The 232,929-nt window shown below is 39.6% G+C and overlaps 3 protein-coding genes across 3 annotated transcripts; 2 read left to right on the top strand and 1 right to left on the bottom strand.

The window, feature by feature from the left end:
• Positions 1-21,587: 21,587 nt before the first annotated feature.
• On the top strand, positions 21,588-59,517 carry CHD8 (chromodomain helicase DNA binding protein 8; the record flags this gene model as incomplete). Its single annotated transcript, XM_079701316.1, has 37 exons — positions 21,588-22,430; positions 23,328-23,699; positions 24,421-24,806; positions 25,783-25,897; positions 31,167-31,349; positions 31,431-31,499; positions 31,860-31,915; positions 32,430-32,547; positions 36,608-36,691; positions 39,257-39,394; positions 40,676-40,797; positions 40,943-41,186; positions 42,168-42,344; positions 43,340-43,483; positions 43,746-44,001; positions 44,582-44,792; positions 45,045-45,240; positions 45,962-46,129; positions 46,323-46,502; positions 46,659-46,769; positions 47,115-47,311; positions 47,562-47,761; positions 47,866-48,022; positions 48,111-48,200; positions 48,661-48,764; positions 49,925-50,054; positions 50,995-51,070; positions 51,533-51,587; positions 51,762-51,969; positions 52,388-52,596; positions 52,690-53,409; positions 53,626-53,777; positions 54,109-54,411; positions 55,248-55,361; positions 55,549-55,728; positions 56,126-56,242; positions 58,540-59,517. The coding sequence occupies 37 exons, from the start codon at positions 21,588-21,590 to the stop codon at positions 59,104-59,106; spliced, it is 7,752 nt and encodes a 2,583-aa protein (XP_079557442.1). The 3' UTR covers positions 59,107-59,517.
• A 1,266-nt stretch (positions 59,518-60,783) lies between these two features.
• Positions 60,784-94,873, top strand: SUPT16H (SPT16 homolog, facilitates chromatin remodeling subunit; the record flags this gene model as incomplete). The annotated part of the gene is made up of 26 exons (XM_079701321.1): positions 60,784-60,849; positions 73,216-73,308; positions 74,561-74,731; positions 75,380-75,532; positions 76,096-76,242; positions 76,647-76,798; positions 77,927-78,099; positions 80,968-81,058; positions 81,856-81,929; positions 82,291-82,403; positions 83,516-83,581; positions 83,697-83,792; positions 83,871-83,986; positions 84,074-84,227; positions 84,740-84,867; positions 85,402-85,537; positions 85,642-85,768; positions 86,031-86,149; positions 86,650-86,775; positions 87,106-87,218; positions 87,509-87,584; positions 87,998-88,167; positions 92,512-92,641; positions 93,725-93,854; positions 93,989-94,066; positions 94,728-94,873. The coding sequence occupies 26 exons, from the start codon at positions 60,784-60,786 to the stop codon at positions 94,871-94,873; spliced, it is 3,144 nt and encodes a 1,047-aa protein (XP_079557447.1).
• A 1,453-nt stretch (positions 94,874-96,326) lies between these two features.
• On the bottom strand, positions 96,327-199,271 carry RPGRIP1 (RPGR interacting protein 1; the record flags this gene model as incomplete). Its single annotated transcript, XM_079699150.1, has 26 exons — positions 96,327-96,439; positions 97,505-97,635; positions 100,511-100,595; positions 103,549-103,741; positions 132,391-132,488; positions 158,672-158,810; positions 159,345-159,548; positions 159,852-160,036; positions 161,324-161,666; positions 162,120-162,271; positions 162,433-162,885; positions 164,904-165,054; positions 165,518-165,661; positions 166,130-166,290; positions 167,838-167,980; positions 169,793-169,866; positions 170,348-170,494; positions 171,414-171,437; positions 174,228-174,333; positions 174,993-175,205; positions 175,643-175,742; positions 176,902-177,176; positions 180,033-180,165; positions 193,402-193,457; positions 197,607-197,629; positions 199,056-199,271. 26 exons carry the CDS (start codon positions 199,269-199,271, stop codon positions 96,327-96,329), a joined length of 4,062 nt encoding a protein of 1,353 aa, XP_079555276.1.
• Positions 199,272-232,929: the final 33,658 nt, after the last annotated feature.

The following is a 232,929-nucleotide window of genomic DNA, read 5'->3' as shown; positions in this document are numbered from 1 at the left end:
CCTTTTGACCGTAGATCCTCAGTCTTGGGATTTCATTGAATTTTTTCACTTGCCACGTCATAAGATGTGTAGCAGATAGCAGTTCCTTCTACTTGAACTGCTCAAGGATGCTGAATACTTCTCCATCATCCCATTACTAGTTTCTCTGTCTTAGAGTAACTACACGATTCGAAAGCAGTGGAGTTGCTCCTGGTCCCATAGCCACTTACTATCATTACCTAGAGAAAACATCTTTCCCTGTTCATTTTGTTTTAGGGACCAGACCTAACATTAGTAAGTCAGTGTCTTTCACCAAATAGACTCCTACTGTTTCATCACACACACTTCTTAAGGAGACCTATTTAGACTTTCTACTGTAGTCAAGCTAATCTGCTTACTGGACATGACATATTTGCTTCCACTCCTATGCCTTTGCACATACCCTACTCTCCACTAACATACTCAAAGTCCACATTTTTTTCCTTCAGAACGCCTTCTTTGACTGACCTAGGGACTTCTGAACAATTACTGACATAGTACCTTTTAGCTTTCATATATTGTTTATTCATATGTATATTTATTTATGTTACTTTGTAAATATGTTTCATAGTAGCTTTGTGTGTGGAACCTGTCTCCCCATGTAGGTTGTGAGCTCCTTGAGAGTAGGAACCGTGTTATCCTTTTAGTTTTGTAAACCGCTTCCTCCACCATTGCTTCACAGTGCCTAGTGCTACTCCTTTGATCACTGAATTTGACTGACATACTTAAAGACCTGGAACAGGTTTATCTTAGGCTGCAGAGGAAACAAAAGGCCTTAGAGTCATCTCTTTGTAATTCTATCTCAATCTCTTCCACCTGCTTACCCTGGATTCTATATTGCTCTTCTCCCTCTCCTCTCTCTCCCTTCCCTGGCTCTTCACCTCCACTCCATGCAGCATACACTAAGGCTGCCTGCTTCCAAGCAGTCAAATGAGTGGATACTTCTCCAGCCATTCTCCTTTTCAAGAGCATATAATACTATCCTAGTCAGCTTTGCCTTAGCCTCACTCATCATGCAGCCTTCTGGGCCAGTTGCTATATCATTTTGACTTGATGTCCCATTCTCTTCCACAGCACTGAGGTCTCGTGAATTTTCCTCATTGTTTTTGTTGTTGATGAATTGTTTCATAATTAAATATATGCATGTATCCAAGCTGCTGACATTTCGTGTGTCATTTCTGATTGTATCCCAAACATAAGTAGATACTCTCCTTCTAGGGAATTGTATCAAAGGTATTGGAAGAAGCCTCCTTAAGAGACATTCATTTTATACAGGATTCTGCCCCCAGTAGTAGTGGTATTATTTAATAGTGTACCACAGGAAGTTGGAAGGCATTTGGAGTATTGCTTGGATTATCGTTTGGTTTTGTTTTGTTTTTGAAAAATCCTACCTCATTCTAAAAGGGATTGAGGCTGTTGAATTTGGCCTGCCCTCTCACACCAGGGACAAAACTAAAGTAAATATAACTTAATAGTTTCTGTACAGGAGTTTTCCTTTACCAACCAAAAAAACCTTTAGTGATTGGGATGAATCAGAGCACTGATCAGAGATAGCATTCTGCCTAGAGCTGCTGCTTTCAGAGTCATTAAAGGATACCATTTTGATATTTTAGAGTGTACTTTTTTGATCTGAATCCCACATCCAGTTATTTTATCCAAACCACTGATAACCTTCTATACTCAGGTATTTCATCAATTTTAGGGAAGCATGAGAAACAGAAGTACCTGGGCAAATTCATGACCTGTGTTGATCATTGCTGATGTTCTGAATGAAGTGGTCATGAAGAATTATAGAAAGTGCATCTCCCACTCCCATGTGAAGAATAGTAGTTATAAGATAATATGGGTGTTGGTTGATTTTTGAAGGCCAGGACCATTGGAAGTCATACTATTTATAGCAGTCTAAATCATTACTATTTATAGATCATTGAGGATAGCAGGCACACCCATTCCCCTTTCTATAATGCCTATTAACTGGTTCTTTAGATAGTAGGTTTATTTTGTATCAAGTAAGCAGAAGGTTAATAGGTTCTCATTCTAGAAACTTAGTAATTAAGATCATATCTGTCTACGCATTTACAGACAAATATATTGTTCTGGTAAGTCCTAATACTAAAATCAAGTTTAATTTGGCCAACAGATTTTGTTCAATATACAGAGAAATGTATTTGGCCAAGTCTTAATCACTTCTGCGATATAATACTGATTCGTGTGACTCCTTAAGGTCTCTGAGCTCCCACCATGTATGACCATGCAAATGTTACTCGAGAAATTCCTTTAATGATGCGGAAAGACTTCCTTCACTCAAGAATTAAAAAAAAAAACTTCTTGTAGCAAGTTGTAATAGCAGTAGAGATTTAAACTAGAAAACACAGGAAAATCTTTCTCATTGAGGGCAAGAGAATTTCACCTACACTAAAATTATTAACAGTTTAAACGCAGTTATTAGAACATTACTCTGCAGCCAGTGTTTCTAAGGCAGTCTCTTAATGCCCCTCCTTGCATATAATTTCACCTTTAAGACTTCTGCCCTCTATCTGTAGTCACAGGTAGTTTGGGTCTATTGATGAACTTAGGCCTTTAAAAAAAAAAAAAAAGTTGAAATTCTTCCCTGAATCCTGTTCATTTCCAACTGACTGGCAGTACTCTGTACCGTCAAAGTCAGAATACTGGAAACCTTGCACGTGAAGTATAAGGATTAGAAGCATCTAGAATAGATGCATAACCTATGTTGATCTTATGCTGATATCCTGAGGAGTGAGGTGTCTCCAGAGGATTATCCCAGGAACTCGGAAAATCCACTCATTCCGAGAATGCATTTTTGCTTCTCTGATTTGGTCAAGATCGCTCCCCTCGTATGAGAGAGAGGGTGGGGGCTGCCTCCAAGCGCATTCAGCACTATTCTAGATTTTCTCCCCATCGTGACTGAGGGATACTCTGATCATCTAAAGGAGAGTACATGGGGGCTGCACCTAAGTAGTCCGACAGAACGCCGAAAGGGACTTCAAATCCCTTAAGCACTCCTTCCTCTTCCCCGCCCTAAGGCACCAGCCCGATCCAAGATGGCTTCCCAGAAACAGGTAACTAAACGTTGTTTTCGTTTAGAGCGCCCCCAACTGCGGGGATCAAGAAAAGATGCCGAGAGCTCTGAAAGTCCGTGAACTGAGAGCCGTCAGAGCCGACCTACCGCCAAATTTTATTTTCAATCAGGCATATTTGTGGTTGCCTCAGCCTTTTAGGCCCTCCCACCCTCAAGAGACTTCCTGGATGGCACTCACACTACCCTGCTGGAAGAGGCGGGGCGTAGGCCCTGCCATTGGTGGGTGGGAGCGTAGGTGGGCGGAGCGAGGGAGAATGGACTACTAGCAAGCTAGATTGAGCCGAGGGCTGGCCATGCTCCGCCGGAAGGCGCCTTGTTCTCCGAAAGGGTGAATTGAAACGCTGGCTGGAAAGGAAGCACCAGGACTTGTTCAGGTAGGCTTTCCGCTCACGCCCGCCGCACAGTGCTGGTCCAAGAGTTTGCAAAAGCTGAGGCTCTTGGAATTGGCTTCCATAACTCATTCTCCTCCTCGCGCCCCCGCCCTCTGCCCGTCCCCCAGTTGTAAGGGATCAGGTGCTGGGTGATGCTCTGGACTGAACCATTCTCCTTTGTGAGAGGCCGGGGGAGAGGGCGGCTGCCGGGCCGAGGGGCCCGAGTCGGGCCGAGCCGCGAACGGGGCTGCGCCGGCCCCTGCGAAGTTTTTAGGGCTTGTCATTGCATTGCTGGGTATCGTGTAGATTTGAGGCAGCTCCTTGTTCCCTTTGCCCCTTCAGAGGAGGGAAAACTCCCCGGCTCCGTTTGGTTACTCCATACTTTGGACTCAGAAGTGGGAGGTTAGGGATTTTTTCTTCTTTTTTAATTGCTTTTTTTTTTTTTTTGCATTTTAGCAATAAAGGTGGGTAAGAGAGCATGGGGTGAGCCTGTGCAGATTGTTTTACATTCTTAGGTGTAATTTCTGTGGATCTTTGGGAGAGCAGAGCAGAGCAGGCTTTTGGACGTGTTCAGAGATGTGGGAAGAGAGAAGCTCAAGCCTTGCATCTCCATTGACAAGTCTGCAGAGCTCACTGGTTTTCTGTTGCATTATGTAAACTCTTCAGTGCCAGAAGACCCCTCCCCCTACCTCGGAGCGAATGCAATTTCTTTATTTACCTGTCTCTAGTGTCGCAGGAAATTTCCCTGCCATTGCAGCAGCTGTGCAGATGCAGAAGCTCCTACCTTTTAAGGGTCAGTCCTAAATGATTAAGGTCTTCAAGGAAGAGGTGAATAGTGGTGTATAGATGTTTAGTGAGCCAATCTCTTTTCAATGACTGAGCACAGTGAGCCAGAAGTCGAAGACTTAGAACTTGATGTCTTTTTCTTTTAAAGAATAGACATAGTGGAACGCCCCAAATACCAGAGGAGCTGCATTATCTGTCTACTACACCCTACCATCACATTAGCATCCACAGATTGTTTACTCTTCATGTTGTTCTGAACCTGTCAGTTCAGTCGGGGATTCTCTAACTGGTTATCCTTAGCATCACGTGAGGTCCTATCTGGTGTGGGGCACTTTAGGTGCTAGAAGGTGAGTTTGTGATTTGAATAACGTTCTCTCTTAGTTCATTAGATAACGTCTTCTGCTTAGGAATTTCTTTTGTATTGATCAACAAATAGTTGTCAGAACAAACTGTGGTCAGCCTCTTAGGGCCAGAACATGGGACGCTTCTCATTCCAAGTATTTTGGGTTATCCCACCCCTTAAAAGAAAAGAAAAATTATGATAAGGGAAACAACATTTTTCATTTGAGAAGTCAGGTCGCAAGAGCGATATGCCAGTAGGTCTGCAAGGCAAGATGAAAGACATTGGCCAAAGAGAGGGTAGCTGTGTGTGTAAAGACAGGCTTGGGGGAAGGTTTAAAACTGCAGTAGTAAAGGAGTAGTGGATTGGGATAAGAGATTTGATGGAGCACTGCATGGGTACTTGCACAGTTGTCACCTTCCCCATGTGTGATCTATACTGTGCATGTGGCCTTTTTTTTTTTTTTTTTTTGCGGTACGCGGGCCTCTCACCATTGTGGCCTCTCCCGTTGTGGAGCACAGGCTCCGGACGCACAGGCTCAGTGGCCATGGCTCACGGGTCCAGCCGCTCCGCGGCATGTGGGATCTTCCCGGACCAGGGCACGAACTCGTGTCCCCTGCATCGGCAGGCGGACTCTCAAACACTGCACCACCAGGGAAGCCCACATGTGGCCTTCTGAGTGTGTCAGTTCCAAAACTGACAAAATCCATTTAGACATGGATAGAAAATGATAGAAATAGAAATCTGCTGAGCTGGTTGTGAATCACCAGGAAACACAGATCTTGTATTTCCTGGGACAGTCTTCTCTGCAGCACCCGCTGGGTGATGGGGTGGAAGAATCTTGGTATTGTGGTAACCACCACTTCAGAGTTTTGCTTGTAACAAGAAAAATTTGCCATTTTATGTGAAGAGTTGATTTTTTGAAGGTAAGGTAGGATGGCGATGGGGCTTAGTCTTTAAAAGAAACCATTGTACACATCTCCTTTGGAAAGGGTGCAGTATTTCTGGGCAAAACTACCTCTTAAGATTAATTTGTGGGTGCCAAGCACCGTGCTTGCTTACTGAAAGAATGGGATTTGATATTCTCATCTGTGGAAGGACTGTAACATCTTCACAGTGTTCAGATGAATACTAAATGCTTTGAAGATATTGTTTGTCCACAGTCCTGCAAGAGTTAAGCTATCTTCTGAGCTTAGGTTTAGCCTAATACCTGAAGGATAAACAGAAGACAGATATTTTTCTGAACCCTCTACCCTCACCCCTAGAAGTCACTCCACTTCTGGAGTTGCATTCGAGCCAGCCCCTGATCTGTAGGTCTTTGCTCGACCTACCCTTGCACTACTGTAACCAACTTAGTATTTACTATTTTACTTTTAGCATTCAGTCTATTGATAGACTATCGTTTCATATCTTACTCAGTTTAACTTTTTGTATCTCCTCTTTAATTAATTATTTATTCTCTTTCTCACAGAGTTGGTGCTCTTCCTTTCATCCTTCTGTTACAATTTTGTTCACTTTGCCTTTTGTTTTAATTCACTTACATTGTCCCTTTTTGCATCTGTCTTGAGGCTGCTTAAGAATGCAGAGATCCTAATTTTCAAGGTATACTTCCTTTGGTGCCTAATACCCGAGTAACAGTTGTATTTCTGTTTTTTGTTTTTTGGGGTTTTTTTGGACCGCACAGAGCGGCATGTGAGATCTTAGTTCCCTGACCAGGGATTGAACCCGCGCCCCCTGCAGTGGATGCGTGGAGTCTTAACCACTGGACTGCCAGGGAGGTCCCAACAGTTGTATTTCTATATAACAGAGCTGTTGTATGAACCATTTACTATTGCCTAAAGGTTTATTTAACCATTTATTACATTCTGAATTTTATCCTGGATAACCTTCCCCCAGCATTAACCTCTGTTTTGTGTGTACACTTGTATGAAGTTGTAATTTGGCTCTGTTTTTTGCCTAAAAAACTAATTCATTTTGTCTTGAAGATTTTCATTGTCTCTGTATTGCAAAATAAGTCCACCTCTTTGTAGTCTCTGAGATTTCTCATTAAGCTGTTCAATAGGTAACATTTCTTTTGCCCTTTTATCACCGGTCACTTTCTATCCTTCACTGGACTCTTGGTTGTTGAACGACGCATGAAGCAAAATGCTCAACTTTAAAATATGTTAATTCTTGCTTTCAGATCGCAGCAGGAGACTTTTAAAAATAAAGCACTTAATTTCTACCCACAAATGTACATTACATGATAATAAAAATCCTAGCAGGCGTAAACAGAAAGACTGGCATAGATAATTTCTTTGCATTCACCTTCAGCAGGGATGAATCCAGGAGTGTATTCCAAGCAGTAGAGCAGTGTAGGAAGCCTAGACAATGTTCTAGCCTCTTCCTATTCAGACTTACCAAGTATATTCTCACTAGTTTGTTTGAAAAGAGTTCCCAGAACATGTTCAAATAAAAGTACAAAAATATTTCAACATCAAACCAAGGATTTTAAACATTACTTACTCTTATGTGTAATTTTTAAGAAAAGATTGGCTTCGTAACTGAAAGAATGAACCATTCCTGATTTTATTCCCTCAGTACATTTCCAGAGAAATTTATTGTGTATGGCTTCTTTTTATTTGGTATTTTCAGACTTTATTTCATTTTAAAAAGGTAATTAAATGACATACTACTGAAATTACTAGATAATAATAGAACTGTGCTTCTTTCCTCCACTGTATGTCAGCACCCTAAATCTGATAGTTCTAATCCTTTAGGCAATGTCCCAATATTCCAGTAATTAGTAACTCCATAATAACAACACCTTTTTGTTTTGTTTTGTAGTTCTCCTAAAACTATATCAGTAACTCTCTGAGAAAGAATATGTATTAACTGAATTCTTAATTTCACCTTAGAGGAAGGATATTCAAGACCTGTAAAGTCTTTGGGGTTTCTTAAATTGTCTCTCATGGTCATTAGAGAAACCTTTGGAATATCCTGCCTCCTTTTTTCCCTCCACTACATACTTTGGGGATACATTATATCCTTAGGGATTACTCTTTTGGGACATGGGTATTCTGAAGTACCCAGTCCCATTAGTAATATGGAAATTTCTCGTTGGTTCTAGAAGAAATCAGTGATTTCAGTAGTTTGGCTGCCTACTTAGAACCAAATCATAATAGAGTTTTGTAATAGAACATGAAAGTCATACTTCACATATTCTATGATTTTCATGTTCTATTACAGGTATCAGATGTATATCAGATATACATCCATCTAAATAAACTGAATGGGAAGATTTTTCAGGACTTTTGAATAGGAGCTACCAAGTTGCATGAACACTGAACTTTCAGTGTTTTATTCTTTTTTTTAAAAAAAATATTTATTTATTTTTGGCTGCATTGGGTCTTCATTGCTGCATGTGGGCTTTCTCTAGTTGCACTCTTCGCTGCGGTGCGCGGGCTTCTCATTGCGGTGGCTTCTCTTGTTGCAGAGCACGGGCTCTAGGCACGCGGGCTTCAGTAGTTGTGGCGCACGGACTTAGTTGCTCCGCGGCATGTGGGATCTTCCCAGACCAGGGCTCAAACCCGTGTCCCCTGCATTGGCAGGCGGATTCTATTTTTTTTTTTTTGCGGTACGCGGGCCTCTCACTGCTGTGGCCTCTCCCGTTGCGGAGCACAGGCTCCGGACGCACAGGCTCAGCGGCCATGGCTCACGGGCCCAGCAGCTCCGCGGCATGTGGGATCCTCCCGGACCGGGGCACGAACCCGTGTCCCCTGCATCGGCAGGCGGACTCTCAACCACTGTGCCTCCAGGGAAGCCCGGCAGGCGGATTCTTAACCACTGTGCCACCAGGGAAGTCCCCAGTGTTTTATTCTTCATTGCTTCCACTCAGTACACAGTCATTCTTTGTTTATTTACACATTAGTTTTTCGATAAAGTGTAGTGCTTCTGCCTGTTTTTCAGGTATGCCTCCTGTTGGGGGGACCTTTTCCACGAGGAATTAAATATATATGGGTAGTGGTCACTTCCATTCACTGCTTTCCTGAAAGTCATGGGAGTCAAAAGTTGAGGTACCTGGGTCTGGGCATGTGAGCTACCAAGGGACAACCTAGTCAGTTGGAGAACTGTAAGTTCCCACAGGCAGGCATTGTGAAGTAAATGGAGTATTTAGACACTGGCATCGTTCATACAAACACAAAAAATGATTAATTGAATTACCTGCGTGTTGGCCTAGCCACCCGTGCTGGTTGAAGTCTGTTCCGTGGTTTTGAGGTTAAAGGGTTATACTGCTTTCTCAGCACAGTAGTACTAGTCCTTTGATCCTGCCCAGCAGTCCTGCTATTCTAATTATGAAACTTTTGCATCTATTTTAGTATCCCACCATTCTGCTTAGCAGATCAGCTCAGCCAAACCTCTAAGGAGTAATTTTGCTTTGAGAGAAACCTTTAGTGGTACTGTTTTTAAATTATTGGACAAGGAATAATAAATTCCTTTTTATTTGCCTACTGTGTGCCAAACATTGTACATTATCTTTTAATCTTCAGAATAACCCTGGAAATGTATGTGATGTTACTTTCATTTTACAGAAGAGAAAAAATAAGACAGTGAGGTTAGATCATTTAACCAGGAGTAGGACTCTGATCTGTCAGACTTCAAAGCCTCATTCATTATCGTCTCCCTACATTTAGAAATTCAGTGCTGACCCCTGTAGGAGACCTGTCTTTGACCACAACATTAGACGAGTAGGCATTCCATAGCCTGTTAAAGCTGTGTCTTTAGCAGTTGTAGAACCTTGAGAATGTAAAATTTCTTTTTGTCTTTGTATTTCTGTTAAAAGGAAAAAAAATAGTTTCTTTTATTTAACTTAGTTATTTATTTTATTATTATTTTTTTTTGCGGTACACGGGCCTCTCACTGTTGTGGCCTCTCCAGTTGCGGAGCACAGGCTCCGGACGCGCATGCTCAGCGGCCATGGCTCACGGGCCCAGCCGCTCCGCGGCATGTGGGATCTTCCTGGACCGGGGCACGAACCCGTGTCCCCTGCATCGGCAGGCGGACTCTCAACCACTGCGCCACCAGGGAAGCCTTAACTTAGTTATTTTGAAGATAAGATTATGTGAAATACTTTAAGCTCTACAGAGGAAAATCACTTGGTCAGTCTTGCAAATAACTCCATTTTTTAGCCTATGCAAGTCAAACTAGCCAACTGAATTTTCATCAGTCCCATGTCGCTGGGTCATTTTTTGTGCCTAGAGGCACAAGTGTGATAACAGTGTTTCTCCCCCCCAGCCACACATACTTTTTTTTAGCATAAATGTTGCAGTGAAAACAATCCCTCATAAATAATTGAGTAAGAGTTCCCTAGAGGCCTAGTGGTTAGGATTCCGGGTTTTCACTGCTGTGGCCCAGGTTCAATCCCTGGTCGGGGAACATTGTGCAAGCCATGCAGTGTCCCCCCCCCCAAAAAAAAGTAAGTAAATATTTATATTTTTCTGTTAGGCTGAAAAAATATATGTATACTTGGCCCAATTAAAGTAGGGCATGCGAGGGTGGTGTGGGAGAGCATAAAGAGGAACAGGACTCTGTTACCTAAAATATATATATTATGGGGGGAGGGCAAAATGGGCAAAGGGGATCAACTGTATGGCAATGGATGGAAAGTAACTTTGTGGTGGCGAGCACGCTGTAGTGTATACAGAAGTAGAAAAATAATGTTGTACACATGAAATTTATGTAACATTATAAATCAGTATTACCTCAGTAAAAAAAAATTATGTATATCATTATTTACGCTGGATGTCCAAAAGTGGTGTCACACAAGGTAGATATATTAATCCAGTTAGATATTCCTCATCTAGAACCTAGAATATTATTTTCACCTTGGTGAACATGTGCCAGTGAAGAGGAACTTCTCCAGATCCAGTCTAACTTGACCTCAGGGCAGTGATCCTTAAAGATTAGGTTCTTACATTCTGTCTTCAGACTTAGACCAAAACTCCAGAGTTTTACTGGAAAAAAATCTACAATGAGGCTGACTTAAGAATGAATCCATGCCCTATTTTTGAGTCATATGGGTATGGTTTCATCCATTCACTTCTTGCCATAGTTTCAAATTGGCCACCACTGAGGCTTTATGGTCCCAAGCCTAAAGGAGATAACTAAAATTTCATTGCTTTCAATAGTGATTACCACACTATAGAAAATAGTCTTTTATGTGTATTGGATGCAGCTTCTTTTGCTATACCTGAAAGCTGTGTCTGCTACAGGTCCTAAAAAGTGAAGATGCTTAAGATTTTGTGATGCCTCTTCTGAATGTTTCTGGTAGGAAATGTGTCACTGCCTGTTTACTATCTCAGCAGTCTGGAGAAGCCCTTGGTTTTGGTCAGATACCTCCGCATTACCCCTCCACAGCCCCACTACCACACACCTTTGGCTGGAAGTTGAAAATGCATTCCTTCACAGAAGTACACTGAGTGCCCATTACCACCTGATAAGCCAAGGAAATATTGTAATAAGTCATACACAGGCCTTGCCCTTGTGCAACTTGCATTCTAATATGGGGGTGAGGGAGGATGGATATCAAACAATGAATTATATAATCAGTTATTCAGTACTACAAAAGAGAAATTATGGACGTTACAAGAGAATTTGTAATAGGGGCATGTAGCCTACACCATAGTATAGTTGGGTGGTTAAGAATGTGACTTCAGAAGCCACATTGACTAAATTTGAATCTGGCACCACTTTTCATTAGCCGTGGAATGTTGGGCAAATTGCTTATCTTTCTGTGCCTCAGTTTCCTCATCTGTAAAATATAGTTATTTCAAGTTTAAGAAAATTGAAACTGCTGATGCATTTTCATTGTTTAGAAGAGGGCCAGGTACGTAATGTACATTCAACAAGTTTGGCTGTTTTTTGTCTGGGAGCTCAGGGAAAGCTTTTCTTTGAAATGACAATGTTGAAATGAGCTTTGAAGGATAAGTAAGAATTAAATAGGGAAAATCGATGGGGAACCAGTTAGAAGGCAATTGCAATAGTCCAGGGAAGTGAGGATGGTAAATTGATCCAGAATGGTAGTAGAGGCAGAAGTGGATGGATTTGAGGGATGTTTAGGAGGTAAAGGTAGGATTTTAAAATATTGGTTAGGAGTGGTAAGGAAGAGAGTTTCTGGTCTCTACTGCCATGACTGAATAGGAGATGCTGGAGGATGATTACCCTCTGCGTGTGTGTGCGCGTGGTGGTGTGGATGGAGGAGACTACCAAGGAATCAGTCTCCTTGAGGTAATAAGCCTCAAGCTTATAGGAAGAGTTGGACGAGTGGGTCAGCCAGGGAGACTGGAGAGACTATCAGGAAGAGCTATTGGGTAAGCAAGTGAATAAACAGGCCTGGAGTTCAGACGTCTTGCCCAGAGATATAAATGAGAGACGTAAGTATATAGATAGTTTGTTGAAGAAAATAATGAATTGAGACCTTGTACGTGAATTAGACCTTCTTGAAAAGAAAGTATAGAATGAAAAAAAGAGAAGGCCTAGGACCAAAGCTTGGTGAACTTCAACAATTAAAGGCCGGTAAGAGGAGAAGAATAGCAAAGGAGAATTGGCCAGAGAGGTAGAATGAAAATCAGAAAAGTGTGATGTCCTGGAAGCCATTAGAAAAAAGTGTTTGGGCGGCGAGGGTGTTTCTGAAATCTTTATGACCCTTCCTTGGCACCCTGAGAGTTTTTTTTTTTTTTTTTTTTTTTTTTTTGCGGTATGCGGGCCTCTCACTGTTGTGGCCTCTCCCGTTGCGGAGCACAGGCTCCGGACGCGCAGGCTCAGCGGCCATGGCTCACGGGCCCAGCCGCTCCGCGGCATATGAGATCCTCCCGGACCGGGGCACGAACCCGTATCCCCTGCATCGGCAGGCGGACTCTCAACCACTGCGCCACCAGGGAGGCCCGAGAGTTTTAATTTAGGTCTCTCACTACTCAAAGTTGGATGCTAGTGACTTAGAACATCTGTAGCAGGTTAGGCTGACTGAAGCCGGTTAGTTGAACATGATCTTTAGATGCTAGAATCTAAAGTATAGTTATTCCTGTTTGCTGTAAATTAATGTAGAGGAAGCAAGGGCTACAGTGCATATTCAAGCTCAATAGATATTAGCCTGCTGAAATTAATGAATTATTTTGAAGGCCATTCATCTGGGTGGTGATTCCCTCTAAGGCTGCCTAGCATCTCCAAGGTAGGTAGAGACACTGGCAAAAACAGTTTTTTTCCAAATAGTCTATCCAGCAACATTCGTTGAGTACGTCCTAGAAATAGTGGTTACATACCAAGAAGTGTGCGAGATGTTTCATTAATCCTCATTAATGGCCCTGTAATTTGACCCCCCTTTGTACACAGGAATGAACTAGACTGAGAAAGATTTATTTACTTAGTGGGACAGAAATTTGAACCCAGATCCCTCTGACTTTAAGCTCATCATACCTCCACATACAAATATAACTAAAATACGAAGTAGAAGATAATTATCCCCAAAGAGTACTTAACAAAAATACTATGAAAGCTCATATGGGACTGATTACTCTTAGCTTGACAGTGAAAAGTAGAGATGCATTAAATCCAATGGACATTTTAAAGTTCTTATATTATTGGACATTTTTGCTTTGTTCAATGCAATTGATCGCTCTTTCCCTCGGCAACACTCTACTGTCTTTGCTTCGGTGATATTGCACTCTCTGCTTCTCTAGCTTTGCCTTCTCTACCTGCTTAGTAGGTGTGGCTTATTCTGATTCTTAAATCCTGATGTTCTCTTGGGTTCCTCTTTAGCTTTTTTCACTCTACACCGAAAATCTCAAATTTGGGGGGTTCCAGCTAAGTGTTTTTTCTAACGCATAGTGTTTAAAACGTTTAAAAAAATTAGTTGTCTGCATTTAAAACCCAGAAGATTTACATAAAACTCTGTATTTCTGGCTTTTGAAAAACCTGAAGTTCTCTCTCAATCTTGGATGTGTGTTTCCATATGGCAACACTTAACTAGAGCTGAATAGCAGCTGCTCTCTTTGGAATGGACATCCAGTTCTTCACAGACCCCTCACATTCTCTGTTGTCTCCCCAACAGTATTGGTGCAGTGTTTCATATACTAGCTCTGCTCTTCATACTCCCTGGGTAATCTCCACTCTTAAAACTATTTTGATACTGATAACTCTGTCACCAAGCCAACTTTTATATTTATAATCCAACCTTCTATTGATTATCACTACTTAACATGCTATAGGCAACTCAGACTAAACATGGCTGAACTCATCTTTCCCTGTAAACTCTAGGTTTTACCAATTTTTATCCCCTAAGTATTATTCCGCTCTGGCCTTTCCTTCCTATCATTACCTTTTGAACCACATTGCTATGATTCAGGCTCTAATCATCTTGTTGGTTGCAAACAACAGAAATCATCTTTTGGCTAACTTAAGCAGAAGGGGAACATACTCGAAGGATATTGCGTGGCTCACAAAATCAGTGGGAATGCTAGAGAATCTGATTTAGAAAATGATCTGAAACCAAGGGAAGTTGGAATCATGGAGAATGTGGCCAGGATCATAGCCCTGAACAGTCTGTTTATGATGCTGCAGAATTCCAGTGTCTGACATTGCTGAATATTGTCTAACTGGTTGGTTCTGGATCTTTGTATTACCACTGCAAAGTCAAGGTTTTCCACAGGAGTGTCCACTTAGACTAGGCTAGGTCATGTGCGTACTTCTCCGACAAGGAGAGGAGATGGGACTCTGCGCCTCATTTCAGTACCCCCACCCACCCATCCCAGCTCTGTAGTGGGGATTAAGATCCACTCTTCCATTGAAGACTTTGAACCTTGCGCTATTCTCCCAATATAGGGAGGGGGAAGCAGGAAAAAAAAAACCCAGCAAGCATCCACAATACAACTCTTTTCTGGACTTACCACAGCAGCCTCCTGACTACTTTCTGTGTCCTCTGTTCCATCATCCCCCAAATCTATTCTCTATCCAACAGCCAGAGTTAGCTAACTAAAATGCATTTCTGATTATGTCGTTCCATGTTTCAGTGGCTCCTCATCCACCTAGAAGAAAATGCTTTAACATGGTGTTCAAGGCTTTTTCCTTGAAGGGTATGGCCCTTACCTATCCCTTCAATCTTATCTCCCTCTGATTTCTTCTTTGTGATTTACACTTGAGCAAGACTGAACTTCAGAGCTACTTAGAGTTTCCTCTACACGTCTCATGGCTGTTTTTCATTGCTATCATGAATGCAGTTTGGCTTGTGGCAGAGAGAGCACTTTATCTTTTAAGAGTAAAAGGCCCCATGTTCCAGCAATTGGGCTGACTCACTCCCATGATGGACGGAAGATTTGGCCCCTTTTAATGGGTCGTGGGATAAGGTGCAGTCACTACAGCAGAGGAATTGACAGTGCTGCTAGAAGGCAGGGGATTCAGAGGGAGGCGGAGTTGGCCTAGTGTGGAACCCTCCCTCCCGAGTTTACGCTCTTTGGTGTACAGAAAACAGTGTAGGTGGTGGGGGAATTTAATCGCCAGGACTAGTTTCCCGCAGCTTGAGACCGTTCCGCTGGCCAGGCTCCTTTTTTTTTTTCAAGCAAGCTGCAGGCTTCGCTTCGGCCCTGGAAACCGGATAGGCCTCTCCGTGCGCTCTCAACCTAACCTCGCGGTGGCGGGGGAGGGGGAAGCTCTGTCTAGTCCCGCCCATTGCGCTGTTTTGCGTGTTTGACCCTATTGTGAGTGGCAGTGGAGTTTAGCGAATGAGGACGCGGGGCGGGCAGGAGCATCAAGTTAGGCTGCGCAGGAGGAGGGGGAACTGGTGCTGGAGAGACAGCGAGAGGGGCGAACCGGCCCCCCACGGCCGCTGCAGGTAAAGGCACCTCTCTTACCTTGCTGAGGTGAGGCACAGCTCTTTTTCTACCTAAGGGCTAGTCGGGCCTTCCCGCCTGTAGCTTCCACCCTCACATTGCTCCCACCCGGGCATCCACACCCCCCCACCCCGCATCTTCCCGTCTTGGCCATCCCCACCCTGGAGGGCACCCCGCTAGCTCACTCCCTCAAGAACATGTACCTCACCTCCATTTTGGGGGCTCCAGTTGCCCGACATCTCCCGCCTCTGCTGTGTGGGCCTTACTGGCACCAGCCCTGGCAGTATGAGCAGGTAATGCACCCGGGTCCCCGCCACCCCCGCCCCCAGTCGCGTCTCCCTCTCCGTCAACCCCGCACTTCCTTACCTTGCCCCTTCCCTTCCACATGAGTACATATAATTTCTGTAGTTTCTCCTTTACCCCGTGAACATACGAACATGCTTTTAGCATTCATAGTTGCCTATTTTGCTTTCCCTGTTTATTCAGAAGGACTCACTTTACCAGCCATGTTTGCCCCAAATGTCCATACTCCTGATTGAGGTTTGAGTGCTTTCTTCGGTAATTGGGAAAACAAAAACAGAGTAGCCATACATTTGGAATTGAGAATGGTGAAGATAGAGAAAATGGCCTAGGATCTCGATCTTCGTGAGGAGAATCTCCTGGGTGGCTCCAAGTTAATAGCTCTATTTCTTATGGTCTGTGTCCTTCCATCCTGATCCTCTGCTGACCCTAAATTGTGATTCCATTCACCTTGGATGTTTATTTCCCAAAGATTTGAGACCCTTTGGTTTTCACAAATGTCTCCATGGTACAGTTTTTAAATCCTCCTCTTTTAAAATTATGTTGGTGATTTTCATTTCAAGCCTTCTGGTTTATTTTATTTTCAAGGGATTTCTTCAAACTGCTTCTACCCATCTTGTTTCCATATCCTGTTTATGTCTGCCTGCCTGCCTGCGCTGATCCTCTTGAAAGGATAGTTTCCAATAACAAGATTAATACTTTGAAGTAAAATAGTTTGTTCTTTGAGCAGTTAGAGGTTAAGTGGGCATGGCTGCTACTTTCTAAAAGTGCATATTAACGCCCCAGAAAAGATCAGTTTTTGTCAATATGGCATTCGTCTGTTATCTTCTAAGAGGATGGACAGTACAGAGAAATCTGTAAAGGGAGAATGGATGTCTGTAGTTCAGTTTATGTAATTTTATGTCTTAGACAGCTGGACTAATTTCTGTTGCAGTGTTTCTCATCCGTCATAAACAATATGATAAACTCCCTTTTGAGAGACCATAAGAAATCTTACCCCATCACAGAGATGTCGATAATCCTTCCAAACCAGGCATACTTCTTTCTCTGCCCCCCGCCCCTACCCATGTTGTCCAGTTTTACTGAATATAAATAACCTAAACAATGAGATGTTTTCCTTTTCCATTTGACAAATATAAAATTATAACACCGAATGCACATTTTCAAACTTTGCATACCTTCCATCTCCCAGTTGAGAATCACTGCTTTGTTGAAAGGTATGGGGAGATTGAGATGGAAAAGTATAGAGTAGAATTAAAACTAAGTCCTTTATGATTGGACAGACAAGTTATTATTGAAATGGGCAAGGGTAGGGAGACACGTTAAAATAAGACCAGGAGAGTTGGGACTCTGGGTTTCTAAGAAAACCCAGAAGAACTGCATTAAAGATGATAAAGCTGCAAAAAAAAATCAGTTTATATTTATTTCAAGGGAAGGGAGTAGTTTCTCCTCAAAGAAGACGATGAGAGGAAGGGCTTTATATAAAGAATTTCTCTGGCTTGTTATTTGGAAGTTTTAGACGGGTGGCCTCGGATTTTAACCTTAACTTCCTAGTTAGTTCTACTTCTCTCCCTCTCCCTCCCCCCCCCCGCCAAGATTTTCTGTCGTTAGTCTACTCATTAGTTTGGAACTATGGAAAGTGATTAAGTGCAACCATCAAGCTCTGTCTTTCCTTTTGAGCATATACATATGTTCCTCTTTGGGGCAGTGGTAGGTGAAGACTGGCTTTTCATTCTCAATATGATTAAAGTTTGCTATGATTTCTTTATCTAGGCAGTTGCTTTACTTAGGGATATATTAAGGGTTTCGTATATTTGAGTGCTTAACATCTATTTATTTGTTTTAAAAATTTATTTATTTATTTATATTCGGCTGCATTGGGTCTTCATTGCTGCACACAGGCTTTCTCTAGTTGCAGTGAGCAGGGACTACTTCACATTGCGGTGGCTTCTCCTTCTCTTGTTCCGGAGCACGAGCTCTAGGCACGCGGGCTTCAGTAGTTGTGGCTCACGGGCTCTAGAGTGCAGACTCAGTAGTTGTGGCGCACCGGCTCAGTTGTTCCGTGGCATGTGGTATGTTCCCAGACCAGGGCTCGAACCTGTGTCCCCTACATTGGCAGGGAGATTCTTAACCATTGTGTCACCAGGGAAGTCCAACATCTATTTATTTTTATTACCAGGGTTTGAACCATGGAAAGAGAATTCAACCAAGCTTATCTACCATGGGGTAGATGAACTTGGTAGAGTAGGCCAGACATGGGTATAGCCAGGATAACCCATAAGTAGGAATAGAAGGAGGGGTGAGGAAAGTTGGAGATATGTTTGGAGAAGGTTTATTCTTTTGAGAGTCAAGGACAACTTAAAGATGTGAGTTAAGAAAGAAGCTGGAGACTAGGATTAAAAAAATTGTACAAGATGAATTAGGTCAGTAGAGGTGAGTTGATGGGATGGGACTGAGAAGTGGTGAGACTTGATGCTGTGGCATAAGTCAATGGTGAGGTTTTTAAATTATTGGGCCCCGACTGACCCAGGAGAAGCAGAAATTTGGCCCAAAAATTGGGAAGGGAGATAAATGATAAGTGCATTGACCTTTAAAAACTTATACTTGAGTCATATGGAAGTAAGGAAATATTTCAGAAGCTATTAGCCTCGTTTCTCCCATTAAAAAATGAGATCTCTCTCTCTCTCTGACGTTGGGCTGTTGTGGAGGGAAGGGAGAGCATTTGGGTGAATAAATAGCAAGGAGTCCTGGAAAGGACAAAATACCCCATGGAAGAAAAGGCAAGTTATAAACTATTATCACCATAAACTTTTAGTTAGTGCAAACTTTCACTATAGTTTTTTTTTTTTTTTTTTTTTTCTTTCCTGTACGTGGGCCTCTCACTGTTGTAGCCTCTCCCGTTGCGGAGCACAGGCTCCGGACACGCAGGCCCAGCGGCCATGGCTCACGGGCCCAGCCGCTCCGCGGCATGTGGGATCTTTCCGGACCGGGGCACGAACCCGTGTCCCCTGCATCGGCAGGCAGACTCTCAACCACTGCGCCACCAGGGAAGCCCTCACTGTAGTTTTTTTGTGACACTTAACTGTTAGATATTTAGTGTAACTTCTCTGACAGTGAATAGGAAGTGAAAGATTATAGGTGACAAAGTAGGGCATAACTAGAAAAAAGCTGATGGTAGTGTTGAGAAAATCTATAAAATTATTCAGTAGATTTTCATTAAATTAAGAAATATCCATAACTTAAAAATAATTAATTAATTAATTAATTAATTTTTTATGGCTGCATTGGGTCTTCGTTGCTGCATGCAGGCTCTTCTCTAGTTGCGGCGAGCGGGGGCTACTCTTCATTGCGGTGCGCAGGCTTCTCATTGTGGTGGCTTCTCCTGTTGCGGAGCACGGGCTGTAGGTGCGTGGGCTTCAATAGTTGTGGCACGCGGGCTCAGTAGTTGTGGCACATGGGCTTAGTTGCTCCGCAGCATGTGGAATCTTCCCGGACCAGGGCTCGCACCCGTGTCCCCTGCATTGGCAGGCGGATTCTGAACCACTGTTTCACCAGGGAAGTCCTATCCATAACTCTTCTGATCACCATTTTGAGTTATTTTGGGGCAGGTATTAGATAGGAGAGGCTGGAATGAGCTAGTGGAATAGTTTAACCAGGACTGGGAAGTGATACAGACCCTGGTTGAGATGTGAAGGGTATACAGTTACTGAAGCTAGGAAGATCTTGTTTAACATTGGTGGAGATGCCATGTATGCTTTGTAATTTTGACCGATGTGCCAACTACTGATGAGTCTGTTCTGTTATCTATGTCTGATTTTCTGGGCTACTTACCCACATTATATTGTTTTACAAGGATAACTGGAATGGGTTAAGGAAAGGGGAAAAAAAGTTTGGGGCTTGTGTGGAAGAGCCTTCTTCAGTCAAGTCTGTACTGTGTCACTGACAAATTTCTTCTCTGATATCTTCTAAAAGTTAGGAGAAATGGTGTTATCAAGCAAGGCTTTTCTGGATTGACAAATACTGATATCGTATACAAAGAGCAGATACTACATTTTCATATAGTTTAGTTAGGTGGTGATGTACTTATAATTCCTTGTCTTAGTTTTTCCTTTTCCCAGCATTTTATGAACTTAAAGCCCCAGATGTGGATTTAGTAAACATAATTTCAGTTATTTGTAGGACAGTTTTTCAAGATAGGAAGTATTCTACTGTCTCATCTTGGAATCAGGGAATAACAGTTTCTCTAAGGACTGAATGGTTCATTCCAGACGCTGCAAGCAAATACTTTAATTCATTAAATTTTTTTTGAGTAGCTATTGTGTATGTGATATTCTTCTGGTTCTTTAGGGATCCACAGATGAATAAGACGTGGTCCCCACCATTCAGGAACTCTTCTTTCTCGGGGAAAGAGGAGCTGGGCCACCATGCAGGGTTGTGCAAGGTGTGCATTGCACGTGTTCACTATCATCATAGATAATATGTTTAGTATGACAGTTTTCCAGCAGATGGCAAACAAGTATCTTGAGTAGGCAGTTTTTTATAATTTGCACGAAGGAACCTTTTGGGCCTTCAGAGGAAATGGACAAGAAACTTAGCATTTTAATAAAATGTTAAATATAAGTGCTTTAAATAAGGTGCAGACAACACTGTGGATATTTAAAGAAGGTGAATGGACCAAGTCATCAAAAATTGCTCACCTTATGGAGCTTCAGGGCTCACCTTGTGGAGTAGAAGACCTTTGAGGGTGTCAGAGATTTTAGCTGGAAGAGAAGTTTGGGAGGAGCGTGGTGGGGATGTTCCAGGAAGAAACTACAGCATAATAGGCAAAGTCATGCAGATAGGAACGTCATTAAGGGAACCGTATTGTCTAGTTGGACTGGAATATAGGGTATATATAGGAAGTGATGAGAGCATAAGAAGTGATGAGACTGAAAGTTGGGAATATAAACTAGAATGAAATTGTAGAATTCTTTGAATCTCTTGCAAAGGAAGTTTTTGATCTTAAATATGAGAAAGTGGGGAGGGGACGTCATAACAGAAACACTATGTATAGATTCATTGATAGGTTAAGTAGAATAAAGTTTGTGAAACTTCCTGGGTAAGATTATACTGTAAGCTTGGTTAAAGGTGGTTATTTTTGCCAGTAGTAAGTAAAAGTATCTAAAATACAAGGGAAACTTACAAAATACAGTATATCCAGAAGTCTTTAGCTATATTCACTGAAGTATTGCTGGTATATTGTTAAGTTCTGTCAACTTACGAACCTGAAATAGAAGGTGAATGAATGTTAAATTTCCTGATCTCTAGCTAAGAATGATAATTGTAAAAAGAAATGGACAGAGATAGCTGAATGATCTTGACAGACAGAAGCTTCAAAGTGTGTAAGAGCCCCAAAAGGGCGTTGGATTGTTTCTTTTTTTCTTTTTTAGTTTTAGTTTTAAGGCAGAAATGTGGATGTTCTTTCCGCTGTGTCTCTGTCCTCAGATTACCTCACATTTCCCTCTTCTCTTATTATTTTGATGCTATTTGATATTAAGGCTAGCAGTTTTCCCTGAGGTCACCTACTTTGCTTATTTGTCATTTGTCTTCCTACAACAGGAGTTCCACCATCTTCCTCTGAAGACCTAGCCATCTTGCTCCATGAAGGTCAGGACAATCTGACATGCACTTGTTTCTTGCCTCTTTACCTGAAGAGTAGTCCTCTTCCATTGTGTACATTTTTTTCTTAATAGGGGAGGGGAGGGGAGAGCCATTACCCCCCCTCCCCTTCCCTCCCTAAACCTTGGGGAAGTAACCCCCACTGCTTTCCCAAGATGGCAGACCCCATCATGGATCTGTTTGACGACCCAAATTTATTTGGCCTGGACTCTCTTACTGATGACAGCTTCAATCAGGTTACACAAGACCCTATTGAGGAAGCCCTTGGACTGCCAAGCTCTCTGGACTCCTTGGATCAGATGAACCAGGATGGTGGAGGTGGTGATGTGGGGAATTCATCAGCAAGTGACTTGGTCCCCCCACCAGAGGAAACAGCCCCCACAGAACTTCCCAAAGAATCGACAGCTCCAGCTCCAGAATCTTTAACCTTGCATGATTATACCACTCAGCCCGTCAGCCAAGAGCAGCCAGCCCCACCTGTCTTACAGACACCGACGCCAACGTCAGGACTTTTGCAGGTCTCCAAGAGCCAGGAGATCCTGAGCCAAGGGAATCCTTTCATGGGTGTCTCTGCCACAGCTGTCCCCTCCAGTAGTGCTGGAGGGCAGCCACCTCAGTCAGCCCCTAAGATTGTTATCCTTAAGGCCCCACCCAGCTCCTCAGTCACTGGTGCCCATGTGGCACAAATTCAGGCCCAAGGTATCACCAGCACAGCTCAGCCCCTCGTGGCTGGCACAGCCAATGGTGGAAAAGTCACTTTTACCAAAGTGCTAACCGGCACTCCCCTTCGACCTGGTGTTTCCATTGTCTCTGGTAATACAGTGTTGGCTGCCAAGGTCCCTGGGAACCAGGCTACTGTTCAGCGCATTGTCCAGCCCAGCAGACCAGTAAAGCAGCTGGTCCTACAGCCAGTTAAGGGTTCAGCTCCTGCTGGAAACCCTGGGGCCACAGGGCCCCCACTGAAGCCTGCAGTTACACTGACCTCTACACCTACCCAGGTGACTTGAGTGAAAGGGGGAGGTGAATTTTGGTTTAGTAGAGGGCCCAGCAACTGTGTGAGAGCAAGCACAGGAGAGCTGTCTCTAGGAAATCCTGTTTAAATCCCATCTGTACTTTTTATCAGTTAGTATTGACAGCAATGTATTTATTACTTACTAGGTGGAAGCAGTTAGTGTTAATGTATTTTTTTGAGCTCTTACTACATATTTACACTGTGCCTAGCTGGTGCTGAGCAAGATAGACACAGTCTCTGTCCTTACAGAGCTCACAGTCTGCCAGGAAATACAGACCTTAAACAAGAACTCATAATAATGTATGATACAAAGTTATATGAGTAATATAGGATGCAATGGGAACAAGAATCATTTTTGGAAAACTACATTTATTTATATTTGCAACACTTATGGAAGCTATGTGTATCTCTCCCCTGTTCTTATTACTAAGATTGTCCTCCTCTGACTTTGCCCAGTGAAAAGGCTAGTTTCTGGTATAAGAAAATAGAGGCTCTAGTCTCTGAATCAAGGGCCAGAAGAGTTTGGGGGGAGGGGAAGACAGTATTAAGATAAGTAGCATTGGTGGAGAGAAGCTATAAGGAGGTGGATTTCAGTTCAGTATAGACTTTTGTTCTAATAGATTTCCAGAAAATGGAATGACTGCCATAGAAATAGAGTGAGCCTCCCAACAGTTTTTCAAGAACAGGCTTGATACCCGCTGGGCAGAGGTTATATAGAAAAGGTCTTATCAGGAAAGAGAGGAGGATGAACAGAAGGAATTATACTGTGTTTTCTGACCCTCAGCTGTTATAACTCTAGGATGAGGAAAACTGGTGTAAATATTAAGGGGTCTGCCATTCTTTAATGTTCTACCTCTCTTGCAATTTCCTTTCTTCACTCTAGGGTGAATCGAAACGCATCACGCTGGTCCTCCAGCAGCCACAGTCTGGAGGTCCCCAAGGACACCGGCATGTCGTGCTGGGGAGTCTGCCAGGCAAGATAGTGTTACAGGGCAACCAGCTGGCAGCCCTGACGCAAGCCAAGAATGCCCAGGGGCAGCCGGCCAAAGTAGTGACTATCCAGCTGCAGGTGCAGCCGCCACAGCAGAAGATCCAGATTGTACCGCAGCCTCCGTCGTCGCAGCCACAGCCCCAGCAGCCATCCTCAGCCCAGCCAGTGGCTCTTTCCTCTGTGCAGCAGGCTCAGATAATGGGACCAGGGCAGGGCCCGGGACAGAGACTTTCAGTACCGCTCAAGGTGGTGCTGCAGCCCCAGGTGAGACTTCCATAGTAAACAAGGGAAGCACATCCCTTAGTCCCTGGCTGTTCCCCTCGGCAGTCACTCACTGTTGAACGTGGGGCCAGTCTAGGTTCATACCTCTGAAGTGACATGCAGACTTTTATTTCCTTCACCCGTGGAAACCTTGTTGTAATTACATCATGAAAAGATTTGAGGGTTATTATTGGGTTTGGGATCAGAGATGATTTGTCTGGTATTTGTCTTTGAACCGTTTCATTTACAATCTTTTCTTAATGTTCTTGTGAAATGAAAGTGACTGGAAATATCCTCTCATTTGAAACATAAAGAAATAGCCTTAAAGAGGTCAAATGATTGTCCTTCCTCTCACCCCCAGGGAGATGAAGGTAGGCCAAGAGTAGAATTTGAATTTTTTTACCTTTAGCCTAGAGACCAGTGTTGGTTGTATTGTTTGAAAATTTTCTGGAATTATGGATCTGAGTATTGACATTAGGAGCATGGCTTAAGGATATTTAAGGTTAATTTGGCACAATTCTTGCCTTTTCTCATGCACATCCCACCAAAAAAAACTTTTTGTTTTTTTTTTTGGAATGTGTCTCTAGGTTCAGTAAGACTTGGTCTGAGTCTGCTTCTTGAGGAATTAGAGAACTGACGTTTCTAGCCTACCTGCATCAGAGTTGTTTTATTCAGGTTATTTAGCTATAAGCATGTTGAAATTTTAGTGTCTTTATTTCTGTAGGCCGGCTCTTCCCAAGGGGCCTCTTCTGGGCTCTCCGTAGTTAAAGTTCTAAGTGCCAGTGAAGTGGCAGCTCTGTCCTCACCAGCAAGCTCTGCTCCTCATACGGGGGGCAAGACGGGAATTGAGGAAAACCGTAGGCTGGAGCACCAGAAGAAGCAAGAGAAAGCGAATCGGATTGTAGCGGAGGCCATTGCTAGGGCCCGTGCTCGGGGCGAACAGAACATCCCTCGAGTCCTGAATGAGGATGAGTTGCCTAGCGTTCGGCCTGAGGAGGAAGGTGAAAAGAAACGCAGGAAGAAGAGCAGTGGGGAGAGGCTCAAGGAAGAAAAGCCAAAGAAGAGCAAAACATCTGGTACCTCCAAAACCAAGGGCAAGAGTAAGCTAAAGTAAGTACCACCCTTTGCTCTTTTGATGGGACATTTGAGGATAGTGCATACATTTTAACATTCGTGTTGTATTCAGCAGCTACAAAGCTCAAGGTGATCTCTCTGTCATAGAAGATAATAAGGCCTTTCTTTTCTCTGTCCCAAGTGAACACCAAGGCACGGGAAAGATAGCCAGTCTTGTGTTAGGGGTTACATTTAAAAGCTGTGCCTGTGTTTTTCTATATTCTTCCCGATTTTGTATCACCATAGTGTGGAAGACTTCTCACTAGCTTCCTACCACCCACACCAGTAAAAGAGAGCTGCTGTAGACATAGCTGCCCTGTTCTTACATTTCCTCTGTGAACTGGGGAAGATTTCAGCAGCCACTGTCAGCCTTAAGCAGTCTTGACAGAACCATGGCTTGCCACAGAATTCTTGTCACAATTGACAAGAATTCCTTCTGTGTCTTGTAGCTTCACTCCTTTCTCTCTAGCTTCCATTCCCTGAGATTCTTCAGGCTTTGTGGTGTAATTATAATAATGCTTCATATCTGTACAGGATTTTTCAGCTTTAAAAAGCAAGTTTCATATCTGTTATCTTACTTGATCCTCAACAGCTGTCAGGCCAGATGTTATCATCAGTGTTTGCTACTTACGAAACTAATGCCCAGCTAGTGACAGAACTGGAACTAAAACAAGGCCTTGTAATTCTTAGTCAAGAATTCATTCTGCTGTGTTACTCTACCTTTCTTCAGGTATTTGTGAATACAGTGGTAACAGAGATTTGTCAGATCTGGTGTAAAGGTCAGCTGGTATTTTAGAAACCCTAATATCTTCTTTTTTCAAACATGCTACTCAATAGCTGTGTGTCCCACAGACTGAAGATCTAGACACTTATGCCTGGAGACTTTGTATGTGATGGTTTAGATTAATTATATTTTCTTACTCCTAAATTTTCCTTGCCTTCACTGTAACTGAATTTGGTTTTTCCTTTTTAGCACCATCACTCCTGTGGTGGGTAAGAAGAGAAAGCGTAATACCTCATCTGATAATTCAGATGTGGAAGTCATGCCTGCACAATCACCCCGGGAAGATGAAGAAAGCAGCATTCAGGTAAAAGGAGCCCTGAAGAACTTACTGAAAAAAATCATGTTTTACTTCTGACAGACAGACCAAGAATAGATACTGAGAGACGATAAGCCTATGCACATTTCACCAGTTTTTCTAAACCAGAGGTAGTCCTAAAAAGTAGAAGAGGCAAGATCTGGTCATGGTCATGTCTTTTAAATTTAAATTTTTTTTAGGCAAAAAGCATATTACTATAAAAAAGCAATACTCATTTTCTCAAATTCCAGTATTTCAAAGACTAAGCAAATATGAAATTATGCTGCAAGATTGTTGTTTTGGGTATGGCAATACTTTGGTTTCTCTTAGAACTGTCCAGCTATCCCCCTTTTGCCTTACTTCTTCCAAAACTTCAGGGTTTTCAATTCTTGCCAAAACTTCAGGGTTTTGGCGCTGAGAACTGGGGTGTTTAAGGTACAATGTTTTTGCTACCTTTTGAAGATGAGAAGCATTGGGAAGAGAATAAAAGAAGCTGGACCAGAAGAACTTTAGTCCTCTATCTCTGTTGCCTTATGGTACCATCTTTGGCTCTAGTTTCCAACCATGGAAAGAATGTGCTGTTAATGATTCAGGAGACCCGTGGTACTTCTAAGTAGCTCTAATGGGCCTGGCCAGGTTACTTAGCTATGTGTAAATTCTTCATCTGAAAAACGGAGGTTTGGACTAAACAAACCTCAGGTGCCTCACTAGCTATCAGTACTTTATAAATGTCTCCCCTCTTCCTTTTTTTCTTTTGATTTGAATTTTATTTTATTTATTTATTTTTTTATATCCCCTCTTCCTTAATATGCATTCAATACCTTGATAAACTGAGACTTCGGTTCTTCTGGGGTATGTTTACATGTGAGAATAGCCAGGACATTTTTGAAAAGGAGAATGAGGCAAAAGCTAGATTTAACAGACATTAGAGTATATTATGAAATAATAATTGCTAAGAGTTTAAAATTAGAGAAGAAATAAGAGATTAGTAAAAGATAATAGAGTCTAGAAGAGGATTCAAATAGTTGTTATGAGAAGTTAGTATATGAGTTAAAAGGCCATTTAAAATCAGTGGAGAGAATTCCCTGGTGGTCCAATGGTTAGGACTCTGCACTCTCACTTCCGAGGGCCCGGGTTCAATCCCTGGTCTGGGAACTAAGATCCTGCAAGCCATGTGGTGCAGCCAAAAAATAATAATAATAAAAAAATAAAATCAATGGAAAGAAAGATTAGTTAATAAATTAAGTTAGGACAACTGGCTACACATTTAGGAAGAAATAAATAAAATTGAATTTCTTGCATTACTCTTTAACAAAAACAATTTCTAGTTTAATCAAAGGTCTAAATGCAAAAATTGAAATCATGAACCTTTATAAAACATGGATAAGTTTTTTTTTAAATAATTGTAAAATCAGGTAGGTCTTTCTAAGGAGAGTATTAAAATTCAGAAGTCATAAAGGGGAAGATCGATACATTTAACTGTATAAAAATTATGCATGTGCAACAACAACAAAATTCTCTAAACAGCATAGTGGTTAAGACCACAGACTGGAGCAAGATTTCTTGGGTTCTCTTCTTAACGCTACTGTTCACTAACATTGTCACTTCAGGCAAGTTTACTTAACCTCTTGGTGTCTCAATTTCCTCATCCCTAAAATGCAGATAGTAATATCTACCAAGTAGGGTTTTTAGGAGGCTTAAATGTAAACATTTATAAAGCACATAGAACAGTGTTTAGGTAAGAGAGCATAGTAAAAGTTACATATGTGTTTGTTAAATAAACAAAGGGTTAAATAAGGTGTTTGTTAAATAAACAAAACACAAACTGAAGGCAAATCTTTGTGATACAAGAAATACAAAGATTTAAAAAATTTCAAAAGTGGTGTATTAATATGCTAGGGTTGCCAATACAAAATACCACAGGCTAGAAGTCCAAGATCAAGAGGTCAGCAGGTCTGGTTACCTCTGAGACCTCTCTCCTTGGCTTGCAGAGGGCTACCTTCTCACTGTGTCCGCACATGGTCTTTCCTCAGTGCATATATCCCTGGTGTCTTTGCGTGTGTCCAAATTCCCTCCTCTTTTAAGGACACAAATCCAGTTGAATTAGTGCCCACCCTAACTTAATCACCTCTTTAAAGGCCCTGTCTTCAGATACAGTCACATTCTGAAGTACCAGGGGTTAGGATTTCAACATAAGAATTTGAGGGGATACAATTAAGCCCATAACATTGGTAATGCCAGTGTTGGCAATGGAGACCTCACAGTCCCCCAGGTCTTTTCTCCAGAGGTAACCTCTGTTACTACTTTTGTGTATCCTTCCAGAAATATTCTTTACTTTCATGAGCACTCTAATTCCACTACCACTTACTGTAAGTATTCCATACCTACTCTTCTGTACTGTTGCTTTTTTTCTCCAACAATATATCTTGAAAGTAGTTCTTTATCAAAAAGATAGATCTAGCCATTCTTCCTCACACTCTTGTTTTCTATTAGGAAAAATTTGAAATATACACCAAAGTAGAGAGATTATTATTATTATTATTATTATTTTGTGGTACGTGGGCCCCTCACTGTTGTGGCCTCTCCTGTTGCGGAGCACAGGCTCCAGACACGCAGGCCCAGCGGCCATGGCTCACGGGCCCAGCCGCTCCGCGGCATGTGGGATCTTCCTGGACCGGGGCACGAGCCCATGTCCCCTGCATCGGCAGGCGGACTCTCAACCACTGCGCCACCAGGGAAGCCCCGAGAGATTATTTAATGACGTCCCGTGTTCCATCATCCCAGAAAGGTCCCTTGTACCCTCTTTTCAGTCAGTTCACCATCCTCTCCCCCACACCTCCACATAGGCAACCATTGGGCCCATTTTTATTACCATAGATTAAACTTAGCCTGTTCTTGAACTTCATGTAAATGGAAACACATAGTATGTACTCTTGAGTCTCACTTTTTTCAGCATAATGTTGTTCAGATTTATTCATGTTGTTGATGTATCTGCAGTTCATTCTTTTTTTTTTTTCTTGAGAAACGTTTTTATTTATGAATATAGTACAGTGTTTATTCATTCTGTTAGACATTTGGTTTGTTCCCAATTTGGAGCTGTTATGAGTAAGCCTGCAATGAACAGTCTCAGTACACATACTTTGTGGACATAGGTTTTCACTTCTCATAGCTAAATTCCCAGGAGTTGATAGACTGTGGGGTAGTTAAACATTTAACCGTTTAACTTTATAAGAATCTGCCAGCTTCCGAAGTGATTGTGTCATTTTACACTTCCACCAGCAGTGAGAGTTCCAGTGAGAGTTCCAAATATTCCATATTTTGACTATAGCGTAATTTGTTTAACCAATCCCCTGTTGATAAGCATTTAGGTTTTCTCTGGTCTTCTACTACCACAAGTAATGCTACAGAGATTTGTATATATGTGCAAATTTATCTGTAGGATAATATCTTTAAAGTGGAATTGTTGGATCAAAGGGTATTGTCAAATTTTCTTCTGTAGAAATTTTCTTCATGCCAGTGTGTACTCTCACCAACAATGTGTGCGTTCCTGTTTCAAATATTTGATCCAACTTTCTGATTTTTGTCACTCGGTTAGGTGCAAGAAAAAAAAATGGGGATCTCAGTTTAGTTTTCAGTTGTAACAGTTTTATTCTGAGTGTGAGCATCATTTTACACTAAAAGCCATTCTGTTTTTTTCTATGAACTATTTATGTTATTTGCCCATATTTCTATTGTATTGATCTTTTTCTTAGTGATTCAAAAGACCTCTTTATGCTTGGGAAATGTATCATATGGCATTTTTTCTCTAGTTTATTATTAGTCTCAACTTTGTTTATGATGGATTATATTAATATTACGCAGATATCTTAAACTTTTTACAAGGTCAAATTGATCAATTTATTAGAAACACCTTCTCTACTCCAGGATTATAAAAAAAAATTCTTCCACATCTTCTTTTAGAAATTTTATCTTTTTTTTAAACTTTTAAATCTTGCAGTCTTTTTGTAGATTTGTTTCTTACATCCACTAGATGGCTAGTCATCTGTTTTCAATCCCATTTTATAGAATAATCCACTTTTTCCTCACTGATTAGAAGTTTCTGTTTTTATCATGTTCTAAATCCACATGAGTATTTTAGTCTATATCTGGACATTATTTCCTTGACATGTTTATCTATTCTTGGAGAGGTACCAAGTTGTGTTAATTAGTATAGCTTTATATTATCCTTAATATTTAGTAAGGCCAAGTATACTTTTCCATATTTTTCCTGGTTATTCTTAGATGTTTAGTTCTTCATTTGAATTTTAGAATCAGCTTATCTAGTTAAAAAATTTTGTTAATTTTGTTTTTCAAATTTATGTGATTAGGGAGGGTATATATATTTCACTATTTATTCAGCTCTCTTTTAATGTCCTCCTATAGTGCTTTAAAGTTTTCTTCACATGGATTTTATATATTTCTTACTAAATTTAATGCTTAAGATAATTAATATTTTCTCATAAAAAGAATATTTTCTTTTATTGTATTTTCTGCCTTAGTCTCTATAAGAATGCTATTGATTTTTAAAAATTAATTTTATGCCAAGCAAGTTTACTCAATTTCAGTAGTTCTGCTTCTAATGACTCATTTGATTTTGGGTTTTCCAGGGGTTATAATCATGATTGAAAAATAATAATTTTGTCTCTCCGTCCTTCCTAATTTTTTTATCATGAGCTGCAAGTATTACTTAGATTATTTAATTAAAAAATCTTTTACTCAACCATTTGAAAGAATAAGGCAGATTTGAAATGTATTGATACGGAAAACATCTCCAAGAAAAATGCTAACAGAAAAGTAAGCAGCAGAACAATACATACAGTATGATCCTATTTATTAAAACAAACAAAAAAACTTTAGAACTAAAACAAAGAAACAATTAGAAACAAAATGTTCTTGCACCTTTGCACTCCAGGGTTGCTCCTCCTGTGAAGTTCATTGCACTCTGCAGGTTGAGAGTCCTGTTTCAATTTTTTAGAGCCTCTTGCCAATAGCTTACTTTCAGCTGGAATCTGATACTTTGATAAAACAATTCAGCAAGTTAATATATATTCAGTACATAGAATAAGTTACATGATTTGACATCACATAATTTGATAAATAAGCCCTTTATCATCTTTTGGTTTAATTTTTCATAGGGATTTTGGAGTCAAATCTAAGTATATGACTATAGGCGAATAGTTTTAAAGGTTTTCTCCTTGAGAGACCTAAGCAGTTATTTTAACCATTTTTGTCTCTATAGAAGAGACGCTCAAACCGCCAAGTTAAACGGAAAAAATATACAGAGGATCTGGATATAAAGATCACAGATGATGAAGAAGAAGAAGAAGTAGATGTAACTGGTCCAATCAAAACTGAGCCTATCCTGCCTGAGCCAGTGCAGGAACCAGATGGCGAGACTTTGCCTTCCATGCAGTTCTTTGTGGTAAGCTGAGAACTTAAGTAATTTGAGACCTTTGTCTTGCTGCTCACAATCTCTGTTGACTGACTGCATCTTTTGCTACAGGAGAATCCCAGTGAAGAAGATGCAGCCATTGTAGACAAAGTGCTTTCTATGCGTATTGTGAAGAAGGAGGTGAGGCCTCTATTTTTAATGTCAGCCCATAATGCTGCAGTTACAGGCTGTATGTAATGAGCACCTTTGGATGTCAGGCTATATTGCTACAGTGTAGTTACAAGAGATGGTGGAGAAAAGTTAGGTGGAAAGTAGGAACTGTCTTATTGCCACTTCTTTCGCTTATTTGTTTAAACTGGAAAAGGGCTTATTTTCTCCAGCTGTCAAGCCTCCAGCATTGAAATACCAGATTAAGTTCTTTAATCCCTTAGTCAGTAATATATTCTGGGAGCATTGGTATGAAGCTCTACCATGTGTGTTAAAATTAAAGGTTCTCTTTGACAAATAAGTTGTTAGTAACTGTAATTTCTTTCTTCTCAGCTTCCTTCTGGACAATATACTGAAGCAGAAGAATTCTTTGTCAAGTACAAGAACTAGTATGTGATCTGTGCAAAAAAGCTTTTCACCCCAAATTCCTCAGGGTTGTAAAAAGTTCTCCTGTATAGTCTATCCTGGGTGGGGATGTGTCCCTTTTTTTAATAGTCTCCTCGCCTGTTTTTGGTGAGGAAAATGTCTATTCAGAGAGAAGCTCGGGAATTGACTCTTTATATTTAGTTGCAGAAAGGTGGGGTGAGGATGGTTCCTGATAAAATCCCTTGTAAAATCCTCTTCACATTAGTCTAAGATTAAGACCTTGCTACTTAGAGTGTGATCCGTGGACCAGCAGAGTTAGCATCATTTGGGTGCCTGTTAGAAATGTGAACTTTTAAGCCTACCCTAGACCAGGTGGTTTGTGTGCAAAATCAAGTTTAAGAAGCACTGACCTAAGAGACTGTCTCCCCACTGAAGCACATACTCTTATGTCTGCTTCTGGCTAATCCCCACATCTCAGACACTAGCTGACCAGTTCCCCTTTCTCACACTGTGACTGGCTGTTTTCATCCCCTTTAGCTCCTATCTACACTGTGAGTGGGCTACCATCTCCCAACTAGAGAAGGATAAGAGGATCCATCAAAAACTAAAGCGCTTCAAAACCAAAATGGCTCAGATGAGACACTTCTTCCATGAGGTAATTAGGAATAGGTATTGCCTATCATTTATTTCATAGAAGCATAAATTACTGGGGTTATCAACCTTGACTGATTCTTCAGAAGACTCATAGTTGCTTTGTACATATGGGTATAAAGTGTTCATTTTGATCGTTGGACTTTTCTTACTTAATTGCCCCAGCCTTTGTTTTACCAGATCTAAATATGGTATTTTTATAAGTTATAGGGTACTTTGAAATTGAGTTTTTTGATATTCATGAAGTATTTTCAAAACAGATGGTAAACTGACCTCTGGTCCACTTGTGGCATTCTTCTCCCTCTAATGTCAGTCTTCAGCAGTTGATGGTATCTGTAGACATAAGCAACCATATCATTAAGAGAAAACATTTATTTTCTCAAATTTCTAATCCAGTATAACTAGAAATAGTGATAAAGGAGCTTTAATACCCCATACCCAGTGTTAGTACTAGTTAAGTACTGGAACATCTGTAAGGGTCTCTTGAGCTGTATTTTAACTCTCGATTTTGCTTTGAAAGCTTTGTATACGTATACCTTTCCCAAAATGGGATTTTTCATTACTGAGTGCCTTGAGAAGAAGAATTCTTTCTCAAAGCTTCTTAAGACCTAAAAAGGACGACTTCCCTGGTGGCACAGTGGTTAAGAATCCACCTGCCAGTGCAGGGGACATGGGTTTGAACCCTGGTCCGGGAAGATCCCACATGCTGTGGAGCGACTAAGCCCGTGTGCCACAACTACTGAACCTGCGCTCTAGAGCCCACGTGCCACAACTGCTGAGCCCGCGTGCCACAACTACTGAAGCCCGCGCCCCTAGAGCCCCTGCTCTGCAACAAGAGAAGCCACTGTAGTGAGAAGCCCGCGCACCGCAACGAAGAGTAGCCCCTGCTCGCCACAGCTAGAGAAAGCCCGCATGCAGCAACAAAGACCCAATGCAGCCAAAATAAATAAATAAATTTATTTAAAAAAATAAACCTAAAGAGGAGCTAGTAAGAAAGAGTGAAAGAAGGAATAATGTACAGCTTCAGCAGAAAAACCCAGCTGTGGCCAAATACATCTGAAAAAACTATATCACCAGGTTTGCCAATAAATGAGTTATTTTCCACATCACTTGGAGAGGGCAAGTAGGGCTATGTAGGTTTTATAATTTCTTTTTATATGAAAATAATAATTGCATCGTGGGGTTTGTTTTTTGGTCTGTGTTCTTTTAAAACCTAATTTGTGAAATGTATGATGAAACTAATCCCATTCCAGTTGGTATTAGATATATAATTTGTGACCCTTGAGCCAAGCTCTGCTAACTGACTTGTATGCCAGTCAGTTTTGCCTTTATAGGTAGGCCATTTAACCAAATCAATTATTCATTTATTCATTGTGTATTATGTGCTAGTCACTATGGTAAACAAATCACACATGGTCTGTGTTCTCATGTAGCTCACTGTCTAATGGGGAGAGAGAGAGATTTAAAAATAATTCAAATTGTGATAAATGCCAGGAAAGAAAGAGCACAGGAAGACCTAAGAAAAAAATGCCTACTTTGGATAATCAGTGAAGACTTCACTGAGAATTGAGTTATGAATGAGTTAGCAAGACCATGAACACATGTAAATAGTATCCCTGGCATGGGAAATAGCAATATATGAAAGCCCTGAGACAGGATGAGGAACTGAAAGGACAGTGGGATTGATGTACGATAGAGAGTGAGTGGCCTGAAATGAGATCAGAAATTTAGGCAAGCAGGTGCTTATAGACCTTTTAGTTTTGTTTTTATTCTAAGTGCAAAGGGGGAAACCACTGGACTATTTAAAACAGGTCAAAGCACATCCAATTTTCATTTTTAAAAGATCATCTAGGGGGCTTCCCTGGTGGTGCAGTGGTTGAGAGTCCACCTGCCGATGCAGGGGACACGGGTTCGTGCCCCGGTCCGGGAAGATCCCACATGCCGCGGAGCGGCTGGGCCCGTGAGCCATGGCCACTGAGCCTGCGCGTCCGGAGCCCATGCTCCGCAACGGGAGAGGCCACAACAGTGAGAGGCCCGCGTACCACAAAAAAAAAAAAAGATCATCTAGGGTTTCCCTGGTGGCGCAGTGGTTAAGAATCCCCCGCCAACACAGGGGACACGGGTTCAAGTCCTGGTCTGGGAAAATCCCACATGCTGCAGAGCAACAAAGCCCATGCACTACAACTACTGAGCCTGCGCTCTAGAGCCCGCGCTCTGCAGCAAGAGAAGCCACTGCAATGAGAAAGAAGCCTGTGCACCGCAACAAAGAGTAGCCCCTGCTTGCCACAACTAGAGAAAGACTGTGCACAGCAACGAAGACCCAACACAGCCATAAATAAATAAATAAAATTTATTTAAAAAAATAAAAGATCATCTAGACTTTGGAGAATGGAGTGGAGAAGAGTAAGCGTGAAAGTAGGATGAGCAGTAAGGAGGCTGTTGAAATTTTCTAGATGAGAAATTAAGGCTTATAGCAGAGTGCTTTCAGTGGTTAGAGAGAATGGATAGATTTGAGTTTACTTTAAAGTAGAATTGACAGGATTTGGTGCTATGGCTTATATAGATAGGTTTCTGGTCTGAGCAAATGGCTTGAGGTAGAGTCATTTATTAAAGAATGGACGATTAGAAGCAACTGATTTGGGGAAAATCAAGATTTTAGTTTAGGCCATGTTAAGCTTAAAATTCTGTAACACATTTCTATCAAAGAGATAGGTATACAAATCAGGATTTTTTAGGCTGCAATTTAACTTTGGAATGTATCAGCGTATACATAATTATTAAAGCCTTAATAATGAATAGAGTCACCCTGGGGAAAGTTCTGTACTTTCTAATAGTTCTGTACTTTTTAAAATTTCTTTCTATAAGACAATGGATGTAAGCCCAGAGCCAATCCTTAAGCAATTCTCACAAATTTAGAGGACCAGGTGAAGAAGGTACTGTCTGCCAGAGTGGTAGGAGAAAGATTAGGAAAAAGATATGTCACAAAAATCAGGGGGAAAGTGTCTTAAGAAAGAAAGAGTTTTTTCCTTAAGGTTTCTTTGAGATCTTTCTTTGGAGCCTTGGGTTATTTATCTTGGGATACCACCCAAAGTTGGATACCAGTGACTTAGGAACAAAAGAGCTAGTGAAGGTGACTGAGAATTGGCCAAAACAAAAAGTGAAACCAAAATAAAGGCTACCGAAGAGAATATCGTGTCTCAGGAAAGCCTAGGGAAGAGAGTGCTTTGGGGAGAGAATAATGAATTGTTGAATACTTTGTATAGGTAAATGAAGGTGAGTACAGAAATATTTCCATTACATTTGGCAATTTGGAGATCATTAATAACCTCGACAAGAGTGGTTTCATTGTGCGATGGAAGTAGAAGAGTGGAATGGGTGGACAAGTAAGTGAAGGAAGTGATGAAATGGAGGTACTGTGTGTTTAAAACTCTTGGAAAAGTTTGGGTATGAAGCAGAACAGAAGAATAGTTGGAGCGGGATGTAGAGTCAGGGAGGTCTTTAAGACGTGAAGTTCCCTGGTTGAGGAACTAAGATCCCACATACCGCAACTAAGCCCGTACACCGCAACTACTGAGCCCATGCTCTCTAGAGCCCACGCACCGCAACTAGAGAGCCTGCGTGCCTCAACTAGAGAGCCCGTGCGCCACAACTAGAGAAGACTGTGCCACAATGAAGAGCCCACTCACTGCAACAAAGACCCAGCACAGCCAAAATAAACTAATTAATTAATTAAAGAAAAGACGAGAAATAGTCGAGCATGGTTGTATGTTATGGAAACGCTCCAGTAGAGAGATTCCTAAGAAGGCAAGAAGGAATGGAATCTAAAGCATATATGGAGAGAATGCCCTCTGTTAGGGAGTAGTGACACTTTATCTGGTAACAGGCAAGAGGATAGATGCAAATACAGGTAAGTGTGTAGGATGTGATATTATGAAAATGGGGAACTCCCTTCTTTTCTCTTAATAAATTTTGAAGTAGGGTTATCAGCTAAAGGTTGCATGGAGGAGTGGGTTTCCTGGACAGTGATCTTTTGGTCTTATTGTTTGGTTTCATAATTCCTCTAGGACGAAGAGCCCTTCAACCCAGACTATGTAGAGGTGGATAGGATATTGGATGAGTCTCACAGCATTGACAAGGACAATGGGGAGGTGAGTTGGGGCGTGGAGGAACATGAAAGGCCTCTTAAAGATTTCTGCCTGTCTGCTTGCCCCTCCGTTATTTTTCAGATATGGCTGAAAAATTCCTTGTACTGAAAAGGTACTTTTGAATTTTTCTGAGAGATACTTAGAATGATACTGGGAAGGTAAAGGAGTACAGAGAGAGGCTAAAAGGAAAGATTTTCAAATATCTGGGAGCTGTTTTACAAGGACTCATTAACCTTGGCCTCATTTTCTCGCAGATTTTATATGGGAGACCCTTGACCTTCAGTTGGGGGTGAGAGGTGGGGATGGAGAAAGGGATACTTTACGAATCTCCAAATTTGTGAATATAAAAATACTTGCATAGACTCATAGCTTTCTTCATGTTATTGAGAATTATTTATTTCCTGTACTTAGCATCAGTTAAATGCATTTTCATTTGTCACTAAAACAGATACACTGCATCTGAATCAGTACCTTTAAACAGATGTGAGGTCCTATTCCCACAGGTTCAGATTCAGTACATCTAGGGTGGGATCCAGAGATCTGTATTTTTAAGTTGGTTCTCCAAGGGTTTCTCATGCATAGTTTGATTTGGGAACCACAGCACTAAAGCTTTCTTAGATTGGGTAGCTGATTTTAGATATGCTAAAACACTAGGTGATATGTTTTCATTAATCACTTTTTTTCATTTTCCAAATAAGAGTTATATAGATCTAAGCCACCAGTGAATTCAGCATTGCTCTCTTATTTAAATTTACTTAGGCCATGAACCACCTTTTTGTTAGAACTCTTCTCACTTCAAGTCGTAGTTGTTGGTTTAACTTTGCAGGGCCACATTTCATCAAGTTGTTATCACTTCAGACAGTCACTGCTTACAGAGTGGGTAGTAGGGCCTTAACAGCAGAGCCTTGTTAAGACTTCAGTGCTGGATGGTGGGCTGGGCTCACTCACAAGCTAAATGACTTGCTCCCATATATCATCCGTACAGGACCTAAGAGTCAAAGTCTTCCCTCTGTAAAATTCCCAGTTTATTTTATAAGCCTTCAGCATTTCTCAGATAGAACCTTAGATGTCCAAGGCCCGTTACAATTCAGTGTCTTTAAATCCTAACAAGAATGCCTCAGAAAACATATCTTCTGCTTTTGGGGTTAAGGGTGGGAATTACTGCTTATTGTTCATTTGTGGGAGGTGAGAGTGGAATGGACCAGTTACTAGTCAGGACAGGTTAGCTACTGTTAAATTATTCTCATCGCTTTCAGGATCTCAGCCTTCCCAGCCTTGAAAATCTTATGCTCTCTATCACTTCATCTTCCAAAAGTAATTGGACTTTGATTAGGCTCCTCTGGAATGTATTGGGACCAGTATGACAGATGAAAGTGTTTTAGTACCCTGGTACTGTAATTTATGTTCCCAGTATTGGATAAAAACGTTCTGTTTGCCCATTTCCCCCTCCTCTCCAAAATGAGTTTGTCATCCTTATTACATTACCCAATAGTGGAAATAAATATTATAATAAATATTAAAGTCCTTGGAAGAGTAAGGGTGCTGGAAATATGTGACGTGGACAAATGTCTTTATGTAGAAAGTGACCTGAGTCACTACAGTAAAGAAAAAGGTCGAAGAGAAATTACATTAATTCTAGGTATTCCTTGATCTATATCTCTATTGAGACACATATCTTCATACTTCTTGCTGGCTGTTTTAAGGGGTATTCTATGAGTTGATAATTAGAGATTTCCTGGTGATTACACTAGGCCCAGTCTAATTCTTCTCGATTCATATAAGCCAAATATGGAAATGCAGTCCAGTCTGTGATCAGTCATCTTGAGTAGTGAGAATAGGAGCCATATTACCACTGGTCACTGCCCCATCCCTTGCACTAGAATGCCTACATAGAGCATAGCACCATAGTTGGAGCTTCAGCATTTCCCCTTCCTCTTCACTCTTACCTCTCTTCAGGGATACCTCTTGCAGTTATCTCCTAGCTTCCTGGGGCTCGCAAGAAGGTCTCTTTACCACCATATGGCCCCTCTTTGAAACAGCATCTGCGCTGAGAGCTCCAGGAGCTCAGAAGCCCAGTGATTTCAGTCCTGCTCTGCTCCTATGGATTTAACCTGTTCTTCGCTTCTACAGTAGCCTGGCTTCTATTGTATCAAATTTGGTGCCAGGAGGATAGTATGAAACAGGGCTACCATATCTTTTAATTCAATAATTAACAATAATTAATTCAGTTCAACAATTCAATTTCAATCTAATTCAACACTATAGGATTTTTTTTATTTGTTTAATCTGCTTGATGAGCCTAATGTTTCAGTGCTTAGTGTTCTAGATAGTGCTGGGTAGAAATTTCACTTTCAGATTCTGATAAATTGTCTGGAAACAGGATCAGAGCCATAAATAGTACAGTGCATCAGCAGGTGAGCCTCTGGCTGGTGTTTTCAGCCTGACTTTTCTGGCACCTTTTTAGATATTGACACTTTGTGATCTGATTCTTTAGTCAAATTCTTATCTTTTAATCACGGCAAAGAACACAGAATTGTTTCATTAAGGCTTTGGCTTTTTCTCTCTTAGCCTGTAATTTACTACTTGGTAAAATGGTGCTCTCTGCCCTATGAGGATAGTACATGGGAGCTAAAAGAGGATGTTGATGAGGGCAAGATTCGAGAATTTAAACGGATCCAGTCAAGGCACCCAGAACTCAAAAGGGTGGTAAGTACATCTGCATTTAGAGTGTAAAGTCCATATAGTCAGTGATTTAATTTTCTTCGTATGGAGTTTATGTTGTTGTTTTAGCTTTTTATTATGGAAATTTTCAAACATATATAAAAGTTGAAGAAGTAGTATAATGTACCCGTCACCCAACTTTAACAGTGAACACATAGCCAATCTTATTTCACATATTTCTCTACCTACTCATTTCCCCTTTTCCCAGATTATTTTAAAATAAATCTCAGATTCCTTCATTTTATGTGTAACATTTCAGTGTTTATGTCTAAAAGCTAAATAGTACCACTGTTACACTTGAAAAAATTTAACCATCCCTAAATATCATCAAGTAAGCAATCACTATATTTTCCTGATTATCTTCTAACTTTTGTTAAATTGTTTGAATTAAATTCTAAGTAAGGTCTATATATTGCTATTAGTTAATATATATCTCATATATATCTTTCTTAATTATAGTTTCCCCTTGATCTCCTCTCCCTCCTTTGCAATGTTCTCTTGAAGAAACCAGGTGATTGTTCTCTAGGGTTTTCCATAGTCAGTTTGCCAGTTACATTCCCCTTGGTACCTTTTCTGTCCCTTATATTTCACATAAATAGTTAGATGTAGAGCAGTGATGTCTATTAGAACTTTTTATAGCTGTTCTGTCCAATACAGTAGCCACTAGCCACATTTCAGATGCTCAGTAGTCACATGTGGCTAAAGGCAGATATAAAACATTTTCTATCATTGTAGACAGTTCCATTAGATATCACTGTTCTAGAGGCTGCATCAGGTTGGGGAGGGAGACCACTAAATCCACTTTATAGATGGTTCTGATAGGTTGTCTTTTGTGATATTATCAGCCATTTTTGTTCATTGTTGAGATCCATTCTTTAAGGAGTTTTAAATGGTGATTCTATCATTTCTTCATTTATTAGACAGAATCTTCTTTAAAAAGAAATACATTTCACCTACTATTTGGTTACCCTAAGGTACAGGTGGTATAGGAATGGAGGATAAATGCTTTATTTATTTACCTTGTCTTTTATTTCCCAGTTTCAAAATAATGAAGTACTTCCTTAGCACACTCCAAAAGTGATCAGTGGGTTTTTTCTCTTTCCTTCTTCCTCTTTTTTTTAAAAAGTGTCATTATGGACTCATGAGTTTGAATATATTTAACATGTTAATGTTTTTGAATTGACTTCAACTATTAGAACTACCTAGTAAGTTTACCTTATTTCGTTAGTGTCTCCACGCCATTTATTCATATTTCCTATTTTTTAGAATCGTCCACAAGCAAGTGCCTGGAAGAAGTTGGAGTTGTCACATGAGTATAAAAACAGAAACCAATTAAGGGAATATCAGTTGGAAGGGGTCAATTGGCTGCTCTTTAATTGGTATAACAGGTAAAGAAAAGAGTAGGACCATAACATAGAAGCTTAGTCTGAGATTATTTTTATTTATTTTCTGTTGAAACAGTTTCTTTTTAAGTACTTTTTAAAAAGATGGTCTCTTTTGACTTGCTTTTCTTTTTCCGTGATGAATCTGCAGGCAGAATTGCATCCTGGCTGATGAGATGGGATTGGGCAAAACCATTCAGTCCATTGCCTTCTTACAAGAGGTATATAATGTGGGCATCCATGGCCCCTTCCTGGTCATTGCCCCACTGTCCACAATTACTAACTGGGAAAGAGAATTCAACACGTGGACAGAGATGAACACTATTGTGTACCATGGCAGCCTGGCCAGCCGGCAGATGATTCAGCAGTATGAAATGTACTGCAAAGATTCACGGGTGAGTTGTATGTAATACAAATATTATGGTTTAGAGAGTAGGCCAAGGTACCTGGTATTTTAGAGGCTTTTATATGAATCAAAGACTTTTACTGAGACTCTCTGTGATTTAAGGCAAAATTTTTGTTTAGATTGTGCAGGGCATTTTTTTGACTTTGCTCTTTTTATCCAATGGATATTTTAATCCAGTGGAAATTCTGACTTTATTTATGAATACATATATTTAAAATAGAGTTTTATCAGCATTGATGTTTTCATCAAGAAAGAATTTTCCAGAATGAAATTCATTTAGCTACTTTATTAATTCCTTGATCCATATGGTGGTGAACGTAAGCCATGTCCTTTCTTTTTTTTTTAAAGTTTACTGAAATTTTCATCAAGATCAGTGCTTTTTGCTATGTAAGTTTGCAAGTAAAAATTTGAACCATTCATCTTTTCTTAACATTGAATTTTATGAGACTTTTTTTCCTACCATTAGTTTCCTGTGGTTTTTATTTCTACCAAACCAAATTTATTCAAGTCGTATTTTGTTGCTCTTAATTTTGCTAAGATAATTGGATTCTTCTGTCCATTTTTAGATAGTAACCAATATTATCACATACTACATTAGCTATTTCACTTTTAGCTTTATCTTGTATGTTTCAGCAGCACTCAACATTTGTGGATTTTAGTGTTTACCAACGGAAGATGTAGGGCTGAAATACATGAGGTAGGCATGCAGCAGAGTCAAAAATGTCCAGCTTCATTCAGTGAGGTCTGTCATTTTCCCAAGAAGCTGAGTGTGCTGAGGAGGCAGCGTATCTTAGATTCAGTGATTTGGCACTGTTTATCAGGAAGATGAACAGTGGCAGAGGTGGGTGGTGGTGCAGTTGGTATTTCCTATTAAGTCTGCCTGAATATAAAAAACGGATGTGTGATTTGGAAGAGCATCTCCTTTAAGTACATTTTAGGCCTTTTCTGACTTTATTACCTTCATGCTTAGGGGCGCCTCATCCCGGGTGCATACAAGTTTGATGCCCTGATCACCACTTTTGAGATGATTTTGTCAGACTGTCCCGAGCTTCGTGAGATTGAATGGCGTTGTGTCATCATTGATGAAGCCCATCGACTAAAGAACCGTAATTGCAAGCTGCTTGATAGTCTCAAGCACATGGACCTGGTGAGTTCCTCTCACTGACTTGTGGGCAGAAACACCTGGAATTAAAGAAATCCTAATTCCCTGTGGAATTAATATAACCTTAATTTAGCAGAGAAGAAAAGAATCAGAGTCTTGGTATTGGGTGGTGGGTATGGCCTGTGGGAATGGTAACCTGAAAGTCATAAAATTCATATAAATTTTAGAGTTGGTAGGTAATTGTAGGTTAATGGTTCTCAACTGGGTGGAGAGGTTGGGTATTACATTAGTTACCTATTGCTGCATAACAAAATATCCAAAAACTTAGTGGCTTAAAACAACTATCTTTTTCATGATTCTCTAGCTCAGCAACTTAGGCTGGGCTTGGTGAGCCCATTCTTTTGGTGGTCTTGCCTGGAGTCAGTAGTGCAGCTGTAGCTGACAATTGGTGCTGGTTGTTGGCTGGGTCATCTACCACAAGGCCCATCACCCACTGTGGGCCAGACTTTGCTTCTGTACATGATAGAGTCAGGGCAGTGTTCCAAGAGGGTAAAGGTGGAAGCTGCAAGGCCTTTGAGGCATAGGCTCTGAAACTCACATGATATCACTTCTGCTACATTCTCTTTGTCAGAGCAAGTTACAAGGCAAGCCCATGTTCAAGGGGTGAACCTTGATAGGAGGAACTACCGAAAATTATTGGCCATATTTAATCCAGCACAGGTACATTCTTCAGAGGGGGACATGTTAGGATGTCTGTGGGGAGTGTGGAGAGGCATATTTAATTGGAAAAAATGTATTCTGAATATTTCTTTATTGGCTTATAATATTTAAGATAAATTAATATGTTAAATAACATCAAGGGTTTTCTTGAATATTTTGTTTATCAAAAGAGGGAGCAAGTAAAAGAAAAGTTAAGAGAGTAGTCTGGTCCATTCCCATAATTTTACAGTTAAAGAAATGAAAGCTAAAGTTATATACTTGGTAGGAAACCCCAGAAGTCCTTCTGAGTTTTATCATTCTTCTGTGTTCTCCATTTCTAGGAGCACAAAGTGCTACTCACAGGAACACCATTGCAAAATACTGTGGAGGAACTGTTTAGCCTGCTTCATTTCTTGGAACCTTCACAGTTTCCGTCAGAATCAGAGTTCCTCAAGGACTTTGGAGATCTCAAGACAGAGGAACAGGTAGGAAGTCTGTCTAATGCGGTACTAACCCAGGACAAAAAAAGGTAAAGTTTGTACTAGGCAGATATTTACTGTCTTAGATATCACGGGCTGTTCTGAACTCCTTGTATGTAACCTTGTGCCTACATCATTTGTGGCATTGTCCAATGTCTACTTTTCTCAGATACTGGAAGGCTCTCATTGTATTTCTCCATGTTTCCACCTAATGTGAGAATGTTTGTCCTCATGTTAGTGATTTCTTTTTTCTGTGTATTGGGCACAGGTTCAAAAGCTACAGGCCATTCTCAAGCCAATGATGCTGAGAAGACTCAAAGAGGATGTTGAAAAAAACTTGGCACCTAAGCAGGAAACCATTATTGAAGTAGAGCTGACCAACATTCAGAAGAAATACTATCGGGCTATTTTGGAGAAGAATTTTTCCTTTCTTTCCAAAGGGGCAGGTCATACTAACATGCCTAATCTACTCAATACAATGATGGAGTTGCGCAAATGCTGCAACCACCCATATCTCATCAATGGTGAGGGAATTCCTGGAAAATACCTACATTTCTGTGTACCTTGTTTACTTTGTAAGTGATATTCCTCAGGAACAATGTATGCATTGACTGATCCATCCTTATTTGGGAATAGAGGAGATTTCTCCTTTTAAAACAATTCTCATGTGGAACGTCTTCCTGTAGTTCTTTCTACCCCTTTGATCCTGCATAATCTCCAAAGTTAAAAAGGATTTGCTGTTTAGAATTTCATGAATAAGAACTCAAGTCATTCTGTTCTGTCTTCACTGGTACTCCCTTTTGCTGTTTGTGTTTTGGATGCCAGTAGGGTGGTAATAGTGGTTTGCATGTACTATTCTGGTCCTTGTCCACATGCTTACATATATTTTACCCAGTTCTTAAGCCTGACTTACATGGAATATTTTGTATGAATAAAATTGAGGATGACTTAGGATTTTGGGGGTGCTGAAATTCTGTGTGTGAGAAACATTGATATCAAGTCAGATTACTCTTTTTCCTTTGCTTCCTTGTCTCAGTTAAATAAACTGCAGCCTTAGTATGTTTCTCTGGATCTCACCATCAGGTTTGATTTTTCTTTTGGCAGGTGCAGAAGAAAAAATCCTAACAGAATTTCGAGAAGCTTGCCATATCATACCTCATGACTTCCACTTGCAGGCAATGGTTCGTTCAGCTGGCAAATTGGTTCTTATTGACAAGTTACTTCCGAAACTTAAAGCTGGTGGCCATAAGGTTCTGATCTTCTCCCAGATGGTACGCTGCCTAGATATCCTAGAGGATTATCTAATCCAGAGGAGGTAAGAAAAGAGTCATTCTTCACATTTTGTTTACTATATACTCATAAAGCTGCAAAGAGTAGGAGGGTCTGGGTTAATTAAAGTTGACCAGGACTGGGATAAGAGAAGTGTTTAAGACTCTCACTCTCCACTTTCTGATAAAGTTTTTGGTGAACTAGAGATATAGAGGTACTGATATTAATCCCAGTCTGCTTTTTTGTTCTCTTTTTCTGCTTAGCTGATTAAACTTTCTTTCCTGTGATTCCCATACAGGTACTTGTACGAGCGTATCGATGGGCGAGTTAGAGGCAACCTTCGGCAGGCTGCTATTGACCGCTTCAGCAAGCCTGACTCAGACCGATTTGTCTTTTTGCTATGCACCCGGGCTGGTGGACTTGGAATTAATCTCACAGCTGCTGATACTTGCATCATCTTTGATTCAGATTGGAATCCTCAAAATGACCTGCAGGTAAAGGAAATCATTGTCTTAGGGACTAATCACCTAACCTGGGAGGTTTTGCAGCAGGATCAGGACCTCTTAGAAAGTCTTGTCTTTTAGAGAGTATAGAAGTGTTAGTTAGGTTACCAAACTTGTTCTGTAAAGGGTCAGATAGCAAATATTTTAGGCTTTGTAAATCAGACAGCCCCTGTTGTAACTACTCACCTCTGCTCTTGTACCACAAAAGCAGCTATAGACAACATGTAAATAAATGGGTAGAGCTGTGTTTCAACAAAAACTTTATTTACAGAAACAGGTGACTAGGATTTGCTGACCCCTGGTCTAGATGATGGGGCAATAATTTCATCTTGTAGTTGATTTTTGATTTTGAGTTGATTTCATGGCTGCTTTATAGATGGAAATTGGTATTTTGAATCCTTCTCCCCCCACCCCCTCTAATGTTATGTTTTTTGTTTTTTAAAATTAATTAATTTATTTTATTTATTTGGCTGCATCAGGTCTTAGTTGTGGCACGCGGGATCTTAGTTGCAGCACGCGGGATCTTTGTAGAGGCGTGTGGGCTTCTCTCTAGTTGTGGCGCACGGGCTTAGTTGCCCTGTGGCATGTGGGATCTTAGTTCCCCAACCAGGGATCGGACCCGTGTCCCCTGCATTGGTAGGGGGATCTTAACCACTGGACCACCAGGGAAGTCCCTCTAATGTTATGTTATCTTTGCCCTTCCTTCCACCAGGCCCAAGCACGGTGTCATCGAATTGGGCAGAGTAAAGCTGTGAAGGTGTACCGTCTCATCACTCGTAATTCTTACGAGAGAGAGATGTTTGATAAGGCTAGCCTCAAGTTGGGATTGGATAAAGCTGTGCTTCAGTCCATGAGTGGTCGGGATGGCAACATTACTGGAGTGAGTCTTCTTAATCTCTAGCTATACTTGTAACAGGTCATAGTGATGGAGGGACACAAAAGCTATTTTTGCATAGGAACCTGACCTCTCATTTGGGTTCTCAATTATTGTTTCTTAAAATATAATAAAATGTCATGATATGGTTAGATAATATTCTCTTGTAGTTTTTTCACCTTTCTATTGGATTTTGTAGATACAGCAGTTCTCCAAGAAGGAGATTGAAGATCTCTTACGGAAAGGAGCATATGCAGCCATAATGGAGGAAGATGATGAGGGCTCCAAGTTTTGTGAAGAGGACATTGACCAGATCTTGTTAAGACGAACCACTACCATCACCATTGAATCTGAAGGAAAGGGTTCTACGTTTGCCAAGGTATGTTCTGTCAGTGCCAGCGGCTGAAGAAGCAGAGAGAGAGAGACAGGACTCTCTAGAATTGAATGTATTTTTTAAATGTTTTTAAATATACTGGTTTCCCATTGTTCAAAAAAGTGGTATAGTCAACTTTACTGTTTCTTTGTTCCTCACTAGGCAAGCTTTGTGGCTTCTGAAAATAGGACTGATATTTCTCTGGATGACCCCAACTTTTGGCAAAAGTGGGCCAAAAAGGCTGACCTGGACATGGATCTACTCAATAGCAAGGTGAGCTTCCTTCTCCTTTAGGGAGGAAGTATTGCAGAAAACACATTACTTTCTGCAGTCTTCATAGCTGCTCTGATTCTTCAGTGCTGACCTTGGCTTATAATAGTATATACAAGGGCCATTATAAAAACTTTCTACACAGGAGGCCCCAGAAAACTACTTAGATAACTACCACTTAATTTCACTTCCTGAGTACCAGTAGATTATTTTGCATGTCCAATAAAGTATCTCTCTTTGAGTATCTACAAATGTTACATCCAAGGCTATTTCAATCTGATTGTCTTTAATTCCTTTCCCATGATCATATCGTGAAGAGAGTTACTTCTCCTTTTGTTCTCTGCATAGAATAACCTGGTGATTGACACACCTAGAGTACGAAAACAGACCCGCCACTTCAGCACTCTGAAAGATGATGACCTAGTGGAATTCTCTGATTTGGAAAGTGAAGATGATGAGCGGCCACGCTCTCGCCGACATGACCGTCATCATACCTATGGGCGCACTGACTGCTTTCGGGTGGAAAAGCACCTCCTGGTATATGGGTAAGAACCCACCTTGCCATCAGAGGTACTTCCTCTCCATCCTGATAGACACCTAGTTTACTTTTCAGATTGGAAGCTATGGTCAAAGTGGGGATAATGGGAAAAACTTTATTCCGTTACCATGTTTTTCCAAGATCTTTTTGTCTCCCACCTTTTGGGAAATGCGATTCTGAGGGACTGGGGAATATCATTGAATTAGAGTCCCCAGGAAAATACCAATATAATTTCTTTTTTTGGTTTTTTTTTTTAGTTGGGGACGGTGGCGAGATATTCTGTCTCATGGACGCTTCAAACGACGGATGACTGAAAGAGATGTGGAAACAATTTGCCGGGCCATTCTTGTGTACTGTCTTTTACACTATCGTGGGGATGAAAATATCAAAGGCTTCATCTGGGACTTGATTAGCCCTGCTGAAAATGGCAAGACAAAAGAATTGCAGAATCATTCAGGTGATTATCAAGTTTTTGCTTTTCATCTTTTTATAGGTTACCTAATCCTCTTCAGGTCCAAGGGTTTTTCTCAATCCAAGTCTTCGATGTATCTCCTTTCCCAGGTCTGTCTATCCCTGTGCCCCGTGGACGCAAGGGGAAAAAAGTAAAGTCACAAAGCACTTTTGATATCCATAAGGCAGATTGGATCCGGAAATATAACCCTGATACTCTGTTCCAAGATGAGAGTTATAAGAAGCACTTGAAACATCAGTGTAACAAGTAAGGATGGAACTTAACATACTAAAGCATTTTCCACCTCAAGCTTTCTACACTATTATTGAGCCAGTTCTTTCTCTATCCCTTCTAGGGTCCTGTTGCGGGTACGAATGCTATACTATCTGAGACAGGAAGTTATTGGAGACCAGGCAGAGAAGGTGTTAGGGGGTGCTATTGCCAGGTAAAGTTATGCTGTATTTTTCTTTATGCCATGGCTTATTCCAGAAAAGATTGGTGTATTTATTTCATTCTAAACTATTTTTGGGATACCTGATAATTAAGATCTGTATATCAGGTCTTCAGTCCTGTACAGTCGGCCTTTTGTATCCATGGGTTTTGCATCCTTTTGATCCATGGTTAGTTGGATCAATGGATATGAAGGGCCAACTGTATTCATTGGACGACACCATTTTATATAAGGAGCGTGAACATCCATGGATTTTGGTATCTGGGGGGACTCCTGGAACCAGTCCCCTGTGGATACTGAGGGACAGCTGTTCTTGATACCAGTGGAAGGAAATAGGCAGATGTATGACCATTTAAATTAATAGATAAAAGAAGATACCTGTAATAATCTTCCCAAGGATTGTCTACTTTAATTTCCTGCATTGCTATGCTGACTCTGCCTCTTATACCTTTAGTGAGATTGACATATGGTTCCCAGTAGTGGATCAGCTGGAGGTTCCAACAACATGGTGGGACAGTGAGGCTGATAAGTCCCTGCTCATTGGAGTCTTTAAGCATGGTAGGTATCTGCTTTTAGTCTGTTCTTTTCCCATTGTAGATTTATGTCCACAGATGGGATATTTAGCAAAATGCTCATGACCAATAATTATGTTTGAATGGGAAACTAGTCCTTAAATACCCTCATGAATACCCTCCTTCATTAGTTCCTATGAATAAATGTTTAAGAAAGACCAGATGGATAATTAAATCCCAAGGTAGGGAATCTCCCATTTGTTCTCTAATCACTGTTACCAATCTGTATGTAGTGGTGTCTAAGTTAAGCTTCCACAATCCGGGGAAATAATGCATGTCCACTCTTGTTAATAATAACCATGTTTAATTTGTATCACTTTCCTGTGGCTTGCTGAAAGTGTTCTTCTTGTATAACATCTTATTTGTCTAAATATTCAGCAGTTATTCTCATGTAGATGTGAACAACCATGCTTGAGTAAAACAAAAATAGAATATAAAAAGGGAGAAAACTTCCTTTTCAGTGTTGCCTAATAACAAATTCCAGGCATTAAAAGCAGTAAGTGCTAACTTCCAGCCTAGTGACTTAGTGAATTGGAATATCATTTCTTTTTTAATATACTTTCACGTTTACTTCTATAAAATAAAAGTAGTGGCACTTAATTAATGTTTTTGACATGTTTAATTGGATAGGAAAAACTGTGAGCATTTGTAGTCTTAGATTTACTTGTAAGACACAGAGGCTTTAGAAGAGTCCAAACATCCTGAAGTGTGTTCATCATTCATCAAACATTCAGAGTGCCTGTTTGTTTGCAGGTGCAGATCTCTTATCCTTTATTTGAAAATGTGTGACCTAGTTCTAAATCATTTAAACTTTTAAAAATTCCTCACTTATGTATTGATAGTAAGAATGATGTTAAAATATTACCTGTTAAATGGCTAAGTAAATCTATCACCATTCTCTATAAACACCGATTAAATTCCTGTTTTCAGTAACTAGTGATAAAACTCTTTGTGACTCGAAATAGCTGTAGAAATGTTAAATATCGTACTATAACCCAAGAGCTATCCAAGTTAAAATTTTCACTATATTTTGCATTATGATACCAAAGTAGCCCACATTGTTATTCCATCATCATACGAAGCTTACTTACATAAAGGCAAAATGAATCTCTGATTTTCTTCAAATTATGGCTCTTTTTCTTCTAGGCTATGAAAAATATAATACTATGAGGGCAGACCCAGCCTTGTGCTTCCTGGAAAAGGCTGGCCGACCAGATGACAAAGCCATTGCAGCAGAACATCGAGTGTTGGATAATTTTTCTGACATAGTGGAAGGGTAAGCATTAGTGTTTAGTTCTCTTAAAGCTCTATGTCCACCCTATGAAGGGTATTTGTTGCTTGTACTAAGAGATAACATAACTCTAGCCTTGACTGAACCCATTCGGATTCTTAGTGGTGGTTATACTCATGAATGATAAACTCTTAACAAATAGTGAGACCAGCAGAAAGGTCTCCATAAACTGGCCTAAGACCATACATTGCAGTATGATGCAACTAAGGGTGAAAATTAATGTTATTCCCAAATGGCTTATTTGACGTTCTATTCAGTTTTCTTTGCAACGCTTTTCTGTACAGCTGTAGTAGCTGAGAGGATAACTGGTTCTCTTGAAACGTAGTAGTCATGCAGCAATCCCATGCCACTTATATGATAGAGCCTCGGGAAATTTTAGCCCTGGTTTATCTCCCAGTGGCGGCTGACACATAAAGGTGTTACTCTGCCTGGATACATGCCTCGATGATGAGTTGCCATGCTAATACTGAGCCACCAGGTAGGGCATTGTTGCCCTGGTTTGGGTGCCAGTGAGTTTAACAAAACTTCTCACGTGGAGACCTGAGGGGCATGTGAAATAGTTGGCTTCGTTCATGAATACCCTCCCAGTCCTTTGTGATTGAGAGATTTCTCTTTGATGATCACAACCTCAGTTTGCCTAGTATAGGACCCTCAAAGGGAATTGGATTGTTTATTTATTGCAAATCATTTATTATATCATCCTTCTGCTCAATAGAGCAAAGTGTCAATAGTAAAAATAAGCAAGCATAGACCATTCAAATGAAGTAATAAAAATAAATACTAGTTGGGAAGGAGGGGGAAAATGGGTTAAACAATAAAAAGAGCTAGTAAGAGAAAGGAAATGTGCTGGTCAAAGTGTTTCTTTTAAAGTCAAACAGTTTAGAACTGAACTTTGTCATTTTCTCATGCCTCTGGATGATTTTAGGGTTGACTTTGATAAAGATTGTGAAGATCCTGAATATAAACCACTCCAGGGTCCCCCAAAGGATCAAGATGATGAGGTGAGGAATTCTCATTTGAGTCCAGCTTTTCTCTATTACTAAATAGTATTCTCCTATTCCCTGAATCATGTAGTATATTGATTAATTTATAAAACAAAATGGAAAGTACCATTTGAGAATATAAAGTATTAATGGAAAGGATTTTAACACCAGCTGGGGGAGATCAGGTATGGCTTTGTGGAGGAGGTGGGACCCAAGCTGGACAATGAAGTATATTATTTGACTACTTAATTCCTGAGTCCCACTGTCTTCAAGCCTTTGATAAGAACTGACTTTTCAGGTTTTATTTTCATATTCTTTTAGTTGGTTGGTTCCAATTTTCTGTGAGGGTTCCTTTCATTAGAAAATTTTCTGGATACCTTGGTGCCATAGAAGGACACACACGAGAAAGTGATTTCAGAGTGCCAATTTTACCCCCTTTTCCTCCCCTCTCCATCCTGTGGGGTGGATCTCCTTCTCTAGGGTGATCCCTTGATGATGATGGATGAGGAGATCTCAGTTATAGATGGAGATGAAGGTAAACTTCTAAGTCAACTAGTACAATTTTGTGTGGGGTGGTGGGGTTGGGGGACTGACTAAATTCTGTCCTTTCCTGGGATACCAGAGAGCTTTGCCTTTGGGTGGGTTGAAATACCAGTTATCTCTAGTACCTTTCCTGTACTTCCTGTTTATTCTACTTTGCTGCCCACAGCCCAGGTGACCCAACAGCCAGGCCATCTATTCTGGCCTCCAGGCTCTGCTTTGACAGCTAGGCTTCGGCGCCTAGTAACAGCCTATCAGCGCAGCTACAAGAGAGAACAGATGAAGATAGAGGCTGCAGAACGTGGGGATCGGAGAAGGCGGCGTTGTGAGGCCGCCTTCAAGCTAAAAGAAATTGCACGGCGGGAGAAACAGCAACGGTAAAATATGGCTGGGAATTTGAACTGAGCTGTAAGCTTGTCTTCAGCTATGGGCCCTATATTGAAAAGCATCTTAGGAAGGATTATTTGGAATTCCCTAAGAGGGACCTTCTTTTTCGTCTTTGTTACACCTCTGTGACGTAAAACCACACTTAATCATAACTCCCAGGAAGATCTCATATGTAGGCATCCTCATTGAGTTGTTTGTTTGCATCATTTTCCCCCTTAGCTTGCTAATTCTTAAATTCTTACATGTTACAGAGTACCTCTTCCTACCTCTTCTGCTGTCTTCTGGGGCTTTTTTTTTTTCTTTGCCCCAACTTTCATTTTTTGTGCATTCAGATATTCTAAGCCATACTAAGAAGTAACCATTCCCTGTGTTCTGATCACTGTTGCCTGATTCCTCTTCCCTTTGTAGATGGACGAGGCGTGAACAAACTGATTTCTATCGAGTAGTTTCTACCTTTGGGGTGGAGTATGACCCCGATACCATGCAGTTCCATTGGGATCGATTCCGCACTTTTGCCCGACTGGACAAAAAAACAGATGAAAGCCTTACCAAGTATTTCCATGGCTTTGTGGCCATGTGCCGCCAAGTGTGCCGCCTTCCCCCAGCAGCTGGAGATGGTAAGCAAGACTGAAGCGTCTTGGGTGAGTGGGGATGGATTGTGACAGAACCAACTCTTGGTTCATTTCTTCTTCCACCCTTATCTCTTGCAGAACCCCCAGACCCTAATCTGTTCATTGAGCCCATCACTGAGGAAAGGGCCTCACGGACTCTCTACCGTATTGAATTGCTTCGGCGCTTACGGGAACAAGTTTTATGCCACCCTCTTTTGGAAGATCGGCTGGCATTATGTCAGCCTCCAGGTCCTGAATTGCCCAAATGGTGGGAGCCCGTTCGGCATGATGGGGAGCTTCTACGAGGGGCAGCCCGCCATGGGGTGAGCCAAACAGACTGCAACATCATGCAGGACCCAGACTTCTCTTTTCTGGCTGCCCGTATGAATTACATGCAGAACCATCAGGCAGGAGCACCAGCTCCATCCCTATCACGCTGCTCTACTCCACTGCTACACCAGCAGTATACCTCGCGCACTGCCTCACCACTGCCCCTGCGCCCAGATGCTCCTGTTGAAAAGCCACCTGAGGAGACAGCTGCCCAGGTCCCCAGTCTGGAGAGTCTGACTTTAAAGCTAGAGCATGAGGTGGTGGCCAGGAGCCGACCAACCCCACAAGACTATGAGATGCGAGTAGCCCCCTCTGATACTACCCCTCTGGTTTCCCGGAGTGTTCCACCAGTCAAACTGGAGGATGAGGATGATTCAGACTCTGAGCTGGACTTGAGCAAGCTGTCACCATCATCCTCTTCTTCCTCATCCTCATCCAGCTCCAGCTCCAGCACTGATGAGAGTGAGGACGAGAAGGAAGAGAAGCTAAGTGAGTGCATGTGACAGGCTGTTGGCCCTCTTCCCCATTCCCCCCCCTGCTCTTTCCCTTCTTTTCTAAATGCATCCTCTGAGATTCAGATTTTGATCTGATAGAATATCAAAGGAGATCTGTTATTCTTAGGGCCTTTATTTAAAGCCCATGTAATACCATTCCTGTATAACTTTATTCGTCCACCTTTGCTTACACATTCTGTATGCTCTCTAGCTGCTGACCGGTCCCACTCAAAGCTCTATGATGAAGAAAGTCTCCTGTCCCTCCCTATGTCCCAAGATGGATTCGCAAATGAAGATGGAGAACAAATGACCCCTGAGCTGCTGCTGCTACAAGAAAGACAAAGAGCTTCTGAGTGGCCCAAGGTAACAGCCTCATTCCTGGACATGTCGAGTCTAAAAATACAGTGTGACGTATACAGAGAACAAGGAATAATAGATGGTTCTGGGTTTCTTTGATTGTGTTTAGTGCTACATGTTTTTTTCGTGAAACTTCCCAGTTGACTTTGGGATCTGATACTCTTACCTCCCTCCTGTCTGACTTATGATTTTGTTTGTTTGTTTGTTTTGTGTTTTTTTGTTTGTTTTTTTTTTGACTTATGATTTTTAATTATCCTGATAATGATGGAACTATTTTTTGTCACAGGATCACATAGCTAGTACTCAGGCCCTAACTGATTTATTTTTCCCCACTCAGGATCGTGTCCTGATAAACCGTATTGACCTCGTCTGCCAGGCCGTACTCTCAGGGAAGTGGCCTTCTAGCCGCCGGAGCCAAGAAATGGTAACAGGAGGAATTTTGGGGCCAGGCAACCACTTGCTAGACAGTCCCTCATTGACTCCAGGAGAATATGGTGACTCTCCGGTCCCCACACCACGAAGTAGCAGCGCAGCTTCCATGGCAGAGGAGGAAGTGTCCGCCGTCACCACAGCGGCAGCTCAGTTCACTAAACTTCGCCGAGGCATGGATGAGAAGGAGTTTACAGTTCAGATCAAAGATGTAAGCTGAGCATCTAGGCACTGGGAAGTGAGGAAGGGGTCTGTAATTCTTGCTGACTAGCTGTCTGAACATAATACTAAGCTTGTTTGGTCCACTGACTTTAAAAATGGGAGGAGAAGAAAAAAGCGCTCACAAAGATCCATTTAGGAAAAGTCACTGCACTAAAGGAAGGGATCTTATCTTGACTTGTATCTCCTGAGGACTAGATTAAAAGAAACCATATCTTTAAAAGAAATTTAATTGACACAAGGGTTCTTTTGAGTGGCTCATTTCTGGAGCCTAGAAACCTAGTTTTTAAAAATTGAAATCAAACTGTGGAAAAGCTATTAAAGTGATGCCCAAGTATTATGGGCCTTATTAAGTTAAAAATAAAAAGGAATCATTCCTACTGAAATTAAATCAGTGTTGTTTTACGGATGGAAAATTTTATTTTTCCTGATGCTCTTCCCTAATGAACCCTAGCAGCTGGTCATTAGGTACTCAATAAGTAAAATTTTTGAAATTGGTATGTGACAGGAATATCAGGATTTTGCCCCTGTGATGAGTTGCCATGCTAATACTGAGACATCAGGTAGGGAATCTTTTCCCTGCATTGGGTGTTGTTGAGATAAATTCTACTTCTCTTAAATCTACCTGAGGGGCACTAGGTCAAGAAATGAAATCTAAGGAAAAAATATATGTCTTCTTGTATTTCTAGTTTCTACCCATTAGTCAATGGCCTTTCTTCTCACCATCATTGAACCAGAGGATGACCCTTACCCTAAGTCCCCCTAAACTTGATTTTTATTTTAAAAACATGCCATATGATGTCTTGGGTGGGTGGGTTGTCTTCCTAGGAGGAAGGATTGAAGTTAACATTCCAGAAGCACAAGTTGATGGCTAATGGAGTAATGGGAGATGGACATCCTCTTTTTCATAAGAAGAAAGGGAACAGAAAGAAGCTAGTTGAGGTAAGTGGTAGAGAAAGTCTTTAACGTGATGATTAGATAAAATAGTTTTGTTCCCAGTAATTGATGAAGGCAGTTGGGATTGAGGGAGTAGAAGATACTAGTTCATGGCTACCATTGGCTCTGCTCCCCCTCCCTCCCTCCCCAAAAGAAGAGTATGTGCTCATGGGGGTGGATTCTGGGTTTGCAGCTGGAGGTGGAGTGCATGGAAGAGCCTAATCACCTTGATGTGGACCTGGAGACCCGGATCCCTGTCATCAATAAGGTGGATGGGACTTTGCTGGTGGGTGAGGATGCCCCTCGCCGGGCTGAACTGGAGATGTGGTTACAGGGTCATCCAGAGTTTGCTGTCGATCCCCGATTTCTAGCGGTGAGTGGCAGTTCCATGCAGCAAGATTTAAAGTCATTCCCTTGGTATTTAAGCTGTGTGAGAGGGAGGAAGCATGCCATATATTATGTCATTGTTTCTCCATCGGCAAAATAAGAGTAATTATACTTAGTCTTCCTACTTCACAGAGTTGTGAGGATCAAAATAATGTTACAGTACTTGTTAAACTAAATGCTAGGCAAATATTTACCATTGAACTATTACATAATGACCTAATTATTTTGGAGAAGTCTGCTTCATGGCAGTTTTCCAGTAGGACTAATCCTTAGTTTACCCACACAATAAGCATTTATGGTCAAAGTAGACACTAGTCCCTTAATGATTACTCCAGAGAAGATTTTTTTATTCCTTTAGGATAACTGCAGCTTTTCTATTGCAGTATATGGAGGATCGCAGAAAACAGAAGTGGCAGAGATGTAAAAAAAATAATAAGGCAGAATTGAACTGTTTGGGAATGGAACCAGTACAGACAGCTAACTCTAGGAATGGAAAAAGGGTGAGTGAGACTTGAGGTATTACCACTCTGTTCCCACACTAGATATGACTAGAGAAATTATTTAATGCTATTTATCTTTTTTCCAGCGTATGTTTGAGAAAATTTATCTTCAGTTCACAAATAAAGAAACCATAGTATTTTTACTGGTATTTTTACAGTCTTGTGGCATCGTCATCTCTAGAACAGCATAAAATTCTAAAAGCTAACTTTAGCACTTTAAGCATGTTAAAATGTAAGAATTAGTAAGATGTGTTAGAAAATTCAAGGCCTTATCCTGCTGTTCTACTGACTAGGGGATTTTAGGCAGATCCTTTAACTTTTTCAATCTGCATATCCTGAAAAGTTGAGGGTTTTGGAGCAGATAATCTCTTAAAAGTTTTATAATTCTATATATTTTAGAAGTGATTTGGGGAATTCCCTGGCGGTCCAGTGGTTAGGACTCTGCGCTTTCACTGCTGAGGGCCCGGGTTCAAATCCCTGGTTGGGGAACCTGCAAGCCATACAATGCAGCCAGAAAAAAAAAAAAGTGATTTGGGACCTACTAAAGAAAACAGTCATGGGGTTTCCCAACATAGAAGAGGTTGAGAACCACTAATAATACGCCAGTAATGGAAAAAGACAGGAAATCATGTTTTATAGTTTATAATAACAATTTTGGTCATGAGTGAATTCCATTATTTTCAGATGTACTTATACTTTTATCATGGTTATAGATTTGGTGGATTAAGAACCCGTAATCCTTTCCATCAAAATATAACTGCAAAAGTTTCTCTTGGCTCTGTTTGCCTTACTTTGGACAACAGTCGTATTGTTTAAACATAAACATATATAAATCATGGTTTGGTTTGGTAAGCATTTAAAATGGACTAGCACTTTGTCTACTCACTTTATCTAATCATTCCCATTTGATCTCTTATATACATCTTTATATGTATGTGATATATACATAAAACCACATGGTTTATCTTTCAACAAAATTAATTTCCAAATGAAAAATATCTGTCTTTTGCATTTAACAAATTCTGAGAAGAACATTATTTTGCACGTAATATATATTTATTTGTGAGGTGAATTTATAAGGCTTATTTATTATTTTTGTATTGGTGAAAGTGGTTTCATATAAATATCGTTACCATGGAAGAGTGTTTTAATTTACCCTCTTAGCCTCCATGGAACCAAGGGTGTAATTAATACGCAGAATGGTTGATATGGGAGGCTGATGGCGAGGGGGCTGATACCTTCTCTTGTCTTGAATTTAACATTATAGAGCAGCCTGTAAGGAAGGCTTTTCCTCCAGGATTACCTATTTTTACCTCAAGTACTTTTGCACTTCTTTATAGTCAGTTGATAACTCTAAGAAAAAAGATCATAGGAAATCACAGAAAATTATAATGTGATGAGTACAGAATTCTTACTGCAGAATTGATGGCGTATCTAGCACTATATCATTACTGGACCCTACAGTGATTTGGTGCTGTTACAGTGACATTTTAAAGCCTAAACAAATAGAGTTTTGAGATGTTTGTTTTCTCCAGGTCAGAAAGGTCAGGCCTAATAGATTGGGCAAGTCCAGAGACACAGGTACTAATTGTCTGAGTTTATGGCCAGTTTACCCAGTACTGTACTTAGGTCTAGCAAAGTAATAAGTTCCAGCTTCAGAGAACTTAAACAAAATTTATAGTGAGACCATCTAGATGAAGCAATTTAAAATTCAGCAGATATGTAAGTTTTTTTATCAATGTGGAAAAAAAACGTATTTTAGTAAACTTGGTAAGGAGCTACCCCATCATCTTTTTGGTGTTCCGGACATCCAGAATCGTAATCTGGTCTATCTTGAGTTTACCCCACTCTGATGCAATAATGGATAGTATTGTAAATGTCAATATTGTCGTGCTGTACTTCACATGGTAAGATCATGTGAACAGCCTGCCATCAGTAAAGCATACTGTGCAAGTACTGATTCATTCACTGTCGTACTCAGGCCGCTTATTTACAAAGGTGAATAATTTTGAAATGGTCGGCTGGAGTTAAGGTACAGTGTAGTCATGGAAAAAAAATCAAAGCTCTGGTTCACATGGGTGTCAGTGTCAAATCCTTGCTCTTGGCTTCAGCATTATATTGCTTCAACCAGCTACATCTTGCTTTTCCTCTTCCCCATTACCATCAAGCCTCATCTGACTGGTTTTGCCCGTGCTAAAGATAGATTCAGTGAAAAAGCATTTGCATGCTAGGACTCCGTTGACTTTTGGTTTTTTTCCCTTCCTTTCTTTTTACTATCTTCTGTTCCTTCCTCCCAGGGTCATCATGCTGAAACAGTGTTCAACCGGGTTTTGCCAGGGCCTATTGCACCGGACAGCAGCAAGAAGCGGGCCCGTAGGATGCGACCAGACCTTTCTAAGATGATGGCCCTGATGCAGGGTGGAGGCACTGGGTCCCTGTCTCTGCATAATACCTTCCAACACAGCAGTAGTGGCCTGCAGTCTGTGTCATCTCTGGGTCACAGCAGTGCCACTTCTGCGTCTTTGCCTTTTATGCCGTTTGTGATGGGTGGTGCAGCATCATCCCCTCATGTAGACTCCAGCACCATGCTTCATCACCACCACCACCACCCCCACCCCCACCATCACCACCATCACCATCCAGGCCTGAGAGCCACTGGCTACCCTTCTTCACCAGCCACTACCACCTCTGGTACTGCCTTGAGGTTGCCACCACTGCAACCTGAGGAGGATGAGGACGATGAGGATGAAGATGATGATGATGATTTATCTCAGGGCTATGATAGCTCAGAAAGGGACTTCTCACTCATTGATGATCCTATGATGCCAGCCAACTCAGACTCCAGCGAAGATGGTGATGACTGAAGCCCCATCATGGTCCCCATCGCTTGGGTGGCTGCTGTATTTTCATTTACTCTGGCCCTTGGACTGTGGAAAAGTGGGAGGGGCAGGGGAGATGTGGGGAAACCCAGGACTCCAGGAGGTGAAAAGGAAAAAGAAAACTTGTACCTGATTGCTTCCAAATTTGAGAGGATTGGCTGGGCAGGGGAACTCCTAAAACAATACATGACTACTTCCTCGTTTCTGGGGAAGGAAAGGAGACTAGAGCAGCTGATGTGCTCGCCCCTCCCTAGACACCTCCATTAACCACAGACTATGTAGCGCTGGCACTAGCCTCCGGCAGAGCCTGTTCCTGACCGAACTGTGGATACAGCTGGAGGGTCAGGAACTGCTACCTTCCTTCCCCTTGGCATTAATAAATTTAAGTTAATCCTTTCCCACTCTTCCCTTGTTCTATATTTGCTCAAACCCAATATATTAATTTTAAGAGTTGATGTTCACGATGGGTAATTTCAACATCACTTTCCTAAAGTTCATTACTGTTCATGCGGAGTTACCTTGGATAGGGCAGACAAGTCATCCGTACTCCATTAAAGGGTTATATATAAGCTTAGGCTCTCCACCTTACCAAAGGCAAGGAAACGATCTAAGCTAAATGGCAGGCAAAATGTTCCAGATTCAAACTCCAGGTTCTTAGAAGAGATGAAAAGGAAGAATTTCGTCAAGACCCACGTACATTTTGTTTCGAATTAAATAACGGTGCTTTGGGGAAGCCTAAGAACGGTGTCACTTCATGAACTGCGGCAAGGGGACTGGCTACCTGGAAGGACGCCGTCACGACTTGGCGGGGAGTGCATTCTATAAATTCCCTCAAGCCATTTGTTTCCTTTGACCCTTTCCCTATCACCCTAGCGCCCAAATGAAGCCTGGGCATTTAATTTCCCTTTCTATGGCGAAGCCCTTCCCCCGTAGCGCCGGCCCTAGTTTAGTCTTACGGGCAGGGTGGGCTCCTCTCCCAGGTTTGAGCTCTCTGTCCGCCCGGAGCCCCTGACCCAGCGCCCTGGCACCGAGGATCCTTCCAGCCCTGAAGCAGCAGAGGCTTTTACTTCCGCACCTTTTCTAGGACAGGAACGGACCGAGTTACGCTGCAGTCTTCCCACTCCTACCCCACGCCAGGCCCCGCTCTTTCCGCTTCCCCTTCCTTTGGGTGGGGCCACTGCACCCGCGCGCGGCAGCTTGTGTGGGGCGGGGCCGGAACGTCAGGACTCCCGCCTCCTTCGCAGTGCCCAGCGGCGGTCGCCGCCACCGCCTCGGCAAGGAGTCCGAGGGCCTGGAAACCGCGGCCTGGCAGAGAGTAAGGGCGGGTGCAGGGGGTCACGTGATGACGTCGACTCTCGTGCGGCTGTTACTAAATTGACAAGAAAACCCCGCGAAAATCTGAACAGTTTTTGCGTTACATATTTTGTTGCTTTCCCCACTCTTTTCCATCCTCTCCTCCCCCTAATCTCCGAAGGAAGGATTTAAAAAAAATAAAAATAAAAGAATCCCAAGCGCTGCTGGGACCCGGAAGCGGAAAGGGCATCTTTGAGGTCGATACTTCCGGGTCACTGGGAGAGTGCGGGATTCCAGGGCCGAGAGAGGGTGGCGGAGCCGGGACCTCGCGTGATTCTCGGAACCCGAGGAGGAGCGGCGTCTGTGGCTATGGCTGTAACTCTGGACAAAGACGCTTATTACCGGCGAGTGAAGAGACTGTACAGCAATTGGAGGGTGAGACAGATCCCGTAATTTCCCCTAGGGAGCCCCTTTTGCCATCCCATAATAACCCCGTTTCTCGGCGCCTTTTTTCCCCTTTCCGTCGGTAATTCCCGGGTTCAGTGTCGGGCCGCTTTAGTTGCTCCAGGATCATTCACCGCAGGCGGCTCCGAGCGCCGCCCAGTAACAGGGAATCCCCCCGGCAATCACCCTGCCCTGCGGCCACCACCATCTTCCCTGCGTGCCAGCCCCCGTCATGCATAACAACCACCTCTCGTAGTTTCTTCCCGCCCTAGGAGAGGCATCATCATCCTTCCCTCCCACTCCGTGATCAAGTCTTGCTGCCCCCTCCTGCAGTGTTCGCACACACCCACGCACTCGCTCTGTCCTCCCAGAACCACAGTGTTGCGCCCTAGGTCCCGCCAGAATTACAACCATTTCGTCAAGGATGGATGGAGGGTCCAAGAGAATGTGAATCGGGCTCTTGGCGTTTATCGTTTGCGGGGCTGTTGCTGGAGTTAAAAAAAGAAATACTGCTCACGCGCAACCGCCTCATGTTCTAGGCCCTGCTGTGGGCAACACAGAAACCTAACGCTGAAAACCTGCAGGCTTTAGTTAATACAAAAAACGATGTGTTGCCTAGAACCTCATTAGTTTTCCTCCTTGGTTGAGTATCCGGGGCACGTGTTCAGAAAAAGAGCTGTTGCAGTTCCCAGTCTTTTAGGGATTGGGCATTTTTGCTGCTTGAAAAAGTCCCCAGTTAACGATTTTACTTTTATGCTGGTAACTTATCAATTCAAACATTTGATTGCATCCTGTGGTGCATTCTGAGCTATCTAGGTTAAGCCTGGCTTCTGAACTCTGTCATTCAGGGAAGATAAAACTAATGAAGACTTTTTCAAATCTGGAAAGCGTCCTGACAAAAATGATCAGTTCTGATTTCAGCATTGTAAATTGCCTTTCAAACTGATCTTCTAAAAACCAAGCTATTAAAATTGGTCATTTCCCTAGCATTCATATTAAAGGTACCCGTGCATGTTTCATCTTTTGAGCATAAATGCATTAGATAATTGAGAATAAAATGGGTTCTTTGCATTTTATGAGAAGCAAAAATAAGGACTCTGCTAGGCAAAAGCCGAACTTAAATTTTAATTTTAAAATTTTTATTGGTTAATTTCTACCAGATGTTTTTACAGTTTCTCTGTCTCATTTTAAAGTTTGAATGAGATCCGTATTAGAAAAACTCTTTCTAAATGCCCAGATATTTCCTAAAATATTGTACAAGTAGTCATCAAAAGCCCTCTCTTCCACCCATAGACCCCAGAATTACACACCTTTGCTGTGGTGGTTGCTTCTAGTCCCAGTGATTCAGAGTTTATCAAATTATCCTCTCTAGACCATGTATGGAAGCTAAGATTAATTTAGAGCTCAAAGCTCCTCTACATGATAGGTGAATGCAAAGCATGAAACTAGGAAAAGCTTGAGGCCTGGAGACAGATTGGCAAACTTAATGTCAAATGACAGTTTTTAAATCCATGAAAGTTATTGGCCCCCATTTTTTTGTTTGCTTCTCAGAAATCATTAAAATTTATCTTGGCCCTCCTGTCATTTGAAAGGAGCATGTTAGACTTTAATAAGATCTTGGTGTTACAAAGTTACAAGCCAAATCAATATAAAAATGTACTCAGCAAAATTTGTGGTGTATCATTATGAAAAATCTTATTTGAATAGACTTTCTGCTTTTTTATACCTGTAAATTTTAACAGCTATGCCTAGAACCCACCTGTAGAATTTCTTTATGCATTGTTGTTCCAGGTTGCAGTACTTTGATTCTGATCTGCTTAACCAAAGATCATAGTTTTCTGGGATAAGTTCTGGTTGCTTATCCTCTTAGCTGCAGCAGGAAAATAGTGAAATGTACAGGTGCGAGCTATATTTGTTTTTCTACACTATTTTTTTTGAATAAGAAAACTGGCATTGAAATGAGAATAACTTGAAGTTAACTATAGAAATTCCAAGCCTTGTGTTGTCAGCTCCCATCTGCAAAGAAATCTCTGTTACAACAAAAATTAGCTAAAAGATTAGTTTGGGCTCCACAACCACTTTTAATTAATTATTTAATTAATTATTTGATTGCGTTGGGGTTTTGTTGCTGCATGCAGGCGTTCTCTAGTTGCGGGAAGGGGGGGCGACTCTTGGTTGCGGTGCAAGGGCTTCTCATTGCAGTGGCTTCTCTTGTTGCAGAGCACAGGCTCTAGGCGCGCAGGCTTCAGTGGTTGTGGCACACAGGCTTAGTTGCTCCGCGGCATGTGGGATCTTCCCGGATCAGGGCTCGAACCCGTGTCCCCTGCATTGGCAGGTGGGTTGTTAACCACTGCGCCACCAGCAGAGTCCCCCACACCCACTATTAAGTTTTAGATACCCTTAAGCATTAGCCTCTCAGAACTGTGTGGGTGCTTGTGGTAGCTCCAACGGTCTTCAACTACCTAGAGTTATAGAGCACCAAAAGGCTACCAATCTTTTTTTTTCTTTTTCTTTTTTTAAATAAGAGTAGGAGCTAATGTGTTTCCTGATCTCATCTATGCAAGTTGAGTTTGGCTAAGGTACATTTTGTGAGGCTATTGTAACTAAGATGTATCTCTTAATCACAATTTTCATAACTAACATCCCCCAAACAGTTGCAGTATCATACATTTCTGTTTGAGTAGAAATTTCTAAAGCATTAAACATTATACTTGAGTAAAAAGTGTCATTTTAGGAATAAGAAAATGGGCCCAGCCAGAAATGAAACAGGAGACCTCCATAGTGACTAAAACTTACTATTTATGACTCTTTCTGGTTGTTTGAGTCTAGTCTAGTCTAGTCCTGCCTCTCATTTTTTTAAAATTAATTAATTAATTTAATTTATTTTGGGCTGCAATGGGTCTTCCTTACTGCGCGCGGGCTTTCTCTAGTTGCGGCGAGCGGGGGGCTACTCTTTGTGGTGCGCGGGCTTCTCGTTGCGGTGGCTTCTCTTGTTGCGGAGCACGGGCTTTGGGCGCAGGCTTCAGTAGTTGTGGCTCGGGCTCTAGAGCACAGGCTCAGTAGTTGGGGCGCACGCGCTTAGTTGCTCCGCGGCATGTGGGATCTTCCCGGACCAGGGCTTGAACCCTTGTCCCCTGCATTGGCAGGAGGATTCTTAACCACTGCGCCACCAGGGAAGCCCGCCTGTCATTTTTTAAAATGAGAACTGCTCGGAGCAGAAAGGGTTTGCAGCACCTGTCTGTTCTGCTTTAGAGAACCCCAGGTGATGGTATTGGATCATGAGCGTCAGCTGGGGGCTTCTCCTCTGTCTTCTTATACTTACCGGGTCCATATTCAGGGTTTCCCAGCCTTTTCATGATTGTGATTGTTTTTAACCAAGTGATAGAATTAGTACTGCATAGGGTACAAGGGGGTAGGTTACCCACCATCCTGGGGTCCCAGCTGCTTTGAGAGCTGAGGGAATACTGTATCCATGCACACCTATGACTCATTTGAGACCTACCTATTAGGACATCCTGCTGTGTGTGTGAACCCTGACTTCAGTCATCTGCCTTTTAACCCAAAAGAGTTCCATAAAAAATCAGAATAGCAGCTGTTTTCAAAAGGAATGCTGATCCATTGCATTCGTTCATATGGTGCTGCACTACTGGTCAGGACTGAGGAGTGAGTGGCTCCAGCCTCAAAAAGGAAGTTTGTGCCTGTGGAGAAAACTAATAACCTATAGTGTCAGTGTTTCTCTTGAGTGGCAATTTCTGGCTCTTTGCTGATTTTTGTTGTGGACAAGTTTCTTGTTCTGGATTGCTCTCTAAGTAAGACTAGGCAGTAATCTTTTGTGGCTTAGGAAGGTTCTTTAAAATATGGGCAATTTCCGTACTACTTTCAACAAATAACGGCTTGCTTCTACCCATCTCAGTTCATTATGGCTCATTTATCTCTGGCGTGAGCTAGAGAAAGGTTTAAATAATGCTTTGGTTTCTTGAGTGAAGAGGAAGGCTAGATGGAAGTACATGCCTGGGCAGGTTAGGATTCATTTATTCTTGCTTACTCAAATTTTTATTTATTTTTTATCACTGTTACCAAGTGCAGTGCCTGGCGTGTAGTAGGCACTCAGTGAATGATGGTAACTTGATTTCTGAGCTCTCATGCATTCCTTTCTTGGTTTGAAGAGATTTTTATAGAGACTGTACTCAGGGTGATCATAAGTCCTGCCTTTCCTGAAACTGTTCACCTGTTGTACATATGTAATTAATGGCATACTTTTTTATTCTCAAAATTGTCTCGGTTTGGGTGATGAATTAGATCGGTATCTTAGCTATAACTAGAGACTTCAAAAATGTTGCGTGTTTTAATACAGTACCCCTTTGGTTCAAAGGAAGATAGTTGTTCCTCTGCTGCAGTATTTCCCCAACTTTTATCATTCCGATACCACCCTCACAATTTTTGCCGATTCATTACCACTTATATTATTTACCTTGCACTTTAAAAAATCAGTTTTAATCAAGTAATACATACATAGGTTTTTTTTTTTTTTTTTTGCGGTATGCGGGCCTCTCACTGCTGTGGCCTCTCCCGTTGCGGAGCACAGGCTCCGGACGTGCATGCTCAGCGGCCATGGCTCACGGGCCCAGCCGCTCCACGGCATGTGGGATCTTCCCGGACCGAGGCACGAACCTGTGTCCCCTGCATCGGCAGGCGGACTCTCAACCACTGCGCCACCAGGGAAGCCCCATACATAGGTTTTAAAAAACCAAATAGTTCTAACAGCCTTAACAAAAAACAGTCACCTGACCCAGAAGCACCCACTTTCCAGTTCTTCACTTTCTTTCATATTTTGAAGTAATATCTATATACTGCTATTTCTTGATTTATCAATTGTAGATATTAACTCTTGTTTTGATAGATTAGGATTGAAATTTAACTGTCTTATACCATCATATTCATTCCAGCTTCCCTACCTCCTGACACTTCCTGTAAATTTTCTCCTTGACACAGTTATGAAAAATTTCAACATACAGAAAGGTAAAAGAAATTTCCAGTAAGAACCCATGTACCCCCACCTAGTTTACACAATTAATATTTTATCATACTTGCTTTATCACATATCCATCCCTCTTGATAAGTTTTTTTCCCCAAAAAGTTTTAGTAAACTCAGTCAGTTTACATTGTTATGCTCATGCAACTATTTTCACTGCTGGGCGAAGCAGTAGAGTACAATTAATTACCTTTCCTTTTCTCTGCAGTTTTTCATTTTTCCTGGCATTAATGATTACTTCAATTTCTCTCCTCTTTTAAATGTCCCTAGCCCTAATTTTTTTCCTGCAGATCTGTCATAGTCTCATCAATTTTTTATTCTAAAATTTTCACACTCATGAGATATTTTATTAAGTCTGTGTTTGTTTTTTAAATACCACCAACACCCACCCACCCACCCACTCAGCCTTACATTATTCTGTTCTATCTGTACGGGTTGCTCTCTAGGCCTGTTGAACCTTGGAACTTTCCAGTGTCCCCTGTATCCTACAGTCCATGTCTTGATTTTTTTTCCTTTGTTTTGTTAGAGCATTTCTCTAAGAGCTTCTTAGGAAAGAATACAGAGAATAGATGTTTCTTGAGCCCTTATGTGTCTTAAAAAGTTTTATTCTGTCTCCACTTTTGGTTAATAATATAGTTCAGTGGGTATAAAATTCAAGGTTGAAAATCTCTGAGAATTCTGCTCAGAATTTTGAAGCTGTTTGTCAGCCTTCAAGCTTTCAGTCTTACTTTTGAGAAGAAGGCTGATGTGATTCTATTTCCTGTTCCAATATATGTGGCCTATTGTTCTTTGTAAAACATCTCTTTATTCCTTGTGTTTTGAAATTTCACTGCCCTGGTATGAGTCTCTCCCCCCCCACCCCCTTTGCATTGAGTTGGGAAGTGGGGGGCCATTTTAGTCTCAAGACTCACATCCGTCAGTGCTGGAATTTTGCATTCATTGATCATTTTCTCCCCATTTCCTCAGTGATCTGGTTTATTTTCCCCCTGAAATTCCGATTTAGTAAGGTTTAGACCTTTTGGCTTAAATTTATTATCTTTCCATTTCATTTCCTGTCTCTTTATCTTCTACTTCCAGATACTGTTTCTTAACTTTATTTTACTACTTTTTATTGAATTTTTTTTGTCCCCTATTCTTTTCTTGTTTCATGGATGTACTATATTTATTTCTCTTATAGGGGATGTTTTATTTAATTTTTATTTTCTGTCCTCGGCCATGCCTGTTTCCTCTGGATTTCTTTGCTTTCTCTCTTACATGAAGGACACTTCACAAAAATCAAAATGAGGCTTGGCTACCCATTTGTATTAAGAATAAGGTAATAAGAAACTGGTGGGAAGCTCTGCATGAATAGGGTCTCTCAACTAGTAGAGAGGGGTTACGATAGAGTGAATAGGTTAGCTTATTCGATGAAGAACCCCCAGATACTGACAGTATCTGAAGTTTTTTCTCTGAATTCAGTGATGCTCAAAGAAAAGTCCTCTAATTCTTGTCTTTGGGGCAGTTGTTGTCATTCAGAAAACAGATTTTCATTTAATTCCTCAGCATTTAGTACTTGCCTTCTGCTGGGCCTAGTATCTAGAGCCTTTTTGAGCTCCTTTCTCCAGAGAATAAATTAAGTCTCTTTGCGGAAGGATTAGGAGTTGTCTCAGGGCTTCCGAGAACTGGGGACTTAAGCTTGCTGACCAGACCTTCTGTTCTTAGCTCTGAACTTATCCGTGTTCAATATGTCCCTTTCCCCTTCTCTAATACTTGGTGCCTCCCGAGCCCTGAGCCCATTAGGGCTCTATGAGATACGCACACTTAACATCAATATCTTCCGGCTGAGAATGCTTGTCAGGCACTTAGTCATTTACCACTCTCTGTCGTCTTTTCATCTTCCAAAAAATTCTTTAACCTTAATACATCCAGAGAACATACTTTATATCACTGTAAATGGACAATTGTGTCACTTTCCAAAAATAAAAAATTGCTGTTAAAAAATAAAGATAATGTAAGCACAATTGATATTATTAAATTGTAATTTTTTTAGGTTATATTTTTAAAGGTTATATTATTCCATTTATAGTTATAAAAGATCGGCTGTATTCCCTGTGCTATACAATATGTCCTTATAGTTTATTTTATACAGTAGTTTGCACGTCTTAACCGCTTACCCCTATTTTTTCCCTCCCCACTGGTAACCACTAGTTTGTTTTCTATATCTGTGAGTCTGTTTCGTTATAGTCACGAGTTTATTTTTTAGCTTTCGCATGTAAGTTATATCATACAGTATTGTATTTCTCTGACTTTTTTCACTAAGCATAATACCTTCTAAGTCCATCCATGTTGTCAGAGATGGAAAAATTTCATTCTTTTTTATGGCTGAGTGTAATATTCCTGTGTGTGTGTGTGTGTGTGTGTACACGTACGCCCCACATCTTTATCCATTCATCTGTTGATAGACACTTAGGTTGCTTCCATATCATGGCTATTGTAAATAATGCTGCAGTGGACATTGGGGTGCATATATCTTTTTTTCTTTTTGGCTGCATTGGGTATTTGTTGCCGCGCGCGGGCTTTCTCTAGTTGAGGCGAGCGGGGGCTACTCTTTGTTTCAGTGCCTGGGCTTCTCATTGGGGTGGCTTCTCTCATTGCAGAGCACGGGCTCTAGGCACATGGGCTTCAGTAGTTGTAGTGCGTGGGCTTAGTTGCTCCGCGGCATGTGGGATCTTCCCAGACCGGGAATCGAACCCGTGTCCCCTGCATTGGCAGGCGGATCCTTAACCACTGCACCACCCCATATATGCCTACTGGGCAAGGGCTCACTCTGAAGCCAGACTGCCTGGGCTTGAATCCATGACCCCACCACTTACTGTGACCCAACCTCTCTGTGCTCCAGTCTCCTCCATCTTCACATCTATAAGTGTTGCTGTGAGAATTAAATGAGCTAATGTGTATAAGGTACTTAGAATAGTGCCTAGCCCACAGTAACTACTATATGTTTCCCACTATTATTAAAGACTGAAATGTAGAAGAAACACAGGCAGAACACTCTTTGACATAAATCATAGCAATACTTTTTTTGGATCTATCTCCTAAAGTAAAGGAAATAAAAGCAAAAATAAACAAATGAGGTCTTGATTTGGGGTTTTGAATGTGATGATGCATACTACAGCTAAAGTTTTATTGTAGATTACATACAGAAAGTGCTTTCTCAGTAAATACTGTTCCCATCTGAAACACCTGTTTCAGCAACACTTGAGTGTTAAGTGGACAAGACAGACTGGAAAGTGGCAGGCTTTGGAGACAGAAAGGGTTTGGTGGATGCTGAGAGTCTGCACACCCGGGGTCACTGCTGCAAAATGGTTCATCTAGAAAGTCCAGATTTGACAGGGGCTCAAGTCTGAGTCCTAAAGACCTCCCCAGCAGAAGAGGTCACATGGGAATCTGGAGCCGGTTAAGCAGCAGAGTTGAGCAAGCAGATTATTAAAAATCTCCCACAGTTTCAGAAGACTGTTTGCAGATGTAACCTGTATAAGGCATTTGTACTCCTCATAAGGTTTGAAAATACAAAGTAGTGCCCCAGATTTTGCTGTGAAAATGTTTGGCTTTACTGTAATCCTTTTTATTGAATCACATTGTAAGAAAAAATTTATTTAAATTTATTATCTTTAGATATTCTGCTGTTATTTATTTTTTCTGATGTTAGAGCCCACTGGTGTTTGTAAAGAATCAATCAAGAATATTCTATGAAATGGTCAAAGCACCTGGGTTCCAAGAGAAATTAGGATTCATCCTCGTACCTTTTTGATGGGCAGTGGAAAACCAGGCATTTTATATTCATTGAAATCCTGGAGATTTTGATGGATTTGTTTCCCCTATCTTCATAAAAAAGCTGAATACTTGGGTCTTTTTTTCTCTTTCCCTATTTTCAATTATATTGAGATCCCTTTATATGGTTTTCCCATGTTATTAATGATTAAGTTACATAATTATATTCTTCATATGCTTTTTTTTTTTTGGCTGCGTTGGGTCTTCGTTGCTGTGTGTGGACTTTCTCTAGTTGTCATGAGCAGGGGCTGCTCTTCGTTGTGGTGCACAGGCTTCTCATTGCAGTGGCTTCTCTTGTTGTGGAGCACGGGCTCTAGGTGCGCAGGCTTCAGTGGTTGTGGCACACAGGCTTAGCTGCTCCGTGGCATGTGGGATCTTCCCAGACCAGGGATCGAACCTGTGTCCCCTGCATTGGCAGGCAGATTCTTAACCACTGTGCCACCAGGGAAGTCCCTCTTCATATACTTTTAAAAAATTTATTACTGTGTATTTTGAATTTTCGTACATGTTTTTTTTGCTAAAAAATTTTGACTCAGCCAAGATTTCAAGTATCAAAAAAATACTGAAAGAGACTTTTTGGTTAGTTTCAGTGGTGTTTTTTGTAGACAGATGTTTAGGAAATATATGTCAGTAGCCAGAACACATAAGCATTAAATATAAGGGAATACCTGTTGCTAATTTTGGGAGGTTATCAAGGTACTAGTAATTCTAGTGCCACAAAATCCCATAGTTGGAATGCATGTAGCAAAATTTTGGGGAGGAGAGAATATTTGATGCCAGAGTTAGTGTTAATATATGTTGTAGGAATCATAGCACAGTGGTTCTCAAACTCTTTGATATCAGGACCCCTTTACGTTCTTAAATTATTCAGGTCCCCACAAAGCATTTCTTTGTATGGGTTGTGTCAAGTACATAAAGAAATTTAGCTTCATACATACATGAAGCTGGAAAAGGGAGAAATTTTAATAACCTTTTCAGATAATAATGGATATTCTTTGTTATTACTGCACTAAAAGTCTGGAAGTGGTAATCTCTTGAAAGTTAGTTGTAATGTGGAATCTAAAACCACAGCAGTGAACTTTTCATACTCAAGTTATGGGTCTGTCTTGCACCTTTGATCCTTTACCCATGGATGATTTTGTAACATGCGTTGCTTATTTGGAAAATATTGGTTCCCTCAGTTGTACAGATCTGGTAAATGTACACATTTCATTTTATGATATTGGAGAATCGTGTATGTTAATATCACCACCGATATCAGAAAAGTCTTGAGTAAGTAGAGAAGCTGTCAAGTTCACAATGGTGGGTACAAGTTTTTCAAAATTTTGATTTTTGCTTGAAAACTCGAATTTCATCATTGACAACATGTTTGTCATTTGTTTTCCTTGAAGTGATAGGCTCACTTAATTCATTTTCAAGAAAATGTATGCCAGATGCCCAACTCAGTTTAAATGGCTGGTTCAGGGCTTCCCTGGTGGCGCAGTGGTTGAGAGTCCGCCTGCTGATGCAGGGGACACGGGTTCGTGCCCCGGTCCAGGAGGATCCCACATGCTGCGGAGCGGCTGGGCCCGTGAGCCATGGCCGCTGAGCCTGTGCGTCCGGAGCCTGTGCTCTGCAACGGGAGAGGCCACAACAGTGAGAGGCCCGCGTACCGCAAAAAAAAAAAAAAAAAAGGCTGGTTCAGTTTGTTACTCAAGTAATTATACAAGTGCTTTTCCTTGAGACAACCATCATACTTCAGTTTGCACACAGAAGTGCTTTGTGTGTACTTCCCATTGCTTTACACAGAATATTAAAAAGACATACACTCAAGGGTTAAGATTTCGTAATATTAATCATTTTTACTGTGTCAAGGACATTTTTTAGTGAAACTGGATTTTTTTCCTATGAGTGTGTGATAGTGAAGAACATAGTTTGGTGCCACTGCCTTGGTGCTGGAGCAAATGGTTATCTGTGTGCAAAATAATGAAGTTAGGCCCCTTCCTCACACCATACACAAAAATTTACTCAAAAATGAGTCATAGATCTAAATATAAGAGCTAAAACTATAAAACTGTTGTAGAAGAAAGCATAGGTAAGTCTTCATGTCCTTGTGTTAGGCAAAGCCACCTTAGATATGACATCAAAAGCACAAGAAAAAAAGAATTCAGACTTCTTTAAAATTAAAAACTTTTGTGCTTCAAAGGACAACATCATTACGAAAGTGAAAGAAAACCCACTGAATGGGAGAAAATAATGCAAATCATATCTGGTAAGAGACTTATATCTAGAACATAAAAATAACTCTTAAAGCTTAGTAATAAATAAAGCAGTAACCCAGTTACAGAGTGGGCAAAGGATCTGATACACATTTCTCCAGAAAGGGTATACAGATCGTCAGGAATCATGTGAATGGGGACTCAGTCAACATCATTAGCCATTAGGCAAATGCAAATCAAAACTACAGTGAGATACTACTTCATACCCATTGGGTAGCTATATAAATAATAAAATAGTAGAAAAGATAACAAGTGTTGGTCAGCATGTGGAGAAAGTGGAACCCTCATATGTTACTATTGGGAATGTAAAATAGTGCAGGCACTTTAGAAAACAGTCTGGTGTTTCCTCAAAAAGTTAAACATAGGGCTTCCCTGGCGGCGCAGTGGTTGAGAGTCCGCCTGCCGATGCAGAGGACACGGGTTCGTGCCCTGGTCCGGGAAGATCCCACATGCCGCGGAGCGGCTGGGCCTGTGAGCCATGGCCACTGGGCCTGCACGTCCGGAGCCTGTGCTCCGCAATGGGAGAGGCCACAGCAGTGAGAGGCCCGCGTACCGCAAAAAAAAAAAAAAAGTTACAGTTACCATTATAACCAGCAATCCCTCACCTAGATATATACTCAAGAGAAATATGTGCACACAGAAACTTCCGTGAATGTTTATAGCAGCATTATTCATAGTAGCCAAAAGATGGAAACAACCCAAATATCAAACAACTGATGAATGGATACAATGTGGTATATCCACATAATGGAATGTTACTCAGCAATAAAAAGGAATGTGGTATTAATACATACTACAACATAGATGAACCTTGAAAGCATGTTAAATGAAAGAAGCCAGACACAAACGCCACATATTATGATTCCATTTATATGAAATGCCCAGAATAGACAAACCCTTAGGGACAAATGAGATTAGTGGTTGCCTAGGGCTGGGGGGAGATGGATAATTATTGCTAATGGGTTTCTGGGGGGAGGATGAAAATGTTCTAAAATTTGTGATAGCTGCATAACTAAATACCCTGAAAACCACTGAACGGTACACTTAAAGTGGGTGAATTGTATGTGAATTCTGTCTCAGAAAGCTGTTTTAAAAAGAGAGTAAGTGATGGCTGTGAGGTTGCCAGGCAAATATGTACCTTAAACTTAGAATTTCTGTTAGGAAAAAATTACACATATCTAGGGTAAATACTGAAGTTTGTATTCCTATTTTGCTAGTGTGAAAGAAAATGAACAAATTACTTACTCTGCTTTTCAGAAAGGAGAAGATGAGTATGCCAACGTTGATGCCATTGTTGTATCGGTGGGTGTTGATGAAGAAATCGTTTATGCCAAGTCAACTGCCTTACAGGTGAGAGATTTACAGCTGTGTTTAGCCCTGAGAGTCATTGAATCAGCTACTGTACTGTTCAATATGGTAGCCGTAGCCACATTAAAGTTTTAACTCCTCAGTCCTAAGTCTCAAGTACTCAGTAATGGCTATCATGTTAGACAGGGGACATATAGAATATTTCTGTCACAAAAAGTTCAGTGAACGGCACTGATTTAGAGCATAAGGAAAAAGAAAGAGAAGTATATAAATTAGGATGGATTTAACTTTAAATAACAGAAAAATCTAAATAACAGTGGGTTAAAAAAAATATTTCTTTTTCTCTTAGATAGTCTTCAGGGACCCAGGTTTTTTCCTGGTCTCTACTCTGCCATCCATAGAGTATAGCCCTTGTGCTCATTTTGCAAAATTTGCTGCAGCTTCACCCTTATATCTGCATTCCAAGCAAAAAGAATGGAGAGAGGGAATAAAATGGGAGACCCTCCCTCCTTTTTTTTTTTTTTTTTTTTTTGTGGTACACAGGCCTCTCACTGCTGTGGCCTCTCCCGTTGCGAAGCACAGGCTCCGGATGCACAGGCTCAGTGGCCATGGTCCACGGGCCCAAGCCGCTCCGCGGCATGTGGGATCCTCCCGGACCGAGGCATGAACCTGTGTCCCCTGCATTGGCAGGCGGACTCTCAACCACTGCGCCACCAGGGAAGCCCCCTCCCTCCTTTTTTAAAGAGACTTGCTTGAAGTCCCACAGAACATTTCTACTTATAACTTATTGGCCCAAATTTAATCTAATGGTCATGCTTAGCTACAAGAAAGAATGGGAAATAGGGTCTTTGTGCTGAGCATTTTGCCCAGCTAAAGGTCATGAGTCTCTTTGAGAGAGAAGATATGAGTAATTGGTAGGCAACTAGCAATCTTTGGGGAGCTAGAATGCACAGTTCCCTGAGGTGCTTCTCTGTCTCTTGTTTTATGCATTTCTGTCCTACTAAATAGTAATATACTTCCTATAAACACAAATTATCCAAATGATTTGATGGTCTTTATTATGGAATGTTTCAAACAAATAAAAGTAGATAAAAGAATACATTGAACTCCTGTGTACCCATTATCCAGTAAATTGTCAACTCCTGACCAATCTCATTTCATTTGAATCTACATCCAGGTTCCCCCCATTCCAAGATTATTTGGAAGTTAATTCCAGATACCTTAATTTATAAATATGTCTGTGTAAGTACATTAATTTTTTTGTATCTGTACACACTGTTGTCTTTTCCCGTAGACATGGCTCTTTGGTTATGAACTAACTGATACTATCATGGTCTTCTGTGATGACAAAATCATCTTTATGGCCAGCAAGAAAAAAGTGGAGTTCTTGAAACAGATTGCTAACACTAAGGGCAATGAGAATGCTAATGGAGCCCCTGCCATCACACTGCTCATACGAGAAAAGGTCAGAACTAATAAAGAAGGTGTCATAAATGTGAAAGAATGTTTAAAAGTGATAAACAGAAAAGCCTTCTAGGAATTTAAAAAATACAGGGGAAGATTTAGCTGGCTGTCATTTGTTAGTCAGGAAGAAAAGAGCTCAGTAGTCCTGTCAGTTCTGCAGTAAGACAAATGGGTTATGTAATTCTGGTGAACACTAACTTTATCCATTTTTGTCACTGTCAACTTGTTTGTTTTAATCTGAGCGCCTTAATTAGAACAAATAGCTTTAAATATCCTTAAGGAAAATGAGGCATACCTCATTTCCAGTTTTTATCAAATGTAATCTTCTTTGTTATACTGCCCACTTCTCTTCTGAGAAGATTTCTTCTCAAAATGTTGTTCACCTTTGTATTTGAGTTTCTTAGCTGTTCCTGAAGAAAAAGAATAGCCTTCTTAGCTTATATGGTACTTCACTTAAGCATATAAAGATATCCAAAGAAATTTTGCGTTACCTTTTGGTGTGTTATAGTCTGCCCTAAAGAAGTAGGTAGTAGAAGGGGAAATAGAATTTATTCTTTCTGTAGTTTAGAATATTCTCTGCCTAGTACTAGTAGAACATAGATGTCTAATTCTGAAATTGAACCCCTTTTCCTCCCTGTGGCACTGATAGAATGAAAGTAATAAGAGCAGCTTTGATAAAATGATTGAAGCCATTAAAGAAAGCAAGAATGGCAAGAAGATTGGAGTGTTCAGCAAAGACAAATTCCCAGGAGAGTTCATGAAGAGCTGGAATGACTGCCTCAACAAAGAGGGCTTTGACAAAGTAAGAATACTCTTGGAAATAGGCACACTGAGAGTTGAGAAGACAAAATTGTGAGGAGCTTCCATAACAGATAATGCAGAGAATTTGTTTTGGGAAAGCTATATATTCATTCACATTTCCATTTTTCATTCCCTTCGGCTGAGCAGTAAGGCAGTTTTACTTTCCAATTAGGAATGAGGCATTCAGGAGAGAGTTCAGGTACTTCAGAGGGAAACTGAGGAAAATCTCTTGTCCAAAAAAAATTTTGCTTTGTTTTTCTTTTCTTTCCTGTCTGCCTTCCTTCAGCCTTTATGGAAACCTCGAGAGAGAGGCATTTATATTTACATTTTAAATGATACATTAGTTTAATGCCTCTTAGAATACACCAGTGACCTGGTAAAGAGCTCTTTCAGATGTTTATTCAACCCAAGAAGAGGAGATTTAGATATTCTGCAGACTGCTGATGAGCAGTTTGCTATTAAATAACCAGATATCATCACTGATAATATTTGACTTGGGGGAGAGATATTTCTTTAGCAATTCTGTATCTGCATGTTAGAAACTGTTTATCGCTTTGATTGCAGATAGACATCAGTGCAGTTGTGGCCTATACCATTGCTGTAAAGGAGGATGGAGAGCTCAATCTAATGAAGAAAGCAGCCAGCATCACCTCTGAGGTCTTCAACAAATTCTTCAAGGAAAGAGTCATGGAAATAGTCGATGCAGATGAGGTGAAAAGAGAGGGGGGCGTCTTTTTACTGTTTTAATGAAGCAGAAGGAAGTCTCTCCCATGCAGCGCTTTTTGGTGTGTGTTCGGCTTCCTTTGATACATAAGTTGGTGTGTAATTGTGCCAGCTTTCTTTCAGAATAACTATAAACCTGCACTGTAGTTTCTGGAGGTTACCCAGTATTTCACATGAGAATTCCTTGAATAGCTGTGAATTCCACATATTCTCTAAATTTGCTTTACATGTACACCAGTATGTTAAGTGGCGCATAAACCACTTCATAAGACTTCTATAGCATCCTATATGATATCAGGATATATGTTATCCTCAAATGGTGATATCCAAAAACCCAACACCCCTCTGCCACTCTCTAGTAAGTATTGTTTTATTTCTGGATATACTTACAGAAAGTTCGACACAGCAAACTGGCTGAGTCTGTGGAAAAGGCCATAGAAGAGAAAAAATACCTAGCTGGGGCAGACCCTTCTACTGTGGAAATGTGTTACCCTCCTATCATTCAGAGTGGTGGCAACTATAACCTCAAGTTCAGTGTGGTGAGGTAAGTAGGAGAATTTCAAAATATAACAACAACCAGAGCATTTCAGCCTTTGGCCTGTTTCTTTCTTGGACTCATTCTGGAATTCAAAAAAGTAGGAGGAGAAAGAATAATCGTTAGCCTGCTTTTTACATTATCTTCTTGTCTTATTCTATGCATATTTTTATTTTATTTCACAGTTACTCATTTCTTACTTGAGTATTTGATTGTAAGCATTTTCCAGGTAATTTAAAATGCCGAGAAAAATGCAAAATGTTGAAAAAAAGTCTTACTAGATATATCGTAATGTAATTCCCCTTCTAATTTTTAAAAAATACTGTAAAGAGGGGACTTCCCTAGTGGTCCAGTGGTAAAGAATCTGCCTTCCAATGCAGGGGACATGGGTTCGATCCCTGGTTGGGGAACTAAGATCCCACAAGCCGTGGGGCAACTAAGCCCACGCACCACAGCTACTGAGCTCACGCGCCTCAATGAAAGAGCCTGCATGCTGCAACTACAGAGCCCACGTGCTCTGGACCACGTGCGCCACAGCTACAGAGCCCACACACCCTGAATGGAGCCCACGCGCCACAACTAGAGAGAGAAAAACCCGCACACCGCAACTAGAGAGAAGCTCGTGCGCCACAACGAAGATCCAGCATGCCGCAACTTAAGACACAACGCAACCAATAAATAAATCCATCCATCCATACATACATGCAATGATGTTATAACCATAGGCTTTAAAATAAATAAGTAAATAAAATAAAAATAAAAATACTGTAAAGAATGCTGTGTTCCTGGTTGGTTGGAAAGGATTAATTCATAGTGAATTCATAGTGGACTGGTGGAAAGGTGATGCCTTACCACCATGCTGTTAGGCTATAATGAATAAAATTCAGTATATGTTTTACATACTTAGGATACAACAACTTTTTACTGAATTTTTATCCTAAAAGCTTTGGCCATTAAGGTTACTCCAGAGCATTTATAAACTGATTTGTTCTTTCTTTTAAAAAAAAGTTTAAGTCATTTTTCCGCTTCAGCTTTGGGATATAGTAGGGAAAGGTAGTGATTACAGATGTGTGTGTTAGTGATACTAAGGACTTCACTAGTTTGTGTAATGAAATACTTTCTTCCTTTGGTCTCTAGTGACAAGAATCACATGCACTTTGGGGCCATCACCTGTGCCATGGGTATTCGCTTCAAATCTTACTGCTCCAACCTTGTTCGCACTTTGATGGTTGATCCTTCTCAGGAGGTTCAAGAAAATTACAACTTTTTGCTTCAGCTTCAAGAGGAGCTGCTAAAGGAACTAAGACACGGTAAGGTGCCTTAGATAAGGTTTAGAAATCATGTAACAAAAATGTAGCATTTATGGGCATGGTTATCCCTGAGGCTCTTGTACTGTAAATAGAATTAGATTTTACTAACCTCCAGTCATCCTAACATTTAGTTCCTCAGTGTACTTTTCTTTTATGCATGGGTGGTTATTGTGGTTTTATACTGATTAAAAAAACCTCTGACTGGTTAGGCCTCTGTGTCCAGATCTTCATAAAATACTCTGGCCTTACTACTTTTCTTGAGAAAGTTCTGAGAAGTAGTATCTCTCCCAACAGGCTGTGTAATATTAATCCTATATTGAATGGATACCCGGAATCTTAGTTTGAGAGAAGATCTAATAGCAACCCTGCTAAGCAAGCAGCTGCCTACCTCAAAAGCAAAGCACTTGACACCTCTTTTGCCTTGAGACTTTTCACTCCCAGATGGCTAAATGGGACTTCATGTTTACCACCTTCAAACTACTTCGTAAGCCCACTCATGTTCTGCAGAGCTTCCAGGCACCATTCCCCCATGATACCTCAAGTTGATCTTGAGAGATCCAATTAGAGATCATAGTCCTAGGTAGTTTAATAATAAAAACCCCTCTGAGAAGATAGATCAGTGGATCAGGATAGAAAGCCCAGAGATAAACCCACGCACATATGGCCAACTTATCTTTGATAAAGGAGGCAGGAATGTACAGTGGAGAAAGGACAGCCTCTTCAATAAGTGGTGCTGGGAAAACTGGACAGGGACATGTAAAAGGATGAGATTAGATCATTCCCTAACACCATACACAAAAATAAGCTCAAAATGGATTAAAGACCTAAATGTAAGGCCAGAAACTATCAAACTCTTAGAGGAAAACATAGGCAGAACACTCTATGACATAAATCACAGCAAGATCCTTTTGGACCCACCTCCTAGAGAAATGGAACTAAAAAAAAAGATAAACAAATGGGACCTAATGAAACTTCAAAGCTTTTGCACAGCAAAGGAAACCATAAACAAGACCAAAAGACAACCCTCAGAATGGGAGAAAATATTTGCAAATGAAGCAACTGACAAAGGATTAATCTCCAAAATTTATAAACAGCTCATGCAGCTCAATAGCAAAAAAACAAACAACCCAATCCAAAAATGGGCAGAAGACTTAAATAGGCATTTCTCCAAAGAAGATATACAGACTGCCAACAAACACATGAAAGAATGCTCAACATCATTAATCATTAGAGAAATGCAAATCAAAACTACAATGAGATATCATCTCACACCAGTCAGAATGGCCATCATCAAGAAATCTAGAAACAATAAATGCTGGAGAGGGTGTGGAGAAAAGGGAACACTCTTGCACTGCTGGTGGGAATGTGAATTGGTACAGCCACTATGGAGAACAGTATGGAGGTTCCTTAAAAAACTAAAAATAGAACTACCATATGACCCAGCAATCCCACTACTAGGCATATACCCTGAGAAAACCATAATTCAAAAAGAGACATGTACCAAAATGTTCATTGCAGCTCTATTCACAATAGCCCGGAGCTGGAAACAACCTAAGTGTCCATCATCGGATGAATGGATAAAGAAGATGTGGCACATATATACAATGGAATATTACTCAGCCATAAAAAGGAACGAAACTGAGCTATTTGTAATGAGGTGGATAGACCTAGAGTCTGTCATACAGAGTGAAGTAAGTCAGAAAGAGAAAGACAAATACCGTATGCTAACACATATATATGGAATTTAAAAAAAAAAAAATGTCATGAAGAACCTAGGGGTAAAACGGGAATAAAGACACAGACCTACTTGAGAACGGACTTGAGGATATGGGGAGGGTGAAGGGTAAGCTGTGACAAAGCGAAAGAGAGGCATGGACATATATACACTACCAAACGTAAGGTAGATAGATAGTGGGAAGCAGCCGCAGAGCACAGGGAGATCAGCTCGGTGCTTTGTGACCGCCTGGAGGGGTGGGATAGGGAGGGTGGGAAGGAGGGAGACGCAATAGGGAAGGGATGTGGGAATAGATGTGTATGTATGACTGATTCACTTTGTTATAAAGCAGAAACTAAAAAAAAAAAAAAAAAAAAAACCCCTCTGAGGCTACCATATCTGGCTTGAAATATGTATTCATATCCTAGACCCTGAAAAATTAAGTCCAGAGTTCTTCCAGCAGTAATTCACCCATTTAGTAGTCCTGTTTTTCAAAATGTATAATAAGTTTAATGTGATACCTTTTATCAACTCTTAAATTATTTCACTGAGACCAACCGGGGTTCCACAGTCTCATTGGAGTGATTCTAAAAAACAGTGTAATTAAAGAATGACCAGGCAGATTGTTTTTTAAAATGCACATTTCTAAGTCCTACCACTCCTGCAACTGTATTCCTTATTTTATGCTTTGAGAAACCCTGCTTTAGGGAACATTTATTTATTTATTTATCTCTCTATCTATTTATTTATTTATGGCTGCATTGGGTCTTTGTTGCTGCATGCAGGCTTCCTCTAATTGCAGCAAGTGGGGGCTACTCTTTGTTGCGGTGTGGGGGCTTCTCACTGCAGTGGCTTCTCCTGTTGCAGAGCATGGGCTCTAGGCACGTGGGCTTCAGTAGTTGTGGCTCACAGGCTCTAGAGCGCAGGTTCAGTAGTTGTGGCACATGGGCTTAGTTGCTCCACGGCGTGTGGGATCTTCCCAGACCAGGGCTGGAACCTGTGTCCCCTACATTGACAGGCGGATTCTTAACCACTATGCCACCAGGGAAGTCCCTAGTGGACTTAATAGGTGAAAAAAATGTTGATTAAAAAAATGTGATTTTGGGTTTTTTTTTCCTGAAAGATGCTTTAATGTCCCATGTCTGTCTCATTAGGTGTGAAGATATGTGATGTATATAATGCTGTCATGGATGTGGTTAAAAAGCAGAAGCCAGAGCTGCTGAACAGAATTACCAAAAACCTTGGGTAAGATGCTATGATATACATTGTCACTCTGAGTCAATTTTCATGACTGGCAGTCAGGCAAAATATTCTTAGATGATTCAACCAATATTTGTGGACTATTAACTGTGTGCCAGACACATTGTGTTATCAGAGAATGTGAGAAATACTTGAGTTCTGCTCCCAGGGATAGGGTGGAGATTTTTCCAGACCAATGTAGTAGATGCCAATAGTGTTCCAGCCTTAAATTACAAATGTGAGGAGACATTACATACTATATTTCCTTTCTTAGAACACCTCAGCTCATATTTGCAAATTAAGTACTCTGAGATATCCTACTATTTAAATTCTTTTTTCAATTTTTATTTTATCCAGTGTTTCTCAAATGTATTTGACCACTGAACACCTAGAAATACCTAATAACATCTTACAGAACCAAAGACATTTGAGAAACAAAAGCTCTAGGCAGTCTCCTTAGATGGAAGCTAGTTGGGGTATATAGTTTATTTCTGGACTTCTCTGATGGACAAGAGGAAATATATTGACCTATACCAAGTCTTGGCCTAGGTGACTTAATGAAGCCAGTTATCGCATTCTACTACATAGAATAAGTGTTATGTGCAGTACTTAATTAGAAAGTCATTTTCAACATATTAACCCAAACTGTCCTCAGATCTTCTTTAACTGACTGATCAGCAGGGGCAAATCACTCAGCATGTTTGCTTGCCTTATCTTGAAAATTGAAATAGGATATATTGTACTTGACTCAGGTTAGAGGTCTTTTAGCCTATTGCTGAAGTTTCTCTTCATTCCTTTTTTAGGTTTGGAATGGGCATTGAATTCCGTGAAGGCTCTTTAGTAATTAATAGTAAAAATCAGTACAAACTGAAGAAAGGTGAGTTTTACATGCATGCAATAGAAAAATAACCTTTTTGAAAATTTTCTTTTAGCTTTGTCTCCCTCTATTCTGTATAAAATCACACTTCTCGGGCTTCCCTGGTGGCGCAGTGGTTGAGAGTCCACCTGCCAATGCAGGGGACATGGGTTCGTGCCCCAGTCCGGGAAGATCCCACATGCCGCGGAGCGGCTAGGCACGTGAGCCATGGCCGCTGGGCCTGCGTGTCCAGAGCCTGTGCTCTGCAATGGAAGAGGCCACAGCAGTGAGAGGCCCGCATACCGCAGAAAAAAAAAAAAAAAAAAATCACACTTCTCCATCCTTTCACAGTCATTGACTCATTCCTGTTTTGCTCTTTTAGGAATGGTTTTCAGCATCAATTTGGGATTCTCAGACCTGACTAACAAGGAAGGGAAGAAACCAGAAGAGAAAACCTATGCCCTATTCATTGGTGACACGGTGCTTGTGGATGAGGTATGTATTGCTTCTTCCACTTTGAGTGGTCATGAACTTACTTTGGAAGTGCATTTTTGCCCTATGGTTCCCCCCCCTTTTTTAAATTGAAGTATAGTTGATTTATAATATTATGTTAGTCTCAGATGTACAGCAAAGTTTTCAGTTATATATATTTTTCAGATTATTTTCCATTACAAATTATTATAATATACTGCATATAGTTCCCTGTGCTACATAGTAAATCCTTATTTACTCTTGTTTATTGCTTATCTATTTTATGTGGATTTTTTGTTTTTAATATTTGTTAAATGCTAGCTAAGGGGAAGGAGAGATCCCTATGATAGCCTAATACAGCTAGGGATAGAGATTGTTTAAGCCAAACCCTTTATTACATTGTGGCTTGAACTTTGATTATGATAATGTCAGGAACTGATTCTAATAATGGAACTGATTTTTTTTTAGTAATGGCTTTATTGAGCTACAGTTTACATACCATACAATTAAAGTGTACAATTTAGTGATTTTTAGTATATTCACAGTTATGCAACTATCACCACAGTCTAATTTTAGAACATTTTCATCACCTCAGAAACCCTGTGTGCATTAGCAGTCACTCCCCACTTCCCCCTCAGGCCTAGGCACTGACTTTCTATCTGTAAGGATTTGCCTTTTCTGGATATTTGGGGTCTTTTTGTGACTGGTTTCTTTGACTTAGCAGGAACTGATTCTTAATAATAGCAAATATTTAAGTGCTCTTATTATAGGCTAAGCATGTTTATGCATTAATTCATTGAATCCTTACAATAACCCTATGAAGTAAATACTCTTATCCAAGTATGCAGATAAAGAAACTGAGGCACAGAGAAGTATAAGTAACTTATCTAATGTCACAGAGCTGGAAAGTGGTTGAGCCAGGTTTCAAATCAAGCCTGTATTCTTAATCATGATCCCAGTGTTGCCTCCCAAATTGTAGTTCCTGATGTGTGTTTCAGAAGATAACTGGTTTTATTGTCAGAGATTTTTTAGTACCAGAAGGTTCAGACCGTGGCCCAGCTATTTACTGGGTTTGAAAGTGAAAGTGTTTCACTTAAATGCTCTTACAGATGTCTGACTTCCTCCTTGTATTCCAGGATGGCCCAGCTACCATTCTCACTTCTGTGAAGAAGAAAGTGAAGAACGTGGGGATTTTTCTAAAGGTAGGAAGAAGATAAATGAGTGGTGTAGGAAGTTTGATACAGTGAGGAAGATAAACAATATTGGCTAAAATAATTAAGACCTGAATTTCTGATTATGATTTTTTTTCCCCCATAGAATGAGGATGAGGAAGAAGAGGAAGAGGAGAAAGATGAGGCTGAGGACCTGTTGGGAAGAGGTTCCCGAGCAGCATTACTTACAGAAAGAACACGAGTAAGCTTACTGTATTAAGTTTACTGTATTACTTTGATGGTTCACAGGTTTTGATAACTTGGGTTTTCCCTTCTCTAGAATGAGATGACTGCAGAAGAAAAGCGAAGAGCACATCAAAAAGAACTGGCAGCTCAACTCAACGAGGAAGCAAAGAGGCGATTGACTGAACAGAAAGGGGAACAGCAGATTCAGAAGTAAGAGTTTGCATGGAGGAGTAAGATTGTTTTAGGGTTATATGTGATGTGCAGAAATTTCTCAAAAACATTTTATTCCCACTCCAGAGCTCGTAAATCTAATGTGTCCTATAAAAACCCATCTTTGATGCCTAAGGAACCACATATTCGGGAAATGAAGATCTATATTGATAAGAAATACGAGACTGTAATAATGCCTGTGTTTGGCATTGCGACGCCTTTTCACATTGCCACAATAAAGGTACTAACTTTGAATCAAGCTCCATCCAAACAGTGTCTTAAAATAGATGACTCTCCGGCTTATCATAGATGACGGTCCTGTCTGCATTGTCTCTCACACTCTGCTCCTTCTGACTCTACCTTTCCCGCATTACTCACTTTCCCCGTCTCCCTAATCTCCTGCTGTCATTTTCCTTCCTTTCCAGTTTGCACTTTGGAGAAAGTTAAATGATCTAGTCTAGAAACATAATTTGCCTATTTCTCTTTGAACTTTGAGAATTTTTTAACTGTTTTCATAAATGTGGCACAGAGAAAGAACTTTGAGAACTCATTGATTCCTTTGGAAACATACATTTGGTCATATAAAAAAATAGGCTAAATATGTAGTTTATTAGTTTTAGATTAAGGATTACAAGCTAGGTTTAGCAGCTTGTAACTACTAACTTAATTTTAGCATCTCTATAGCTACTGATCTTTATCTAGGAAAGAAATCTGTTTGTTTATTTTGCTAATGCTTTTCCTTTCTTTGAACAGAATATAAGTATGTCTGTGGAAGGAGATTATACTTACTTGCGAATCAACTTCTATTGCCCAGGCAGTGCTCTGGGCAGGAATGAGGGCAACATCTTTCCTAACCCAGAAGCCACTTTTGTCAAGGAAATGTGAGTTCCCAGGAAAACAACCATCCCCAAATGCCTGTTGGCAGAAGTGCTACCCTCAGAAACATTTCGTTCTCTGTGCTGTGTTCTCCCCCATTCTAGTGAATGGCAGCACCTTCCTCAGTGGCACTTGATTAGGTTCACCTTGCTAACTTTGTACTGTTTTGAGGATGGAACCTAATTTAAATCCTTGTGAAGATATTTTATCCTCACTATATACATATTTGGTGATAAAATCTCAAATGTGTGCCACATTGGAGTCTATTGATTCTTGAGGTGGAATAGGATAATTTGGGGAAGTTTATGCTGGATTTGAAATATTTGTGTGTTTCCCCCACCCAATGGATTAGTCATTTATAATATTCTCTGTTTAAGAGAGAAGAAAGGGAGGTTTTTTCAGCTTTCCAGACATTGTTTCATCATTCAGTAGTACCTTTTTCTCCTGAAAGATATTAAACCAGTTATGAAACATAATAATGAGTGCAGGTTACCTGGCATAATAAAGAAATTCACATAAGTGCTTCCCCTTTTCTGCAGTACATACCGAGCTTCAAATATGAAGGCACCTGGAGAACAGACAGTACCAGCCTTGAACCTTCAGAATGCTTTCCGAATTATAAAAGAAGTGCAGAAGCGTTACAAGACTCGGGAAGCAGAAGAAAAAGAGAAGGAGGTGAACCTGAACACCAACAACCACCTTTGTGCAAAAGGACACATGTGGGTTTTGGGGACATGGAAAGATACGTGAAAATTCACATTGATTTTCATTCTGCTTAGGGCATTGTGAAACAAGACTCACTGGTGATCAATCTAAACCGGAGTAATCCCAAACTGAAAGATCTGTACATTCGCCCGAATATTGCCCAAAAGAGGATGCAAGGCTCACTGGAGGCCCATGTCAATGGTATGGATGATCTCTCATGTGCCAGGGCTTTGTCTTCAGGGGCACATTTGTAGGAATGACAGATCAGATAATATAGTAGGACAAGGAAGTGCTTGGAGGAATCTACTTTGACATCGCTGTATGGCCAGAAGGAAAGGAAAGCTCTGTACCTTATTGGCATTTCCTCTGACCCTGTTCAAATCAGCCAGAAAAGATTCAGTATCTTCTGGCCTAACCTGATGATGTTCCTTGATACTTAGCTGCTTCCTTTCTTCCCCCGCAGGTTTTCGCTTCACGTCTGTCCGAGGAGACAAAGTGGATATTCTATACAATAACATCAAGCATGCTTTGTTCCAGCCGTGTGATGGGGAAATGATTATTGTCTTGCACTTTCACCTCAAGGTATATCTTTTTATCAGCCAGCTGTGAGCTCTTCGGCAAGATCTTTCTATCTCCCTCTTTCCCTTGAAATAGTGATGAAAAATATCACCTATCACATAAGATCATCAGGAAGATTGAATCAAATAATGCTTATAAAGTCCACAGTCCCTGACATCTAGAAGGTGCTAAGCATGTTTGTTCCTTTGGTGTGATATATAATGACCTCCGAAACGTATAAGGTCTTCTCCAAATTCCTGTTTCTGAAATAGAAAATTTTTGCTTTAGACAATTTATTACCAGCATAATCTTTTAAAAATTTATACTCTTTCATATTCCCAGATGTCATTATTGATGATGACACCAGGGATGGTTTAACTGTTTTTACATAAATGCTGTGGTTTCCAGTATAGATGTTTTAATATTTTCATGTTTTGTTGTTATCTTGCTTGTCTGTTGTGTAGACTTCTTTGTGGAAGAAGTCTTATAACTTCTTTCTTGTTCTTTCTGCTTCGTGCCCTCAGAATGCCATCATGTTTGGGAAGAAGCGGCACACAGATGTGCAGTTTTACACAGAAGTGGGGGAGATCACCACAGACTTGGGGAAACATCAGCATATGCATGACCGAGATGACCTCTATGCTGAGCAGGTGAAATTTGGTTTTGCAGGGGAGTGAGGTAGGATGCAGTCCAGTGATCTGAGTTCAGTAATTGTTATATTTTATAAACAACACCTGAAACTATCTGCAGAACTTTCTCAAGTATCTGCTGGCATGGTGTAGTGCTATGGCTTATGGATTAGACTTAAGTTGCAGGCTCAGCTCTACAGTTAATGTTATGGTGACCTGTAATAAAGTATCTGTGCTAGTATCATAGTTATCAGAATTAAGGACTACAAAAGCACTTCATGCTTTTTGAAGGGATTACTATTAACAAGTAAAGTCATAACTATAGTTAATTCGTAATTTTTTCTTGTGCAGATGGAACGAGAAATGAGGCACAAACTGAAAACAGCCTTTAAAAATTTCATTGAGAAAGTAGAGGCTCTAACTAAGGAGGAACTGGAATTTGAAGTGCCTTTTAGGGACTTGGGGTAATGTATCTCCTTCTCTTTTTGGCCTTTAGAAAAATTAGTTATTCTTCCTTTAATAATAATTTAACATGATATATCATGTCCTTTTTCCTATGGACATCCATTCCTTCTTGGAAATGTTTAAGGGCTGGGGTGAATGGCTAAGACTGAGAGGCTCCCTCTGGAAATGAGTTTCCAGCAAGCATGCTGGAGTTGTGTTTGGAATGGGAAAAGGAAAGAAGCCTGTTGTGGCAGCAGCAGTTTCTCTTGCAATGAGCCCCATCTTAGGTGAGTTTCTTGCTGTCTTTCAGATTCAATGGCGCTCCCTATAGGAGTACCTGCCTCCTCCAGCCCACTAGTAGTGCGCTGGTAAATGCTACAGAGTGGGTGAGTATTTCTGACCTCTTTTTAGGAAAACAAGTGTAAGAGAAGAGAAAGCAAGAGGGTAGACATTTTGAAAACTAGGTCCTTATTTCTTTGGATTTTCATTTTTGATACTTATCTTAGATATAAAACTTACTGAACAAATGATTCTTTAAAAGTCTTTTTGGTTTTTAAAGATAGTTTCTTTACATAATTTCCTTAAATGTATTCTCCTTGAGGAGAGATTTTGATCTTGCAGATCCTTTCGCTGGGGCTTCTTGGTATCTTGTATTTAGTCTTTGCCCCAAAAAACAAACAAACAAAAAAACAGTTTAGTTATCCTTTGTGTAGTGATTTTTAGATCCTGAAAGTGTTTGAAAATGCTGGTGCTTTGTGGGAAGTATTTTTCTGAAAATAATCCTGTTCTTTCCTGACAGCCACCTTTTGTGGTGACGTTGGATGAAGTGGAGCTGATTCACTTTGAGCGAGTCCAGTTTCACCTGAAGAACTTTGACATGGTAATCGTCTACAAGGACTACAGCAAGAAAGTGACAATGATCAATGCCATTCCTGTTGCCTCTCTTGACCCCATCAAGGAATGGTTGAAGTAAGTAGACCTGCCAGCAATCTCCCTCTTAGCCCATGAGCATTGTACCATAGAATATGAGTGTGGTATGTCATACATAAAATCTGCTGGTGTACTTAGTGAAACTGCCTTTGGGTTGTTATCAACCAGGACTCGAAAATTTGGGATCTGTTAGACATAGAGCCACTTTTTCCTGAATACTTAACAGTAGTTTATGGATATAGGAAAATCAAAATCTGAGATCTTTTTTTATTCTACTTGATGGATATATAAAAAGATCTATACACATGTGTAACTATTTACAAAAAGTGGGGGATATTTCTTTCTGGTTCTCTATTTTTACTAAAAGATGAGGGAATATATTTTTATTTTAGCCTTTGACATTCATATACTCACTGCAGCTAAAAGAATTCCTCATAGAAGTACCGGAACCCCAATAAAAAGGGAGACATCACTACATAGGTAAAGGGTGAGTCATGTGTAGCCATGAGTGTAGACTGCTCTGCCCTCCTTCCCCCTCCACTTACCTGTGAAGGGGAGGCACTGTAAATATAAATCTCCTCTTAAGAAATGGGTTGAGGGCTTCCCTGGTGGCGCAGTGGTTGAGAGTTCGTCTGCCGATGCAGGGGACACGGGTTCGTGCCCCGGTCCGGGAGGATCCCACATGCCGCGGAGCGGCTGGGCCCGTGGGCCATGGCCGCTGAGCCTGCGCGTCCGGAGCCTGTGCTCCGCAACGGGAGAGGCCACGGCAGTGAGAGGCCCGCGTACCGCAAGAGGAAAAAAAAAAAAAAAAGAAAAAGAAATGGGTTGAGAGAGCTTAGAAATAGACTTTGAGAAAGATACAAATTTATAGCTAATATGAGGATTTTCCTAAGAAACATATGCAGGTAAGTGATATGGTATCACAAATATTTATTAAATTTGTATGACTTTAAAATCAGCTTTATTGAGGTACAATTTACATGTAATAAAATTCATCAGTTTAAGTATTACGATTTGATGTGTTTCAACAAACGTGTACAGTCTTGTATCTACCATCATAATCAGGATATAGAATATTTCCTTTACTCACAGAAGTTCCTCATACCCCTTTATAATAGTCAGTCCCCTCCCTTCAACCATCACTGGTTTCTGCCACTGTGTATTTTGCTTCATCTAGAATTTCACATAAATGGAATTGTACAAGTATGTAATCTGTATCTTTCATCCTTCACTTGGCATAATGCTCTTGAAATTGATTCAAGTTGTTCTGCATATCATTACTATATTCCTTTTTATTACTGAATAGTATTCCACTGTATGGAGAGTCCATACTCTATTTACCCATCTACCAGTTAATAGACATTTGAGTTGTTTCCCATTGGGGGTCTTATGAAGAGCTGTTATAAATGTTATGTACAGGTCTTTGTATGGACATACGTTTTCATTTCTCTTGGATAAATGACCTAAGAGTGGGATTGCTGTGTCATATGTTTTATGGTTAAGTGTATGTTTAACTTGATGAGAAGCTACCAAATCCTTTGCCAGAGTGGCTGGAAAACCTGCAGCATGTGAGAGTTATAGTTGCTCCACATCCTCACCAATACTTGGTGTTGTCAGTTTTTTCCGTATTAGCCATTGTGGTGGGTGGCTGTCTCATTGTGGTTTCAGTTTGCGTTTCCAAGATTACTGATGATTTTTAGCATCTTTTCTTATGCTTATGTGTCATTCTGTACTTTTAATAAAGTATATTCATATTTTTTGCCCATGTTAAAAATCACATTGCTTGTCTTATTACTGAGTTTTAAGAATTTTTTAGGCTGGATACAAGTCCCTCATCGAATATAGGGTTTGCATATGTTTTCTTCCAGTAGTTTCTATGCCTTCTCATTTTCTTAAGGTGTCTTTTAAAGACCAAGAGTGTGAATTTTTCATGAAATATGTTTGATCAACTTTTTTCTCTTGTAATTTCTCCTCTTTATGTCTTATCTAATAAATTTTGCCTAACCCAAAGTCATAAAAATTTTCTGTTCTCTTCTAGAGTTCCATAGATTTAGGTCTTATATTTAGGTCTGTGATCCATTTTGAGTTAATTTTTTTTACTGTGGTGTAAGAATCAAGATTCATACTTTGCATCTATGTAGCCAATTATTCTAGTTATCATTTGTTGGAAAGGTTATCCCTTACCCATTGAACTACCTTGGCATCTTTGTTTAAAAAAAAAAAGAATATGTAGGAGAGGGTCTAATTCTGTATTGTATTCTGTTCCATTGGTTTATGTGTCCTTACACTGATACTGTACTGTCGTGAATATTGTAGCTTTATAGTAAATCCTGAAATCAGGTGGTGTAAGTCTTCCCATCTAGCTCCTTTTCAAAGTTGGCTATTATTATTTTGGCTATTCTACATAAATTCTAGAATCAACTTGTATCTTTCAACAAACTGGTTTATTTTGTCTAAGTTTATCAATTCTAGTATTTGTGCAATCATATATCCCCTTTCATTCCTAATATTGATAATTTCCTCTTTTTGTTAGTCAGTCTGGTTAGAGGTTTATCGACTTTTTTTTCCCCCCCATCATTATGAAATGTCTTTTCTTATTTCTGGTAACATTTCTTGTTTTGAAATCTACACAGTGTGATATTAGTATAGACTTCTAGCTTTATTTTGGTTAGAGTTTGTATGGTGTCTTTTTTTCTGTCCTTATACTTTTAACTTACTTTATATTTAAAGTGATTTACTTGGAGACACCATATATTTGGGTCTTACTTTTTTTAATCCATTCTGAGAATGTCTACCTTTTAATGGGATTGCTAAAAACAGGCCATTTACATTTAATATAATTATTAGCATGGCTGGGTTTAAATCTGCCATCTTTTTTTTCTTTTTCTTTTTTTTTTTTTAAAAGAAGGTCAATTTATCTGCCTACCTACCTACCTGCTTTGGGTCTTAGTTGCTGCACTCCGGATCTTCATTGCAGCATCTTTGTTGCGGCATGCGGGACTTTTGTTGCAGCACGTGGGCTTCTCTTTAGTTGTGGTGCACGGGCTCAGTAGTTGTGGCATGCAGGCTCAATAGTTGCAGTGCACTGGCTTAGTTGCTCCATGGCATGTGGGATCTTAGTTCCCTGACCAGGGATCAAACCTGCATCCCCTGCATTGGAAGGTGGATTCTTAACCACTGGACCACCAGTAGATGTACCATCTTGCTATTTGTTTTCCCATCTGTTCTTGTTGCTTTTCTCCTCTTTTTATGCCTTCTTTTAGATTAATTTTATGATTTTTTAAAAGATTTTTGTGATGTGGACCAATTTTAAAGTCTTTATTGAACTTGTTACAATATTGCTTCTGTTTTATGTTTTGGTTTTTTGGCTGCAAGGCATGTGGGGTCTTAGCTCCCTGACCAGGGATGGAACCCATACCTCCTGCATTGGAAGGTGAAGTCTTAACCACTGGACCGCCAGGGAAGTCCCTAGCTTAATTTTATGATTCTTTATGATTATCTTCCTAGTTCGCTGATTAGCTCTACACATCTTTGTTTTACTTTTATAATGATTACTGTAAGGTTTACATATACATCTTTAACTTATCACAGTCTGCATTCAGATAATATACCACATCTGTTAGAAGGTTGTTATGCTTCCATTTCTCTTCTTCTATCCTTTCTGCTATTATTATTCATCCATTTTACTTCTAATATACTGTGAATTCCACAATTTGTTATTTTAGCTTCTAAACAGCTATCCTTTAATTTACAAAATGAGTAGGGGAAAGTCTTTTATATTTACTCACATATTTACCATTCCTGATGCTGTTCATTCCATTGTGTAGTTCCACAGGGATTTTTTAGTCCTGTGCTGCTTTTTATGCATTGTTTGAAAACTGTTGTTCCATATTTTGTTTGGTTTTCTGGTTGTTCAAGGTGAAAATGTAAATCTAGTCCTTGTCACTCCCATCATGGCTAGAAGCAGAAGTTTCAGTGTTTATGACTGTGCCCATAATGGCTTGATGCTATCTCAGACAGGTTTTATGCTGAAGGTTTCTTGTTGTGGTCCTTACTATTACTGTTTTTTGGTTTTCTTTTCTCTTCTTTCCCACCCACTTTGATTCTGTGCTCCTCAGTAGACGTGAATAAATGTCATTTGAGCATTTCTTAACACAAGGCACTTTAAATACTAGGAAAAGGTGATCTCTTGTGAGGGCTAGTGCTCTGGGAGACCAGACATCAGATGTTTGGGTACGTTGTGGTGGCACAGTGCAAAGAATACCTGCTCCCAAGTATGCAAAGGGTATCTGCTCTTTAGAGATGCTAGTGACCAAGATGACACGGGATGTTCTCACAAAGTATAGAGGATTGATTTTGACTTTATAATGTTATTTTTCCCAGTTCTTGTGACCTAAAGTACACAGAAGGAGTACAGTCCCTCAACTGGACTAAAATTATGAAGACCATTGTTGATGACCCTGAGGGCTTCTTTGAACAAGGTGGCTGGTCTTTCCTGGAACCTGAGGGTGAGGTGCGTGAGTGTGGGGTTTCTTTTCTGGCACATAGTGTTGCCCGTTACCATTTGGGCAGTTAGGAGAATGCCATATAAGTAGTACGTAAGGGACCAGATCAAACGGGAGAAGCTCTGAATACAACTTGGTATTGTTGTTTCTCCAAGTTAGTTTTACAGGTAAATGATAAATTAATTGGGCATTGGTAGCCACTGACAAGTTTTGAGATTACAAAAACTGTTCCTTCAAAGAATTTCTTAGTATTGGGAGAAAATTCTTCAGGTCATCTTGCAAAAAATTGTTTTCTAAAAAATTGCCCTCCGGGCTTCCCTGATGGCGCAGTGGTTGAGAGTCCGCCTGCTGGTGCAGGGGACGCGGGTTTGTGCCCCGGTCCGGGAGGATCCCACGTGCCGCGGAGTGGCTGGGCCCGTGAGCCATGGCCGCTGGGCCTGCGCGTCCGGAGCCTGTGCTCCACAATGGGAGAGGCCACAGTGGTGAGAGGCCCGCGTACCGCAAAAAACACACACACACACACACACACACACACACAAAATTGCCCTCCTACCTCTGCATAGTGCATTATTACCAAGAATATGTCTGTGGTTAATTTTTCTGGGTGAAGAAGGATGAAGTGACCCTTTAAGAAGTATGAATGAGGGTCTTCCCTGGTGGCGCAGTGGTTGAGAGTCCGCCTGCCAGTGCAGGGGACGCGGGTTCGTGCCCCGGTCCAGGAGGATCCCACATGCCACGGAGCAGCTGTGCCTGTGAGCCATGGCCGCTGAGCCTGCATGTCCGGAGCCTGTGCTCCACAACGGGAGAGGCCACAACAGTGAGAGGCCCGCATACCACACACACACACAAAAAAAATGAATGAGATATTTAGGGTATCTAATGATTGTACCTTATAGTAATTTTAATTAAGTCTTTTTATCTCTTGGTCACTCAGGGGTTTGGGTGTTTTTGTTTCATTTTTTCATGTAAAATAGAAATAATGCTGGTGTGCTAAGTGGGTTGAATTAATTCATTAAGTTAATAAAGTAAGTGTTTAAAAAAAAAAAGGAAAACACCCAGTGTATAGTATTATGCTCTCTCTAATTCACCAGGGGAGTGATGCTGAGGAAGGAGATTCTGAGTCTGAAATCGAAGATGAGACTTTTAATCCTTCAGAGGATGACTATGAAGAAGAGGAGGAGGACAGTGATGAAGATTATTCATCAGAAGCTGAAGAATCAGGTTAGTCTTCATAGGAAAAAGTGTTCATGACTTCTTAACCTAATGTCATTTCTGGAGGCTTTAAAAGGGAAAAATTTTATCATTCCATTTTCCATTCCTGTCTAATAAATAATGCTTAATCAATGTTATTCCAGATTATTCCAAGGAATCATTGGGCAGTGAAGAAGAGAGTGGAAAGGATTGGGATGAACTGGAGGAAGAAGCCCGAAAAGGTAGATTTGTTGTTGTTGTTTTATTTTTTTGAGGCACAGGTTTCAATATTTTGAGATATTTTTTGCCTAATAAGAGTAACATAAGAACAATATAAAACTGATGTGGAGCCACAGCTACAACTTCATTGACCAGAGAAGAAAATGAGGTCTGGAGTGTGTCCATACTCTCCAGGTGGCACAACTCTGCCGACTTGGATGCTTTTTTCATCTGCTCAACCCCCCGGTGGGCCCTTAGCCATGATAGTCTTGTAAGGCTCCAAAATTAGGCTGTTTGGTCTCCAAATCTAAGTCCTATAATAGTCTAGTTTTCTGGGCCTCTTCCAGGTTAGGAATGTTTTTGTAGTACTAGTTTTAATTACTCTGAAACCAAATGCCAAATGTAAATGAAAGATGAAAAGGAAAGTACTGTACTGTATCCCAAGCATTGTGATAAGTCCTTTGCATAGATTACCTTTAATCCTAAAACAGTTTTCCATTTTATAAATAAACCAAGGCTCAGAAAGGTTAAGTACTTGCCCAAGATGATACAACTAGTAAGCAGCTGAGTAAAGATTAAAACTGACTCCAGAGTACCTTCTCTGTATTATTTCATGCTGTGTGCAACAGTGTTAGATACCTAAAGCTAACCTCTAGCTAACTAGTGCCACGTTCTTCTGTTTAGCCGACCGTGAAAGTCGCTATGAGGAGGAAGAGGAACAGAGTCGCAGTATGAGCCGGAAGAGGAAGGCATCTGTGCACAGTTCAGGCCGAGGCGCTAACCGAGGTTCCAGACACAGCTCTGCGCCTCCCAAGAAAAAGAGGAAGTAACTTCGGAACTTTGGCCCTCAGCTCCATTCTTCCTTCAGCCAATCCCTGAAAATTTTACATGACATAGAAACTGTATTTTTCCTTTTTTTCTTTTGAAGTTTTGCCATTTGTGTTTATGGGTTTAGGGGGCCATTTGTGCGGACCAATCTACTTGGGGAATTCCAGGCCCACCAGGACACGTGCCAATGGCCCCATCCAGATGGCAAGGGAGGAGGTGTTCTTGAAGAAGGGCAGAGGCTTCCGCTGTTGATAAATACCGTTTCGTTCCTCTCTCTTCCTGTCACCTTCTGCCAGGACATCGTTGGCTTCTGACATCTTATTCTTTGATGTCTCAAAGCCGTATTTCCAAGACATTGGTACAAGGTGACCCTTAACTACCTGTACCATGGTTCTTGACCAGCAGATTCAATCCTCCATCCTACCCTACTGCCATGATCTTCCTCACATCTCTTTAAGTTCCATCTTTGCAGTACTCAAGAAAAGGTTCTTGGAATTTGCTAATGGTGTAAACCATACAACTTGAGCTAGTGAGTCTGATCAGGCTGGTACCTCCATCTGAGTTCTGCTTTCTTGCCTCATGCAGATTCTGAGGTATTTCTGCTGCCTTGGAAGACATAAGAAGCAGTGATACTCCCTGGCTCGGTTTCATCTTCTTTACAAATTCACACATGGTACAATGGTAGAAGCAGAATTACCACTGTTTTTTTTTTTCTGATATATGGGGGAAAATGGCTGTGTGTCATGTACTGCTTCTAGTGGAAATCTAGAAGGAGGCTCAAAGGAGTCAACATTTAGATCTGGAAGGGATAAGTCATGCCTTGGGCCTAGAATACCCTGACGAGAAAAGAGAAGAGGAAGAGAGGCCACATCTACAACACAGCCTCTCGTCACTGCTGCTCCTTGTTTTTACTTGTCTCGCATTGTCCTGTATTTATCACAATTTCTGTTGAACAGCTTTTTAAGTATTTGGGGAGTTTATCTTGCCATCCTCTCCCTCCTGGTTCTCTCTGCACCCACCTGTCCCACTGCAGTTCCTTCTGTGTTCTGTGACTTTAAGAGAAGAAGGGGGGAGGGGTCTCAGATTTTGTTTGTTTGTTTGTTATTTTCTCCTTAGCAGTAGGACTTGATATTTTCAATTTTGGAAGAACTAAGAGATAATAAACTGTGGGTTTTTTTTGTTGTTGTTGTTTTGTTTTTGTAAATTCACCTTCTGTGACAGTTCTTTTGCAGTTTCTGAAAGCAAGCCTGCTTCTCGCCTGGAAAAGTGCTAAGCCATTAGATAATAATTCCCTTTATCCAGCTAATATCTCAGAAAGAAACTTTCATCATTCTAAGCTTTCATCATTAGCTTGAGACATCATAGTAAACCAAATTCATGGTAGAACAAGTTACTTTATAAGAGACTTTTTACTATGGTTCCCTCAGGGTTTAGAATGGAATAGCACTTGTCCCATCACAGAAACAAATCTTCAGTCATCTCCTTGTAAATAGCATGGAGGGCGGCAGCAGCTTGAAGGGACACCTTCAGCCTTCCTATGGGGTTAGCCTGATCTTCAGGGCTCACAACTGTTGGGAAAGGAAAAAGAAACATGTGAGACAGCAGTGTCATTCATTGAAAAACAAACACTTAAATACCTGGTATTTTCCACATTAAGTGCTGGGGATACTAAATAAAGTTATACCTCATATTTTAGTGGGACTTAATCTGGTGGAAGACTATGGAAAACACAGTCATTACAGTATAGTATGGTAGGTGCTGTGATGAAAACTCTAGGTGCTTTGGGAACACATAGAAGTGGCACCAATCCAGAATGGAGAATTGGAAAAGGTTTTCTGGAGAAAATCCATTAGTCTTCAAAAAGTAAAAGATATTCTAAGCACATAGAGCATGTGCCAAGATAGGAGGACAAGTTTGGAAAACTGTAAGAAATGGCAGAAATGAAGCTGTATTGATAAGCAGGAGCCAGAGCACAACAAGCCATTTGTCTTGTAAGGAATGTGGTTTTAACTGAAGGGATTAGAAATCACAGTTTTTTATTTGGGTTCTAGAAAAGTGGGTCCATTCTTTGGGGAATGTATTCCAAGGGGGCACAAGTAGATCAGGGAAGGTAGTCATGAGGCTGTTGAGTAATTCAGGAGAGAAAAGAAGGGTTCTGAAGTTTAACAGAGGAGGTGGGGACAGATTCAGAACACTTAAGAGGTAAAATTAATAGGATTTTATGATTGAAATGTTGGGAGTGAAGAGGTTAGAATCAAGCATGACCATTCTGGGTGGGTAAGAGGAAACAAGGTACACAGTTTTCAGAACAGAGTCAATAAGGGCAGAGAGAAAGTCTGATGTTTAAATTTGAATGAAATCAAAACAATGTGTCTTTTCAAAATTTCCATGTCTCAAACACTGGAGATTCATAATAGATTCTAGTTGTCAGGAGGTATGTGGGCTAAGATACACAACTGATTACATTCATACTTGATCTAGAAAGAAATATAGCTGTAGGGATTTCAATCCAGATTGTCTCATCAACTTTGTAGTGGTAATTATGTATTAAAGGTAAAACAAAATGTTTTCACTATTAGGATGATTTCCTTAGACATAAGTGGAACTGAGGAGCACAGAAACGTATCACTCACTGTCTAGCTCTTGCTCTCGGATGTCTCTTCCCGATTCCAGGATCTGCCACAGTTCCAGATATGCGTAGCCTACTTCTTGACATTCTTTCTTTTCCTCATCCATAGGATCACTTACCACTGTAAACTTTAAACTAAAGGGGGAAAAAAAATCCATTTAACTCAGTACTGCTGATACCCTTAGGCTTAAAGAAAAAAAAAAAGGATAAAAGTAACCATAAATTACACGTTGTATTCCCTGAATCACTTCTCCCTTTCCTCCATTTTACAAGACTACAACAGCAAGAGACTGAGAAGTCGTTTTAATTTAAAGTAACAGGTCTGGGGGCCTCCCTGGTGGCGCAGTGGTTGGGAGTCCGCCTGCCGATGCAGGGGATACGGGTTCGTGCCCCGGTCTGGGAGGGTCCCATATGCCGCGGAGCGGCTGGGCCCGTGGGCCGTGGCTGCTGGGCCTGCGCATCCGGAGCCTGTGCTCCGCAACGGGAGAGGCCACAACAGTGAGAGGCCCGCGTATCACAAAAAAAAAAAAAAAAAAAAAAAAAAAAAAAAATAAAGTAACAGGTCTGGAAGGAACTAAGACTTGAGGTAAAGTAGTTGATCAAGTTGTCTCAACCGTTGAGATATAATTCCTTTTAAGATGGTTTACAGTTTTGCTGAAAGATTTGAAATGGGCAGTGGAGGTGTTGAACAAAAACCAAGATTATGGAAGTTAGAAGAGGTTTTACATTTCTAAATCAAAGTGTTATACCAAGCCTGAGCAAAGTAAAGGAAACAGAAGGAATACAGAATTGCAAAATGAATATAAAAAGTGTATGCCTTAGAGTTGTAAGTCTTGGAAGATGATACTGTAAAGAACACAGCACAGCTCCTCCTAAGCAGTGAGCAGTTAACAGCAATTACAGGGCCCACCTCATACCAAAATCCACCAATGCTCAAGTCCCTTATATAAAATGGTGTAGGATTTGCATATAGAATATACTTTAAATCACCTCTAGATTACTTATAATACCTAATACAATGTAAATGCTATATAAATAGTTGTAAATACAATGTAAATGTTACATAAATAGTTGCTGGTACATGGCAAAGTTAAATTTTGCTTTTTGGAACTTCCTAGAATTGTTTTTTCAAATATTTTTCATCCACCATTAGTTGAATCCATGGATGTGGGGGGAACCTGCAGATACAGAAGGCTGACTATTATTACCTTGACTTAGTCTAGCAAAGAATGATATTGAATTCCAGAAAGTGATACCTATTAAATTTTTTGAGGTAAAGTTTACATAACATAAATTTACTATTTTAACCATTGTAAGGTGTACAATTCAATGTTTCTTAGTATAATCACAATGTTGTGCAACCATCACCACTATCTAATTTCAGATCACTTTCATCACCACAAAAAGAAATCTATACCCATTAAGCAGTCACTCCCCACTCTTCTCTCCCTCAGTCCTAGTGACCACTAATCTACTTTCTGTCTCTCTGGATTTGCCTCTTCTGGACATTTCATATTCCTATTAATTTTTAAAAAGCTAACATTGGTGGCTAATAGAAAGTGCTAAGGGAGCAAGAATAGGACCAAAAATTCAAGCGTTTTAAATCACAGCTAAACACGATTAAGCTGAGAAGAAGAAATCCTGAAAGTGATGCATTCAGTCATTAAGCAATATTCGTTTGTGATTATGTTTCTGTATCCGTACTGAGAACTTCAACAAAGCAAAGGGATAATACTGACTCCTCCACCCATTTTCCCAGGAAACGTATGGTAACTCACATCACCACATCACGTGCACAATAGCAAGTGCTTTAGGTAAACTATATTATTTCAGTATCATCCTCACTGGAGCCTTCAAATTAAGTAATACCTCAAACATCACAGAGATAGCAAGTGGAAGAGTCAGGATTCAGAACCAAGTCTGTGTGATTACAAAGGCAATGTTCTATCTGCTATATCATACAGGCAAAAAGAAAATCAAAGGTAAAATCAATTGAAATCAAATTGAGTAGAAGATCACAAAAAGAAAAGAAAAAGATTACCCCTGTAAAGGAATAAAGGAAGAGAGAGTTGTAGGAATGCTGAGAGGAGAAAAGAAAAAGCTAAATTTAACATTAATGCAAAAGAGAAACGACCAAATCTCTTTCCATTTCCAAAAGTTACCAGTAAGCTTATATCTGTCTAAGTCCACCGTGATACTGAAGTCAGATTCACGGTTTATTTCAACTGGCTCCTTTTTCAGTCCTTCTTAGGACTAACTGGAGACAAAGTAAATGCAAATTAAATAAATTTATTGGGCTGTTAGAAAAGTAATGGGTTAGAACACCAGTCCCATGCTACTTCTTACCCACACACACGAAAAGGAGGTAGGGTTGCCAGATTTTGCCAAAAACAAAAGAAAACCCAGATGTCCACGTAAATTTGATTTTCAAAATCAGCTAAATGAGAAATTGTTTAGTCTATATATATATCCCAGGCATTTCATCTGGAACCTCTAAAAGGAGGGCTCCTCAGATTATATGAATAATGACAATTGGCTTTCCTAAAACTTAGAGTAGACCTAGAATTTACTTCAAAATATTCCTGTTAGAAAAATCATTTTTAAGTCAAAAATAAAATTGCTATTATAAAGGCATAATATTCGGTAAGCTAGCAATGGTATGGTACTATGTTTGAGAGAAATGAATCAAATTATCCTAGAGTGTCAAGGCGTTTTGTCCTTTCCGTAGGGGGCACTAAGTATTCAAGTAAATTGCTGCCTCAAAAAAAAAAAAAAAGCGCTTATCAGGGGCTGGCATGGGTGAGAAATGAACTAATCCTGTGAGATGATATAATTTATCAGGTAGTTAGTCACAAACATAAATTAGACTCAAGTAGATGGGAGATTCATTAGGAGTATATTAATATGAAAGAAGTTATTAAAATATTCCATATCACCACAAAGCCAAATTCAAACTCCTAAATTCCTGTGTGACGTCTCCTGTCTTTCAAAGTGGGAAGCAGATGCTTACTGTCCTTGCTCAGGATCTTGTCCAGTCAACATGGCGAACAGAAACTGCCTTCGGTCTTTTTGCTCCACTGGGTCCAGGTCTATCACTGTATTAAGGGTTAAGTGGGAAAAAAGCAAAGAATCATATACTGCTGCTATTTGGGCACTAAAACTTTCATAAATGGTATGTGTAAAACATTGATATAAAGCAGACATTGGCAAAATGGAGCCCATGAGCCAGCTACCTGTTTTCATAAAGTTTTGTTGAACACAGCCATCTGTTTACATACTATCTGTGGTGGCTTTCCAACTACAATGATAGAGTTGAAGAGTTGTGACAGAGACTGGCCCACAAAGACTAAAACGTTTACTATGTGGCCCTTTAAGAAAATGCTTCGACCACTGATAGATATAAAGGAAGCCTTACACTCTGTGTTGGAAGCTGTCCTGCCAAATGCCAGGATAAACGTGCTCCCACCACTGCCCAATTGGAAGAATTCTAGGACACTGATTTTTTTTTTTAAGGCCGCCTAGAGATTTGGGTTTTGAGGTAGGTTCAACTCAAGGTCTCAACATCCATTCCCCTCTTCCTCTTCATTTCTACATGGGACTGTTGCAGACAAATAAATTAGCCTATGTTTTCCAGCCTCTATTTCAGCTAGGTTTGGCCACATGATTGAGTTCTGCCCACCATGGTGTGTGAAACTGGGAGGTAGCCTTCCTTTCTGCAGCTGCTATTAAGGACCGTGAGGCATCTGAAAGGATGGAAGACAGGCATGAGGGGGACAGGAAGGCAAGATGGGAGTTTGGATCCCTGATCCTGATCACGTGGCCTCAGCCCTGGACTGCCCACCCTTGAGCTCACTTTACACAAGTGAGGGAAAAACTTCTATCTCCTATGATGTAAAGAAAGGATATACTTTTTTAAAGGGTTGGGGGGGGTGAGTTGGGGGTGGGGAATAGAGAACAAGAAACAGCTTTTAGAAATTTAAAATAAATACCTAGTCAATGACTGGAAGATAAAATTAAGGAAATCACCCCCTCCAAAAAAAGAAAGAAAGAAAAAAACAGAGGTAGAATTATAGGAGAAAAGTGATAAAATTAGAGGATCAATTTGGAAGATCCAAAATTCTACTAAGAAAATGAGAAAATGTAGGGGGAAAACGTTATCAAAGAAATGCAATAAAATTTCCCAGAACTAAAAGCCACGAGCTTCCAGATTTAAAGAGCGCACTGAATGGCCGGAACAATTAAAGAAAATATATGCACATTATTCTGAAATTTAAGAACACTAAAAATGAAGAAAAAATGTTAAAGTCCTCTGGGGAGGTAGAGGGTAGTCTTCATACAAGCGTTAGGCTCCAGGCCTGGACCTAAAGACCATGGACCAACTGCTTTGACATTCTGGATGAAAAATGTTTTCAACATACATTTTTATACTTGGTCTAATTATCAATCAAATATATGGGCAGGGCTTCCCTGGTGGCGCAGTGGTGGAGCGTCCGTTTGCCGATGCAGAGGACACGGGTTTGTGCCCCGGTCTGGGAGGATCCCACATGCCGTGGAGCGGCTGGGCCCGTGAGCCATGGCCGCTGGGCCTGCGTGTCCAGAGCCTGTGCTCCACAACGGGAGAGGCCACAGCAGTGAGAGGCCCGCGTACCACAAAAAAAAAAAAAAAAAAGAGAGAGAAATATATGGGCAGAATTTTCATGCATGACTATCTCAAAATATTTACTTCCAGTGTATTCCTTCTTTAAAAGCTACTAGAAAATATGATCCATTAAAATATAATAAATCAGAGGGTGACACATGACCCAGGAGATAAAAAATCCCAGTATAAAATAGAATTAAATTAAACTCTCCAAATGGCAGCAGTGGGATAATAGCTGAACAGTGTGCTAAAGAGGAACAAGAAGATAAAGAGAGATCTTCAGGGAAAAAAAAAAAAAAGATAAATTATTTGACAGGTTTGATTATTTGAAAATTTAAAAGGCTTCTGGAGGATGTAGAAAGAATCCCAACAGGTATAATGAAAATAAAGCAAATGAAAAATTGAGACAAACAAAATATAAACAAGAAAGAGACTATAATCATGGTGTACAACTTGGCCCTGCAAGACTGTTTACACATCCATAATAATAGAAACAATTACGATTAATTAAAAATTAAGTTTAGGGCTTCCCTAGTGGCACAGTGGTTGAGAGTCTGCCTGCTGATGCAGGGAACACGGGTTCGTGCCCCGGTCCAGGAAGATCCCACGTGCCGCAGAGCAGCTGGGCCCCTGAGCCGTGGCCGCTGAGCCTGCGCGTCCGGAGCCTGTGCTCCACAACAGGAGAAGCCGCAGCGGTGAGAGGCCCGCGTAACGCAAAAAAAAAAAAAAAAAAATTAAGTTTAAATTATGATCCAACTGTATGGGAGCACGGTGTGATACAAGAGAGATAAGTTTTATTTGCCAAGATAGGAAGTCAACAGATAATGTCTGAATCAGGAATGAATTAGTGAATCAGGAAATTGCAATAGAATCATTTCTCAGAAACATGGGGTTAAATAAAAAAAGAAATAGCAGAAAAAGTGAAAAGTGGTGTGGTGGACTGAGGGGGGTAGTCAGGGAGGGGGGAGGGGGAATGATCTGCAGAGAAAGAGTGGAGCAAAGGACTACTTTATTTTAATCAAAAATCTTTTTAGGGCTTCCCTGGTGGCGCAGTGGTTGAGAGTCCGCCTGCCGATGCAGGGGACACGGGTTCGTGCCCCGGTCTGGGAAGATCCCACATGCCGCGGAGCGGTTGGGCCCGTGAGCCATGGCCGTTGAGCCTGCGCGTCCGGAGCCTGTGCTCCGCAATGGGAGAGGCCACAACAGTGAGAGGCCCACGTACAGCAAAAAAAAAAAAAAATCTTTTTAAGCCTATTTGATATTTTAAAACCATATGCGTATATTACTTTGATAAATAAAAGAAAATAAAACAGTAGGGTCCACTCCAACAGAAGTCCAGAGTAGTTCGGACCCCTCAGACTAAATGACTGTCCGCCTCCTCTCCTGGCTGTTCACCAGGGATGCCTCACCCTTGCTAAAGTGGAAGTGGATCTCTTCTCCTGCTCTCGGTTTCCTCAGGGACACTGGAGTCTCTGTCTCCGACAAGGGTAGATCGTAGAACTTGTATTCCACGTACACCTGTTTCACATTCTCATCACACATCACTTCAGCCTCTGGGTGGAATGCCAGGGAGACGATTTCAATGCACATCTTCTCTGAACCCTGACAAGGAAAACATTCATTTCCTATAGGTTAGAAATGCCAGTGTTTATACTCCATCTAATTAACATATTACTCTCTAGGGATCAATCACAGGCATATTCCACCTAACATATTACTCCTTGAGAATCAATTTATAGGTACCTTAAACTGGCACCAAGAGACCTCCTGACTGAACTGCCACCACTAACCATGGGTAATTTGTAAAGAGAATCCAGTTCCTCTATCTCCCAGTCCAGTGAATCAATTCTCCAGATCAGCCTTTCTCAGCCATCACCACATACAGAAAGAATCAAGAAACTTTCTGAACAGATCGTTTTCTTAAACTTTCTCCATGAAAACCAATCCATCTTTTTCCTGCAGTTAGGTCCTAAGAGACCTGTCAACTGAGCAGTTGTTTTAGCCACTAAGGCAAAGAGCTTCCCAGTGCTCCCTGTGTCCCAACTGACCCCCCACCAAGTACATGACATGGAGCAGGCCATTAGACTACCCTGCCCTCTCACGGCAACTCCAGTTCTTTGAGCTCTGCTTCAGAGTTGCTGCTACAGCCGCCATTCCCTCCTTTCACGTCCCTGTGTCCACTTTCACATTAGGGATACCAGGAGGAGGGCTGACATCATGATAGTTTCAAGAAATAAACTGAGGTCAACATTAAGTCCCCCACCTTGTACAGTGTAGCAGCAAGTCAGTGTCGTGACACTAGTAAGGAGTCAGTCCAGGGAGGGCCTATAACCACAGTTCTCCCTTTCATCTGTGAGTGCCCTCAGGGCTGCTTCTCTCCTCCAGGTCACCAGGCCAATGTCCTCACTTCTCCAAATCTGCCCCCCACCACCCATCTTTTCTTCTCTTAGGAAGCAAGCAGAGCTCCTGTGCCTTCTCCTAGGAAGTCCAGTGGGCAATATTTCTCAACAAATCTGCATCAAAATAATTTGGGTGCTTCTTAAAAATAAAGACACTTGGGCTTCCCTGGTGGCGCAGTGGTTGAGAGCCCGCCTGCCGATGCAGGGGACACGGGTTCGTGCCCTGGTCCGGGAGGATCCCACATGCCGCAGAGTGGCTGGGCCCATGAGCCATGGCCACTGGGCCATGTCCAGAGCCTGTGCTCTGCAATGGGGGAAGCCGCAACAGTGAGAGGCCCGCGTACCACAAAAAAAACCCCACAAACCCCCCCCCCCCAAAAAACACAGTGTTTTCCAAAATGTGAATTTTGACATTTATGGGTCAGCTTAGTGGGATTCACTAGTTAATTAATTAATTAATTTATTTATTCATTGGCTGTGCTGCGCAGCTTGCGGAATCTTAGTTCCCCAACCGGCAAATGAACCTGGGCCCTCAGCAGTGAAAGTGCGGAGTCCTAACCACTGGACTGCTAGGGAATTCTTTTTTTTTTTTGAGATGAAATAATAAAATAGGATAGGATGGAATGGAATGGAATAGGAGAGAAAATATGACAGTGCTTGGCAAATGATAATGGTAAGCCTTGTTTCTTGAAACTTAGATATGATTATACTGAGCACAATGTAGAAACATATTTCTTACAGCGATTGTCATTAAAAAAAAAGTGTAAAAGCCAATCATATCACATTGTCTGGGTAGCTCCTGGCAATCTATGTTTAACTTTTAAATACGTAGGTATAATTTACATACAGTAAAATGCAAAACCTTGGGTATGCAGTTGAGACAAATGTATACAAGTGTGTAATCAACACCCTATTTAAGAAGACATTTCCATCACCCTAGAAAGTTCTCTTATGCTGCTGTTGCAATTATCTTTAAGTTGCAAACCCTATGCTGTAGTCTCGATAAAAGTTAAGCAGAATTTCTCACAGTGTGTCTGAGGAAGGTGTTTTACAAATGAATGGTTCTGTGAGAAAATAAATTTTGGAAAATCAAGATTAACAAAGCTATCAGCTTTCTTTAACTGGACTTAAAGACTTTAATATGCTAATACACATTGGAGCACTTATAGAGGATGATACAGAGGTAGTTTTTTCCAAATATATTTGACTACACAATCCTTTTTCACCCCCTGGACCATGGCTGGGTTTAATTTTCCATGGAACACACTTTGCAAAACCCTGAGGTCTGGGAAAATAAGAGAAAGGTGTTTGTAGTCATTTAAGTGCCTGAATGATGCCCCTTATCAAAACAAACAAACAAACAAACAAACAAACGTCTATGCTTAATGGGGATGAACATTTATAGTTAAAAGAAAAAAAAAAGAACTACCAGACTAGTGACTTTCAAACTGTAAGATTCAGCATATGTGTATCTGTATATGTATATATATATAAAAAAATCACTTATATAAATGTTCCCTGAAACAATGCTTAACCTTACTATATGTAATACAGACTATTATTTTGTATTCAATTCTATCTCAGTTCATTCCCCACTAAGGGATGCCAACTCACAGTTGGAAAACATTGCACCACAGTTATGCTATATGACATGATAGCCATTAGCCACATGTGGCTATTGAGCACTTGAAATGTGGCTAATCTGAATTGGGATGTGCTGTCAGTGTAAAATTCACACAGGATTTTGAAGACTTTGCATTAAAAAATATATAAGATACCTCAATTTTTGTATATTGATTTCATGTTGAAATGATAATGCCTTGGATATATTACATTAAATAAAATACACTATTGAAATTAATTTTACTTGTTTCTTTTTACACTTTTAATGTGGACACTAGAAAGTTTTAAATTACATTGGTGGCTCACATTATAATTCTGTTGGACAGCACTTCACAGACTGTAAGCTCCATGAGTTCTAGAACCACAAGTCTGTTTTGCTAACCCCTTTAGTCACAGCATCTAGCATAGCACTAATTTGTTTTGTTACCTCTCCATGTCACCTAGATCTAAATTTTTAAAAATTACTTTTGACTCTTTCCCTCACAGTCACTCTCATTCCATTAAATTGAGGATGTTGGGGGGAAAGTGTTCATAACACTATGAGAGAAAAAGGTCACTACAGGATGAGAGTATAAATTAGTACAATTTGGGGGATGATAACGTAGTGGTATCCATCAAAATTTCAAGAGTACATTCCTTTTAAAATCAGCAGTTCCACTTCTAGGAATCTATCCCACAAAGACATTTGCCAAGAACACAAAGATACACATGAACAAGGGTGTTATACTGTGGCATTATTTTCCCCCCTTTTCCCTCTGTTATTCTAGATACCTGGTTGTACAGAAACAAAAGTGACAAGGTCCTGGTGTAGCCGGTCTGTACACATATCAGAGGACAAATTCTGCAAAAGCTAGGTATGGTCATCAAACGTTTGCTCTTCTCAAGGCTCATTTGCAAAGTCTGGCTATGAAATTTTACGGTGGAATCTCCTCTCTTCCCCCAGCTTTACTGAGATATAACTGATATATAATGTTCCCTTGCTTTCCTGTACCTTAGATGAACCAAACTATTTGCTACCCCAGGGCTTTTACATTTGCCATCTCTGCCTGAGATAACTATCCCCCAGGGCTTCCCTTCTCATTCTTCAGATTTCAGTTGAAATGTCCTCTCCTCAGAGAAGTCTTTCCTTACCACCTTACCTAACTCAACCCCTCCCATTACTAACTATTATATCACCCTATTTGTTTTCTTTGTAGTATTTAGAATCAGCAAGTATCTATTTGTTTGTTCAGTGATTTATATCTGTTTGCACTCAGTAGAAAGTAAGATTCAAGAGGGAAGGGACCAAGTCTGTCTTATTCACCATTTTGTATCCACAGAGCCTGGCAAATAATAAGACAGGTAACTCCATAATTACTTGTTGAAGGAGCAAACAACTCACATGGGTACTGTGAGGATTTAGTGAGTTAATGAATATCACGCACATAGCATAAAAGCTCAATCAGCATTGCCCACTGAGGTCTAAATAAAAGGTCATATTATTTTAATGGAATACTAATAAGCAGTTAAGCAGAATGAACTAGAAAAAACTAAATATATTGACATGGATGGAATCCCAAAACATTACTGATTGAAAAATACTTGCCACTAAGAGCTGGTTCCTTGAAAAGATAAACAAAATTGATAAACATTGATGTAAACAGGACATCAAAATCACGACATGTAGGGGAGGGGAGTATAAAAATGTAGATCTTTAAGAATGTGTTTGAACTTGTATGACTATCTTGTAGTTTAAAGCAAGTATAGTTATGGGTCAAGATACTTGAAAAACAGGACAACCACAAATCAAAAACATACAATGGATTAAAAAAAAAACAAGAAAGGAACTCAAGAGTATTACAGAAGAAAACAATCAAACCACAAACGGAAAAACAAAAAGAAGAAGAAATGAACAAAGAGAAACAAAATCAACTGGAAAACAAAGTTTTAAATGGCAATGAGTAAATACCTACCAATAATTACATTAAATGTCCAAGGACTAAATCCACCAATCATAGAGTGGCAGGTTGGATTAAAAACAAAACAAAACAAAAAACCAAGAACCTACAATATGCTGCTTAGAAGAAACGCACATCAGGATGAAAGACACACACAGACTGAAAGTGAGAGGATGGAAAAAAGATTGCATGCAAATGGAAACAAGACAGTGGGGGTAGCGATACTCATATCAGACAAAACAAACTTTAAAACAAAGTCCAGGACTTCCCTCGTGGCTCAGTGGTTAAGAATCTGCCTGTCAATGCAGGGGACACAGGTTCAAGCCCTGGTCCAGGAAGATCCCACATGCTACAGAGCAATTAAGCCTGTGCACCACAACTACTGAGCCTACTCTCTAGAGCCCACAAGCCACAACTACCGAGTCCATGTGCTGCAACTACTGAAGCCCGTGCGCCTAGAGCCCATGCTCCGCAACAAGAGAAGCCACCGCAATGAGAAGCCCACGCACCACAACAAAGAGGAACCCCTGCTTGCTGCAACTAGAGAAAGCCCGTGCACAGCAGCAAAGGCCCAATGCAGCCATAAATAAATAAATAAATTAATTAATTAATTTAAAAAACAAAGTCCGTAAAGAAAGACATAGAAGGACATTATATAATAAAAAAGGTATCAATACAAGAAGAGGATATGACACTTATTAACATTTATGTGCCCAATATAAGGGCACCTAAAAATTATTTCAAGCATAAAGGGAGACATGGACAGGTATACAATAATAGTAGGAGACTTTAACACCCCACTGGTATCAAGAGACAGATCATCCTGACAGAAAATCAATAAGGCAACAGAGGTCCTAAGTGACACAATAGACCAGTTGGACTTAATTGATAATGTACAGGACACTACAGCCAAAAAAGTTGGAATACACATTCTTTTCAAGTGTGCATGGAACATTATCTAGGATAGACCACATATTAGGTCACAAAACAAGCCTCAACAAATTTAAGAGGATAAAAATTATTTCAAGCATATTTTCTGACCAAAAGGGTATGAAACTAGAAATCAACCACAGAAGGAAAAACGGGAAAAGAATGAACACAAGGAGACTAAACGACATGCTACTAAAAAACCAATGGGTCAGGGCTTCCCTGGTGGCGCAGTGGTTGAGAGTCCGCCTGCCGATGCAGGGGACGCAGGTTCGTGCCCCGGTCCGGGAGGATCCCACATGCCGTGGAGCGGCTGGGCCCGTGGGCCATGGCCGCTGAGCCTGCGCGTCCAGAGCCTGTGCTCCGCAACGGGAGAGGCCACAACAGTGAGAGACCCGCGTACCGCAAAAAAAAAAAAAAAAAAAACCAATGGGTCAACAATGAAATCAAAGAAGAAATCAGAAAATACCTCAAGACAAACAACAACCTTACACAAACACAACCTTACAAAAATCTATGGGATGAAGCAAGAGCAGTTCTAAAAGGAAAGTTCATAGTAATACAGGCCTTCCACAATAAACAAGAAAAATCTCAAATAAACAACCTAATGTACCACCTAAATGAATTAGAAAAAGAAGAAGCAACACAACCTAAAGTCAGCAAAAGGAAGGAAATAATAAAGATCAGAGAGGAAATAAAATACAGATAAAAAATAAAATAAAAAAACCAAGAGCTGGTTTCTTGAAAAGATAATCAAAACTGACAAACCTATGGTCAGGCTCACCAAGAAGAAAGGAACCAAATAAACAGAATAAGAAATGAGAGCAGAGACATAACAACTAATAGCACAGAAATACAAAATATTCTAAGAGACTACTATAAACAGTTGTATGCCAACAAATTGGACAACCTAGAAGAAATGGACAAGTTTCTAGAAACATACAGCCTGATAATATATGTATACATACAGCTGATTCATTTTGTTGTACAGCAGAAACTAAAACAACATTATAAAGCAATTATACTCCAATAAAGATATATAAATAAATAAATAAATAATAAAAATTTAAAAAACACATAAAAATCAAAACTTTTATTTCATGCTGGAGCCATCAATGAAGCAAACCTAGGGGCAGAGTAAAGATCCTGGTCATAGCAACCTACTGGTTTGTGGTAGTCACCTCTAAGATGGTTCCCAATGATCCTCACCTCCTACATACTCTCCTACATTGAATAAGACTGACCTTGATACAAACAGGATACTGTGGAAAGGAAGGAGTGTGACTCCTAAAGCTGGGTTGGCAAAGACATTGTGACTTCTGCCTTGTTCGCTCTTGGAGCCTTCCCTCTGACTGAAGCCAGCTGCTGTATCCTGAGGATACTCAAGTAGCCCATGGAGAGGGAGGCTCAAAAGGTGATGAACTGAGGCCTCCTACGAACAACTAGCACCATGTGAGGGCACCATCTTGGAAGCAGATCCTCCAGCCCCAGTCAAGCCTCTAGATGACTGCAGCTCCAATTGACAGCTTGACTGCAACGTCCCAGGACACCCTGAGCCAGAACCACACAGCAAAGCCACTCCCAGTTTCCCGACATTAAGAAACTGTGTGAAAATAAATGTTTACTGTTGTTGTAAAAAGAGAACAAAAACAAACAAACAAAAAAACAGAATCAAGAACAAACAGATGATTTGAACAGACCAATCACTACAGTGAAATAGAATCTGTAATTAAAAAAAAAAAAACTCCCTGCAAACAGAAGTCCAGGACTGGATGGCTTCCCTGCAGAATTCTACCAAACATAAAAAGCAGAACTTACACCTATCCTTCTCAAACTATTCTAAATAATTGAAGAAGAGGGAACACCCCCAAATTCATTCTATGAAGCCACCATCACCCTGATACCCAAACCAGACAAAGACACTACAAAAAAGAAAATCACAGGCTAATATCTTTGATGAATATACATGCAAAAATCATCAACAAAATATTAGCAAACCAAGCCCAACAATACATATAAAGGATCACACACCATGATTAAGTTGGATTCATTCCAGGGTAGCAAGGATGGTTCAACATACTCAAATCAGTCAATGTGATACACTACATTAACCAAAACAAAAGGCAAAAATACATGATTATCACAATAGATGCAGAGAAAGCATTTGATAAAATTCAATATTCGTTCATGATAAAAACTATCACCAAAGTGGGTATAGGGGAGCATATCTTAGCATGATAAAGCCAATTATGACAAATGCACAGCCAACATACTATTCAATGGTGAAAAGCTGAAAGCCTTCCTGCTAAATTCAGGAATAAGACAAGGATGTCTACTCTCCCCACTTCTATTCAACAAAGTATTAGAAGTCCTAGCCACAGCAATCAGGCAAGAAAAAGAAATAAAAAGTATCCAAATTAGAAGGGAAGAGGTAAAACTCTCACTATTTGCAGATGACATAATACTCTATATAGAGAATCCTAAAGTCTCCACATAAAAACTTTAGAAATAATTAATGAATTCAGTAGGATAGCAGGATACAAGATTAATATATAGAAATCTGTAGCATTTCTTTACACTAACAATGAGATATCAGAAAGAGAAAGTAAAAAAAAATCCCATTTAAGATCATGTCAAAAAGTAAAATATCTAGGAATAAACTTAGCCACTGTGGAAAACAGTATGGAGGTTCCTCAAAAAACTAAAAATAGATCTACCATATGACCCAGGAATTTCACTCCTGGGTATATATCCGAAAAAACCAAAAACTTTAATTTGAAAAGATATATGCACCCCAATGTTCATCATAGCAGCATTATTTACAATTGCCAAGATATGGAAGCAATGTAAGTGCTGATCAACAGATGAATGGATAAAGAAGATGTGGTGTATATATATACACACACACACAATGGAATACTACTCAGCCATAAAAAAGAATGAAAAATTTTCATCTGCAACAACATGGGTGGAATTGGAGAGTATTATGCTTAGTGAAATAAGTCAGACAAAGACAAATATTGTATGATAGCACTTATATGTTAAATATAAAAAAAAGCGGGGGAGCAATCAAGATGGTGGAGTAGTAGGATGTGAAGCTCACCACCTACCACAAATATATTAAAAATACATCTACATGTATTAATAATTCTCACAATATGTCTACTGAATGCTGGCAGAAGACCTCAGACTTTTGAAAGGGCAAGAAAATCTCCATGTAACCAGGTAGGACAAAAGAAAAAAGGAAAAAAGGAAGTGAGAAAGGAATATGGATGGGACCTCCCTCCTAGGAGGGAGCTGTGAAAAAGGAAAGGTTCCCACACCCTGGGAAGTCCCCTCACCAGCGGGGAGATCAGCTGGGACAGAGCTTCAGAGCTTCAGAGGAGAATGCAGCAACCAGTTTTCAGCAGCCAGAATGGAGAGAGACCTGCATAGTCAGTGCCACTGCCCTGCACTCCCCAGCCTGAGATGTGCATCTGCTGGTGTGGGTTGGGGCTGGGTGCTGAAGCTCAGGCTTCGGATATCAGACCCAGAGAGAAGACTGGGGTTGGCAGTGTGAAAACAGCCTGAAGGGGCTGGAGTCTGGTGTGACTGCAAATGAGGGTGTTTGTGGAGCAAGCCCAGGCCACCTTAGAGGACAGGTGCCATTGTTTGGGGAGTGCACGAGGGGAGGGGTGGGACCCACCATTGCAGGCTTTTTCCCTGCATGTGCTCTCAGGCGGTAGGACACCACCTACACGAGCTCCAGGAGTGGTCACGAGCAGCTCCCGCACCCATCACGTGCTCCGGGGATGCACATGAGCCACCACTGCCACCAAGAGCCCTAGGACTGGGCACTGCCGCATCTGCACACCCCCATCAAGGGGATAATGGCCTGCACATGCTGAGGGAAGAGGCAACAGATATCCATATTAAAACAGCCCTTGCACCAAAAATATTAAACCCACACAGCTACACAGGGATGCTTCCACATAATAGCCCTCCAAGACCACAGTAGATAATTGTTTCTCCTAAACTCACAGAACAAGAGAAATATAAGTAAAATGAAGAAGCAGAGGAACCACCTCCAGTTTAAAGACCAAGAAAATTCCCCTGAAAGAACAAACAATGAAACAGACCTCTTTGATTTAATAGACACTGGTTTCAAAAAGGGGTACTGAAGGAATTAAGAAAGGCTATTGACAGAAATGCAGAGTACTATAGGAAGGAACTAGAAACTATAAAGAGGAACCAAGAAAAATCAGAAAACTCATTGACTGAGATGTAAGCTGAGCTAAAGGCAATAAGTAGCAGAATGAATAATGCAGAAGAACAAATAAGTGACTTGGAAGATAGAATAATGGAAATCACTCAATCAGGACAGCAGACAGAAAGCCAAATGAAAAAAATGAAAGCAATATAAGAGACCTATGGGATAATATAAAGCATGCCAACCTATACATGATAGGAATTCTAGAAGGGGAAGAAAGAGAAAAGCGGATCGAAAATGTATTTGAAGAAATTACGGCTGAAAAGTTCCCAAACCTAAACAAAGAAACAGATATCCAGCTACAGGAAGCATGGAGGGTCCCAAACAAGATAAACCTAAACAGACCTACACCAAGACTTTTTTTTTTTCCTGCGTTGGGTCTTTGTTGCTGTGCACAGGCCTTCTCTAGCTGCAGTGAGCGGGGTCTACTCTTTGTTGCGGTGTGGAGGCTTCTCATTGTGGTGGCTTCCCTTGTTGCAGAGCACAGGCTCTAGGCACATGGGCTTCAGCAGTTGAGGCGGGCTTCAGTAGTTGTGGCACACAGGCTCAGTAGTTGTGGCACACAGGCTTAGTTGCTCCGCGGCATGTGGGATCTTCCCGGACCAGGGATTGAATCCATGTCCCCTGCATTGGCAGGCAGATTCTTAACCACTGTACCACCAGGGAAGTCCCATGACATATTATAATAAAAATGGCAAAAGTTAAAGATAAAGAGGATTCTAAAGGCAGCAAGAGAAAAACAAACAGTTAATTACAAGAGAACCCCCATAAGACTAACAGTTGATTCCTCTATAGAAACGCTGCAGGCCAGAAGGGAGGGGCAAGATCCATTCAAAGTTCTGAAGGGGAAAAATCTGTAACCTAGGATACTCTACCCAGCAAGATTATCATTCAGAATAGGAGAGATAAAGAATTTCTCAGACAAACAAACTAAAAGAATACAGCAATACTAAATCTATTCTAAAGGAAATATTGAAAGGTCTTCCCTAAATAGAAAAGAAGTAAGAATCTAAAGGAAAGAGAAAATAACAATTGGAAAGTAAATCACTTAAACAAGCCAGTACACAGATTTTTAAAAAATGAAAAAATTTCTGTGAAAGTGATGATAACCACAGTGAACAGCAAAAGTATGAACATGAAAATGTAAAAGAGGACATGAAAATCATAAAATGTGGGGAGTAAAATAAGAAAATGTAGATTTTTTTTCAGTTCCTAGAATGTGATTGAGCCTATATGACTACTAGTCTAAGGCAAGTAGAAATAGGATGGGTTTAACATACCTGAAAAACAGGGTAACCACAGATCAAAAACCTACAATAGATTCACAAAAACCAAAAAGAAGAGAACGTAAGTATAATACAAAAGAAAACCATCAAACCACAAAAGGAAAAACAAAAAGAAAGGTACAAAGAAGAAGTATAAAATCAACAGGAAAATAAGGTTTAAATGGCAATAAATACATATCTATCAATAGTTACCTTAGGGACTTCCCTGGTGGCACAGTGGTTAAGAATCTGCCTGCCAATGCAGGGAACACGGGTTTGAGCCCTGGACCAGGAAGATCCCACATGCTGCAGAGCAACAAAGCCTGTGCGCCACAACTACTGAGCCTACGCTCTAGAGCCTGTGAGCCACAACTACTGAAGCCTGCATGCCTAGAGCCCATGCTCCACAAGAAGAGAAGCCACTGCAATGAGAAGCCCATGCACCACAACGAAGAGTAGCCCCACTTGCTGCAACAAGAGAAAGCCCGCATGCAGCAATGAAGACCCAACACAGCCAAAAATAAATTAAAATAAATAAATAAATAAATTTATTTTAAAAAATTACCTTAAATGTCAATGGATTAAAAGCTTCAATCAAAAGACACAGAGTGGCACACTGGATAAAAGAAAACAAGAGCCTACAATATGCTGCCTACAAGATACCCACTTTAGGGCAAAGGACACACATAGATTGAAAGTAAGGGGATGGAAAAAAATGTCTCATACAAATGGAAATGAAAATAAAGTGGGGTCGCAATACTCAGACAAAATAGACTTCAAAACAAAGGCCATAAAGAAAGATAAAGAAGGATATTGTATAATGATAAAAGGATCAATACAAAAAGAGGACTTTACACTCATCAATATATATGCACCTAATATAAGAGCAACCAAATACATAAAACAAATACTAACAGACATGAAGGGAGAAATTGACAGGAATACAATAATAGTAGGAGACTTTAACACCCCACTCACATCAATGGACAGATCGCCTAGACAGAAAATCAATAAGGCACAGAAATTCTAAATAATACAATAGAACTTAATTGATATTTTCAGGACATTACATCAAAAAAAAAAACCAGAATACACATTCTTTTTTTTTAACTATTTATTTTATTTATTTTTGGCTGCATTGCTGCATGCAGGCTTTCTCCAGTTGTGGCAAGCGGGGGCTACTCTTCTCTACAGTGCGTGAGCTTCTCATTGCAGTGGCCTCTCTTCTTGTGGAGCACAGGTTCTAGGTGCATGGGCTTCAGTAGTTGTGGCTCGCAGGCTCCAGAGCACAAGCTCAGTAGCTGTGGCGCACGGGCCCAGGTGCTCCGTGGCATGTGGGATCTTCCCAGGCCAGGGCTCAAACCCGTGTCCCCTGCATTGGCAGGGAGATTCCTAACCACTGTGCCACCAGGGAAGCCCCAGAATACTCATTCTTTTCAAGTACACATGGAACATGCCCTAGGTTTGACCACATACTATGGTACAAAACAAGCCTCAATAAATCTGAGAGTTTAGAAATTATCTCAAGCATCTCTTCAGACCACAATGGCATGAAACTAGAAATCAACCACAGAAAAAGAAATGAGAAAAAAATGATTACATGGAGATTAAGCAACATGCTACTAAAATAACCAATGGGTCAATGATGAAACCAAAGAGGAAATTTAAAAATACCTTGAGACAAATGACAATGAAAACACAACCATACAAAATTTATGGGATACAGCAAAAGCAGTTCTTAGAGGGAAGTTCATAGTGATACAGGCCTTCCTCAAAAAATAAGAAAAATCTCAAATAACCAACCTAACCTACCAGCTAAAAGAATTAGAAAAATAAGAACAAATAAAACCTAAAGTCAGCAGAAGAATGGAAGTAATAAAGATTGGAGAGGAAATAAATAAAATAGAGATTAAAAAACAGGAAAAAAAATCAATAAAACCAAGAGCTGGCTCTTTGAAAGGGTAAACAAGATTGACAAACCTCTGGCCAGGCTCATTAAGAAGAAAAGAGAGAGAACCCAAATAAACAAAATAAGAAATAAAAAAGGAGACATAACAACTGATACTGCAGAAATACAAAAAATCATAAGGGAATACTATGAACAATTATATGCCAACAAATTTAACAACCTAGAAGAAATGGATAAGTTTTTAGAAATATACAGCCCACCAAAACTGAATCAAGAAGAAACAGATAATTTGAACAGACTAATCATTAGAAGTGAAATAGACTCTGTAATTTAAAAACTCCCTACAAACAAAAGTCCAGGACCAGATGGGTTGACAGGCGAATTCTACCAAACATACAAAGAAGAATTTATACTGATCCTTCTCAAGCTCTTCCAAAAAATTGAAGAGGAGGGAAAGAATCCCAAAGACATTCTATGAAGCCACTATCACCCTGATACCAAAACCAGACAAAGACACCACCAAAAAGGAAAATTACAGGCCAATATCTTTGATGAATATAGATGCAAAAATTCTCAACAAAATATTAGCAAACCAAATCCAATAACTCATAAAAGATCATACACCATGACCAAGTGGGATTCATCCCAAGTTCACAAGGATGGTTCAACATACGCAAATCAATCAGTGTGACATACTACATTAAAAAAAGGAAAGAAAAAAAACAAATGATCAATAGATACAGAACAAGCATTTGACAAAATTCAACATTCATTTATGATAAAAACTCTTACCAAAGTGGGTATACAGGAAACATATCTCAACATAATAAAAGCTATTTATGACAAACACACAGCCAATATAATACTCAATGGTGAAAAGCTGAAAGCCTTTCTACTAAAATCTGGAAAAAGACAAGGATACCCACTCTCACCTCTTATATTCACCATAGTATTGGATGTCCTAGCCACAGCAATCAGACAAGAAAAAGAAATAAAAGGTATCCGAATTGGAAGGAAAGAGGTAAAATTGTCATTATATGCAGATGACATGATACTATATATAGAAAACCCTAAACATTCCACACAAAAACTACTAGAACTGAAAAACAAATTCAGCAGGATAGCAGGATACAAGATTAACATTCAGAAACCAGTTGTATTTCCTTACACTAACAATGAAATATCAGAAAGAGAATGTAAAAAAGCAATACCTTTTAAAATAGCACCTGCAAAAATAAAATACTTAGGAATAAACCTTACTGAGGAGGTGAAAGACTTACACACTGAGAACTATAAAACATTAATAAAGGAAATTGAAGATGATTCAAAGAAATGGAAAGAAAGAAAAAAAAAGAAATGGAAAGATATCACATGCTCTTGGATTAAAATGATTAATATTGTTAAAACAGCCATACTACCCAAAACAATCTACAGATTTAACGCATTCCCTATCAAATTACCCATGACATTTTTCACAGAACTAGAATAATCCTAAAATTTATATGGAAACATAAAAGACTTAGATTTGCCAAAGCAATCCTGAAGAAAAAGAACAAAGTAGAAGGCATAAACCTCCCAGACTTCAGACAATACTACAAAGCTACAGTAATCAAAACAGCGTGGTACTGGCACAAAAACAGGCATATGGATCAGTGCAACAGAATAGAGAGCCCAGAAATAAACTCACACACCTACAGTCAATTAATCTTCAACAAAGGCAGCAAGAATATAAAACAGGAAAAAGTCTCTTCAGCAAGTGGTGTTGGGAAAGTTGGACAGCTGCATGTAAATCAATGAAGTTAGAACACACCCTCTCACCATACACAAAAATAAACTCAAAATGGCTTAAAGAGTTAAAATAATACATGACATCATAAAACTCCTAGAAGAGATCATGGGCAAAATATTTCTGACATAAATCATACCAATGTTTTCTTAGGTCAGTCTCCCAAGGCAATAGAAATAAAAACAAAAATAAACAAATGGGGCCTAATCAAACTTACAAGCCTGTGCCCAGCAAAAGAAACCATAAACAAAGCAAAAACACAAGCTACAGAATGGGAGAAAATATTTGCAAAGAATATGACCAACAAGGGCATAATTTCCAAAATATACAAACAGCTCATACAACTCAACAACAACAACAAAAACAACCCAATCGAAAAATGGGCAGAAGACCTAAACAGACATTTCTCCAAAGAAGAAATACAAATGGCCAATAGGCACATGAAAAGATGGTCAACACCCCTAATTATCAGAGAAATGCAAATCAAAATTACAATGAGGTACCACCTCACACGGGTCAAAATGGCCATCATTAAAAAGTCTACAAATAACAAATGCTGGAGAGGATGTGGAGAAAAGGAAACCCTTCTACACTGTTGGTGGGAATGTAAGTTCGTACAGCCACTATGGAAAACAGTATGGAGGTTCCTCAGAAAACTAAAAATAGAATTACCATATGATCCAGCAATCCTATTCCTGGGCATATATCCAGACAAAACTCTAATTCAAAAATATACATGCACCCTTATGTTCATAGCAGCACTATTCACAATAGCCAAGACATGGAAGCAACCTAAATGTCCATCGACAGATGAATGGATCAAGAAGATGTGGTACATATATACAATGGAATACTACTCAGCCATTAAAAAGAATGAAATAATGCCATTTGCAGCAACATGGATGCAACTAGAGATTATCATCCTAAGTGAAGTAAGTCAGAAAGAGAAAGGCAAATACCATATGATATCATTTATATGTGGAATCTAAAATATGTCACAAATGAACCTATCTATGAAACAGAAACAGATTCACAGATATAGAGAACAGACTTGTGGTTGCCAAGGGGGAGAGGGTTGTGGGAGGCCTGGAGTGGGAGGTTGGGGTTAGCAGATGTAAGCTATTATATATAGAATGGATAAACAACAAAGTCCTACTGTATAGCACAGAGAACTATCTTCAGTATCCTATGATAAACCATAATGGAAAAGAATATAAAAAAAGAATGTATATATATGTATGTATAACTGAGTCACTGTGCTGTACAGCAGAAATTAACACAACACTGTAAATCAACTATACTTCAGGTAAAAAAAAATTTAAAAATGTTAAACTAGTGAATATACAAAAAAGGAAGAGACCCACAGACATAGAGAACAAACTAGTGGTTACCAGTGGGGAGAGGGAAGCAGGGAGGGGCAAGATAGGGGTAGGGGATTAAGAGATGCAAACTACTACTAAAATAAATAAGCTACAAGGATATATTGTACAACCCAGGGAATACAGCCAATATTTTATAATAGCTATAAATGTACCTTTTAAAAAATTGTGAATCATTGTTGTACACCCAAAACTTACATAACATTGCACAACTATACCTCAATTTTTTAAAAAAGAAAAACTTTTTTCAAAAAGAAAAATGAATGTTTCAGAAGAATACAGACCAAAAATGCTTTGAAAAATGGGGGAAACTGGGTGAGGAGTAAATGGTACCTCTCCGGACATTTTTTGCAACTGTTTACAAATCTGTAATTATTTCAAAATAAAAAGCTTTTTAAAAGAATAATACGTACAGTTCATATACAGTTTAATGTCATTTATTTAAAGCAAAAGAGACTAATACAAAACAATATGAATGTTAAAGTGTTTTTTATGATCTGAAAAGGTGTACCTCAAAATTCAAAACAATGGTTTTTCTGGGGTGGCGGGGTGGGGGAGAGGCAGCAGGGATTATAGGTAATGGTCAATAGAGATTTAGCTCTATCTATAGTATTCTAGTTTATAAAAGAAAAATGTATTCTTACCTTACTTGCAACTAATCCTGGGACAAATGATCAGAAATCCATATCAAGCTTACTCTGATAACAAAGGTGAATTAGGAGGATGAATAAAATTAAAATTTGAGCAAGGTACACATGGAGGCTTTATTCATTCCTATTAGAATGAACTATATGAAATTGACGATAGTCCATCATTTTTAATCTATAAAAGTGATAATTTCATATGGCTTGTTATGGACTGAATATTTGTGTACCCCTCAAAATTTATATGTTGAAACCCTAATCCCAATGTGATGGTATTTGGAGGTGGGGCCTTTGGGAGGTAATTAAGTCATGAGGGTGGAGCCCTTGTGAATGGGATTAGTGCCCTTGTAAGAGGCCAGAGAGCTGGTTTGCTCTCTTTCTGGCACATGAGGACACAATGAGAAAATGGCAGTCTGCAACCTAGAAGGAGGCCCTCACCAGAATCGGACCAAAAGAAGTAAATTTCTGTTGTTTATAAGCCACCCAGTCTGTGGTACTTCATTATAGAAGCCTGAATTGACTAAGATATGGTTCAATCTAATATTTTTCTTTGATCCAGAATCCTTTACATGAGCTGGTTCCATTATATAATCTTACTGGGACTGAACAGCAAATATATATATATATATATATATATATATATATATATATATATATATATATATATATATTTTTTTTTAATTTATTTATTTATACACACACACACACACACACACACACACACACATATATATAATTAGTAATATTAACCATACTAACAACTGAAATATATATTAACTCATTGCTAGCAGAGCCCCTAACAGCAGTTAGTTACGCAGCATTAGTGCCAGACAGACAGCTCCCTTTGGCTTATTCAGGTGTGCTAGATAATTTGAGGGCGGGGGTGGGCAGATTTCCTAAAACTAATTAGCATACATAAGGGGTCAAGACATTTTCAACCCCTGAAATTAAGAGTATAAGAAAAAAGAATAGAGCCGGAGGAAGATGGCGGAAGAGTAAGACGCGGAGATCACCTTCCTCCCCACAGATACATCAGAAATTCATCTACACGTGGAACAACTCCAACAGAACACCTACTGAACGCTGACAGAAGACCTCAGACCCCCCAAAAGGCAAGAAACTCCCCACATACCTGGGTAGGTCAAAAGAAAAAAAGAATAAACAGAGACAATAGGATATGGACGGGACCTGCACCAGTGGGAGGGAGCCGTGAAGGAGGGAAGGTTTCTACACACTACAAGCCCCTTCGCGGGCGGAGACTGCAGGTGGCGGAGGGGGAAAGCTTCGGAGTAGCGGAGGAGAGCACAGCAACAGGGGTGCGGAGGGCAAAGCGGAGAGATTTTGGCACAGAGGATCGGTGCCCTCAGGCACACACCAGCCCGAGAGGCTTGTCTGCTCGGCCACCGGGGCAGGCGGGGCTGGGAGCTGAGGCTCGGGTATCGGCTTTCAGTCGGAGCGCAGGGAGAGGACTGGGGCTGCCGGCAGGAAGAGAGCCTGAAGGGGTTAGTGCTAGACCGGAGGGAGTCCGGGGAAAGGGTCTGGAGCTACCGGAGAGGCAAGAGACTTTTTTCCCTTTTGTTGCCTGGTGCGCGAGGAGAGGGCATTCCCCTCCCTCCCCTCTGCCTGAGTGAGCCAGAGCCCCCGAATCAGCGGCTCCTTTAAACCCGTCCTGTCTGAGCGAAGAACGGACGCCCTCCGGCGACCTACGCGCAGAGGCGGGGCCAGGTCCAAGGCTGAGACCCGGGAGTTGTGAGAGCAGAGACAGGGAAATCTCTCTGTGCAGCCTCGGAGGCAGTGGATTAAAGCTCCACGGTCCATTTGATGTGCCCTGCGTCTGTGGAGTGTATGAATGGACAGCGAATCATCCCAAATTGAGGAAGTGGACTTTGAGGACAAGATTTAAGACTTTCCCCCCTTTTTACAACGAATTATCCCAAATTAAGGAGGTGGACTTAGCAAGATTTCAGACTTCTCGCCCTTTTCCTCTTTTTACAACGAATTATCCCAAATCGAGGAGGTAGACTTGGAGAGCAAGATTTTTGATTTTTCCCCCTGCTCTCTTTTTGTGAATGTGTATGTGTAATCTTCTGTGTAAGATTCTCTCTGTATAGCTTTGCTTCCACCATATGTCCCAGGTTTCTATCGGTCCGTGTTTTTTTTTTTCAATAATTACTTTTTAATTTTAATAACGCTACTATATTTCATACTTTATTCTATTTTACTTTACCTGCTCTTTCTTTTTTTCTACCTTCCCTTCCTCCCTCCCTCCCTCCGCTCCTCCTTTCCTTCTTTCTTTTTCTTTCCTCCCTCCCTCCCTCCCACCCTTCTTCTTTCCACTTTCTTTTTCTTTCCTTCCTCCCTCCCTCCCTCCTGTCTTTCTTTCTTTCTTTCCTTCCTCCCTCCCTCCCTCCCTTCTTCCATTCACTCTTCCTTTTGCTTTCATTCCTCCCTCCCTCCCTCCTTTCTTTCCTTCTTTCTTTCCATCCTTCCTCCCTCCCTCCTTTCTTTCTTTCTTCCTTCCTTCCTTACTTTCTTCCCTTCTTCCTTTCTTTCCCTCTCTCTTTCTTTCTTCTACTAATTCTTTCTTTCTACTTTTTCTCACTGTTATTCTGAGCTGGGTGGATGAAAGGCTCTTGGTGCTGCAGCCAGGAGTCAGTGCTGTGCCTCTGAAGTGGGAGAGCCAACCTCAGGACACGGGTCCACAAGAGACCTCCCAGCTCCACATAATATCAAGCAGCGAAAATCTCCCAGGGATCTCCATCTCAACACCAGCACCCAGCTTCAGTCAACGACCAGCAAGCTAGAGTGCTGGTCACCCTATGCCAAGCAACTAGCAAGGCAGGAACACAACCCCACCCATTAGCAGAGAGGCTACCTAAAAACATAATAAGGCCACAGGCACCCCAAAACACACCACCAGACGTGGACCTGTCCACCAGAAAGACAAGATCGAGCCTCAACCACCAGAACACAGGCATTAGTCCCCCCCACCAGGAAGCCTACACAACCTACTGAAACAACCTTAGCCACGGGGGACAGATACCAAAAACAACGGGAACTACGAATCTGCAGCCTGCAAAAAGGAGACCCCAAACAAAGTAACATAAGCAAAATGAGAAAGCAGAAAAACACACAGCAGGTGAAGGAGCAAGATAAAAATCTACCAGACCTAACAAATGAAGAGGTAATAGGCAGTCTACCTGAAAAAGAATTCAGAATAATGATAGTAAAGATGATCCAAAATCTTGGAAATAGGATAGACAAAATGCAAGAAACAGTTAACAAGGACCTAGAAGAACTAAAGATGAATCAAGCATCGATTAAAAACACAATAAATGAAATGAAAAATACTCTAGATGGGATCAATAGCAGAATAACTGAGGCAGAAGAACGGATAAGTGAGGTGGAAGATAAAATAGTGGAAATAACTGATGCAGAGCAAAATAAAGAAAAAAGAATGAAAAGAATAGAGGACAGTCTCAGAGACCTCTGGGACAACATTAAACGCAGCAACATTCGAATTATAGGGGTTCCAGAAGAAGAAGAGAAAAAGAAAGGGACTGAGAAAATATTTGAAGAGATTATAGTTGAAAACTTCCCTAATATGGGAAAGGAAATAGTTACTCAAGTCCAGGAGGCACAGAGAGTCCCATACAGAATAAATCCAAGGAGAAATACGCCAAGACACATATTAATCAAACTGTCAAAAATTAAACACAAAGAAATCATATTAAAAGCAGCAAGGGAAAAACAACAAATAACACACAAGGGAATCCCCATCAGGTTAACAGCTGATCTCTCAGCAGAAACTCTACAAGCCAGAAGGGAGTGGCAGGACATAATTAAAGTGATGAAGGAGAGAAACCTGCAACCAAGATTACTCTACCCAGCAAGGATCTCATTCAGATTTGATGGAGAAATTAAAACGTTTGCAGACAAGCAAAAGCTGAGAGAGTTCAGCACCACCAAACCAGCTTTACAACAAATGCTAAAGGAACTTCTCTAGGCAAGAAACACAACAGAAGGAATATACCTACAATAACGAACCCAAAGCAATTAAGGAAATGGGAATAGAAACATACATATCAATAATTACCTTAAATGTAAATGGACTAAATGCTCCCACCAAAAGACACAGAGTGGCTGAATGGATACAAAAACAAGACCCATATATATGCTGTCTACAAGAGACCCACTTCAGACCTAGAGACACATACAGATTGAAAGTAAGGGGATGGAAAAAGATATTCCATGCAAATGGAAATCAAAAGAAAGCTGGAGTAGCAATTCTTATATTAGACAAAATAGACTTTAAAATAAAGACTATTAGAAGAGACAAAGAAGGACACTACATAACGATAAAGGGATCGATCCAAGAAGAAGATATAACAATTGTAAATATTTATGCACCCAACATAGGTGCACCTCAATACATAAGGCAAATACTAACAGCCATAAAAGGGGAAATCGACAGTAACACAATCATAGTAGGGGACTTTAACACCCCACTTTCACCAATGGACAGATCATCCAAAATGAAAATAAATAAGGAAACACAAGCTTTAAATGATACATTAAACAAGATGGACTTAGTTGATATTTATAGGACATTCCATCCAAAAACAACAGAATACACATTTTTCTCAAGTGCTCATGGAACATTTTCCAGGATAGATCATATCTTGGGTCACAAATCAAGCCTTGGTAAATTTAAGAAAATTGAAATTGTATCAAGTATCTTTTCCGACCACAATGCTATGAGACTAGACATCAATTACAGGAAAAGATCTGTAAAAAATACAAACACATGGAGGCTAAACAATACACTACTCAATAACGAAGTGATCACTGAAGAAATCAAAGAGGAAATTAAAAAATACCTAGAAACAAATGACAATGGAGACACGACGACCCAAAACCTATGGGACGCAGCAAAAGCAGTTCTAAGGGGGAAGTTTATAGCAATACAATCCCACCTTAAGAAACAGGAAACATTTCGAGTAAACAACCTGACCCTGCACCTAAAGCAATTAGAGAAAGAAGAACAAAAAACCCCCAAAGTTAGCAGAAGGAAAGAAATCATAAAGATCAGATCAGAAATAAATGAAAAAGAAATGAAGGAAACAATAGCAAAGATCAATAAAACTAAAAGCTGGTTCTTTGAGAAGATAAACAAAATTGACAAACCATTAGCCAGACTCATCAAGAAAAGAAGGGAGAAGACTCAAATCAATAGAATTAGAAATGAAAAAGGAGAAGTAACAACTGACACTGCAGAAATACAAAAGATCATGAGAGATTACTATAAGCAACTCTATGCCAATAAAATGGACAACCTGGAAGAAATGGACAAATTCTTAGAAATGCACAACCTACCAAGACTGACTCAGGAAGAAATAGAAAATATGAATAGACCAATCACAAGCACTGAAATTGAAACTGTGATTAAAAATCTTCCATCAAACAAAAGCCCAGGACCAGATGGCTTCACAGGCGAATTCTATCAAACATTTAGAGAAGAGCTAACACCCATCCTTCTCAAACTCTTCCAAACAATATCAGAGGAAGGAACACTCCCAAACTCATTCTACGAGGCCACCATCACCTTGATACCAAAACCAGGCAAGGATGTCACAAAGAAAGAAAACTACAGGCCAATATCACTGATGAACATAGATGCAAAAATCCTCAACAAACTACTAGCAAACAGAATCCAACAGCACATTAAAAGGATCATACACCATGATCAAGTGGGGTTTATTCCAGGAATGCGAGGATTCTTCAATATACGCAAATCAATCAATGTGATACACCATATTAACAAGTTGAAGGAGGAAAACCATATGATCATCTCAATAGATGCAGAGAAAGCTTTCGACAAAATTCAACACCCATTTATGATAAAAACCCTGCAGAAAGTAGGCATAGAGGGAACTTTCCTCAACATAATAAAGGCCATATATGACAAACCCACAGCCAACATTGTCCTCAATGGTGAAAAACTGAAACCATTTCCACTAAGATCAGGAACAAGACAAGGCTGCCCACTCTCACCACTCTTATTCAACCTAGTTTTGGAAGTTTTAGCCACAGCAATCAGAGAAGAAAAGGAAATAAAAGGAATCCAAATTGGAAAAGAAGAAGTAAAGCTGTCACTGTTTGCAGATGACATGATACTATACATAGAGAATCCTAAAGATGCTACCGAAAAACTACTAGAGCTAATCAATGAATTTGGTAAAGTAGCAGGATACAAAATTAATGCACAGAAATCTCTGGCATTCCTGTACACTAATGATGAAAAATCTGAAAATGAAATCAAGAAAACACTCCCATTTACCATTGCAACAAAAAGAATAAAATATCTAGGAATAAACCTACCTAAGGAGACAAAAGACCTGTATGCAGAAAATTATAAGACACTGATGAAAGAAATTAAAGAGGATACAAATAGATGGAGAGATATACCATGCTCCTGGATTGGAAGAATCAATATTGTGAAAATGAGTCTACTACGCAAAGCAATCTACAGATTCAATGCAATCCCTATCAAACTACCACTGGCATTTTTCACAGAACTAGAACAAAAAATTTCAAAATTTGTTTGGAAAAACAAAAGACCCCGAATAGCCAAAGCAATCTTGAGAACGAAAAACGGAGCTGGAGGAATCAGGCTCCCTGACTTCAGACTATACTACAAAGCTACAGTAATTAAGGCAGTGTGGTACTGGCATAAAAACAGAAAGATAGATCAGTGGATCAGGATAGAAAGCCCAGAGATAAACCCACGCACATATGGCCAACTTATCTTTGATAAAGGAGGCAGGAATGTACAGTGGAGAAAGGACAGCCTCTTCAATAAGTGGTGCTGGGAAAACTGGACAGGGACATGTAAAAGGATGAGATTAGATCATTCCCTAACACCATACACAAAAATAAGCTCAAAATGGATTAAAGACCTAAATGTAAGGCCAGAAACTATCAAACTCTTAGAGGAAAACATAGGTAGAACACTCTATGACATAAATCACAGCAAGATCCTTTTGGACCCACCTCCTAGAGAAATGGAACTAAAAACAAAGATAAACAAATGGGACCTAATGAAACTTCAAAGCTTTTGCACAGCAAAGGAAACCATAAACAAGACCAAAAGACAACCCTCAGAATGGGAGAAAATATTTGCAAATGAAGCAACTGACAAAGGATTAATCTCCAAAATTTATAAACAGCTCATGCAGCTCAATAGCAAAAAAACAAACAACCCAATCCAAAAATGGGCAGAAGACTTAAATAGGCATTTCTCCAAAGAAGATATACAGACTGCCAACAAACACATGAAAGAATGCTCAACATCATTAATCATTAGAGAAATGCAAATCAAAACTACAATGAGATATCATCTCACACCAGTCAGAATGGCCATCATCAAGAAATCTAGAAACAATAAATGCTGGAGAGGGTGTGGAGAAAAGGGAACACTCTTGCACTGCTGGTGGGAATGTGAATTGGTACAGCCACTATGGAGAACAGTATGGAGGTTCCTTAAAAAACTAAAAATAGAACTTCCATATGACCCAGCAATCCCACTACTAGGCATATACCCTGAGAAAACCATAATTCAAAAAGAGACATGTACCAAAATGTTCATTGCAGCTCTATTCACAATAGCCCGGAGCTGGAAACAACCTAAGTGTCCATCATCGGATGAATGGATAAAGAAGATGTGGCACATATATACAATGGAATATTACTCAGCCATAAAAATAAACGAAACTGAGCTATCTGTAATGAGGTGGATAGACCTAGAGTCTGTCATACAGAGTGAAGTAAGTCAGAAAGAGAAAGACAAATACCGTATGCTAACACATATATATGGAATTAAAAAAAAAAAATGTCATGAAGAACCTAGGGGTAAAACGGGAATAAAGACACAGACCTACTTGAGAACGGACTTGAGGATATGGGGAGGGTGAAGGGTAAGCTGTGGCAAAGCGAAAGAGAGGCATGGACATATATACACTACCAAACGTAAGGTAGATAGATAGTGGGAAGCAGCCGCAGAGCACAGGGAGATCAGCTCGGTGCTTTGTGACCGCCTGGAGGGGTGGGATAGGGAGGGTGGGAGGGAGGGAGACGCAATAGGGAAGGGATGTGGGAACAGATGTGTATGTATGACTGATTCACTTTGTTATAAAGCAGAAACTAATAAAAAAAAATAAAAAAAAAATAAAAAAAAATAAAAACAAAGTACTGAAAACAAAAAAAAAAAAAAAAGAAAAAAGAATAAACTTTGAGGTCCTTGATATACACTACGGCTAAAAGACAGTAACCTGAGGCCACAAAGCAATGGAAATGATTGCTCCCTTCTCATTAGGAGCTGCTAAGAAGGGGGAGGGAAAAGTTACATGGTCCACTCAGAATTGGAGATTGATTCCTGAGACCAGGAATTGAACTTCATCTGGAGGAAACCATATGGTTTGGGTTGAGATCATTTTCTGGGGATTCTTGGAAGATAAGTACAGAAGGCCTTTAGGAACCTTGTGCTAATTAACAGAGCCTCCTGCGGAACAGTCCTATACATATCCCATGATACAGGAACTGTTCTAATTCTGGACTAAAAGACAGGAAGTTAAAGACCCAAATGTACTATGATTGTTTTACTTTTTTAGCAGTACAAGAGAAAGACATTTCGTAAAGGTCTTCCTTAAGTCATACTGTTCAACCTATTCAATTGACCTGGCAGGTGGAAGGGAAATGACACCCCTCTGCCTCAATCCTCTCCCCTTAGGGCCTAGTCCTTCCTTGTAGGAGCCACTACCAGATCATAGAAGCTTGCATTTAAGAACTAGCATATTTCATGGGCTTCCCTGGTGGTGCAGTGGTTAAGAATCCACCTGCCAATGCAGGAGACAGGGGTTCAAGCCCTGGTCCGGGAAGATCCCACATGCCACGGAGCAACTAAGCCCGTGCTCCACAACTACTGAGCCTGCACTCTAGAGCCCGCGAGCCACAACTACTGAGTCTGTGTGCCACAACTACTGAAGCCCGAGCGCCCTGGGGCCCATGCTCCACAACAAGAGAAGCCACCGCAATGAGAAGCCCATGCACCACAACGAAGAGTAGCCCCCACTTGCCACTAGAGAAAGCCTGTGCACAGCAATGAAGACCCAATGCAGCCAAAAATATTAAAAAATTAAAAAAAAAGAACTAGCGTATTTCAGAGAAGACAGACTGCTGCCACCATCAACATCATCATCACTATAATCTGGTGCTTAATTTGTCTCAAGTACTGTATTAAACCTTTATCACACATTACCTTATTTAAATCTTGCCACATGGCTATAAGGTGGGCATACTTAATATTACCACTTTACAACCTCAATGTTCACAGCACCACTATTTACAGTAGCCAAGACATGGAAGCAACCTAAATGTCCATCGATAGATGAATAGATAAAGAAGATGTCGTATATGTGCACAATGGAATATTAGCCATAAAAAGAATGAAATAATGCCATTTGCAGCAATATGGATGAATCTAGAGATTATCATACTAAATGAAGTCAGACAGACATACAAATATCATATGGTATCACATATATGGAATCTAAAATATGATACAAATGAACTTATTTACAAAGCAGAAACAGACTCACAGACATAGAAAACAAACCTAGGGTTACCAAAGGGGAAAGCGGGGGAGGGATAAATTAAGGAGTATGGGATTAGCAGATACAAACTACTATATATAAGATAGATGAACAATAAGGACCTACTGCATAGCACAGGGAACTATATTCAATATCTTATAATAACCTCTAATAGAAAAGAATCTGAAAAACGAATATATATAACTGAATCACTTTGCTGTACACCTGAAGCATTGTAAATAAACTATACTTCAAGAAAAAAAATATCACCACTTGACAGATGAGGAAACAGAGTCTAATAGAGGTTCAATAACTTCCCCAAAGCGGCATAGATATTAATAGCAGAGACTGGATCTAAACCACTTCTGTCTGAAACACAGTTCCATGCTCCTAAACACTACACTCTCTTGCCTCCTCCTTTACCCTGGCTGACTCCAGGCACAAAAGGCACAGAGCTCACGTACTGCCTCTGGACCTTCAACTCCTTCCATCTTTCATGCCCAGCTATTTTGAAATACAAAAAGGATTGAGTATGAGGCAGGAAAGACAGGGCTGGGCCCAAGGACAGCCTATACACCTCCTTGTTTTGCACTTAATGAGACCATGACACATGGAGAAATGGCATCTAAAACAGAAACTTTGTAGCATCTGAACAAGAAACACTGACCATGAAAACCATGGCGCATGCCCAATAAAAATGCACAGATTGCCAATGACCCTGTATGACCTTCCCGTGTGGTTGACCAGTAAGGGAAAATTTAAGGGAAAACAGTTCTTAGAGCACATGTACAGTGGCTCCAGGAGACAAAGGCGTAAGACTGGGAGCTGATGCAACCTGGTGCAATCTAGGCCACACCTCAACCATCCTCTCAACGAATATTCCGCCCCTAATCAGAAAGACCCCCGCCCATTCAAAGGGCTAAAAAAATAAGATAAAAGGGGGATTAAAAAACCTTGTGGTATGCTCCGCACTTGTGAGGATGCCTGCACTCTTCTTTGAGTGTGTAACTTTCACTTCAGCCTCAATAAACTGCTTTTAAAAAAATTTTTTTTATTTATTTATTTTGGCCGTGCCACACAGCTTGCGCCATCTTAGTTCCCTGACCAGGGATTGAATCCGGCCATGGCAGTGAAAGTGCCAAGTCCTAACCACTGGACTGCCAGGAAATTCCCCTGCTTCTTTGTTCTCTTTGCTCCTCAGCCTGTGTGTTTTTTTCTCCTTTGTATTCTGTGTTCCTTGCCCAAATTCTTTTGGACAAGTTGAACAAGAGTCTGGACTTTTGATAAAGCTTTTCTGCTATCAAGTAAGTATATGTGTGTCTGTGTTGTAAGTTTAATTTGATAACAACACTAATTTTTACTAAATGGGATCAATTTTCATATTTAGTTTATCCGGCAACATTTTTAGGCACACAAAACTTTTCTAATAGGAGATCTTATTTAAGAGCCTTTAATTTAGGGTAATATTTTTAACGTCATCTGTCTGACTTGTAGTTCCAAAATTTGCTGACCAGCTGACTGCTTTTTGGGTTGATCTGAGATGTGCACGGTTTAGAAACCTTAACTCAAGTTCCAGTTCTTTCAGTAACTACTGCTACAATGCTGGACATATCACTTGGTTTTCTTCACCTTTATGATCTCTAAGGTGTTACTGTCTAGTTCTAATTCTATGGCTCTGAGCTGTCTTACAAACATTTCTCAAGATATTAATTACATAATGTCTAAAAAAGATATAACAGATAAAAGTTCAGAAAATAAGCTTTATGCTTTTCTTTACTATTTCTAATTAAGCTCATAATCCTCAGTTAGATTTTAATCTTTCATTCAGCCACTCATTCAACAAATATTTATTGAGTGCCTACAAATGTACCAGGGAGCATTCTTGCAGCTCGAAGGTGATCATTTTCTACCTCATTTAAAACCCCACAATATTCCAATACAATGATTGTGAATATATTTGTGGATATTTATTCATAAATTTGTGTGTGTGTGGGGGGGGTATCCTCAATTAGTTCCAAAACAGATCTGAGGTCAAAATGTTTAATAAATAATTGTAATTACAGGTTTTAAAGGTTGAGTAAAAACCTTCAGAAACTGAATGATCTCTTTGAGCCCTCCCACAAAGAATCCTTCCAGCCTCCACCTCCCAAAGTAAACCTCTTTAGGTAGATTTAAAGAAAGGGGCATGACTTAGGCTGGGGTGAATCACCATATACAATGAAGGAGGCAGGCAAGGGATCCAAATGGGAGAGAGAAGTGTTGAAGTCAGTCCTTATTTATACCAAATCAAGAAAATGATCCTTTCATCTGCCTGTATGAACAGACTTCCATTCACTTGCAACATAAATTTAATTAAATAACTTGAATTTCCCATCTGGTTCATTAAATAAAACTGGATTTGAATGTCACACACATGGCCATTAAGCACACTGTCATTACTTACAATTTTGGCTCACGCACAATGATTACCCCGGTATACTTACTGCCTTAGGACATTTCTGAGATACAGGTGTTACTATCTCATCACTATCTGTAGTTTGTGCTTCACTGACTTCAGAAGCTTGTTCACAGGATTCTTTATCTGCCAGAGAAGAGACTAGAGTTACAGAACTGTTTTGGAGTAACCTGTCTAGCCCAGAAAAGACCCAGTACCTACATCTTCAATCTTCTGTTTAGTTACTAGTTCTGAGTACCTAAATTTTGGCTGTAATCACTAGAAACAAACCTTCTTTTTTAAAGTTTCACTTATTCAGAAGCTTGCCAAATACACAGGGTTCACTTCTGAAAAAAGAAAGGGAAGGAAAGAAGGTAGGGAGGTGGAAAGAAAGTTTTGTCCTTTTAGGGGCTGGAGAAAATGACCAAGCCAAGGAAAAACAGTGCAGTCAGGGTGTAGCTGACTGTATTTTACAAAGACAGCATCAAACAATATCTCTCATCCCACATGCTCTCTTTCGTACAATGTGATCTTGATACTCCTAATACTTTTTTAAGGTAGGTATTTTTATGTTTTTATATATATATTTATTTTTAGATTTTTATTTTATATTATAGTTGATTTACAATGTTGTGTTAGTTTCAGGTGCACAGCAAAGTGATTTAGTTATACATATACATATATCTATTCTTTTTCAGATCCTTTTCCCATATAGGTTATTACAGAGTATTGAGTAGAGTTCTCTGTGCTCTACAGTAGGTCTTTATTGATTACCTATTTTATATGTAGTAGTGTGTATATGTTAATCCCAAACTCCTAATTTATCTACCCCTCACCTTTCCCCTTCGGTAACCATAAATTTGTTTTCTAAGTCTGTGAGTCTGTTTCTGTCTTGTAAATAAGTTCATTTGTATACTTTTTTAGTATATCGCTTATATAAGCGATATCATATGATATTTGTCTTTCTCTGTCTGCCTTACTTCACTTAGTATGATAATCTCTAGGTCCACCCATGTTGTTGCAAATGGCATTATTTCATCCTTTTTTATGGCTGAGTAATATTCCATTGTATACATATACCACATCTTCTTTATCCACTCATCCATCGATGGATATTTAGGTTGCTTCCATGTCTTGGCTATTGTGAATAGTGCTGCAATGAACATTGGGGTGCATGTATCTTTCTGAATTATAGTTTTGTCTGGATATGTACCCAGGAGTAGGACTGCTGGATCATGTGGCAACTCTATTTTTAGTTTTTTGAGGAACCTCCATACTGTTTTCCATAGTGGCTGCACCAATTTACACTCCCATCAACAGTGTAACATGGTTCCCTTTCCTCCACACCCTCTCCAGACACCTAAAGTGCTTCCTCCAGAGGCTGACATTGAAAAGTTGTCACCTTAAAGAAACCTATTGCAAGGATCTCTTTTCTGCTTTGATCATTAACCAAAGGCTAACATACTTGTTCTTGGCAAAGAAATGTCCTCAGGGATAACAGGATGAAACTTCTGTGTGAGGGCTTTAGTTACCCCCAGTGTAAACTATAGACCCCAGTGTTACAGTGCTGCAGTATAACTAATGATGGCTGCAATTGTCTCTCAAAGCTTCTCTAACAAAAATCAAGCCTAACACACTTGAATCTGGGGCTGACTCACATAGGAATTACTGTACTGAAGTTTCTGTGTGAGGCTTTGAAAAAATCACTGTAGGAGATTGACCAAGATGGCGGAATAGAAAGACCTTGAGCTCATCTTCTCTCACGAGCACACCTAAATCACAACTATTTGCAGAACAACTATTGATGAAAATGACCAGAACCTTCCAGAAGAGAACTTCTATAAAGCCATAAAGAAGGAACCACAAAGAGATGGGTGGGGGGTGGACTTGTGATATAGCCAAGTCCCATAAGCCCTGGTGGGTGACCCACAAACTGGAGAATAATGACAGTTGCAGAGGTTCTCCCAGAGAAGTGAGAGATCTTAGACCCATATTGGGCTCCTCAGCCTGGGGGACCAGCACTGGGAAGATGAACCCCCAGAGCATTTGGCTTTGAAGGCCAGCTGGGCTTACTTTCAGGAATCCCAGGGGGCTGGGGAAAATAGAGACTTCACTCTTAAAGAGTGCACACAAAATCTCATATGCTGCAGGACCCAGAGAAGAAGCAGTAAATTGATAGGAGCTTGGATTAGTCCCACCTGCTGATCCTGAAGAATCTCTTAGAGAGACAATAGGCAACTGCAGCTCACCCTCTGGACACAGACACTGGCAGCAGCCATTTTTGGGAGCTCCTTTTACCACATGGACACTGCTGCTGGCAAGCACCACTGTGGAATCCTCCTTCTAGCGCAGTAGCCCCAGGACCCACCCCAATGCTGGCCCAACAGCCAGCAGGTGTCAGTGCTAGGATGCTTCAGGCAAAGAGACTAACTGGATGGGGACACAGCCTCACCTATCAGCAGACAGGCTGCCTTAAGACTCCATGAGCCCACAGCCACCTCTGGACATGGCCCTGCCCTCCAGGGAACCTGCTTTAGCATCTAGACCAGCCTCACCCACCAGGGAGCAGACATCAGACACAAGAAAACCACAATCACACAGCTTGCAAACCCAGCCTATCCACCAGCAGGCCAAACCCTGACCTGGGGCTGGCTGGGCCCTGGCCATGCCCATTAGCATGCCAGCACAAGATTTAGGACACCCTGGACCCCACACCCTGGACATCCCACAAATGTGTCAGAAACTGGCCCACTCCACCAGTGATCTAACACCAGCTCTGGAACACCTGGGCCCTGCAACCAGACTCCAGGACCTGACTCTGCCTGACAGTAAGCTGGCATTAACCCCAGGACCTGACTTCACCCACCAGTGGGTATGCAATAGCCCTGGAGCCTTATGGAGCCTGATTCTGCTCACCAATGAGCTGGCACTAGCCCTGAGGACTTCTGGGGTTCCACAGTCAGCTGCCTTGTGACCCAGTCTTGCCAACTGGTGGCCAGCAGCCTCCACATAAGGCAGGGCCTGGTAAGCAACCAGACCAGGGGCCAAACAAGTTCACCAGATGGCCCACAGAGTCAGCCCGCCACAACAGAAGGACCCATGCTGCTCTCATAGGGGGAACACCTAGAGCATATAGCTTGGGTGACAAGAGGGGAATATGCTGCTGGGACGCATATGACGTGTACTACAAAAGGCCATTTCTCCAAGGTCAGGAAATGTAAACAACCTAGAAGAAATACAAAAATCAAACAGCAATGTAGGCAAAATGAGGTGACAGAGGAACATGTTCCAGATAAAAACCCAGAAGAAGAAGTAAATGAAGTGGACATTGGAAATCTACATGAAAAAAAGTTCAGAGTAGTGCTCATAAGATGATCAAAGAATTCAGGAGAAGGATGGATGCACAGAGTGAGAACTTAGAAGTTTTTAACAAAGAGTTAGAAAATATAAAGAACAACCCAACAGAAATGAAGACTACAATAACTAAAATGAAAAATACACTAGAAGGATCAACAGTAGACTAAATGATACCTAGGAATCAATCAGTGAGCTATAGTAGTGGAAGTCACTGATATTGAACAGAAAAACATTGAAAAGAAATGAGGACAGTTTAAGAGACCTCTGGGACAACACCAAGCACACTAATATTCACATGATAGGGGTCCAGAAGGAAAAGAGACTGAGAAAGGGGCAGAGAACATATCTGAAGTAATAATAGCTGAAAACTTCCCTAGCCTGGAAAAGCAAACAGTCACCCAAGGCCAGAAAACATAGACAGTCCCACACAGGATGAATCCAAAGAGAAACAAACCAAGATACATAGTAATTAAAGTGAGAAAAAATTGGGCTTCCCTGGTGGCACAGTGGTTAAGAATCCGCCTGCCAATGCAGGGGACACAGGTTTGAGCCCTGGTCCAGGAAGATCCCACATGCCATGGAGCAACTAAGCCCATGAGCCACAACTACTGAGCCTGCGCTCTAGAGCCTGCGAGCCACAACTACTGAGCCCACGGGCCACAACTACTGAAGCCTGTGAGCCTAGAGCCTATGCTCTGCAACAAGAGAAGCCACCGCAGTGAGAAGCCTGCGCACCGCAACAAAGAGTAGCCCCTGCTCGCCACAACTAGAAGAAAGCCCGTGCACAGCAACAAAGACCCAACTCAGCCAAAAATAAATAAATTAAATAAATAAATAAATAAATAATGGAATGAGAAAAAATTAAGATAAAGAGAGAATATAAAAACAGCAAGGGAGGGCTTCCCTGGTGGCGCAGTGGTTGAGAGTCTGCCTGCCGATGCAGGGGACATGGGTTCGTGCCCTGGTCCGGGAAGATCCCACATGCCGCAGAGCGGCTGGGCCCATGAGCCATGGCCACTGAGCCTGCGTGTCAGGAGCCTGTGCTCCACAACGGGAGAGGCCACAACAGTGAGAGGCCCGCGTACTGCAAAAAAAAAAAAAAAAAAAAAAACCAGCAAGGGAAAAGCAACAAATGGCATACAAAGGAACTTCCATAAAGCTATCAGCTGACTTTTCAGCAGAAACTCTGTAGGCCAGAAGGGAGTGTCATGTTTAAAGTGACAAAAGGGAAAAAGCTACAATCAAGAATGTTCTACCCAGCAAGGCTCTCATTCAGATTTGATGGAGATCAAAAGCTTTACAGACAAACAAAAGCTAAAAGACTTCAGCACAACTAAACCAGCTTTACAAGAAATGTTAAACAAAACTTCTCTAAGCAAAACAGAAAAACCACAACTACAAACATGAAAATTATGAAATGAAAAATCTCATCCATCAGTCAAGGCAAACATACAGTAAAGGTAGGAAATCATCCATGCACAAAACCAGTAGAAAGGTTAAAAGACAAAAGTAGTAAAATCATATTTATATCCATAATAAGCAGTTAAGGGATACACAAAATGATTAGATGTAAAATATTATATCAGAAACAGTAATCATAAGAGGAGAACAAATGCAGAATTGTTAAAATGCATTTGAAATTAAGAGATCAGCAACTTAAAACAATCATATATATATATATATATATATATATATATATATATATATAGCTATACAAAAACCTTATGGTAACCACAAATCAAAAACCTATAATAAATACAAGTACAAAAAAGAAAAAGGAATCCAAACATAACACTAAATACTAAATAACACTAAATACATTCATTCAATCACAAGAGAACAAAAGAAGAAAGAAAACAAGACCTACAAAAACAACCCCAAAACAATGAACATAATAGCAATAAGTACTTATCAATACTTACTTAAAAAGTAATGGACTAAATGCTCTAATCAAAAGACACAGAGTATGACCACCTGGATGGGTGGGATAGGGAGGGTGAGAGGGAGGGAGACGCAAGAGGGAGGAGATATGGGAACATATGTATATGTATAACCGATTCACTGTTATAAAGCAGAAACTAACACATCATTGTAAAGCAATTATACTCCAATAAAGATGTAAAAAAAAAAAAGACACAGAGTGGCTGGGACTTCCCTGGTGGTCCAGTAGTTAAGACTCTGTGCTCCCAATGCACAGGGGGTTCGATCCCTGGTCAGGGAACTAGCTCCCGCATGCTGCAACTAAGAGCCCACATGCCACAACTAAAGATCCTATGTGCTGCAATGAAGATCCTGCATGTTGCAACTAAGACTCAGAGCAGCCAAATAAATAAAAGAAATAAATACATATTAAAAAAGAAAAGACATAGAATGGCTGAATGGATACAAAAACAAAACACATATATATGTTGCCAACAAGAGATTCACTTCAGATCTAAGGACACACACAGACTGAAAGTGAGGGGATGGAAAAAGGTATACCCTGCAAATGGAAATCAAAAGAAAACTTGAGTAACAATACTTATATCAAACAAAATAGACTTGAAAATAAGGACTGTTACAAGAGACAAAAAAAGACACTACATAATGATCAAAGGATCAATCCAAGAAGATTGGATTGATACAATATACTACAAAGCTACAGTAATGAAAACAGTATGGTACTGTCACAGAAACAAAAATAGACATCAGTGGAACAGGACAGAAAGTCCAGAAATAAACCCATGCACTTATGGTCAATTAATCTATGACAAAGGAGGTAAGAACAATTGTAAATATATATGCACCCAACACAAAAGCACCTAAATATATAAGGGAAATAACAGTCATAAAAGGAGAAATCAACAGTAACACAATAATAGTAGGGGACTTTAAAACCCAATTACATCAATGGACAGATCATCCAGACAGAAAATCGGTAAGTAAACAAAGGCCTTAAATAACACATTAGAAAAAAATGGACTTAATTTATACAGAGAGCATTCCGTCTGAAAGGAGAATACACATTCTTTTCAAGTGCACGTGGAACATTCTCCAGCATAGATCACATGCTAGGCCACAAAACAAGCCTTGGTAAATTTAAGAAAATTGAAATCATATCAAGCATCTTTTCTGACCACAATGCTACAAGATTAGAAATCAACTACAAGAGAAAAACTGCGAAACAAAACAAAACAAAACACATGGTGACTAAACAATATGCTACTAAACAACCAATGGATTACTGAAGAAATCAAAGAGGAAATCAAACGTACCTAGAGACAAATGAAAATGAAAACATGATGATCCAAAACATATGGGATGCAGCAAAAGCAGTTCTAAGAGGGAAGTTTATAGTGATACAACCTTATCTCAGGAAACAAGAAAAATCTCAAATAAACAACATAACCTTGCGTCTAAAGGAACTAGAAAAGAACAAACAAAACCCAAATTAGTAGAAGGAAAGAAATCATACAGATCAGAGCAGAAATAAATGAAATAGAGACAAAAAAATAGAAAAGATCAATGAAAGTAACAGCTGGCTCTTTAAAAATATAAACAAAATTGATAAAGCTTTAGCCAGACCCTAAAGACACAGATGCAGAGAACAAACGTATGGGGGGAAGCAGGGGTGTGGTGGGGTTGGATGAACTGGGAGATTGGGATTGACATACATACACTAATATGTATAAAATAGATAACTAATAAGAACCTGCTGTATAAAAAATAAATAAATAAAATAAAATTCAAAACAAACAAACAAAAAACTTTAGCCAGATTCCAAAAGAAAAAAAAGGGAGATGGCAAAAATAAATAAAATCAGAAATTAAAAAGGAGAAGTTACAATGGACACACAGAAATACAAAGCATCATAAGAGACTACTACGAACAACTATATGTGAATAAAATGGACAACCTAGAAGAAATGGACAAATTCTTAGAAAGGTACAATCTCCCAAGACTTAACCAGGAAGAAATAGAAAATAGAAACAGGCCAATTATGAGTAATGAAGTTGAATCAGTAATTGAAAAATTCCTAACAAACAAACACTTAGAGAAGAGTTAACACCTATCATTCTCAAACTATTCCAAAGCAAACTGAAGAGAAAGTAACAATTCTGAACTCATTCTACAAGGCAAATGTCACCCTCATACCAAAACAAGACAAAGATATTATACAAAAAAGAAAATCATAGGCCAATATCACTGATGAACACGAATGCAAAATCCTCAACAAAATATTAGCAAAACAAATGCAACAATACATTAAAAGGATCATACATCATGACTGAGTGGAATTTACCCAAGATGCAACGATTTTTCAATATGCAGAAATGAATCAATGTGGTATACCACATTGAAAACTGAAGAATAAAAACCATGTGATCATCTCAATAGATACAGAAAAAGCTTTTGACAAAATTCTAAATTCATTTATGATAAAAAATCCTCCAGAAAGTGGGCATTGAGGGAACCTACCTCAACATAATAAAGGCCATACAGCTAATAACATACTCAATGGTGAAAAGCTGAAAGCATTTTCTCTAAGATCAGGAGCAAGACAAGGATGCCAACTCTCGCCACTTTTATTCAACATTGTATTGGAAGTCCTAGCCATAGCAATCACACAAGAAAAAGAAATAAATGGAATCCAAATTGGAAAGGAAGAAGTAAAACAGTCACTGTTTGCATATGACATGATATTAACATTATACACAGGAAATCCTAAAGATACCACCAGAAAACTACTAGCACTCATCAATGAATTCAGTAAAGTTGCAGGATACAAAATTAATACAAAGAAATCTGTTGCATTTCTATACACTAACAATGAAAGATCAGAAAGAGAAATTAAGGAAACAATACCTTTTACTATGACATCCAAAAGAATAAAATACCTAGGAATAAACCTACCTAAGAAGGAAAAAGACCTGTACTCTGAAAACTATGAGACACTGATGAAAGAAACTGAAGATGACACAAACAGATGGAAAGATATACCATGTTCTTGGGTTGGAAGAATCAATAATGTTAAAATGATTATGCTACCCAAGGCAATCTACAGGTTCAATTCAATCCCTATCAAATTACCAATGGCATTTTTCACAGAACTAGAATAAAATAAATTAAAGTTTGTATGGAAAAGCAAAAGACCCCCAAATAGTGAAAGCAATCCTGAGAAAGAAAAATTGAGCTAGATGAATCACGCTCCCTGACTTCAAACTATACTACAAAGCTACAGTAATGAAAACAGTATGGTGCTGTCACAGAAACAAAAATAGGGATCAGTGGAACAGGACAGAAAGTCCAGAAATAAACCCATGCACTTATGGTCAATTAATCTATGACAAAGGAGGTAAGAATATACAATGGAGGAAAGACAGTCTCTTTGATAAATGGTGCTGGGAAAACTGGACAGCTACATGTAAACAAATGAAATTAGAACATTCTCTAACACCATACACAAAAATAAACTCAAAATAGATTAAAGACCTAAATGTAAGACCAGATACTATAAAACTCCTAAAGGAAAACATAGGCAGGACATTCTAACATGAATCACAGCAATATCTTTTTGGATGCACCTCCTACAGTAATGGAAATAAAAACAAAAATAAACAAATGGGGGCTTCCCTGGTGGTGCAGTGGTTGAGAGTCCGCCTGCCAATGCAGGGGACATGGGTTTGTGCCCTGGTCCAGGAGGATCCCACATGCTGCAGAGCAGCTAGGCCCGTGAGCCATGGCCGCTGAGCCTGCGTGTGTGGAGCCTGTGCTCCGCAACAGGAGAGACCACAAGAGTGAGAGGCCCGCGTACTGCAAAAAAAAAACAACAAAAACCAAATGAGACCTAATTAAACTTAAAAGCTTTTGCTCAACAAAGGAAACCATAAAGAAAATGAAAAAACAACCTACAGAATGGGAAAAAATATTTGCCAACAATGCAACCGACAAGGGATTAGTCTCCAAAACTTACATACAACACATGTGGCTCAGTATCAAAAAACCAAGCAGCCCAATCAAAAAATGGGCAGAAGACCTAAATAGACATTTCTCCAAAGAAGATATACAGATGGCCAACAGGCACATGAAAAGATGCTCTAATTAAACACAATCTAACTGTGTTTGTCTAATTATTAGACAAACAAATCAAAACTATAATGAGATATCACCTCACAACAGTCAGAATGGTCATCATCAAAAAATCTACAAACAATAAATGATGGAGAGGGTGTAGAGAAAAGGAAACCCTCCTAACACTGTTGGAGGGAATGTAAATTGGTACAGCCACTATGGAGAACAGTGTGGAGGTTCCTTAAGAAACTAAAAATAGAGCTACCATATGATCCAGCAATCCCACTCCTGGGCATATATCTGGAGAAAAACATGGTTCAAAAGGATATATGCACCTCAATGTTCATGGCAGTGCTGTTTACAATAGCCAACACATGGAAACAACCTAAATGTCCATCAACAGATGAATGGATAAAGAAGGTGTGGTACATATATACAATGGAATATTACTCAGCCATAAAAAAGAATGAAATAATGCCATGTGCAGCAACATGGATGGATCTGGAAATTATCATACTAAGTGAAGTAAGACAGACAGAGAAAGACAAATATAATATGATATTGCTTATTTGTGGAATCTAAAAAAAATGCAACAAGTGAATTTATTTACAAAACAGAAGCAGACTCACAGACTTAAAGAACAAACTTATGGTTACCAGTGGGGAAGTGTAGGGGGGAAGGATAGACTGGGAGTTTGGGATTGACATGTACACACTACTATATTTAAAACAGATAACCAACAGGGACCTACTGTATAGCACAGGGAATGCAGCTCAGTATTCTGTAATAACCCAAAAGGGAAAAGAATCTGAAAAAGGAATAGATACATGTATATGCATAACTGAATCACTTTGTTGTACACCTGAAACTAACACAACATTGTTAATCAACTATGCTCCAATATATTGATAAAATAAAAATTTAAAAAATAAAGTTATTACAAAATAATGGCTATATTTCTTTGTGCCGTACAATATATCCTTGCTGCTTATTTATTTTATACATAGCAGTGTCTCTTAACTTCAACTTAAAAACTTAGCTTTTAATATCAAAAATTGGAATAAATGTACTTCAATAGAGGACTAGAAAATGTTTAAATTAAACAATATACAAGCAGTAATAATAACTTTATAGACATGGAAAAAAGTCTATCATAAAAGAAAGAAAAAAAAAGAATGGATATATGTGTATGTATAACTGAATCACTTTGTTGTACACCTGAAACTAACACAACATTGTAAATCAACTATATCCCAATATAAAATAAAAGTTAAATTTAAAAAAGAAATAAACAAAAAAAGAATAAAACACATAGGAATAAACCTACCTAAGGAGATAAAAGACCTGTACTTGGAAAACTATAAGAAACCAATGAAAGAAATTGAAGATGATACAAACAGATGGAAAGATATACCATGTTCTTGGATTGGAAGAATTAATATTGCTAAAATGACCATACTACCCAAGGCAATCTACAGATTCAATGCAATCTCTATCAAAATACCAATGGCATTTTTCACTGAACTAGAAGAAATAATTTTAAAATTTGTATGGAGACACAAAAGACCCCAGATAGCCCAAAAAATCTTAAAAACGAGCAGACCTGGAGGACTCATGCTCCCTGACTTCACATTATACTATAAAAGCTACAGTCATCAAAGCAATATAGTACTGGCTCAAAAACAGACATATAAAATCAATGGATAGGGCTTCCCTGGTGGCGCAGCGGTTGAGAGTCCACCTGCTGATGCAGAGGACACGGGTTCGTGCCCCGGTCTGGGAAGATCCCACATGCCGTGGAGTGGCTGGGCCCGTGAGCCATGGATGCTGAGCCTGCGCGTCCGGAGCCTGTGCTCCACAACGGGAGAGGCCACAACAGTGAGAGGCCCGCGTATCGCAAAAAAAAAAAAAAAAAAAAAAAATCAATGGATAGACTAGAGAGTCCAGAAATAAATCCACAGACTTATGTTCAATTAATCTATGACAAAGCAGACAAGAATATACAATGGAGAAAAGACAGCCTCTTTGATATGTGGTGCTGAGAAAACTGGACAGCTACAGGTAAACAAACGAAATTAGAACATTCTCTAACACCATATACAAAAATAAACACAAAATAGATAAAAAACCTAAATGGAGGCTTCCCTGGTGGCGCAGTGGTTAAGAATCTGCCTGCCAATTCAGGGGACACGGGTTGGAGTCCTGGTCCGGGAAGCTCCCACATGCCTTGGAGCAACTAAGCCCATGTGCCACAACTACTGAGCCCACGTGCCTAGAGCCTGTACTCCAAAACAAAGAGAAGCCACTGCAATGAGAAGCCTGCACACACAACAAAAAGTAGCCTCCACTTGACACAACTAGAGAAAGCCCATGTGCAGCAACGGAGACCCAACACAGCCAAAAAAAACGAAAAAAAAAAACCTACATGGAAGACCAAAAGCATAAAACTCTCAGAGGAAAACAGGCAGAACACTCTTTTTTTTTAAAAAAACTATTTATTTATTTATTTATTTATTTTTGGCTGTGTTGGGTCTTCGTTTCTGTGCGAGGGCTTTCTCTAGTTGTGGCAAGCGGGGGCCACTCTTCATTGCGGTGCGCGGGCCTCTCACTGTCGCGGCCTCTCTTGTTGTGGAGCACAGGCTCCAGACGCGCAGGCTCAGTAGTTGTGGCTCACGGGCCCAGTTGCTCCGCGGCATGTGGGATCTTCCCAGACCAGGGCTCGAACCCGTGTCCCCTGCATTGGCAGGCAGATTCTCAACCACTGTGCCACCAGGGAAGCCCCCAGAACACTCTTTAACATAAATCATAGCAATAATTTTTTATATCGGTCTCCTAAAGCAAAGGAAATAAAACAAAAAATAAACAAATGGGACCTAATTAAACTTAAAAGCTTTTGCACAGCAAGGGAAACCATCGACAAAATGAAAAAACCTGCTGAATAAGACAATATATTTGCAAATGACATGACCAATAAGAGGTTTATATCCACAACATATAAACAGCTAATGCAACTCAACATAAAAAATAATCCAGGGCTTCCCCGGTGGCGCAGTGGTTGAGAGTCCGCCTGCTGATGCAGGGGACACGGGTTCGTGCCTCAGTCCGGGAAGATCCCATATGCCGCGGAGCAGCTGGGCCTGTGAGCCATGGCCGCTGAGCCTGCGCGTCCGGAGCCTGTGCTCCGCAACGGGAGGGGCCATGGCAGTGGGAGGCCCGCGTACCGCAAAAAAAAAAAATCCAATTTAAAAATGTGCAGGGACCTCCCTGGTGGCTCAGTGGTTAAGAATCCACCTGCCAATGCAGGGGACACGGGTTCAAGCCCTGGTCTGGGAAGATCCCACATGGTCTGGAGCAACTGAGCCCATGTGTCACAACTACTGAGCCTGCACTCTGCAGGCTGAGAGCTACAACCACTGAGCCTGCGCACCACAACTACTGAAGCTTGTGTGCCCTAGAGCCCACGCGCCACAACTACAGAGCTCCCATACTGCAACTACTGAAGTCCGTGCACTCTAGGGTCTGCCTGCTGCAACTACTGAGCCCCTGTGCTGCAACTACTGAAGCTTGTGCACCTAGAGCCCATGCTCCACAACACGGGAAGCCACTGCAATGAGAAGCCTGTGCACAGCAAGGAAGAGTAGCCCCCACCTGCTGCAACTAGAGGGAGACCACGTGCGGCAACAAAGACCCAACGCAGCCAAAAAAAAAAAAAAAAAGTGCAGAAGAAGTGAATAGACACTTTTCCAAAGAGGAAATGCAGATGGCCAACACATGAAGAGATTCTCAACATTGTTAACCATCAGGGAAATGCAAATCAAAGCCACAACGAGATATCACCTCACACCAGTTAGAATGGCTATCATCAAAAAGAACACAAACAACAAATGTTTGTGAGGATGTGGAGAAAAGGGAACCCTTGTACACTGTTGGTGGAAACGTAAATTGGTACAGCCACTATGGAAAACAGTATGGAGGTTCCTTAAAAAACTAAAAATAGAGTTGCCATATGATCCAGCAATCCCACTCCTGGGCATATATCCAGAGAAAACTATAATTCGAAAGGATACATGCTCCCTAGTGTTCACAGCAGCATTATTTACAATTGCCAAGATATGGAAGTAACCTAAGTGCCCATCAACAGATGAGTGGATGAAGAAGATGCTGTATATATATATACAGTGGAATACTACTCAGCCATAAAAAACAATGAGATGTTTCCATTTGCAGCAAGAAGGAAGGACCTAGAGAATACTATGCTTAGTAAAATAAGTCAGACAAAGACAAACCCTGTATGATATCACTTATATATGAAATCTAAAAAATACAACAAACTAGTCAATAAACAAAAAAGAAGCAATTCACAGATATAGAGAACAAACTAGTGGGGAGAGGAAAGGGGTTGGTGCTATTAAGAGGTACAAATTATTATGTATGAAATAAGCTACAAGGATATGTTATACAATACAGGGAATATAGCCAATATTTTATAATAACTATAAATGGAGTATAGCCTTTAAAAATTGTGACTGACTACATTTACTCCTATAACTTATATAGTACTGTATATCAGCTATACTTCAATTTTTTAAAAAAGCACAATGAGAGAGGAGGATCAACATGGCAATGTAGGAGGACGTGGAGATCACCTTTCCCCACAAATACATCAAAAATATTTAAATGTACATGTCATAATTAAAGAACCAATGTTGATCTATTAAAAAGAAAATACAGGGCTTCCCTGGTGGCGCAGTGGTTAAGAATCCGCCTGCCAATGCAGGGGACACGGGTTGGAGCCCTGGTCCGGGAAGATCCCACATGCCGCAGAGCAACTAAGCCCATGAGCCACAACTACTGAGCCTGTGCTCTAGAGCCCGTGAGCCACAAACTACTGAGCCCGGGTGCCACAACTACTGAAGCCTGCGTGCCTAGAGCCTGTGCTCCACAGCAACAGAAGCCACCACAATAAGAAGCCCACGCACTGCAGCAAAGAGTAGCCCCCGCTCACCACAACTAGAGAAAGCCCGTGTGCAGCAATGAAGACTCAACACAGCCAAAAATAAATAAATTAATTAATTTAAAAAAGAAAGAAAGAAAATACATCTAAATATGAAACAATTTTCACAGAAAACCAACTGGAAACTGCCAGAAGATCTCTTATAGAACCAAAGCTGCAAGAAAGATCTCCATGTAATCAGGTAGGATAGGGGGAAAGAAAAAAAAGAAAGGCGTCAGGATGGGACTGGTGCCCCTGGGAGTGATCTGTGATAGAGGGAATGTCCACATGGGCTGGCCCTGGCCCTGGGGAGCCTTCTTGCCTGCTGAGAGGTCCAATGGGACAGACAGAGGGCTGGAGGGGCTTAGACTCTGTTTGCAAGGACTGTGCTTATGCTGGCTTGCTAGCAATCAGGATGGAGAAAGACCAGGGCTGATGGCTGCTGCCTTGTCACACTTCCCTGACCAAATCATGTGCTGGGAGGGCTGCTAGTACATGCAGCAGCTGGGTGCTGAATCTCAGGTGGATGGACCCTGGGAGAGGACTTGGTTTAGCTGTGCGGAGACAGCCTACAGGGCCTTGGGTGTGGTCCAGGCAGAACCTTGGAGGTGATTATCAGCACACTGATGGTGGGGGTGGGTCTGGCCATAGTGGACTTCGTTGGCATGCTCACTGGGTGGTGCCAAAGAAACGAATGTCTCGGGTGGAGAGCCCCTGGCGAGGAGTAGGCAACAGTTGTTTCTTGGCAGTAGTGCTCCAGCTCCATTCACACACAGAAGCTTAGAGCCGGATCTGGGGCAGATAGGCCCTGGGAGAGGCCTGCTACAGAGGCAGCCCAGGTTGCAGGTGGCAGCACAACCACCTCGACTCCTGCAGCCACAGTGCCTTGGCCCCCAGCACCAGCCCACTCCACACCATAGCCTAGCACTAAGTCTGGTACAAATGCAACAGAGAAAGGGTTGTGACCTTGGGTTGATTCTGGTCAGAATCATGGATGCCTGCACCAGTGGGACATAGGTTTGCTGTGACCACATGGGCTTTACATGCTTCGGTGGTCACCTCCTTTGGGGCAGGGCACACACTCAAGGGCAACGGACCTTATCGAGTACGACCCTCAAGGCTTCTACTCCAACAACTGAGGAGTGGACCCTACCCCTGACAGGGCTGTTACAGCCATGGAAAAAAGAGGAGGCCCCACCCAAAATCCAGGGGAGGCTCTGGACACCACAACACATATCCCACCCCCTATTAAAAGGATAACGGCCAACACACTCTGAGGAAAGATGTGGCTAGCATCCATGCAAAAACCAGCCCTCACAACAAAAATACTGGACTCACATAGTCTACACACAGATGTTCCCACATAAAAATACCCCTTCAAGACCACAGTACATAACTGTTTCTCCTAAATTCATAGAGACAGAGAAAGTTAAGTAAAATGAAAAAGAAGAGGAACTACTCCCAATTAAAAGAACAAGAAAAATCCCATGAAAGAACAAATAATGAAACAGACCTCACCAGTCTACTAGACCCTGAGTTCAAAAAGGAGGTAATAATCGTGCTAAAGGAATTAAGAAAGATTATTAATAGAAATGCAGATCACTGTAACAAGGAACTAGAAACTATAAAGAGGAACCAATCAAAATAAGACAACTCAATTGCCAACATAAAAAACAATATAAAAGCAATGAATAGCAGACTAAATAATGCAGAAGAAGGAATAAGTGATCTAGAAGATAGAATAATGGGAATCACCCACTCAGAACAGCAGATAGGAAGACAAATAACAACCAAATGAAAGCAACATATGAGATATATGGGATCATTCAAAGCATACCAAACTACACATAATAGGGGTTCCTGAAGGAGAAGAGAGAGAGAAGGGGACCAAAAATGTATTTGAAGAAATTCTGGCTGAAAACTTCCCAAACCTAAAGAAGGAAACAGATATCCAGGTACGGGAAGCACAGAGGTTCCCATACAAGATGAACCCAAACAGATCCAGACCAAGACATATTATAATTAAAATGGGAAAAATTAAAAATAAAGAGAGGATTCTAAAGCCAGCAAGAGAAAAACAAAGAGTCAGTTACAAGGGAGCCCCCATTAAGGATATCAGCTGATTTCTCTGCAGAAACTGTGGGCCAGAAGGAAGTGGTATGATATATTCATAATTCTGAAAGGGAAAAACTTGCAACCTAGATACTCTACCCTGCAAGATTATCATTTAGAACAGAAGGAGGAAGAAAGAATTTCTCAGACAAGAAAAAACTAAAGAATACAGCAATACTAGACCTACCCTAAAGAAATATTTAAGGGTCTTCTCTAAATAGAAAAGAAGCAAGAATCTATAGGAAAGGGAAAATCACAATAGAAAAGGCAAATATATAAAAGGATTGAAGGTCACTTAAATAAGCCAGCACATAGACTAAAAACAGTCAAAAGATCTTTGTAAAAGTGATTGTAACTCTAAATAACAGCAAAAGGATAAACATGAAGATGTAAAATAGGACACCAGAATCACAAAATGTGGGGGAGGGGAGTGTAAAAATGTAGATCTTTCAGAATGTATTTGAACTTCTTTGACTATCAGTTTAAAACAAATAGATGTAGTTATGGGTCAACATACTAGAAAACCAGGGTGACCACAAATCTAAAACATACAATAGATTCACACAAAAATAAAAAGAAAAGAACTCAAGCATAATACAAAAGAAAACCATCAAACTACAAAATGAAAAACAAAAATAAGAAGAAATCAATAAAGAAGAACTGCAAAATCAACTGGAAAGCAAGGTTTTAAATGGCAATAAATACATATCTATCAGTAATTACTTTAAATATCAATGGACTAAATGCTCCAATCAAAAGACATACAGTGGGGCTTCCCTGGTGGCGCAGTGGTTGAGAGTCCGCCTGCCGATGCGGGGGACACGGGTTCGTGCCCTTGTCTGGGAAGATCCCACGTGCCACGGAGCGGCTGGGCCCGTGAGCCATGGCCACTGAGCCTGCGCGTCCGGAGCCTGTGCTCCGCAACGGGAGAGGCCACAACAGTGAGAGGCCTGCGTACCGCAAAAAAAAAAAAAAAAAAAAAAAAAAGACATACAGTGGCAGACTGGATAAGAAAAACAAGAACCTACAATATGCTGTCTACAAGAGATTTACTTCAGGGTGAAACACACATAGGCTGAAATTGAGCGGATAATAAAAGGTATTTCATGCAAATAAAAATAACAAGACAGGGGTTAGCAATACTTACTTCAGACAAAAGAGACTTTGAAACAAGGTCCATAAAGAAAAACATAGAGGGACATTATAATAATAATAAAGGGATAAATACAAGAAGAGGATATGACACTCTTTATCATATATGCACCCAATATAGGAGCACCTAAATACATAAAACACATACTAACAGAGATAAACGAAGAAATGAGTACAATAATAGTAGGAGAGTTAACACCTCACTGACATCAATAGACAGATCATCCAGACAGAAAATCAATAAAGCAACAGAAGTTCTACACGACACAACAGACCAGTTGATTTAACTGATATCTATAGGACACTACATCTAAAAGAAAAAAACCCAGAATACATATTCTATTCAAGTGTGCATTGAACATTCTCTAGGATAGACCACATACTAGGTCACAAAACAAGCCTCAACAAATTTAAGAAGGTAGAAATTATTTCAAGCATCTTTTCTGACCACAAGGGTATGAAACTAGAAATCAACCACAGAAAGAAAAACAGGAAAAGAGTAAATACATGGAGACTAAACAACATGCTACTAAAAAACCAGAGGGTCAACAATGAAATCAAAGAGGAAAACAGAAAACATCAAGACTATGACAATGAAAACACAACCTTACAAAATCTACAGGAGGCAGTAAAAGCAGTTCTAAGAGGGAGGTTTATAGTGATACAGACCTTCCTCAAGGACAAGAAACATTTCAAATAAACAACCTAACCTACCACCTAAAAGAATTAGAATAAGAAAAAACAAAAGCCAAAGTCAGTAGTGGGAAGGAAATAATAAAGATCAGAGAGAAAACAACTAAAATGGAAATTTAAAAACCAATAGAAAAAATTAGTAAAACCAAGAACTGGTTTTTTAAAAGATAGATAAAATCAAGAAACCTCTAGCCAGCCTCACCAAGAAGAAAAAAGACAGGACCCAAATAAACAAAATGAGAAATGAATAAGGAGAGATAACAACTGATACTGCAGAAATACAAAAAATCATAAGAGACGACTATGAACAGTTATATGCCAACAAACTGGACATCTAGAAGAAAAGGACAAGTTTCTAGAAACATACAGCCTGATAAAACTGAGTCAAGAACAAACAGATAACTTGAACAGACTGAACAGCAGAAGTGAAATAGAATCTGTAATAATAATTTTTAAAACTCCCTGCAAACGAAAGTCCAGGACTGGATGGCGTCACTGGGGCATTCTACCAAACATAAAAAGAACTTACACCTATCCTTCTCAAACTACCCAAATAATTGAAGAGGAGGGAACACTCCCAACTTCTTTCTAAGAAGCCACCATCACCCTGATACCAAAACCAGAGACGCTACAAAAAAGGAAAATTACAGGCCAATATCTTTGATGAATATAGATGCAAAAATCCTCAACAAAATACTAGCAAACAGAATCCAACAACACATTAAAAGGATCATACATCATGATCAAGTTGGGTTCATTCCAGGGCCACAAGGATGGTTCAAAATACACAAATCAACTAATGTGATACACCACATTAACAAAAATAAAGACAAAAACCACATGATTATCTCGATAGGTGAAGAAAAAGCATTTGATAAAATTCAATATTCATTCATGATAAAAACTCTCACCAAAGTGGATATGGAGGGACCATATCTCAACATAATAAAAGCCATTTATGACAAACCCATAGCCAACATAATATTCAACAGTGAAAAGCTGAAAGCCTTCCTGCTAAGTTCAGGAAAAAGACAAGGATGCCCACTCTCACCACTTTTATTCAACATAGTAATAGAAGTCCTAGCCACAGCAATTAGACAAGAAAAAGAAATAAAAAGGTATCCAATTTAGAAGGGACAAGGTAAAACTGTCACTATTTGCAGATGACATAATTCTCTATACAGAGAACCCTAAGGTCTCCACACAAAAACTATTAGAGCTAATAAATGAATTCAGCAAGGTAGCAGGATATAAGATTAATATACAGAAATCTGTAGCATTTCTTTACACTAACAATGAGATATCAGAAAGAGAAAGTAAAAAAAAATCCTGTTTAAAATCATGTTAAAAAAATAAAATACCTAGGAATAAACTTAACCAAGGAGGTTAAATATCTATATGCTGAAAACTATAAAACACTGATAAAGGAAACTGAAGATGATTCAAGAAATGGAAAGATATTCCTTGATCTTGGATTGGAAGAATTAATATTGTTGAAATGGCCATACTACCCAAAGCAATCTACAGATTTAATGTAATCCCTACCAATATACCCATGACATTTTTGACAGAACTAGAACAAATAATCCTAAAATTTATATAGAACCACAAAAGACTGAGAATTGTCAAAGCAATCCTCTGGAAAAAGAACAAAGCTGGAGGCAGAACCCTTCCACACTTCAGACAATACTACAAAACTACAGCAATCAAAACAGTGTGGTACTGGCACAGAAACAGACATATAGACCAATGGAACAGAATAGAGAGCTCAAAAATAAACCCACACAACTACATTCAGTTAATCTATGACAAAGGAGGCAAGAATATACAATGGAGAAAAGATAGTCTCTTCAACAAGTGGTGTTGGGAAAGCTGGACAGCTACGCATATATCAATGAAATTAGAACACTCCCTCATATCATACACAAAAATAAACTCAAAATGGTTTAAAGACCTACATTTAAGACATGACACTATAAAACTCCTAGAAGAGAACTTAGGTAAAACATCCTCTGACATAAATCAAAGCAATACATTTTTTAGGTCAGTTTCCCAAGGCAAAAGAAATATAAGCAAAAAGATACAAATGAGATCCAATCAAACCTAAAAGATTTTGCATAGCAAAGGAAACCATCAGCAAAATGAAAAGACAACCTACTGAATGGGAGAAAATATTTACAATATGATGTGATGGATAAGGGATTAATATCCAAAATATAGAAACAGCTCATAGAACTCAATATCAAAAAACCAAACAACACAATCAAAAAATGGGCAGAAGGGACTTCCCTGGTGGTCCAGTGGGTGAGACTCTGTGCTCCCAATGCAAGCGGAACCCAGTCAATCCCTGGTTCCCCGACCAGGGATCGACCGGGTTTGATCCCTGGCCAGGGAACTAGATCCCACATGTATGCCTCAACTAAAAGTCCACATGCCACAACTAGAGATCCTGCGTGCCGCAACTAAGACCCAACACAGCCAAAATAAATAAATAAATAAACTTTTTTTTTAAATGGGCAAAACACCTAAATAGACATTTCTCCAAAGAAGACATACAGATGGCCAACAGGCACATCAAAAGATGCTCAACATCACTAATTATTAGAGAAATGCAAATCAAAACCACACTGAGGTATCACCTCACAGTGGTCAGAATGGCTATCATTAAAAATTCTACTAATAATAAATGCTGGAGAGGGTGTGGTGAAAATGGAACCCTCCTACACTATTGGTGGGAATGTAAATTGGTAAAACCACTGTGGAGAACAGTATGAAGTTCCTTAAGAAACTAAAAATAGAGCTACTATATGATGCAGCAATCTCACTCCTGGGCATATATCCTGAAAAGATGAAAACTCTAATTTTAAAAGACATGCACCCCAATGTTCATAGCAGCACTATTTCCAATAGCCAAGACATGGAAACAACCCAAGTACCCATCAACTGATGAATGGATAAAGAAAATGTGTCATTTATACACACACACACACACACACACACACACACACACAATGGAATATTGCTCAGCCACAGAAAGAAATGAAATATTGCCATTTGCAGCAACATGGATGGACCTAGAGAATATCATATTAAGTGAAATAAGTCTGACAGAGAAAGACAAATAATATATGATATCACTTATACGTGGAATCTAAAAAATAATTCAAATGAATCTATATACAAAAGAGAAACAGACTCACAGACATAGAAAACAAAGTTATGTTTACCAAAGATAAAAGGCAATAGGGGGCTTCCCTGGTGGCGCAGTGGTTGGGAGTCTGCCTGCCGATGCAGGGGACACGGGTTTGTGCCCCGGTCTGGGAGGATCCCACGTGCTGCGGAGCGGCTGGGCCCGTGAACCATGGCTGCTGAGCCTGCGCGTCCGGAGCCTGTGCTCCGCAACGGGAGAGGCCACAACAGTGAGAGGCACGCATACCGCAGGAAAAAAAAAAAAAAGGCAATGGGGAGGGAAATTAGGAGTATGGGATTAGCAGATACAACTATATACTATACATCAAATAGATAAGCAACAAGGATTTACTATATAGCACAGGGAACTATATTCAATATCTTATAATAACCTATAATGGAAAATAATCTGAAAAAGTATATATATAAGTGACTCACTTTGCTATATACCTGAAACAAAGTATTGTAAACCAACTATACTTCAATTTTAAAAAACATGAGATATCACCTCACGCCTGTCAGAAGGGTTATCATCAAAAGGAACACAAATCATAAATGTTGGCGAGGATGTGGAGAAATGGGAACCCTCGCACATTGCCAGTGGGAATGTAAATTGGTGCAGCCAATGTGGAAAACAGTATGGAGGTTTCTTAAAAAACTAAAAATAGGACTACCATATGACTCAACTATTCCACTCCTGCATATATATCCAAAAAAACTCCACCATAAAACACTAATTCTAAAGATACACGCACCCCAATATTCATAGCAGCATTATTTACAATTGCCAAGATATGGAAGAAAGTGTCCATCAACAGATGAATGGATAAAGAAGATATATATACAATGGAATATGACTCAGCCATAAAAAAGAATGAAATTTTGCCATTTGTAGCAACATGGGTGGACTTGGAGGGTATTATGCTAAGTTAAATAAGTTAGAAAAAGACATACTATATGATATCACATATGTGGAATCTAAAAAGTAAAACAAACTAGTGAATATAACAGAAAAGAAACAGACTTGCAGATATATAGAACAAGCTAGTGGTTACCAGCTGGGAGTGGGAAGTGGGGAGGGGCAAGGTAGAGGTAGAGGATTCAGAGGTACCAACTACTATGTATAAAATAAATAAGCTACAAGAATATATTTTACATCACAGGGAACATAGTCATATTTTATAATAACTAAATTGAGTATAACCTTTTACTATTGTGAGTCACTATGTTGTAAACCTATAAAAATTGTCCCGATCTGGACACTCAGATTAAAGATAGATGAATCTGATGTTCAAATCCAGGATCTGCCGAAACAAAACAAAGAAAGCGACCCACAACTGACTATTGAGAGTGACAGTTGAGATCCCAGAAAAAACAGACCTTCTTTTCATGACTTCATTTTTTGAATGAAGATATGAATTATATATATATCACTTTAAATATTGCCTCTGTCCCCTTTTTTGTCTTCTCCTACATTTTATTGAATATAGGACCACCTCATTTTATCCTTTATATCTCTTTTCTCTTTTCTGTAGGGTCATTCATTCTACAAAAAAGTAATGGGTCTTCAAGGTTTTGGTGAACTTCATATGAGCTCTCTTAGTGATGTTAGTTACTGGGTCAGATGTTAGCCTTTGTTGTGCTTCTGCCTTGCATAAAACATGTACATGTACAAGTCACTTAACCTTGTTATGGATGGAATGTCTGTATCTTAAGTATTTGAAAAGAATTAAAGGTAAAAGCTTTCATTAAAAAAAGAAAAAAAAAACCCAGAAATTCATTCTCTCACAGGTCTGGAAGCTAGACATCCACAATCAAATCCGTGCTCACTCCAAAGGCTCCAGAAGACAATCTGTCTTTTCCCTTTTTCCTTGTCTTTTCCCGCTTCTGGGAGCTTCAGGCATTCCTTGGCTTGTGGCCACATCACTCCAATCTCTGACTATATGGTCATGTTGCTTCCTCCTCATCTGCCTGTGTCTCTAATAAGAACACTTTCATTGGATTTAGAGTCTACTCAGATAATCCAAGATAATCGCATCTCAAGATCTTTAATTACTCCTGCAAAGGCTTTTTTCAAATAAGTAACATTTACAGGTTCTGAGGTTTAGGATATGAACATGTCTTTTTGGAGGTCACCAATGAACCCATTAGATTATTTATTTAAATTATGAATATATTTTAAACCCACAAGCTAATATTTTTGCTTTACACAGTCATTTAAAATTAACCTATATTCTTTGCTCTTCATTCCTTGTTGCATCTTTGTGTTTCCTTCTGGGATAATTTTCCTTCAGCCTAAATTAAAAACTGTAAGTTTTCTTTAAAATGTAGCTTTGGAGCAAACTCTCCATTTTGATTTGTCTTTAAATGTCTATTGTGTTTTAATTCTGAAGGATCTTTTTGTTGTGTAGAGACAACACACACTTGATTGGTACTTAGTTATTTTCTTTTAGCACACTGAAATTATCTTGCCACTGGTTTCTGACTACAGTTGTCACTCTTGGTATGTCATTGTCCATCTTACTGATGCACCCATGACCGTCTTTCTTTTAAATGGATACTTTTGGTATTTTCACTTTGATTTTATTTTCTGCAATTTTACTCTGATATATCTAGATTTTGATTCATTTTTACTTATCCTGCTTGAGTTTCATTTCATTGAATATTAATACCTTTTATTTAGTTCTGGAAAACTCTAAGTCATTATCACTTTCAATATTGCCTGTGTCCCCCTTCTTTATCTTCTACTAGATTTAATTAAGTGCAGCTCAGACCTCCTCATTTTCTCTCTTTTCTCCTCTTTAGCATTTTCCATCTTGCCGTCTCTCTGTGCTTTATTCTGGATATTTTCCATTTTTCTCATTTTAGTTGTGTCTAATCTGCTTTTAACCCATCTATTTCCCTCATAAATTTCTGTATTTAGCAGTTCTATCATTTCTATTGATTCATTTTCAAATTTGCAATGTATTTTGCAAACATTTTGTAATTGATTCAGGCAAAAAAAATCCACACATAAACATAAATGGATGCCAAAATTATTAGGTGAAATCTGAGAAAGAATAAGATATTTATATGGACTCAAAATATTTTCTCATAGATTACTTAATAATTACAAAGGGAAAAATGATAACTTTTTGATGGAAAATGTGGCAGATGCTTTCTTAGTCAAGTGATCAAAGTTAACATCACCAATAATGGCACAAACTGACATCACGTACCTCCTAATGTGATGCAGTGAAAAAGGATACAATATCACTTCTGTGGTATTCCTGTAAAAAAATTCATAACCTGAATCTAACAACAAACAAACATCAAACAAATCCAAAGTGAGGCACTCTCTACAGAACAGCTCATCTATACTCTTCAAAAATGTCAATATCATGAAAAACAAAGAAAAGATAAGGAACTGTTCCAGATTAAAGGAAACTAAAGGGACATGACTGAATGTAATGTATGATCCCAGATTAGATAAGGGGGGTGAGGCAAGCCTGCTATAATGAACATTACTGAGACAATTGACAAAATCTGAAAAATGGACTGGACATTGGGTAATAACCTATCCATGTTATGTTTGCAAACTTGATAGTTGTACTGTTGTTATATAATATCGTTTTCCTAACTGAAATATACAGCAGTAAGGGGGACTGATATTTGCAAATTATTCTCAACTGTTTCAGGAAAAAAATGATAAAGCAAAAACGTGGAAAAGCATTAAAAGCTGATGAATTTGAATGAAGGTTTTATGTGAAATTTTTTGTCTTATTCGTGTAGCTTTTATATAATTTTGAAATTATTTTAAAACAAAATGTTTTTAAAAACTTATATTATCAATTTTCAAAGCCCCAGTTCCTTGCTAAAATTTTAAAGTTCAGCTTTTATCTTCATGAAGGTAGTAAACACAGCTGTTAATGCAGGTTGTGGCTGATAACTCCAGTGTCTGGAGTCCTAGTGGGCTTCAGGTCAGCTCTTGTCTCTCTAGCCTGAAAGTGCTCAAAGCACAGTTCTGCCTCTCAGAGGATAAGAGGCTCAGAACAGTGCTGCCATCAGGATGCCAGACCAGAGTGGGAAATTCTGCTCTGGGCAGACACCTGCCTATGCTGGGCAGAAACGAGATTCAGACTGTATTCCCATTTCTCCACCCCAAAAGACCACCGAAAGCATGGTTCTGTCTCTCTACTGCTTCCTCCAGACCAGCAATGTCCCCAGGCTGAAGTAATTCCAGCTGACCTCTCTGAGCTCCAAACATCTCTCCGATCTCGGCTAGGTGATTCCTCCCTCCCTAATTATTGGCACTTTAACGCTTTTAAGAAATATATTAACTTTAGCTTTTCAGTTGTCATCAATGGGTAAGTTGGTCTGAATCACCTAGTTTGCCATTATTATAACCTGAAATCATAACCTTCTTTTCATTTTAACCCAAAAGCTTTGCCTTATTTTAAAAGAAATTTGGATTCATATCACAAATGAGCCAATCACCCTCTTCCTCTTATTTCTTTGTAACTGTAAGTCACGAGACCCTGAAGTGAATTAACATTTTATGCTTGCTAGCTAAAGTGGCTAGCTAGCTAGCTAGCTTTAAATACATAGACAGCTACTTTCTTTCAGAATTACAGCTTGGTTGGCCTAACCAGCACACTTGTAACATCAAACCGAGCCTAGGATCTCTAGTACTAATTTTTCATGAAAAGTTTAGCAATGAAAGATGAAAGAAGAAAGTAAATAACCAGCTTGATAAAATGATCCAATGATTACATAGGAAAATCAGGTTTAAAAAAGACAATACCATTCACAGGATGTAGGGCTTCCTTTAGTATCCGTGCTGAATGGGATGATGTCATTTCCTCTTCCTTTTGCTGATTTTTTAAACCATCGTCTGTGGAGATCTTAAGCCCTGAGAATTTCCATTCAGTGTAGTTCGCCTGCTTCAGATTCAAATAACTATATATAAGTATATTGTGTAATTATAATAATTTAATATAATTAATATTGCATAATATATAATTGATGTAATTGATACAATATAAATAATAATGAATTATATATAATTATAGTCATATAATATATATTTATAATCTCATATATATGTGTGTATATGTATTTTAGGCTACACAGTAACTTTAATCCAGTTTCCTATGAAGAAAAGGCAGTATCAAGTACATAGTAGGTGTTCAATAAATACCTGTTCTTTATTTTGATTACAGTTGAAGTAGCCTGGTTAGGACTGTCGTACTAAAGTTCTAAGCATAAATTACAGAGTCCACAATCTGTTGAATTAAATTACATTGAAATGAACAGTCCAGAGGTTTATTAAACTATTTACATTTGTGGAAACACATGCTCGCCACAAAAAGCCATGAATATCGCTGTGTGCCTACTTCTGCTTCTACCTCTGAGAATAATATATTTGGGGACACTACAACCCATATTTTAGTTCTTCAGGGTTTCTAAGGCCTTACCTGTAGTGTATTTCCATTTAAGATGTTATGACTAAGATACTCCATTCTGTTCTTTCCTTGAATGCCTGTTCTTTTGCCATGTTTTCTTCTTGAGTAACCTGTAACCTGGTGTTCCCTTTCCTTTCTTTCTCCCACCTGAGGAGGTTTTCGCTTAGCTTGATACTGGCCAGCTTCAATGGGAATCTCAATAGATACCATCTGGTCCTAAAGAGAAGGATCAGAGCCTTACAAGGTGATAGTTTAACAGCCTTGATTCTCAAGAATGGGATTTATGAGCTAGCATCAGACTTCATTTCTCTCCTGCCGTAAAGCTGAGAGATGCCATCTCTTCCCTCACCACAATAAAACCCAGGATTTTGCTCCATCCTTAGCCTCATGGCATTATGAATGATGCAGATTAAATTTGCAGAACACATGACATTCACAGAAGGAATTTCTTTTACCCCAATTTTAATACTGTCTTCCTCAAATCAAATTTGCTGCATAGGATTGGTGGAGATCTGCTACCTGGGGATGAAAGGAAGCTTCTTCCTCTTCAGCTGAGGTATCTAAACTGTCCTTGGTGTCCTTCTCCTCACTCAGAGCTTCTGGTTTTGGGAAACTCTCCGGGGGTAGATAGCAAGACTTCCAATCCAGTTGCACCTGAACAGATCCATTGGGTTTTCCCCCAGGGTCCGTGAGGTTAAAATCACCTGAGAGACACACAGACATTAATAAGATCCAATCACATGAAATAGGCAAGTGAGCATTTAACAGCACCTTATCTATTACCTCCCCAGTTTGAATTTCACCATATTTTGATTGTAATTAATTCACATCCACCAAGTAATCATGATGACAATACACTCAGAAGTAACATAAAATATCAGTGAATATTTATATTCACTCACAATATTTACTTCCAATATTCACTTAGAATATTTATAGGGGAAAATGGGTATCTCCAGGTTCAGGAAGGGATAGTCAAAAGATATACAGAGAGGTATAGCTTGCTTGTCGTCAGTCACCCAGCCAATAAACAAGAGCACATTCTTATTACTATTACCAAATGGTTGCTATGCCTTAGGCATACTAAGAAAACCATTATCTATACCCAAGTGGTCCGTATTTTTAATATAACAAAAGCAAAGAAAACTTAAGCACAATGGCTTTTTCCAAATGCCAGACTTCTGATTTGTAACACTGATTAATTTAACAGACGGCTCACATTGCCTCTCTTTGGCAAAGGACGAGTTGTGAGCAGAAGTGTCAGCCTTTTTTTTTCTTTCTTTTTTTTTTTTAGCACTTGTGGTATTGGGAGGAGGGAGGCCTCACGCACTTCCTGGAACATCCAAAAGCTTGTTAAACATCATTGATACTGGCTACACCCATTCACACTTCCTAATGAGAGCACGGACATTGCTGCCTCACCCTCCCCAGAACTGCAACCAGAGAGATGACCCTTCTTTGGTGTACCTTACAACCCTGGCTATGAATATATGATAAGGTAGTATGGAGTTCAGCTCCATATGGGGGGGAAAAATCCAAGAAATTTGTCATACGTGGCATGGAAGACTAATTTGGGTCTAATGTTTAAAAGGAGCGAGAGAATTATGGGGGAATGTTAAGGACATAGCTTATAATCTGATATCTAGTCATGTGCTAAGAAATAATAGGCCTTAAGTAAAGACAAATACTGGGAAGCACTATAGAGATGGAAAATGTTGGTTCAGACACAGAGGTATGGACTTCAGATTAGTGGGTCTACCCCCTTGGGAATCTTGCTTCTGTTGCTGAAAAGAAGCAAAAGAAGTCAATGTTTCTATATGATTAGTGAGGCTTTAAGTCTTCTACTCTCTCACTCCTGACAATATTCTCAAATCCTTTCAGCAGGTTTTAAGAGAAACTGTTCCAAGCAAGTAATCGAAGAAAAGTAGAATTAGGACAGGGAGACAACACTGGGCAGAGAGCATAAAGAGGTAATAACCTTGAACTCCCACCTTTAATGGATTTGTTTTGTGCAAGAGGAAGCAAGGGCACTTGGACGCGGCCAAGGTACGAGCCAGGCTCTGAGTCTTCATCATCAAAAACGTACACAGACAGGGCCTCCTGCCTCAGATACTGATCCAGGTCAGAAGTCACAAGCACTGGGAATCGAGCCTGGTCTCTGAAGTAGGGATTGTTACTGGCTGGAATGACGGCGGTGTCGTGGTCAGAAAAGGTAAAGAAGCGATACATGGCGTATGGACTGGGTTGGGCTCCCAGCCATCGACTCTGGAGGCCGCAGCACCGGATGACTTCCACCCGCAGCTCATTCTGATGCTTCCTGGTCTCCGATCTGGGCTGAAAAGATGTTGGTCTTGGATTGAGGAAAAGGGCAAGCTGAGAGAGTTGTGCAGGTGAAGCCCAGCACCCTTAATGAGGAAGAGCTATGACCTAAAGAACTGCTGAATCCTGACTGGGTCACAGAGAAGCCTAATCAATGACTTTCACCTGCCTGCAAATTGACTCTGGCAGATAATTATATGAGGGAGATGCTGGCACTCGGGCCTCATCTTAGAGATTGGAACAGAGAAGGCATTTTGTTCACAGCAGGGAGAGGTAGCTAGCTCCAAGGGCATGATTTCATTTCAAACTCAAGCTTGACCAAGGGAAGTATCTGGACTAGTTGTGGTGTGACAGTTTTTCTCTTTCATTCACATTCAACAAGTACTTATTGAGTGGAATACTGAGCTGTTCTCATGAGCTGCTTGGCTGAGTCTCCTTTGAGATGCATGGGCAGATCCTTTTTCTCACCTCATCCTCCTGGGTCTCCCAGGCTCCAAGTACATTGGCTGACAGGTATGCCTGGGCTTTCTTTCGCTTATTGTATGCTTGTAGGCTGGATCTTATGGGGAAGTGCAGCCTCATCCAGTACTCTAGCACCCCAAAGACTTCTCCACCAGCTCCTGGGTAGCAGAAAGTATGAAAGGCATGGAGGACACAGATGGTGTGGCGAGGATCAAGAATAAAGGCAGAGGAATAAAATGGGAAACCACCAGAAGACAACTATACACTTTGGGAAATTCCACATTAGTCCAGGGAACTGTGGGAGGCTGACAGCACTTACCAGTAAGTGTGGCAGAGCCATGGACTCTCTCCACAGTTTCTAGAACCCTGTCAAAGCAAATCCAGCCAGCTGCAAGGGTGTGGTGCTCACTGGCTATAGCCTGGTGTAGATGAAGCTGGGCTGACATCCCTTGAAGGTAGTGCAAGAAGAGGGAATCTGTCTCCACCACATACTGGGAAGTGAAGTCATAGAGGGGCTGCAGCCCCACAGCTAGTGGGGTGCAGTGGGTTTCAAAGTCATAGAAAGAATAGGTGCAGAAAGTGGTAGGTTGAGTGTCTCCAGCCTGAGCCAGGGCAGCAGGTGTCAGGAAGGCCTGGTGGATGTGCAGTTCAAAAAGATTCTCACTCTGATGCCGTGGAGAAATGTCCACTTTATCCTCATCTCCATGGTCTGGCAGTGGTTTCAGACATAATGACAACTGTCGGGTGCCATAAGCCACATCTTTGAGTTGTTCTAGAGGGGAAAGAAAACTGCCTATCCATTAAAGGGTAGGGAATTCTTCCTTAGGGTAAAGGAAGGTGGACAGAAAGAGAATAAAAACCATGGTGGAAGTCCAAGTTGTGACTATTTTAAGAAACGATGTGATTCAAAAAGAAAAGCAATAGAATGACAATCAGGTGCTTTGAATTCTGATGGCCAAATAATCCAATGCCTACTTTAGAGATGAGGCACAACATGAGTGATTGGAAAGTAAATGCTAAGCTCAGGAAAACACTGGAGGCACAATTTCATCTATAGGTGACATCATTTTGGATTACAGCAGGATCCTGTGAATTAATTGTTAATTCCATTACAGAAACACTAGAAACACAAAATGCAAGTATTTCCAAAAGTTTGGGATATTGGCCTTGGAGAAAATAGCAAGTTACAGTCATGGTGTCTATGACATTACACTGGGCCCCATTAAGATGATTCCTCTTTTCCAGTCAGATCAATCACAAGAATCTTCATTCTGTTAAGAATTTGGTTTCATTGTAAAAAAAAAAATCCACTTTAAGTCAAAGAGTAATGGAGTAAAAGTGGGGGAGGACACTTACTGAAAAGAGGTTGAAAATATTGGCAATGAGATACAAAATAAAGATATGTAAGACAGTCCACCAAATCTGTACATTACCTCCCATGTCCAACCAACCAGAAACTTTGATATATAGTCTGCTTCAAATCAGGGAGTATTTGAGTTGTCACAGTGTGTTGATGGTGAAGGTCCTATTCTAAGAGTTAAAGTAGTAGAAGAAAATATTTTGGGTATATCAGAATGTCTTCCTGCCCAAAATAAGTGGAATACAGAGACTGGTGAACAGTTTCTTAATTGATAAGACTAACATAAATAAATAAAATATATTCAAAATTTTGCATTACGTGGCACAAGGTCAATAATCTTAGCATATAAAGAACTTCTACAAATTAACAATATACTATTAAGAAATGAGTAAAGGGCAGGAACAGGCAAGTCTCAAAAGAAATAATTTAAATAACTGGTAAACATATGAAAAACTCTTCAGCCTTACCAGTAAGGAAAGAACTACAAGTTAAAGCAAATAAACCTTCAGAGGTAGGTATGTGTATTTATCCTGCACTGTCACAGGAGAAAGACCCTGAATCTGAAAGACATGAGAATTTCAATCCAAAGGATTTCCTTTGTTATATGGCAGGGACCTTTTAACTGACTCACCCTGGCATGCATAAATCATGCTTCTGAATGACCCACCTCCCTTTACTCTAGTTCCAGGCTCACTAAGTATCCTTCTTATTGATTCTGCTTCCCCAAGAACGAGCTGCCATGAGCATATTCTCAAGGCAGCAATGAAAGAGCCACTATCATAAAATAACAAATGAACATTCGGGTGTAAATATCAGTCTTTGGTGAATTTGGTTAGTGCGGGTCAGGTCTCTCACCACTGGGTATAATAACGAAGCCAATTTTCTCAATATGTAAGGCTGAGACCAGATCCTGGTCGGCAGTGACTGAATTAAATACAGGAAGTATCACATTATAAAATTTGCGTAAGTGTCCAGCCACCTGCCCTGTTATGTAGACATCCTCAAACTGCAACAAAGAATTCAGAGACTTTTAGAGAGAAATCACAGAAAAGGATGACAAGAGATGAGTGATGTAGCTCTATTATCTCCCAAAAACTGAAATATAGGCCTGGCTTGAGGAAACAATCTTGAGAGAGGGAGAGTGTTACCCACCCTGAGGGCCAACAGTGATACACTCTTATTTTCAAAATAGATTCAGCAATTGCTGGGCCCTGTTGAAACTCTCCAGAGAAAAGACACTGACATGATGCAGGAGAAGAAACTGCTAACCATGTATTAAAACAACAAAGATGACAGGATAATCAAGAATGTGAGGGATAAGTCCTATACTGAGACATAGAGGGCGCCCTCTTGACAGGTGCAGAGGGGAGCACGGGCATTTAGCTCTGTGACAGATCCTAAGAGGAAGTGAACAAAGTACTAAGACTTGCCGGATACTGGAAGGCCATGGCTTCTTAAAATACCTTCCAGCTGATTGATACGCTTGTTCTTGAGGTCTAGGAGTTGATTCAACCTCTCCAGTTTTTCTTTGTGAACTTTATTTTCATTATCGGCTTTTGTCATCATTGCCTCCAGTTCCTCCTGAAAAGAAATAATGTCTGAACTTTTCTATCTCAGTGGCCCAGAACCAAAGAGCCCAGATAAAAAGGTGGTACTTGCTGGGTAAAGGAGACTCCACTATCTCCTTAGCAGGGCAGATTCATCCACTAGAAAAAGGCTTAGGTTCCTCACAGACTCCTCTAGGACCAGTTGTGCTATTAGTGCCATAGGGTAGTATTTTTCCTGGGACTGGCAAAATTTGAACCCAGAAGCTTCCCACTTGCCATTTTCATTAGCTGGCCCCTTCTGGCTTTTATTGCCAAGGTGCCATGGGCATGTGTGTGTCCTCAAGTTCTTCAAAGGACAGCACATCCTGTGTTTGCATAGGTCAGCATATCACCTTGCATCAGCCCTGGAAACTCGGGTCTTGCTTCATTCCCAGTCTTGTAAGTAGTTCCCATGTTCCCATTTATTTATCCCCTTCCTGTACCATCTTTTCCTGCACCTGATAACACACGTTGATCTTGCGCTGCAGAATAAGCATGTCTCTGGTCTTTTCTAGTTCCAATATGGTCTCTGCATGCAATACTTGCAACTCACTTAACATCTGGGACAGTTTCTTTTCTTCTTGGTTTTTTGGTTCACAGGGCTACAGAGGAAAAAGCATTGGTAAAAGGGAGTATAAATATGATAGGTATAGTAATAACTATTCTCTACAGCAGCCGTTGATAATAGTAAAAGACCAGCAGCAGAATCTACTCTGAAATGTAGGAGAGGACCTGTGTTACTTTACAAGTGCTCTATCCCCTAGTTCCTCATGTTCAACAGCAGCAGTGAGTAAGTTATACAATCTCCCATGGCTGTTTGCTCTTCAGCAGATCATTGCAAGTCCTCATCTGAAAAAAATTCTAAATTTTATGAGCTGTACAGTGTGGAAAAAGTCTGTGGAGCTCATGAAGCTATCTCTACTCTCAGCCTTCTCATATACTTCCAAATATTGTCCTCAATCAGGACAAAATATTGTTCAGTTAGTTTTCTAGTCCCTTCATCTTTTTAAGGGATATTTGCCAGCAATCCCTCTTGTAGAGGGGGCTTGTTTGATTAAAGGTGCTCTTACCTCTATCTGAGTGGTCTCTTGGAATAGAGCTGGGTAAGTAGCTGGTTCAGATTGCCAGTCAGGAGATTGGGAAATTGTGTCTTTATTTCGGAGGTCCTCCACTTCCTGTTTATGCTTCTGAAGCAGGTTGCTGACTTCAAGCTTCAGATCCTTGTTTTGAGCTGGGGAAAAAATAATACAGAAAGCTGAAACTCTGTAGTTACCAACAACCATATTAAAGTTGGCCCAAGTGTGAATTAAATTTTCCCACTAATGTTTAATTCATTTTATAAACTTGCCCTTAGAGAAGGGCAACCCCTTTCTACAAAGGGGTTCTAGCTTATTGACCCTGAGTTGACATTTGGACTCCAAAAACAAACAAAAAAAACACCTGCAGAACTGTAGTATGGAAGGGAGAGCTACCACCACCACAACAAAATCAGAGCCACTTGACCGACTGGGATAGTCCAAACTTTTTGACAGCACCATTTAATTCAGTATCTCCCCAACCATTCCCCAACTCCATCTGACTTCTATGCTATTGATTCTCTGTGACACCCACCTTGACTCCGACCCTGAGTTGGAGGAAGGGAGGTTGGGCATTTGGACATTTCCATGTGTGTTTCGGGCAAGGAAGGTGATCAGCGTTTAGTGTGATCATTTCAGTATCATGCATTACAGAGGAGGTTAGATTAGATTACCCACAAGACTTCACTTGTACTTCATACATACTACAAGATCCTTAGCATGCACTCCTAAGCTTTATCCTTCTATGGTTCCTGACTCTATTTTTCTTGATGTCATATTTCTTTTCCTCCACTCTTTTATGTGAATATACTAGAATATGATGAAATGTAAGTTTGATAAGGCTAAATATCAAGGTCCAGCCTAGCAAAAAGAAGGGAGACAAAGGTCTCTGTGACAGTATTTAAAAATCTTCAGAATAACTACTGTGATCCAAGAATTAAGACGGGGGAAAGGGCTTCCCTGGCGGCGCAGTGGTTAAGAATCCACCTGCCAATGCAGGGGACACGGGTTTGAGCCCTGGTCCAGGAAGATCCCACATGCCATGGAGCAACTAAGCCCATGAGCCACAACTACTGAGCCTGCGCTCTAGAGCCTGCCAGCCACAACTACTGAAGCCCGAGCACCCAGAGCCGGTGCTCCGCAATAAGAGAAGCCACTACAATGAGAAGCCTGTGCACCGCAACCAAGAGTAGCCCCCACTTGCCACAACTAGAGAAAGCCTGTGCGCATCAACAAAGACCCAATGAAGCCAAAAAAAATAAATTAATTAAATAAATTTTAAAAAAAGACAGGGAAATAGTAGTGGTAACCAAGAGCAATAATTTGCTTCTCAATTTCAGGCATCAGATGCTAAAACAAAACAATTCGCAACCACCTTAAAATGACTGATGAGAATAAAAGGCAGAAAAATTCATTTTCAACACTTTCAATAAATTGACTGTTTAAAAACATTATAAATTAAGAATTGGCATTCTCTCACATGGAAAGTCAATATGTAGGGATAAGTATGTGTGAGGTAGGTGTTATGCTTTCTTGATTGTGAATTTGACCTGACTGCCAGTGTTCTTATTCTAGTTATCCAGGACCCACACAAAAATGGGATCAAGTGATGGGATTGGAGAAATGCTGGCCCAAGTTCCCTTCTCCCAAACCAGATGTAGAGGATGCCTCATCTGAGAGAACTCTTCAGGGCTTGACCTACCTTTCTCTCTTGACAGCTGAAGTAAGACTTTTCTCTTCTCCTCCACCTCAGCATCCAGGTGATCCTGCAACTGAGAGACTTTCTGCTGTAGCTGTTCTCCTTGCTCATTGCTCCAGTGAGGCTGATTACTGCTATCCAGCATGCTGAAAATGGGAAGCAAGTAAGGAGGGAGGGGAGAGTTGTCAGATGGACACTCAAAGGTGGGTGATATGACGTCTTTATTACACAGTTTCAGCATCTCCTGGTCCTAGTTCATCATTCATTTCCCTACCCGTTTTTTCTGCCTCTGCTTTCTCTGTAACTGTCATTTACCAACTGCCTTGGAACTTTTGGGTCCTATTGAGGAGTTGCTTAATATCACTTCTGTTTAAGTCTCAAATAACCCCCTGGGCAAACAACACAAGTCTTATCTATTTCCCAAGGAACTTCTCCAGCATGATGGTTTTCTTTAGTCAGGGAACTGTGTACCAAGACATTCTCAGGCCTGCTAGATTAGAAATAAGTAACAGAATATTCTTCTTTTCCTTACTTCGTTCCTCTGTCTACTTTCACCAGTGGCTAGTTTAGAGAATACTTGCCTTTGAACTAGATTGTAAATTATTACACTGAAGGGCAGGAACTAAGCTTTTCAATAACTGCAGCCTGCACACCACTAACTATATCTAGCTGTCAGGGCAGACCCATCTTGAGTGTAAAAGACACATGGCCAGTTCTTGATTACCTACACAAGTGAAGTGACATTGATAATCAAGCAATTATTTCTGCTAATGTCTTTTTCCTAGTTATCATTTTAATAAATGTGGTCTAAAAACAACTTGTTAAGCTAGTACTAAGATTTCTTGGCACTTCCTGCCCATACATTACATGATGATCCAAGAAGATAATGTTATGAATAATAAAGGGAAGAGGCCAATAGTAATGTCTGCCACAGGGAGTCTTCAAAGTGGGTAATCCCCACACTACCTTATTTCACTGAGTTGAAGAGCATCAGTTGTTCCCAAGATGCTCCCATGCAACCTCCCCAATCTACCCCCTGCTGCCTTTAACTTATAAGAAGCGTGTTTAATTTTTTTAAACATAAAGGTATATTTAATTTCAAAACTACTACGTAAATATATGCTTGTGAAAAATTAAAATGATATAGAAGTATATAGAATAAAAGTGCCTCTTTGCCCTATTTCAGTCCTTTCATCTCATTAAAAGTTTGTGGATGCACACACACATGACATAAATTAGGTCACAATGAACGCATTCTTTGACAATTTGATTTTTCTTTTAATAGTATATCTTAGGCATATAGATCTATCTCATTTTTTACAGCTTTATACCGTTTCAACGTGGCGGTGCAACACGATTTATTTAGTCGATCCCTATCAGAAGAAATCTGGATGGTTTCCTTTTTTTTTTTACTAATTAAATTAACAATGTATTAATTAACATTCTTACTACACAGATCTCTTTGCACATACACAAGAGGATTTCTTTAGTTTTGATTCCAAAAAATTGGTTATCGGGGGCTTCCCTGGTGGTGCAGTGGTTGAGAGTCTGCCTGCCTGCCGATGCAGGGGATGCGGGTTCGTGCCCCGGTCCGGGAGGATCCCACATGCCGCGGCACGGCTGGGCCCGTGAGCCATGGCCGCTGGGCCTGCACGTCCAGAGCCTGTGCTGCGTGGCGGGAGAGGCCACAGCAGGGGGAGGCCCGCGTACCGCAAAAAAGAAAAAAAAAAAAGGGTTATCTGGCATAAAAGATATGCACGTTTAACATTTTTTTGATAGTGTCAAATTCCCTTCCAAAAATAGTCTGCCAATTTATGTTCTCACTAGCAGTACTGAGTACCAGTTTCCCTGTATCCTTATCGAGACTAGGTATTTTTATTTTTAAAATTCGGAAGGCACTTTTCAGTAATTGTCTTTTATAACAAAAAATTGTTCTGAGATCCAAACTTGGTACTCACTTTTCTAAGAGTTTGTCATAATTGTCATTCAGCAATTTTCGTTCTTTTTCCAAATCTTCAACTCTCTCCTGAAACTAAGAATGATAGTAGAGTGCCTGAGATAAGATTTTTAAATCTATTGCCTTGCACAGGGTCTCCCTTTTTTCTGTTGCAGGGTGGGACTTGGGTGGGAGATTTTCTATGTTCATCTCCTATGTCTATGAGGATCCATTCAACTATAAAGACTTGAACCAATTGAAGGTGTGATAGAAATTTTAATTGGAATTAATGAGGATTCTCTGAATTAAATTTTCATGGTATCTGGGTTTCTACTGTTAGGGAAACAGCAGAACATTATAATAGAGAAAAGACTTCGGAGAACAGACATAAATATAATTCCCAGTTTTTCCCCTAATGGTATAATCTTGAGCAAGTTATTTAACCAGGTGGAATCTCATTTTTCTTATTTGAAAAAATAAAATACCCATATTTTTGCTAAGATACACTTTTTAACAACTCTGAAATTGGAATGTCACATACAACTGATGGTATCTTTTAATTATTATTGTTATTTACCTCTTTCAGTGTTATCTGCAGGATGGACACATCTTCCAGTTGGCTCTTCAAGCTCACAGCCTTCTTGCTCTCCTCCTTCAGCTCTGCCCTGAGCTCATTCACTTGGCTGAGGAGGGCATCATGGGCTGTACCCAGGATTCCCTGATTCTGGGGCAAAAGGAAAGTTGCTCTGGGAATGTTTATATCACTCAGCAGGAGGGATCTCAAGATACAAACAACTGGAGCATTCCCTAGTGGATGTCTCCAAGAAGGGCTTTGATCTATAGTATAAATCAAATTTTGATAAATCAAAATTTGCACTGTAAATTGACCTTGTTTTCCACCCTAGCATTTCTCAGGAAGTACCATTTCCCTGTTAGTGAGGATTTTCCACTCTGGGAAACTGTAATTTGTCACTGGAGCCTTAATTTTCCCAAGGTTCAAATTCAACCCTGATTCTAAATTAAGTGCCACCTTTCTCAGCTGCCTTTACCTTCTAAGCTATGTGAATGCTTTTTATGATGAAATATTTCTCCTTTTGCCCCTAGCAAAGTAACATGTTAACTCTAGAAGTTAAGTGCATTTTTCTGGCAGAGTTCCCAGCATGACCATGTTCCTTCTGGTGAGGAACAGTTGTGGCTGGTCGTGTTGGGAACTCTGCCTTAGTGACTCTTAATCATGGACACTTACCTAGCTTCACCTGTACCCCACTCACAGAGGTGCAAATATTTAGTAACACCAGAGAAGGTTTGCAACAACTTTGCTATATCTTACCACCTCCCACATGCTAGAGGACTACTCTTAGGAATTTTTGAACAAATGCTATAATTCTCTGTAGCAATAGGCTGAAAAATACTATTCCAAATATTTCTCAACTCAGATCTCATATTTCAATTTTTGTGAAAACAATGCAGTATCTTCCAATAATAGTGATAGTACCATTTGTCTCAATAAAAATTATATAACATAATAACTTTGATATAGTTAGCTAAATTCTGGTGTTATGTTACTTGAAGATGAAGATTCATTTGGGTTTCATTCCTCTGATTACTAAGAAACAGAGAGTTAAGGAATCTTTATTAAGTACCTTCTGGAGCAGAGTTTCATATGCCTGAAAGAAAGAAAAAAGTATTATTCTATTGATATATCAACTTGATGTTTATAATACAAATGTTTAAATATTTATTTTAAAAGACGTTATAAAAAATTCCCATAAATCAAGTCAATTTGTGTGCCTGTTTACTAATTGCTGCTCCTTTTCCCCTGCCCTAGCTTGCCAGGCAGTCCTGAATGTAATAGATGACACCATTTCTTTAAAAAGGATGAACGGTCATTTATTCACATTTGCATTGCACTTGGTGGATTTTCTAAGAAGTATTTTATTTTCAAACTAGGTGCCATCTCTTACTCATCAGGCTTCAGAAAGGTCTCTTTCCAGTTTTAGAAATAGAAAAAACAACAAGAGCCAAACTCACAACAACAGCTACTATTATTGGTTGAGTAATTACTATGTTATATGTTACTGTGTTTCATTATCTCTTACATTATGATCATCATAATTGTTTCACATATATTATCTCATTTAATCCTTACAACAAATCTGAGAGGTATTGTTATCTAAACTTTAAAAATGAGAAACCCAAAGCTCATAGAGCCAACTTGCCCAGAATTGCACAGCTTTCAAGGGGCTGAGGCAGAACTTTACTGCAGCCTGTGTGACTCCGGAGTCTGCACTACTGACCACATTTTACTGCTAAGGGATTAAGAGGATGCAAACTTATCTTGGTATATGTGTAAGTAAGCATGACTAGAAAGGTAAATTGCTTAAAAAAACCAAATTGTAAAACCTACATTTTAGAAAATTATTCACCATTTTAGGTCATCTTTACCACTACCACTAATATGGGCAAGGACATTCAATTCAGAATGGCTTTCTCCCTTTCTTTCTTTAATGCAATGGAAGAATAGATGGATTTTTAAAAAAATCTAATTCCACAAATATAGCTATTTACCCATACAACTTTAAAATACCTTCCTTCCCAGATTTCCCATCCTTTCAGTGCTACCAAAATTAACCGAATCAAAAGAATACAAGCATATGCACAGTTCTCTACAAAACATAGGTTTGGAGTTTGGCCTTGTACAGATGCCTTTAGTCCCAATCAAAACAGACATACCAAGGGCAGCACCAGCTGTAGCTAATCTCAGTGAATGGCACCATCATTTAATCGCCCAAGCTAGAGACCCAGGAGTCATCTCTCATTTCTCCTTTTCCCTCACCCACTCTACTTTGGTGATTAAGTCCGTTCTTCCACTTCCTGGACCTCTCCCAACACAGTCCTTTCTCTGTGAGCCTCTCTCACTGCCTTGGTTGGGACCCTCATCCTGCCTTCCTTGGATCACTGTACTCATCTGTTATCTCCAGTCTTGTACCAGCCAACCTATCATTCACTCTGCTGCCAGATGATATTTCCTGGTAGTTTTGTCATTTTTGAGAAGTTGAAAATTTCAGAAAAGTATAAGTACTATAATAGCAGTCATCTATAATTCTACTACTACCCAGAATTAATCATTATTAGTGCTTTATAATAGTTTCTTGAAAGTGTTATTTTTTTTATTAAAATGTATTTCAAAATATTTTGGACATTAAAAAAAGGCAAAGTGATCTCTTTGGGGGAAAAAAAATTGATCATGTTATGAACTTGCTTAAAACCTTTCTGCAGCTCTCACTGTCTTTAGGATAAAGTCTAAATTCCTGATAAGACCTCCATGACCTGATCCCTGATGTTTCTCATCTCTGTGCCGTGGCCTACACCACTCTTCCCCAGAAAGCCCTTCCCTCTATTGCACGCTCTTTAACACCTGCCAAACTGTCAGTATTTGGCTCACGAATAGAATCTCTTATGGATCCTTTTCAGATCCTGTGCCCCATCCTCTGGTGGATCTGACTATTCTCTCTTTTGTGTCTGACCCATACCCTGTTTGTGGATAGTTGTACTTGTTTACATCTTGTCCTCTCACTCTTGTAAGTTCCTTGAAGGCAGGAGCTGTCTTAATTATCTTTTTAATCTTTGTATCCAAGTGCTTTGCACAGTTCATGGTAGTCAATAAACGTTTATTCAATAAAAGAATGGTGCCAATCTATTATTTAGAACCTCTATGCCCTATTCCTACCGTTCAGATATGAGTTTCCATTGTCTGGTAGTGAGAAGAGTGTGAGCCTTGATGCCAGATAAAACTGGACTCAAATCCTGCTCTGCCTCTTGCTATTTTTATAACTTGAGCAAGTTACTTAACTTCTTTGGGGCTCAGTTCCCTCATCCGTTAAACATGCTTACCTTTATGGCTGTTGTCAGGCTTAAATGAGATCATGATTCTAAGTATCTAGGACAAAGTCCGTCACATAGAAAGTGCTCAGTAATCTGGTTTCCTTCCCCTCCCCTGTGACTGCTCTTGGCTCCCCAAGTTTAATTAAACTCTGGTTGTGGTTTTTGGCTTGGAACTTAACCTGACACAAGGTAACCTCACTTAATTCCACCTTAGCAGGCAGGGCTTGAGCCTTCTTCCCAGCAGAGGGATAATGGCAAGTACTGGAAAAATAATGGATTCTGAGTTGTAAGGCTTGGATTTGAACATCACCTATCTATTGTGTGACTTTCTTTTAATTTAATTTTATTTATTTTTTTACACAGCAGGTTCTTATTAGTCATCCATTTTATACACATCAGTGTATACATGTCAATCCCAATCTCCCAATTCATCACAATTGTATGACTTGCGACAAGCAACTTAGTTTCTCTCCATTGTGGTCTCCCCTGTGTAAAGTGGAGAAAATAATACAAATCTCTTAACTAATTGATTTTCTTCCCCCCAAAAGGCACAGCTGATGATGGCAACTCACAGCTTGAACTTCTGTTAATTGTGCTTTTGTCACTGCCAAAGAAGTATTCCTTTCATGTAAGAGCTTCTTAAGTTGAATCAGCTGTATATTCTCCTTAATGGAAGCTCTGGAGAAAGAAGACAGTGCTAAAATATCCTCTGTGAATGGGCAGAGTTAAGTACTTTTCCCCCTGTGGATATGGACAGGGACACAAAGGAGGATCGTTATTTCTGAACCTAAGAGATTATGTTTTCTTTATCATTTGAAAGGTATTGGGGGAGGATTTGGGTTCGCTAGACTCTGTCTCAGAGATTCCCAATTCTAGCTGCTGTGGGATGTGGACAGTGAAGGAGGCAGTGTGGGGAGAAGTGGCAGGGAGGTATACGGGAAATCTCTGTACCTTATGCTCAATTTTGTTGTGAACCTAAAACTGCTCTAAAAAATAAAGTCTATTTTTAAAAAAGTTTTCCAGGGACTAAAACAGACCAGCCACGTAAAAAAAAAAAAAGTTTTCCAGGGACTGATGCACAGTGGGGGCTGAGAGCCCCCGTCTGGTGATGAGGATGAAATAGTTTTCCTTCTATGAAGTGAAGCAGCAGACCTTTTATTATATATAAGCATCCCTTTTATGTTAATCCATTCCTTAACCACTTGGGCCTCCAGGTCTACTTCTCAGACTGAATTAATCCCAAGCATTCTCTTTTCCTCTGAGATGGAAGAAAGGTACAAACAAGAACCTCTTTTTCAGTTCATTATGGCTTGAGGCATGGAATGTCACACCCTTACCGAAGCTCTGTGGCCTTCTGAGCACACTCCAAAGAGCTTCTCTGTGCAAAATTCTCATCTTTGGACCACATTTTCTCAGAAGACTTGGGTGGTTCTTCCACTTGCATAGTATCGCTGGTCATAATGTGGGCACTGTTAGGCATGCATAGACCAGTGAGTTTAATCATAATTATGACTTTGTTAAAAGAGATTATACTGTTAGAATTCGGAATATTAAACACGAAAAGAAGAATTAGAAACTGCTGTTATAGGGGTTTAGAACTGGGCTCTCACATATATAAAAAGAACTTAGAGGAGTTAGTAATCTTGGCATATGTGGAGGATAAACTTACCAAATATAGCTTTCCAGTGTCAAACAGAAATATAAGTGAATTATGACCTAAGGGGGAAAATATAAAGGGAAAGAGAGGGAATACCTTCAATTAAGGAAAGGGCCTTTTTTTTCCTTTCCTTGGAAGAAAAAGAGATGCTTATTTTCCATTTTTAAGCAATGAAGTTGGAATTTGACAACTTCCAAATTGGGCTGACTTTCATCTTCTCTGATTATTCTGGAAAGACTCAAAAATGGCAACATTCACTTATTCCCTAAATGAGGTTTTTCCAATTAAAGTTGAAAGAGTAACAGTGCAGGATAAAGGAAAAGAACTCACTGTTCGCTGGGTTCACTGGATACTTCACCTCTGGCTTTTTCATTTGTCACATGTTCCTTGAATGTGGGAGGAGCTGTGTAGCTCAGCCTGTCCCTTGACTCTGAAAGTTTAGACAGAAGATGCAGACTCTGGCAACATATTTTTCCAGAACCCCAAGTGCTAGAAATGGAACACCAAGTGCTGGAAGTAGGGAGCCTTGAGATCTGGAGGAAATCCTTATATGACCAATGATCTCAGAGGGGAGCTTCTCAGTTTTTACTCTTGCATAGATATGCAACTACTGATTTAATAAGTCAGCGAGACTACAGACTCTCAAGTAGGTCAGTATAAAGGGGAAGAAGAGCAGGGACTGTGTCTAACTCTAATGCATCATTGTCTCTAGTGCCTAGTATATAACTGGTATTCAATAATGCTGACGTCAAACTGAATTGAAATTTAGACTTATTTAGTTTTTCTACTTCTAGCTGTTTTCACAAAGATTTTGTTGGCTCAAGGAGGGAGCTTGAAAATATAGGACTGTGCTGAACAAAACCTAACATTGAGTCCCCAGGGTTAAGACACCCCATTCCCATGGACCTAAAACAGGGATGAGTAGGCCAGGTGAAGGAAATTTACACACAGCACTATATTTAATTCAGTGTTGGGTTCCATAGCAGCCAGAGACGCTTAGCCACTTGGGATACAGGAAGATGAAAACCTGCAGCTCCTCACTTAACAGCCTGATTTCCAGGCCTGGACTTCAGGAATAGGCTTTGACAATCTCTGAACCCATGGAATTGTATGCAAAGTTTTGTCTATGTGTATGTGCATTTTTCTTGGGAGAACGCCTAGCTTTTGATCATGGTTGCAAAGTAGTCCATTTCCCCCAAAAGGTGAAGAACCCCAGTTTTAGAGGCGCAGGCCACTTAGCCCAGAGTCCCAGAGTCCCAGGAGAGGGACCTGTCTTAAGATCACTGCCGCTCACACCTAAGCGGGTCATCAAAGTTATCTCTGTTTTCTAGAGCCCGGCAGAACTTGACCAGCAAAGTTCCCATTTCCATTGTCTGATTCTCCCCTCATCAGTACTGCATGGTGAACTGAGAACTTTGAACTGGACATCCTACTCAGGAAAAAAAGATTTTAGGGAGGTAGAAAGGAAAGAGAACAAAAGAACAAAATGGGCGTGGTGGGTGGAATAAAGCAGTAGGAGGAAAATGTGGCTGGCAAATCAATCCTTCCCAGTGTTTTGGCCCTGTCGGGGACTTGGCCCTGAGCCTCACCCCTCTTGGGTTTCTCGGTCCCCGCCGCCCCGGCGGTGTGGAGCTGTCTGTGTCCCGCGTGGACGCGAGGCTGGGTGCAACGGGGAGTAGGGGGGCCGACGCGCTGGAACTGCAGTTGCAGCCCGTGCAGCGGGGGGCGCAGGTGCTTGGGGGGCCGCTGCCGCCACCCCGCGTTTCGCCGCCGCCTCGCAGACCCCGAGAGCTGCTCCACCGCTGCCACCTCGGCCCTCCGGTCCCGGCCTGCTGCAGCTGACCGGAGCAAGGCTGTCCTCATCCTGTGGGCAAAAAGAGAGCTGGTGGCTCGTGCCCTCTCCTTCTATGACAGTTACTATCTCTACAGTTTATCTGGTGGTTAATAATCTGAATTGATCTCTGATATAAACTTATGTGCTGTAGTCCACTATTTACACTTAAAAATTAATTTTCTGACCCCAATACACTGTAACTCTTTCAGAGCAGGGACATCTTGGTGTCTGTCTTTGTTCATTCTGTTGCAGTGCTCACACACTCTCTTAGTAAAAAATGAGGCAGTCTTCAGTATATTCGTGTGTATATTTATTTTTAAATTGTATACAGTTTCTTTTGTACTAGTCAATTATGGTCATTATAAAACAGAAACAAAAATACTATTTTTAAAAGGGAGATAATTAAATATATGTAGAAATTTTAGTATTTACTTCTCCAGTCCCAACTGTCCACACATTCCTGTATATGTGCCCACTCTAAGGATTATTCCTCTATACCCACCCTGCTTACACTGAGCCTTACCTACAATGGATAGTCAATTACTATTTATTATCTTGACCTAAAATCATACTTTTAACCATTACCATCAGATTCTGTGTTCCCACTGCCTGCCAGTTCTGACATTTACTGACTATGTGGCCTGGGGCATGTCATTAACCTTTTGTGCTCAGTTTCCTCATCTATAAATAAAGATAAAAATAGTACCTGCTCATTGGATTGTTATGAGGATAAAATAAGTTAATATATATAAAGGGCTTTGAACAGTGATGGTGTGTTGTAAGCACTGTAGGAGTTAGCTATTATTATTACATATCATTATATCCAGATAAAGAGATCAAGGCATTAAACAGCTAGGTAACTTGCCCCAAGTCTGAGGGGATAGAATCCAATTTAGCCACTTACTATCTATAACCTCAAGTATTTTTTGGTTACTGACCAACAGACAAGGTTTTTTGGCCCATGCAACCATCTGACTTCACTGGATTCTCGAGTTCTCCACAATATAAAAGAATCTCCAATTCAGGGTTTCCCTGGTGGCGCAGTGGTTAAGAGTCCGCCTGCCGATGCAGGGGACACGGGTTCGTGCCCCGGTCCGGGAAGATACCACATGCCACGGCGGAGCGGCTAGGCCCGTGAGCCATGCCCGCTGGGCCTGCGCATACAGAGCCTGTGCTCCTCAACGGGAGAGGCCACAACAGTGAGAGGCCCGCGTAACGCAAAAAAAACAAAAAACAAAAAACAAAAAAAGAATCTCCAATTCTGAAGAGTGTTGGCATACAGTGGAAGCTTACAATACTGTAGATTCTAAATGAAGCTCTGAACCACTCCTGGGGATTACCAATGAGAAAGCAAAGCAATGCTCTTGACGTAGGGGAATTGGTCTGACATAGCTAGTCCTCAGTGTTATTTGGTGGCCTGGCGTTCATAACTAGGCCATGTTACTGCGCTGTTGGACATAATCTCACAGAACAACAACATCACAGAAGGCCACTCTGAGACCATGACAGAGTGATACCAAACAAGGCTGCTGCATACTTTTGTCTCAGCCCAGACAAAAACAAGTTCACTCTGCCACCTGCAGAATACCAAACGTGCTCCTCTCCTGGCTAATATGAGTGACTGCTGCTTCTTTCCCGATTACAGCTTTAGCCTCACTCTAGTCTAACCTCCCCGTAGATAAGATATTGAGATATCCAAACATAGAACTGCCCCTGCTTTCTGACAGTACCGAATCTAGAGCAAACTTCTGTTACCTTGGACCCTCCCCCAAATCACCCAACTGAAGCCAAAATCACCCAACTGAAGCCAAAATACTGTAATAGGCTCTTTCTAACAGTCTTACTGAGATGCCCATGGTGTGCACTTTTTCAAGCTACAGCAGTAATTAACCCAACTTGCCCAGCTATAGGTGTGTTCCTGGTGGTCTTTGGCTGGGAGGCATTGACACAAATATCTTCAAAATATGTCCTAGATATTAACCCCACAGTTTCAGAACTCTCATTCTGCCCGTCTATTTATCTACCCACACCCCATCTCAGATTCTTTTCCAGGTCTGCACCCAAAAGATACACTTTTGAAAGCCAATACCCTAAAGTCACTGTGTATGGTATATTTTGGAGTTAAGAGCTTTCAGCTCTGCCACCCACTGGCTATGACCTTGGGCAAGTTACTTAACCTCTGTGCACTCCCTTTCATTCTTTTTTTTTTTTCTTTTTTTGCAGTACGCGGGCCTCTCACTGTTGTGGCCTCTCCTGTTGCAGACCACAGGCTCTGGACGCGCAGGCTCAGCGGCCATGGCTCACAGGCCCAGCCGCTCTGCGGCATGTGGGATCTTCCCGGACCGGGGCACGAACCCGTGTCCCCTGCATCGGCAGGCAGACTCTCAACCACTGTGCCCCCAGGGAAGCCCCTCCCTTTCATTCTTAATGATGATTCTTTCATAGTATTAAATAGTATTAAATGAGTTAACACATATAAAGCACGTATAACATGCCTGCATACAGTAAATGATCAATATGATTTTTGGTAAATAAAAACCCCTTCCCTTGCCCCTGCAGCATTTGGTCCCCTGAGATTTTGGCCATTTCCCCCGTCCCCGTTCTCTCTTTTGTGACCAGGGCAGAAGCCTGCCCAGTCTCTTGCTCTTTAGGTTGGAATAACTCTGATGATGCTTTATGAACTATGGCCACAGTCTATTGATGTGTCTGGCAAGAAAACAGAATAAAGCAATATTGCTTCAAAAATTATTTTTGGAGTTAACCATCCTTGACATTTGAATTGTTTTCTGGTGTAGACATCTCAGGAAAATGTATTCTTTTTGGTTTATTGTGGTGTAGGCCTGGTGTAGATACACCTTCTAAAGACTTAAGGAGAACTCTGGGTACCTTTTGATCTCATCCTGTTGCTTCCAAAAAAGCTCCTTCACCAACATGTGCTCTTCACGAAGACGAAACAAGCTGTCCTCCAATTCTTCCCGGGTCATCCTGCTCAAGGGTAGTTGAGTCTTTATATTCTTACCTAAAGTCCCAGGAGAGGGTAAATGGAGATTATTTTTACATGTAATTTTTTAACCCATCATATCTCTCACCACATCTTGCCCAGAGGGCTTGAATCTTTTTTTTTTTTTTTTTTTTTTTTGCGGTACGCGGGCCTCTCACTGTTGTGGCCTCTCCCGTTGCGGAGCACAGGCTCCGGACGCGCAGGCATGGCTCACGGGCCCAGCCACTCCGCGGCATGTGGGATCTTCCCAGACCAGGGCACGAACCCGTGTCCCCTGCATCGGCAAGTGGACTCTCAACCACTGCGCCACCAGGGAAGCCCTTGAATCTATTTTGAGTCATGTGTTTAAGAGGAAATTCAGGAAGTATAAGAAATGTGTACCAATGGACCTCTTTATCATTCCATGTCACTCCTGGAAGTGGAAAATCATTCCAGCATATGACTCAACCTCCTGTCTGGAAAGTATATTCTCTTTCTAAAAGTATCAAATAGGGCTTTTAGTCTACTTAATTTTTATTTTTAATCCACTCTTTTATTTTTCCTCCTCATTAGATAATTTGGACCTAGATAAGGATTGTGCCCACAACTGTCTTCAAATCCCCAGTAAGGAAAAGGATAGAAACTTTTCTTGAGTACCAAGAGTCATCGCCTTGGAGAAATTGTCCCCAAAGCTGCCTCCTTGGAATAGAGCCTCTGCTTGATCTAAGCAGAGGGAACTACAGTACACCTTTGAGTGTGTGAGTGTTCACTAGTCTAGAGTCAGCTCTGATCTTGTAGCAGCCATTCTAAAACCCAGAGCTCAAAATACAGCTCCTTCCCTGGAAGAAAGAGAGCTCAGAACCTTAGTCTCAGAACCACCTAAGCTACCACTGCCACCTCTCCAATCTATCCTTTGGAAATGATGAAATGTAAGTTTTAAAAATAATAACTTTATTGAAGTAGAATTGACATGTATCACCCTGAACATACTTAAAGTGTAAAATCTGATTAATTTTGACATAGGTATGTATCTGTGAAACCATCACCACAATTAAGATAATGAACATATAAAAGAAGAAAAAAAAGATAATGAACATATCCATCATTGCCAAGTTTCCTTGTGCCCCTTAGCAATCCATTCCTCTCCACCCCATCCTAGCCCCAGCCCACACCTTTGTTCCCAGGCAACCACTGATACATATGTTTTATGTCACTTCAAATTAGTTTCCATTTTCTAGAATTTTATATAGTTCGAATCATCCATTATATACCCAGTGGTTTTTTTTTTTTTTTTGGAGCGGGGGATGCCCCAAACCAGGGATTGAACCCGCGTTCCCTGCCTTGGAAGTGTGGGGTTTTAACTGCCGGACCTCCAGGAAAGTCCCTTTTTTTTTTTTTTTTTTGTCTGACTTCTTTCACTCAGGAGTATTATTTTGAGATTCATATGTGGTGTTTCATTTATCAATAGTTCCTTTTGATTGCTGGTAGTATTCTGTATAAACCATAATTTATTTATCCATTTACTGTTGATGGACATTTGGATTATTTCCAGTTTTTGGTTATTACAAACAGAGCTACTATAAATATCTGTGTATAAATCTTTGTGTAACATATGTTTTCATTTCTCTGGGTATATAACAGGAGTGAAATAGTTGGGTCATAAGGTAGGTACACGTTTAACTTTTTAAAAAAATTGCCAAACTGTTTTCCAAAGGGATTATACCATATTATATTCCCACCAGCAGGGTATGAGAGTTCCAGTTCCTCTACATCTCATCAACACTTGGTCTTTTTAATTTTAGCCATCCTAGTGGGTATATAGTGGTTTTAAGTGTATTAATTTGCATTATTAATTTACATTTCCTTAATGACAAATGATGTTGAACATTTCTTGTGTGCTATATGCTATCTGCATTTCTTCTTAAATAAAGCGTGTTCAAATCTTTTGCTCATTTTTTTATTGTTGGATTTTTAAAAATATTTTTATTGTTGAGTTGTAAGAGTTCTTTGTAAATTCTGAATATAAGTTCTTTGTTGTATATATGTTTTGCAGACTTTTTTCTCTCAGTCTGTGTCTTGAGTTGGTCCCTCTAGGCAAGAAGCCATCCTACTGCCTAATTTTGAAGGACCTCTTTATGCTAGGATAGGAATGAGAGAAGATGAAAACAGAGTGGGTAACAGCATGTGTAATCATTGCAGATGAAAATCATGCATATGAAGGAGAAATCTTTAGGTGAGATGAATTCATGGAAGTCAGGGATCTGGCTAGTCTCTGATTCTATTCCTTCCTCCAGCAAATCATTAACCCTCTTGACCCAGATTAAGTCAGCTGTGTCTCAGATATCTTCCTATGAGGCTAAGACTTCCCACACAATGACTTTATATGAATAGTCTTGTCTGATTAAATGATACTGAAAGACTGTTTGTTCAGTTAATGACACAGTCTTCCCAAGTAGAGAATATTATCTAAAGGAGTTTGGATCTCTATCTATGCAATCTATTTGGTCTCAAGAAGACCAGCATGACGCCAGCAATTCCTGATTCAGGCAAGTCATCCCCCTCCTCCTTTTTTCCCAGTAACCGATCTCTCCCCTCCAGCAATACAATCCCTGCATACGAATGATTTAACCTTTTGGAAATCAAGTAAAACTCTCAGGCCTTGGGCCAGGTGCTTGGCTTCCCTTCTGGAGACTTCTTTTCCCCATCTATCTCACATGAATCAACTAGCTTTGGCTCAGCTAGACAGGTTAGCCATAATTGCCACTAGGGTTTATTCATCCTCATATGTTATAACATCTTCTAATTATTTTGTTCCTAAAAGAAAAGCAATAAATAATGTCTCTTTCCTTTCTTTTTTTTTAACTTGAAATATAGTTGATATACAATATTATATAAGTTATAGGTGTACAATATATAGTGATTCGCATTTTTTTTCACAATTTTTAAAGTCTTCATTTATTTTCTTACGATTCTTTTAATAAGTTTTTATTTTGAAATAATTTCAAAATTACAGAAAATTTGCAAGAATAATACACAGAACTCCAATATCCCCTTCACTTAGATTTCACAATTGTTACCTTTTACTTCATTTGCCTTATCCTATTCTTTCTCTCTCTTTCTACATATATATATGTTACATAATATATAATATTACATATATTTTCTACATATTACTTTTTGGAACCACTTACAAGGAAATTATAGACACGATGTCCCATTACTTCTAAAGAATTCACTGTATATTTCCTAAAAAGAAGAACATATGTACATAGGCACAGTATATCCATCAAAATCAGGAAATTAACATTAATTTCATTTTACCATCTAACCCATAGATCATTCAAATTTCAACAATTCAGGACCATGTGTTGCATTCGATTGCCATGTCTCTTTAGTCTGCTTCACTTTAGAATAGTTTTTTTAGTTTCTCCTTGTCTTTCATGACTTTGACATTTTAAGAGCACAGAGTGAAGGCCAATTCCTTTGTAGAATGTCCCTCAGTTAGGGTTTGTCTGATGTTTCTTCATAATGGGTTCAGGTTATGCATTTGGGGCAGGAATCCCACAGAACTGAAGCTATACTCTTCTCAGTGCATTATATCAGGAGGCACATAATGTTGGTATCTCCACCAGTCTCATTACCATTAATGTTAACTTCAGTTATTGTTTAAGAGGGTGTCTGATAGTTTTGTCTACCATAAAGTTAATTGACAAGTCTTTTTAAAACCTATTAACTAATAATTATTTTGTGAGGAAATAATTTTACATTGTATATTATGACAACATTGTATGACATTAAACTTTTAAATTATGACATTATAAAATTTTCACCTATTAGCTTTAGCATTATTTAATAATTCTTGCCTGAATTAATTATCACTATCATGGTCACCAAATGGCGAGTTTCTAATTCCATTATTCCTTCTACGTTTATTAGTTGGCATTCTACTATAAGAGATTTCCCTTCTGTTTATTAATTCATCTGTTTATTTATATCTGTATGATCTCATGGATTCCTGTTTTATTCAATGGGCTATAATCCATCAATATCATTACTCCTTTTGATGCTCAAATTGTCCCAGATTTGGCCAGTGTGAGCCCTTCCAGCTAGTTCTGGTGTCCTTTAAAAATATCTCCATGATTTTTTGAGAACTTTCATATTTTCTGGCACAATAAGATATTCTAGGCTCACCTTGTGCTTTCCCTACCTGAGCCTCTGGTACCTGTTGGTGGAGAATGGTATGTAAAAGCCAAGATCTGGGTATTACGCGTTCTTATGCCTATGTCCTCTCAGCTGACAGAGTCAGGAAGTGTACGTGTATGTACACAGGTGTGTGCATGGGCATACACACACACACACCACACACCTATATCTATTTCTATATGCTAGAAACTATGAGTGCACTCTGATACCTTTATATAAAATCCAAAATCACATGGTTTATTCTAGCCTTGTCTCTTCCCATGTTTGCATCTTTCTTCTCAGTGACAAACAAGCTCCCACTATCCTCAATATATTTGAATGAAATTAGTCTCCCAATTATGTGGTCAATCTTTTTATCCATGGCACTGCTGAAACATACTGGCTTGTGCCAGCTGAGTGGCCCACTGATTCATACCTGTTTGCAATGGCAGAGAAGTACCCCATCAGTTCTGGTAGTGTACTGGCCAAGAATTTTTTACATTATATTGTGTCCTGTTCTTTTTCTTTCTCTTCTAAATTTTATGTCAACATTTTTAGTTATACAGTTTAACCGTACCACAAATACTTTTATTATTTTCTTTTGGAATTTTAAATATGTACTATAAAATATTCCCTTAATGTGGTTTTATCTGTATATGATCAAACATTTTTCTTCTTCCAGAGCAGAGTTTCTAAGATAAATTCAAGATTGCTTAGAATGAAAAAAAAAAGATACAACTTCCAAACCAATGAACTTAAAAATGATGCAGCTGATTTCCTTAACTTAACAGGAAAGTATGGTCACTAGAAAGAAAGTTTGTAACATGACCAGAAATCTTTATGAAAATCTTCATTTACAGTAAGCACTTTACTTGGTTTACTTTTAGCTATTTCATAAATAACAGAAGGGGAATTGGACACAGTTTGTAATGACACCTAGAAAAGTTTCTTTTCCCACAAATCAAATGTGTAAAACCTTTGCTTTGGCACGTTCTTCCATACTTCCTTTGCTGTGCTGAAGAAATATTGAGTTCTTTTAAATTTTTGGTTGTGTGGATGGTCTCCAAATGGACTGAATTCTCTAGATGATTATTTCCTGCACAGGGTTTTCCTGTCAGTAGTTCTATGACTTTTCCAACTTTGACAATGATCTCAGCCAGTTCATGTTTCATATGCTTTGTTCATGGTATTAACAGTTTAAACTTTGAGAAGCACAAAATCCCCAGTTATGCACTGTTAAAAGACATCAGGAACATAGTAGATTTTTCACTTATTAAAATATTATGATCTAGCTTTCTCCTCTCTTCAAACCTGCAGGTACCTGCTTCTGAACCTAATGGTTTGGAAATTCTTCATATCTTCATCTTCAGGATCAATGGAAAGCTAAGCAGGACGTGTATACTGATCCAGTCCTCAGGAAGTCAACATCAAGTCCAACACCTTTAAAAATTTTGCTGAACTTCTGCTCCAGTTCTGAAGTCTCAATTCTTCTTCAAACTGCTGACATTTAAAAATACCTCCCAGAGATCAGCCAAGATGGCCAAGTAGAAAGACCCTGACCTCACCTCCCCTTACAGTCACACCAAAATCACAACTATCCGCAGAACAAGTATCAATTAAAAAGACCAGAACCTACAAGGAAAGATGTTCTACAGCGAAAGAAAACCAGAAAAGAACTTCTACAAAGACATAAAGAACCATGACGACAAGATGGGTAGGGGCATGGTATAGTCAAGTCTCATACCCTCAGGTGGGTGACCCACAAACTGGAGAATAATTACCTTGCAGAGGTTCTCCCAAAGGAGTGAGAGGTCTGAGCCCCACACTGGGATCCCCAACCTGAGGGTCCTGCATATAAAGGCTATATGTGACAAACCTACAGCTAACATCATACTCAACAGTGAAAAGCTGAAAGCATTTCCTCTAAGATGAGGAACAAGACAAGGATGTCCACTCTCACCACTTTTATTCAACATAGTTTTGGAAGTCCTAGCCATGGTAATCAGAGAAGAAAAAGAAATAAAGGGAATCCAAATTTGAAAAGAAGAAGTAAAACTGTCACTGTTTGAAGATGACATGATACTATACATAGAAAATCCTAAAAACACCACCAGAAAACTACTAGAGCTCATCAATGAATTCAGTAAAGTTGCAATATATAAAATTAATATACAGATATTTGTTGCATTTCTATACACTAAACATAAACTATCAGAAAGAGAAATTAAGAAAACAATCCCATTTACTATCTCATCAAAAGAATAAAATATCTAGGAATAAACATGCCTAAGGAGGTAAAAAACCTGTATGGAAAACTATTTATAAGACACTGATGAAAGAAACTGATGACAACACAAACAGATGGAAAGATATACTATGTTCATGAATTGAAAACACTAATATTGTTAAAGTGACCATACTACCCAAGGCAATCTACAGGTTCAATGCAATCCCTATCAAAATACCAATGGCATTTTTCACAGAACCAGAACAAAGAATTTCAAAATTTGTATGGAAACACAAAAGACCTCAAATAGCCAAAACAGAGCTGGAGGAATCATACACCCTGACTTCAGATTATACTATAAAGCTACAGTATTCAAAACAGTAGGGTACTGGCACAAAAAGAGACACATAGATCAAAAGAACAGAATAGAAAGCCCAGAAATAAACCCATGCACTTATGGTCAATTAATTTATGACAAAGGAGGCAAGACTATACAATGGAGAAAAGACTGTCTCTTTAACTAGTGGGGCTGAAAACTGGACAGTTACATGTAAAAGAATGAAATTAGAACATTCTCTAATACCATATATACCAAAAACTCAAAATGGATTAAAGACCTGAATGTAAGAACAGAAACCATAAAAATCCTAGAAGAAAACACCGGCAGAACACTCTTTGACATAAATTATAGCAATATTTTTTTGGATCTCTCTCCTAAAGCAAAGGAAATAAAAGCAAAAATAAACAAATGGGACCTAACTAAAATTAAAAGCTTTTGCACGGCAAAGGAAACCATCAACAAAATGAAAAGACAACCTATTGAATGGAAGAAAATCTGAAATATGACCAATAAGAGGTTAATATCCAAAATATATAAACAGCTCATACAACTCAACATCAAAAAAACATACAACTGATTAAAAAATGTGCAGAAGATCTGAACAGACATTTTTCCAAAGAAGACATACAGATGGTCGATAGGCACATGAAAAGATGCTCAACATCATTAACATTTAGAGAAATGCAAATTAAAACCACAATGAGGTATTACCTCACATCTGTCAAAATGGTATCATCAAGAAGAACAAAAATATTGCTGAGGATATGGAGAAAAGGGGACCTTCATACGCTGTTGGTGGAAATGTAAATTGGTGCCACCACTGTGGAAAACAGTATGGAGGTTTCTCAAAAAACTAAAAATATAACTACCATACAACACAGAAATTCCACTCCTGGGTATACACCCCAAAAAAACCAAGAACACTAATTTGAAAAGATACATGCACCCCAATATTCATAGCAGCATTATTTACAATTGCCATGATATAGAAGCAACCTAAGTGGCCAACAACAGATGAATGGATAAAGTGTGTGTGTGTATGTGTGTATATATACATACACACACACACACACACACACACACACACACACACAATGGAGTACTATTCAGCCATAAAAAAAGAATGAAATTTTGCCATTTGCAGCAACATGGATGGACTTGGCAGGTATTATGCTAAGTGAAATAAGTTAGACAGAGAAAGACATATACTGTATGATATCACTTATGTGTGGAATCTAAAAAATAAAACAAATTAATATAACAAAAAAGAAACAGACTTGCAGATATAGAGAAAAATGAAGTGGTTACCAGCCGGGGGCGGGGGCAAGATAGGGGTAGAGGATTTAGAGGTACCAACTATTATGTATAAAATAAATAAGCTATAAGGTGTATTGTACATCACAGGGAACATAGTCAATATTTTATAATAACCAATCGGAGTATGACCTTTAAATATTGTGAATCACTATGTGGTATACCTGTAACTTATGTAATATTGTACATCAACAACATCTGAATAAAAAAAGAAACAAAAAAATATGATTCATTTAGAATCAACAATTGAACAAGCTCTAGAGACTATGAGGAATTTGTTACATCCCAGCTGGACTAGGTCCCATCATGGGTCCTCCTTTTTTTTTTAAACATTTTTTATATTAAATATGCAAATGAAAACACAACATACCAAAACATAGGATGCAGCTAAAGCAGGGTTAACAGGGAAATTTAAAGATGTAAATGCCTGCATTAAAAAGAAAAAAAGGGGCTTCCCTGGTGGTGCAGTGGTTGAGAGTCCACCTGCCGATGCAGGGGACACGGGTTTGTGCCCCGGTCCGGGAGGATCCCACATGCCGCGGAGCGGCTGGGCCTGTGAGCCATGGCCACTGAGTCTGAGTGTCCGGAGCCTGTGCTCCGCAACGGGAGAGGCCACAGCAGTGAGAGGCCCGCGCACCGCAAAAAAAAAAAAAAGATTTCAAATCCATTACCTAACTTTCACCTTAAGAAATTAGAAAAAAGAAGAGGAAACTAAACCCAAAGCATGCAGAGAAAGAAAATAATAAAGATTATAGCAGAAATATATGAAATAGAGAATAGGAAAACAATAGGGAAGTCAATAAAACCAAAGTTGGTTCTTTAAAAGATCAACAAAATCAACAAAGAAAAAAAAGGCTCAAATTACTAAAGTCAAGAATGAATGAGAGGATGTCACTACCAACCTTAAAGGAATAAAAAGAATTATGAGGGAATCCTACAAACAATTGTGTGTCAACAAATTAGATAACCTAGGTGAAGTAGATAAATTCCTGGAAAGACACAAACTACTATAACTGACTTAAGAGGAAACAGAAAATCTGAATAGACTGAGTAGAAGAATTGAATTTGTAATGAAAAACTTCCCACAAAGAAAACCCCAAGCCCACATGACTTCACTGATGACTTCTACCAAATTTATAAAGAAGAATTAATATCAATCCTACACAAACTCTTCCAAAAATTAAAAGAGGGAACATGTCCCAACTTATCACATAAGGCCAAAACCAAAGTCATCACAAGAAAGGAAACTACAGATCCCTTATTACTACGGACAAAAAAATCCTCAAAAAAATAATAGCAAACTGAATCCAGCAACATATGAAAAGAATTATGCACCATAACCAAATGTAACTTATCCCAGGAATGCAATCTTTGTTTAACAGATGAAAATCAATCAATTTAATGTATCATATTAATATAACAAAGGACAAAACCCACATGATCATATCATAGACACAGAAAAAAAAATTTGACAAATCCAACATCTTTTCATGATAAAAAACACTCAACTAATTACTAACAGAAGAAAAGTTCTCAAACCTGATAAGTGTCATCTACAAAAAACACACAGCTAAAATCATGCTTAATAGTAAAAGACTGAAAGCTTCCCCATAAGATCAGGAAAAAGACAAGGTTGTCCACCCTTGCCACTTCTATTCAACATTTTACTGGAGATTCCATCTATGGAAATTAGGCATGAAAAAGAAATTAAAGGCATCTAAATTAGAAAGAAAGAAGTAAAACTATCTCTATTCACAGACAATGAATATTGTCTATTTCTTTTATCTAGAAAATCCTAAGGAACCTACTAAAAACATCTATTAGAACTAGTAAATGAGTTCAGTAAAGTTTCAGGGTATAGGATCAATATGTAAGAATCAATGGTATTCCTAAATACTAGCAACGAACAATCTGAAAATAAAATTAAGAAATCAATTCCATTTACAATAGCATCAAAAAATACATAAGAATAAACTTAACAAAGAAGTATAAAACTTGTACAGCAAAAGCTATAGAACATCATTGAAAGGAATTAAAGACTGTTTAAGTAAATAGAAAGATAACCCAAGTTTATGGATTTGAAGACTTAATATTGATAACATGGCAAAACTTCCAAAATTCATGTATAGATTCAATGTAATCTCTATCAAAATTCCAGCTGGCTTTTTTCTGGGGGGACAGATATTGACAATCTGATCCTAAAGTTCAGACAGAAATACAGGGGATCCAGAATAGCTAAAATAATCTTGAAAAATAACAAAGTTATTTTTCACATCCTGATTTCAACTTACTACAAAGCTATAATAATCCATGGTATTGGCATAGGATAGGCATGTAGATGAGTGGAATATAATTGAGAGTCCAGAAATAAACCCATACATGTATGGTTAATTGATTTTTGACAAGTGTGCCAAGAAAATTCAGTAGGGAAAGGATAACTTCTTCAACAAATGGTGCTGGGACAACTGGATAGACACATGCAAAAGAATGAAGTTGGATACTTACCTCAAACCATATTAAAAATAAACTTAAAATGGATCACAGACCTAAATGTAAGAGCTAGAAGTATAAAATTCTTAGAAGAAAATATGGAAATAAACCTTTGTGACCTTGGGCCATGCAGTATTAGACATGACACTATGAAGTTAGACATGGAACCAAAAGCACAAGTATCAAAAAATAAATAAATAAATTGGACTTCATCAAAATTAAAAACTTTTGTGCTTCAAAGGCCACTATCAGGAAAGTGAAAAGACAACCAACAGAATGGCGAAAATATTTGCAAATCATATATCTGTTAAGAGACGTGTATCCAAAATTCATAAAGAACTCTTAACAACCAACAATATAAAGGCAAATAACCCAATTAAAAAATAGGCAAGGGATCTGAGGAGACATTTTTCCAAAGAAGATATACAAATGGCTGATAAACTCACGAAAGATGTTCAATGTGATGATTCATTAGGGAAGTGCAAATCAAAACCACAAAAAGAAAGAATAAATTTAAAAAACAACACGAGATACCACCTCAATAACAATAACAACTATTGGTGAGGATATGAGGAAATCAGAACTTTCATGAATTGTTAGTAGGGATGTAAAAATGTGCAACTGCTTTCAAAAATAGTTTGGCAGTTCCTCGAACTAACATAGAGTTACCATATGACCCAGCAATTCCACTTCTAGGTATATACCTAAGAGAAATGAAAACATATGTCCACACGAAAACTTGTACACAAATGTTCATACCAGCATTACTTACAATAGCCAAAAAGTGAAAATAACTCAAATGTCCATCCAGTGATGAGTGTATAAACAAAATGTGGTATTATTATTCAGTAATAAAAAGGACTGGAGTATTGATAAATGTTACAACTTGGATGGACTTTGAAAATATGCTAAGTGAAAGAAGCCAGACACAAAAAATCATATATTATATGATTCCATTTATATAAAATGTCCAGAATAGGCAAATCCATAGAGACTTAAAGCAGATTAGTGATTACCAGGGGCAGAGAGTGGGGACATGGGGAATGTCTGCTATAATGTTTTCTGGGGGAGGCAATGATATGTTCTAAAATTAGGTACTGGGGATGAATGCACAACTCTGTGAATATAGTAAAAATTAAGAAATTGTACCCTTTAAAAGAGTGAATTTTATGTTATGTAATTTATATCCCAATAAAACTATTATGTATAATATATATGTATTATATACAACATACATTATACATGTATTATTATATAAATATTACTATATATGTTATTTTTTCTATCTCACACATATAAATGAGGAAATAAAACATATACGGACAGTTTAAAGAATAATAATAAAGCGTACACATACATACATACCAGCTTATGAAACAGGAGGTTACTAATACCCTCTGTAACTTGCTCACCCATACTATTCCCTTCTTTTCCCAGAGGGACCACTATCTTGAATATTGTATTGATAACTGCCTTGTATTTCTTTATAATTTTATAAAGAAAATTAAATTATTTATTTTAAAGAAAACAAATTTATTCCAGTGTATAATTATATGTCAGTGTGTATTCATTTTCTGATCAATGGACATTTATGTTGTTTCCATTTTTTATTCTTATGAACAATGCTACTATGAACATTCTGATAAATGTCTCTTGGTACATATATGCAAAAATCCCTGCAAATTTTATACCTAGAAGTAAAGCTGCATGTTCAGTTTTACTAGATAATGCCAAGATTTTTTCCAAAGTGATGGCACCATTTATACACCCATGGGCAGTGCATAAAGTGCCCTATCTTTGAAATAAAACTTACAGAAGTGAAATCAAGTGAAAGTAGAATAGTAGCTATGAATAGGACTGAGGGGTGGGAGAGTATGAACAAAGTTACAAAAGCATATTAAGGTGAGTGGGGAAGAAGCGCTAGTGGGGCCATGCCCCATTCTTTTATTTTTTTTAATTAAAAAAATATATTTATTTATTTGGTTGTGTCAGGTCTTATTTGCAACAGGCAGGCTCCTTAGTTGCAGCTCATGGGCTCCTTAGTTGTGGTGTGCAAACTCTTAGTTGCAACATGCATGTGGGATCCAGTTCCCAGACCAGGGATCAAACCTGGGCCCCCTGCATTGGGAGCATGGAGTCTTAACCACTGCGCCACCGGGGAAGTCCTTGCCCTTTCCTTTTAAACTGCCTACCTCTGTTTAGTGAGAGTGAAGGGCTGATCACATGGATAGAAGAATGAGACCCACTTATTTGCTCTTGGCTTTTGTTGTGGTATTTGTGGTGGTGGTATTTATCTTCACCTCCTAAACCCACACAATAAAAATTTTATTATAAGAATATATGAATAGGGGCTTCCTTGGTGGCTCAGTGGTTGAGAGTCCGCCTGCCAATGCAGGGCACACGGGTTTGTGCCCCCATCCGGGAGGATACCACATGCCGTGGAGCGGCTGGGCCCGTGAGCCATGGCCACTGAGCATGGCCACTGAGCCTGTGCATCCGGAGCCTGTGCTCCGCAACGGGAGAGGCCACAACAGTGAGAGGCCCGCATACCGCAAAAAAAAAAAAAAAAAAAAAAAAGAATATATGAATAAAACGTTGAGAAGATTGAAGAAAAGACCTGAGAGCAAAGCAGTCACTGTGAAGGCTAGCAAGACGCCCCACAATAACAGACTGAGGGTTGTTTTCATTCTAAAAGACATCCAGCCTCAGGCACCGAATTTACCTTTTGACGCTGGTATCATCAGAGGTATCGAGTCTATGGCTCTAACAGGGCCTTGGCTGTATTGTCCACCAGAAGATGAGATGTCGTATCATCTCCCAAGCTGTGAGAGATCCCACAGGACACTAAAATAAAGGAAAAGTTCAGCCAATTACATGCAACTTTGGGATGACTTCTGCAGGCTATACTTAAGTTGTAGCAGGAATTCCTCAACACTTTCAGGATGGTATATGACATGTCATAGTATTTTTTGTAGTGATGTGGATCACTCTACACTGAAGGGTAAGACCAAGCATTTAGTAATAATGACATTATTTATTCAAAATGAAATCAATTTTTCTGATTATAGAATTGATACATACCATTTTGAATCATTTTTAAAGTGTCTGTTCAGCCTGGAAGCCAATGACCATATCCTTTCTCCAGGAAATGAGCCTCTGAACCCCTCTCCACTCCATTCATACGGACTGACTCACCAGTAACCAGTTTATGGTCTATGATCCAGTTCCCACAGTCATTGTTCATTAGATCAGGGGTAGACAACTGACCTAAGCTGGGCCAATCAGATTCCTTTCCCCAGGCATTTGGAAATGGGACTAAGAGAGTTAAATTAGCCTCTGTGAATGGCTAGGACTATTATGTAAACTTGGGAGTTCTGGGATGACCATATTCTGCTTTGTAGCCTAAATAACTGGAAATCCTACCTGCAGAATCACTTCAAACCTTGGTCAACACTCTTTTTCTGAATTATAATTTCCAATCTCCTGGCTTTAAATACCGTGTGCGTGTGTGTGTGTGTGTGTGTGTGTACATGCTGTTGTTTCCAAATTTTTTGTCTCCAGCCCTGACCTTCAGATTTGTACATCTTCCTGAATTTTAATCATTTCCACTTACATGACTGCTAGGTATCTCAAATTCACCTGTCTCACACAGGAATTTTAATTTCTCTCTCAAACCTGATCTCCCAGGCTTTCTCTATCTCCATAAATGGCATTACCATCCCACCAGTTCCTAAAGCCTCAATTTCTCCCTTTCTGTCATCCACTAGCAAATCTACCAGGTACCTCCTAAAAATATATATCACCCTGTCTCCACAGTTACTACTCTAGTTCTTGTCACCAGTGTCCCTTACCTCAACTACCATAATGGTTTCCTAATGCTCTACCCATTTTCCTCTCTCCGTCCCCCTCCCACCAATTCTCCCTGAAACATCCAGAGTGCTCTTTAACAAACAACCCAGGTCATCGTATTTCCTGCTTAAAATTGTCCAGTGGTTTTCCTTTACATTTAAAATAAAATCTAAACTCCTTACTGCAGTCAGCATGGCCTCTATGATCTGACCTTCTTCCTATTTCTCAGATCACGCTTTGTATTTCTCCTCCTCTAGCAAATAACATTCCTTGCCACTGGCCTCCTCTCTGCTCCTGGAACCAGCAAGCTCCCTCTTGCCTCAGGACTTTTTTACTTGGCTGGAATGTTCTTTCCCTTGCTCTTCACATGGTTAGTTCCTTCTTATCCTTCAGTCTCTCAGCATCTTTTCATCTGCCAAGAGGACTTTCTCTGACTTCATAACTAAAGTAAGGACTTCTTCAGTTATACTCTGTCATGTCGCCCTGTTTATTTCACTGGTAACACTTACCATATCCAGAAACTACCTTCATTTATTTACACTTATTTATTACCTCCTCTCACTAAAATATAAGGACTTTGAAAGCAGAAAATTGGTTTATCTTATTTACCTTTATTTCCCAGCACTTGAACAACTCCTAGTATGTAGTAGGCACCTAATAAATATATATTGAATAAGTGAATAGGTGAATGAATAACAAGTCAAGAGAGAGAATGACACTGAGTGGCTGAGTTAAAAGGTCCTAAAAGCTTCCTATCCTTGATTTTAGTCTTTTCCAAGGCCTGTCTCTGTTCCTGCCCTTAGGTTCTGTAGGACAGTATTATGTCCTTACAACAAATTCCCCTTTTTGCTGAAGCTAGCTTGACTTGTCAACTTACAAAGTTTGTTCACAAGCTTATTTTGAACAAGCAGAGAAATACAAAGAAGGTAAAAAAGCATGATGGAGAAATTCTATTACTGGGAGAAAACATTAACATTTTGTTGATCTATTTTCCAGACAATTTAACTTGAATTGAGTCATTCATATTCTGTTCTGTGATGTTTCACTTTTTTAAACCACAATAAGTGGAGAATATCTTTCAAGTGACATAATTTTAAATGGATCTTTACAGATTTCTATATTAAGGAAGCTGACTATCACCCAAAAGTTGATACGCTTTCACATGTTAGACAATAGTCCTAGGATAAGAACAGAATGGAAGCAACCAAGGAAACCATTTTGTTTTAACGTCAATCCTCACACTGTAAGTAGCTTTCATAGGTCTGCTATATTACCCCATATTCTCAGCCTTCTATCGTAGAGAAGTAAGACGAAGGGAAAGGAGGGGTGACTGCATCACAGACCTCGTCCTCTGGACCTGAAGCCATTTGCAAAAATGAAGCTGTAGTGGAGGAAGAGATGCTGTGGTTCTTTAATACCTGGACCCAGAAAAGATTGTTCTGGTTTATGACCCTTCCAAAATACATCACCAAAGCTGTATAGCACTATGGAGCCACTGGAAAGCACCACTAAAAATGGTCAGAGAAGCTCTAAGAATGAAATGGAGCCTATCAGAATGCCAGAAAAGAAAAGAGAATGTCAGTGAAGGTGTGATGAAGGGACATCCAAATCCAATGAACTGACCAGATTTAATCTCTCAGGAAAAAAGGAGTGGAGAGTAGATATAAGGAAGAAGAATTTATCACTTGTTTTGCACCCAATGAAATGAAAGACAAAAAGGAATCTGTTGCAGTGGTATTGAGTTGCAGTGCCCTGGGGCAATGGTAGGTGAGTGACGGCAAAGAATTAGTCTTTAGTAGTGATTGCTGAATAAAGCCAGTATGATGACATCAAAAATTAAAATCATACAGCCAACTCCCCTTACTCTGATTTTATACTCATCTCTGATTAAAGTTGGAGAGAATGAACTGTAAATAGTGACTGTGGTCAAGAACCTAGGAATAAGAAAGACACGGATCCACATCTTTCTTTTGCTGTGTGACCATGGACAAGTTACTTAACCACTCTGCTTATTTTCCTTACCTATAAAATAGGGATGAAATACTAATCTCATATGGTTATGATAAGGGTCAATTGAGATAATGCCTATAAAAATTTGCATAATGCTTGGCACTTAGTACAGGCTCTGTATTAGCTAAATGCTGTTTTCTGTTGTTTTCACTGAACTAGTCTCTGGCCAATTGATAATTCTATTGTATTTATCAGTGTAAGTTAATGATTTATATTATATATGTAATTATCTTGTATGTTGGTTAGTATAAGTCAGTTCTCTATAGTGTTTATATATCATGTGTCTCTTCACTAGTCTATCAGCTCTTTTGAGGATATCTTTGTACCTAACAGAGTGCCTGGTATCTGCAGATACATAATAATTTTTCAACTGATGTATTATTATGATATTGGATTGTGGCAGAAATTGTTTTCCTTTTTAGAGTTGCTTTTAATAATTTTACAAAGTTTTGCATTAATTCTCCCTCACGTCCAAGAACACAGTGAAGTGAGAGCCATAATGGTGTCACTGATTTGAATAGGAGAGAGAAAAAAGAAGAAAAATGTAAAACTAAGGTGAAAATATCTGCTCAAAGGAATGTCAGTAGCATTTCAGTGGAGCACAGGAAATGCTGCAAAAATACTCCCATCCTCTAAAAATTCATGGATTAAGTGGGCCTATGAGTCAAAATATAGAAGTAGGGTTTTAACTATTTTAAATTTAATATGGATTGGGAATTCAGATCTTCCCATTACTAACTTTAACAGGCCCAATAAACAGTCAAGTCCCTGTAAGGGGAGCTGAAATTGGGCTCCTTTAAATCTGGGGGAAGGAAGGGACAATTTGTGAATAGACTCTTAAAGAAAATAATTTTAAAATGAGTGAAGGAACTCAGGAGGAGCCAATCTTATGTAAGAGGATAGAAGCAAAGGAGATGTAAGCATTGAGGAAGAAACTTGGAACAGAGATAAAGAGAAGCTATGGGGAAAAGTGTAGTCTCTGTAATTTTAGTGTCGGTTGTATGAATGCTCAGAAAAGATGACAGGAACTCCTGGAATTTGGACTGAACTTAATTTGACAAATATTACCGAGTACCCATTTTGTGCAGCCGCTATAAGGAGAAGAAAAATAAAGCCCTCAGATTTGTGGTTACCAGAGTTGGGGGTAGGGGGGAACGGGAATTGGATGAAGACAGTCGAAAGGTACAAACTTCCAGTTATAATTTCCAGGGTTGTAATATACTATGTGAGAAATATAATTAACACTGCTGTATGTTAGATATGAAAGTTGCTAAGAGAGTAAATTTTAAGAGTTCTCATCACAAGGAAAAATGTATTTATATTTCTTTAATTCTGTATCTATATGAGATGATGGATGTTTACTAAATGTATTGTGGTCATCATTTCACAATATATGTAAGGCAAATCACTAGGCTGTACACTTTAAACTTATACACTGCTGTATGTCAACCATAACAATAAAAAACATAGTTTCCCACAAAAAAAGAAAGAAAAATAAGTGAACAATTAATGAGGAGAGGAGAAATGAGAAAAGCACATTCTTAACTGTAAGGTAAAGTATAAAAAGTCATTCCGAGGGCTTCCCTGGTGGCGTAGTGGTTGGGAGTCCGCGTGCCAATGCAGGGGACACAGGTTTGTGCCCTGGTCCGGGAGGATCCCACATGCCGCGGAGCGGCTGGGCCCGTGAGCCATGGCTGCTGGGCCTGCGCGTCCGGAGCCTATGCTCCGCGACGGGAGAGGCCACAACGGTGAGAGGCCCGCGTACCACAAAAAAAAAAAAAAAAAAAAGTCAATCCGAAAAGAACAAAGCAAAATGAAAGTGTAAAGGAAGACTGAAATTCACATTTACTTGAAGGACCAGATTAAGCTTTATGGAGGGAGGGTTGTTGGAGTCTGGGAGGGATTTTGGCAGGTGGAGATACAGAGTGTTCTATACAGAGAGGAGAGTTTCAATAGAATCAGGGATGGGCAAAGAGCAGGGAGGTCTTCGACAGTAGCAGGTAGGCATGACAACTTTGAGAAAGAAGAGTTGTGGGAATTTAAGTGAAAGAAAGCATATTTTGGAAGATCTTGCATATAAATTAGAGGTGTTGTATTCATTCTGCCAATGGGTGGGAATTACACATTTTGAGCACAAGAGCAATAGAGTTAGAGCTGTGGAAGGGCTTTAGGAAGATTCATCTGGCATAAGTGAGTTAGAGAGACTGGCAGAGAAGAACATTAGGATATTGCTGTGGTTCAGGCAAGTGGCCTTGAACTAGGAAGGATGGTGGCAGGGGGATGGAAGAGTGGGATAGATCACGAAGACACTGAGGAAGGAGAATCAAAATACTACCAACTAGTTGGATGTGGTATGAAGTTAAGAAGGTGACAGGATTAAAGATGACCTAGTGATACTGTGTCTGGATGCCTGGGAGACAGGCACAATACAAAATGAATAAACTTATTTCACTCTTCTCAAAAACACCCTAAGGAAAGAAATGAAAGACTATAAATATGTATTAGATATAAACTTACAGTTCTTGCTTCCTCCAGAGAGCTCTCTCCAATTCTTTTCTCTGTTTTGGTGTCCTTCAGTCCTATAGAATCCTCTTCTCCTCCTGGCTTGTTAAGAGAGGAGTTAATACAGTTCTGTTTAGCTCTTAAGATGTTAACTCTTTGCACATCAGAGCTTGAAGGCTGTGCTTTTTCCTCTATGTGTGTTGTGGTTGGAGCTAAAACATTCTTTAACATACCAACTTCTCAACTAAAATTAAAGCTGAAAATGTATTTATTTGATTTGAGATTAACAGAAATTTACTGGTGTTGGAGAATGATCTTTAAATCTCTTCCTGAAGGGCAACAACAGTGGGAGATTTTCTGGAGCCCTGAGGATCTCTTTGAAGGGAACAAACTATGCTCCATTGGTGGGATCACTGTGCCTGCTCAATCCATGTGTGCCAGGACCCTCTCAAGTAAAAGAATGTATATAATCCATTTCACTGTGACCATAGTTTCCAAACCAAATATTGGGATGTAATTATGCAACAACAGAAATTGACATTTGAAAATTAGATGTTCTTAAAAATTCTGCATGCTGGTCACTGCATTCATACTATATATTAAATGAAATATGGTCTAAATCGTTATATGATATTCTCTTTGTTATGCACACTCAGTGTTACATTGAAAAGGGATTTCCAGGAGGGTGAGCACATGTTTAACGGGCCCTGTGTGACTTCTCTATGTCCTATAAATAAAATAAAATAAAATGAGAGAGACAATTAGGATGTATACAAATTATCCAGAACACATAAATCTCCCAGTGAAAACAGGAAAATCCAACAAAATATGTTCCCAGGTCTAAATGACAGAATTACAAAAACTGGCCTTTTCTGTACCCAAGATTGCTTCTTGCCCAAGCAATTTCTTTCAAGAAGATCTTGGGTCTTCTCTCCTTTTTCGTATGATCTAACCAGAATTAGTGCTGGGCAAAATTTTGAAGTAGGCCAAGTTTGTGTTGGTAATTTTGCTGTCTTTTTTCTTAATCTCTAATTTTTTAAACATTTCCTCCTACCCCTTTCAGGCAACCAGTTACCTCCTGTTTTTTCCCCTGACAGCCTCATTATATTTTAGAGTGAATTTATACCATTTGATATTTTTTCACTAGGCTTAATGTGCTTCTAAATGTAGACTATAGGCTTTGTTCCATGTGGAAGGAATTTCAGTAATCAAGGAGTTGGAGGACTTCCCTGGTGGCACAGTGGTTAAGAATCGGTCTGTCAATGCAGGGGACATGGGTTCGATCCCTGGTCTGGGAAGATCCCACATGCCGCGGAGCAACTAAGCCCATGTGCCACAACTACTGAACCTGCGCTCTAGAGCCTGCGAGCCTCAACTACTGAGCCCGAGCGCCGCAACTACTGAAGCCCGTGCGCCTAGAGCTCATGCTCCACAACAAGAGAAGCCACCGCAATGAGAAGCCTGCACACCACAATGAAGAGTAGCCCCCGCTCGCTGCAACTAGAGAAAGCCCGCGTGCAGCAATGAAGACTCAATGCAGCCAAAAATAAATAAATAAAATAAATAAATTGAAAAAAAAGGAGTCAGAGATATAATAACATTCTTTTGATTACAAAAGTAACACACATTCATGGTAGACATGAACAGAAAAAGAAAAAGAAAATTAAATGTATTAGTAATCCTAACACCCAGAGATAACTATGATTATCATTTTGATTTACATATGCATAAAGGCATACATAACACTTAAAATAAAAAACAGAATCATTTATTTTCTTTTTTAAATTTATTTTTTAAAATTTAAAAATTTAGTAAAATACTCATAAAATTTACTATCTTAACCATTGTTAAGTGTATTTTCAATAGTGTTAAGTATTGTTAAAAAACAAAATTCAGGGCTTCCCTGGTGGCGCAGTGGTTGAGAGTCCGCCTGCCGATGCAGGAGACACGGGTTCGTGCCCCGGTCCGGGAAGATCCCACATGCCACAGAGCGGCTGGGCTCGTGAGCCATGGCCGCTGAGCCTGCGCGTCCGGAGCCTGTGGTCTGCAACAGGAGAGGCCACAACAGTGAGAGGTCCGCGTACAGCAAAAAAAAAAAAAAAAAAAAAAAAAATTCAAGTTGAGTAAATTTTATACATCTTATTGGTTTTAATTCAACAATACATGAATCAGGCAGAATTCTATCTAGCTGACAGAAAGGAGCTCTAAGGAGCTGTACAAAAAGAAAGACTTTTATAGGCAGAAGGGAGTGGGAGCAAGGGAGTTGTACTGGACAAAAGAGTGGTTGGTTATTGCATCCTTTAGGGGACGGCAGGGGTCTATCAGGCACATTACATAACGAGTGTGGATTAGGCAATTCTGACTGGCTGGTTTAAGATTCCATTTTTGGGAGAGCTGAAACTGTAATTAAGTCAAGTCTTGGTTTGGTAACATGGGACTTAGGATAAGCAACTCCATTTTGGGCCTGTTGTCTTGTTTTTAACAGTATATTCACATTGTTGTACAATCAATCTCCAGAACCTTTTTGTTTTACAAAACTGAAACTCTATGCCCATTAAACAACTCCTCATTTCCCCCTCCCCCCAGCCCTTGGCAACCACCATTCTACTTTGCTGTTTCTATGGGTTTGACTACTCTAGGTCATTTATTTTTAAAAAGTTTTTATTTTTCATTAACCAATATATAATTCACAATGAACATTTAAAAATATTATTAAATATTCTATTATATAATTTTAAATGGCTGTTTAATAGTCTATTCTATAAATGTATCATAATCAATTTAATCAATGCCCTATTGATGGGCATTTAGACGGTTTTTTATTTTTTGCCATTCTAACCATATCACATTAAAAACCCTCATAGATAAATCCTTGCTTCCATCCACATTTATTTTTCTAAGATGAATTACTAAAAGTAGAATTGCTGACTCAAAGAGAATGCCTACTTTTAAGGTCTTTGATACTTATTTCCAAATTGTCCAACCAACTTTCAGAAAAGTGTACTAGTTTACACTTTTGTCAGCAGTATAGTATCCATTTCTTCTCATCTTAACATTAGGAGCATCTTTTTTATTTTAATACCTATTTCATAGACAAAAATACTAATTCACTGTCCTTTTAATATGCATTTCTTTGCTTGCTAGCTGCATTGAACTTTTAAAATATTTACTATCATTGTATATTTCTTTTAAGAGTCACTGATGTGTTAAGGATACTCGATTTTTTCATGTTTTCTATTTTGGTTATATGTCTGTTGTAAGTGTAAGTATTTTACACTCACACTTAAGAAATCTTAAAACAGATTTAAGAAAGTATTTTTTAACATCATGGAAAAGTTTTATATACTAGACCTATGCTGTCCAAAATGGTAGCCACTAGCCCCATGAGGTTATTAGGTATTTGAAATGTAGTTAGTGTGACTAAGGGATTGAGTTTTTAGCGTTATTTCATTTTTTTTCCCTTGTAGCTTTAAAAATACAACTTTACTAAGGTATATATTACACATGCCCATTTCAGGTGTAAAACACAATGAATTTTTAAAGTAACTTCACTGACTAATGCAGCCATCACCATAAATCACTTTTAGTACATTTTCATTCTCCAATTTTATTTACTTTAAATTTAAAATTGAAAAATGATACTTGATTTAGTTACTAGAAACCATACTCACACAAGCTTAATAAAGCTTTTGTTTACTTTTCAGGACTCAGATAAAAGGGAAGGGACTTTAATGATCTCTTCTCCATTGATCAAATCTGCCATTTCAAATGCATGCTACCTTTCTTTGTGCTAAATTATCCCTAATTCAGCATTTCTTCACATTCCCCAAATTTACCATTTTTTGACTCCTACTATTCTGTTTTTACCACTCCCCAGAAGGGAATGGTAGTCAGGGTTCTTTGAACAATGAGAAAGTGAGCAAGGGAGTATGTTCTAGGTTTTAGGTATCTGAATATAAATTGAGATGACAAAAAGGCAGTATTCTGAGGGTGGAGTTGTGGAATAGGTAGTAATAAAAGATAAGAATCATTTATTGTAAGAGTTGCCATATGATCCAGCAATCCCACTCCTGGGCATATATATGGACAAAACTATAATTCAAAAAGAAACATGCACCCCTATGTTCATAGCAGCACTATTTACAACAGCCAAGACATAGAAGCAACCTAAATGTCCACCAACAGATGAATGGATAAAGAAGATGTGGTACATATATACAATGGAATATTACTCAGCCATAAAAAAGAATGAAATAACGCCATCTGCTGCAACATTGATGGACCTAGAGATTATCATACAAAGTGAAGTAAGTCAGAAAGAGAAACACAAATACCATATGATATCACTTACATGTGGAATCTAAAATATGACACAAATGAATTTACCTACAAAACAGAAACAGACTCACGGACATAGAGAACAGACTTGTGGTTGCCAAGGGGGAGGGGGTGAGGGAGGGATGAACTAGGAGTTTGGGATTAGCAGATGCAAACTATTATATATAAAATGTATAAACAATAAGGTCCTAGTGCACAGCACAGGGAGCTATATTTAATATCCTGTCATAAACCATAATGGAAAAGAGTATGAAAAAGAATATATATGTATGTATAACTGAATCACTTTGCTGTACAGCAGAAATTAACATATTATAAATCAACTATACTTCAATAAAATAAAGTATAGAAAAAAGAGAATCACTCTATTGTAATGTTCCTCAGACATTAAGAAAGTTCTCCAAAATTATGTTTAAAAACTCCCTGAGTATATTTTATCATCGTCGGTCATATGAAAGATAATTACTATGTGAAATAAAATTTCAGGGCTTCCCTGGTGGCGCAGTGGTTGGGAGTCCGCCTGCAGATGCAGGGGACATGGGTTCGTGCCCCGGTCCGGGAGGATCCCACATGCCGCAGAGCGGCTGGGCCCGTGGGCCATGGCCGCTGAGCCTGCGTGTCCGGAGCCTGTGCTCCGCAATGGGAGAGGCCACAGCAGTGAGAGGCCCGCGTACCACAAAAAAAAAAAAAAAAAAAAATTCATATTTGAAAGGATTTGGGCCAGTTCACATAGTATTTTTATAACATTTAGATGTTTGCTCAAAAGGTCAATTTCTACCATCATAGTATAATAAAATAAGCACTGATTATGAAATGTAAGTCTTGTCAACTGAAAAGCACTTCGTAAGCTGTACAAAGATTAGCTTAATGAAAAATTACCAGAGGATAAAATCTTGTGCTTCAGAGCCAGAAGGAGAACAGATGGCAAGAGTGTTAAAGAAGGCTTAACCTGCAAGAAACCAGATTTAGGTCATTGCTGGGATGAAAATTAGAAGAGACGCAAAGAAGACAAAGGAAAAAAAATGGAGAAAAACATTTAGTAGGAAGGGGAAGAAAGAAACTGAGGAAATAAGAAAGAAATAGAAAGTCTTCTTCAGTCATTTATTTTCACATTTCCTTGAAGGGGCTGGGGCCTATATTATATAGATTCCATAGTACCCTGTACTTATATTTAGTAGCACTTGATACAATTTATTATAAGCAATTGACCAATTATTCATTTAATACTTGACTCTGTTCTGAAGATCAGGAACTATCTCTATTTTGTTTACTTCTATGTTCTTGTGACCTGGCATAGTACTTGGCACAATGCTTATTAAAGAGCATGTACTTTATAAATATTTGTTCAATAAATGAGTAAAATTTTTTCACCTTGGCAAATCTTACATTATTAATAACTATGTAATGGTTATATGCACACATTCTAGAATCAGACTTCCTAGAGTCAGAATCTTAGCTCCATCAAAAACTAGCTGTGCCAAAGACCTAAATGTAAGGCCAGACACTATCAAACTCTTAGAGGAAAACATAAGCAGAACACTCTATGACATAAATCACAGCAAGATCCTTTTTGACCCACCTCCTAGAGAAATGGAAATAAAAACAAAAATAAACAAATGGGACCTAATGAAGCTTAAAAGCTTTTGCACAGCAAAGGAAACCATAAACAAGACCAAAAGACAACGCTTAGAATGGGAGAAAATATTTGCAAATGAAGCAACTGACAAAGGATTAATCTTCAAAATTTACAAGCAGCTCATGCAGTTCAATAACAAAAAAAAAACAAACAACCCGGGCTTCCCTGGTGGCGCAGTGGTTGAGAGTCCGCCTGCCGATGCAGGGGACACGGGTTCATGCCCCGGTCCGGGAAGATCCCACATGCCGCGGAGCGGCTACGCCTCGTGAGCCATGGCCGCTGAGCCTGCGCGTCCGGAGCCTGTGCTCCGCAAGGGGAGAGGCCGCAACGGTGAGAGGCCCGCGTACCGCAAAAAAAAAACCCCAAAACCAAAAAACAAACAACCCAATCCAAAAATGGGCAGAAGACCTAAGTAGACATTTCTCCAAAGAAGATATACAGATTGCCAACAAACACATGAAAGAATGCTCAACATCGTTAATCATTAGAGAAATGCAAATCAAAACTATGATGAGATATCATCTCACACCGGTCAGAATGGCCATCATCAAAAAATCTAGAAACAATAAATGCTGGAGAGGGTGTGGAGAAAAGGGAACCCTCTTGCACTGTTGGTGGGAATGTAAATTGATATAGCCACTACGGAGAACAGTATGGAGGTTCCTTAAAAAACTAAAAATAGAACTACCATATGACCCAGCAATACCACTACTGGGCATATACCCTGAGAAAACCATAATTCAAGAAGAGTCATGTACCAAAATGTGCATTGCAGCTCTATTTACAATAGCCAGGACACAGAAGCAACCTAAGTGTCCATCAACAGATGAATGGATAAAGAAGATGTGGCACATATATACAATGGACTATTACTCAGCCATAAAAAGAAATGAAATTGAGTTATCTGTAGTGAGGTGGATGGACCTAGAGTCTGTCATACAGAATGAAGTAAGTCAGAAAGAGAAAAACAAATACCGTATGCTAACACATATATGTGGAATCTAAGAAAAAAAAAAAGGTCATGAAGAACCTAGGGGTAAGATGGGAATAAAGACACAGACCTACTAGAGAATGGACTTGAGGATATGGGGAGGGGGAAGGGTAAGCTGGGACAAAGTGAGAGAGTGGCATGGCCATATATACACTACCAAAGTCATTTGCCTAAGGTGGCACAGCTAGTTTTTTTTTTTCTGCCTTTTTTTTTTTTTTTTGTGGTACGCGGGCCTCTCACTGTTGTGGCCTCTCCCGTTGCGGAGCACAGGGTCCGGATGCGCAGGCTCAGCAGCCATGGCTCACGGGCCCAGCCGCTCCGCGGCATATGGGATCCTCCCAGACCGGGGCACGAACCCGTATCCCCTGCATCGGCAGGCGGACTCTCAACCACTGCGCCACCAGGGAGGCCCTGCCTTTTTTTTTTAACATCTTTATTGGAGTATAATTGCTTTACAATGGTGTGTTAGTTTCTGCTTTATAACAAAGTGAATCAGTTATACATATACATATACACTACCAAACATAAAATAGATAGCTAGTGGGAAGCAGCCGCATAGCACAGGGGGATCAGCTCCATGTTTTGTGACCACCTAGAGGGGTGGGATAAGGGAGGGTGGGAGGGAGGGAGACGCAAGAGGGAAGAGATATGGGAACATATGTATATGTATAACTGATTCACTTTGTTATAAAGCAGAAACTAACACACCATTGTAAAGCAATTATACTCCAATAAAGATGTTAAAAAAAAAAGGCAGAAAAAAAAAAAACTAGCTGTGCCACCTTAGGCAAATGACTTAACTTCTCTGTGATTTAGTTTCCTCATCTTTAAAATGGGGATAATAAAATGCCAGATGAAAAGTGCTTCACACAGTTACATAAAAGTTATCTATTTTTTTATTATTAACATAATGATGGCCAATAATACTTAAAATCAAATACTACCCAACCTCAAAACCACTAGATGTCATGATTCTGAATTGCTTTAATCTTTCTAATTTTTCCAAACTTTGTAGATAAAGATTTTTTGCTTACTTATTTTTTAATTTTTTAAGCTCAGGGTTTTGGTTATTAAGAAAAAGAGATGAAAGAAGTCCCTGATTACAGATTAATGATGATAATATTCTGGTAAAAATAAGTCCATGTATACATTTTTTAAAAATCTGTAAAAATCTACACCAAATAGTTAAGAATGTATATTTTTGGAGGACAGATCACATAGAAGCTTTCACTCTTTCTGTATTTCAGTTTTTTACAATAACCACAAATTATCAGAAAAAAGCAAATGCGGGACTTCCCTGGTGGTCCAGTGGGTAAGACTCTGGGCTCCCAATGCAGGGAGCCCAGGGTTCGATCCCTGGTTGGGGAACTAGATCCCACATGTGTGCTGCAACTAAGAAAGTCCACATTCTGCAACTAAGGAGTCCGCATGCTGCAACTAAAAGATCCCGCATGCTGCAATGAAGATCCCATGTGCCACAACTAAGACCCAGTGCAGCCAAAATAAATAAATAAATATTTTTTTAAAAAGAAAGAAAAAAAAGCACATAGGATATTTCCATTTGGAAAGCTTTAAAATAAAGAGAAAAAACAAAACACTAGAAGACTTGAGAAGGTGTATATCCAAAGTGACCAATAATTTTATTATCAGTGTTTAAACCTTTTTTGCAGAATCTATGTCTGTTGGAGGACAGCAAGGGCTGCCTAGGCATAGGGTCTTGCGGAAGGGATAACACTGATAGGTAATGAGGGGCCAGTTAGGGAAGAGCTGTGAATGAAACAGTGAAAATGGAGGTCTGGAATAGAGTGCTATTATAGGATTTTAGTGTGGGAGTCACACAATAAAACTGAACGCTTTCAAATGATTACCATGACAGCAGTTTGCAGGATCAGCTTGGGGGACAGACTCAATGTGGGAGAAACAGGATGCAGTCAAAGAGTAAGGCTCTTGAAAGGAGTGTGTAATATATTTATCATGTCATTTTTCAGGTAGAATATGGTTGCCTATAGCAGATAGGTTGCCAACAGTCAGAAAGGTCTCCAAATTAGTGTAAAGAAGGATAAAGTAGCGTTGGGTATTAGAAAGCTCTGTGAAGTTTAAATTAAGTGCTTTGTCTGGATCCATCAGAGACCACCCCTCACTCTCCAGTGAAGTTGCTTATGATATCCTTGGATGATAAAGGATGTAGAGGAAGAGAAGCAATGATGATTGTACTAGTAAAGTCCATTTGACTTGTTGAATGGAATAGGTAGATAATTAGGTATGCTGAGGGTGTGTAGGATGATAAATATTGAGGAAAATATTCAGCTAATAAGTTAGGTAAAAAGCAAATTAGGCATTTATAGCTGTTGCTGCTTTTCCTTTCGTCTCCTTCCTCTTGACAGGCGGCTTAGAACTTGAGGAGGGAAAGTTGCAGGGGATACATTATTCTGGCAATACCTCTAAGCCACATAAAGCCTTGTTCAAAGAGAATTACTTCTTGAATTAGAGACAAAAGTACAGTTTTGTTTTTTCTCTTTAGCCCAAGGTAAGGAGTTACTGTTTCTGTTTCCTTATCTCTTCCCCTACTTCCCCTCCATTACTGGAGTCTGGCTCATGGCTTTCTTTCTACATACACAGCCACCTAATAAAAGCATTCAGCTTTAGAAGTTTAAGGGTGTTTAGAGTAAGCAGAAGAGATAAAGGGAACTTCCTCCACTCCATTTCACCCACCTAAGTTTACAGAGCCTTAAAACCAGAAAGTCCTGAATGTTTATTGTCAACATGGTGCTTTGCATTCTGCCTTGTATTATGCTACTTTTGCACTTGTTTTCTCATCCTTAGTAAATTCAAGCTACCTGATGGAGGGACTAGATGTTAATTCTTCTGGTATCCTCCACTTCCACCCCATCTAGCATAGGGGTGAACTCCTTGAAAACATAAATGCTGTCTCTGAAGTACTTCCCTTGCACCAAATACAGTGTTGGTTAATAAGTAGGTCATGATAAAGATCATGCAGTAAAACTGATTTCCGGTAAAATGAATTTAAGTACTTTTCATTAACATTTTATAGACATTTTTATTCTATGAGAACAGTGAGTAATAAAACATGCTAGTGTTTATTTATGTTTACTTAAGTCAGGAATTACATGTCAATCAAGCCTCACAGTATCTGGGTCCTTCTGAATAAGTGCTATATAAAATATTTAATAAAGAAAGGATAGTCTACCTGTTTGTCCTGGGAAAAGAACAATTTCCCCTGATAAATAAAAGCTAATGATTAATTACTTTAACATGAATTTCAGACACTCTGTTTAAGGTCCTAGGACATGTAGTAGGAGAGAAAATAAGAATGTACATGTACAGAGAGAAATAAGAATTAAACTCTGCAATCGAAAGACACACTGGGACTTCCCTGGTGGTCCAGTGGTTAAGAATCCGCCTTTCAATGCAGGGGATGTGGGTTCGATCCCTGGTCAGGGAACTAAGATTCCACATGTCACGGGGCAACTAAGCCCATGTGCCACAGCTACTGAGCCCGCGTGCCACAACTAGAGAGCTCACACGGCACAATGAAGAGCCCTCATGCCACAAGGAAGGCCTGATGAAGCCAAATAAATAAATAAATATTAAAAATAAAAATAAAAAAAGACGTACTATCCAGAAGGGGAGAAGAGACAAGTGTAAAATTAACCACAGTGCTATGAGGTCGTTTTAAATAAATTGCAATGTGGCAATTGAGCTGAGGCTTTAAGTACTTAGAGATGTTTTCCCTCTGATTACTTGTTCAAAGTCGACAACTTGAAAAATATAGAAAAGCACAAGGAAGTGAAAAAAAAAAAGCACACGTAGTTCTCCCACCAAGAGAGAACCACTATTAACATTTTAGTATATTTTTTCTTACATGCTTTTTGGTTTTGCTTTTTAAATCTGCTTAAAGCAATATATGCATATGGCAAATAACTCAAAACAGTACAGAAAGGCATACCAACGAAAAAGGCATAAGGTTTGCTCTCCAAATGTATGTCAAAATAAATTTCTAGGCCCAAGATGGAGTCGCTCCTGCTGGGGGTGTCACATCAGCAAACCGAAACTTCATGTTCCTGTAAAGGCTCAGCTTGACCAGAGACGCAGTACATCCAGTCAGCCAATCCTCAAACGCCATATTTCTGGGCTCTATACTTATTTCCTTGTTCCTTAATCTTTCTAAATAAGGTCATATTCACAACCCCAGCCAATCCCGCCCTGATTGCCTTTGCCGCTTCTAATGCTGCATAAAACTCACTCTTGCTCAAACTCCCTGGGGGAGTGCTCCATGGCTTGTGAGTCACTGTACTCTTCCAACCATGGATTGTTTTCCTTTGAGTAAAGGACATTAAACTCGTTACTAAATTGTCTTAATTTTCTCCTTTGACAGGTAAGTTTCCTTGTGAACCTCTCTGAAATTCAGAATTAATTCAAAACTAATGCATACAACTGTATTCACATATGCATATATTCCTTAAAATGTATACAGATGGTATCACATTCTCTAGTGTTCTGAATCTTGCGTGCCCTAACTACACAGAGAAATATCTTTCATTCCTAGCACAGCTGGTCCTATTCCATTGCGTGCATGGCTGCTATAATACAACCAGAAGCACTGCAGTGCAGACGATGCCAGTAGGTGGGGGACGGGCCATTTCAGGGTGAGGGGAATTAAGGGACCAGATTTCGGGGACGGGCAGGGGAGAGCTAGCCGGATAAGCCAATTTGGTTGACATGTAGGGTATTAGTGAGATGATTTGGGGCCAGAGGATGGGTGCTGTAGTATATTCCAGGCCAGCATTTTGGACTTTCTTTACCTTTTGTGGTGGAGAGGTAAGGAAGTCAGTTGTTTTGGCCGAGACATGGGTTGTCTGAAGAAGGGCTTGACAGGCTGAGAAGTGTCCAGGAAGGAGCTCTAGGGTTGGAAAAACTGCAGGGCTGGTTAGTTTTCTGGTCTTTAGTTCCCTCCCTACTCTAAGAAAAGTGTTTTCTTTATCCACACCGCAGGACAGAGAACTAACTTAGAGAGCTTTTCCTTTTACCTATGCCCGGGGAAAGGGCGGATCCTCCCAGCCGCTAGCAAACAAAACCCAGCAATCCTTCCCCGCCCTTCCCCCCCCGCCGCCGCGGGAATTCCGAGATCCGGGCGGGCCTTCTACTAGGCTCTCTGAGGAGCACAGATAGGATTCCGCGGCCGCCAATCAGACCTTCCGGATACCCGGATGTGAAGCGGTGCGCGGTACAAAGGCAAGTTTCCACCCAGCGCTCCGTCAGGTACAGTGGCCAATAAGCATTTCTCAGGCGATAAATGACAGGAAAAATGACCAGTTACAAACTAGCTTCTCTCACGCATGTGGAAATTCGCTAGGTTAGTCTAACCCACTACTAATTATGATTGGATAGAATTGTGAGGAACTGTAAAACTGTCTAATTAGAAGCGGGAGCGAGAAAAGTCGCAGCCAATAGGAGGATTCCCAGGAGTGGGGCGGGGGTTAGGCCTTCGCCTCGGCGGCAGAGGAGACGCGGGGGCCATTTTGTGAAGAGGCGAAGGCTGAGCGGTTGCGGCTGTGTTGCGGACCTCGAGCAGCAGTCGGCTTCTCCGCGTAGAACTCGGGAGTAGGAGATTCAGAATCGAATCTCTTCTCCCTTCCCCCTCCTGGTAAGTGGAGGGGCGGAAGCTGGGGAGGCGCTGGGTTTTTCGGGGAACGCGAGGGGGTTGTAGGAGAGAAGACGAGGGAACCCTTCCCTCGGTAAAGTACGTAGGCCCCCATTTATTTTATTTGCTTTGGGGGATTAGGTCTTAACACGCGCGAGAGTTTTATAGGCCTCAGCCCTTGCGTAGATTTTTAACCTAGTGTCCTCTAGGCCACAATCGGCAGGGAAAATGGCCCTTTTCTTTTTCGCTCTCCTGCGTTAACGTATGCTGTCCTTTCATTTTCTATGACCATGAAGACTTCTAAGAGATGACGAAAGGGACGATCGAGATGCTCATTAATGTAGTTCAAGTTAATGTAGTGCCGATGCCTCCTGTTAAATTTCAATATTGAGCGGGGGGTGGGGGAGGGTTATCAAGCAGATACTTATTGTAACGCAAGCTTCTAAATTCTGGAGGGCACCTCAGGGTTTAAGAATAGTAAATATTATAACAATAGATTTAATATTTTACTGATTATTTTATTTTACTGCTTTCTGAAGAAATGATGGACCTCGAAATGGTTATTTTCAATTTTATTTTTTAAATTGTAATCTCATTTACGTATTAACAGTAATAATTAAAGGTGGCTTTTTATCTGCAGGTTACAAATCACTTGAAATATATAAGTTAGTGGAACTTGCTTGAGGTAGGTATTACTATCTTTCTCAGACAGGAACCGAGGCGTGAAAGTTGATTGCCAGGGTCATATTAAATCAGTAGCAGAACTAGTAAGGAATTTGGCCACCAGCTTAAGTCAAGTGGCTTTACCTATTGGAATAGTAGGTATTAAAATTACTATATTTGAATCTTTACAAGAACCTAATTACAACAACACTAGCGGTAACTAGAAATTCCCAAATTATCTTGGGAAAATGTTAAATTACGAGAATTGGGTTTATTATTAATGTAACGTCCTAAGATGATAAAGTTCGACTTTCAGGATACTCTGGCATTAATTTTCCAGACCATCCCAACTTTGGCAAAAATGCATAACTATATGCTTTTTTTAAGCAAGTATTACAGTGCTTACTACTTACTAGGTCCTGAAACTTACTAAAGTTTTTTGCTAAGTTCGTAGAAATTACATAGGTTTATAAGTAGTATCACATTGACTTATCCAAGAAATCGCTTTTTTTAACCCTTGTCTAAGATTTAGTTGATTTTATTTTTCATAATGTGTTACTGTCACAAAAAGTAATATTAAGTACAGTTTAAACCAATACTGTGGGGTAAATTCACGCCGTAGGAAACGTGTTTGATAGAAACTAAAAGTACTCTTATTCTACATAGCTATGCATTTGTTGACCCCTCACCATGTAGATACTGTAATAGGGATCAAAAGCATTGCCTTTAAAAAAAAAAAAAGCCTAAGTATATTATTACATGGACTTAAAGCTAAAGTTAAGTGCAGAACTGTTAGAAGTGAGATAAGGGCAGTGACTGGTTAATTTAGGAAACCATACACCTAATGTATTGTTGGCAAATAATGAGAAATGTAAGAAATTAGTAGTTAAGAACAACTATTGATGGGAATTGAAATTAACTGAAGGGCACTTTTCTTGCCTTGAGATGTTAGAAATATGGATTCCTTAGGATCAGCATGTACCAAGGTAACACTTCCTTTGATTTAATATTCATCTGGAATGATTTGGCCACAAAATTAATATCTGAAACAATTCTAGATTTGATTTCAAATAGATAGGCATAAGTAACATTTACATGTTGGTTGGAGAGAGGAAGGATTTAAGAAGGTTGAGTAAGTTACAGGTCTTCTGACCTTTTTCTGTTTCCCATGCTCATGCCTGGGGAGTGCCTGGTGGTGTTTGCTGTTCCTTTGTAAACACACCTTATTATTTGTGATTACGTCTCTAGAGGGTTTCACATAGCGTTGGACCTTGTTTTGGATGGAATTGCTGTTAGAAACAAGGAATAAACTCCAAAACGGCTAGTAATTGTAATCTTAAAGATTGATTATATTAACTGGTGAATGTGTGAGATTTAAGTGGTGAGTGTGACGGTTGAAAGAACCTTGCCCTAGGAGTTAAGAGAACTGGATTTTTCCCGCCGTTGATTATTACCTGACGGGCAAATCAGTTAAACTTTCTGGAATGCAGTTTTATACTTATAAGGGGGCTTATACATCTTACCTGTTTTAATTTCTACTTTCTGTAACTCAGGTCATTTGTTGCCAGAAAGCTAAAAAGTGTACAGAAACAGTTTTATTATTGACAGTAGTTTTTGTATATTAGTTATTACTGGTAACTGCCTTAACAATATCTGTCTTCAAGTAATTTTATTAGTTATCTTTGAGGAGCATTATGTGTTCATACTTAATATGTACTCATTCATTCTCATTGGGATTAGGGAAGTTTAAGGTTTTGTACATAATAGATTTACTAGAGAACTGACTTCGGTGACAACTGCATGTGTTCTCTTTAGATATTGGAAATCTGGGGTTTATAAAGGGGAAAAGGATTACTATAGGGTTTTACAGTATAATATAGCATTTACTATGATATGTTATAATGTTCTCGTATTTATTTTATATCGATCTTAACTAGAGGATAGAGATTCCTTATTAAACTCCACACAGTAGTTCTTAAACATGAGCAGACATTAGAATCAGCCAGGGGGCTGGTTAAAACAGATTGCTGAGCTCTCCACCACCACTTTCTAATTAAGTAAGTCTGGGGTAGGCCCTGCTAATTTGCATTTCTAATAAGTGCCACGTGATGCTGGTTGGCAGCCCTTACTTTGAGAATACCCCTTTAGAAGAAAGATCCAAATCTCCCAGGGATTTGACAAAGTATAAACTAGGTATACTGTTAATTACAAAGATTACAGTTAGGTGCTAAAGTTAGTTGGTCACTTTTATGAGTGGTAGCTCATCACCTTAACATCTTGGGAGACTGCTTCTTGATTTTGAAAGATGTAAATGTTTTCACATTAGTTGCTGCTTTTTTTTTTTTGCGGTACGCGGGCCTCTCACTGTTGTGGCCTCTCCCGTTGCGGAGCACAGGCTCCGGATGCGCAGGCCCAGCGGCCATGGCTCACGGGCCTAGCCGCTCCACAGCATGTGGGATCCTCCCGAACCTGGGCACGAACCTGTGTCCCCTGCATCGACAGGCGGACTCTCAACCACTGCGCCACCAGGGAAGCCCAGTTGCTGCTTTTTAAGCTTATGTCTTGTAACACTGGTGCAAAGGATTTGTTTGTAGATGAGTCACAGTTACATAACATATCCTGAAATTTTTGAGTACCAGGTTCGGGCTGTGACTCCAAAGACGAAAATTGAATGTTTCACCATAACTGAACATCCCTAACAGTTACTCAGAGGAGATAACATTCAAATACTATACATTTTCTATGTACATTTAGTTTAACATTTTGTACAATTTAACACATCAGTCTAAGCATAAAAGTAACTTACATGTCAGGCCTAAACTGGTCTGCTACTACTTAAAAATTTACAGTTATAATTTTAGAGTTACAGTACCTGTTGCTGTCAAAATTCATACGTAATTGACTCGAGCAACACTTTTTAAAAGCACAGCTTAAAATTTTTTAGTTTACTGACATTTGAAAAGGAGACTAAAATCTCATGACTGGATATTGAAATGCAGGTATGATCATTCTTACTTGCTCAAAGACCTGCAGTCTAATTGCAAATCTTGTAGCTGATGAAACACCCAGTCTGTCGTGGTGGTATTATGTATCAGATTCTTAGAATTCCTATCTTGGAATTAGCTGTATGTTCTAGTTTATAAACAGTGGGACCACAGAAACAAATTCTTTAAGGACCATAATTTACTTTTCATCTGTTTTATGACATTAAATATTCAGTAGCCATAATAATCTTTTTTCCTTCATTTGATTTTTTTTTCATTCTGTTATTGAGAGTGTTAATGTGCTCCTTATTTAAATCATCTTTCCCCCGATAGGTTCTGTCAGGTCTTTTGGTTTGACCACTTATTGGTTTTGAAACTAGATGTCATTTCTAGTATGTATCTTCAGGGTAGACCATTCCCCTTCAGTTTGTATCATAGTAAAAGCTACATGGACTTAAACCCATGAATCTGCTTCATAATCTTGATATTTGACATTTGCTCACTTCTTCCTCTGCTGACATGGTTTTTCTGTATTTTCTTTGCCCAAACTGCTGATTATCAGATTGAATGTTCGAATGTGGACCTTTTTTTGAGACCCTTAAGGGAATACAGGTGCATATTTAGTCAACTTTAGGCACCTGCTGACATTGAAGAATTGTGAGGACAGTCACTGGTAGAGGCGATGATTCTATAGAAGCTCTCCCCATCCCAGTGGGATGTATGCTTTACCAAAATGTGTTAGATGCAATGGACAGATGTTTCTGTCTTGGGGGTTTAGGGCACAACATTTCTGAGGAACTCTGACTCAATCTGTCCCTTCTCCTTTCACAGGGCAGCAAGGCGAACCCCATCCCTACTCACTGGAGCTCAGCTTTGATTTTTAACCTCCCTTCCCCACCCTTCCAGAACACACACATTCCCATTCCAAAACTGATTTTATAAAGACATTTTAAACATAATGATGCAACTTGGTGTGCACTACGGCAAATTTACAGGTGTTTTTTTTTTAATTGTTTCCAAAAACGGGACTTGGATTTAAGATGTAATTTTTAAATTTCTATTTCTATTTTTTCTGCAGCAGTTGGGTAGGAGGAGGAGGAGCCTTTTAGCCTCTCATAAACTGACCTCTCAACTTCCTCGTGTATTTTTAAGTTTGATTGATGATGTGGAAAGGGCTTTGCTTGTCTGCTACTGAGAACTTTACCCTTGCGGTTTTTGTGGAAACTGCTTTTGGAAAGAGAAAAGAAATGAACTTTACTGACTTGACATTTTTGCACCTCCCGTTTTTCTAATCTGGGCTATTTTTATTTTTGTTTTTTTACAGTGAGATTTTTTTGATCTTCAGCTACAGTAAGTTATTCCAATTTTTTTTTTACATTTTTCCTGACTTTCCGCTGATTTCCTTTTTATTGTTGTTACTAGTTACTATTATTATTTATTATTATACTTAATGATGGTGATGATGATGATGATAATGACACTGATGATTTTTAACCGGATTAAAATCGAGTTTTTCTGAATGTTCATAAGAATTTCTCCGGCCTCCTGATTGACTTTGGAGTTTTGCATCTTGGGAGAGAAAGTGAAGGCATTAGCATTTTTAAGTGGATTGATCGCATAAACCTTTTCTCTCCCAACCCCCCCACCCCACCCTCCCCTCCCCTCCCCACCCTCATCCCCTTCCCCACGCTCGAAAGAATTTTACTGGCTGTTAAGTCTGTGACCTTATTTTTCCTGATCTTTAACTTAACTGTTTTAGAGCATCTCTGGACGTCGTCTGTATTTTTAATTTTTTTATTTTTGTTTTTTTTATTTTTAATCTTTCATTTGTTAAATTTTTAAACTGTGCTGCAATAAAATGTGTGTGGTACTACTTAACACCTAAGTTGGTGATGGCATTTTCCCAGAAAGCCATCTCCCTCCTGTTTCCCTTGAAATCCCATCCTGCTTTTCCTGTACACTACCCCTCACAAACCACAAGCTGCAGCAACATGGATGCCCAGCCTGGAGCAGCAGCAGCCAGGATGACCTGGAGCCAGGGGGGCCTTCGGAACAGATGCACACCCTTCCTGGGTGATGGTAAGAGGTGTGAGGTCCACTTGGTTTCATTGGAGAGACTAGGAAATACACTGGTTTAAGTTTAGTTGATGTGGTGTAGGTGATCGCTTCTACCTGGAAATGTTTGGGTTAAGGCTTTTGTGCGTATCTCGAGATGTTTCCTAAGGGAGACCACTTCAGGGTTTTGTAAACTAATGGAATTATGAGTGTCAAACTGGGGCTTGCTGAGAGTTTTTCATACATGGAAAGAGCAGCTGAAGTTCGCGTATACTTTAGAATGAAGACGACTTATTTTAATGATTAGCAACAAGACAGACATATTAGGTGGTACTTTTTCTTAGCTTATTGCAAGTCAGCAAAAATTTTCTGTCATTTAGAGTAATCTTCCTTGGGTCTGTGACAATTTTGGATTGTATTCTGTTTAGACTGTTTTTTATCATTAAAATTTAACGTGAATCAAAGCACAAGAAGCATGCTGTGATACTGAAATGCTATCTCACTGGAAGGTTTTTTCTAAAAATAAAAAGATAAATACTTCCCTCAGAAAGCAGGAAAATCTGTATAATCTCTGTGTCCAAATCAGGAAAGATCTAGGAGTGACCTCTTTTTCAGTGATGACTTGTGGCCCAGCTAGGTATTGGGGAATCCACTGTGTTCCCAAGGGTAATAAGAAAGAATGAATCTCGTCTATTCACAAGAAATATGCAGAGATTAATAAGGATGTGGATAACCAAGGAGTTGAGAATATTAGCAACCTGTAGTATTTTACTGACAACAGTGGAATATTTTGATAACGCACTTTAGAGTTGCTTTAATAGATTTTGAGCTGGAATGGGGCAGGGAGGAGAAGTAGAGTGATTTTTAAAGGTGTATTTAGTTCTGTGGGTACTAGGGTAAATCACATTCTAGACCCCTTCCCTTACTCATTCTGAAAGAGTAAAATCTAAAGTGAACACTGAAGGCAACCTCAAAGGAAAACAGAATGGGAGAAAGTTAAGTAAAATGTCCTGAGGTTATCTGGAGGAGGGATGGAAAATTTTCTTTTATAGGTCCAAGTTTTACTGATACCCTCTTTTGTATGAAAGCTGTTTCTACCTCTCTGTTTCTGTTACTGTCATTGTGTGGCTGTTCACTATAGGTTCAGCTTAATTTCTTAATTTTACAAATCCATTATTTTATGGGTCATGTTCTTCTGGTTTTGGGGATGCAAAAAGGTATAATAGTTCTTCAGGGACTCATAGCCTTGTGAGGTAGACGGATGAGATAATGTCACCATGTGATAGAGGTGGGCACAGAGGCTAGAGCCATGCAAAGGTGGGTACCTAATTGACTCTTTTAAGAGGTGAGGAAATGCTTTTAAGAGAAAGGGAGCTGAACTGAATCTTAGAGAGTTAAGGCCAGATTATAAAAATTTTAATGCCATGCTAAGAAGTTTGTATTTTATCCAGAAACCAGTGGTGAACTATTGAAAGATTCTAAACTGGGGAGTGACATCAGATTTTCATTTTTAGAAATGTCATCTGATAGCAGTGTGGAAATGGCATAGAGGAGAATAAGATTGGAGTAGGTGATAAATAAGGAAGATACTAAAATAGAAGGAAGAATAATGACCTGGCCTGGACAAAAGCAGTGGTATTGGGATTAGAAGGGGGTAAATTTAGGAGGATTTGGTGGTGGCTGTGATAGGAAGAGTGAGGGATTTGGCATGACTCCCAGGTTTCAAGTTAGAGATGTTTGTTCGTTAAAACATTTGAGTGCTTATTCTGAAAATCACCATTAGACTTGGGCACATACAGATGAGCAAAACATACTGTCTCCTGCCCTCTTGAATATTATAGACCATTGAGGGGAGAAATAAAGTGAATAGCACTTTCACAGTTTAGATCCTTGAAGGAAAAGAACAGAGTGAGATGATATTTAAGGGAACCAAATTTAGAATATGGAGGTGGGAGGGTGCTGCTAGCGAAGAGACCTTAAAGGAACTGATGTTTTAATTGAGGTCTGGAAGTAGATTATCTTACATGAAAGCACAGGTATTGGGGGGGAAATCTTGGCCTCAGAGCAAGAAATGCTACTGGAGAATAGTCACCAAGAATGCATAGAGTAACAGATGAAGTTGGAAAAGTAGGTAAGTATCAGTCATAGTGTACAGGTCCTTAAAAGGTCCATGTTTAAGATCTAGATTGTCTTGGGCACAATAGGAATCTGTTGAAGGACTTTGGAGATTGGAGAGATCTGATTACTTTCTTGGAATTTCCTTCAGGCTGTTGTGTGGAGAATGTTAGTAATGAGGACTAAGTGCAAGTAGGACTAAATAGGTTAGAAGACCTGTTATAGTAGGCCACTATCTGTTCACCTCTTGAAGAAAGTAGTAATCCTAGGCCTGAGGGCACTTGCCCTGGTTTTTCCGAGATGCGTGTATTAATGAGCAAATGTAATGAGTTTGAAGAGGATAGGTTAGTTAGGCTTTAGGAAGTTACTAGTTATTTCTGTAACACCCCTGTTGGGTCAGACTTGACGTAATAGCTTTCCTGTTTGAAAGGAAAAATGAAGTAGAAAAACTTGAATTTCTTCCTTTTGGAAGTAATAATCTGGACACTTTACCATGTGTCCACCGCTGTTAAAGTTCTTGTGTTAACTTAATCATCATCATAACCTTATGTAAATATTATTGTCTTTCACGTTTTGGAGATGAGACTGTTGAAGCACAGAATTTAAATAATTTGCCCAAAGTTAGACACACCTAATAGATGGTGAGGCATGGATTCAACCCAGGCAGTTAAGCCTGCAGATTTCAACTCTTAGTCATACTAGACGGACTGTGCTTTACTTGACATGTGAAGTATTCTAGGAAAACAAATTTCATTTGGTTAAAGTGCCAAAAAAGAAAAAGTTAACTGCTCTGGATTTCTATTTTTGGCAAGTTTTAAGCTAAATGTCATTGTTAAATATTTTGTTGTTCAATTCACAACTGTTTAAATAGCATGAAGTATCCAAGGTAATTGTTTAGGTAGATATAGCTTTGTAGTATAATTTTATGGACTCTTTGGATGTGACAGCATTCTTTAGGGAAGTAAACATATTTAAAAGTGAGTTTCAGTTGGGAGAAAAAATAAATAATTGTATTATTTATGGTTTTAAAAAATATGTAACCCAGAGGGATGTTACTAAATCCAGTGGTTCTTTTTCAGTCCTTATCAATTACATTTGACCTGTTGGTGTGATTTAACCAGTCGAGCCACTTTCTTCCTTAAAACATTTTTTTACTTCCAGGTTTTTATTCTCTTTTTGGCTATTCTCCCACTCAGCTGGAGTGCTCTGTGGTTCAGCTCTTCCACTTTTCTATTCACACTTCCTGGGTCATTTCACCAGTTCCATGATTTTATATACTATCTGTAAACTGGTGATTCCCATGCATATATCACCAACCCGGACTTCTCTTTTGAATGACATACTGTCATCTGTCCAGTTACCTACCTGACAACTCTCTTGAATGTTAAGTATATCAATTTAAAAGTATGAAACTGGGCTCCTGCTGTTCTTCCCTCAAACCAGTTTCTTCTGCAGTGTTGCCCATTTCAGTTAATGAAACTCCAGTTTTCATGTCAGTTAGGCCAGACTTTGGTTAGCCATCCTTGACTTTTTTTTCCTCTCATACCTCACCTTTGGCATTGTAGAAAATGCTGTCATCTCTGTCTTTAAAATATAACAGGAATTCTCCACCATGGCCTGATCCAATTTCAAGCCATCATTTGTCTTGCACATTATTGCAATAAGTTTATGTTTCTTTTGCCCCTATACACCAATGTGTAACTAGATTGATCCCATTGAAATGTAATGCTTGAAAAATGTATTGCCTGAGTAGTTTCCTTCTTGAAACTCACTTAATAGCTGGCTATTTCAGTGTTGAAGTCAAAAGTTTTACTGTGATTTACAGGATGCCCTACGTGATCTGTTGTGCCCCTCCTCCCTTGTTAATGGTATACTACTCTGCTCCAGCCACACTGGCCTCCTTACTGAGACTTCAACATACTAGATATTCCTACCTCAAAGCCTTTCCTTGGAATTTTCTTCCCCTAGACATTGAGAAGGTTGGGTTCCTCAGTTCGTTTAGGTTCTTACTCAAAAGCCACTGCCTCAGTCCTGTTTTCTCTTACTTAGCCTTTTATTAGCTCTTTTCATTAACTCACATATTATAGAAGTTTATTTTCTACTACGTAAAGATATAGAGAAATATTTGGAAAGATACACGGGAAACAACATTGATTGATTACTTCTGGACAAGAGAGGGATTTAGGAGGATTAGGAGAAAACTTTTGCTTTGTGTGCTCAAAGGCTTAATGAGCAACACAGCATTATTTTGCTTCTAATTAAACTTAAAACTCCTTGTTGTAGGTATACATCAACTCTTTGGATTTTGTGTCTGGGTATAAATAGCATAACTATGGCCTGTGTAGTAGTTTAGTAAGCAGTTTTTATAGTTAAGTTGTAAAAACAGCCTTTAAATAGGTTTGGCTGTGATGGAATGAATGAGTCATGTTAGCATGTGAGGGCATAGCCTGCTGTGTTGCCTGTGATGGAGCTGTAATCAAAATTTGGAAGAACTTTATCATTTTTTTAAAAATTTATTCTCCAGTGGGAATGCATCGCTGTCTTTTAAGAGGTAGCCATAGCAGATTAAAGGACATCTGAGTTTTTCTTCCTACCTAATCTGATTCCAATTTCACCAGTCTGAAATATTCTACCTGCTTATTATTTAGATTAACCTACAGCTTTTGAGTTGATTTCAGAACTAATATAACTCCCTGGAAGTTCATTGAACCCGTCTTAGCCTTTTCTAACTAGTCTGGAGTGACATTTAGGAATAGTTTAGTAGAATACATGGTAAATGAAAATCATCCCTTAGCCTTCTAATTAAAATTCTATATTCTGAAAATGATGTAACCATTCATAGTGTGCTGTAATTCGTTGTATTAATCCTTTAAATATATAGTCATCTTCACCTAAGTGGTTTTGTGATAACTTTAAAAAACTTTATGGCTAAAATTGAGGTAGCAAAGTGCTTTCTAAAGAAAAATTTTCCCTTGTCCTTGAAATTTTGTTGGCTTCTTATGTTGGAATTACAGTTATTTGTGCTGTTTAAGATGTAGTTTTACTGAAATTAAAGAGGACGACTAATCAAATGACTTAAGATTGATGTGGATTTTTAAGAGAAGATAGATACCCCCATCTTTATTTTAGGTTTATTCCAAATTAAGCAGTACATGCTCACGTAACATTTAGAAAATGTAATGCAGGCCCCTCAAAAAAGACATACTTAACCATCCAAAATAAAAGGTTTTGATGTGTCCTTTTAGACCTTTTTTGCATATGTAGGCGTTTGAAAAAGTAATATCCTACATATGGCACGTACATTTAAGTAATAATTTTTTTCTTCAGCACAAACATAAGATGTTATTAGATAACAGCTCTCCTAAAAATTTTCGTTAACTACATAGTATTACATTGCATACTTGTACAATATTTTACTTAACCAGTACTCTATTGTTGGGCCCTTAGGTTTTCTCCCAATTTTCCCTTTTACAAACAATTTTTATAAACAATTGAACAGTCCTACAACTAAGATTTTGTCAATACCCTTAGTTATTTTCTTAGAATTATGCCCCAGAAGTACAATTATTCAAGAGCATGAATGTTTTAAAAACTTTCAATCTAGGTTGCTCTCCAGAAAGGTGAAAACAGTTTATCTACTTATTGGCAATGTAAGTGACCACTAATAATTAACTTATAGTTTTGTGAATTACTTGGATCTTTTGCTTGTGTTTCAGGGTTTGACCCTGAAATTAAAGTGTTCTTGGTGTTTGATAAGTATAATTTGAAGAGTAAGAATATTTATCGAAGTGCTACCAGGTTGATTATATTTCTGTGTATAGTTTGAGATTCACGTGTAATTCTTTTTCTCAGATACGTATATATGTGTATATATGCATATATTCAGTGCTATCTTAATTTTATTGTGAAAAAAATTCAAACATGCAAAAATGAATAGTATAATCAGTCTCCATGAACTTGTCCAGCTTTAGCAGTTCTTGGGTGATGTTGTTTCATCTATACCTGCATCCAATCCCTTCCCCTCCTGTTGTTTTGAAGTAAATAAATATCTGATATATTTCATCTTAGCTATTTCAGTGTCTCTTTAAAGATAGGGGCTTTAAAAATAACCAGTCATCATCACACAAAAACATGTAATAGATTAAATATATTTTAAGACCCTAAAATACTACTCTGAGGACTGAATAAGGCATTCTCCAGTTGTGTTTTATTTCTGCGGGAATGGTAATGTGGATGATTGTTTTTTGCTTACATGTTATGTTTTGCTTAGTTCTTCCTAGAATTTGGGAAGTTCTGTTTATTAGAGATAAGTGTAAAAAGTTTTTTGAATGAGAATCTTGGTGTGATTATCCTCATGTGTGATAAAATTGAGTTTTCAGGATAGCAAAAGATGGGATTCCACTATATTTCATATACATTTTACTATTAAGTTCTGAAACTAGGAATAATTCTAAATTTTAGCTGCTTGGATCTGAGTGATGGAGAATGATGTAGTAACTTTGTCAGGTTTTCTTATTAAAATTTATTTTCTTATAAAAAATTATTTTGCTGTACTGGTGAAGTCTTTTGTTCGCAATTCAGAAATCTATGACAAAGGTTTTTCATCAGTTTGACAGACTCATTTGATGACAAAACCTGACTTCAGTTGACATGAGATTATTTATAATCTGTTACATTTAGTGACTATGCATATGTATTAATGCAGAAATATTAATGTATTTTATTTGATAGCTGGATGCTTGCCCAGATCCCACTGGGTGTTACATAGCAAAACCACAGTATTATCTTTGTAAAATCTGAAAAATCTTGATTTTTTTCCTAACGTGTTTCCTGGGGAGACTTTTAAAAGTGTATCTGTTGTAACTCAGTGCTCACTTTGAGTTTACTGATAAAACTGAAGCTTTCTACAAGATAATGAAGAAATGAAGTCTTATGAATAAATATTGTTGACCATTGCTATTCAGAATATGGTCTGTGCTACAGCAACAGCATATCATCATCATCATCATCATTATCATCATCATCGTTTAGAAGCTTCTTAGACATATAGAATTTCATGCCCTATCCTTTCACTTCTTTTTATTGCTTGCTTGGGAGTTGGAAATTTTGGTAAAGTTTCTGGCAAGAGTGTTTATGATGTTTGGGGAGCAGAGTTGAGGATCATAGAGTAGCCATATTTTACATAAATTTGAAATAATGCAGTATTTTAAATGACCATTATATGTGCAAAATTTGAATAATGACTCTTCCTAAATTACAAATAGAATTAAAAATCAAGTAATTTCCAACAGGCAGGCTGGATAAATGGCAATGCCACTTAAGCTAGTAAAACAGAATAATGAATTTCTATTTTTCACTTAGATTGCCACGTTTGCTTTTTCTTTCAGTGTTTTTTGCTGAAAACAGTCAAGATTTATTGACCTTATTGAAGTAATTTTGAAATGTTAATCTTAATTCTTTTCCTATGAAAAGCATTCTCTGACATATTCCTAATGCTTGTTTGATACTCGTAGATTCAGGAAATTCTTTTTCAAGAGGCTTAAAATGTTCCCAGAGTAAATAGATGTTTGTTGATGGGGAGTTTTACTGTATAGAAGCTGCCCTAGTTAAGAGTATGTTGGGTTCTAAAATGCTGTCTTTTTTCCCTCCCACCCCTTAAATGTGATGTAACACTCAGAATAGAGGTGACTTAACATTTACTGATGGGGAAGGGGTCAAGTTAGGAGTATGGGATTAACAGGTAGAAACTAGTATACATAAAATAAAACAAGGATTATCTATGTCTGTTAGGACTGCCAATGAATGAGAGACCCCAAATTATGGAATGCAATATCCAGTGAAAGTTTTGTTGTCCTAGAGATGCCCGTTTCCTTGATTTTATATAGTTCTGAATAGCTCTTGAGGAAGGGAAGCACACAACTTTCTAACTTCTCTTACGGGGTTATAGAAAACCTTTGCTGACTTTCGACCAAGCCATATATTGTAGTCATTAAATTCCAGGGTGGATGAAGCTGTCTTTACAGAATGAAAGAATTATGAAATTAATACGGTATTAAAGACTGGAAAAAAAGGTATTTTAAAACCTCACAATCTTGCCACATCCTGAGAAGTCTAACACTTCAGTGTATGATCTTCTAGATAACTTGTATATTGTGTATGCTCCTTAACATCTTAAACATCTCTTGGTGTCAATAAGTTGTTTTTAGATGTTGCTGCTTGTATCCAGTTAGACTGATGTACTGAAATTCATTTAGTCAGCCTCTTAGTATTATGAACTTGTTTTCTCATTTTTCACTGTTAATGTGTCCACATCCTTGATTCCTTTAGATGAGTTCTCAAAGTGAGATTACTGAGTCAAAGAACATGCACAGGTTTTGTTTTTTGGGTATTTTGTTTTGTTTTTAAAGAACATGCTCTATTTTAAGATTTTTGATAAAATAGTCCAATTGTTTTCTGAAAATATGGTTACCAGTTCATACTGTCGGAAATAATGTATGGAAGTGACCATTTCAATTTAAAATGTTTTTTTCTTGTTTGGTAGGTAGAGTGTTTGGTTTAATTTTTGTCTCCTTTATGGTGATACTGATTTTTTTTGCTAATCTCCATAGACCTTTAGTATTATTTGTTAATCATCTTTTGTGTTCTTCTGTCATTGTCCCATGTTTTGTTGGTATGTACCAATAATAGTAAATGATGTAGTAGTAGGAGCAGCTGCTGCAGCTACGCTTGCTGTGTGCCAGGCACTATGTTCATTGTTTTCTATACCTTACTTCACTTACACCTCAGTCCTACCTATCCTATGAGACAAGTACTATCAACAGTACTCATTTTATGATTGAAGAATCTGGTGTTTGAAGGGGTTGGCTTTCCAGAGGGAAATGCACACCAGAAGTGGTTGAGTTTGAAATTGAAACAGGTCTGACTCGAAAGTCTCTAAGCTCTTAACCATTAGGATGTGTTTATTTTTCTATTTTTATATACAGTATTAAGAACTTGAATTGTGGACAAATATGTATTGCATACATTTCATCAGTTTCTTGCTTTTTATTTATGGTATATTTTAGTATGGGGATTTTTTTGTATTATTTAGGAAGTTCTCATCTCAGGGTTAGTCATTACTTTAAACATAGTTTGGTTACGGTGGGTTTGGCATGACTGTGGGAACTGGTATTTTTGTATCTACCTTTTCAGTTAAAAATGTTTTTTTAAAAATAGGTGTATCTAAACATTTACAATTTAAGTTATTAACTTGGGTCCTGTTCAGAAGTAAACCCGGGTAGAGCTTTTCAGTGTACAGACATATGCAGAAGGATTTCTCAGTTGAGATTGATCTTACTAATTATCACTGTTTCAAAACTAATATATAGCATGAAGAAAAATTTTCACTCTTGAAGGAAAATTGTGTTGCCCTTACTGAACTTTTTAAAATGATGGGTGAGGCTGCTTACAGTATGTTGAACAAATCAGTGAAGGGTATATAATTGGGAGAGATTGTTAGTATTTTACACAACAAAATCAAGGTTTGAGATTTTCTTCAGGCTGGAACCCCAGGGATTGTGAACTAGATATAAGAGGATTAAATAGTATCTGAAATGCAAAGCCCTGCACTTAACAGTAAATTCTGCATGTGTTGACAATGCCAAAGTTAGCAGATGTTATAGCATCTGGATAGCATCTACAATGTGTTCCACTCTTGCAAGAGCAACCAAACTTGGACTGCTGTGTTCAGAGGGACATTGACAGGTTAAGTTGTATTTGTTATAATGCATCATGTCTTATTTTTATGGAAGATAGGATAGGGAACAGTTTGCATAAGATGTTTTCAGTCAAATAAAAAATAATTCGAGGGGGCTTCCCTGGTGGCACAGTGGTTAGGAATCCGCCTGCCAATGCAGGGGACATGGGTTCGAGCCCTGGTCCGGGAACATCCCACATGCCGCGGAGCAACTAAGCCCGTGAGCCACAACTACTGAGCCTGTGCTCTAGAGCCCACGAGCCACAACTACTGAGCCCGTGTGCCACAACTACTGAAGCCCATGTTCCTTGAAGCCCGTGTGCCTAGAGCCCGTGCTCTGCAACAAGAGAAGCCACAGCAGTGAGAAGCCTGCACACCACAAGGAAGAGTAGCCCCCGCTCACAGCAACTAGAGAAAGCCCGCGTGCAGCAAGAAAAACCCAGCACAGCCAAAAAAAAAAAAAAAAAAATTGTTCGATGGCTAATGAATGGACATTAAAGAGAAGAGCTAAGGGAGGAAATTAGTTAAGAGCCCGTTAAGCTTTAGAATTGAGTGTCTTCAGGTTGTGAATTCGTTGACTTTAGTGGCAGTTCATGAAGTTTGGTAATTGGTGAGCAAGGAGGTTGCAAGGGAATTTTAACATCCTCTGAAGAATTTGGGGGCATTGAGCTACATGATTTGGTTTTTTCATCATTGAGGTTCTGGGAATATTTTCTTAAAGACTTTCATTTTTAAAATTTTCTGTTGCGTTACTTATACTTTGACAGGAACAATCTTTTTTTTTAATAAAATGCTTATTAAAGAAAACTTGGAAGGAAACATGCAGAGAAGGAAAATATTTACTTACAGCATTAGCACTCAAAGATGACCACTTTCAGTATTTTGATGTTTTGATCCATTCTCGTATCTCATTAGCTACAGATGTACCTGTACCCCTGTATATGTGGTTTTTTTCTTTAAGATTTTTTTTTTTTAAGTGTGGACCATTTTTAAAGTCTTTATTGAATTTGTTACAACATTGCTTCTGTTTTATGTTTTGTTTTTTTGGCCGCAAGGCACATGGGATTTTAGCTCCCTGACCTGGGATCGAACCTGTACCCTCTTAACCACTGGGACTGCCAAGGAAGTCCCTCCCTATATATGTTTTATATTTTTATAATATATTTTTACCAACATGGAATCATTACTGTATATCGTTTCAGAACCTCTATATTGTAAACATTTTTCACTTAGTAAGTTTTCTGCAATTTTTTGTTAAGTGGCTGGGGTTTTTTGTTTGTTTGTTTTTTTTCTTTTTTTTGTCACAGGAATTTACAAAACTTAAAGATGGTCAAAGTTTCTTTTTCAATTCCAAAATAGGATAACCTGAAATTTATTTAACATTATCAGTTGCTTAATACAGATTTGTTGACCTACCCATTGCTTGGCACTTAGGTTTAATTAAGAATTTTCAAATGAACTTACAGAAACTTGTAGTGGTTTTACTTAGTTATAGCAGTGGAAGTGCCAGTTTCTTCCTCCACTCCACTGGATGATCATTCTTATATTAGCAAATCCGACAGAAAAAATATTTTCTGGGAACTTGCTCAAGAGTGTGTGACATGGTATATATCATTTTAGCATTTGCTATAATAGGGTCTCTTCAAAAAACTTGAACAGGTAATACGTACTTTTGTAAAATACACCATCCTTGTGTTTCAGCCCTCCTGTTCTTGTTTCTGGTAGCAACTGTCTAAATTACCATGTTCGCTCTCTGTATGTTTTTTTTTTTTTTTTTTTTTTTGCCGTATGTGGGCCTCTCACTGTTGCGGCCTCTCCCGTTGCGGAGCACAGGCTCCGGACACACAGGCCCAGCGGCCATGGCTCACGGGCCCAGCCGCTCCGCGGCATGTGGGATCTTCCCAGACCGGGGCACGAACCCATCTCCCCTGCATCGGCAGGCGGACTCTCAACCACTGCGCCACCAGGGAAGCCCTCTCTGTATGTTTTTTTCCCTCCTGAATGATATTAAAGTTACAAGCGTGATACTTCACATGGGAACTTCAACTACATGGCTGTATCGCCTAAGAATAAAGATAATCTATACTATCAAAGTAATTATCAAAGCAATGAAAATAAACATTAGTTCAGTATTATCTCATATACAGTCCACATTAAAATTCGTTTTCACAAAAATAGTCTCTTCCCCACAACGTTGCTTTCTTAATCTAGAAATGGCCTCCTGCTCTTTTTTTGGAGGAGTCCCAACCAGGTGTGTTGTATAGTGTCCCCACAATCTTGAAATTGCCTGATTGTTTCCCTGTTGTATAGGTTCAAGTCAAATATTTTACCAAGAATATTGCATAGGGGAATGTATGTTTCTTTGTGGAATCAGGAAGCATATGTCAGATTACTTGGTTTAAGTGGTGACCCATGTTTCTATAGTAAAGGTACGTTTTTTTCCTCTTTTAATCAGTGAGTAGTCTGTTGGGTAGTACTTTGAAACCGTGTAAACCCTGTTTCCCTCCCACCAAGCTTTCACCCAGTGCTTTGGCATACATTGACCGTTGTCTGAATCAATTCTTATATTGATACAGTCTACACCAATCTAACAGTTTTTTTAAGTGGTCTAAGTCTTTTTCAATATGCTTTTCTTAAAACAGTGTTTCATGTTTATTATTTTATTCCTGCCCTTTTTTTTTTTTTCTGTTACTCGTATTTTGGGGGGGGACTGTTGAGTTTTTTGTCTTACAGGTTTTGACAGTTGCATATGTAATTTTTATATTTAGATTTTGATCTGTTATTGTTTTTGTGTATAGAATGAGATTGGTCCCCAGTTTTTGTTTTTAGATGGCTAAGGCACCATTTATTTATTTATTTTTCACTTTTATAATCTGTTCTCTTTTTTTTTTTTTTTTTTTTTGCTGTACGCGGGCCTCTCACTGTTGTGGCCTCTCCCGTTGCGGAGCACAGGCTCCGGACGCGCAGGCTCAGCGGCCATGGCTCATGGGCCCAGCTGCTCCGCGGCATATGGGATCTTCCCAGACCGGGGCACAAACCCGTGTCCCCTGCATCGGCAGGCGGACTCTCATCCACTGCGCCACCAGGGAAGCCCTGTTCTCTTTTTTTAATTTATTTTTTTATTGAAGTATCGTTGATTTACAGTGTTATATTAGTTTCAGGTATACAGCTAAGTGATTCAGTTATACATATATGTGTGTGTATATATACATATATATATACACACAGGTACCATTTATTGAAATCATTTCTAGATTACTTATAATACTAAATATTATAATTACCTATAATACCATAATGTAATGTAAATGGTTCGAAATACAATGTAAATGTTGTGCAGCAAATTCAAGTTTTGCATTTTGGAACTTTCTAGAATTTTTTTCCCCTGAATATTTTTGATCCATGGTTGGTTGGGATCTACAGATGCAGAATCTGCCGATACGGAGGGCCCACTGTACACTGGCCAACATTTTGCAGACATATGGGCAGTTTATTGTTGTGCTCTGAAGAGGCCAGAGGGAAATAGTTGATGAATGCAGTAAAGACACATAGGAAGCAGAGAACAGGGTTGGGATGGGGAAGAGATAGAGTAACAGGAAAGTAGTGTGGAACAGGGACAAGGGTCCTTAAGGGATAAAATAGGAGCTTAAGTGTGTTAAAGGAAAATAATTTAGACCAGGAGATGCTGCTCTAAGTAGGCAGAGATATTTATTTATAGTATCCAAAAGGTACTGAGAAACTCTTGATAAGAAATTGTGGAAAACTGTGAAATAGGAAGTCTTTGGACTCAAGATTGCCATCTTAAAAATTTGCCAACTCATTGCTGCCATCTGGTGACACTTTGTCTTTAAAAGGTTTCAAAGAAAGATGGGAAATAGCATATTAGGCATATGGCAGTTGCATCTAATTTAAATTGAATGTAGAGGCTATTTTAGGTTTTAAGGGATAGTGATAAAATTTTAAGGTGGGGTTTTGAATTTCCTAGTCCGAGGTAAGTTATTTCCCTTGTTCTCTAGTTAGTATGATCTGACACTTGATAAGCTGTATTGATGCCATCTTTAAATTTCTTTTTTTTCTGGTCCAACGGATAATGTGATATGAGTAAGTATAATGTGAGTAGCCTGTTGAATAGGGCAAACAGGTAGAGGACTGACTGAAAAGCTCAGTAGAAATATCTTGTGGGGGGTTAATTTCTGTTGTGTGTTCCCCCGCCATCCTCCCTGGAAATATGCCTGCATATGATACTGAACACAGTCTGAATGAGTGGCACTGCTTTGTCAAGTATTTATTGTCCATCCCCTCTCCACTAAAGGTGGAGTTCCAGTGCCCAGTACCTAAAGACAAGGGAGTTGAAAGGTTGATTCCAATTATGAATTGATTCTTGCCCAGCTCCCAGCAAATTCCAGGACCTTCATAACCTACATTTCCGGACCATTTGAAACTTAACATCTCATAATTGTCAGCACAATCTGCCTTTCCCACCTTGCCATATTTCTTCCCCGCAGAATTTACTTGCTCTTTACTGTGAACTTAAGAGAAATGGAGTAATTGTTATAAACATTTCCCAAATTTTAAACTGGATTGACAATCCAAGCTAGGTTTGCCTCTTAAAGAGGGCAGAGAGCACAATAGCTCAGGTTCAGAATGAACAGTTGGAAGTAAAATTGACAGGTTTGCTTGCATTCCAATTGATGTAAGATTTTGTGTTTTCAGTTTTAGGATATGACTGGGATGGTAGAAGTGGGAATAGAAATACATTTCTATAATTCTTGTCCTTCACACTGCCACTAAAATCTCTTGTTGCTTTTATTACTTCAACATAAAATATGGTCAAATGGACACATAGATCCTTTGGTGTAATAAAGCAATAAAAGTAACAACATCCTGGTTTTGACTTTTACTCACCAGCCTTAGTGATACTTTGATGATAAAAATTGTGGAAGTAAGAACCTGGGATGACAAAAAAAATATTATGCAAACACATATGTGCATGCATCCATGAGCTAGAGGTTTGAGTACTGCCACCCAATAGCCTCTAGGAAAATACTCAGTCTTTTTCTGTTGTCTGCGCTGTGGTGGAATTCTGCTTTTTTGGTAACCATATCCACTTGATCTCTGCTACTGAATTAAACAGGACGGACGCAGACTATCCAGGGGACCATAATCATTTCAGAAATCTTTCCACCTTTGGTTTTACTCTTTGAAACCAATTTTAGGAAAGAAACTGATTCTGTGTATTTTTTATTCTATGTACTTTTATTTACTTAGCTCTTCTGTAGTATTCAGTATTCAGTATTGAGTTTTTAAAAGAATGAATTTATCTTAATGATATTGCTGAGAAAACTTTTGCAGGATGTGACCAGAGTACTCAGAAATTGCTGAGTGTTTATGATGTGCCAGAAACATCTGATTTTCAAAAAGTGGAAGAAGTTGTGATTTATAAACTCTGGATCCGTGAACTAGACATTATTCTTCACGGAGACAGTAGAATAGGTTGTTAAAGTTAAAACTAATTCATGTGAATTACCGTTACTTCATTATGTAACAGTGTTGTTAAGAGTGTTAGTGTACATTAGTACATTTGATGTTCTCAAAACATTTGAAAGTTTTGGGCTTCCCTGGTGGCGCAGTGGTTGAGAGTCCACCTGCCGACGCAGGGGACACGGGTTCGTGCCCCGGTCTGGGAAGATCCCACATGCCGCGGAGCGGC

The sequence above is a fragment of the Hyperoodon ampullatus genome (assembly GCF_949752795.1).
Source record: "Hyperoodon ampullatus genome assembly, chromosome: 3".
NCBI lineage: Eukaryota > Metazoa > Chordata > Mammalia > Artiodactyla > Ziphiidae > Hyperoodon > Hyperoodon ampullatus.
This window is presented reverse-complemented; position numbering and strand designations above follow the sequence as displayed.